Here is a 231856-nt window from a genome sequence, read left to right on the forward strand (position 1 = left end):
GTCACATTCATGCCTTTCAATCATTTACAAAAACGAGGAAGTAAAAACCGTTTCAACGGACAACGTTACGAAAGCACGATTGCTTGCCATCATGCAAATCCGAATTCAATTTAGTACTTTACTTATTTCAATTTGTAATTTGGGGGGGGGGGGTAAAAGGATGCACCTAAATAACGAACCATCATATTGTGTACATTTTGAAAACACAATGGCATTTATTCGTCGATGTACTCGCTATATTTCATTCGTAATAGAATTTATAAAACTTGCCCGTTAAAATTGGCGATCATGCTTTGATCATGCTGGCAGCCCCCACCAATATTTTGCAGTCTATTTTCGTTCATTCAAATCACGTGCCTGAAGATGGAGTTTGGCGTTCCCGCCTTGCAACGTGGCCTTTCTTGGCGGCTACGGACGGACGTTCGTCGGTGGCGTTTCCGGGAGGCGACGTCACACCGAGAAAGCGAGCAGCAGAAATGGAGAAATCGGGAAGACGCGCGCACGTCAGAAGTGATTGTCGCCGTCTTTGGCCGTCACGTCGTCGGCCTTGGAGCTCTGGCGAAAGAAAGAAAATTACGAGAACCAGATTTAATGGCCGAGGAATTTGTCTCCGCCCCGGTACGACAAATTACTCAAACTATGTACAAATACATTGTTGCAGACGTAACTAATATTCAGTGTTTAAGTCAGCATTTTCAAAATCATCATCATCGTCATAATACGTGCAAGAGTTTTGTTTTTATACAGGTGGAGGGCGAGCGGCTTATTATGATCAAATTTGGTGGTGGTGGTGGTGGGGGGGGAGACACACATTTTCAGGAGCGTGATATGAGATTCCAAATGATCGGCGTACGTTGCAGTCACCCTTTGAAGCGTTTAAACTTGGACTTTGCCCGACGATTTTCTGGGTGAAGTTGCAAAGTTCTCCCGCTTCGCGGCAAACGTTAACAGTGATGTCAAAATGTTTTTAAGCCGCTTTTATTCATTCAAATGACGACAGTTGATATCGGTGACGTAAACGTACCGGAGCCGGGGAAACTGGCTTTATTATTTCCAAAAAAAAAAAAAAAAAAAAAAAAAAGGCCAACTGAGCCAATGGGGCTCTCGACGCGGCGGGCGGACGAGGCGCACCTTGGACTTGAAGAAGAGGCCCATGACGCCTTTGGAGCGTCGGTCCGCCGTCCGGTCGGAGGCGATGCAGACGGACAAGGACTTGCCGTCCCTCCTGGCTCGGGCGCACTCGGCCTCGTCCGCCACCGCCACCGACAAACCTGCGAATGGGAACCGAGCGAGTCGCAGTGACGTCCCTTCCCCGGGAAAGAGGCCGCGGTCGTGCGGCTCACCTGTAATGGCGGGCAGAGACCTGGAGTTGGCGCCGCTCAGCTGCTCCTTTCCACTATTGGGATCGGACAAGTTGGTGTCGCTGCGGAACTCCTGCTTCTTGGACAACTTTGGGACAAAGACGGCCGTGAAAGGTCGCCGCAGCGCTCGCTCGGGAGCGCCCAGGGCGACCCGCGACGCTCACCCGTTTGCCGTCCACCAGCGTGTCGCTCTGCTCTCGCTCCTCCGTGATGAAGATCATGCTGCTCCTCTTCCTCTTCTTCTTGCTCTTCCTCAGTTTGACCTCGGAGTCGCCCACGGTCACGACGTCGTCGTCGTCCTGCGCGCCGGCGGCGGCGCCCAGGCTGCCGCTGGAGCGCGGCAGCGTGCTGCCGACGCTCCACTCGGAGGGGAAGTCCCTGGAAAGCGCAAAAGGAAGGAGATGCAAATGTTTTCGATTTGTCCCGAGCGATCTTGCGCGCTTCCGTCGTTGACGTGTCTGAACAATTTGTCTTTCTGCCGTCGGCACACGTGGCATCTTTGCGTCCGCCTCGGCCACAAAAACGCAGCCGCACAATTTCAAGACACGCGTTTGTTCAGCTAGAAAAAAGGGATCACGCGGATATTTTGTGCACGAAATAAAGTTGTTGTTTTTTGTTTTTTGTTTTTTTTTTTCTAAACACAGACTTTGCTAAAAGCTTCCACGTTGATTTTCTCCGTCGTCAGTCTCGTCGTTTGCTTTTCCTACCTGTCAACGGCGACTTTGGTGGGCGTGGCACATTCAGATGAGCTGTGCAGCGAGGAAATGGAGATGACGGACTGACGAACGGATCTCAGCACGGAGCAAGGTCGAGTCGACTTCCTGTCGTCCAAGTCCAACTGCGTGGACGAGAACTTGAGTCGCCTTTCCGGATGGGTCGCTGGCACGGCGGGCACCGCCGAGGCCTCGGGGCACTTTCTTACCAGCTCTCTGACGCCGTACTCCTTCTCCACTTTCTTTTTCAGCTCTTTGAAACATTCCTCCATGCGCTCGTGGAAGGGACGCAGGGCGTCGGAGACTCTTTTGCCGTGGAGGGCGATGCCTGCGCCCAGCAGCGGGATCTACAAAGGCAAAGGTGAATCGGAGGCCTGCGGGTACAGCGGGCAGATCGAGCTCCAGCTCTCGCAATTTGGTCTTCGGCAAATGAGGGCAATCAAGAGACTTGACACTTGAAATGGTGTCAATTAAAAAAAAAAAAGAGACAACAACTTGCTTCGAGCTCTTGACGAACTGAAATTCTTTGTTTTTTTTTGCGCTACCTGCCACGCGATGAGGTCCTTAAGACGCAGCAGCTTCTCTTTGTCGTCGGGGTGCTGCTCAGCGTACTCTTCTGTAAAGAAAGCCTGACAGCAAGAAAAGTCAAACCAACAAGGCTTCCGTACAACTTTCCCACACACTTGGCGTTGTCACAACGATCAATGGCTGCAAAAAGTCTACACACCCCGGTTCAGATGCAAGATTTTGGGGAAATGAGAACCCCTGCGGTCATGTGACTTCCTCTCACCGTTTCATCGGGGAAAGGAAGTCCCCCCCCCCCCCCCCCCCCAAAAAAAAAATCGAGCAATATTAGATCACGAGCGGGTCTCGTAACAAATAATATTGCGCTAGTCGTGGGTGGTTCTTACGAGATGCGGTTATCAAGCGTTTCCAAATGATACACTGATGCACTTGAGAATTCCACAGACGTTTTATCCCGACGCCTGGAAAGTGTTCACCCGAACGATGCGGGAGGAGCGCACAATAGCGTGATATGATTTCTGACGCGTCTCCTTTGGGCCTGCTCGGGCTGTGCGCGGGTTCCTTTGCTCACCTTCTCGTATTTGGCAAAGCCTCCCATGACCGCCGGGTCCACGATACCGTTGAGCCGCATGGAGAGCGGGTTGATGGGAAGGCTGCAGTCGGCCTGGTACTGGTTGATCAAGGCCAGAATCTTCTCATTGGTGGACTCCATGGTTTCGATGGCGTTCTCCAACGGGGACAGCGTGGTCTGCAGACGCCGAGACGCCAAAAGACACGACGTGAGACCGGAGCCGTTTGAAAATACACACAAACGCAACAACGCGTCGAGGACAACTTACGTGTTTTACGTCGGTCGCCTCGAACCAGCGCAGGATACCCGGCAACTTGTACACGGTGGTGAAGGTCGTCCGCTCGATCCACATGGACTTCGGCAAAACAACAATTACGGTATGTGACGTTAGCGTGCGGGCTCGCTCGACACTTGGCGTTTATCGGCTGGAAGGCAAACTTCTGCCACCTCCGGAAAAAAGAAATACACTTTGCGAGAAGACGGGACTGTTGCGAGCTCACTTAAAATGGCGTACAAGTGTGCAATATTTGGCCAATACATTTTCAAAAAAACAACAACAAAAAATACAAATCACAAAGCGGAACTACCGTCTGCACAATGTCCATCATAACGGAATTATTACGTTCTCCTGAGGGAAGATTCACAATGAAGCAATTGCATCAACTAATCTTGGTTTCATACTGGACTGATTTTATTATTCCTTTTCCTGGGAGAGAAATGAGAATGACACACACCGAAAAAAAAAAAAAATCTACTCACAGCGAACTCGTTGTCGGGGTCCACCGGGCCTTTCCTCACAGGTCTGGAATAATGAAAACGCTGCACGTAGTTGGACTTGTAGAAGCTAGACGCAGTCAAACAAAGGTCAGCGCCATTGAAATTCCAAACTGGTCCGCGGCGATGCACTGACTTGATGATCTGGTCCGGGACCGGCTTATTCTTCAGGCGAGGAGGGATTTCCAGGACGGGATGGACCGTGAAACACTGAATATCTGTTGCAAATTAATAAGAACTTTCAAACCTGTCTGTTTTCATGCATTCCTAATCCATTGAAATTTGGAAATCCAGCAGGATTTAAACTCTGCGTCTCCTCCTGCTGCCTCAAGATTCCAAAAATATGGATGGGTTTTGGTTTTTTTCCCCTCTTTTTTTTTTTCGAAACAATAACAGGCAAAAATGTTTGCGTTCAATCCTCTTAAGTTAGGTTGTTTTGCTAAAAATGGATCGCCTCGTTGAGTGGTCGGCCTTGAAGACTTTGTGCAGATTCATTTTCAGCCTTGGCCTCAGCTTCATTTTTTTGCATCGCTGTAAAACTTTTGAGAAATACTAAAAGGATTTTGTTTTGGGGTTTTTTTTTTTTTTTTTTGTGGGTGTGTGAATTCAAGTTCGAAGTTTTTTTTTTTTTTGGTGTTCATTTCCTAAAAAGTGATTTTGGAGACGCAAGGATTCCGCCTGCGACAATTGCGCCGCAAGGATACACTGCAGGGGGGAGTCGCGGATGTCGTCCCCCGGCGCGGTGGTGGTGTTGAGGCGCACGGCGCTGGGGAACTGGCTCATCAGCTGGTTTTGGAAATCCTCCCTGCGCTCATATTCTTTGCCACGGTGGATGAAGACTTTGTTCTGTTGGATCACAAAGGGCTGTCAAGGTCGTGCGGACCTGCTTTTGGTCTCTATTGTTCGCATCTCGATTTGACTTTTTAACACACACCCCCCCCCCCTCACCCCACCCCAAAGCCTTTTACATTCACTCCCGCTCCCGTAAAAGTCGATATGGAATTTTTCCTCTTCCGTGTCGCAGCAGTAGAATCACCCAATCTACCCAAAATGGGAATTGTAAAGAGTTGAATGCTCTCGGGCAGTATTTTCTTCTTTGGGTGTACAAATCACGTTTTTATAGTCCAATCGGTGCAGAATATTGACCCGGCGAGGCACTTCAGTCAATAGTCGTTAGCGGTGTCGCCCGCAACGCGAAAACTCACCCTGAGGAAGGGAGGGTAGCCTTGCCCGTAGTAGCCCACTGCAAAGTAATCGGGTTTGGGCCTCAGAATCTTCATAATGTTCTCGTAGAACTTTGCTTGCTTCTCCTGCACAAAGACAAAGAGGAACGCTTCTCCGTTTGCGTCCGTGCACGGAAGCTTTCATCTGCACGCAGTGAGAAAAATGAAGCGCAAAACCGCCCGAGGTCGTCTCTACGACCAAATCGATTTCACCTTAGTCAAGAGTCGTGTGAATCGTGGAAAAGATTCACGGAGGAGCGTCGATGGGAGTTTGTGGGGTGAGGGGAAACGACCGTCAAAATCAATGAGCCACGGGTATGAAATTGATCATTAACATCGATGAGCACGTATGGCAATATTGTCACGACCGGACGTTTGAGGCGGAAAGGTTTTCATCTGGAAACACGGACGCCCGAAACCAGTCGGGACTCTTCGCGACTCCGACGTTACCAGTCTCTTGCTCAGCAGCTCGTAGTCAAAGATCTCGTTCTCGTACTGATCGGCGAGTTCCTTGCACAGAGTGATGGCCTCTTCCCACATCTGAACACACACACACACACAAAGAAAGCAGGAAAGAAAAGGAAAGAGAAAAAGATCAAGACCAAGATCAAGACAGCAGTGTCCTTTATGACAGCATCTGCTGACAAACAGCCAGCGGCAGCTCTTCAGGTCGTTCGTTTGATGGAAATCTCCGTGAGGAGTGGAGGGACTCAGTCGCCATTCCAGAGAACATAAAAGACGCAGTGGAAATTGAAAATAAAAGTGTCAGCAGCGCATGAAAAAGTGGCTATCAAAGCTCTCGTTACAATTACCACAGCTAGTGTTGTGCATGAACTTTGGAAAAATAAAAACAAGGGGGGGACCATTTTCCAAACTATTGTCCAGAAAGAAAGCAAATCTCGCAGACGTGAGCAGAGACGACGCACACCTTGCCCATGTCGAAGTAGTCGATGATGGTGTCGGAAAGTTTCTCTTTCAGCTGCCGTTGGCTTTGGGAGCCCGGGAACTCAAAGTGGCTGCACAAGTCGTCCGACCACTGGTGGGGGGCACAAAAACACACCGCGGATGAAGAAGAGGCTTGCAGACCTCACTTCTTACTTTGAAGCCTACAACATCAAAACGGTGCGTGTGCGTAGACACATGTGGGTCAAAGACCGCTGGACCTGCATTGAGAGGAAAAAAAATGGAAAACGGATGGACAATAATCGTAGCGCTCTTAAATCATTATCAATAAGGCCCGGCCTCCAATTGCCGGATGTGTGGGCGCGTCCGCTCGAGACGCGCCCACACATCCGTCAATCAAATTTGTTCAATGTCAGTCAACTACTGGCTGAAAAGGACCTGAAACGCCTCCTTGACTCGTGAACGGAAGAAGCACTTCACCTTCTCGCGAGTGTTTTTCTCGTGCGGATGTCCGCGGCCGGCCCGCGAGCCCTCTGGCTAGCGGCTAACGTGAGCTTGCGCAATTTAGTGGTTCAGAGTTTGCTTTGCTAAAGTAGCTCCATGACGTCACCACAGTCCCCGGATGCCCTTGTCCGCCATCTCGTGTGTCATTCCCGGTAATCTTATCAGTTGCCAGTCCAGCCAATAGCCACAGACGGCACTGGTTGCTTTTTTTGGGGGCACTGGGGGTGGGGGGCATACGCCCCAGGTCGCATGAGTTTTCAGCTATTTCTGAACAGAATCGCTCTCGGCCTTCTCGCGCGTTTTGAGCGCTTCCTTTCAAACGTACATATTTAGAAACACAAGAGATTGAAACGCGACGGACGCCTTTGAAGTGTTTGAGGTGCTGCGTTTGGTCGACGTAACGAGCGTCGATCTGCCCCTTGGTGACGTTCAACGCCGTCACTGGAAGACGGCAGCAGACGCCATTCGAGCGCAGGTCACGCTGGAAATGTTCCGGACTGGACGATTCCGTTTGGTGGGACTTCGCTACCTTGAGCAGGCGCGAGTGCAGCAGCAGGGTGTAGGCCGCCTCCGTGTAGTTTTCGCCCTCCAGGTGAAGGTCCCGCAGTTTGTAAAGATACCTGAGCGCACAAACAACAAGAGGTGCAGAGGCCCGGTCCCATCAAATAACATGCGAGTCACGCATCACGCCGCTAGATGCCACTGTTGGACAACCTGAGCATCTCATCTCCAACAACCATTCAACACCTCAGGACCGCGTGCCGCGTTTCAGGGCTTGTGACCGGACACGGAAAGTGTGGCTTCAAGCTGCCTTTACATCACTTTCAGTTTTGTGTACTTTTGCGCGTTCGTTTGGTGGTGTGCCGCAAGTGTTTTCAAATGTAAATGTTGTCTCAGTAAAAGTTGGGAAAGGCTGTTCTTGGAGATGGTGCGGGGGGGGGGGTACCTAATCTGGTGGCCTGAATTTAGAATTCAAATTTTTTTTATTTTATTTTTTAAAAATAAATAAATAAATAAATAAAGGCAAATAACAATCTTTCATTTACTAGAAAGCAGGCCGGGCAGATGGAAAATAACGACGCAGATGATCCGCTCGGGAGCGGCGCTCACGTCCACAAATACAAACTGATTGGATGTTCGGTATAAATAAAGGACGAGCAGAAGCGCACAAAGCGAGCGAGCAAAATGGATCATCTCCGCTTGCGCTATGATCTCGTCTTCCGCTCGCCGCCCACCGGGACTCGGGTCTCGGCCTCTCAGTCGGACCGAGTGCTGATCCGGTGGATTGTGACATGAATTCAGCGGGACGTGCGTAATCCCCACGGGAGATTATCACAACACGCACACAATATGTCAGACTGGGCGTGTGGAATACCTGATGTACATTCCTTCGCGATTGATGTCCTTGTAGAAATTCTGCAAAGGAAAAACAAGAATTGTCAGTGCTAATGCAAACATGATTGGAATCACTTCTTCGTGTCGGTCCTGCATTTTTTGTTTGAGTTCCTTGTCGTAGGTTGCGTCTCTCGGGCTACGCTCGGTCTCAACGACGTCAAGAGAAAACAAGAAAGTGCGACGCAACGTGAAAAGCGTCAAACAAACGACGACGGCCCTGGGCCCGGTCAGCAGCCGCGTGAGAGGCTGGCTGCTTGAAAACGAGATCTTGGGGTAAAAAAGTCCGGGCACCCCTGCTTTAGATTTTGCAGGTGTAGCCAACGAGTGCGCGTAAACGCAAACGCTGAGGGAAAAACGACTTTTTCCACGATTTTCTCTCCCTCGTAAAGGTCAGCCACAACGTCGCCGCAAGATGGCGTCGGCGCCCCGGAGGACGCTCATGTGTGCGTGAAGGTGGTCGAGCGGCCGCCCGCCAAGTCAGTCGACCTCTCGTGACGTGACGACGAGGCGGTCGCCGACAGGACCGAGCCGCCGCTACTGTCACGTCCGCCCGTGAGCAACCCGCAGACATAAAGGAAGAAAATAAAGCACACATTTGTTTTCAACGACATCTGCGCACAGCAGGGGAATGCGATCGTGTGTGTACTTTGGAAATGAGGTCAGCCCCAGGGTGGGCTGATAAGAATTCGAATTCGCTAAAAAAAAAAAAAACAGGAGGCGCAAATGAACAAAGGGAATCGCTAATCTTTAGGGCTAGCTTGAGAAAAGCGCATCCATGCTACTTACAAAAAAAGGTGGACAGTCAAGGAAAGAAAAATAGAAGGAAAAAAAAACATGGAAGGAATTCAATTATGTATTTCATAGGTACTGTATAAACGGGAGTTCCCAACTTTTTCCAGCCAGCCCCAAAACAAAAAGAAAGATGGAATGTCGACACTCACTTTGTCTCTTTCGTTTATGACGCACACTAAAACCAATTTCAAAAATCTGTTTGTCACTACTTTCCGGAGTTAAACATATTTGGAGGGGTCGGGGGGGGGGGTTGCCTTTATCTGTATTTAGTGTATCAGGTGAATCAAACTTTTTTTTTTTTTTAATTATAAAAAGAAAACTGAATGCACAAAGTGATAACTGTTCAATTTCAATGTGTACAAAAAGCGTGGCATCTTTCCAGATTTTCACGAGCACGGAAGCTGAAGACGACGACGACGACGACCCCGCTTACAGAATTGCGATGAAGGAGACTTACGAGGAGGTTGACGGTGCAGCTCATGCGGTTGTTGCGGCTCTCGTCCCTCATGACGGTGCGATAATCCAGGAGACGCACGAGGAGCCCCTTGACCAAGGCCACAAAGTGCTGAACTTGAGGTCGCAACACGGCCTTCTCTGCAGCGCACTCCAGCAGGCTGACACAAAGAAGTTCCCAAATCAACCAAAAGCTGCTGCAGCGTCGACCCGACGGCAGAATCTTGAGAATTCCTTCACGAGCCGGTGGCGGCTCCAATTCGAAACACGCAAACCAAAGAACGAGATAGATTACCGGCAAGAGCTGCCGCGCCGCATTCACTCCTAACGTGAAAGCGGGGCCGACCCCGTCTTGACATTTTCAAGGTGCGGATTTTGTCTCGGCGGCCGCAATTGAGAGCGCGATGAAGTCTACGGGCCTCCGCTGAGAACATTCGTGGCGGTGCCGAGCACAACCAGAAAGGAGCCCCACGCGGCAAAAAGTTGAGCCAGCCAGACGGCTTGCTAGAAAAGGCCCAGCTGTTTCCAACCAGCGAGGAGACCGGGCGCAAAACCCACCCGGCTTCTATCTTGGGCCAGAGTACGGAAAGGGATCCTGGTTAACGTAAGCCATGAAAAAAAAAAAAAACAAAAAAAAAAAAACTGTCCTTCTCGCCAGTTTCCACATCATCAATTTGGATGTTTTTACATCTCTGTTTCTGAATGGCACAAAAAATAAGGATTTGATTCTGATGGTGGAGTCAGACCTACATGGATTCCAGCAGTTGCATGTATCGCTCGTCTCCGCCTCCGCCCTCCACCTCGTGGTCCAACTTCAGAATGATCTCGTTCTCGAACTGCAGAAGACGAGTTGAGCGAGTGACGCAAAGGGCGGGACAAAAGCGCACAGGAGGGCGGCAAAGCAAATCGACGGGACGCTGGCGTTCACCGTCAACCCCGAAAAGCTCATTTTCGATGTGCCCTTGATGAAAAGACACGCACGCACCTTGTTGAAATTGCCAAAGTGGGCGTGTTCACAGGCGATCATGTCGAAGAAAATGGGAATGGTGGCCCGCCTCAGCTCCTCCTCCGGGATCAAAGTCATCTCCAGGATGGGACCCACCATGCCGGGGATGAAACAGATCCTGTGGCCGCCTGGAGGAGGCGAAAAGGAGGCCGAGTCGAGTCGGGTCGGGTTTCGGCCCGGTCGGACAAAGCGCGCCTGCGGCCCGACTTAAGAGCCGCTAAATGCCCGTTACGATTGAAAAACAAGTCGGGAAGCAAAAAAAAAAAAAACCAAAACGAAAAAAAAAAAAAACTCTCTGCTGGTGTGCAAAGTCAGCTCCAGGACGACGCAAATATTCTTCCCGCTGACATTCACCATGAAACAAAAACCATCAACTGCGATGCCGATGTGACAGGACGTGCTACTCTCCTGCATTATGATTGCAAAATATCTCAACTGCGTGATATGGTTTTTGATCAGATACTATTGTACTCGATGACGCTGTTGTATTTGATTGCGGGATATGACATCAGGTTACCACACGGACGTCGCCCGCAAAAAGCGTCGGATGCGCAGGACTCGCTCACCCACCCAGTTTGAACCAAATGTCGCGAATGGCAAAGCCGATGAGCCGTCGCATATCTCCGTATCTGAAAGAAAAGATGAAGATCGTTTGCACCAGAAAAGAGGGAAGATCTCGCCGCAGCTCGAGCGTCGTGGAATTTTCCATGACAAGCGGGCGCGGGGACTAGAACGAATGATGCAAATGCGGGAAGAAAAGGTGCGACGCGGCTTTGCTCTCACTTGGCGAGGATCTTGTTTCTCTTTGCGGGCGAGAAATGTTGCAGCTGCAGAGACTCCTGAGTGATGAACGCGACGGCCAGGTGGAAGTAGTTATTCCACAACTAGACGGGAAGGAAGAGGACATGCCGTTCGCAGCACGCAGCGGAAGACTTGCGCGGCGCCACTCACCTGCACTTCAAAGTCATCGTTGCTGAGGAACTTTTGATTCATTGTGTCGGCGTAAGTGTTGATGGCTCTCAGGAAAACCCTACATCACAGGAAATATGGGCAAATACGCAGCGTCAGGAGAAAGGAAGCAGCGAGAGATTACGCACGCTTACTTCGAGGAATCCAAGCAAAAGAAAGATTCGGTTTCGACGGTGACGGTGGGACGAGACCGGCGCCGCCAGTTTTGCTTTTGGAAGTGGGGAAATCTTGTCAATGCTCCAAATTTAATGCCAGCGAGCCAGACTTCAAGAGAACTCACCCACTCCCGCGATATATGAGTAACAATAATCCGATACCGTACGTGAGCTGAGTGACGGACCTGGATGGACGCCTTCTTTTTTGGATGATTGGAATTCTTCAATACCGCGAGCTCATATTTTCTGAGCAAACCCCGCACAAGCTACGAATCTTTCTTCCCGCCAACAAGCTGCAGGGGGGCGATTTTTACGCTTCAAAGGCCCTCCGTGCGGCGTCATCTTCGCTTTCGGCCGATGGAAGGAAAGACACGAATCGAGGAATAGTGCGGCCGCGTCGGTGGGGGCAAGAAATCATAACCCGCTCATCGCCATTTCCTGACATTGCCGTTTGTCCCCATCATCTTCTAACTTCTGTCTTCTTCCCCCCCGCCCCCGGAGAAATGTTTTACGCTCGCAGAGGCGTACGGTACCTGTTCTGCACCATGATCATGGCCATCCAGTCGGAGGGGTACACGTGCTTCCCGATCAGGTCTTTAAAAAGCAGGAAGGACTCCATGAGAAAGTCCTGAAAGCAAGTCATGAAGATGTACAGGACTGGACTCCGTTGTGGTACGCACCCGCGGGGAGACTCACCACAAGATCCGAGGTCTTGGCGAAGGTTTCGATGTACGCCGAGTAGTGGCGGTCCTCCATTTGACCGAGGATGGCCGTCATGCAGGCCACCACGCGGGACTGCGCGCGTCGTTTCATTTTGCCGGGACAAATTGAGAGAGTTGCGGTTAGCGCTCGGTCGGGTGGAGCCGCTCGCGCATCAAATTAAAAAGAAGACAAAAATGGCACTTTGCTCTTCATTTTTCATTTGTATCCACAACCAGGTTTTCAAGACATGACTTTGGTAGATGAAAATGTGGATTGCGCTAAATGGCGGGAGTCGAACTGCACAACGCGGGAAAAGTGCGTCCTTGCTTGCTTCTCCCTCTTTTTTTTTTTTTTTTTTTTACCACTTCCAGGGGAAGTTTACTGGAAAACAGAGCAAAGACCATCACAATTTAAGGAGCCCGTGTTTCAATTTGCCATATTCAAGAAAACAAAATGGGGGGAAAAGGCCGCAGCCGCAGACGGCCCAACGAAACCAGCAGGATGAAGACAACTGAAGGGGAAAATGTAGACACTGAGGATCAAATACGGTGTCGGAGAAAAATACATTTGAAAAGTCACTTTCCAGTTGAAGAAACTTCAGTTTCCATCTAATGGATCCTATTTCAAATGATACAAGTTTTTTTTTTTCATGCACTTATTGAAGTTTAGCAATGGAAACATAACTCAAATGCACTTTCTGGGGCACCCAAATATGAACTTACAAAGTGCAAATAGGGGCGCCATCACCGAATACCTCCCGAAACCGGGATCGTTGGAACAAGCGTACAAGTCCGTGCTGCGTACTGAGGTCCGAGCGCCTCCAACAAAGGGCTTCCAGCCCAAACCCGCTGACTGAAAAACTTTTTCACGGGCTCGGCCGTCGCCGGCGAGGACGACCTTCAACGGGCGAAAAAGGGACGCGATACGAAAAGCAGGCAAAAAAAGAAGAAAAGGAAGCCACGGGCAACTGCCAGGACGCAAAGAAAGGAGGAGATGAACGGCAGAAGGGATTCGTACCGAGACGTCTCTTTTCCGAGAGGATTTCGATCGCAGTTCGGCGCACCGGGCAGCAAATCTCGGACAAAGTTACTCGCGACTGCGCTAATTGCCTGATCCGAAACCACCGCTTGATGTTCAGAAAACCTGCCACCGGAAGAACCAACATTGATGGGTCGGAAAGTCCTCGGCGGAGCGGACAGAACCCGAGGACGACTTGGAGCACTTATTGACATAAAGCGCTTCTGTCCAATTTTAGCGGCCGAGTGTGGGCGCCGCATCAAGCGAGAAGCACGACTCGGTCTCGTCGCGTCTCAATTCAAGCGAGATCCGAAGAGGAGAAAAGGATCGGCAGCGACAACTGAAAAACCCGTTTGTGTATTCCGTCACTTTGCGCTCACAAAAACAGGATTATGTACGCGGGGATTAGAGCGGAGAGCAACTGTACCGTCTCGTCGGGGAAGGTATTTACGATTTTCCGATCCTCCCCCGTACCGCTAAGAAAAAGATTTCCACAAATCAATCGTATTAGACCGAGTGGTGTCAGTAGTTTTAGAAGGGAAGCCCCGACTTCCCTCCCTGCATGGTGGGGGGGGGGGGGTGGGGGGTCCTACGTCTTTCGCGGAGCTTTTCCCCATTTGCTGGTTTTGCACGAAAGCAAAGGGGAAAGACATTATATGGAGTACGCCACGATTGTGGTGGTCCGGTTCCTTTTGGCATCAAATTCGGCCTCATGCGGCCCCTGAACTGGAAAGTCTTTGACACGCCTGGATTAGATTCGTGTTTAATAATCTTCTTCTTTTCCTTTCGGCTTGTCCCGTTAGGGGTCGCCACAGCGCGTCATCTTTTGCCATCTTGGTCTTATCTCCTGCATCTTCCTCTCTTAACTCCCCAACTGCCCTCATGTCTTCCCTCACCACATCCATAAACCTTCTCTTTGGTCTTCCTCTCGCTCTTTTGCCTGGGAGCGCCATCCTCAGCATCCTTCCACCATGATACTCCCTCTCTCGCCTCTGAACATGTCCAAACCATGGAAGTCTGCTCTCTCGAATCTTGTCTCCAAAACATCCAGCTTTGGCCGTCCCTCGAATGAGCTCATTTCTAATCCTATCCAACCTGGTCACTCCGAGCGAGAACCTCAACATCTTCATTTCTGCTTCCTGTTGTTTCTTCAGTGCCACCGTCTCTAATCCGTCCATCATGGCCGGCCTCACCACTGTTTTGTAAACTTTGCCCTTCGTCCTAGCGGAGACTCTTCTGTCACATAACACACCAGACACCTTTCGCCAGCTGTTCCAACCTGCTTGGACCCGTTTCGTCACTTCCTGACCACACTCTCCATTGCTCTGTATTGTTGACCCCAAGTATTTGAAGTCGTCCACCCTCGCTATCTCTTCTCCCCGTAGCCTCACTCTTCCCCCTCCACTTTTCTCATTCACGCACAGATATTCTGTTTGACATCGGCTAATCTTCATTCCTCTCCTTTCCAGTGCATGTCTCCATCTTTCCAATTGTTCCTCTGCATGCTCCCTGCTTTCACTGCATATGACAATATCATCTGCGAACATCATGGTCCAAGGGGATTCCAGTCTAACCTCATCTGTCAGCCTATCCATTACCACTGCAAACAGGAAGGGGCTCAGAGCTGATCCCTGATGCAGTCCCACCTCCACCTTAAATTCCTCTGTCACACCTAAGGCACACCTCACCATTGTTCTGCTGCCATCATACGTGTCCTGTACTATTTTAACATACTTCTCTGCCACACCAGACTTACGCATGCAGTACCACAGTTCCTCTCTTGGTACTCTGTCATAGGCTTTCTCTAGGTCCACAAAGACGCAATGTAGCTCCTTCTGACCTTCTCTGTACTTTTCCACGAGCATCCTCAAGGCAAATAATGCATCTGTGGTACTCTTTCTAGGCATGAAACCATCGTGTTGCTCGCAGATACTTACTTCTGTCCTGAGTCTAGCCTCCACTACTCTTTCCCATAACTTCATTGTTCAAGTTCATCAACTTTATTCCTCTATAGTTCCCACAGCTCTGAACATCCCCTTTGTTCTTAAAAATGGGAACTAGAACACTTTTCCTCCATTCTTCAGGCATCTTTTCGCCCGCTAGTATTCTGTTGAATAAGTTGGTCAAAAACTCCACAGCCATCTCTCCAAATTGCTTCCATACCTCTACCGGTATGTCATCAGGACCAACTGCCTTTCCAGTTTTCATCCTTTGTAGTGCCTTTCTGACTTCCCCCTGAGTAATCATTTCCACTTCCTGGTCCTTCACTCTTGCCTCTTCAACTCTTCCTTCTCTCTCATTTTCTTCATTCATCAACTTCTCAAAGTATTCTTTCCATCTATTTAGTACACTACCGGCACCAGTCAACACATTTCCATCTCTAAAATTTATTCGTGTTTAATAATGACGCCAAGATAATGGTTGGACTTCAAAGTCAAAGTGAAAGGGTTGAAACGCACGCAAACTGCCAAGCTTTTGCCCCACTTTGCAGTACACGAAGGACTTTTGTACATTAGAAGGAGCCAGGCGACGTCAAGTTTGGCCTCCGTTTTCCTGAAGATTGAACGCGGCATTGGGTGGAGAATATTTCCGTGGCCGCGTTGCATCTATTTTGCGGCTTTGGTACGTGTGTGCGCGCACTTTTCTCTTACGCAACAGTGAGGAGATTAGTGTCAAAACAGGACACAGATGCTGGGGAGCTGGCGAGTCCTGGGATTTGCCCCCTCTTCCTCTCGCCCACTTTCCACTCCAGTCCGCCCATCATCGCCCACCTGGATCCGAACGGCAACACAGAATTAACCTGACAAATGTTTGGGAAATCAGACGCGGATTTAACGAGCCGTCGTCTTGGACCTTTGGAAGAGTGTCAAATGCGTTTTCTCGGACAAACGGGCGGACTCAATTTATGTCAACGGCTCCGAACCCTCTCAGTACAGATTAGCGCCACCCACGAGATGCCCGGTGGGGGGGGGGGGTCATTATATAAGACTGATGCAATTAAATGTGATTAATTAGGATCATTATGTTTTAATTGAGAAAGAGCAGCAACAATTTATATGTATCTGCTCATATTGAAGGATTAAGAGATGGAAAGCAAGTATTGGCTTGAGTCAAAAGAAACGTTTTTTTGAAAAAATATGCTTTCAAAGTAAAAAAAAAAAAAAAATTACTGTTATAATACAGGGACAGAAACAAGCAATGCGAAATCTACACGTACTGTAAGAAGGAAAAAGATCTAGTAGTAAGTAATTAGCTACATATTTTAAGTGACAACAATACTGTTATCCTATTTTTCATGAAAAAGAATTTCGACAAAACCTTTCCCTTAAAAAACTTCACGTTTCTTTGTGCCCGTAGAACTGCACCCATTAAAATAACTTACATGAATGGAATAAAAAGTAAGAATTCCCCCCCCAAAAAAAACCAAATAGAAGTGAAAATTGTTTTGTTTTGGGGTTTTTATGGAGGGGCAGAAGACGAGACGCTCAAGACTGCAAAAAAAAAAAAGCAGACGGGCACGTTTGCGCGGTTGCCGTCCAGAGACAACGTCGCAAAAGTGAAATAAATGAGGCGCAGAACAACAACGAGCGACATTCCCGGAATTTACACGGGGAAGAAAAAAAATCTGTACATTTTGTCCAGTCGGGCCCGCCTGCCTTTTAATCTGCACTATCATGGATGATCCGCCACCAGCTTTATTGTGTATAATCTGACGTGCGGGATTTTTCCATGTGCTGAAAACGTTGGTCCAGATGGCGTCCCAGTCCGGCTCCAAACCAAAGGCTCGGATGTTGGGATTCCAGGATGTATTTGCCGTTTTTTTTTTTAAAAAAGGTGCAGCTCTTTTACAAGTCCTCATTAGTACCCAGTCCTGTCCGAGACCAGTAAAAAAGAACAATCCCTGGTGGGCGGCCAATTGGGCCAATCAAGTCCAAAAGGCCCGAAAGGCCTTCAGAATTAAGTTGAATGTTGTCACGTTCTTTGCAATTGAACGCGTCATCGCCGAGGCTACGGAAAAATATCGTTCGAGAAAGATGTCAAGAGCCTCAAGTGGGTTAAGTGGGGCAGAGGGAAAAAGCAGGACAGCGGCTTAAAAGGGTCGGGGGGTGCGGTGGGGGGGGGGGGGGGCACCACGGACGGAGAAGAGACCGAGATAAAAATAAAGTGACTGAAGCCACAGTGTGCGTTATTCACACGTGCACACGCCCGTTTGTGTTTGTTGCAAGCGCTGGCGTCGGTCCCGGACGCAGGAACGTCTGTGCTGCCAAAGTTTGCCGAGGTCCTCCGTCGTGCCGGGGTCACGTCGCAAACGGCGGTGGGGGTGGGGTGTGGTGGTGGGGGGGGGGTGTCGCGTGCCGTGGCATCACAAAGGGCAAGAAAGGAAAAGAAAGAAACCGGAGAAGGAGGAGGAAGAGTAAGAAGGGAAACGGTCCAATCGAACATAAGGTGAGAAACACGCAGAGAGATGGCGACGATGCATTTGGAGGAGGTAGAGAGAGAGAGAGAACGAGAGAGAGCAAGCAGGGAGGGAGGGAGGGAGGATCGTTGCAAGCGTGTGAGGATCAAGAGCAGCAACACGAAGGGGAGAGCAAAAGAGACGCGTCGACCACCGCAGGATTATTCCAGATGGGAGCAAAAAGATCAGGACACAATCAGAACCGTCAGACCAGAACAGGAAAACATCAAGTAAGTCCGTGAGCCTTTCCTTTTTTTGGGGGGGGGGGGGGGGGTTGGGTACGATCCGCGGAGCCCCTCGCAGTCCACGCCGGGCACTTTGCGTTGGGATGATCGCGGGCGAATGGAAACGATGGCGACTGTGCGGAAACGGGCGGCGAGGGGGGGCCCCGGATTTCTTGCGCCACCGATACAAACAACACAACAGCAAACTCCCGTGAGAGCGCGTTTTGCTGCGCGATGCCTCCAAGCGCTCCGTACGTGACAAGTGTACCTGATTTTCTTCCAGAAACGTCAACAGTGACCCGTCCATTAGTGAATTCATAAATATCGAGACTTTTACAGCCTCGAAAAGTTCCAGATGTTTCCGATGACGTGTGTGTGTGTGTGTGTGTGTGTGAGTGAGCGAAAGAGCCAAAGCGCTTCAGCTGATTGCTATTAATGCGCCAATGGCTCTAAGATGGGATTACATCGCGCGCTGCAGTCCCAAAGTCAGAACGCGCGCATTTGCGGGAGTTCAGGAGTTCGTTTCTGTCCCTCGAGTCAAACTCTGCGCCGATCTCGTCTAATTATCGGAAGCCGTGCGGAGCTGCAGCTCCCCAAAGGTGGCCCGGGTGCAGAAGCGTCGCGGTGGGGACCGACCCATCCTGTGTATCCCTCAAGGCGCCGTTCCGTGCAGCGCAAGCTCCCAAGTCGAGCGGGATCTGCCGGATGTCCCTTTAGTTACGGAAATATCGAAAATGGAATGAGTGTCGGGATTGAACTGCTGCCGTGATGACACAATGCCCAACGGCACCTGTACTTCAGAATCCGAAAAGTAAGTAAGTTTCTTTCGGCTTGTCCCTTTCGGGGTCGCCACAGCGTGTCATCTCAGATGAACGCACATATGTTTGGCACAATTTTTACGCCGGATGCCCTTCCTGACTCGAGCCTTCTCAGAGAGTGGAGGCCCCAGTGGGATACGAACCCACAACCCCTGGTTTATCAAACCAGTGCTCTAACCACTGAGCTACAGGGCCTCTACTTCAGAATCCGAAAAGTCACAAGTGCAAAATGGAGTTCACCGAGTACAAAGTATGACACACCCCCTCCGACATTTGCTGTGATCGGGATCGCCAAAACGACACAGCGCGCGCACACTTGACGCCATCGCCTCGACAAAATCGCATTCCGGATGCGTGTCGTCATGCCGGGACTGACCCGAGAGAGGCAGCGCGGCGGGAAATACGAAGAAGGAGAAGAAAGTCAACTGTTTTCTGACCGCGGAATCGATTGTGGTAAACAACTTGTTCCGCAAAATCAATCAACACAAACGTGTTGCTTCTCTCGCTCTTCTTCCGTTCCACGGCGCAATTGCAGAGATTGCGGCCGGGCCGGGCCAAACGCGGTGTTGACCGACGACCGCCCGTCGGGATCTGCAATCGTGAATATTCAATCATTTGAACATTTACGATTATCGCCCCTGACACTTTTCTGACATCATAAATTCACAAGTTCACACAACGCAGCCTGCACCGCAGCTTAAAGAGTCGGGACGACCTTTCGCGGACTTTGGCCGCGAGAAAAGGAAAACTGGAACATTCGGCTCGACCGTCGGCGTGGGCGCGCTCGGCTTTGAGGTCCGCTAACCCTAAAACTCCCTCCGGCCTTTCAATCTTTTGCTTTATCTCGTCATTTCCAGCAGGAAGCTTGCCCAGTGACCACCTTCCGTTCAATATTATCATTTTCGGGTTTGTATTTCAATTTGAAAATAAATAAATCCTGCTCAGCACACCAGTGCACGATAACTCAAGATAATCGAGAGCCATCCGACAATCACTTTGATCCGAGGCGAGGACAGACGCTCCGAGTGGGACAAAATGTCGCCGTCTTAACTCATCCGAGAGGAGGACGTCAAACGTGTCGTCCTCTTGGAATCTATCTGGCAAAAAAGCCAAAGAAAAGCCAACGCGTGTTGGGCGACCTAAAGGAGAACGGAACTTGTGACTTGGCGGGTCCGCTGTACTCCCCCCCCCCCCCCGGCCAAAAAGCGTGGAAGGAGATTGAAGGAGACGAAGAGATATGAGGAAGACGCTTTGCGTCACGACGGTGGAGGGCTCGGAGGCGACATGCAGACGGGATGAGTGACAAGTCAGAGACGATAAGATGGGGGAAAAAAAGCCGCACCGTGGAAGCGTGCATGCAGACGGCTGGGAGGAAAAAAAAAAAAAAAGATCTGTTGAGAGCATTTGGTCAAGTCACAGCACTCAACCAGCAACCGCAAAAGGGACTTGTCAATAACTCGCACCCCTGAAATATTCCCCCCCCCCCATCTCTGCTTGCGTAGCTACGGTGGCTCATGACTCTCCTGAATCACAAGAAGGTCGATTTCTTCTTCTTCTTCTTCTTCTTCTTCTTCTTCTTCCTGTGTGGACCTGGACTGGAAGGCCGCGTCACCATCGATTGCATCCTCTTCAGCAGAAGCAAAAGAGCTGCAAAAATCCGCAATGAGACAGAATGAAAATTGAATTATGAGGAATGTTCATCCCCGATCCAAGACTCTTGGTCTCCATCAGGGTCCCGGGTGAGCTGGAGCCCAGACTGGACTCCTCGCCGCTCAACCGGAGGCCACGTATTGACGGACGTGCACTCCCAATGACGTCAACGACGCAGGATGCCACTCGCGGTGAACTTGGTCCAGCCCCAATCAAGATGCAAAACGGGCTTCCACTTGCGGGTCTTTTTCTGCCTCCGGTGACGGAGCTTGAGGAGCAACTCGGGGTTCTTCGATTTCTTGCTCAGGGACCCTTTGGCGCTACGCAAGGTGTGCTTCCCTTATATTGTGCCTTCTCACGATCAAAGTCCGGGCTTGTAACAGTAAAATTCACGTCCAAGCCGGCAAAAAAAAAAAAAAAAAAAAAAAAAAAAAAAGGCACAGGGCTACTTCTGGTTCGGTCGCTTAGCAACCAGTGCCAGATGCGGCCGCGCGCTTGCGTTGTCGTCCCCGCGTCGTCCTCTGCCCGTTCCAGCGTGGCTTTTCTCCATTCTTAAGCAAGAAAGAGAAGTTCAGCCGCACGCCTGGAGGTGGCACTAATGTGTACCACGCGCACTTAAATCAAAATAATGCGCTCACAAGGAGACAAAAATGTGGTTGGTCGGGCCACAGGCCACCACGAATGTTCTTGAAAAGCCGTCAGAGTTCTTTAGTACAGTCATTTTTACACGCGTAAAAATAACCTTTTTAAAAATGTAAAAACGACGTCACGAACAATGAGGAGCTACCTGTGAAAAGATGTCATTTCCACAAGTAAAACAAGGCCAGTGAGCTCAAGTGGATTCTGAAGCCTCCAATTACATTTTCCACGATTGCGATGAAATTTGATGGCGCGCGCCAGCAGACTTGAGAACGCCGACTACGGAGGAAGGAGTTGAGCGTGGCACGGGCCACTTCGCCGGGAACTTTTGCTTATTGGCCCGTTGGGACATGAGCTTTTCGGACATCTGGCAGCTGATTAAAAGACGTTGGGCCCTCGCTCGCATCCGATTCAAGTGAACAGCGAAAGAGGAGGGATGCAAAAAGAGCAGCCGGGGGGGGGGGGGGGGGTCAGTTTTCGGCTTTTTTGGGGGCGCTGCCGGCTTTCTGAGGTGCAGGCGTAAATGTGGCGTCGCGACACTTTTGATGACGGGTTGAAAAGGATAAAAGGTAGGATGATGCACGGAGGACCTGCGTACATCTGCAGAATCGCAATATTCCATTCTCAGCACCGGCAAAAAGGAATTTATGGAAGGCGTCAACAAAAACAGCAGACGCCAAAGACAAAACGTCGTCTGAGTGCTTCTCCAAACATCCAGTCATCAGATTTAGTTGTGCAGGTCTCGGCTGCGATCGGCTGACACAACGCAGTCGACTCGACGACAACTCAACAAGAATTGCAGCCAGACGAGAAATCTTTTTGCCGCCATATTGGGAATCATTTGAGGAGGACCCTCAAGGTTACTGCCAATGGGGGTCTACAGTCCTTGGCCTTATTTTGGGGTTTTTTTTTCCAATTAATTTGCCAGTTTCAACAATTGTGTTGCTATTTAAGACCCAAATATGAATGCAGTACAGGTATTTTTTCCACTTTCATTTTATTCTTAGGGTTGTGACCGAAACCCAATAACTTATATCAATTAGGGCCCGTCAAATTCTTGGGGTGCGGTACCCAGAATGCAATGCGCCTGACTGGACCCATGAAGGACTTAGCGCCTTTGGGAAGTGAGGCTTCCAGGACCGAAGACCGAATTCCAGGCCAAACACGTCGAGCACACGCACGTGCGCACCTCACTCGGCCGGAGAATGACGGGCCTCCCCTCGAAATCACATCGGAGACCGTCCGTCGCCACGCTTTGCGCTTCCTTGCCAGCGCAGGCCAGTCTGTGGACGTTCCCGAGCAAAAAGTCCAACAAGACAGCCACGCGCCGGGCGACCGACAACTGATACAGGAGCATCTCTCAAACTGATTTTCTTAGCGCTTTCATAAATCCATTTTTCGAGCCGCTTATCCTCACAGGGGTCACGGGAGAGCCGGAGCCTATCCCAGCTGTCAGCGGGCAGGATGCTGGGTACGCCCTGAACTGGTCGCCGGCCAATCGCAGGGCACAGGGAGACAGACAACAGTCAATTTAGTCTCTCCGATGTTTTGGGGATGTGGGAGGAAACCGGAGTGCCCGGAGAAAAGCCACGCAAGGCACGGGGTGAACATGGGAGGGCCGGGATTGGAGCCGAGTCCTCAGAACTGTGAGGCCGGCCGACGCTTTACAGCTAACCCCAAAGCGGCCCCTGACAGAAACATAATCAAAGAAATTGTATTGAATATCGTCTTATCGACTGTGGTGTGCTCTGTTAACCTCAAAAGGGAACTCGCGTAAAGTTTCTGTTCCGCCGCCGTCTCGAAATCTGCCGAGAGGGAGCGAACAGCTTCCGAGATGAGAAAGGTCCCGTTTTCAATCTGGTCACCGGCTTTCCGTGTGGATACAGAAAGTCGGCACAAACCTTTGAAAATGATGATAGTGGAAGAGTTCATCCATGCGAGCAGCGCGGGTTTAATTCCCACTCCGCGGTGGTGTCAATTTGAGTGCCAATGCTCGTCAGTCGGAGGCCACTACATGTGTCAGGGAAGACTTCCGTCCAACTGGATTTGGCTTTCATTTTGTAAAGTATTTTTTATATAAAAAAAAAAAAAAAAATCAAGTAATGTCATTAATGTTTTTTGGGGGGTTTTCTGATTGCCAATTAAAAAAAAAAAAAAAAAATCAAAAGAATAAATGATACACAGATTCATAACCGCGCACACCGCCAAAATGTTCGGGAGGTCGGTAGCTAGAAGCTAGCCTAGCGTGCTTCTTGTCTGCCAAAAGCCAAAATGTCAACTTGACAAAAGTGCCACACGAGGCCAGAAAAAGCAGAAAAGCAAAATCGAGACGGGCTTGGCCTCACTGTGGACAATTGGGGAGAAGCGCAAACGTGTCGACCGGCAAATTAAACTCACAGCAAGTAAAACACCTTTGAGTTGTGTCGAAAGGTTCCGTATGTGTCTGTGTGTGTGTGAATAGGATTGCGCATTGTGGATTGATTATGCGCGAGCAGCTTACACGGCTTTAAACATCTGACTTATTTGCACATCTCTTCCACGCTTCTGTCTTTTGGTCTCCTGCCACGTTTGGAGACTTGAACCTGGGGGGGGGGGGGGATTCGCCATTTCCAGATCCAGTTCCAGCTTTTGCCTTGATGCGCTCACATCATGCCCCTCTCTAACTTGCTGCGTTCCCTCGCCTCTTACGCCGCTCGGCGCTTGTTTGCCTCGCGTCGCTCATTTGTCGCGCCCTCGTGGTCGCCCCCGGCCAAGAGCGTTACCTCCCCTTTCCCTCCCCGCTGCTTTTTCACTGTCAGGGTTGCGATGTGTGCAAAATACAAAAAGAGCGGCGACATTGGGAAAAGGGAGCATCGGTGCATTTGAACTGCAACTGAAACAGAACAGCACGACAAAGATGTGGAAAATTTGACGGTGAGCGGTGAGCTGGAAAAAACACAAACAGTAGATGAAGACAACAAGCCAGTTGTCAAACGGTGCACTTAAACCAAAGCAGAAAGGCGACGTACGTGTCTTGCTCTCGCAAATGACTTGCGGGTCAATACTGTAATGCCCGAAGCTTTTGACCAGCGCCAATCCGGCGCCAGGCTCGGCATAACAGGTTAGGTACAGGTAGTCGTTAAAGACGTAAACGAGCGCACGCATCCGTCACGTTGACCGCAAGCGCGGTCGTCTGCGACGCGATCGCAAGAGCGATCCCCGCACGTCAAACGACGGACGTCGACCGTGGAATTTCCGCACTCGAGGTAGAATGAGGTCGCTGCTGTCTGTCGGCTCGTTTGTTTGTTTGACTAACTAAAGGTTGCTGCTGGGAAACTGCAAAGACGCTGACGTCCGCCTACACCGTTGGGTGGACTCAAACAGCTGGCGATGTTGTTTCTGGTGCGGCCGCCGTTTAGAGAAACCGAGTGTTAAAAATAAGATGACGGGAAATTGCCTTCAATTGACAGCATACACATCTGCCGTCGCAAACATTGTCTGGCTCTTGCAGGAAGAGTAGCACCTGCGACTGTTGATTTTCCATTTGGCGTTCCCCTCGTTCTGTGTGGGTGGCCTGGATCGGACTCGGATCAGGAAAAAATAACACGTCCGGACTACTGGTACATTCCGGGACGGGACGTTACTACGATGACGCTTCGTTAATTAGCATTTTTTTTAACAGGCACTGGAGAAGTCCCGCAGCCAAACTCACTTGTGTCAAGATATTTAGAGAATTAGCTGCGCTGTCCGTAAAGTGAAGGGCGTTAACGTGACGTTGCTGCTAAGAGCCAAAGAAGCGCCTGTCAGCCAAAACTTCAGTTTCAGATTTGACTTCAGCAACAAAAGACTCGCTCGCTGCTGCCAGAGCTGATTCAGAAAGTCTACGTGAGCTAAATAAGATCACTTTTGCCATTGAACAAATAAAAAGGCCAACAAATCTATAAATGTAAAGAAATCTGTTATGTTTTCATAGGCCCCGAAATGACTATTTTGTTACGTTGTGTATCGGCTATTTTCGTCTTTGATAGGACAGCTTAAACTTAACTTAAACACACAAACGATAGGTTGAGTACAACTCCGTATCAAAAGCATCACTAATGAACTGAACAATTTCAAGCTACTCCGTATAGTTCAGGCAGCATGTGACTGTCTCGTCCAAATTAGCGGGACACTTTCGAATTAGAGACCCGTTGAACATTTGAAATGTGCCATCACCTCGATCGATACACCCGAGTGTGTCTTCAACGTGGTTTACTCTCTTAAAATACCGCAATCGAACGTCTTTCTCAATTGCTGCAAGGGAAAAGGACCTGTCCTAACCACACGCCCGCTGATCTAATAAGAGCTTGATAGAGTTGTATTGATCCGGCAGCGACGCGGCACTTGAGGCTTACAGATGGCGCTAATGTCTTCATTTCCGTGCCAGTCTGGACATTTATTCTCTCTCTCTCTCTCTCTCTCTCTCTTTCCCCAGATGCAAAGACTCGTTGCCAAGTCATCATCTGCAAGTCATTGGTCAGAAACTGGGACAAGCCTCCGTGATGGCAAGATGCTAAACCGTCCATAACGTCGTCATTACCCAAAAGGACACTGAAGCGTTTGGGTTCAGAGCGGCCGTCACTTCCCCGACTCGCCGTCCATTGGACGTAATCCGCCCGATTTCGACCCATGCCCCCGCTCGCCCCGTCTCCATCCAGCTCCTCGGGGGGCTGAGGCGACCCGGCGAAGAGCATGGGCAGGAGGGTGGCCGACCCCACCAATCCGGTGCCCGCGCTCGGGGTCCCTCTGACGGTGGGACGATGGGGCCCGCCGTGCAGCGTCGCCGTGCAGACGTCTCCCGGACTGCGGACTCTCCCTCCCATCGAACGACACTTCTGCCGAGCGGCCGACCCGAGACGAGCCCTCGCAAAGGAGACGGCGGACGTCATCGGGAGTGACGGCGACGGTCCGCCGCCGTCCAAGGAGACGTCGCGGAACGAAATCAACAACCTGACGCAGGACGACGTCGGCTCACAAGGGTCGGACGGCAGCGTTTACTGCCAGATAAAAATGATGCGGACGAACCCCACGGAGTCAAAAGGGAAAAGGACATCCAAGTACGCCAATGGGAGCGTGGTGGGGTCCGACATGTTGGGAGGGGTCTGCGCTGAGGCCCCAGAAGTCGAGGAAGACAGCCAAGAGAAGAGAAGGGTCAAATCTCTTCGCGGGGAGCGACAACGTTCTCTGTTCAAGACGGGGGGCGTTCGCACAGCCGTTTACGCCGCCTCGCCTCGGCCCGGTCAGACGCCGACCGCCGCCTCGCCTCAGCTTTGCGGAACCTGCGGGAGGAGGCGGTCGCAGCTCACCCAGTGCGCGGGCGCCTGTCGGCGTAGGGCCGGGCCTCATATATCGTCCAACGCTTCGCGGAAGCCGGGGACTCTCCAGAACCACACGAGAAACGAGTCGCTGGTGGACGCGAAGAACCGAGAGGCGGCGGTGAAAAGCGGTAAAGCCCTACAGTTGTCACACACGATACCAAAAAGTCACAGTTCACACTCCGGCGGTGGAGCGGCCACTCCCAATCGGCAGGCAAGGCCGCATTCCGCAGAGTTCACACGCTGCAAGGACACGGCCACGCAGACACCCGACGCAAACGCTCGCAGGACGGCAGCGAGAACCAACTCACCGACGACGGAACCATCGTTACCGGACAAACACGGGCAGTGCAAAAGCCGCCATCCGAGTTCAAACGCTTCTGCTCGCACAGATATCGAATGCAGCGGCCCTCCGGCTCTCCCGGCAAAAAAATCCCCCAAATGTGCCGTCCCGGAGCCGCCCGGTCTCACAAACCCCGACAAAAACGCACAGCGGACGGAAAACAGTCCCGCGCCAAACTCCTCCGAAGAGAGAAAAGCGAAAAGCGACGGCAGCCAAAAGTGCAGATCTCTGGATGACCGCACCGCATCTTGTAAGACTCATCAAGCAGCGCAATGTAACGGCGCTCCGGGGGGACTCCCGGCCGGGACGGCCCCCCGCGGCCTGGAAAGCAAACTGCAGTGCGTGGGGGACAGCCTTGTGTCCAACCAGGAGAAGATCAAGGTTCTCCTCAACGTCATCCTGGACCTGGAGAAGAGCAAAGCCCTCAGCGAAGGGTGAGCCAATGCCGCGCTCGGTACTTTGCCGTTTTGGGGGAGTCGAAAATCAAGTTCAAGGGAACAGTTTGAGTGGGGATGGCGTCAATAAAAGGACACATGAGTAAATTCATATTGGCTGAGGAAAATATGCTCCGCTTACGGCCAGCGGACACACTGGGGTGAATTTTAGTCCGGTGGCCTGCGCAGATTCGGTGTCAAGTGTGCAAATTTGTGTGCTATCTGAGCTCCTGGGGGCATTGATTCAACGCAATTGCGACACGAACGCTCTTACATCTCATCGACGTGAGAAGGTGAGCGGTCACCATGGCAACACCGTTCCTGCCAAACCAGAAAGTCCTGACCCGAAGCCGCGTCCCTCTCGAGTTGATTATTTCATTGGCGGATCTCCCGTCCGCCCTCACCTAACTGAGCAAACGCTGTCGTCTTTGAAGCTGCTGGTGCGGTTCCCCACTTGTGGGCTCCCTTCGGATGAAGTCCGGCACCAAACAACGGCGCACTTTTTTCCCCCTCCTCCTTTCTTCCCGCAAACATCAGCCAGCCAGCTTCCTCGGGGCCTCTCCTCGCTCGCCGTCTTCCGTCTGCTTCCGCCCCTCCGCGACGTGGTCACGTGCCGCCATTCATCTCCGGCACCCTTTCACCGTCGCCACCCGAAGCCCGCACGTTTTCCCCTCAAGCTGACTTGCTTTCACTGCTGATCTCGCGTATTCTTGCCATGACTTTCCCCGCGGTGAAATCACTCCAATATATCGATGGCGTGGAAGGAAGCGATTGTCCAGTAATCTGGTCTTGGAGACGATTCCTTACATGTTGAATTGCAAGCGAGTGAAACTGCCCGGAAGGGGCGGCGGCTGCAGCCAGCTGAGTTTAACCCGTGACTGTGACAAGTAGCAAGCTGGCATTCCATTTTCGGAACGTTTGGCTACTTCCTACAGCGACCGGTATTGCATCATAGCACAGGGGAGTTTCGAAAACTCTGTATTGCCTTTCTCGCAACCGAGATAAGCGACATATTGCTGACTGAGGTACTCGTACACCGCTATCAACGGGAAGAATGAGCATTTTGAGAAATGTTGTCCTCTCTGACCTTGTCAATGACAAATTGCATTTTTCCCAATACTTTTTTGTCTTGGATTTCATTTGAGGACAGTGGCTGCAAGTCTGTTTTCCCAACAGCTTCAACCCCCCTAAAAATAAGGACGTGAAGATTTCATTGGCGCCTTTGCCCGTGCAGCGCTTCCACCTAAATTCTTGTCCAACCCGGGAGCGCCCTCGTCCCCTCGTCCCCTCTCAGGGACGACAGATGTCCCGCGCAGGCGGGCTAATCCCTATCAGATTACATTTGCGAAATGCAATTAAATGTTTACGGCTCCGACATGGAGTGCACGTGTGTGTGATGGGCATTTCCTCATCTTTTTAGCGGTTGGCAAATGAAGGCTGGCAGAAAAGAAATGCAAGTCAGGGCAAAAATGATTTTAGACCACAGAAGGAAGCTGCCGTCAAATAAAGCTCAACTAAAATAAAACCTTCAACTTTCCCAATTTGAAATGGTAGATACAACGAGTCACGCTTTCATGAAATGATCATTATTATTGATGTATTATTAGGTTTCGGTGTTTGTTCATTGTGGGCCATCTGCAGAATTTGCATCCTCACAATAATCCCGCAAAGACGCCATTATTTGTCCAGAAAGATTTGCATTCACAAAGGTCAACAGAAATGGAGACAAAGTGCCAAAGTTGGACGGCTCACGCGAGGGAAATTACAAATGTGTTAGCGTCGTTTGCTGTTGTGTACATTTCTTCTCCCAGAAGTCGGAAAAAAACAAAAAAACATATTTGTGGTTGCTCGCTAGCGGGCTACTCATGGAACATGTCGGAAAGAACAAATTGAAAGTTTGGCAAATACAGAAAACGCCAAGATGACGGCATTGTACCTTTTTTTTGTGTTTTGTTTTGGTTTGTATTCTGGTGCGGGAGCAAGACTTCCATTTCCAAGTTAGCCCAGAGCAACATTGGGGATTTCTTTATATTCATTGGATTTATGATAGTTACGCAGTGGGTGTGTAAACAAGATGATTTCAGGATTCCTTTGTCGTATTTTTACATTCCATATGTCTCTTCTTCTCTTTGAGGTTCTGCCCGATTTCTTACGACGTTACAGTATTTACAAGTCGCAAACGTTACTTCGTTGTGCTGCGGCGGCGGCGGCGGCAGCAGCACGAGAGGTCGTGTGCCGTGTTAAGCGCATGTTTGTCGTTTGTGCAGCCGCAGCTCCTACAGAACCGGTCAGGACATCAACAACTGCCCCACCTGCCAGAAGACGGCTTGCATCATCTACAGGTTGGCATTCCTCTCATCTCATCTCATCTCATCTCATCTCATCTCGAGGGAGGACAGGAAGCACCTGGACAACATTAGTTTGGATGTTTGTCTTTTTCTTCTTGGCTTTCCCGCCTTCTTCCAAAGATTTGATCATACAATTCTCTTTGCTCGGCCTCCCGCTGAGTTTGCCCCCGTACATTTATCATTTACATCGTGTACATTTTACAAATTCATATTTGCGAGAAGTGACGCGCAGCCTCGTAAAGTTCTTCACACGAAGGACCGTCGGGGGGGGGGGGGGCGAGCAGTTTCCGACATCATCTCGGTCACGGTCATCTCCGTAGACGAGTCAAAGCGTGTGGCGCCACGGCCTGAAACCACGCCCACCTCTTTAATCCTCCCATCATGATGCAAACCAAGCCGTGAACGCAAGCGAATCATTTATCATTTATTCGGCGTGACGTGCTGTAGCGGCGCGCATCCGGATCCACGCGCCCATCGGCCAAAACCTCCATTGTTTCTTCCACATAATCGTGCAAGTGCGGCAGGCGCATTTCGACGGGTGCTAATTAAGCAAACAAAACAGAAGGCGCTCACTTTGTTTGTTGCCGACGTCCCGATTACGCATTCCATTTGTGCGAGCGGTCCAAGGGAGGCGGAACCCGTGAACTCCTCAAAATGCCGTTTTGCAGACTGCGTGACAAACACACGCAGAAAGAGCTTGTGTTTTTCCCTAATCGTACACTAATTCGTTTAGCGCTCCCTTGAAGGAAATTTCTGCCAGCAGAGACCGGGGAGGAGGGGGGAGGGGCGGGGGCGGGGGCGGGGGGGGGGGGGATCTGCCAGGATTGAAACATCAACTCTGATCATTTGTAATGAAAAAGAAAAAAATGGGTTTTGATGTGGGCTGGCTGCCTGAAGATATTTTGCTTTTGCTGTTCTTCAATTAAAGTCGGCGATTGGAGACAAAAGAGTGAACTTTGGACAGCCCCCCAGTTTTGCTCAGTCAGCTTAAAGAGGAAGACTAATTCCCCAAAACGCTCGACGACTGTACAAGGGAGCCGATCAGAAGGCAAAAATTCTAAATCCCATGGAAGAAATGGTGGATCTTGAAGCAAAATCACACGCGTGTGATCCTGAAACTCCCAATAGAAAATCCTTCGGAAAGATGGGAACAGTTTGACCTTTGACTCCTGCACGGAAGATTTGTTTTTTTCCATCCACGCACCTACAACGAGTCAATCTTTTCAATTTCGACAATCCAGTTTTGTTCTACTTTCGGCGAACAAGCCGAGTATGCTGAAAAAGTATGGAAGTCGAGTCCGGTGGGTCCCGGTCCCATGAAACTCCCAATAGAAAATCCTTCGGAAAGATGGGAACAGTTTGACCTTTGACTCCTGCACGGAAGATTTGTTTTTTTCCATCCACGCACCTACAACGGGTCAATCTTTTCAATTTCGACAATCCAGTTTTGTTCTACTTTCGGCGAACAAGCCGAGTATGTTGAAAAAGTCTGGAAGTCGAGTCCGGTGGGTCCCGGTCCCATGAAACTCCCAATAGAAAATCCTTCGGAAAGATGGGAACAGTTTGACCTTTGACTCCTGCACGGAAGATTTGTTTTTTTCCATCCACGCACCTACAACGAGTCAATCTTTTCAATTTCGACAATCCAGTTTTGTTCTACTTTCGGCGAACAAGCCGAGTATGCTGAAAAAGTCTGGAAGTCGAGCCCGGTGGGTCCCGGTCCCATCATTTATTCAAGGGAGGCTTCCTGACCCATTTGTGTTGTCGAGCTCCTTCTTATTCAGGCCTCAGAACTCTCCAATGTCTTCGCTTTCCCAGCGTCTGTGGCCCTCGCTCAAGCTCTTAGCCGACTCCAGGAACTTTTGAGGACCTTCCCTCGCTTTCCCTTCCTCATTTACTTTGCGCTGACCTCGGACTCTTGAAAACTTTCAAAATTGCATCTCTCGGAAAGCGTTCTCGCCTCCCTGCTCGCATCTTGCGACCGCTCTCTTTCTGGAAGACAATCAGGTTGGGAGTCAGGGCAGCGAGACGGTCCAATTCGTCTATTCCAACAAGGAAAGGTCTGGAACAGGTCGGGTCTGACGATCGTATACGTCATATCCTACGCGACAAATCCATCAACCAAAACAGCGTTGGGGAAGCCCAGTCCCCGTCTGCCCGTTTTTCTCTGTTTGCGGGAGCTCACGTGTGATCAGGCGCAATTTCCAGATGGGTGTTCTGTGTTGAGATTCATCAAAGCGCACCACACAAAATACGACCAAAATAGCGCTTAACTCGGACTACAGATTTGACCCGTCGTAAGAAAATAATAGAAAGAGATCAGCATATGCGGCAGACTCTAAATATCCCAAGATAGGGTCAAGTAGGGAGAAGGAAAAGAAAGCCGCAAGGATTTTGCTTTGCACGCATCACGTGGAGTGTCCCGCCGTTCCTCATCTTTCTGCTCGTATGCGTCTCACTTTACTTCCAGTGTGCCGATTTTCAACAGCATACGATCGGTCGCGGTCAGAAAGAACAAAGTCAACATTTGGATTTTGAGGCTTTTGCATCACTATTCTTTCAAGGTGTCCATTTTGAACTTGGTTTTCTCTCCAAATTGATATTTCCTCCATGCGTCTCCTGTCTGCATTTAAGTTGTTTAACGGTCCTCGTGGTGAAATAAAAACTCGGCCCTGTGTCACAATGGCTGGCGTTATTACATATCCATTTGGTCCATATGCACCCAAACCCCAACCCTACCCTTCCCGTCTCCATCTGCAGCGTGGAGCATGACTTCCGGCAGCAGGAGGGCCGCTTGCGGCTGGTGATGGAGGCCCTGGAGGATGAGTACGACGTGCCCGCGCCGCCTCTCGCCAAGAGCGCGCCAGCCGCCTCCCAGTCCGGCCGGCCCGGCGCCAAGGCCCGCGTCAAGAAGCTCCGCAAAAAGTGTTTCTGGTGGCTCTGATATTGCAGCGGCCCCCGAGGGACGCAGAGGACTTTTGTGGTTGCATTTTGGCTTTGGAAAATAAGTCCAAATGAGGAAATCCAGAGCAGCCGCTGAACATCGAGACAAATGTAAGATATAGCAGAGCAGAGCAGATCTATGAAAATTCATTTTGTGCTTGGGGTGCCTGCGTTCCCCACTTTGTAGCAAACAGATGGAGGAGCACGAACACTTGTGACTGTCGTCCTGGGAGGTACATAAAAAGGATTAATGGCTGAACGGATTCCGGCATCTGGATGGGAATGAAGCACAACGTGACGCTTTTGGCTAAATTACGCAGCGACATAATGTGGAAAATTGCGGGAGTTGAACAGCCGACTGTGGGTACGAGTTTCTGAAGTTGAATATAGGAATAAGTGCAGCATCAGCGAGGACGTGCAGAGTTTCGAGTTTCGGGACGACGGGCCGTCGTTTGCGTCACCGCTGACCGGTTGAGTCGCGGGGGGAGCCTCAGGCTCAGACTTTCCACAGTCCATTCATTCGGGACTCGTACACGGTCACACAGTCCAAGTCACTCCGCTGCTAGATATGAGCAGCGCTGCTGTGTGTCCATTGCTGGTTGGCTGAGAGCCAACGTAGCGAAATCCAAAATCCACATCAAAAACCTACCCGACATTGTCAGGCCACAACAATAACGACGGCCACATCCGACATCCAAAGTGACATTTGTTTCTCCGTACGTTCCAAACGCTTGGAGAGATTTGATGAAAAACATGCAGAAAGTTCTGAGCGGACGACCAGTCTCTTCTCATTTGAGTTGATGTCGTTTTGGATGGGGGCGTGGCTAAAGCTCAGCACCGGCAGGAGTCGGCCGCCGTGACGGCCGGCACAAAGTAGCCTCCACCTTCCCGCCACTTGATCGACGCTTGCCAGCTGAGCCACGACACGCAAAGAGCGTTTCAGAGCGGAGAGAAGCCTTTAACCGACTTCATTTGATATCTTCCAATCATAAAAATAACACTCAAATATCAACGGCACTTCTACCCATTGCATTTTGTTTCTTTTCAACTGTTCATGGAGCTAAACAACATCAGCAAAGCAGTTCTGTACCTCTGCAAAGAACAACAACAGCCCGCGGAGCCCGCGGAGCCCGCGGAGCCCGCGAGCCCGCGGAGCCAGCGGAGCCAGCGGAGCCCGCGGAGCCCGCGGAGCCAGCGGAGCCAGCGGAGCCAGCGGAGCCAGCGGAGCCCGCGGAGCCAGAGGAGCCCGCGGAGCCAGAGGAGCCCGCGGAGCCAGCGCAGCCCGCGGAGCCAGCGCAGCCCGCGGAGCCCGCGGAGCCCGCGGAGCCAGCGGAGCCAGCGGAGCCAGCGGAGCCCGCGGAGCCCGCGGAGCCCGCGGAGCCAGCGGAGCCCGCGGAGCCAGCGGAGCCCGCGGAGCCCGCGGAGCCAGCGGAGCCCGCGGAGCCCGCGGAGCCAGCGGAGCCCGCGGAGCCCGCGGAGCCAGCGGAGCCCGCGGAGCCAGAGGAGCCCGCGGAGCCCGAGGAGCCCGCGGAGCCAGCGGAGCCAGAGGAGCCCGCGGAGCCAGCGGAGCCCGCGGAGCCAGCGGAGCCCGCGGAGCCAGAGGAGCCCGCGGAGCCCGAGGAGCCCGCGGAGCCCGAGGAGCCAGCGGAGCCCGCGGAGCCCGCGGAGCCAGCGGAGCCAGCGGAGCCCGCGGAGCCAGCGGAGCCAGCGGAGCCCGCGGAGCCCGCGGAGCCAGCGGAGCCAGCGGAGCCCGCGGAGCCCGCGGAGCCCGCGGAGCCCGCGGAGCCCGCGGAGCCAGCGGAGCCAGCGGAGCCGCGGAGCCCGCGGAGCCAGCGGAGCCAGCGGAGCCCGCGGAGCCAGCGGAGCCCGCGGAGCCCGCGGAGCCGCGGAGCCAGCGGAGTCCGCGGAGCCCGCGGAGCCAGAGGAGCCCGCGGAGCAGCGGAGCCCGCGGAGCCAGCGGAGCCCGCGGAGCCCGCGGAGCCAGCGGAGCCCGCGGAGCCAGCGGAGCCCGCGGAGCCAGCGGACCCCGCGGAGCCAGCGGAGCCCGCGGAGCCCGCGGACTCACACATTTGCAGATTTTTCCATTTTATTGTTTTCCTTTTTTTCTTCTTCTTCTTTTGGGCGGGGAGGGGGAGATCCGACCGGGCCGCGATTAGCCACTCTATTGCGAAATTAATCACAACAAAACATTTTCCTGATGATTTTTTTTTTTGGATGCCATCTTATTGTTAAATCCATGGTGATCAAGTTGTTGCCCGTCCGTGTGTACTACCTCATCAAGACAAACACATATTTCGATGTATAAATCTGACGTATAGCCTCAAAGCTGCTGCTCCTCGCACAAATTCGACTCAAAATGTCAGTCTGGAGTCTGTCAGGCTTGCGTCGTGGATTCCGTTCGGGCCGGTGGACAGTTCCACAATTTAGACAGATGCTGATGTTTTATTTATGAGAAGTCGACCAATCCCAAGTCGCCGGCCGTCTTTGCGACACCCTGGTAAAAACCAAGATTGGTCCCAGTTTGGTCCCAAGCAATTCAAACCTCTCATGTGGTGAGCACCTCCTTCAACTAGCAGCAATTACAAACTTGGAGGAAGCGCCACATACGGTCCTCGTTTCTTTCCTTTCATTTTTTTAAAGCTTTCCCGGAGTGGTGTCCACACTTCACCTGATAATTCCGCCCAAGTGTGTCATAAAAATGTGTATTTTCCACAAGGCGCGCTACTGCTGACTCAACTTCAAGTCGACTGTATAAATTGCAAGTGTGTCGTCGTTTCCAAACAGCACACGTGATGTGATGTGAGATATGGTATGGGAAAATAAAACATTTAGCAACAGTGACAACAGCTAATCGATTATTGGCCAGCCACTGAATTAGGTTAGGGTTGGTTATTAGCCTAAACCCTAACCTAACCTAAAAAAAAAAGAAAAGAAAAAACCTTGGTTTTGCTATCTAAAGCGTCAAACTTTGTGTATCATACTGCCAAGTCGCACAAACCCGAATGAGCTGCAAATGAATTCATTATGACGCAGAAAAATGTTCACCGCTTACGTTTAATTATATTATTCATTATTAAGTACAGAATCAGGAAGACACACTTTTGTTGTTTGTTTTTTTGTTTTGTTTTTTTTTGGGGGGGGGGGTTGGAATAAATCACCGGTGTTCGCATTCATTTCCATGGGGAAAGACGATTTGAGATCCACGTTTTGAATTGCAGGCGCGCTCACTTGGACCGTTCACGAATGGGTGCCGACGCCATTCGGATTTCCAGCCATCGTTATTTGCGGACTCATATCATTAGGAATCTGACAATAACCAACGACTTGCCTTATTCTGAGGGTTAACCCATTTGAGACGAAAGAAAAACCTTCTCAGATGCAGAAGCTGCAGCCAAAATGCGGCAGCATGATTTCTTAAATTGTTTTCAAATGATCAAATGAGACGTTTCATTCGCTTGGACTATGTAGGACGAGAAGTACCGATTCGATACCGATTACGGTAGTCGTTTGTTTTTGTCGACACGAATAACAGATTGAGATTTCCAGGGAGATTGTGACTCCTTGCAGCCGGTGAACAAATTCAACTTGTAATTCAAGGCACCTCTGCGTTGCTAAATGTGCACAATTATATATGGCTCCTGTATTCTTTCAAACCTTTTATTTATGACCTCACAAAAAAAAAAAAACAAAAACGTTATAGTCATTGGTCAAATGTTCAAGCTAATGCTGTACTTTAATGTCCGGAGTAACGCATCTTGTCAAATTTCGGGAGGCGGGACCACCGAGCTTCTACCACTAGTAAGTGCCAAACCTCGTAGTATGAAATAAATTACAAAAAAAGAAAGTCCAAAAATAAACAGTTGAATGTATGTGGTCCCTTATGATGGTGTCCAACAAAAGTCAGCACTATTATCTCTGTAAAATGTATTTTAACATTGACGCGGGATCTCATGTGAGATGTCATTGACGCACACTGCAGCGCTTGCAAAAAAAAAAACAAGACTTACAATGAGAGGATGCTCTCGGCCCATTGTGATGACCGTCTGGTTGATGATCCTCAGCAAGGACGCCGCAATCTCTTGGATGTGCTGAAATGTTTTCCCCTAGGAACGTAGACGAGAACAGATAAGGATGAAGAAGAAAAAGGAAAAGGGGCATCTGCAAACATGCGCAATGGTGAAAGGGTGGCTGCAAAAAGGAAAAAAGAAAAGGAAAGGAAAGGAAAGTCTTTACTGTGCAGGAAACGAGTCTTGGATTCCGACATGCAGATGAGGATGTCTCGCACATTTCTGCGTGTGGGGGGGAATTCCAAGACGACGGGGACTATTCGAGTCACTTGCAGACGTCAACATTTTTTCAATGATTTTTTTGGAAGGAATGGAAAGGCGTTCTTCTGGCATTGCTAACTACGGAGTTTGACGTTTGCAGGAATTAGGTCAAGGGTTGATTACAAAAAGTTCAAAAATGTGATTTCAATCATTTTTTTATCAGTTCCACACGTGGGGAATTTTTTTCAAGCACGTGTGTTTCTATAAAAAAAAAAAAAAACTCGTTATCACAATCTGTGCCTTTGCTAATTAGCCACGCAGAAAACCACCCGGGATGCCCAAAAATAGCCGAGTGGCAAAACCAATGTTGTGCTGCAACGTTGAAAAGAAACATTACAAGAGAATCGTGGAAATCTCTTTGAGTCCTGCTGTTATCTTCAAAAGGTTGCTCAATAATTCAAGCGCAAATTTCACTTCTGTCCGTGCATCTTTCTCTCTCTGGTGCAACCTCGGAGCATCTTAATCACACGGCACCCAGAAAGGTGAAGAGCAGCGCGGCCAAAACAAGAGACAAGAGTGCAAAAGACCAGGGCGGCGGCGACATCATTCCAGTCGCCTCTCTGCCGTTTCCTGCTGGTTGCCATGGTTATTATGCTCATAAAGCGAAACTGAGGATAAGCCCCAAAGAAAATGGCTGGATGGAAACAAACAGCCATTGTGTTGGCATTTTAAAAGCAACCTTGCATGATAATCAGCAATCAATCCCAAGGAAGACGTCTTGTTAGACGTGTTCCCGCAGAAGTTGCTCGAAACGATCAATTGTCTCGGTTCAAACGAGACGGAATGATTGCCCATTAAGTCACGCGGTCCTCGTCTCACAGCCCGCAACAACAAATGTCGAATTGATTCCAACAAGGCCCACCAAAGTAAACATTCATGAACGACAAACAACTGATCCAAAGTATTCGAGGATCTGCGTCGACCCTTTTGGCTGCAACGAAGAGTTTGCGAGCTGCGACGTGCAACTGAGCCAACGAAAGCGTCGACCAACTCGGGCCGCGTCGTGGCGTCGGCGGGCTCGTGTTCGACAAAACGCTTTGCTTTGGCTTCTTGGGGGCTTTGAGGGTGGAAATCGACGCAACCTTGTTGAGTTGCACCTGTTGTACCGTCCACCGACGTTAGATTGCAAATATTTGTGCAATACTGCCGCTAACGACGTCGGTCACAAAAAAAGAGCAACTCGAAAGATGAACGGGGCCAACGTACGGTCAGATCAGAGACACTGCTGCACGACGTCCCTCTAGGTGGCAGTGTTGTGCGTTACAAACGCAGCAATCTTTGTTGGCACAGCGCCACCCAGAGGGATGTCGTGCAGCAGTGTCCCTGATTTGACCGTACGTTCCCCCCAAGTCATCGTTCGAGTTGTTCTTTTTGTGACCGATGTTGTTAGCGCCAGTATTGCGCAAACATTTGCAACATAAGGTCCACCGGCCAACGCTGATGAAGTCGACGATTGATCAAATGAAAGATTTGCAGTTCGTATGAGCACTTCACTCAGAAGCAGAATATCGCCAGCCAACTTTTTGTGAACAGTCCACACAGTCGCAATCCCGTGTCAGTAGTCAACACCGAGTCACCGATTCCGGTTCCGGTCCGGTGGGATCGTGACGCGCGTCACGTGCCGTGTCGGTCATCGAGTAATCGGACTTTGAAATTGGGAGGATGTTGAAAATTGCGACGTGCGTTGGCCAGTCTTTATATATTGTTTCCAAGATAGAAATAATAATAATAATAATAATGGTCATCGTCGGAGACGAGCAAGAGAAGAGCGGCACCCTCTTTGGAAAACGTTGACGCCACTGCGCGGACGGCGTCTGACGTCTCACCACGTTGTCTTTGCTGAGGACCTCCAGGATGTTGTTGAGTAACTCCAAACTTTTCCTCCTGTCGTCGTGAGGTCCGTCGGCCATGGTGGCCAAAGCCCCGCGCAGTTCTCGCAGCATCATCGGCAGCAACACGTCTCGACACTCTGGGAGACAACGCGCCACCATTACTGACATTGTTAAAAGTCGTTCTCCGCCTTTGTTTTTGCACGCGTGGCGGTTCCGACGCTGTGGACGTCGGCACTTGATCCGGAGTTCCACGTGAGATGGCACAACGCCTGCCATATTCGACCATTTCAATCAGTGACAGTGGACTAAATTTGCAGTTCTGTCGCGTATTAAGTCAGCAGCTGAACATTTGAGCTGGCTGTTGTCGTGATGCGAGCGTGCATGAGAGCAATATAAGATAATACACCAACTTGAACAAAAAAGTCTTTGGAAACTCAAAGAAGGTGATGTTTGTTTTATTCCTGAAAAAAAAAAAAAAAAAAAAAACCATCTTATTCTGGAATCGAGAGGATTACGCCCGACAGCGAAAATATGAGTTATGTCCACAGCGGTTCTGCATCGACGTTGGTCTTGACTTGTGTTGCTGACGTCACATTGAGACATTTGTGACGGCGTATCGCAGTGATTCAATATTTTTTTTTTTTTTTTTTTTTTTTGGGGGGTACGATCACGCTTCGAAATGCCACCCGAAGACACACGGGAAATGACGCCATCGCCTCAAGAAGGAATTGAACCCTCGCCCGCGCATCGATCAAAAGTCTGCCGCGTGCACGTCTGCAGCTGCGGGAGCCGCAACGCCGACGATGTTGCCGCCTTCACCGTCGTTCGGACGATTATAAATCTTACATTTGTCCTCCGTCCTCATCACAATCAAGCCCGATAAAAAGTGAGGAAGGCTCTCATGAAAGAGCTCGTTGCCATCATCCATTTGCTGCGTCACAGGATCGTTGACAAAATGGGAGCCGCCATACATTTCCCATGAAGGAACCTTTCACACAATTCACGTTTCACATGCGCTCGCTGGCCAGCATTTGACACGGAAAATCATCGTTTTGGGTGTTTATGAGAGGAATTGCATTGACGGGAGGATTTAGTGCACTCACTTGAGCTGACTTTCCTCGTGCCCATTCGCAGCAGCCGCTGAGCCGCGTCGCTCGAAACGAAAACGTCGTCAGCTTTGGGCAGCGGCCAAATCGCTCACAAACAACATCGGAAGCTTAATGGCCGTTCAGTTACCAATGGAGGCGAGATGCGGGCAAATCGGGCCAAGGAAGGGATTAACTTGAACGGTGACCGCTAATCCATTCTGGAAGGTCACTTGGATGGAAAACATCTCCTCATGCTGCTTTGAACCTGAGGGAGTTCCCACCGGACGAAGCAAAGCAATCTCGTCTCGCCTTTGGATTTACCAAAACCATTGACGTAAAAAAAAAAAAAAAAAAAGGCCACAACGTTTGGCAATCGGGCCAAGGAAAGCCCGACTTCTCCACTAAATTCTCCGTCATTTCCCTTTTGTAGGCTGCAGGTTTCATCACACCACGGAGAGAGAAATCATTGATCATTTACGAGGGAGCAACGTCCGTCGGAAAGACCCAACGACCCCCCGCGAACAACATGTCACAGAAAAGTTTGGGATTTCAATTGCAGCCGATACACCTTCGGCATCATCGGTAACCGTATTCGCGTGGCCTCGGCACTTCAGTCTGCAAGGACTTGCGCTTCGGACCACGACTTCAAACTGCTGGCTTGTGTGCAGCCGCCCTTGAGCAAGGCATCGCTCCTTGCGAGTGAGTGTGTGCGGAACACAAACGACCGACCCTGGAGTTGAATTTACCCTCCAGGACAGGACAGGAATAATGCCCAAAACAAAATAATTACCTTACAAAAAAAACAACCAAAAAAAGCCTCGATGGCCTTTGTATTATCAACACCCAAAGTTCATTCACGACGTGCACAAAATGTAACACTTTCCAACTGAAAATGCAATTTCTGTTTTCATTTGTGAGTTTTGAAAAAAAAAACCATCTTCTGTAATGTCCCAAAAACATCAATATGCCAATTCACACGAGACCGGAACAAAAAGAAGAATCCTGCGGCCCATTTGTGGAATCAGAGGAAAGTTGGTACGCGCATTGAAAGCTGGCGAGGTCCACGGTTGACCTTGGCCAGCTGCTCCGGGAGCGGCCGTCGCAACATTTCCTCCGTGCCTTCGAGCAAGAATCCAATATGAAGCACAAGAAGAAGAAACAAAGAAAATCCTTCTCGAAAGCATTTTTCATTTTACTCGTCTGGTGGCGGAACAGAGACGTAACCGGTTGGAGCATCTGCCTCACAGTTCTGAGGACCGGGATTTGAATCCCGGCCCTGCCTGCGTGGACAATTGCGCGCGCGTAGGTGTGGTTGCGAGTGCAAATCCTCGTTTGTGTCTACATGGCCTGCGATTGGCTGGCGACAAGTTGAGGGTGTACCCCGCCTCCTGCCCGAAGATCGCCGGGGTGGGCTCCGGCACTCCCTCGACCCTTGTGAGGATAAGCGGCTTGAAAAATGCCATCCAGGGGGCAATGATTTTCTTTGAAGTCTCAAATTGTACTTTGACAGGATAAAAAAAAAAAAAAATTAACATCGTGACGCCGAAAAGAGGTTGACTTGCACAGCATGTCGGCTCCATTCTTTCCAATCAATCAACTGAAAGGCCAAAGGTTTTTTTTTTTGGGGGATTATTATTAAAGGAAGAGACTCCACTCCACTTGATTCATCCATGAAAAGAGAAATGAATCCCGTTTTTCCACTTCTGGTGAGATAACAACGGCTCTCGTGCGGCCCGTCTGCCTCGCGTTGCACCGGACGGCGACGCGCTTCACCAATCAAGTCAAAGCAGAATTCCCCCGCTCACGTTCAGTCCGAGTCCTTCAACAAAATCAACGCGGGCGACACTTCCTGAACGGACCGGACAGCGATGTGACGATTTTATTGGGCCGGGAGCTCCACACAATCAAGGGGAAAAAAAAAGCAGAAATAAAATCGACGCCCAGGCGTTAAAAGTGCCGCAGGATGGAAAAAGTACATTTGAAGAAGCGCCACGCACTCCAATCAGAGAGATTGAAGGAAAAATGGTTTTTCTGAGAGGCTTTGACAGTTTTGCAGTACGGCACGCGCGATTCTTTTTCGGCGACGTGACTCAAACGATCGACTCAGTCAGTCAGCGGACGAAAAGCCAACGCGCAGGAGCGGAGCGATTCATCCAACCCTCGCCAATTGTTCTTCCCATTTCGTCGCGGACGAGGACGTTTGCCAATTTAATGCCATCGTGTCGTTCTCCACATAGCTGGCGGGGGATCGATTCCTGTTCGATCTGCTCCATGCAATCAAATGAAAGGGTCAACATTGAAAATACGGAAAGATGATGAGATTTTCGAAGCTTCTGTTCACAATGTGACGTGAGCAGCCTGCTACCGCTTTTGGCTACGTCTACTTTTCACGACAGGCCCGACTTCCTGATTTTGATTGGAGGCCAACAGCTTTCCTCTTGGGCTGGCGCCACGTCTACATTAAAGTGACGCGCACACCCTGCCAGCACCTGAAACAAGCCAATTCACGCGCGTTTGTTTACGTATGCCAGGCGAGCCCTTCGGGATGAAGGCCAAGTCATCGCTCAAATTCAGCTGGGAAAGGCTCAAGTCAATGACGAGATGTAGAGAAAATGGATGGATTCGTCAGATGGGCGGAGAACCTCTCGGGATGTTCCGGAATCCCGCCAGCGCGCTGCTGTCACACTGAGCAAAACGTTGCCGAGTGGCCAGGAAATGAATTTACAGCAAACAAGTGGCAGGTTGAGACCAGTCGTACCGTCAGCTTCCCTCGGAACGCCCGGACCTCGTCGAGGCGAGCCAGCGCGCTGCTAAAGCGCCGGACCCGAGTGGGCGAAGTCGAAGTGACGACGCTACGTGCTAACCCTAAACTAAAGCTACACACAGCGCTACCTAGCTTGTTACTAGCCAACACCAGCTGAGAAAATTTGTTAAAAAAAAAAAAAAAAATTAAGAATAATAATAAAAACACGCTCAGCAATTGTTCCAGATGCACGGCAGCGAGCATCTTCATCGCCGTTTGCCGCAGCGACGGGAGTCATTCAAACCCCGCAGCGCATCTGCGGAGTCGCTCCATCGTCGGCGACGTTTATGAAGGCCGGGCCACAAAGAGGCCGCAGATCGTCGCCTCACAGACGTCCTTCCAGCACTTTCCGCGGCGCTTCCATCTGGCAGATGCCAAACAACCAGACTCAAAAACAGCTTCCAGCCACGGACTACCACAACAAAAGACTTGGAGCCGTCTCGAGCCGAGAGGACCCCATTGCGCGATGCCTTTCCCGATCCTTTTGGAGATTACATTCTGGCTTCCGCATCCTCCATTCAGGCGAGTCTGCCTGCCGTTATTCTCTGTCGTCGTCACGTAAACTTTGACTCCTTTGTTGCTTTATCGGTGTGGTGTGCTGCGATCGCCAAGGACAAGCACAAAAGCGCTTTGCAATGCGTGAATATAGACATCCGGACATTTGCGGCTCGGGGACTTGTCGGAACTTGAATTCCGACACCGGCATCTTACAGACGGCAAATGATTGGAAACCTTTCGGGAAGACGAAATGTCGACACCTGTCAGGCTGATGTGATTTATGGTGGTCACGGAGAGGTGCTTTTTGCAAGTCAAACTGTGTGGGCAGAAACTGAGGTACAAAGGGGCTCGCTCCTACTTCATCAAAGAAGTTTTCGGAGGGGAATTACATAAATTGAAGGCATCAGAGTGTGCATGAAAGTAGAAAGCGTGTAAGCAAGCGCATTAGTTTGCATTTGCCCCGAGTGGCAGATTGATGCACTTAACGGCGGCAGTGCGAGCGCAAGAAGGATTGCGTCCAGAAAGCTGGCATCAGTCTCACGTCACGCGCCAGCAGGATGAGCGGCATTTACAGACGCGTTTATTTTAGCGGGGGGGGGGGGGGGGGGGGGGGGCGCTAGAACGTGCTTCCCAACCGTGTCGGCGCCTAATCCTCTCTGCCATTAACATCCGTCGGCGTACACACCCTCGCCAGCCACATCATTGGGTGCAGGTGCACAGGCTAATAAGACAAAAAAAAAAAAAAAAAAAAAATGTAATTGTTTGAAAAATCATCAGTAAATTTTGTAAGAGGAGCCACTTTGAACAAAAAAAAAAAAAAAGGTGCACCAAACCTCTGTCATTGGCTTTGTTGGTCAGGGCTAACTACGAGCAAACAAAAGGAGGAAAGTCGTGTGATGGTTTTTTCTTTTTAATTTATTTCTTTTGTACGAATAGAAAATGGAGGCTCGTCCATCCTGCGCCATTTATGATAAAGCGCTTAGGCTGCTAGCTAACAAACTGACATTTTTACTTCTCTTGAGTACTTAAGTTTGTGTTTTCCCCTATTATGGCTGAGGTCTTGTAAAATGTCATCTCTTTTTGGGGTGGAGGGAGGGGGGGGGGTGCCCAAATATTGTTGCCAAGCGTTCTTGTATTTTGACACAATTATATGTGTACCTAATGTTGTGGCCAGTGATCGTCCTCGCAATCCTCGGTCTGATGAAACTATTAAAAATACATTTTATTGAGCATGTGTTGGAAGCATATACCAATTATAAAAAGGTGCTGCCCAGTCCCAGCTTCATAATTTAACGTTCTGTATTTGCTCGGAATCAATGACACCGCTGACAAATATGTATTCAGTTATTCATGAAAATGTCTCCGAGTTCCTCCAAAGACAAAATCTGGAGTCGTACTCAAGCATTGATGAGGCCGATTTATAAATGCCAATCAGCCTTGGACACGGTCCCACAAATGTCGATAATCGACCGGAAAATGTGTCCAGCGGAAAGCAAGGTGAGATTAATATGGCAACCAAATACAAATGAAAAAAATGTTTTAATGGTTAATCTCTCGCGCGTTTGCATTCTTACACTTTAAATTTTGTTGACCGCACAGACGCAATTGTAAAAAGGAGAGTGGAAGAGTGTTTCCATTTTGAATGGGATTTGGGAACGCCGTGAGCTTTTTCGTCAACAAGGCGTACAGTCCAGTCCAGTCCAGACGCATTTTGCCGGCTCATTCGCTTCGCCGCCCAAAGTTCTGTGACGTGGAAAAGCGGGACCTTAATGTCAATCACGCAGATTGCTGGGGGACGCGAGAAGGCTCACTCGGCGCTGATTAAATCCAGTTGCTAATGAGCTAACGGCACATCGCGCATCCATATTCATCAAGCGCTCGCAACAAGACGAGCGTGTCAACAAGTGCTGCAGCCGCTGCCAGCAATTTCCATTCTGAGCTCAAGACGGCTTTTCCTGCTTTTCCGCTTTCCCTACGTGACCGATGGCTCATTTTTCATTCTAAAACTTGCGCTGAGACCAATCGAGCCTCATTTCAACAAACTGTCGTGCGGGCTTAGATTTGCTTTTTGGATGAACAGAGGCTCAGAATTGCTACTCTGAGAACGAACCCCCCCCCCCCCCCCGTCGTCTGTTTCTCTTCCCATTTCTTAAACCACAAAATGATGCTTTGTCCAAGAAGAGCCGCAAATGTATTTTCAAACCAGAAATATTATGCGAGCATTTGTCCAAAGGTCCACGACGAGACCACCGCTGAGTCAGAGAGATGCGACTTGACAAGCCCGAAGGTGCACCTGACCCACGCAACCCGTATGGAAAACTTTTGTTGTTGTTGTTGTTGTTGTTTTGAAAAGAAAAAAAAATGCTAAGCAGACTGATGACACATTCCCATTTAGTTTTCTGCAAACCTGAGGGAACACGCCTGTTTTTTTAATGAACGGCCAAATATAACTTTTGCGCATACTCCCGAGGCGCAGATCCGTGTAAACAACATTTGCGTTTAACCCCGCTTGGGCCGCGCGTTTGCAGCAAATGCCGAGGAAAACCATCCCCGCAGAGGCAGCCGCTCGCTCTTGCTTCGATTGTGCAGCTCAACTCAAGTTGTGGTCTGCAGGGAATGAGAAGTCAAACGCCGTCGTTACGAACGCACGCGACGGCGGCGCCCGTCAGCGGTTTGGCCGCTTTTTCCCTGGCGAGGCAAAAACCCGGCGGGCAGGTGGAGCTATGAAATATGTGCCTGCAGTACACTAATAGGACACCGGGGGCCGTTAATGACTATGAATCCATAATTTAGCTGCGCTGCATATCGCGGCCTCCCTCCTGGCCGATCGCAATCCTCGCATGCAAGCCGTCCGATTAGCATCCCAATGCTTAAAATCCATCTCGATTACGCGGAGTCGGGCCTTATTTGGCGACGCTCGAACAGATTCATAAATAAATAAATGAATAGATCGGTAGCCATGGAAGCGCAAGATGGGAATAAGAAGCAGATGAGCGTCGAGACGCCGCTTGCCGAGCGCATACAAATTTGGGGAGCCGCTAAATGGTCAGTAATTCGTCGGTCAAATCTGCTCCAGCGGCAATTTGTTAGCTCATAAGCATCTTTCTGGACTCTTCTTGCTCTCTTTTACTGTTAGGTGACATCAGCAACTGAGTTGGGACAACGGCGCACGCTTCCGGCTTGGTGGAAGCGGGCCTGAATTTGTTTATTCAAAAAGGAGCCGGCAGTTAATCCTAAATTGAGAAACAGCGGCCACACGACCAAAGGCCACAAAGCCCGCCGTGGACTGACTCAAATCCAACAGTAGCGGCCAAATACAAAATACGCACATGAGGCGAAGGTCCACTCGGGGCCGCCACATTTACGTGGAAGCACCAACTTATGTCTGAGTGTCGAAGGTGTCAAAAACTACAACGCCAATGACAATCAACATTTTACACGATATTTTCTGTTGTAACGATGCACTTTTTTTTCCCAACCTTTAACATTTAAACATGAATTAGAGAACTCCGATGAAGGTACAGTATGTTGGCTCGCCTTTCTACTTGCATGTGAAAATCACAATTTTTTATGTAGAATTTCAGTCATAGTGCACTTTGTGGAGAACAAAATTCAACAAGACAATGTAAAAAAAAAAAAAAAAAAAAAATCCCCTGCCATAATCATAATAATAAGTGAACACAAGTATTATCCTCTAACATTTTTATTCTATTTGTACAGCTAACAGTCGGGCCGCCCCCGAAGAATCCTGCCTTCAAATTTATTTTGCTCTTGTCACTCGCATAACAACAACACCTCAAGAACAATAAATACTTTGTTTTCTTTCCTGCAGAAGGCATTGCTGCGTGTTAAGTGTTAACAATCGGAGGACCTTGAAGGTGCAGAATGGTTCAAAAAAAAACAAAAATAATAAAATTGCAAGCGCTGACCTTTAAGGACGAGCGCGTCTTGTCGCTTGATTGCGCCTCAACGAGTTAGCATGTGTGGCGGTGAAGTCAACGCGAGTGCACAAAGAAAATCATAATCAAGAACGCAATAAAGTGCTTGTCCTAACCTCAGCCTAAAAAAAACGAGACCAGACCATACAGCAAGGTTGTGCTGTTTTGTTTTGTTTTTTTTTAAATAAAACTCATCAACACTTGCCAAGGGACTGAAGATGGAAACGAGGCATTCCCTTCAATCTGCCATATTTACAATTCTATAATGTTTTGTCAACATAACCTGTCGCGTTAGTTCTAAACAAACCCCCCAAAAAATGGAGTTCAAATCTCAACGCGAAGGCAACTTTTATTGCCGAAGTCGAGCCCGCTGAGCTCCTCCGAGCAGCATCGTTCAACCAATCAAAGGTTGTTTGGTTTCCCAAAAATCATAAATAATCTTAAGGAATCGTGTGATTTACTCTTCATTTCAATATTGACATTTTTCTTGCTAACAGAAACAATGATTCCATTTGGGCATTAAGAATTCTATTTTGCCAAAGGAGCTTCCACACGGACGACGTTTTAACAGAATTTTGGTATTTCCCGACGCGAAGGCTTCTCCGAACGTCGGCCGACGCGCTACCAAATGCGCTTCGGCGCCGGCCGTGGTCTGTCACCTTCCGGAACGCGGCGGAAGAAACGGAACGTTGCCTCGTAATATCAACGACAAAGCACCGAGCCGCTCATAAAGTCACAAAAAGTGGACCGCCGGCTCCGGTCGCCTGTTGTGTCATCAAACACACGACCAACTCACAAACCTGTTCAATGGAACAGAAATGCTCAGCCAGAGCGCGTTGGTCCATGTTTTCTTTCTTCTTTTTTTTTTTTTTTTTTTTTTTGGATACACTCGAGCAGAGTGCCGTATTCGTACAAAAATAAATAAATAAATAAAACATACAAACCTGGCCGGCGGAAAAGTTGACTGCTGACAATTTCGGTCATGGAGGCCACTTTCTGTTTCTGGAGTTTCTCCGGTGGGATGCAGGAATAAAAGTCGTGCAGCAACTGACTGGGGGGGGCAAAGCCAGACAGAAAGAGAGAAAGTTTTTTTGTTCTGATGACGTCGGCACTGATTCCATGGGAGATAACAAATAGCTGAATCTTGTTGAAGTCTTCAATGAATTGCTGCGCTTTCAATCTAAATTGCAAATTGGCTCCAGGAGAGATTTCCTGATGTGACCTTTGACATTTTGGCCACGCCTCTTGACTTTTGGACAACAGGCGCTACGTTTGCGTGTGCTGGATTTTTTTGTGCTACTTGAATGATTTGAGCTCCGTGAGGCACTTTAGCTTCCATTCACATTGCTTTGCAAATTCAATTTCATTTGAAGATTGCTGACGGTCACAAGAGATTCGCTAATCGCGAGGCCGCAACGCTTCTCATCGTCACAGTCAAACAAAATTGATATCAGTTCTTATTTCATGTCCTCTGTGAGAGTCGGTGGAATTTGGGGTTCCTCTTTTAGTTCTCAATGGGCTGGAGGAAAATACTGAAGACATTTGACAGACAAGACATACGCCCGCGGTATTAGTGCTACTTTCATGTATTCTGTGGTGAAGGCCCGCCAAATTTGAGGTAGTTTATGTTGTATTTTGCATTTTATTCGTTGATGTTCATCAACACATTCGCCAAGAACAACGACGGCCTCGTTTGGGTAACGTCAGCATTTTGCCGATTCGGGGTCTGAAACGATCACGCCGTGTCCCGCGTGTCAAACATCAGCGTAGATTAGACAAAAGGAACAATGGAAATTCATCTTCAGTGAAGATCACGTATGAAGCCTACATTTGTTATTGTAGAAAGTATGCAGATATTAAAACACATTTGTATTCTAAAGAGGACAATGTTTTGTTTATGATGGTGAAACTGGCAACAACAAAAAAAGAGCAAAACCATACAAAAAAAAAAAATGAAATCGGAACTGCAATTGTGGACTGCATTTACATTTTTTCAGCAATTCTCTTCAAATGTAAGAAAAAAGATTCAAAGATTCCCTCGTATGTCTGCCAAGTATGCACAAATATATTGTCTTTCTTTCTGCATCATCATTTGACATAATGCTGATTTGCCACAGCAATGTTCCGCACAAAGATGATACACGCCGCGAGATTTCCGGAATTTTCGCGACGCACATCGAGGACCTTCTGAGGCTTAATTGGGCCAGCTAATCAACTGAGATGAAACGAATGAAAAGCGCAGAATGTCGCCCGGGGCGCCACCGACAAGGAAAAAGGTCACCGAGTGCACGCCGAAGGAATCACAGCGGACACGCCGGCGCCGCTGACGGCTTCACGGGGGCCTTTCTTGCCAGTTGAGCCGGCTAAGACGTGCGCACCAGTGGGCCAAACTCACTTTTTTAGGGACAAGGACGAGACGGCGAGCCTCGCAACTCGACTGGCTGTGTTTGCAGGTGGCGGGCGCGTTGACACGGAACTCGCTGCTCAAGGGCGTCGGATGTGCTCATGCGCAAAAGCTGATGAGGCGAGTCATGATTGGGGGGGGCAGGACAGGACAACAACCAGCCGCATTCACAATTACGTGAAACGGGGAAGGTCGACGCATTCATTCCCAAACTAACACTTGTTGCATTTTCTTTTGGAGCTCAACGCAGCTGACTTTGGCCGGGGGGGGGGGGGGGTGGGGTAAACCATTTTTTTAAGTCTGGAACAAACATTAGCAGTGAGAGCCGAAACACGAGCGTTTTTTGTTTTTTTTTTTCAGTTTTTAAAGCGCAGCGTCGCATTTCAGCGCTCTTGCGCATTCACAAACTCGGACACGCCGCACACGAGGCCCGGCTCGGGCTTTTTGCCTATTTCACGATATTTTAGGACGTCCTTCTGCTCAAGCCGAGAGAAATATCGAGGAAACCGCAGCTCCCCCCGGTCGAATATTGCGTCTAGTCAAGGACAGATACATGTTTAAGAAACATGAATTTAAATGAACTGTAGTGATACCAAAATCCAAAGTTGATTAATTTTTCTCATCGACGTCAACGTTGCCTCTTGCGCCCGAGACCGCGATGCGCAAAATTGCGTTCAATTCAAGTCAAAAGGAAAAAAATGCAGTCGGGTCAACAATGTGCGACTCAAAGCTTCCCATTTGCAGGCAGACTTCGCTGTCACTTTTCCTCACATTAAGACGCGCCTTCAAAGCTTTCTCGCAACGGTCCCGAAGTGGCGGCTGGCCGGAATTGGGGGCTAAAGGCCGAAGCCGTGCGAGGCTCTCGGTCTTGGGCTTTTGCTGCAATTGTCAATTTGCTGGGAAAAATGGAGGCGCTGCGGAGTGTTGAAGAGCGTGTCCTTGTGTATGTGTCATCCTAATGAGATTTTTATCCCTCGGGCGGGGTCGGTGGGGGGACGAGCCGCCTCGGACCAAAGATGAGCGTCCGTGTGGAAGTGGACACTCGCGCTCACTTCATCGGAGTCAAGGTAGGAATTGAAGCCAGCGTGTGAGCTTACCTGAGCAATTTGGGATCGAATACTTTCTCAACATCATGGAGGACTGCCGGCAGGTACTTCAGGGCTGCAACCTGAGCAAACACAAAAATCCTTCCAGCCGTCATCAGATTATCCTTTTTTTTTTTTTTAAACTCTTCTGCTTTTGCTTCTGTGCGCGACGACATCCGACTGGCGTTTAGAATCAGGGAAGAAAAATCACCAGACGAAGACGACACTCAGTAGAAGAGTCGTTCCGACTCCTGTGCCGCAGGAAATGCTCCGACGGAAACTTCAAATCGTCGTTCGGCCGTCCATGCCGGCGACGCAACGCTCGGCGTGACATCGAAATGCTTTCCCGCTCGACGCTACATTCAACCGGCGTCTCCTCTCGTTCGTTTGTAAACGTACCACAGAAGGTGCCGGAGGCTGCCACACCGGTGGGCGCCATCTTGCTCAGCGTGCTAAGAAGTGTAGCAGGCGCGCTAGCACGGAGGAGACTCGCAACATGTTGACGGCGGAGCCAAAGACAATTTTCGCCTTGGGCTCTTGGCAGCAGGGGCCGTTATCAAATAGCGCGCCCCGAGCAGCGGTTCAGTGTGGACGTACTGCTAATTATTATTATTATATATCCAAAACGATCTGTAACGCGTCAACCTTGAGCGATGTCCCGAACAAAATACGGACGCCTCGTAACGTTTGGAAACTTGTCAACACCATTGAATTGTGAGGGGGGGAAAAAAAAAAAAAAAGTGACGTTGACATTTGGATACAGGAGGGTTTTTACCCGACACTGGCGTGATTTGAAATGATGGTTTAATTTTTTGCAAAAATAGTAGAAGTTGGCGCAAAAAAAAAAAAAACCAAGACTTGCTTTTGCGGGCCGCCCAAACGGGTGCGACTGGCCGCATCCGGCCGCTGGGCCTTGAGTTTGACACCTGTGGTGTAGCGACTCAGCGGGCCGACTTTCGCGCAGGCCGTGTGGATTCCGCTTTTTCAAATTTTCATTTCAGGAATACGCGAGAGCTGTCGTCCGTCCGCTGTAGAGTGAAACTCCAAACAGGCGGAAGGCACTCAAAAGTAGCAACACACAAACAGCGCAGAAGGCAAAAGCTCTGTCGCGAAGGCGACAAGTGGAATCAAAACCATTGATGGAAAAACGACGCAGGTGTGGTGAAAAGTGCAAGCAATTACCCGCAGCAGCAAAGTGGTGGTGTAGTCCGTCCTCATCAGGTTGTTGATGGACTGGAAAAGCATCCTGAGCGACTCTTCGAACTGGGCCTGCTCGTTGCCCACGTAGAGCCTGAGGAGGCCACGAAGGCTCAGTCATCGACGCCGCGCAAAACACAAACCGTACAACACTTATGATCGACCGTCAAGGATTTTTTTTCGGTGACTTGCTCAAGGGCCTCTCGGCAGTGCTGGGGCATCTCTGCAACTCGTTGCAATTTCCAGAATTTGAGTGAAGCCCCACTTTTTGCCTAGACTCCAAATCGCAAAACCACAAAACCCACCAACTCTTTTTGTCGTTGCTTATAAAGGTCACAAGATGGCAGCCGAGCACTTTTTCTTTCAAAGAAAGAAAAACAACCAGAAGCAGCGAAATGACGACACTTGCAGGTCACGGGGGTTCAATTACAACCAAAAAAAAAAAACCGGAAAAACTGCGTCTCATCGACTTGAGGTGGTCGCTAAGCAACAGATGGCAGAGGCGGCGGGACCCGCGAGCGCGACGACGCGCCAAGATGTCCACGATTAATTGGCGCAGTGTGTTTTTCCCGCTACGTAATCCTGCTCAAGTTATTTGAATAAACCCGGATCACAACAAGCGCGGCAGCGTCTCGCTCGTCCGGGACCGGGCCGGACCCCGACGAGCAGAATTCAGCGGCTAATTGATCCTCGTTGTTGTTGTTGCTTTGAGGGGGGGGGGGGGGGGGGGGGGGGGACACCTTTGGTTTTCTTTCCCCCCAAAGAAAATAAAATCTTGAATAATCGTAGATAAACCACCACCGAAACATTTTCGGGGATGGTTCCATCCCAAAAGTAAACAAAAAAAAAAAAAAAGGATTGGATTGGAAGTCTGCACCCAGGTGAAGCCGCGGATGCTGAACTGTGATTATTTCGGGGTCCACTGGATACGGTAGCCCCTCGTTTTTCCAGAAATACATGAAAATCAGCAAAGTAGCGACTATTATTTCCATATATTTTCAAGCTTCAAACAGAACTCCAATACAAAATGGGCATGTGAGGTGCTGTTGGTATGTTTAGCCACTCGGGGGCTCGTTGGACACTTGAGGCTACGCGTCAGCCAGTTCCGCAATGCGCTCCGTCTTCTTCACCTGTACAATGATCCCAAACTTGAAACATTCTCTTCTTTCTACACCCTTTTTTCTCCCAACTCGCACTTCTCGCGTATCCGTGCGGAAATTCTTCTAGAGCAAAATAAAAAATGACTTATTTAAAATGAGATGTGTATCGTAGAAAAAGTGGACGACGCAGTGAAAAAGTCAATCGCAACGTGGCGAGGGCCGAACGGACAAAATGAGTTCTGACAAGCTCTTAAATCTTTCCTTTAACGTGTATTCACTTGTCCGTAAATACTTTGTAATAAATCCCACCGAGACCAGATTATTTTCTTAATAATTTGCCGAAAGAGTGGACACGTAGGCGGGGAGAGAAAGGAGCAAATGGCAAGGCCCTGAAGACGACGACTCCTCCATGAAATTGAGATTTGATGCTTCCTATTTTGCGGACTTGCCGATTTCATGACCCGGACCGGCTCGGTCGTCGCGACGCCCGAATTCTGAACCTTGTCATTGCCCTGGACGCGCATTAGCGCCGCTGGCACCGGGAGCGACGCCCGTGGCTAACTCGTCACCGTCGATTAGCGTGATCGACGGCGTGCGGGAGGCGCGTTCAACTTCAAACGATGCTGAACAGGGCATGAAAAAAACACTCACTGGGAGTAGAGCATGCGGGAGCGAACGATGAACTTGAAGATGTACTCCAGAGCTTTGAGAGTCCGCAGGATGGCCTCGCAGTGCTCCCCTCGACTGGAGACGTCCAGGTACTTCTTTAGCACCGACATCAGCTTCCTGGGAGAGACACGAGAGACCGAAAGGCGCAAACCTCGGCCAAGAAAACTTTTACACAGTGGAAAAGTCAAGAAGCGGAGGACAAGTCCAGGGGAAACCGCTTTTCACGCATGAGTTGACTCTCATGGTCCACAAAGTTCCCGATACAGAATGTCCACCTCATGGCGCTCACAGAACGTGGGAACAAAACAGTACTCAAGATCCTGCATCACAATCGAGCACTAATTCCTACAAACAACAATAAACGAGTTGTCGACTTCGGATCTCTGTCAAGGTCAAGCTCGCTCCAGTCTTGCGCACGGGTACCTAATCAAGTGGCCGGCATTTGCACGTGAGGCGGCAAACGTGACGACGATCGAGGGAGCCGCCGAGCGCTCGAAAACTGCAAACAAACTCCACATTCCGTCCTCTGAAATAGGAAAATGCTAAACTTGCCTCGCAGGCCTGCCTTGATATGAAATTCCGGACCCTTCTGACCTCGCTGCCGTCAAGTCTTCCAGTTTTGTCTCTGGTGCGTGGATTTAATGTGGACCCGAGATGGGGAGTTCGCAATGTAGTGTTTGGGGGGGGGGGGCAAGGTCGCAACTGGCGGGTCGTCTGGGCCCCCTCGGAGGCGTCCTCGGGTTCAATTCGGGAAATGAACAAAGCAAAGAAAAGCGTTCGCATCGCAGACTTGACCTACTTGTAGGCTAAGGTGGCGCTGAAATGCTGCTTGATGTAGGCCTCCAACACCGTGTTGAAATGCTGAAATTTCCTGTCCGCGATCAGACTTATTATATAGATCTGGTGGGGGGGCGACAACAACACAATAGCGTTAGAACCCGCGTGAAATCATGCGACGGGTTTTAGTTTGGACTCACCAAGGCATCAAACACCAGAATGTCGTAATCGTCAGTCTGAGAATGTTCCATCATGATGTTGAACAAAGCGTCCAAAGTGTCCTGCAGGAACTACAAAAAAAAAGCAGCAAAAGGTGACGTGAACCAAAAAAAAAAAGGGTGGGGTGGGGTGGGGGGTGGGGGTTAGGGTTAGGGTCGCCCGACTGACCTTGACCACCTCCTCCCCGTCGATCAGTTTCAGTTTCTCCAGGTTTTCTCGCAACAGTTCAGGGAGGCTTCGCCATTTCAGAAGCCCCAGCAGGCCCACTGCAAAGAAGTCGGCCAACCACGACATTTCAGCTCCACTTTCCGAAAGAATATCGATCACAGCGTCGGGAGAGTTCGGGACGTCCGACGCCTTCGGATTGGCAACTTTTGGAAGGCTTAGAAAAGTGCCTCGCTTGAATGGACCCGAGGGTGACTTGGCACTTTCGACTACGAACACCAAGTCCTGGTACACACACGAGGAGTTTTCAAACATTCAAATCAAAAAACCGACCCAACGCTTCAAGACTTTTTTCCTTTTTTTTTAAACGCCATTTCAATTTGGATCGCGTGCTCCAATAATCTTGTCCGCGGGACATGGGCAAGTTTCAGGTGCTCACGGGCGATCGCACCAAATTCAAGAGGACAAAAAGACTTGCCGACGTCTCCCGAATGCTCCCCGATCTGACGACGTGCTGGAATGGCATCTCTTGGAACGCAGTTTGGGCTGGTTCTTACGTATCGTTTTTGTTGTTTTTCCAAACTTTTAATTGCGTCTCGGTCTCACTGCTGATATTGTCGTCTCCACTTTCATTGTTAATGGGACAAAAAGACACTGCGATTTTGATATTATTCATACGTTTTGAAAAGTCTCTAGTTCATGATGATCAGGATCAGCTTTCATGGCCAAGTACGGAACAACGCACAAGAATTTGTCTCGTGCAGTCGGTACCGTCCTGGTACCACATTCGCGTTGAGCAGGAAAAGAAGAGAAAAAAAAAAAAAAACCAAACAAAACAAACAACGACAGACGTTCAAAAAACGTTGAAAGAAGGAAACTCCTTCTGATGAGAATATTCTTGGCCTTGGTCAAAATGGACCCAGAACATTCTGCGTAAACGTCATCTTTCCAAAGGTCTTTGCTGACATTCAGGGCCAGAACGGGCTTCCGTGCCACGGGAGGACGAGCCTGTGAAAACCGTTGCCCCGCCCCCCCCGCCACGGCGAGCCGCCTCCATCTGCCGGGCCACCCGAAACGACCCCGGCGATAAACTGGGCCAGAGTCCAGAAATCCCTCCGGTGTCAGCGACCGAGACAAAGGTGAACATTCATCACGGTGACGGACGCGTTTCCCCGGTAACAGCCGCCGCTCGGTACCGGCGCCGAATCTGCTTTGCTGCCCGCCGTGCGCGGGACTGCGTTTAACGTTCAAAGAGCCGAGCTGAACCGCACGCGCAGGGCCAAGTCGCAACAACGTCGGACCCGAACGTTGCGGTCACCTCGTTCTTCACAACTTCGCCAGGAGTCAAGTACATGCAAATCCCAAAAATGAACAACAAAAAATGGCTCGTTTGAGTCACCGTAAATGTAATAACGGGTCGACACAAATCGCCCTGACAGAACCGGACCTTCCCTCCGCTCGTATCATCACGACTTTGCAGCACAAGTACGACATGACGGAGGAAGCCGCACGTGACTTTGGAGAGTACAAGTCATGTCGTACGATTAAAATCTCGTCATGAGTTTGTCTTTTAATGACTGCAAAAATGTGTCACGCGTGTGGCATGTAAGAACTATCGACCTTCGGGGACCTTCACCTACTGCTGGTCGTTTTTTGGGACCCGACGGGGAGGAGGACGACCCCCCCCCCCCCCCCCGACCCCCACAGAGTGTGAATTTTACCATTCTGGGTGAGCTTGGTGGAGCAGACCAAGGTGGAAATGGTGAAGCCGTCTCTGGAGCTGACCGAGAGCCCCCCGCCGCCCCCGCTCACGTTGCTGGTGCTGCGGCCCAGTATCGCCCCCTTGTGGAGGTCCCCGTAGGGGCGGTGGGTGGAGGGCAAAGACAAGTAGCAGTTGACGTCCTCCATGCGCTTGCCGTCCCCCTGCCACGACAATCAGAACGAGTCCTCTTTTCATACCGGTTGCAAGTTCGCATCAGCCTGTGGCGCCGCCGTGCACTCCAGACTCCCGGCACGTCTGCCTCGCCGTTCTGAGGTTCCGCAGGGCGCGATTCCCGGCTGCGCATTTTCTGGCAAAGTTTACGATCGCAGTTGATGATTTGGACTTCTCGAGAAAAAGCCCGACGAGGATCCCCGGGCGAGAGGAGCCGTTTGGTCTCCGACTACATCAGCGCTAATTTATCTTCACTGGAGTTGACATTTAATCAGGAAGTGGATTCAGTCTCACCTGCGCTCATTAAGCAGAAAATGTATTTATCTTCGCTGCCAGCCCGCTCGGGTGAGCCAAATGTCATACGCAGATGTACAACCGCTACGTTTAAAGATGACAAGTCAGTGCAAAATGCTAACTTTTAATGCTTCTTTTCCAGGGAAAAATGGGCGGGGTGGTTAATGACCTCAAATTTTGCAGGAGAACTCAACACACTAATATTTGATGGCTTTTGGAAAAATGAAAACTAACTGAAATCCTTGTTTACAGTTGGTAAGACTTGCTACCTCCCACGTCTTACAGTATGTTTGTTGTTTTCTTTTTTTTTTTCCCCACTTTTGTAGCTTGCTTGAAAAAAAAAAAAAAAAGGACAAACCACACCCCTAAAAACAGGCCAACGTGTTTTTGGAAGGTTTCACCGAGTATCCAAAGAAAAACGAAAAATCCCAAGCGCAGAGATACGATGCAATCTTTGCACAGGATGGCCGGAAACCCGATTCGAAACCCCTGCAGCAGAACTGTGGGGCAGGTATGATAACCACTTGATCATCAGGAAAATCATATTTTAGCAGCACTGCTGAATGATGATGGCCAAGTAGAGAAAATGAGGATTCAATAACAAAATGGTTTTTTGTTTTTTGTTTTTAAATCGTTCTGCCCTTGACGAAACATGCTGAAACCACCACAAGCTCAACTTTCTACCAAAATATTTCTGCCGAAAGGCTCCAGCGGCTGGAAAATATCCCACCAGGCTTTTTCCACACCGCGACAACGAGGCACTCTAAAGCCGCCCCGCCGTTGCAGAGGCCCGGTCCACACGTTAAGACTTTTGTTTCTGCCCATCCTCACGTTTCCATCTCGCTCAGCATAAATGCGGGCGCGCTCACGGCCTTCAACGAGGCGCACCAAAAGGGCCACGGGAGCAAATTATCCCAAGGAAAGATCATTGCAGCTCACGAAGATACTTTTGGAGCGACGGTGCAAACGAAGCTGCCGCCGTTCTTGCACTGCAGGCGGAACCGAATTACGGCGGACACCCAAATGCCACATTTGGCGGCGTTTAACCCTAACCCCTAAGATGGGGAAAATAAAAAAATCAAATATATGAGAAAAGAGGAAAAGTGTGCGACGTGACATGACCGAGACTGTGCGGGGGCGACGATTGCTTTCACAGCTCCGGGCGACTTCTTCCTCAGAGGTGGGAACGAAATTCTCTCCTTGCACTGGAAACACTCACAAAACTTGCGTGGACGTGGACGTGGACGCACATGTCCGCACACCCACGCGTTGATTCCCAAACTTCCCCGAAAGTTGACTGGAACCCCCGACTTGGCAATCAAGATTCTTGTGCATCCAGACGGTCGTGGCTCTTTGCGCGTGCTAACGGTTATTTTGAAAGAAAGAAAGTTCCGAATGGACTTTTGAAGGTGGATCGCGATTGGAGCGACGACCGCGCCAACAAACAAAGGTTGACCAAAGTGCTCGGGGAGGGAAAAAGCGTGGCGGTCGGAATGCCGACCTTGAAGAGCAGCAGGTCGTGCGATCCATCCCGCAGAACGGTCCCGTCGTCCTTCATCAGACGCACAAAGGCCATGGCGAACTTTTTCTCGCTCTTGTCTTTGGCTGCGGCGGCGGGCGAGTGGCAGCATGGAAGAAAGGGAGAGACAAGCGTGAGATGGCAACTTCCCGATTGCTTTTTTTTGGTGCACTCACACTCTTGAGACGAGCGATGTCTGAACATGAAGCGAAGGTGGATTCTGTGCATTTCCTCCAGAGGGACGGCCACCTGGAGGACAAGCAAAAAGCAAAAATCGTCGCCTTTCCGCAAGTCGGAGCGCGCGTCGTCGTGCTTCGGATTTTCACAAAGACGCTTTTGGAATATTTCGGGGCGTGGATAATTGCGGAAAGGCACCTTGAGCGTCTCCATCCAGCGAGGTTGTTTGACTTGGTAGTAGATGACGGATCTGTATTCACCGGTGGCTTTATCGCCTGCTCCCAGGCAGATGGAGTTCTACACAAAAGGACACTCGGTGTCACGCTCAGACGCTCCAGACCTGAAGCGGACCCGCGGCGCCGTGACGGACTCGCCTCCGGTCGCGAGTCTGCTGCTTCTTGTAAAAATACAAATTTTCACTTGTGGGGGGAAAAAAAAAAAAAAAAAAAAAAAAAAAAAACATTTTCAATTGCGCTTCCTCCCGTGCTCCACCGGAATCAAAACTACACGCTGACATTTGAAACTTTGAATAATTCTGCCGCAATTGGAACGTTAGTCCCGGTTCCGATCCATTTTGGAGACTTGCTGCCCGACCCCGGCTTCGGCCCCCCACCGCAAAAAAAAAAAAAAAACACTTCAAAGTCACCATTTCATTCTTCAACTCGATGGACAACTTATCCACTAGGGGGCGGTATATTAACGAGATACATAATGCGCAGTTGACCGTCTCAACTCAGTCGGCAGTGGTCGTTTTTCCACTCGGTTACACTTTCTATTGTTGCTACAGACGGTCTGTCTGTGTTGCTTCACCATTGGTCTTCCACGACGCCCGTCGACGTGAGGTCCAATCGCCCGTTGGAGCAATTTCTGATCGCGTGTTAGCATGAAGCTAGTAGTTACAAAGTGCTAAATACGCAACATGAATTGATGGTTTTGCTTTGTTTGACGGAAACGTTCAACTGAAAGTGGCAATAAATAACATTTAGATGTACTTTCGTACGTTGATTTTGCAGTATGAAATATTTAGATCTGTTTATTTGATGACTGGCCTGCAAAAAAACAAAAAAACAACAAAAAAACAAAAAAAAAAAAACCCCTGGAAGTTAATGACGTCCAAAGCGTCCTGGAAAGGCTGAAAAAAACTGCGCATTATTTTTTGGCAAGGTCCTTCCCGTTGGGCGCCGTCCGACTTACCCGTCGGGACAAAGCCCCCCCCCCCCCCGCCCTCCCGCCGCTCACCTGAACGACCTTCCCCTTGTCGTCGCACACGCACATGATGACCTCCACGTTTTTCTGCGTGGTCTTGTTGTACTTGTCGAAGTCGCCGCTCTGCAGCGTGATGTAGATGTCGTTGCGCACGTCTCCCGGCATGATGATCTCGGGGAAGCCCAACTTGCGCGCCACCGCCGTGCTGCGGTCCACCAGGTGGGGGTATTCTTTGCGGATCTGGACCATGTCGCCCACCAGAGCCTTCACGGTCACCCACAGCCCTGCAAACGGCACGTTTGGCCTCGTCAGCCTTTACTACCAAATACCTCATTTGCATCCCAGAGGGGGAAAAAAATGTTACTGGACACATTTGAAGAAGTTTTTTTTTTTTTTTTTTTTTTTTCCTCATCAGCATTGACTTGCGTTGAGGTTCATCACCCACTCAAAATGTGGAATTTATCTTTGGACAGCTACTTGGCACGGCATCTTGCAGTCTTCACTTTGTAATTGCAATCTTACACTTTTTCTTTTAGTTGTTTTTTTTTGCCCACAATATGTCCGTCTTTGTTCTTGCTGACTGATTGTTACTTCAATCCTCTCCGGACCAAAAATTTGATACTTTCAAAAAAGGATCCTCTGGACTTATAATTTTCGATTATATTAAACCTGTTGCAAATTTGCAAGCTCTGCCCGGGAAGGGTTAACGGTCTTTTTTTTTTTTCCCCGTGGTAGGGTGGCACACACAAAATAAAGGAAAAGAATTGTAGAGTTTGTTCCGCTCCCACGGGATTCGTTGATGTTTGGTGATTTGGGGAAGGTTTTGATACGACATTTTTGTAGGAGGTCAACATGCAAACGTTTCGGAGGCATTTGACTTTTGGGGTTGCGCCGCACCCATTTTGACGTTGTAGTGGAAGAGGACGGGACGGGGACGGGGGGGGGGGGGACAAAAAACACACAATCCGGTGGAAACGAATGTTTGCTGATGCGTGCGGAAAGAATTGAAAAACATCAGCGGACGATTTGTGACTTGTTGCCGGGAGAACAGCTGGAAAGTGCAAAAAAAAAAAGAGAGAGAGAGAATCAAGTAGGCGCTTTTTCTTTGGATTTGGCCTGGATCGCATAAAGAGAGGAAAGGTCAGCGACGGACGGACGGACGGACGAACGAGCGTACCTTGGCCGCCGCTGTCTCCTCGGGACGTGGTGACTTTGTTGAGGAAGGTGTGGAGGAAGTCGTTCTCGGCCACAACCCTGCGCAAGCACACAGACGAAAGACGTCGGCGCTCCGGCGCCCATCTGAAGATTTGCCGGGAGAAAGAACAAAGGCCTACGGGAAGAACGGGATGAAAAACTGCTTCTCCTCATCGCACTCGACTTTCCCCTTGATGATGTCGCTGATGTCCATCACTGGGAAAGCGGAAAGACAAAAAGATATCAACAACAACAACAAAAAAAACTCAACTTCTATGATTGATTGATATGTAATAGGATCCTCGAGGCCATGACGTGTTTATAGCGCCGCCCGGAGATACAACTTTCATTTCTTCTGTGATCATCTCGAAATCATCTTTTCTCCTCGTATGAATGAAAATGTCATTCATCTTTTCCAGCCTCTCAAAAAATGGCTCTCTGTATTTTTCTTGGGAAAATCTTGACATCATAACCAAGAACACTTTTCTAGATTGTGCGGAAATGAAATGTGTACACTTTAAAAAGATCATCTTCCTCAATTATTAGGGATGCTGACTTTAAAAAAAAAAAAAAAAGAGCTAAAATCTTTTGGTACAGACAGCAGACTAAAAACGAGGCCCAAAAATTGGGATTGGCTGGTGACCAGTCCGGGGTGTACCCCACCTCCGCACCTTGATGACAGCTGGGATCGACTTCTGTGACCCTCGTGAGGATAGGAAGCTCAGAAAATTGACGGCTCGATGGAAGGCTGGCCAAAGCTCAACTCTTCCGTTTTGTTGAGGAGAAGCGAAACTTTGGTGACGTACCTGCCACTCCGAAAGGACGTCTGAGACCCTGCGTACACTTCTTGTTGCTCTCTTTCAGGTCCATCCTGCCGACTCGGACTATCTGACAGATGAGGAAAATCTTCTCCCTGCTCAGGTCCTTATTACCCAAATCCTGACATGAAAAGGGAAAAAAAAACACAAAAAAAAAAACGGGCACACTCTTGAAAAAAACCTGCAAAAATGAAGCGAGATGACAAGGCAGCGCAGCGCTGCCCTCTCGCGGAGGCTCACCGTAAAGACAACCTTCAGGTTGTTGAGCATGTCGATTTCTTTGGGGAAACCTTTGCTGCCCCAACGAATGAGATAATTCTCACTGCACAGCAGACACACAGACACGACGAGACCAAGGAACAAGCACTGTTATCGCCGACGGGGAAATTGGATCCGCCCAAAAACTATTTGCTTTTATGTTGAATGAAGTGACTTGAAAAATTCTCACATCCCGCATGTGCGTGAACGTTACTTGACTGCAACCGGCAAGCGTGCCCAGACCTGCCGGAGCTACTTTAGACACCAGAGGAAACAACCATCAATTACTTTCGACGTTTGCCACCTTCCACAAAAGCCGGACAGAAATGCAGAATTGACAATCTCATCTGTCTAAAGATTGATCGAGTCGCTGCACAATTCTGCCATCGGTTTGGCCGCTCGCGTGCCGAAATGCCGTCCAGGAGTGCTTAAGACTTTTTTTTTTTTTTGGGTTGGTTGGTTGGTTGGTCGGTTTTCGCTGCTGCGGTTGTTGCTATGGCGCCGCTCCCGAATAGCAACAGACTTCCTCACTTGCATCGACGGTGGACGCGTTGAATTCCCCCAGGTTTGCCGTTCTGTGGCCGTCGGGTCCTGCCCCTCCCTCACAGCGTGTACAAAACCCGACTCTGAGGCCACCAAGCGGATGGACGCCAACGTCACACCGGCGACAAACAATCGGCCGCGCGTCCTGTCCGCTGGCTGCCTTCTCGTTTGTCTTTTTCACTTTCAAAAGGCAAAATAGATGACGACACGGATGCAGGTAAATATGTGCCGCCAGGGTTTGAATTTGTAATGCCACCAAAAACAGGATTTGAATTGATCACAATTTCAATAGTTGTATTGCAGCGCAACTTTTCATTGTTAACAATTCAGGTGGCTACGATTCGCTGTCTGAAATTCACCGTCTGTGCCACCAGGTAGGGTTACTCCAGGTCAGAACCGAAGAGCCAGCCAATCGCAGTTGCGCTTTCTTAGTAGGTGACGTCACGTGACTAAGAAAGCACGACTGCGACGGGCTGGCTGTTCGCTTCTGACCTGAAGTGAGCCTGCCTGGTGCCACAGACGGCGAATTTCAGACAGCGAATCGTAGCAACTGTTGAAAATGTCATCAACTTTACATTTCAAATTCAAATCCTGGTGCCACTTATTTAATTCCATAGATAGGACCTTAAATAAAAATGAAATACGGCACACTTGTTCTCGGTCGTTTCATTCTCACGGCATCGAATTGCTGGCAACGGGACTCTTTTTTTTTTTTTTTTTGGGCGGGGGGGGGGGGGGGGCAATAAGAAGAAAAAGAAGATAAAAGGACCCATAATGAGTGATCAGCATGAATGATGTCGTCCCGGTGATACCTGATGATGGTTTGCTGGTTGGGGTCGTAGAGGGACATGAAGAGCTCGGAATCCTCTCCCACGCGACACACAAAGTTCCTGACAAAGACGTAGAGGCTGTGCGTGGGCGACGAGTAGATACGTGCCGAGAAGCCGCTCTTTTCCGTCTGGACGTTGGACTGCAAAAGGAAGACGTTAAACCGGAGGCCCGACAGCGGCGGCGCCGTCCCGGAGCGCCCGCCAAGTCTCGCTCACCTCCTCTTCTTTGACGCGCTCACAGATCTCGGCGGACGCGTCCTCGTGGGCGCGGAAGAGGCTGATGACGCTGGCGCGCTCCGGCTCCAAAATGTTGCCGTCGTCGTCTCGCACCACCTGATCCAGCTCCAAAATCCTGCACGGGGTCCCGAGCGGGGGGGTTAAGACGGGAGGATTCGTCGAGGTACGCTCGCAGGTTCCTTCTTCTGCCGCGCCGCATTTGAAAAGGCCTTCGTGCTGCGTACGCGTCATCTGACGTCCTCACAATCGTAAATATTCGGAGCGCTTGCAACCGGACCTTTGGGACTTTGCACGTACTTGTTTCCGTAATCGATCTTGGAGATGACCTTCTGCTTGAGTTCCTTGAATTCGTCAGTGGGCAGCGTTCCCGACAGGAGTTGGGAACGCCACTCCATCAGCTCCCACATCAGCCTCTGGACCTGCCTGACGCGCGCCTCCTTGTTGGCCTGCAGAAGTCGAGGCAACACGTCGTAGCGGCCTCGGTGCCCTCGGAGCCCGCGTGCGTCTTTGCGTTTACCACAAAGAGTTGCTTCCATATGCCGCCCCACTCCCTGAGCGTCATGGTCACCTCCCTCACCAACGGCGTCTCCGCGCAGAGCACCGCCTTCTCGTCCTCGCTGCCGGGGAAGCACATCGACAGCGTTACCACTTCCGCCGGAAACGGAGACACGCCAACCTTTTGGCGAGCAAGGAACAGACGTAATTGCGCATCCTTAGCTTTATCTGCAATGAACAGCAAAGAGCAAAAATACTCTGGAAAGGAAGCAAGACTTCATCCGTCCGTCCGTCCATTATCTGAGCCACTTATCCTCACAAGGGTGACGGGATCGCCGCAGCTTATGCCAGCCATCTTCAAGCAGGAGGCGAGAGGCGCACCCGGCACTTGCTGCCGGCCGATTGCACAATACCACTTCATAATCCCTAATATGTTTAACGTCACCTATCGAGGGAAGGAATAACGATACGTACATTGAGATCAAAGTCGCATTCAGAAAAAAACTGTAAGGCGTAGGTGGGAGGGGAAAGTGACGACATCTGGACCAAAGTTTCCATTTCATGGACAGACGAAGGCAAGTGTACATATTCCGTGCACAATGTCTGCGTGTTGGTGCGTGTACGCACGTGTACAGTCTCACCTGCACACATTTGGTCAAATCAAAGAGCGTGCAAAAGTCTTGGCCACCTTTCATTTCTACTTTGAGGTGTCCTATCGAAATATGGGATTCATGTCGCGCAAATAAGACTGCACGCTAGGTACCAAATGTAGTCGTCCAGTAATCCCTCCTTTTCACACGGGTGGGGGTTGCTGCAATAGGTGAAATCCAAATAGTAGTAACCACTGTTTGTTTCTTTGTTAATTACATACACAAATTTCAAATAAGTCCCAGACTCCTGATCAATCTCCCCCACGCTCACATTAATTCTACCATGTGCTTGAAAATACATTTTACACACACACACACACACACACATTTATTAACCACTGACCTGTTAAAATAATGCACAGTAGTGCAGTACATTTTTTTTTGGTTTTACATTTAATTCCTTTTTAACTTTGTTTCGGTGAATTTTCCACAGATTCCGTCCATAAACGGTTTGAACAGAACCGGGGGGGGATGAGTTTCCTCCGCAGGGTGTCCGGCCTCTCCCTCCTTAGACAACGGGGGAGAAGCCGGGTCATCCGGGAGGGGCTCAGAGTGGAGCCGCCGCTGCCGTCCCTGCTATTGCTACTGCCCCCGCGACCCGATCTCGGGTAAGCGGTAGAAAGGAGACGGACGGACGGACGGACGGACGGACGGAAAACGACCGAGTGCAGCTGCACATGCTGCCGCCTTCAACGCAGCTTGCGGTGTGAGACGAGGCCCCAAACGAACAGGACAACCTGCACTTACCCACGTTGCGCAACAAGAACCTCCTTCAGGTGCACAAAACTGGCCGGGAACACGCCCTGGAGTGCAAAATGAGAAGGAAGAAGCGGTTACTTTTGCAGGGTCGTCTCTCATCACAGAGCGACGACGCCGACGATAACTTCCGGTTCTCGGAATGCAAAAGTCGACGTAGCAGTTGGTACCTGATGGGCTTTGTTCCTGGCTAAGTAGCCTCTGTACCATCCTGGGGGGAGACAGGATTGATATTTGGAAGTTTAATCTGAACACGTCCTGACAAGTCGTTGACAGAATCAATCCTCCATCTCAATACCTTGATATTTGATGAAAGAATTCAAGGAAGGTAGCAAAAGAACAAGTTGAAGAGATTCGGACGCTCGTGACCCCACAAAGGTTTCGTGCTCACCTCTGCTCCGCCCACAATTTCTGCACAAACTTCCTCAAAGTTTCTGCTTTTTTTTTTTTTTTTTTCCCTATGTTCAGTCGAAATGTTTGATTTGGCTGAGCGTCAAAGTTCGTATTCATCTAAATTCATCTTACAACAAAAGAATACAGTTCTTGTTTGTATCTGGTCAATCAATTTGTCGCGCCTTCCGCTAAAAAAATGTGCGGCGGCCACGTCGGGCAACTTTGAAACCGTAAAGTAAGAAATGTAAAGGGGCCTTTGAGCCGGTGGGCATTGCCACATAGTGGTGAACTTCCAAACATTTTCTGCACAAAGAATCCCAAGGAAAAAAAAATTCAAAAGCCTGGATATTTTTCAAGGAGAAAAGTGAAAATAGTACTTAAATCTTAAACACAACGGCTCAACGGTTTTACAAAGCGACGGCACGATCCGACAGTATCGCGACATTTTGGGGGAATCTTGTGCCAGCCCCGTTTGGCATCGTCTCATCATTTAAGATTTCATTTTAAAGCGTGATCACATCAACAACGTCTGGAACGCGTTTGGACCACACGGGAAGGCGGCACTGTTCAACACGGCAGCCGGCGTCCGATACCGTCGCAGATCTCCTGGATGTAGACGGCATCTCCGACATCCAGAGAAAGTTGATTCTTGCCGCCGCCAGCAAAGTTCCACTTGGCTGGGGAGGGAAAAAAACAACAAACAAAAAAAACATTTTGTAAAACACTGACAGCAGCACGGCATCTTTCCGACACGCCGCACGGTGAACATCGAGCGCTTGCACAACCTGATCCCGGAGCTAAAAAGTCCAAACGTTGAAGCGCCACAAATGAGAAGTGGCTTCAGTTGATGACCGCAAAAGGTTTTGGCGCAAATGAGCTGCACGAGGCCCTCGGCCGGAAAGGCGGCGCTGACCTTGGCACAAGTCTGAGATTCTCATTCGGGTTCTCCCTCCAAGACGCTCGAATGGCTCCACGCGTTGACGTCTTCAGAACGCCAACGGCTACTAAAGCGACTTCCTGCCTGCAGCCGCGCGAGCGCCGCTTTGCGCGCATCATTTCAGAACGTTCAGGTTACTCCAGCAAAACCCAATCGAACGTCCGCCGCGGCACCTCAACCGCCAGCGGCAATCATTTGCTCATCTGCTCCTCTTTGCCGTCCGTCTCTTCACCTTTGTGAGTTGGCGCGAGCGGCGTTCATTTGACCTTTTGTGTGCGGCTGTGTCGCGGTGACGTTCGGCGTTTTGCCAAGCACTAACACCGTTTCTTTTTCCCCTTTTGCTCCTTGACCATCCGTCCCGCCGCCCCCCAGCAGGCAGACATTTTTGCCCATCGATCCAAAGGACTCACCCACACCATATCGCTCCGTGGTGGCGGTCCAAGGAGTCATGACTTCTCGTGTCCCGTCTCCGTTTTAAGTCGTCTCTCTCTTTTGTAGCAAAAGTGAAAGAAGCCAGCCCTCTGCTTCTTCTCTTCCTCTTTTCTCTTCTCTTCCTGCCGACGGGCCCGGCCGGAAGAGGAAGTGGGCGCAGCAAAGCCGAGTAGCGCACTTTTTTTTCTGATTTTCAACACGCTCATTTTCTTTCCCCTCAGACTAACGGGAGTAAAGTCGCATCAGCGCCGATGAATTGCGAGGGGCCCGGGCCGAACGCAATGAAAATTGGTTGGCGGCCGTTGCGCCTCGGGGCCTCGACCTCTTCCAAGACGGGAGGGCGACGCCATTTTGCACACTCCTTCATCTTACGAGCGCTGCCCATTCGTCTGTTGGCATCGTGGAATGTTCGGAAGTCACGTTTGTGTTTCTACGGCAGCTCCGGGCCACGGCCGCCGTTTGCGTGTTCTCGCCCACATTCGGGCAGCGTCTTAACATCGTTTATGTTTCGTAAAAAGAGGGCGCAGGCCTTTTTTCCTCCAGTCACGTGCTTAAAAGCTCTTCAGTCAGTAACCCTGCAGGGTCGCACATTGACGCATCGCAAGGATAATGACGCGCGTGTCCGTCTGCAGCCAATTGACGACGTGAAACGAACCAATTGCTGACCTAAATGTTCAATCGTTGCGTGACCCTGCACTGGCTTCAACTTTCTTTTCTTTAAATCCAGTCCAATGAAACATTGCTTTTAAACATCTGCCATCCATTTTCATTGAATTATTAAGTAGCGGAAGTGGTTTCGAAACCAGAACATTTTTGCAAGTATGAGCGCATTTTACATGTCATTAGCCTAATCCGTTCCGAGCCCCCACCGCCAAAAATGAGCATTCAAAGTACATCATGTAAAGAATAAAGGCAATGTTCATTGACCTTTGGCGTTGGGCGACTGCGCAAGAGAAGTTGAACGTAAGGAGCAAGAGATATCGTGGGGGGGTCGGGGGGAGAAGGCAAACATTTCATCGCCGAGAGAAAACATCCGTCCAAACGTTTGCACGCAAACACGCAAAACGTTTCTTGCGGCCCTTTGGTGAAGAAAGATGAACAAACTTGCAAAAAACAAACCAAAAAGTTGTACTTGACCCACGCGCGCTAGCTTGATTTGGTGATAGTCAAGTGTCCGAGGGAAACGCAATGCGTGATGGGTAAAGATTGACATCCCTCCAAGCCAATGGGATGGCAGGAAAATGCCCCGTGATAGCCAATGGGAGAGCAGCTCTATCGTGCCACACAAACCAAGGTACGGGATGTTTGCGTTTGGTGGAATTTGGCAGCGCCAATTTTTCCCTTTTGTATCCTGAACTTTCCTTCATAACAAGTGAGAATGTTTTTCCGAGGAGGCGTTTCGTCACCAGAAATTTTCGTTGGCGACAACGGTAGCGGCAACCGAGGTTCGGCAAATCTTACCAAATTCAGATGAGAGTGGACAAGAACCCGCAGATATTTCAATTTTGTTAGTCGCTTTATGCCCTCTCCTTTGATTTCAAGATTGTGATGGGTTAACCCTTTTTTTTTTTTTTTAAATTCAATGATTTTGTTTCTTCTGAGCGGATTTTTGTGCTCTCCTCGTCGTCGTCGTCGTCGTCTGTGCTTGGCTCGAGTGATTCCATGCAAATTCCGTCCCTCTTTTTAGGAAAACAACCTCTGCCTCATTTTACGCTGCTGTATTTTAATATTGGGGTGACGGAACCGCTGCCTGAAAAGTGCAGGGGGGCCTGTTCCCAGCCCCAATAAATTCCACCCATGTTTTTGCGATCACGCATACGACGCGGCAGCTCAATTGTGTGGAAGGCAAATTCTTCTGGCGACGACGGGGAGTGACGGGGTGGGGGTGGGGGGTGGCTCCATCCCCCTCGGCTTGCCTCCCTTGTAAAAAGATTTGATTTTTCATAGATGTTGTCCATATTTTCTGTTCATCACCTTGTTGAGTTGTGCAATTGTCATTTCCGTTTCACTAAACCGCCTCCTAACATTTCAGGGAAAATGTGTGAGAAATGTGTGAGTGTTGCAGCAGATGATGAAACAGGGAAAATACGACATCGAGTATGCAGGATAGTCATACGGGCCATAACGACACAAATCGAAAGCAGAATTCTCTGGAATATTGTTCAATGAACGTACGCGACGGCAGAGAAAGTGATGAAAGTCTTGCCGGCTTTTACGACGTGTGGCGAATGTTCTGAGAAGCGTTTCCCTTTCAGGCAAATGGGAAGTGATGACGGTCGCCGTTTAACTGCTCACAGGGGGGAACGGGAACAAACGCGTCAACTGTCAACACGCCGAGTGCGGGCGCAAACGGCGCCGCCGCGTCGGTTGGAAGGGCTTGAAGAACACAAAGAAAGAGAAACGGTCCGGAAAACGCAGCCGTCGCTGCCATAAGCAGGATTCGGTTGCGCTGTCAAACGTGGCAGATGCACCGTTGCACACTTTCGCCTCCTTTGCGGGGGAGGCGCACCCAGAAAAGCCCTTTGACAAAAGTCGCCGTTTTCAGGCGAGCTCCACACTTTTGTGAACGTCGGGATCACGTCCTGTCTCGAGCCTCTTTGCCCAGTCGTCCAGGAGAGACGTGAAGGACCCAACGATTGAATGATTTCCACATGCAGAACAGAAAATTGGGGCAACCAAGGTCGGGCAAATCTTTTTCATTTGCCTTTTCAAATTCAGATGAGTGGACGATAATCTGCAGACATTTGACTTTTGCCATCTGCTCAATCCGTTCATCTTTGATTTCAATATTCTGGGGGGAGGGGGGTGGGGGGGTTAAGTGGAGGTTTGTGCTCGGTTTGAGTGATTCCGTGCAAATGAATGTGCAGTAAAGACAACAGAACATATTGGAGGAGTTGGTGGCGATCAGGCCTTTTGCATGCTTGCGTCCACCAGATGGCAGCACAATCCCGGAAGACGCCCTTCGGTTGACGCCATTCGAAAGCCATTCTCAGGTTTGCGTGCCTGCTTGCTCCACAGCGACTCCTATCGGCGGCTGAGGCTGAGAGAGGCCCGACAACGGAAGCGGGCGTCCGCGATCTTTGCCACGAGTCCTACGGGGAGTACGGGGCTCGGGAAGTCATCGAGTCGCAACATTGGAACTGCTGGTCAACGGCAGCGGGTCGCCTCTCGCGGGCCCGGGTCGTCCTGCCCGGCGGTCTGCGCAAGCACACGTGTTGCAATGAAACAAAGAAAGAAAGAAGGACCGAAATAAACGTGCCATTTTGTATAACCTTTCCCAGGAAAGTAATCGGACGACGGTAACGTCTTGAATCCCCCTGCGCGATTGATGTCACTCGGAGCCGGGCGGTCCGAGCGTGCGGCCGCCTTCGACCGTCAGGGGTCACCACTGACTCGCCCAACGACTTCCGGTGCTGAGATGAAAAGTCCCAAATCTCAACTGGCTCTGCGACGGGCCGCGAGAAAAAAAAAAAATAAATGTTTCTCGGCGTTCTGATCAAAGTTACTGTGGTGGCGGCAAAAGTGTGTGTGTCACTTCCACACGCGCACGCAATCACAAACACTCGCAACACCTTTGCCGTCATGTGACATTTAGGAACGTACGCCGCTATGAGGCTTCAACTGCGCAAGTGGTTTCGAAACCGGGGTGCACGTGCCATTATGGAAGGGGGGGGGGGCCTACCATGAAATCTGGATTATTAAATTACACCCAGCTGTTCATTTTTTTGTTGATTCTCAAGGAAATGGTTGCAATTGCATGTTGACAACATGATTGCGTATCTTGTGCGGTGTCAGCGGAGGAGTTTTTGTACTGCGGATAAGTGAGTGAGTGATAGCAGCTGCTGAAAGTAACTAAATTACTTTTGAGCTCGAGTAATGAGTAAAATAACAGTTACCTTTTCAAAGTATCTGTGGCGACAACGCCTCCAATCGCAAGTTAACCTGTTGGGAGAGAAAGAAAAAAGAAAAAAAAATCACTGCAGTGTTGAAATCTCAGTTACTTGATGGAAATATTGATGATATTTCCAGGACTTTTCTTAATCATGAGAAAATCTACCAACGGGACTCTTGGAGGTTTCCCTTCTTCAAAAAGTGCGAACAAACTGGACTGTCGATCATCATTTTGGAAATAATGAGATGACAGTAAAAGAATGAAATGTGAAAGCATCACAAAAAGTGTTTGTTTGTTTGTTTTTTTTGACATGATAACAACTCGACTTCATGTTCAGTTTTCCAGTGGTTCCAAGTGCTAGCGGATCACGGAGAGATCCGTGCATACATTTTCATACTGAAATATGAAAATGTGAAAGTTATTCATAACATGTTGTCGCCCTTAAAAAAGCAGAAGAGGTCCTGAATGACTTGAATTCACGGCCACGATTTGGAAAAGAGGCCGCCGCCGGCGAGAAGGAAAGCCGTCGTCCAACGCGATGCTGCCTTCCAAGCAAAGGTCCCGTCCGGCCGTCTGGTGGGTCAAAGTTCCCAAAAGGAGAAGCCCGGACTGGTGGCCCGGTGAGCGAGCCTTTCTTGCACGCGTAGCGCTAACAAGCCAAGCCCGAGTGAAGACGTTTGACCCGATCCTCACAGGACGGAACCGCAGGTCCACTTCTCACTCTGAATGGTCTCCCTCGATTGCGCCCTCCGACCTTGGATTCTTCACAGAGTCCGTCGGCTCTTTGGCAACTCACAAGGTGGGAAAAGGGAAAAAAAAAAAAAAAAAAAAAAGATTACGTGCAGCCTTAGCAAATGCTCGTCTTCTTGTTGCGTTCCAAATAAACTGGGCAGTAGCCGAAGTCCGGGCAAGGTCCAAAAACAGATCGAGAACCGAAAGGACCGCACTTCGTCGTTTTAACCGCACAGGCTGGGAGGGCCCACGTGTGTCGTCACGGGGATGTTTTTCTTGTTGAAAAATAAACGTGAAACCACTTTGTGTTATTGTGATGACGGGAGTACGACTGACCACCATTGAAAAGTCCTTTGTGCTGTATTTTCTCCTGTTGGACGTTTGAAAACGTTTGCTCCAGGATGAAAAAGAAAAGAAAAGAAAAGACTCTTGTCCGCCCCTTCAAGACCAAGTTCAGTTGTCATCCGATAGAAATCAGCAGCCTGTAATTAATTTCATGGTCAAACTGCTCAAATTAGAATTTAGATTACATTAAAAACGTGTTTTACGGGAAAAAGTTTCATTTGTGGCTCCATCTGCAACTGTTTAGGTTCGTCACCATAGTTTTATTTTTAAACAATATTCACAGAAAAACACGTTTTCAACCGATGAGGCGTCCCACTCACAAACAAACGAGGGAGCGAACTGATGCTTTTGTAGAAATGTATTTTTGTGCAGTTGCATGTGATTGCAAGGGTGTACCTAATCAAGCGGCACGCAAAAAAAGTGGATCATTTACGAGCACAATCAAAAGCCAGCGGTGCAAATGGAGATCGTGAGTAGTGCCTGGAAAATGGTTGATGTGGGGGGGGGGGGGGGGCGCCTCACACCGAAATCGCTTTACGGGCGCTTTCATGCCTCCCAAAAAAAAGTGCCGACACATTTTTACAGGGGACAGCAACGATATTTCATCTTTAAGGGCGCCTCGCCGTCGTCCGTCCGCCATTTGGGACGGCGACTCTTCGCACGACGTGAGAAGCGGTCATCGTTGCTTCTGAGGCAAAAAAATAATTATAATAATAATAATAATCCTCGCAGTCACACACACACACCAACGTACACGCGTCTCCGCAGAAGCTAGCATCATAAATATTGTCATTATTCATCGACGAGCCCTCCTGCTTTTCTCTCTTTTTCTCCTTTTGCGCACACGCACGCGCACGCAGGAAGCGCACTATGAATCATAAATCTTATGAATGCCATCTAAACACTTCTCAGAGCTATGAGGAACGGAGATGATTGATCGATGCGGTCGAGGGGGGCGAAAGCGAAGACGACGGACAGAAGGTTGGAAGGAGCGACGCGGGGGTCACGAGCCGCGGTTCAGGGGTCAAACGGATTTGGCCGTCGGTGGGGGGGTGGGGGGGGGTCCTGAGGAGAGGAATAGACGGATGGACGGAGGACGAGGGGGAGGGGCAGCCTGCCCGGGTGAGGCTGAAGCCATAACTCATCTTTTATTAAAAATAATGAAAAAAACTTAATGAGTTCATATCTGGGGAAGCAGACAGTGAGGCGGCGACGGAGGAAGCCAGAAAGCGAGCAAGACGCCATCAGCCCGAAAGCCCGAAAGCCCAAAGCCGAGCGGGTCAGCGTTTGCTCCTTGGTCCTGACTTTTTGCAAAGTTCTGGCGAAAGCCATTAAGACGGCTTCAGTCCCGGCGGCTGGCGGCTTCTCCTGGTGCCGAGCTCAATCCCGATGCCTGCGCGCTAATTAAAGGCACTTAACGAGCAATTAACAGCCATGCGCTAAATTAGCAGCGTTCGCCCCCCACGCGGATTGAAACCTTCCACGCTTGGCGTTCGCGTGCGGACAAATGACAGATTCATTACTATTAAAGCATCGGCACGCTAATGAGGCCAGAAACAATTAGACGGGCCGACGGGCCAACGGGGGGCCTGAAAGCGAAGGGGAACGAAATCTTCATCGGGAAGCTTTTCTGATTAAAAGGATGGAGAGAAGTAGTCTTCAGCCAATATCCGCGGACTTATTAAAGACATGACATCACAATTTGTCTTTCGGAGCGCCCGAGTCCGCCATCATCCATTGTTTGCCGTGGAAAAGTCTTCCTTTTTTTTTTTCCTCCTCCCTCCTTCCTGCTTGGGGGACACAGCAGTCCTGTGAAGGAATTTAATATGCAACTTTGATATGAGAAACCAATCGCATACGTCCGCGTCTATCGGGCTGGCAATCTGTCGGCCCGGACGGCTAATGCAATAGAGGCGGCCGGGGCTATTTATCACACGGGGAGCCGAGCACCCCCCCCCCCCCCCCGCCCCGTCCCCTCTCTCGCTCTGTCTTTATTCAAGCCCGGATTCCTCGGCTGCCGCTAAATCAGGCCAACTATGAGCTATGGCTGCCCAGGGGGCATCTCCTCTTTTTTTACAGAAGGATTTGGATCGCGCATCTTCTGCTTCCTGGGAGCCGCTTACGGAAGCCGTAAGACGCCGGAGGGGGAAGCCGAGCGGCCCCTCGGCCCAGAGAGCTCGCGCGGACCTCAAACGTCGACACGGATCTCAAATCTGGACTAATTCACTCGACTCTATCTATGTGCAATCCTGTATTTGATCTCCGTTGCGTTACAAACGTTGACAATCAGCACAGGTGCTAAAACACAAAGCGAAAGACGCGCAAGTTTTCACTAAACGCGCATACCCCATTAGCATTAGCATCAGGGGCATTTCCTGGGCTTCACGGCGGACTTGCCCAGATGCTTTCCGATTCTGATTCTGCAAACGGGAAGGGGTTGAGGATCGTCCGGCCTTCGCAAATGCTTACAAATTTGGGAGCGGCATGATCCCGTAACGGGACAAGCCGAAAGGAAAAGAAGATGGTCGAAAGCGATCTGAATATCTTTGGTAACGTCGCTTAAAATGGACGCCGTTATACCTCTGAATGTTCCGCACTTCAAGTGGAGGAACGCTGGCCAGAGGAGATCTTTGCGGATGGAGCTCATCAACAGCAGAAAAAAACGCTCCTGGCATCCTCCCCAGGCTGGGCGCGGCCAGCCGACGAGTCGGCACGCAGCCGCACCTTGTTTCGGCTGATTACGCCCGGTACTTATAGGACCCGGGCGACGACCGGTCCTCCGCCAGATCATTGAGGGTCATGCCCCTTTCCAGCACCCCCGTATCTCTGATCGTATTCCTCCGCCTGTTCTCTGACCGACCCCGTAAGCCTGACTCCTTTGACACTTCTGCCTTCCTTAATCGATCACACGTGTACCGACTCCTGCCTGCCCGCTGCTATACCTGACCGCCTGCCCGATCCCCGACCTTGGATTAATCAATATTTTTCCCGCATTACCTTTGCATCTCCCGTGTACTCCTGCGTTTGGGTCCTACCTCCGTTCCGACGGGTCGTGACAAAGTCCACACACCTCTGCTCAAATGCCTGTTTTTGTTCATTTGAAATTGTTTTCCACCCCTAATTTGACCTCATAATCGATCCAACTCAATTGATTCGGTTTTAATCTTTTTGACATAATAAAAAACGAGCACGCACATGATCTGATCGGAACTTTTGGGGCTTTTTTTAAATGAAGCTTGGCACAACAACGGCACTCGTCGTGGCCCAAGAACAGAACCCCTACGCTCAGGCACGGCGACGGCGGTGCCACCAACATGTTTTGGGCTGTTTTTACTTCAGCTGGACCTGAGGCCTCAGATAAAGCGGAGGGAACTAGCAACAGGTCCAAGTGGGGCCCCAAAGTTAGCAGAAACGCTTCAGGCGTCTGCTCGAAAGCAACAAAAACGTCAGGCAAAGCCTACGACAGCGCGTCGACTTCATTTGGGCTCAATGTGCCGACTCCCATTCAACACCAATTTGAACGCGATTGCTCAGTTCTGAAAATGGACACAAAGACGACGTGCAGACCGTGTGTAAAATCTCAAAACGATTCAACATCAAATCAATGGACTTGAACAGGTTAGAGGTCGCACGTCAGCTTGAACTTTGGGGGATTTCCTTGGATAGCCCATCAACAGTCGTGACTAAAGACATCAGCACCCACCCGTGGGAGGCTAATGACTGAGGATAAAGGCACAAGCCCCCCCCCCACCCCCGACTGGATGAAATCAGACTCATGAGGGTCATAAGGGAAGCAATTTCGGTTTTCTAAATGCCACAATCATGACGACTCTTTAGATGAAGGTCGGATCGTCTTTTATCCACGCGGACCGTAAAATAGACAGTTGCCACTTCTGAACATGTCGGATGGGTTTTCATTTGACTTTTTTTTTTTTTTTTTGCCAAACGTGTTGCTGCAAAGTGTGCGCCGGGTATAACGCAGCCCACCTGCAGCAATTAAGAAGGCGCAGATCACCAAATTCATTGAAACAAATTAGCCACATTAGCGGCCACTGTGTACTCGCTGATGGCAATTAATAAGAAATTAGCCGCAATCAGCCCTACGTTAACATCTCACGGAGGGGCCGCGGCTGGAAATTAATAAGTGGAGATTCATCCCTCTTACTGTCTTCCTGCGGCCACGCGCACAAACACACCTACGTTGGTGATCGCACACCTCAAACCGACACTTTTTTTTCCATCCTATCAAGCATCTCATGATCTGCAATCTGCTCATGTCAGCGAGCCAGCTTCCTCTTTAGCAAGGTGTGAAATCCCCCTGATAGGCATATGCGCGCGCGGGCCTGCCGTATCAACACACACGCACCGATAGAGATATACTACAGTACCACTGTATACCGGAGCGTCGTTTGTGCGGCGTGACTACTGCGCCACACAAATGAGGAGTGGGGGGCACGGGCCAGCCTCTGGGGGTCCTCACACCAATCAGCAAAGTTCACCGAGAATCAATTAACACCAGTGGGAGGGGGCAGAGGGAAGGGCAGCGCGCACACGCACGTCGCCCACACTCATGGCACCGTCTGAGGAGATATCCGTCGGTGCCAACCGCCGCATGTGTGTGCGAGTCCATCCCGGAGCGGCCCGGACTCTTATGGTGTGAGGTTGGGGAACAGATTGAGGGTCGGCAGGGGGTCGGAGCAGGGTCACCTCACCCCCGTCTGAGTCCCGCGTGCGTGCGTGCGCGACCGCTACATCCTGACGCGCGTACACGGCGGACAATCGCGATCGAATCCATCGAGACCGAAAACATCCCAGAAATGATGAAGAAGGATCATCATTGCATCGTCGTCTCCCTCAAAAAGAAAACGAAAACGCTTGGCCCTTTTCAAGTTATTATGCGAGGATTGCATTCCACGGGGCAGACGCGCCATCCCCATCTGTCGGCCCGCCGCCATCCGTCCTCTTCTCCCTTCGCTTCCTGGGCTCCTCTCGGGCCTTCCTGCCCTCGGGGAGGTAAAGCGATCTCCCGGTGCCGCTGTAAGTGACCGGTATTAGTCTCCTCGTCTGTCTGTCCGTTTGATCCCGCCGCTAATGACTCCACGGGGAGGGAGCGCCGATAATGGGAAATCGATACGGACGCTCGCGCTCAGGAGTGGCCTCGCTTAGCTCCGGCTCTTTCACGGCTCGCGGCAAAGTGCCCTCGTGTCTGCGGCTACATTTGAAAAACGTGCACTCCCTCGTGCTTTTGCAGCGCTCCATAAACAAAAAGGGGGGGGGGGGGGAATAAAAGCTGCTTTGAATTCATCTTCTTCAGACAGTCAAATTAAAACAGAATCGACAAGTAGACCAAAGTAAAATGAGACGAAATTACAGTCCACCGTGACCGCTGGCTAGCGAGCGTCACGGCTAACGATGCGCTTTTGCCACTACGTCAAACTCATTTGAGACAGCGTTTAAAAATCGACGATATTGTCTGTACGGGTGTGTGTGTGTGTGTGTTTTCAGAGGCTATTTTCAAACAAAAAAAATCTTTATTGTTCTGAACTCGGACTGCAACAATGGGAAACGAGAGAGGAACGCTGAGAAGTGCTGCGCTCCAATCTGAAGGGATCCCGCCGAGGAAATGTTCAACTCTCTCAGTCGTGTCATTTTTGGCCTCATCGACCTTTGAGATGAGTCTTGTCAGTTGGAATTTCCTTTTAAGATATCTGGATGGCAACTGCGACTTGCGGAAATGTTCACTCAAAACTTCATGGCATAGCTGCGTCATCATTTCGCCATTTTTCGGTATAAAAAAAAAGCTCCAATTCAGTTGCGGCTGAACCGGACGCCGTACGCATGAAAGGCAAAGATGGCGTCTTTTATCGCAGGTATCCGAAATGACAACGGCGGCTGGGAAGAACGCAGTAGCGACAGATCTGAATTTTTCTTTTGGAGGCGCCAAAACGCAATCAAAAAGGTCAGCAAAGGTGTGCTGTTCAAAATTCATGGGAGGGGCTTCTGTTTGTTCTGGAGCGACTGAATGACCCGTTTTGGAAAGCAAAATCGAATTTCTGCGTGCATATTGAATATGCCACTGCACTAAGACTAAGATGCAACAAATGAAATGTGAATAATATAGGCAGAAATTTCGTCTGAACATGGGACCAGCAGCGGTGTCGGTTTGAACGGATTCTGTGCGACGGCGCCCCCACCCGGGTGCAATATTACCACCGTCCCAAGACAAATGGGCAAATTTCTCTTCCATTTGGCAACGAGCGCCGCCCTGCGCGGTCGCACATTTTGCACATGCCAAATTCCGCCACTGCTTGCAAACGTGCTGAACAGGAGTTTGGATTGAGGAAAAAAAAATATGTATATACAGTATCGCTATTATCCTTTGACAGTTTTTTTTTTTTTTTTTTTTTAATTGAGATTGAATACAACGATACGCACACATGGCCAGGATTCTCCGAATGGACATTTGAGTGGCGTGTGCGCGCGTCCTCAATCAGTCCCACGATTACGCCTGCAGCAAGACAGGTGGGGCTGGTGGCATTGGGCTGCCGCAACACCCCCCCCCCCCCCTCCCTCAAGCCTGAGGGTCCAGAAGGCCCGCCCAAGCAGGAGGCTGAAGTGCGGCCCCCACTGCCAGGCACCGGCGCACTCCGGCTCGCGGCAGCTGGTCCTCTGCCCCGCCCCCCTGCACGAGCGCCCCGTGGGCAGGCAACAGGAGGGGTGAGGAGGTCAAGAGGCGGCAGCGAATTGGTGGAACGGCGGCCTTTCATGGAGCGGAGAGAAAGAAAAGGGGAGCTCGGCCAATGAATTAGCGCATTAGCCCAGACCGGGAGGGGGCCTGGGGGGCGACTCAGCTGCTCCGAACAGCACACGTCTCCCGCCGACGTTTCCGTGCATCAGCCCCCTTTTGGGAAAGCTATCCCATATACAGTAACTGCAAATATCGCCTGCACTGACCAAAAAGATTTCAAACTCAAACGGGGGGGGGGGGGGGAGGAAACGAGAAGCTTCTTGTCCAAACGTGTGTTCAATTATCATCAGGCCTTTAATGCTTTCTCTCGTCGTCCCGGCGCATCCCTTCAATTGTGACCGTGCGGTTGCATCCTCCCCTCTCGCTGCCTTCCCCTTAACGAGCGTGAAGAGGCAGCCATGCGTTCAACCATCAGACAGGCCGAACGAGGAGTTCCTTCGCGCGACAGATCAGCGCTTCAATAAATATGCCTGCTCGTGTCCTTTATGCTGATTTGTGTGCACGGCGCGCACTCAAACTTGATCTTCTTGTTGTTGTTGTTGTTGTTTCCGCTGCGTTTTTTCCACTGTGCGAAATCCGGGATGCTTTTTACAGGCACTGAACGTTTGAAACAACGAGCCTGCTGCTTTCGGGTGAGCGCGTAATGCGAAAAGCCATGGAAGGGCAAACGAGGAAGGCCAAAAATGCTTCAAGCAATGGGCATGTGAAAACAAATGGTGCAACAGCACATGACGACAGTCGTTCTTTATGCTCCGTATTTTGGAAAAAAAACAACAACAAAAAAGTTCTGCCGTTACTGAGCCCCTCACAATATGGAAGAGAAGGCAAATGTATTCCTACTGCATTACAAAAAAAAAAAAATCTGAGGACACTGGAAAAGGTTTACATTTTATTTCATTTCAAAGGGGAGAAAGAATTTAAGATACAAGTGTTTGGTTTAATGAGCTTGCGGTCACTGAACTAATTCAACTTCTATATCTTCCCACTCTTCACGCACCAATACTAAACACTAATTGCCCTTTCTTTTTTCTTTTTTTTTTTTTTTGCACCACCCGAAAATTCGTAGAACTAAAATGGTGCAAAAAAAACAAAAAATGTTCCGAGTGAAATGTCAACACAGAACGTGACGGTTCTCAGGCTCTGCGCACGTTCTCGGCAGCGACCTTCAAACGTTTGTCGAAACAGAAGAGGACAAGGCCGTGGCGATGAGATATGGTCACATGTATATACAAGATTTATGGGATGGATGAGGTGAACGTCATGTGATCAATTTGGTGGAACATAATTCGTCCAAATTCTCCGCAAAGAAAATTGAGCGCAATTCGGCACGCTCGCGTCACCGGACAGGCGTACCTAATGAAGTGTCCTGATTTCAACGGGACGTTTGACGAGTGTCGTCAGATGTTTACAACGAGGAGGAGGAGGAGGAGGAGGATGCTGATGATGATGATGCTGATGATGATGGTGGTGGTGGTGGTGGTCCCTGACGGTGGGTGGGCTCCATATCTGTCAACTCATGCAACAATCCCAGTGAGCTTGTCGATATGAAAGACGATGCCCACCGCCGCCTCCATCTCAGCAGAACAAAAACAACAACGAGGAGGAGGAGGAGGAAAAAAAGGAAAAGGAAAAGGAAGGACCCTGTAAATTCCACTAAATCAAGTCCCTGCAGCAGTAAAACACGTTGTGGCTTTATTGCACTCAATGTGATGTGATTTATTCCAAGACTTTTTGCTCGACGCTGCTGGGACCGTAAAGCTTTGTTTACCCCATTTGGGGAAGGGAAGAAAAAAAAAAAAAAAACATTTTAAAAGGAATCATCAGCCTTGTAAATGCTGTCAGATAGGCCGATGCCGTGCGCCAAGTCTTTGGGCTTAATACTACCTATATTAAAGAGTTTAAATATTTCATAAGGGCGGTTTTAAGAGCGAGGGAGGGGAAATCGTTAGCTGCGGTAAAGTTTCATTAACTGCTCCCCCGTTTGGCTGCGAGGCAAAGTCATCTCGTCTCATTGTAATAAAACAATCTCTCGCTTTGCCATCTCGCTCGGCGCTTCTCCTTGACATCATCGTAACACACTACATCCCCTTTAAATGCACTATTACTTACCGCTGCCTTTTCATATTCCAACATCACGGGCACTTTAGCGACAATATAAAAGCGTGTCATTCATTATTCACAAGCAGCCGGCCTGCCCCCCCCCCACCCCTCTGAAAAGAATATATAAAAAAAAAAAAAAAAAAAAGTGAGGGGCGCCGGTGAAATTGATAACGCTGAGGAGACAAGCAATAAAAAGGCAGCCGCGGGTGCCGAGCTGCAGCCCCGCGCACGCCCCGATTATGCAGATCAAGCGGTCATTTCTCAAACAAATCGCATCCTTTTGTTGTCATTTCTTTTGGGGACGTTTGGCGTCATCTTTTCTAATTGCTGCGTGTCAAAAGAGCAAGCGGCCGCTGGCGGGTTATAGGCCGGCTCCCAAAACCCCGTTGCGTCCTCACGGCGCCAAAAAAAAAAAAAAAAAAAAAAAAAAAAGATTTCTTGCATTTCGGGGCCGACGACACAGTTTCCATTTCTCGCTGTCGAGGAATGTGCCTCGACATCTCCTAATCCCAGATTACAAGGGATTACACGGCGGATCAGGTCGACCTCTCATTTGTCTTTTTTTTTTTTTTTTTTTTTTTTTCGTCGCGGAGGAACACGAAAAAGCATCCGGTCAAACGCTTAGTCTGCTTCCCCCCCCCCTCCCCTATTGACGCGGCCGTGTCCCCGTTTCGAGGTGGGATTATTTCGACAAATGTCACCTCCAAACAAAGTGATGCCATCTTTGAACGGGCCAATTGTCTGGCGTGCGGCGCCGCCGGTGAGCCGGCATATGGCGGCGAGAGGCGGCCAGCGCTCACGCACTGCAACCCGTCTGCGGTCCAGATTGCCGAGCAAACACCGCGGGCCTCGGCCCAGCTCGGATCGGATCGCTTCTTGCTCGCTCTTTACACCCCCCCCCCCCCCCATACACACACACACCACTCAATGAAAGCAAAATGGAGACGCACGCACATCGTCATGCAACTACAACTAAAATCATAATTGTTGCACACCGTTGAGTGAAAACTAAGAACCCGGTTTGGATTCGTTTTGACCCAAATGATAGGGGGGGGGGGGCAAATATACATTCATTAAATAGGGGTCAATTGATAACCCAACGAACCGGGTCAAAACAGCCCAATTAATTTGACCCAAGAATTTGGGGGGAAAAAAAGATTCACACAATTTGAACGCACTCGCAAAAACAAACAAAAAAAAAACCAACTTGGTTAATGAAATAATCAAACGGTCTGATCCAAAGTGTGATGTGCATCTTTCATATCTTTGCAGGACGACGTAAGACAAGACACCAAATTGTCACCTGAACGACGCCAGCGAGTCCGTCGAATGCAAACTTCGTCCTTCGCAATATTTCAACAGACGGTACTTCGCACCCCTTCGGTGGACCAAATGGAACTCAAATGCAATGCAGTCAGACAATAAACTATAACGGCGATAAATCAAGATATCGTTGAATCAAAAGCAAAAATTGCAATGCACCCAAAAAGTTGGTTGGTCGAAGTGTGAATCGGGCGAGCTCAAAGCAAAACAATAATAATAACCATCTCTCTCTCTGATCAAGCATTGTCGTTTGTGCTCTTGACAAAATGAGATGAAAAAGAATGACAATTTTTCTTTTCTTTTCTTATTATCTCCACGTCGTGGTTTGCGAGTGAGGAATGAAAGTGCTCCAAATAAAAAGACATCAGAGGCCAAGTGCACCCAATGAAGGGGATTTGCGGAGGGGGGCGCGCTGCCTGCTGCGGTGGGGTTTGGGGCCCGATTTCGCATTGGACGTCGGGGCTCAAAGGCACTTCATCAGTGCAAAGGCGGCTACGTCTTGAAGGGCCGCAATTCGGATGTGTCAGACGAACTCCATCATCATCATCATGGCGGAAAGTCAAATAAAACGCTGCCTCCATCGCGTGAAAGCCAAAATGTCTTTTTCCACCTTTGTGCAAATCAAATGCTGCAAACGAGCGGAAAAGTCATCCTAATGCACAGTTTGGGATGCACGCTGGAACAAGTATAGATAGATATTAGATAGATAGACAGATATTCTCGCTTCCGTTGCGATGGAGGTGAAACGAGTTGAAAAAGGTGCCAAGCTAAATTCGCCACTCGGTGGTGATTTGAACGCATCCCGTGGCCCGCAAGTGACATTTTGCAACAGTTGCATGCTGCGATGTGCACGTTCCACGTCATGCACGAACTCCATCTTATTGCGACGCCGCAAACAGACTTGGACACCACTTGAGCTTATTTTTACGAGATATATTTTGCTCATCCTTCCAAGCCACATTAGCATTCAATCGGTCACGGCGCTGCCAGCCAATGAAAGGCGAGCACGAGGAGAGGAGGCCGACGGAGCCGCTGAGGAGGAGGAGGAGGAGGAGGGAGGATGGAGGATGGAGGATGATGGGGCACCATCAAAGTTGAACAAACGCCACCAGAAGAGGCTCGCTGACCGCCACCAGACGGCCATGGAGACTTCCCCCTCCTCGAGCCACTCTTGAGATCCCCACGAAACAGGAAGGAAGAACGGGGGGGAGGGGGGGGTGAGAACGAAAGAGAAGAAAAGAAAAAGAAAGATCCACTTTGAAGTGGAACCACGCCGCGATGGAGCGAGCGCCGAGTCCACCTCCGAAAGCGAGCCAGCACGAGCCCATCAGCTTCGGGATCGACCAGATCCTGGGGGCCGGCACGGAGTCCGACACCGGACCCGGGAGAAGACGCCAAGCCAGCGGCGGGGAGGCTCGCTACCGCTCGGCGAGCCCGCCCGGGAGCGGCGCGCACGCCTACGCGGCGCCGGGCCCGTACGGCGACAGAGGCGGCCCGGGGGTGATCCGAGTGCCCGCCCACAGACCGCTTCCCGCCCCGGGACCGGGACCGGGACCGCAGCACCCGCTGCAGAGCTTCGGAGGGCTCTGCTTCCCCTGGATCGGGAACCGCTTCGCCAAAGACAGGATATCCGGTAGGCCGGACGGGTTACGTACACCCAAAATAAAAATAAAATACACATATAGCTTTATATTTTAAAAAGAGAGAGCGCGAGCTAGAGAGATGCGTGTGCTGTAATTGGACATTCATAATCATAATAATAATAATAGTAAAGCACGACACACGTCTGGAGTTTGGGCCTTCCGCACTTCATTGTTTCAAATAAAAGGTTAAAATAGAACTTGACTCATCCGGGGCGAAACATTTAAAAAAAAAATGGACAAAAGGAAAATTAAAACTGAATTTTTTACAGCTTCATAAACGGATGTTTTTTTTTAACGCAACTACTAGTTTTCTGTTTTTTTTTTTTTTTAAAGGAGTGGAGTAGCAATATTTGACTTAGTCAAAGCATTTCAACTCTTCTCTCCCTCACTTTTCAAGATATTTATATTTCACGTGGAGCGTAAAAACCAAATGGTAATACTTTTCCGTCAAAGTCTTGGGCTTGATTTGAGCAAATAAAATAAATGAAAAAAAAAAAACACGTGACCTAATGAGAACAATTGAAATTTATGAGTTCTGCCGTAGTCCGCCACCCCCGCTGTCTTTTTGTGTGTGTGTGTGTGTGTGTGTGTGGTGTGTGTGTGTGTGTGTGTGTGTGTGTGTGTATTTTTTTTTTTTTCTTCTGCCTCCTGCTAATGTGCGCCACCGTTATGACGGAAATTGTTGTTGGTTTTTTTTGTTTGTTTTTGTTTGTTTTTCTTAATGCCGAACGTAGCGTAAAATGCGCTCACCACGCGTTGCCGTCTGTCGTCCTCATCCAGCGGCTCTGGTCCCGTTCTCCGTGACGCGGCGGATAGGCCACCCGTACCAGAACCGGACGCCCCCCAAAAGGAAAAAGCCCCGCACGTCCTTCTCCAGGGTGCAGATCTGCGAGCTGGAGAAGCGTTTCCACCGCCAGAAGTATTTGGCCAGCGCCGAGAGGGCCGCCCTGGCCAAGAGCCTCAAAATGACCGACGCGCAGGTCAAGACCTGGTTCCAGAACCGCAGAACCAAGTGGAGGTCAGTTTGCTTTTGCGTTTCAAGGCCGCCATTTCATTCCAAAGCAGCCGCCTTCAGCCACCTTTGACGTGGCAACAATTTCCGCTTCGTCCACCTGTTGACCCGGAACAAAAAAAAGCCTGCGGCGGGATTGCGGGATTGCGAAATTCAACGTCGAGAAACAATTTTACATTTCACATAAACTTTACATGCCCGAGCCATAGAACAAATATATATATGTATACTTTATTTAAAAAAAAAAAAAAAAATCCCACAGTGAGTACATGACCAGATATGGTCATATCGCGTCACAACTTGACCTGTTACACACACATTTTTCTGATTATATATATTTAAAAAACCCTTCAAAAATCTATCTAAAGGCATTTGCCTTGTCGAAAATAAAGACGTCAATAAAAATAATTGTCTTGACAGATTAAAAAATAATGAACTGCGAATGGGGATGACGTAAGGGCGTTAAATCCACTTCTAAAGCCGAATGTCCTTGCCAAGATAGACAAAAAAAAATAGACAGACATATAGATTGATTGTACTTAAAAATAAGTGAAGAAAAATAATTATTGACCAAACGTTAACATTATGTCCACAGACATTTTGTGCTTAAGACAAAAAGAGAGCACGAACTGCCAAAATAGTTCAAACTATTGACTCAAATACAGTAGTGCTATTTATGTATTTGTTTCGCTCATCAATACGGTCAGTAAAACAACCATTAACAAAGGAGCTAAAAAAAAAAAAAAAAAAAGGCTGCGCACCCTGTTCAAATGCCATACAAAAATAGACAATATTTGATTCCAAATCTTTTTTTCTCTTTTAGTTAATCCATAACCTGTACTAATCAAAGGGTTGAGATGGTAAGTAACAACTGAGGCAACGTGGTTACACAAGTGCACACATCCTCTTAGAAATGTGTTCAGAACGATGCAAAGACATTCAAAGTCATAAAAATGTGAGTCAAGTGCCTGTGATGATCCCCCAAACAAATTGAAGTTTTCTCACCGAATCCAAGGACTTAAATAAATGCCCACACAAGGGCACTTTTTGGGCTCCATGTGCGCTCGTGCCGGCTAAACTGTGTTGGGAAGATGACCGGAAATGGATTTGATTTGATTGTGATTACAAGATAGCCAGTTGAAAATGTAGTCACTGCTTCAATGACATTTTCAAACGTAGTAGACTTGGTGACATTTGAATGACTTTTCTTCAATTTCAATTAATGCAGCGCCGGGAACCTTGGATGTTGCCTCAAAAAAAAGAATACATACGTATTTATATAAAGTAGATTCCAACCATGCGTGACTATTTTTGGAAGTAGGACACGTTTATTTTTTTTTACACATACAATAAACTGACAGTAAAACGTGAAAAATTGTAAATACCAAAAAAAAAAAAAAAAAATGTGGTTGTTGCGTTGTCCTAATGTAAAAACTTGCACAATTTAGACAATCTCACTTGATATGCGAGAAGGAGAATTAGTCAGTGTTCAATCCGAAAAGCTGAAATTGAAATTGTTCAAGTTCTTTTGTTGGAAAAAGAGCAACTATGAGTTCAACTCTTCCAAAATCTCAAAGAGAAGAAAAGCGCCCACGTGAAGTTTCGATTTGGCAAAAATGTGTCAACGGCACGTGACCGAGGAGAACCAATGACGAGCGTTGACTTGGAAAAGGCGAGTGGAGCCTTTTCAAATGTGAACGTCACTTTGTAATTGTGCGCGCATTTTGTAACGGGTAAGAATGGGATCCATTTGGCGACAATCTAGCGGGATCGCCCTTTGTCCCCCAATCATGACCTCAATAAGAAAGGAAAGGTTTTGCCTCGGCTGTGACGTCCGGATGTGTGACGTGCTCGTTTGTTGTTGTTGTTGTTGTTGTTGGCGTGGCGCGCCGCAGGAGGCAGACCGCCGAGGAGCGCGAGGCGGAGCGCCAGCAGGCCAACCGGCTGATCCTGCAGCTGCAGCAGTCCGCCCTGCACAAGTCGCTGCAGGGCGACTCGGCCGCGTCCGACCCGCTGTGCGCGCACAACTCCTCGCTGTACGCCCTGCAGAATCTGCAGCCCTGGGCCGACGACGGCAGGGAATAGAAAGACGCCCCGGGCGCATCGAGCTCTCCTGGGCGAGGACGGGAAAAGCGCCGCTGAACTCGCGGGAAGCGCGTGGACGACTTTGGAGGGGCCAAGTGGGAGCTCGCACGGTTTGGGGGGCGATGACGTCAATCGCCGAGCAAACCTGGGACGACATTTTGCACCTCTCGGGCCTTTTCCGTCTCATCCCGTACTTTTTGGTTTTCTTCCCTCTCCTATCCATCCAATTCATTTTCTTAGCCGCATATCCTCAGAAGGGTCGCGGGAGTGCTGGAGCCCACCCCGGCTGTCAACGAGTCGGGTACACCCTCAACGGGTCAGTGGCAGCCAATCGCAGGGCACGTGGAGGCAGACAACAGCCGCACTCGCACTGACGGGACAATTTCGAGTCTCCAGTCAACGTTGCATGTTTTGGGGATGTGGGAGGGAAAACCCGAGAAAAGCCGCACACGCAAACTGGAGGCAGACAACAGCCGCACTCGCACTGACGGGACAATTTCGAGTCTCCAGTCAACGTTGCATGTTTTGGGGATGTGGGAGGGAAAACCCGAGAAAAGCCGCACACGCAAACTCCAGACAGGCACAGGCACAGGCGGGGGGCCGGGGTTGAACCCGGGACCTCAGAGCTGTTAGGCCAACGCTTTACAGCTGGGCCACGGTTCCATCCTCCTTTCCTATTACCATCTTTCTTTTAAGTGTCACCAGCAGACAGAATGTGTACAGTGAGGTATCGATCAAATACTTTGATTAAAGGTAGGTAAAGATTAAAGACTTGTTCAAAAATGGAGGGGAGCTACGCTGCTTGAGCAAATGAAACTTTCCTTTATATACAGCATATATTTTTGATTACAGGGCACTTCCAGCCGGGCTGCGGCCGAGGTTAAGTGAGGATTTGCCCCATTTCCTTACGGTCTCGTGGATTGGATGACATTTGCTGCACACAAAATCTGGCAGCAGAAATTCAGTTGAAAAAAAATGAGCATAGACGAGACTTTATGCTAATGAAGTGATGCATGGTGAATGTTTATTTGTCCTCGTAAGGACTTGAATATGTTTTTTGCGGGCCAGAAAGGGATGTACAGTGTTCTTTTTTTGTACTTTTGTGTGAATAACAATTTGAATGATACAAATGTTTTTTTTTTTTGTTTTGTTTTTTTTTACCATAGTCTACATAAAAAGGTTTTAAGACATGTCAAAATGAAGCATTAAAATCACAATTGTTCCTTAAAAGGATTACTGGTGGATATTATCATTTCCATAGAAGAATTCAATGCACACAAGTTGATTGTCGTCCCGCCCACGCGATGAGCTGCAACGTCGACACGCGGGATTCCGTTTTTCAGGAGCGGTTTGAAAAATTGCGCAGCCGAGCCGAGGAGAAGGGAAAAATGATTTGGGGGTGGCCAAAGCGCTTGCTAGCATAGGCCTGGTTCGGGTACACAGATTCAAGGTTTAGGCCCGACTCCGATGCCTCGATAGGACCGGAGGATTCAAGCCCCATTAGCGATCGCGTCCGACTTCCCGGGGAACGACAAAACGTCTCGTGGTGTGATATCATCCACCACCAAAGATGTGGCCCCCCGACGGCCAAAAGCAAAATCTGGCATGGCCATGTTTTCGCACAAACCGACGTTTAGCGACGCTTTCGAGCATGAGCTGACTGAACGCTGGCGTGTTTACGTACAACCGCTAGTGCCAGTACTAGCTTGCGAGGCTACGCGACGTTTTCGGCCTGCTTGTCCTATTAAAAGTACGTCAAGAGACCTGAAGCAATTCTTGAATGAACGTCCCCCTCGAGCCTCGGTGACGACCACCGCATGCTTTTCCTCTTTTTGCCCCCCCCCCCCCCAATAATACAGCAGGCCAGCGCGTTACTTGACGAGCAGTGACCGATGGCGTTGAAGGCCTGGCCTCTCTGCCGGTGGTTGATGTGACAGGACAAAGTCCAGCCACGGCGCCACTACGGTGTTGTGTTGCCAGCGTCTGCCCGAAATATGCAAGATGTGACGCGGCGCAAAGGAGAAGGCTCACATTTGTCTTGCAGTCTGACGCGGGCGCGATTCGCTCACTGCCGGAAGGAAGCCGTTCATTCGCCGCTGCGGCCTCGAACTCTTTTCCCCGTTGCACTTGCTCACATCAGGTCAAACCAGTCCGGACCATCGAGGCATCGTTAAACTGTTCAACTGACTCAACGGAGAAGACCCGGTCGGGGTCAAATTTGGAAATCGTCTCGGGGTCGCGACGCCTTCTCCAGCTGCCGTCCGAGCGCCGTCATTTCAGCTCTTCTGGCAGTAAACAGGCGAAACTGAAAAAAAAAATGTCAGCATAGCAGACAAAAAGAAAAACTATCCAACTGCTGTTTGGACGGAACTTCACATGGTCACTGCTGTGTTTCTAATGTTAATAAATAATAATGAGCCCTTTCCGTCTGGAGTGTCGCATTGTTGCTGGAAAATCCACGAGGAAAAGTTTTTGCTGGATCTCCGATTAAATTCCCCTGGCGGTGATTGCGCATCCAGCGGGCGGCTCATTCAAAGTTCCAACGACAGCTCTCGGACAAAATGGCTTCTGGAATGACACACCAGTGTCTTTTTTTTTTTTTCTCCGTTTTTCACTTTGTCGCGCCCGTCACAGTGAAAGTTCGGGTCAAGCACGTACGTTGGAAAGGCCAATTTGAAGGCTTCTTACTTGCTACACGACACAAACAATATGAAGATACGTCCATGCGGCAGTAAACGTGCTTTCAATATTCAGGCAAAGCAAAAGTTGACGTCGGGACACACATGCACGTTCTGGAGATCGTTAAAAGCCCCAAAATTCACGACCCGCACAAATTACAATTGCGACTGGACACAAAGCGGCAGCGGAAACACAAACAACAAACAGTACTCGGAATTCGATATTGGCACGACGTCGAGACTCGAACAGACAGCGGCCGAGCACAAACTCGCTCTCCTGAAATCGGGTGAACCTTGACCCCTCGGGCTCCTCCTCGCGTGCATTCCAATATTGCTCATTTGATTGTTTTGTTTTGCAGGAGCTTGACAAAGTCACCAATTTGGTGACGGTCCACATTTATGCGCGCCAGCAAAAATCAGAGACAGGATTATTTACACAAAACGCACGCTTGACCACAAAGAAACAGAAAGGAGCCAAGTCTGGAGAACTTTGTCCAGGTCCGGCGACGCCTCGGCCGAATACTTTTGAGACAGTCGGCGGGTCACGTGTTTGGAAAGTCTGCTTTTTCTGGTTCTTCTCCCAAATTGGCCCCCTCGAAGGCCGACGTCTAGATGACGTTTTCAAACAGTTGAAGAGACCTCATGATGTTTTCATCCTGTGTGAGGAAGAAAGAGCACACTTGACGACTCGCTTTCGGTTTAGCGGCCACGAGAGGGCAGCCGCCGGCTCACAAAGGGAAATTCGACGCAGTCACGTGAACTGGAAATGTGGCAACATGAAATGGGAAGCAACAATCATAAGAAATTGAAAGGAATGGGATGCAGCAGCAGGTACTTTCCAGGACATTCCATTAGGTACAGCCGCAGAATGAGACCCAATTCGAGAACTGTTTCCACAAACGTGACCGCGCGACGCTTAATCTCCGCTTTTGTGTTCCATTTCTCATCATAGAATTGAAACTGGGAAAATGATCTGTCCCAACTTCACGTCGTCGTCAGTAATATCAAATTCCGCCACGACCTTGCACACGGTGATGTGCGATTGTCTGCTTTTCTTTTATACAAATTCTTAATTGCTTTTTTCGTGCTGGTCAAAATGTTTTACAGTCGGGGGTGCGCATAACAATTTTGGTCTGGGTGTCAAATGAGGCCCAGAGCTTGTCGCTTGATTCAAATCCTGCCCCCGCCTGCGTGGTTTTTCTCTGGGCACTGCACCAACCCCCCCCCCCCCCCCCAAAAAAAAAAAAAAGTGCATCATCCGAGGAAAGGCCCAGGTGTTATGACGGCGTTGTAAGATGGCCGCCCGCTGACAGTGAGCGAGCGTGCATGAAAGGCACAAACAATGAAGACAAGCAGGCAGCCAAATCCAATTGTGCCAAGTGAACGTCTCGCTCACACCTGCGCAGCGACGACAACAACAGCAGCGGCGGCGGCGGCGGCGGCGGCGGCGGCGAGCGTTTTTTTTTTTTTTGTTTTTTGTTTTTTTTTAACCAAGTGAGCAAACGCTGTCAGGGAAAAGAAACGGATTGTAGAATACCTCTTGACAAGAATAGATGAATTCGTCAATGGTGACCACACCGTCTCTGTTTTTGTCCATTTTCTGTGGAGAAGAGCACAAACTTTGTTTTGGAGCATTACGAATGCGGCCACTAGGTGGCAGCGCGTGAACGGCAATGCGCGTTGCATTTGCGTCTTTCTGTGCATGAATTTCAGCGGGGAGGGTCACTCTGCAGCCGCCAAATAGTTCATGCGCATCGAGGCATTCTGCATTTGTGTTTCCATGACTACCATTTTGATAGCTTTCCAAGCGACGCAAAGCTTCTTCTTGCTCACTCGTTGTGGTTTGGAGCCTGCCACAACTTTGTGTAGCGGCGCACAATGAGTCCGAAAATGTCTCATCTCATCATCGAGAATAGTTCTTCTGCGAGCGATGTGGTTACCTGAAAGAAGGCATCCACGTGCTGCTTGTGTGCGTCGGTTTTCAAGGCGGGGGACGTGTACTTGCCCATCATGTCATAGATGGCTCTGACAATGTCCGTCATCTCCTGCTTGAAGCCACAAAAACAAAGACCGCGTCGAGTCAGTGTTGTGATTGGCCGGCAACCGGGTGAGGGTGGGAAGTTGCCCCGGAAGAAGACGGACGGACGGATCGGAGTGGGACTGTGACCGCGTCCAAAATCGGAACATTTACAACAGTCGTCCGTCGTAAGATGGACTGGCCTGACTTGTGGGCAGCGTTCCATTCCCGCTCGGCAACGGTGCAAACGCTCATCCGACGCTACACCGGGGATGTCCAAACCACGTTCCTGGGGCCGTTTGCGGCCCGCGGTCCAGTTTTGTACCCGACTACTAAAAATAACATTTCACGTGACTTGCAATGGGCACGGTGGTGCCGCTGGTCAGAGCGTCTGCTTCACAGTTCTGGAGGACCCGGGGTTCAAATCCCAACCCCGCCTGTACGATGTTTTCACGTTCTCCCTGTGCCTGCGTGGGTTTTCCCCCAAGCACTTCAGTATCCTCCCACACCTCCCCCTCCCCCCCCAAAAAAAAAAAAAATTTGGCAAAACCAACACAAATAAAAACGGGTTGGCTTGAATTTAAAGTCAAACATTTATTTTATGTGCAGCACGACAACAATCAAAATGAAAACATTTCATCGGGGGCCGACGAAAGCGAGTCAAAAGTGGGCAAATTGTGGCAATTTTCAGTCTGAGATTGTTTTGCAGCTTTGTTTTTGGTGGTGTGCACATAAATGTTGCAATTACAATGTGCTAACGCTCAAACGTGACAATTTACAGCCAGTGAGCCCGACTTCAACAAGCTACATTAAAAAATAAAAATAAAAAAAACAAGCTTAACGTGGTTTATTCACTGCAGGCAACTTTCGGGGAGAGAAAAAAAACAACCCAAAAAACATTTTCACCCTTTCAAGTTTCCTCCTGGGTTGAAGTTCCTTTTGCTTGAGTGACTGTTTGGTGCGGGTTACGTAGCACAATATGCAGGCGTTCTGTTTCTTTTTTTTTTCTTTTTTTTTTTTTTGGGTGGGGGCAGGGGGGTTCTGACTTCTGACTGTGCAGTCCACAACCATGTGATGGGCCAACACTTTGCCCCCGCTAGCTTAGCTGCATTGACACACATCCGGTTTCTGTTTTTAGGCGCTCTGTTTTTTTTTTTTTAACGCGGGCTCATCGCTAACGAGAGAGCCTTTTAAAAGCAACGAGCTCATTTTGAAAATGTAAAGAGGAGAACGTACACATATTTGTGTCGAGAAAGTAAGAAGCAAAAAGTGGCCCCCAGAAAACTCCGCAAAATAACCCAATTCCACACAGGTGAAAAAAAATCAAGTCCAAGTACTTTGGTCCTTCCCGCCTGCGGACGTTTGTGTACGTGGGCCCGACAGGAAGCCGTTTGAGAGCACGCACCTCTTTGTGGATGCATCCGTCTCGGTTGATGTCGTAAAGGTTGAAGGTCCACCGCAGCTTCTCGCTGACGGAACCCCTCAGCAGGACGGACAGCGCTGTGACGAAGTCCTGATGGAGGACACGGCAGCTTCTTCACACACGCCGAAAACCACACGGAAACCAAACGCTCGCGTTCACCTCAAACTTGATGGCGCCCGACTGGGACGTGTCGAAGGCGTTGAACAGGTGGTGCGCGTAGGCGCCGGCGTCTGCAGGGGGCGACACGACAATACGACAGCAACGCACTCGTTGTCATTGGCCCGACATACTGACTGAACCGGACGGCAAAAGCGCCCAACGTCCACCTCCGTGCGGGAAAAACTGCGAGTAAATTTGCTTGAAGGTTTCCTCATTGACGATTCCACTTGGACACTCCTGGGGGGGGGGATTAAATCAAACCGAATGAGGAAAACACGATCACGTAAAGGTCAGCAAACGATGCCAGCTTAGCGAAATGTAAAGAAACGGCAGCTGTTTGTAGTTTAGCAAAACGATAGCGTGCGCTTCATAAGCATTTTGCAAAAAGAATTTTGTTTCACGCAATGATACCGAAATGCACGCAATCAAATAATTTCCGTCTGGGCTGCAAAGATCCCAGTTTGGATTCAACTTGAATTTCTGAGAAATTCTTCATGAACGTTTGGTGGGTGTCAAATCACGTGCAAGATGTTTTTGCACGCTCACCGTTAGCAACCCGATCAGGGCAAACCGTCGGTCTTATTTGGAAACGGGTCCTAGTTTTCTGCCCCTGACCCGGTCGGACCTAACGAAGGGACCGACGTTCGGCCGTCATCGGCGGTGCGGGAAATGCGAAGCGGAGCACGTACGTTCTTGAAGCCCCGGTACAGCACTTGGAGTTCCCTTTTGGTGAACTTGGTCTGAGCCTGCAGCTGATCGAGGCCTTCGGGTCGATGGCACACCAGGCTCACCTCCGGGTCGTCGGCGGCCTTGTCTGGCGACGCACAAACAACGGGAAAGTGACGACGCCTTTTCGTTTGCAGCCGCTTCAGTGAGGTCATTACAAGATCAGATTCAGCGTTAACGGTCAAGTACGTACGAGGAAGAGACAGTCACCTTTCCTTCAAAAAGTCACAGTTGTGCAAAGATGCAGAGTCTTCCTCGTTCAATGCCCCCCACCCCCCCCCACCCCCCATTAATTTAGGCGCGTACAGAGCGCCCTTACCCGTTTGCGCTTCCCGTTCTTGACCAGTGAAATGACAATTGCGCAAAGGGAGCAGTTCAAAATGACGAGTCGTGCGGTACTCTACAGTCCGCGTCACTAAGCTCGGACCATCATGGATGCATAACGCCCAGAAAAAAGCCAGAATGGTCACTTTCTAAACAAAGACGATAACATATCTGCTTGAAAATACCTCTCCTAACCTTTTTCAACAGTGCGGTTATTTTCAGGCTTCTGTCTGCGAGGGCGGGATTCGGAATTGCCGTCCGTCACTTGAATATGACGAGGACGCGCCGGTGATTCCGCAACATTTTCGGGTTGCTTTTGAGGACTGCCAGTTTGGCCAAAACAAACGAGAAACTTTTGTTGGAAATCGACTTTGCTGCTGAGTTTTGCGCTTGGGTTACTCTGACATTGCTGAACTTTTTTCTACATCAGTTATGCAAAAATGTTTTCTTTTGTTTACGCAGTAAATATTTTCTGCTAAAGAACTACAAAAAAAACTGGAATTAGCAAGCTTTTGACAAGGGGCTGCGCTTCAGTCATTAGTCAGTTTTTTATGCTCTGTCATCGTCAGTGCACCACCTAGTGGGCCAGCGTGGGAAATTAATTGCGCACTTTTAATATATATGCAGAAATGCTTAATAACTACATCACTGAATCCTCAACAATATATCATCATGTTAGAGGAGCTGTTGGAGGCTTCATCTGCCTTTTTATTTATTTCTGAACAGCCCCCCCCCCCACACTATTAACTGCACTGTATCTTAAAAAAAATAATAATGTTTATTCCGATTTTTGGGTTAGGCCAGTTGGCAGCCAGAAGAAAAATGGGCACATGATGCACGAAGCCGACCTCGCCGTCACATTTACCGATTATTTATCTGGGTTTGGATGAAAACAAGCATGCGAGATCTGAGCAAGAACTTTGGCTTCTCTCTCGCCAGCCAGTGTGGAAAGCGCATGACGATGCAGGCGAACGCCACGACCGCCTCGCGTGTATTTCAGTCACGTCAGGGGCCGGGAACAAATACAAGGCGGGCCGCCACTGGCACCGGGTCCGTAGTTTGGACCCTCCCTTTGCATCGCGTCACATCGTTCAGAAGCAGATCAGCACCCTGAGTCGTCGAGGTCTCCCCGTCTGTCTTAACCAGGGAGAGGTCAAAGGTCATGGCGACACGCCGAATCGAGTCTTTGACGCGCGGCGCTGAAAGGCCACGGCGGACTTTGGAATCACGACGCTAAAATCGATGGCGCCGCATCATCTTGTAATAAAATACGGCAGAAATGGAAGCGATGAGCCGGGGGGAGCGTGCCGGCGCGTCATGTGACTCCAGCCGCCGTGAATCATCATTGCTCATTTTTTTTGTCTGTGATATGCATTTCAGATGAAAAAAAAGAAATGATGGTTTACGATGAAGAAACTCCAGATGTCATTGAAAGGACAGCATGATGCGTCTTCATGAATTTATGGATGTCCGCGGCAGCACAAACTTGTGTTGGCATCGTCAGAATGTTTTGGAAATATTAAGATTGGAGACAAAATGAAAGGCGCAATGAAGGTTTTCTTTTTTTTTTGTTACACTTCATTAAATACATTCACAGCAAAGTTTGCGTATTTTAGCAACATTTTTGTGATGAAAAGAGCTGTGAAATAATATTTATCGGGTCTTCTGACGTAGGCCGGTGGAGATGAAGTTACGCCACGTAAATCAAGCAAGAAAAGTGTCGACATGTCAATATTTTGCTGTATCTTCATCAGATTTTGCAAACCCGTTTTGGAGGGCGCTGTCGAAAATGGGCAGACAAGGTCGCCCCCTGCTGACTGGAAGCAGGCTCGGTCGGTTCGGGACTGGGCAACTGCACAACCTGCTGCCACCGTAACATTCCAGTAGAGGGCGGCAGCAAGCAAGACTAAAAGAGGACTGTACATTCAGCCTGAAAGTCTTTTGCAAAACAAGAAATGCGGTACAGCACTTCAATCAACTCGAATGATGTATTCCGAACTTCTTAATGACTTTTGATGGCACACTGGCAAAAAAAAAAAAAAAAAAATGCTTGATATTTGGCAGCACACGTAAAAAGATGCAGCTTTCTGCCCCTTTACTGAATCAATCAAAATGTTGTTTGAACACATTTTGTCACAACTGCATCTTCAGATTCAATCAATTCAAAGGACTTTTTGGTTTATGACGTCACAGGACAAACTCAGTCATCTTGTTGAGGTCAGCTGAGCTACTTTATTATCAATAGGGAAATCAACCCCCACCCCACCCCAAAAAAAAAAAAAAAAAAAATAGGAAAACATCAGAAGAAAAGCTGTGGAAATGCTGATGCCATCACTGTCAAAACGTCAGAGTGGCCCCCTGGGCAGCTGCCCGGCACGCCCAGATCACAAAGCGAAGCATCGCTAGTCAGGAATCGAACTGGCACCGTCTGCGTGAAAGGCAGCGACGTAGACCGCTACTGCACCGGTGCAGAAATTGTTGCACATGCCTGGGAAAGTATCCAATTTCCCTTCATTGTTCGCTGTAAATAATGCATTTGTATTATTTGATATAAGACGGGGACGTTTGGCGAAAGGCAGCGCAACTAAACCCTTTACCACTAGATGGCAGAAGATGCAAGTAAACTGACATTGGGAAAACTCATCCAGCTATTTTCAGGGGTACACCCTCAAGTGGTCGCCAGACTTTACGTCATTATTTAAGGCCAGTCCACGAGCACATCTCAAGAATTGAGCGTATATGTATTTATCCAATTAATTTTAGAATTTACAAACTGGGCCAAAAAACAGAAGCCTGCAAATGAGCGTGGATGTGATTTCTTGCTCTGAAATGCGCGAGGCTTCAGGCTATGTGCCCCGTTTGCCTTTCATATGAGGATGTACACGCATTTCGGGGGACGCACTGGACGGAAATGCCAGAGGTCGGCGACTTGGCTAGCAGAGCACCACAGGAGTCTTCTTTTTGGCGGGCTACTTTAGACAAATGGTCGAAAGGGCTGCGCATCGCTGCAAAGTACAGCAAAACTTGTGTTTTGGTTTTTTTTTTTTTTCTTTTTTGGAATATTTCGAACAGGCTCAACATGAATCATCAGCTCTGTTTTGATATCGAGCATAAAAAGCCAGAAAGGAAGGACGGTGGCACCAGGCTCACAAAAGCGTCTTACTTGTTTTGAAATTGACGCGACGTGAGCAAAGCAAGACATTTTCTGAGCGATGACTCATCCACGGCAGCGCAGCGCTCGTATCAGGAGTGCCGTCGACAACTCATTCATGAGCAAATGCTGCGAGTTCACGCCTTTGCCACAAACGTGTGCGACGCCACCATCTTGTCAGCAGGGAAAGTTGAGCAAACATTTTCCGCGGGCATCTTTCCTTGCCGTCTGGATTCCACTTCCGGGAGGGACTCGAAAACAAACTCAACCCAAAGCTTGCCGCAAAAGAAAAGGGAAACCGGGACTGAAACGCTTGGAGGCGTCTGCATTTGACTTCATTATTTACAACACAGCAAGCACTTGGGGGGCAAAATTTATTTCTACTGTGAACAATAAATATGGTTTCTACAGCATTTGGAACCAATCTTTTTTTTGTTTGTTTGTTTTTTTTGTCAATGTGGTACAAGAGTGTTGAGCGGTCAGTTTCACTTTGATTGCCTCAAAGTTCAGGGTGTGCCCACCCCGCCTCCTGCCCGTTGACAGCTAGCTAGGATGGGCTCTAGCGCTCCCACGACCCCTGTGAGGTTAAGCGGCTAAGAAAATGGATGGGTGGACGAATGTTTCATTTGAATAGGTTTACATGCCTTTTTCTCTTCTCCAGACTCAAAAATGCAGACAAATCTGACAGAAAATTGTTCAGAGTCAGCGGGTATGAAGGGAATAGCAGTGTGTGAATTATTATCATCGATACATTTTGGTCAGATTTACCTTGAATTAACCTCTGTCATCTCATTTTCCCTCTTGGCATTTCCGGCGGTGATGAAGGTGATGTCGACTCATCTGCCAGGTAACTTCTTGACGAGTGTCACGAATCAACAGTGCACGGGCGGACCCAGATGCAGGACTCCAAGACGAGGACATGGTGTTCAGTAGGTTTCATTAGAAACGGAAGTTGTGCACGACGACACAGTCCAAGAAGGCGGGATCCAAAACGCAATAAACGATGGCCCATAACTATGAGTCGACTAAAGAGCATAACCAAAAGCGTGACTGAGCTGAAATGGCGCAGTGGCGGTAAGCATACTCCACGACCTGGCAAAGACCAGTGCCGAAAAGTCCAACTTAAGTCCGTTGTCTTATCACAGCGCCTCCTCATGTGACACAGCTGTGAGGGCGCTCGGAGGGGCGGCCAGGCCACGCCCCTCTCGGCCCTGGTCCAGCCTTGCTCATGACAGGCGACATTTCACCTTTTGCTAAGTAGCAAAATAAATGTGATCAGAAAGCCGAAAGGGAGGAGCAAATCCATTTTTTTGAGCACCGTGAGTAAGGACCCAAACGATGAGTATTTCTTTCAAAGGCCGAATGCTCCTTATCGCCTTCAAAAGGAAGTCCGATGCCTCCCAAACGCAACGTTTGAGCCTCGTGATTGTCAAAAGGGACACGTCGATGCTTCCTCTTTGTTGCGCGACGCCGCCGAGGAAGAGGGAAGCAGCCGCACACGCGCGCTGTGCCGATTTGGGTGCACACGCAACCTGTTAACTGTCCACCCTAACCGTCATCCATCAAAAAATATATATACACAGTACATCCTGGGTATAGATATATGGAAATGTGCACGAGTCTGCGTGGACGCGCTTGACTGAATGTTACAAGGCCCAGCAGATTGTGCGCAAGCAACAGGTCTTCGTCTTCTTCTTCTTCCCATTTCAGGCCGACGTCATCGGCGCGGACGGGAGCGCCCCCGTCTCGTCTCGTCGGCAAAAGTGACATCTTTTGTTGCCATGGCGACGCTGCTGCCAAGGTAACCGCAAGACGGCAAAGTGCTTGCGCGTGAGCAGAGTGCCAAACACCTTCGACGTGCGCGTGCACACGCGATGAAGGCTCGCCACTTTTTCAACTTTATGGCATGATAGAAGAAAAAAAAACCTGTTGGTCTATTCCGGATTCGCACACACACACCAAGTGCAACATCCGCTGCCATTCATCCCAACAATGACACGTGAAGGCGCATTCGAGCCTGCGTTTATAAAATTTGACGATGTTTTTCCATGTGCGGGCGGGCGGGCGGGCAGGCGGCCCCTCGCCCCCCTGGACGGCCTCCTCGTCTTGGTCTGCGCGGTCAGCGTGCCCACCGCAGCCCCCGTGATTGCGACGTCGTCGTGGAAACGGTTACCGCGTCTGTGATCACGTGTCGGCTGACTAAAAGCGCGCAGGCGTCAGAAAGACTGGAGGTGGGGCCACCGCCCCCCCCCCCCCCCCCGTCCCATCTGCCGTTTTCTCCCTTCCGCCTGCTGGATGCCCCCAGCAACCAACCCTCTTGCGACCGAACCCTCCTCATCCTCGTTCTCCACCTCCTCTTCAGCATGTGTTCTCACTCCATCTGGGCGTGCACCTCCTCTTTCTGCCCCCCCCCACTTCCCCCCTTCCCTGCATCGTTTTGGGGGTCTCTCTCGTCTCCCAGCAAAACAGAGACCAACCTCCCCAATGACGAAATCATCGGGATGTAAACGTTTTTTTTTGTTGTTTTTTTTTTTTGTTTTGTTTTTTTCAAAACGAGAAGAGTCCCAAAACAATTTGGGTGGGGACACATGGTGGTCCAAGCACAGTGTTAGAGGGTCACTGTAACCCTGACCCCCCATTGCACTTTTTGCCCCCCAGAAAAATCCATCCGTCATGCAGCCACAGAGGATAAAAGAATTTGAGAGGTTAGCAGTGCTGGGAGGAAGGAAGGAAGGAAGAAGGAAGGAAGGAAGGAAGGAAGGAAGGAAGGAAGGAAGAATTGTCAGCCAGTCCGAGAGCATGAAGTGAGGAGTTTAGAGGCGAGGAAAGGGAGCGATTAAAAGAGGCAAGAGGACGAGTGTCAGCTTCAAGTGGAAAGTCTTTGGGGGGGCATGCTGCCCATTTACAAGCAAATCACCACAAACGAGGTGGTCTGACGCTGAAGATGATTTGGGTTCTGGCTGCTTCAACGATCCAGAAGCGCTCAAGCGCCGCCACGTGACTGCCAATAATTTTACACCCATCTTGGATTTGGATTTAATGTCACGTGGACATTAAAAACAAAAGGCTCACGCAAGACAACGTCTGCTCTTGAAGTATTTGAGTCCATATCACCAAGATGATTTTCCATTTCATCCAAAAAGTTAGTTGTCATTGAACTTCCAAGTGGTTAAATATTAAGTAGATGTTAAAAATGCATATTGGTCACTCTCACGCCTTTTTTTTTTTTTTTTTTTCCTTTTAACGGCTGACAACATTCACACAGGAGGCGACAGGGTGGACGGTATTTGGTCGATGTCGGCCTTTATTGGACCTTCGCTTAGCAAGCTGAGCTAACAAACATTGTGCAGTTCCGAGTTCATTTCAAACATTTCCCCAGGACAAAGTTGACTCGCTAAGCTTGACAAGTACTCCCAAAGTCAGACGAGATCGACCGAGCAGCTCCCACCTTTTGGGCTCGCTATAAAAAAAAAATGAAAAAAAAAGGCAGCCGGAGACGCTACCTCCAGGAATTTCCGACAAAGCCATTTGTAACCCGTCGTCGTAGTGGCGAGCTTCCGTCCGTCTCGGGCCTTGTCGGGGATTTCATGCATCCCGCCTCTCCTGCCAACCTGTGATTTTGGCCACGGCCGCTCCCATTCTTGCCATCCTCTGAAAACTGCCAGCCGATCAAACGTCTTAAGCCGTATGCGTCACCGTATCGGGCGGGCGTTTTGGCCTTGACGTCCACGTACCCACCCGTCGGTAGAAAGTGGAAGTGACAGATTTAAAGAAAGAGGGGCAACAAAGAGGAGAGTGGAATAGATGCAGCATGAGGAAAGTAGCGATTGTTTTATTTTGTGTGTATTTGTTTTGGCAAAAGAGCGCAAGGAGGAAGGAGTAGAAGGAGGCCGGGAAGGCTTCCAGCGGGAGATTAAAGTGGGAAAGGGGAAGGGGAAACGTGAAAAGAGCCAGAATGAAGTCGGACGCCATGGCAACGTCACATCGTGCGCTGTCTGGGATGAAAGAACGCCGAAAGCCTCTTCCCGAGCTTCACGAGCTAAAAGCTGCGAACGGCTAACGTGCGCCTACGTCGGCGACGTCGATGTCCGCTCAGCTTCCAAAAACTTCTTGCACGCGTCTCTGTTTCATTTTTGGGGCGAGCCCTTCGCACGCCAGGAAATCATCGATCCCAGCTCCGCTTTCCGAACCTCGGAAAATGTTCGGGAGAACGCCGACGAGGCAATGTGCCGTCTGATCGGCCCGGCGAGCTGGCGCTCTTTCACGCGGGGGAGAAAAAAAACTGCAATCGGTAGCAAAAATAAAGACGTCGTTACGGCTTCCATGAGGAAGCAATGCCGGCAATCAAGAGAACGCAAGTCGCAGCCGGCGTTGAGTGAGCCAAATTTCTCTTTTGGGCTCAGCAAACTGAAACATTTGCAGCAAAACGACGCCTTGAAAAAAAGAAGATTGGTGAGAGATGCAATACGGTATCATGCTTGCGAGAGATCGCAGGAAGTGAGTGTACAAAGTCTTCCTCGGCTGGATCTTTGTCGGGCTTATGAAAATATTTGGAGCGACGTCACCCGCCGCGAGGCTCGCCGGGGATAAACTCACGTCTACTTTCAATTGTCATTTTTAAAAATCCTTCTTCATGTTTTGCTGAATGAGTACAATAATCCACATACTGAAGAGGAAGAAGTGGAATTTGCCATCTTGCTTCTGACGCTTCCTCCTTCCCAACATGATTTATTTGGCAACAGTTGATGTTGGGACCTTGTGGAAAAAGAGAGTGCAATGATTTGCAAATGCTTACTACAAAGACAAGATATGTCACGTTTCAAATGTTAAACAGTTTTTTTTTTCTCTCATAAGATTCATTTTGAATTAGCCCTTCCCAAAAAGTTGAGAAATGCTCAAAAGTCGCCATTTCGGAACACTGCACAGGTCAAGCGGTCAATTGAAAACGGGCGAATGTCACGATTGGCTAGAAATGGAGCAGCCCCGAAAGGCTCACCTGCTTACGAGCAAGGTCCACATATATATGTATGTATATATATATTAGAAATGGTCAAAGATGAAAAATGGATGTTTTATCTTGAATAATTCAGTCAAAGCACACACAAATACAAAAGCTGTCACGCGTCAACGAAAACTCCTTTGCCGGCCTAATTGCTCGACTTCTTCTGATGTTCGTGGACGAAAGAGAAATGTGGGTCGTTTAAAGCTGCGTTAAGAAAGCGTCTTTTCCGCTCTCGAGCCCCGCGGCGCTCCACGCGGGCTTCCGACCGCACGAGATTACGTTCGGACTGAAGCTTCAAACGGCAAAATGTGAGATGAGATCCGCTGCACTCGAGTCAGAAGAAGAAAGACAGACGAGAGGCCACGAACGGGGAAGTCCAGGAAAACAGAGGGAGGGGTTTCAAAACAACAAAGAGGGATGGCCCGTGGCAGAAAAGTGACGTCAGCGAGCAGGCGTCAGCACCATTTCTCATCGTGCGGAGTCTGAACGACGAGAGCCGAACGGACCCGAACGCAAACTGTGGCATCGAGCGGAGCTTCAGCTGCAAACGTTCGGCTTTCCCATCATAAGCTTGGTTTCACTTCCTTTCTTGAAGCAAGTAAAGCAATTGAGAGCAGTTACGGATTACGAGTTGAGAATTTACAGTTACGCTTCTCGCTCAAAGGCACTTCGACGGCGGATAATCGGAGCCGGATCCGAAAAAACACATAAATTGCTTGCATTAGATATGAGGACCAGCGTATCAAACTTTGAAATGTTGTTTGAAATGTTCCCATGAAAGACTTTCAAACGTGTAATGTTTGAAAAGGACTCAGTGGAAATGCGCTACACGTGACGACAAAATACGTGCTAGCGCTCAACGTCACAATCGAATCGCAATTCCGTGTGCTGACGCGCTCTTCAACGCTCCAACATTGGGCCTATTGTAGACACAGCGCCACCACGTGGCCCGGAAGCGGAACAGCAGGTGGGAGGAGGAAAAGGAGGAAAAGGAGAAAGAGGAGGAAGAGGAGGGAGGCCACGACCCGGGTAAAGCGCTCTCAAGACGACCCTCCGCACGCAACTTCCAGCTCCATCTTTCGTCAAAGTTTCTAGGCCGGCGCCTCCTCTGGACTCGATTGTCCTTGAGGCCCCCTTCTCACAACCGAGTGGGTTCCGACACCCTTACGGCCCACTTTGGCATGCTTCAGTTCCCAACTATCTCACGAGTTGTGGCTGCGAATATGAAAATGTTTGCGAATTCACTTTCTGGTGCATCCCAGGTGGTCGCGCGGGGTTCAAGGTTCAAGTTCGAGTCCACACATACGAGCGTTGCCCCGCTTTCACTTGCCAGCGCAGCAGATGGTCACGCACACGCCCCCCCCCCCTTTTTTTTTTTTTTTTTAGTCTCCCTTTTTGCCTGCTTGACTCATCCACCGCCTCGCGCAGCTGTTTGGACGTGGACGACACTTGCACGCCCCGCTAACGCAAGTAAACCCCCCAAGTAGTCCAAATACGTCTTTGTTTTGCTCGCTAAGCACAACAACGTGGCCTACTTTGAGTTTCCCTTCTGCGGCGTCGCTTCGTTCATCGTCTTGCTCTGACTTTTGTTTTTTTGTTAGTTAGTTTTTGTTTTTTTTTTTTGTTTGTTTGTTTTTTCGCGTTGGCAACGAGCCTCGAGCGGCTCGTCGGCCGACCGAAGCGTCTGCTGAGAGCTGTTGCCGTGCAATGAAAGGCGGCGCAGGGCTGCAAATGAAAATAAACAACCCACGCAGGAAGCCGCATTTGCCTGGATTCCACTCAAGCGTTTAGAAGGTCTATAAAAGTGCGCCCCCTTCCCCCAACTCTGTCTCTTATTTATTTGTCAGCAAATGTCACCCACGATTTTCTTGGGGACGCGCTCGATGAAACGGCACACGTGCACGCACGAGGAGGTTCGAGGTCACATTTCGGCGGCGGTGCAAATATGTTCCGATTTCGTCGGCGCATCCTCTCTGGCCGGCCGCTTTGCTTGTCGCAGACGGAGGCAAAGGCGAGCGCCCACCTCTCGCAGACAGGCACGCACGCACACTCCCAAATCGGCAGTTCAAGCAGAGGGCAGACGTGCCCGTGGCCCCCAAAGGCAGCGTCGACGGCTACTTTCGGCCAACTTGAGACTCCCGACAATGCAGCAGCGCACGCGCAACCCGTGGGCACGCCAAAACGAGCTCTTACCTGTGTGGTAGCTGACCTGCTTGGACTGCATGGAGAAGGTCCCCATCACGAGACCCATGACGTGCGCTCAAGGTTCGGGTCTACGCCGGACGCCGAACGGGTCCGTCGGCCATCAGCACGCGCTCGCTTCTGGTGCCGCCTCTTCGCCGATCCGGGAGATCTGTGCGTGCGCGTGAGTCGAGATGCGACCGAGGCTGCCTCTTTTACAAGCCCCCCCCCCCCCCCCACACACACACACACACTCCCCTTTCCCGCTGCCGCTCTTCCGTGGCTCTCATCCTCAATTCTTCTGCCTTTTTTTTTTTTCCATCGACGTCTCTTCCTCTTCTCGTTCTCGTTTCACCCTTCAATTTCTCTCCAGCTGGATTCGGCGTGCAATGCCGTTGCACATCTGTGTGTGCGTGCGCGCGTGGGTGTGCTGGGGGGGATCCACATCCAAATGGAAACGTGAGCGACGCTTTCAACCCCAAAAAAAAACGGGAAAAACAAGGACGCTTCATCTGGCAATAAAAAGCAGAGCACGCCAAGTCCGAGTCAAAGTGAGGACACTTGTACTCTCTCACCGCCTGAATCATTTCATGGAGCTCGAAAAACAAGCCAAAAATGTTCCCCAACACCATAAATGCAGTTAAAATCTGGACGTGTCCTCTATGAAGTCGGCCTTTGAGTGGAAGAAAAGCAGAGCAAGAGCTCTCGTAGCCCAGAAGGGGAGAAGTGGGCGGGGTTAGCTGGGACGCAAGAGGGGGTCACACAACCCTCGGGGTTCAAACAACTCCGACGTCGTACGAATCGGACTGTGTGGAAAAAAAATGCCTCAGTGTGCAGCCCAACTCTTGAAGTCCGAACGGTTGTGTCGAACGCCCCAAGTCGAGCTTGACGCCTCCCTGGTGAGGAGACCCCGGGGACGACCCAGGCCCGGGACCGGCTCGGGATCACCCCCCGAAGAGCTGGTTGAAGTGGCTGGGGAAAGGGAAGTCTGGCCGTCCCTGCTGAAGTGACTGCCTTGAAAAAGCGGTAGAGATGGAAGAATGCATGAAGTCTTGCAGGGGGAATTGTTTTGGTGTTGTGTCCATACAATACATTCTTCTTCTTCTTCTTATACTGGAATAAAACTTGGATCTTGACTTTTGCTTTTGAATGAACGAACGAACGAATGCATCCATTTATTTCTCTGCCTCTCCTCTCAGTTAGCTGTATGTTCTGCAAGCGACCAGCAGAGGTCAGCATTCCTCTGAAAACGGACAAAACCTCAGGATCCCGCCGTTTGCGACAACGCTCTTAAGCTCCGCCCCCTTGGCCATGTCCCAAAAGCTTCCAAAATGGCGATTGAACAGTGGTTTGAAACTTCATCTTTTTGATCCGAGGTCACACGGGACAAAAAGGTTGTCGGGCACAGCTTTTATCTTCATTCGGCTTTGGTCCTACTTGGTCCTGCGGCCATTTAAACTTCAGGTGTTCCAGTTGTGCTCCCTCGGAGAAATCTTTGCGCCAACGCTGAACATTCTAAAGTGTTTGCATTCCCCTCCACGTTGATAAAAGTCCACTTCCAGCTGAAAAGTAGTGAAATGACTTCTCCCGGTCCCATTTTTTTCAGACCGCAAAAAAACACAACTGCCAGTGGAAAGGGGGTGTGTGGACTTTTGTGCATGCACCGTATTCAACTCGGAGGCAACTGCGCATCTGCAATGTGTGTGCGTCTTCTTTGATGCTCGAAACTGAAAATCTTTCTTGGTTTTTTTTGAGTGCCTCTGAGGCAAATTCCCTCATTGCAAGAAAGACCCCTGCTAAACTCACCTACGCGACGAGCACGTCACTTCAGATTTCTCGGAATGGAACGACGACAACGTTTCAATGCAAAGCGCTTCGCTCCATTTTATGCAGGGTATTTTTCAATTTTTTGGGAAAAACCCCACGCCGGGGACGACCCAGGTTTCACATCTCTGGGCTGGCCTCGAATTTGACTGAAAGACTTAAACCTGGTTCCTTGCGGTCACAGGCCGTATTTTTAACCGCTATGGGGGAAGGGAAGAGATCTGTTTTTTAAAAATACTTTTACATCCGAAACATGTCACCAAAACTTGGTGTTTTTTTTTTTTTTTTAAACGAGTATTTTTGGAAGGAGTTTGGTGTTCCGGCCTTCTGCGTTTCATCAGGTTCGCTCGCTTTTTTTCACTTCTCATTTGCTTCTTCTTAATTTTGTTTTGTAAATGTTTTTTATCGGTGCATTTCTTTGTACCTATTTGGTTTCTCTTTCAATGTTGTTTTCCATACAATACTTGCTCCTGCAATTGGCTGGCGAGTACTCCGCCTCCCGCCCCGATGGCGACCTTGGTGGGGAATAAGCGGCTCGGAAAATGGATGATTGGACAGTGGGGGTGTGGAGCGATAGATGTGTTTGCATTTGGTGCAAATGCGTCCTGTTGATTTTGTGCCTTTGGAGAGCGCCAACCAAGGCGCAAACAATGAAAGGGAACATCTGCTCGATTTCTTTGCCGGGTGTGTGCTGTACAAACGCATCTTTTGACATTTTTGTTTGTTTAGCTGACGTCTCTTCCGCGACACACAAGCAGCAGCTGTTTCTATGAACAGCGAGCAGTTGAGACAGGCCTCCCGACGCTGCGATGAACCACGACGCCTGAACGCAACCTTCACCCTTGTGAGTACAAGATTGATTTTTTTTTTTTTTTTTTTTTTGTCCTTCTTGGGGCACTGTGAGCGACGTCCTGTCGTACTTTTGTCGTCCAAGATTGATTTTTTTTTTTTTTTTTTGTCCTTCTTGGGGCACTGTGAGCGACGTCCTTCGTACTTTTGTCGTCCTGTCGTGTCTTGCTCCATGAATCGTTTGTCGTATTTGGTCTTTATTTTGGGGTCCCCGTTCCTGTGGGTTTTGGCGACCCACCAGGCCTGTTTTCTACTCTCGGTCTTTGTTTGCTTCGTCCCTTTCCCACTCGCTTGGTTGTATCTTTTGTTGCCCAGGTTTTTGTTTTAGTTGCAACTTTCTTCTTATTCTTCTTCTTATTATTTTTATTGTTATTTTCAAAAGGCTACGGAGTGATGTTGCTGCTTTGTGGTCCAAGCAGCCACAAAAACTTGCAAAACATGATTTTTTTTTTGTTTGTTTTTGTTTTTTTTTTTTTACTGGAAACAGTCTGACTTTTGATCGATACCCGGTCCCGTCCTATCGGTGCAGCCGATTGATTGAATTCTAAAAGAAATTCAGCACAGCGACGTCCGGTCGCTTGCACGCTGGTTTCCACGGAGTTTGAGCTTTGAGCTGTTTTGACAGCGACCTGACGCCATCCATACGCCGCTGCCGCTCAACTCCGGTGGGGGGGCGGCGCGGGAGACAAAGGGGCGTTGCTCGCTTGGCGCGTGCATGCGAGGGTCGTCGGATCGGACCGGGGCTCGGCCACACATTCGCCGGATCCTCCTTCGTCCTTCCAGGTTAGTCGACACACACACACACACAGACACACACGCGCGCGCTCTTTCCCCGGTCGCGATTCTCGATTCCCCGCCAGCGAGGTTTGGCGCACGCGCGTGCACACGGGGGCGGGGGCGGCGTTGGGGGCCCGCACGCAAAAGCAGGCAGGTTCAGCCTGCGAGGAATTTTGGGGTGGGCACGCAGGGCAAGGCGAGGCTCGCGCATCTTCCTCGTGGGGAGGATGAGGAGGGTGTGATGAAGGTGAGGGGGGGGGGGGGGCTTTGATTCAGCCTCATCGCGTGTCATTTGTTGTGCGTGCACGTGGTTGTTGTCACTTGGGCGCGAGCACGATGACGTCTTCAACGTCATGTCAGTATTTTGACTGAAGTGTGTGCCAAAAAGCATTTGGAGTCGGCGACATGAAATTTGGACCCCGCCCAAAAAAGTCTCGAGAAGTCCTGAAGCCAGGAAGACGCAGGAGGTCGGCCATATTGGCTTGTTCTGCCTCAAATTGTCTTTGAAAATCCAGACCGAGCGCGCAGATATGAATTTTTCACAAATAAAGCCACAAAAGATTGTGCCGTTTTGTTATTGCTCGTAAACGCCAAGTTTCGCCGACGGTTCTGGCCCAAATGTTGGCGGGACCTGCTCATACTTGATGTGACTGTGTACAAATGTTACACGTATTCAGTAGAGTTTGTGCGTCAGCGTTGTTGTCGTTTACGCCGATTCCTTCTCGGCCGCTCCGCAGGACCGCATGAAAAATTCACACGCTCATCTTTCATTAATGAGACCGGAGTGGCGGCAGGCGGTCCGGGCAGGTCCGATATTCTGCAAAAACAAAAACAACAGCCGATGGTCACAAGGGATTCAACGCGGGTTATTGTGCTCGCTCCACTTTCGTATCAGAAATGGAGTTTCCCAGTGGAAATGGAAGAAAAAACAACACAACGAGTTTTTTGCGTGGGGGATGTCGGCTTTCAAGGGGCGTGGCCTAGTGAGCCACAGCAGGATCTTAAGTCGGTACGTGAGCGCCCGGGTGTGAGTTGCGGTCTAAAGCAGCTCCTCGTCGGTCGGTTATATTTTTCCCCACACAATAAACGGCAGCTGCGGCATGACAGCGGCCTAAATTTTGCCTCTCAACACAAAATAACCAAATCAAATCCATCTTAAGATCATTTCCAGTTGAAAGTTTTCCTCGGAGGGAGCGCCGCACCCGTCTGTGCCCTGTTTGTACTTTTTTTGTCGTCCATTTTGCGCATGAGCCTCCCTCCATCTTCGCATCCAATCCCAATGCGGGCGCGCACGCGCACATTTGTCCCTTTTTCCCTCTCTGCCTGGAACAAATGACGAATGATCAAGTGGATGCCCGCAAGGTGGTGCGCGCGAGCGGCAGTACGCGAGCTTCAGAAAGTCAAGTATGTAACACTGGACGCATATTAAGGTGATTTTAGTCATCTTCCAAGTCCTAAATCACAGTTTTCAAAATACATTGACTCCCAAAGTGATGCGTTGGCATGGCAACCAGTCACCTTTGCAGACGTGAAAGACTTGAGGATGTTCCCGATATTAAAGAGGACACGTTTGACCGAAGCGAGTATTCGGGCTGTACTATTGTCTGGCCGAATGAATTCAATGTGTATTGAAACGGTCCAGCCACGTTTTCCTGTCGAGAGAAGTCAGCTCGTTGGAATGCCTCCAGCTTATCCACGTCACTAGCGAAGACCTCCGCCCGCCGACATAACAAACGCGTGCAGTATTTGCCACGATGGAAAATGTGGTTGATATTGAGCTACTTGAGATCATGTCATGCGTCGCCGCCGTGAGCCAATCATTCGCCAGCGGGCGCTGGCACAAATACATCATGTGCAAATAAAATATCAAATATAGTCAACAGCTCGTCCATAATTCATTTGCCGCTTATTCCTTCTGCTGTTTTTCTTTTTTTTTTAAATCACGAGTTAAATGTTGCTGCCATGTTGTTTCCATGGCAACCTGTCTTGTCATCTTGCTGACAAAAGTTGTTGTTTTTGTGTTCCAAATGAGTTTTGGACAAGGACTCGTGCGTATCACAAACGGGGCGTCGACGAAGATCGGCGGTCCGTCGTTCGGGTACCGCTAACCTGCAGCGATCCGTCTCTGTCCGCTTGATCACCGTCGCTCTATTGATTTCTCACTGGCGTCCGCCTGAGGTTGCCGGGGGGGGTTCGCTCACGAATCAAGACCCTGAAGTGCGTGTTGCTTGAATAAGTTCCTTTTTTTTTTTTTTGTCATTTCTTTTTCAAGAAAACCGGACAGATCAGAAAAGGAAAGCAAATTCATGTTGGCTCAAAAAAAAAAATCCCAGAAGGTAAAAAGCACAAAGGTGGTACGTACTGCTAAGGAAGCAAATTAAGGGAAGGAGTTAAAAAAAAAAAAAAGTGGGGGGGGGCAGCAGGGTTAGAACAGAAGAGAATGGAAAAAATGAAAAGTGGGAAGAGGAAAGAAGGAAAAACGGGGATGCAGCAGGAAATGAAGTGGACTGCTTGGGAAAAGAAAAAGGAAAACGCTGAGATCGAAAAGAGAAAAATCATCGAGAAACAAAAGACAAAGGAAGAAGGAAGAAAGGCAAGAAAAACAGACAGAGCGAGAACGTACGCACGCCTGCTGTCTTTGATAAGATTACCCGGTTAGCATTTGGGATCGTCGAATTAGAGCACGAGAAGCGCAAGGCCGCAAGGACGCAAGGACAAAAGTCGAGCAAGTGGACTCAACGAGGCAAAATTCCCAAGAGGAAATCAATAATCGATTTTTGTCAGCATGAAAATACATTTTAAACACTGTCGACCGCTACCCTCATTATTACTGAATCAGCATTCGAGCGTTTAAATCAATCTCAAACCAAACCCCAACCCAACCAGGATCAAAATCAAATCCGGAATTGAATCGCAACTTAAAGAATCGAACATTGAATCAAATTACAACCGAAGTGAAATCTCGCCTAAAAACTGGAATCAAATGGCACCAGAAAGAACTCAAATCAATTGCGATTGCAATGTCACGAATTCAAAGGAAATCGTATCGCAACCGAAGCAATCAAAATCGAATCGGATCGTGAGTCCGAACGCGGCAGCTGTCGTTTTTTTTTTTTTTTTTTTTGGTGCCGGTCAGATCCAAATTTCTTCCTTTCTTGCGGCGGCAGGCGCATCCAGAGGAAAAACAGACGTGGAGGCGGAGGCTACATGCGAGCTCCTCTTTGACACAACCGACAAGAAGAAAAAAGCCGGCCGGGATGGACTTTGTGATGAAACAAGCGCTGGGCGGTGAGTGAGTACGCAAAACATCGGCGAGACTTGTTAGCTCGCAGCTAACACGCCGATCGTCGCTCGGCGGTTGAACGGAAAAAAGCAGAGTTGGACGGCCGCCGGCGACGTCGCCTCTGCTCCGTCCGCGGCGGACAGGCTGACCTTAGCCCCGCCCCCCGCCAGCCTTCCGCGATCTGAACTCTCGTCGTCCTCTCTTCTGCGCTGGTGCGTTCAGGTGCCACCAAAGACATGGGCAAGATGCTGGGCGGCGAGGAGGAGAAGGACCCCGACGCCGCCAAGAAGGAGGAAGAGCGCCAGGAGGCTCTCAGGCAGCAGGAGGAGGAAAGGAAGGCCAAACACGCCCGCATGGAGGCCGAGAGGGAGAAGGTCCGCCAGAGCATACGGGACAAGGTTGGCGCTTGCGCGTGGGCTGATGCTAATGTCCGCAAACACTGTGTTAGCCTCGTAGACCGGCTAACTTGCTTAGCAAGTGCGACCATATTGCACATCTGAATACGAGTTCTATATGCTAAAGCTAAGAATACAGCGGTACCTCCATTTCCGAAATGAATCCCTTCCGGAATTGGTTTTTTTTGCAAGTAGAAGTGCATTTTACATGTAAATAGCGTAATCCGTTCCAAGCCCCCCGACCCTGTTGTACTGTTGTACCAATGTGCACTCGCGTGTTTTGGTGACAGTCAAACGTCCAAGGGAAACGCAAAGCATCACGGGTAAAAATTCTTCCTAGCCAATGGGATGCCGGGATGATGCTCCGGCGATAGCCAATGGGAGAGCGGCTCAAGCATGCCACTTTCAAGCCACGTTACAGGATGTTTACGTTCGGTGGACTTTGGGGTCTTTTTTTTTTTTTAGTGCCATTTCTTTCCTTTTCTATCCTGAATTAGGGTCCAGATGAGATTTTTCCGAGGAGGCTTTTGGTAACCTGAATTTTTCGTAACTAGAAACGTTTGTAAGTAGAAGTACACAAAATGACGGCACGGTGACGCAACTGTAAAGCTTCGGCCTCACAGTTCTGAGGTCCCGGTTTCAATCCCGGACCCGCCTGCGTGGGGTTTGCATGTTCTGCCCGTGCCTGCGTGGCTTTTCTCCAGGTGGGCACTCCGGTTTCCTCCGACATTCCAAAAAACATGCAACATTAATTGCACACTCGAAATTAGCCCAGGATAAGCGGCGAAGAAAATGGATGTATGGATGGATGCATATATGTGTTTATTATTGTAGCATTGTTGATCAAATGAAACAAAATGAGAGATTGATGGGTTTTGTTTTGGGTTTTTTTTTTTTTTTGGGCTAGTACGGCTTGAAGAAGAAAGAAGAGAAGGAGGCGGAGGAGAAGGCGGCCTTGGAGCAGGCGTGCGAGGGCTCCCTGACGCGCCCCAAGAAGGCCGTCCCCAGGGGCTGCGGGGGCGACGACGGCGACGACGACGGCGGCGGCGGCGGCATCCTGGGCACCATCCTCAAGTTCCTGCCCGGCCCGCTGCAGGACATGTTCAAGAAGTAGACCGACCGACCGACGGGACGGACGGCGAGCGAGCGAGCGAGCGAGGAATTGTGGGAAAGAAAGGACGGGGCAGGTTTACCAAAAAAAAAGGAAAAAAACGGGAATTGAGGATAAGCAGCTCGGAAAACGGAAGGATGGAGGCTGATTCGTATTCTTGCCAAAGTGTTGCAGGCTTGACACTGCCTCATAACTTTTTGTGTTTTATTTACTCCAATCAGGCCTTTCGATCGGTTCGGTCGTCACCTGTCGCTAGGCGGACGCCGCCAAAATCAAAGTACGTATTTGCGACACGTGCCTTCAACGCCGATGGACCCGGGAACGTTTCGGAAGGAAGTGACCCCGCCCGTCCCTTTTTGGTGGGACTCTGGAGCGGCTCCCGTGGTTTTATGGTGAACTTGAACGTCACTTGGCCAATTTGTTTAACGCAATGACAAAAAACTCCGTATCGCTGCGGAAGTCTCCGACGGGGGCGCCGTTGGATGCGAAGGCGCGTAACCATCGTGTCCGCCGTACGTAAACTTTCCGAATTCCGGAATTCTGCTTCTCTGTGTGAAAGTCTACACCTTTGCTGGATTCTCTTTTTTTTGTGTGAAAGCTTTTTCTTCAGCTCCCTTTGTTGAGACAATCAGCAAAAACATTACTGGGCGCGAGGTTGAACTTCTTCCGCTTTTTCAAATTCAAATTCATCACCATGGAGACCAAAGATTGCCATTGCTTTGTCCAACACCCCCCCAAACACACACACACACACACACAAAATTACTAATAATGATCATGATAATGAAGGTTGTCCCTCAAACACGACAGCAAGCCGTGCGCTTGTGCCGCGATGCACCGGCGACGCCCCAACGATGCATTGGCGGCGCGTGAGTGGCGTGACGGCGTCGCACCGACGGAGGTGCGGCCACGGCGTCGTCGGTGACGCTTTGCCTGTCAGCTGTGCGTGCGTTCCGGGAGTGTCAGCGGTGCATCAGCGATACATATTTGGCGCATCAGTAGCAATTTGTGAGCGGTGCATTAGCGGCACGCAATGGCGACGTGAGTGGTGCGCTGTCAACACGTCAGCGGCGCAATGGTGTTTGTTCCCTTGTGGCCGCATCAGCGGCGTCTCCGCGATGCAGCGGTGGTGCGTCAGTGGTGGGAAATCGGTGCATTTGCGGCGCCGGGAGTTGGTTCCGGACGTGAGTTGCGTTCCTGTAGCTGTGCCAAACGTACATTTGTGACGCATCCGTGTTAGCTCAGTGTCGCATCAGAGGTGTGCCATCGCCGCGTTCGGGATACATCGGCGGTGTGCCAGTATTGCGTCGCAAGTGGACGGTAAAGCTGGCAAAGCGCCACCCAATCCAAAGGAACAATAAAAATGGCCACCGGCGGTCGTTTGCTCGGGCTAACAGCATTAGCGTGTGGCTAAAGGCTACGAAGCCTTTTTCCTTGCTGACTGAACGGCAACAAAAGTAGAAGATTCCGGGCTGGACCACAAAGCAATCATTTCTTGAGTGTTTTTGTGTTGTGTTTGTGGGTGTATGGAAAGAAACTGTGTCTTGCTGTCTATGATTACGAATTCATTGCTCAACAAATTCCTCACGCGTGCCAACTGAAGAGCAAATTTAGCGTTTGTGTGATTGGTCGACATGTGCCCTGCCACTGACTGGCGACCAGTTGGCGGCGTAGTCCGCCTTTTGCCCAAAGTTAGCTGAGATTGATTGATTGATCTGACCTGACCACCAATCATGGAAAAAAAATGAATTCAATCATTTGAGAAAAAAATTTAATAGTATCAGACAATAATGTAAATGACTAACACCAAAAATGTATTTTTTATTAATAAGTATTTGATGAAAAATACCCACATATTAGAAGATATACTGATATAAATGTTAGTGCCTGAGAATGAAATGTTTTGAGTTGTTTGTGCTCAAATGTCCTTTCTGAACTCAGCTGATGAAATTCTTTTTTTTTTTTTTTTTTTTTGCATTTCTGTGTCGGATTCTGGCTGGCAAGCAGTTGCGGGTTTTCCCCCCACTGCTGCAGCACTCCCGTGACCCTCGTGAGGATAAGCAGCTGAGAAAATGGATGGACGGACGTGTCACGTTCATTGATTGGTCTGCATTTTCTCTTCCGCCGCTCACATGTTTGCTCTTCCGTCCTCCTATTGGCTGAGCCACGCGCCTTTTAAAGGGCTATTCCGTGTTTTGACGTTCTGTGGCGATGCAACGTCCTTCGAAAGACACTCTGTCATATTATACATTATAAAACATCCAATAATGACACAAATAACTATAATTAAAAAGACTCAAAGTGTTTTTGTCGCACATTGTCATTCCATTGACCTGCGGCGCGCCTGGTGCGCGTGCAGCTCACGCGCGGACACGCCGATATGGATCATTTTCATATGATTTGATTAGTGGTGATAAAGACGCAAAATGCATTTCATTTGGTTTTGTCTGGGTTCCCTAACCCTAACCCCCCCCAAAAAAGCCATCCTTAAATTGAACGATTAATAAACTAAAGTAATGTCCAAAGTGGCCAGTAGGGGGCAGCATTGCGCCACTTTTCCTGGTTTCACCAGCAACCCAAAACCGGAAGCGGACGATTTGAAGCGAACGTCGTTCGACAGTGCAGCGGGTCATGTTCTGTACAAGTTGGGGCGTCCATGTCGACAAAGCAGAAAGTTTCTGCGCATCAGAAACGAGACAAGTGAGATCTTGGACCAATACGCGGCCCGCCGGCGGCCTTTCAGGCGCCCATCGCTGACCAATTTGGGTGAGTTGCGTCACTCGAAGCGCGTGGCTTTGATTTTCCCATCGGGTGGCTTCATGCTCGTGACATAAAAACACTGCTCGGCTGTCAGGAGTGTCACCAAAGTCATTGCTGACCAAAAAAAAAATGATCCCCAAAGAACGACGTCATGAATGTTGTCTGTCTCTATGTGCTCTGCGATTGGCTGGCGACCTCCTGCCCGCGCCCCCGCGACTTTTGTGAGGATAAGCGGCTCAGGTAATGGATGGATGGCTACATGAAGGGAGCAACGCGCTTGTGTGCCTAATGAAGTGTCCAGCTGGCGCAGGCTTTTTCAATGTGGCCCCACACTCCCATCTAGCGGACATCTGCCTCTGGTGCAGATAAACCGGGACGTTCCAAGCCATCCATCTATTTTCTTAGCCGCTTATCCTCACGAGGGTCGCTGGAGCCTACGCCAGCTGTCACGGACCATGAAGCGGTTTACACCTTGGACCGGTCGCCAACCAATCGCAGGGCAGACGGAGACAACATTTGGACTTTTCCTCGTAGGCTTTTGATGCGAAGGAGACCTCCTTCCGTCTCACGGTTGGAATAGACAGCAGGCGGGCCAATAAAGACCAAGCAGCGGGCCGCCTGTGTCCCTGAAGCCGCACTTTGGATACCCCGAATCGGTCGCGTCAGCGGAGACGAAAAGCTAGCGCATTTTGATCGTTTTTTTTTTATTTCCATACAAAGACAAACCGGCCCGCACGGACATGGCAGCCGAGAGATTTTGCATACACGACAAGCGTGAGCTGAGGATTTCTTTGGAATGCGCCTTATTAATGCAACTGCTTTGATTTATGTGTCCGCTATATATGTTGCGGCTGTACAGTTGTGGTAGTAACATATCACACATGTTAATATAAGTACAGTAAGTTTTTCTTAATATAAGAAACAAACTATTTACATTAGCTTACAAAAAATTGGAAAAAAAAAAAACTTTTGTGTGTGTAACCTGACAAAAACTGACTGGCACTTATTGTTTAAAGTCATCGAATAAAATATGGATGACTTTCAAATTGTGCAACTAATTTAACAAGTAGAACAGTCAGCTATCTTAGCTTAGCCGCTTTAGCACAACGCTAAAGCCACGCGGCCGAGCGGCTGTTGACCTCTCGTCTCCGAGCCGATGGCGGGTGGGTGAAGAGTCGTCGCCACGGTAACGACTTGTCCCTAAAACTTCTGGAAGAACTGCAGCGAGAGCTCGTAGGCCAGGAACATGGTGGCGCTCATGGGGAAGCCTCGGATGGCGTTCACCGACACGCCGCGGAAGAACACCTGCGCGTGCACACGCACACAAACGGCGTTAAACGGCTGACGACGTCTGTTAAAACCCGTCGACATCCACGGAAACCCGCTCACAAGTGGATTTGTTTAGTAGCTGCTATCAAATGCTGTTTGCACTCGTTGTTTAAAACCGGCGCTCGGCTGAGGGTTGGGTCCAAAGGTCACGGAAATTCAAAGCGTCCGCAGGCCCATCGAACGTAATGCCGGCGGCGGCCGGCAGGGGGCGTCCTCACCTGCGCGCCTTCCGTCTTGTAGCTTTCCCGGATGCAGTGGAGGATGCCGTTGTACTTCCGGCGCAGGCGGGCGTCGGCCTGCAGGCGGCTCTTCACCACGTCGGCGGGCGTGGCCGTCACCCAGGAAATGGAACCTACAAAATAAAACGTGGCCGCCTTCAATCACCTGTCTCGTGCCTCTCGAACCCGCTCACCTCGCTGAGCTCACCCGACGTTTACGAGCGTGACAGATGCGGACGCTGCCGACGCAAAGTGCACGTGCAGAAAAAGTAGGTCGTGTTTTTGTCTTTCCAGTAAACAAAGCCGGTGGGCGTGCGACCCGTTTGGTAAAAATGGAGTCCAGATGGCGGGCGGTCGGCCGGCCACCCGCACGCGAGCCCGGCGATGTGCGGCACATCCAGATTCCGATGTACGGAAGAAAAACAAAAAACAAAAGTAGTGTGCTAACATCCCGTTGAGGGCAATACGTGGAGCAGATTTTAAATTAGAGGGCAGGATAATATATCATGCGAAAAAGTCTTTTGGGGCAAAAACCTGAAAGGAAACGTAAAGAAAGTGTTGGAGCTGATTGAGAAGGACAAAAAAAAAAATCAACATTTTAGGCTATTCCGCTTTCGCATCGTCAATATTCCTGCAATACCGTCGCCGGCGTTCCATCATCGCTGGCATGATCAGCGGACCGTGACGACGATAATGATACCACGATAAAACCGAACCGTGAGATATTCGTTATATCCACACTTAACGTGTGGGGAAAAAAACCCCAACAATTCGCAAAGTTTTGTGACCTGCGAGTCCGCCGGCCAGCCAAATGGAGCAAGGGTGAGGCTGCGAGGCGCCGTCGGCCTTCAGGAGGTCGCAGAAGACGGCGTAGGGCACGAAGTAGAGGGCGTAGCCGGGCACGTCCCTGAGCAGCATGGCGGCCCCCCCGCGGTACAGGCCCGGGAGGCCCTCGCGCCGCACGATGCTGCTCACGCAGTGCAGCGGACCGCGGTACAGCTCGCCGCCCCCGTTGGACACGTGCAGGGAGCGCGCGCCCGCCGGGGCCGCCGCCGCCGCCGCCATCTTGTGGGACACCAGCTGGAAACCGTCTGCCAACACGCCACAAAAACAGAATTGCTTGTTTTGCAAAGCGTTTTGGGATTTACAATCGTTCGCGATGACTTCAAATCAGTCACGATAGAATTTCGATCGGATTGCTGACGACTACTCAGAAGTCAAATCCGTTGAAAAATGTTCACGTTAAATGTTTAGCTTGCTGGCTAGTAATGTATTTTATTTACGCTACGGGAAGTGAATAAATGAATTCAAAAAAATACAGCATTTTCGCTGACCAACTTCATGTACGCTTTTCCTATAAAGGAAAGGTGAAAGGATTATTGTTTCACTCTTCATTTTATTTCAGTGGCAATCAAGAAATCAAGCAGTTATTCGGTCAAATAAATCTACTTTTAAAAAGGACAAAATCATTCACAAAAGCGGTATTCTAAGAATCCTGAAGACGTAAATGCTCGGCGGGCCGTACGTGACCCCCTGTCAGGTGTTGAACCACTTTCCGGCCATAAAGCAAAAAAAATTTAGATTGTCAATGTTGTGTAAAACGTGTTTACTAACCTTCAACGTTTCACGTGGCGCCTCTAAAAGGCCTTTGTCCGACTCCCCCCTCGCGCAATCTGAACAGATAAGCTGCAAGCGTGCGGTGCGCGACATTCACCGACGCCGGCGAGCCGAAAAATACACCCAAAGTAGGGAAACGAGTTCTTACCCGCCGGCGCGGCGCCGTGGGTCTGCATCTGCAGCCGGATCTTCACCAGGTCCACGGGGGCGCCCAGGCTCACCGACGCCGCCCCCGTCAGCACGCTGGCCGCCGCCACGTCCGCCAGGCCCGGCGGGTGGCGCTCGTCGCCGTGGCGGCGCCGGCCGATGAAGCGCTGGGCGTTGCTGAAGAAGCCGAAGACCAGCGAGTTGTACGCCGTGACGGTGGCCAGCGGGAACGACATCCCCTTGAAGAAGCCCGCCGCCTGACGGGCAAAACACAAACGGACCGCGGTCGGTCACGGGCGACACCCAAACCCGCGGCGGCGCTTCGACCGGGATTTCCACCATCGCTCCCTCGATTATTTTGGGGGGATTTCCCGAAAGTGGACATCATTCAGCGTTGCGGAAAATGCACAGACGCGTACGGATTCGGATCGGTCAGCGCTTCGGCCCCTCAGAAATGGTTTTGCAAAAATGTTTTCCAAAATGCAAGCGGATGCGTGCGAATGTCCTAAAGAAAAAAACACACAAAAATATGCCACCACTTTCACGGACGACTGTTGAGAGGCTGTGAAATCATCGATCAATTAGCAACATATTTGAATAATCTGCTCATCCAGTTACAACCTCGTCGTGTACAGTTTGGCAATCACAAATTCATGATCAATTCCTTCCCGCTTTCGTGCTTTTTGTGGTTGAATGGTGGCGCTGAAGTGAATTGAGGAGCTTCATTGTTCTTTTGTCGCCATTGTAGCCTAGTTTCGGCTTTTTTCCTCTTTGATGTCGTTCTCCTTGCACTTGTGAGGAAGCGTGGAAGCGAACGATTCCAGTCAGGCTCTGCCCCGAACCGCCACCGTTGTCGGGTTTTGGCAAACAAAGTCAGTCACAGCGGAGCGGAGAGCTGCTTTAAAGAGCCCCCCTCCAATCTTACAAAAACCAGATGTGACTTTCTTGGGGGAAAAAAAAAAAACCAACAACGACAACAAAAAAGTTAGCGTCCCAAACAAATACAACAGGCCGCCTCTTATTTGCTTGATATGTATCAAGCGCCACCTGCTGGCCATCCCCATATTTGGGAAAGCTCCATTCTGCTCACATTTGCGTTTGACGTTCATGGCGCGTCGGTCATACCGTCTCCTTCCTGTAGATGGCGACAATGCAGTCGGTCATGTTTTTGTAGCCTTGGCCCGCCTGCAGTCGCGTCTGCACCGACGGATGACAGGAATCGAACATCAGACTCGCCAGGTTGTCGTGTTTGATCTTATTTTTGACCTCACCTTGACGGTGTCCAGCGGATGTCCCACCACCACGCTGGATGCCCCTGCACGCACATGCGAGATTTCAAAAGATCAGCAACTTACGTATGCCGGGACTTTTCTTTGGCACCACAAAACAGCCTGCCAACTTTTTTCATTTTCAAATCACGAAAGCTGAAGTTACTGGGAACATTTTGTTCATTTTTGACACGATTTTACATTCATTTTGTTGCAGCAACGGCAACGGCGCCCCAAGAGGCCAAGCGTGCGCGTTGTCGGCACCACCGCTTTGGAAATCTTCCAAATGTTCTCCTATGACCAAAAGTCAAGACCAACTTTTGAGAAAGATTTACTCGTAGATTAAAAAATAAATAATCATCATCTCCACCCCAACCACACACATCGACGGTGTTCCTAATGTTTTGGCTCTCATGAGGCTCCATTTGAGTCGTGTTCAGCCGTCCCTAATATTTCGACAAATGACAATGGAACGCGCGTTCCGAGGCGGTGTTCCTAATATTTTGGCCCTCAGGTGGGGGCTAAATAAGACGTCGGGCACGCAGACGAAGGGGCGAGCACTGACCTCCGACCCATCCGGCGAGGAAGTCATCCATGCCCGATCTCTTGGAAGTCATTTTCCTTTTTCTTCTTTTCACTCTTTCCGCGCTTTTAACATCGCGCGCGCGCGCGCACACACACACACAAAAGCACTTGTCGTGGAGGCTGCAAAAGTTGTGCGCGCGTGCGTGGGTGTCGTGTCGTGTTGTGTTGTGTTGCGAGTCCGCCGACACGCGACACGAGCCTTTGATTGCGCGGCTTGCAGCCCCGCCCCCGGTCCGATCGGCAGCCAATCAGAGCGTGAGGTCGGCCAAACTGCCGGCCAATCGGTGCGCGACATGCAAACGAGCCATGAGGAGGACAAACCAGAACAAATTGGACCAAAAAAAAAGGCAACAAGAACACTTGAAGCACTTTTTTCCTGATCGTATTCCCTTTGCGTGAATACATACAGACTATAGCGCACGGACCCCACTTTGGGAGTGAAAAAGGTCTTTCCAGGGGGGTCCGCGATGTGAAGACAAAAAAAAAAAAAAAAAAAAACCCCGAAACGGTCTGGAAGCTAAGCACTCCCGGTTTCCTCCCGCATCCCAAAACAAGCATTGATCGGAGACTCGAAATTGCCCGTAAGTGCGACTGCCGTCGGCCGGCGACCAGTTGAGGAAAGGCCCCCGCCCTCCCGCGACCCTCGTGTGGATAAGCGTCTCGGAAAACGGACGGCCGTGTATTTTGTGCGCGAGCGGTTGAAAATATCCGCAGCAGTCGTCAGGCCACTTTGGGGTGGCTGAAATGTGGCGAATGCGCGTGGGTCACATTTCCCCCTCAAAAAGTTTCCCATTTCTCGTACCTACGTTGACCCCCACAAGCCACTCTGCTTATTGACATAAATCATATTCTGCCGCGCTGCGATGTGCTGTTTTTAGACAGGCGCGCATGTACCGTATTTGATACTGTAATTCAATTCCGTGATTTATTTCAAACTTGTGGTTCATTCAAAGATCACAACACGAACTGTCGTTTGGGCAAAGCAGGTTGACGTACATTACATGGAGATAGAAAATGGATAGAAAGGAATATTTTAGTTCCGAGGACCCGGGTTCAATCCCCGCCATCCCTTTGTGGAGTTTGCCTGCGTGGGTTTTTTTCCGGGCAGCCCGCTTTCCTATTGGACACCCTAAATTGGGAGTGAGAATGTTTGTCCGTCTCCTGTGCTCTGCGATTGGCTGGCGGCCAGTTCGGGGCGTACCCCCGCCTCTCGCCCGAAGATAACCGAGATGGGTATCCTCGTGAGGATAAGTGGCAAAGAAAATAGATGGATGGATATGATCATTATTGGATTCTTGTAAGCGTCCAAAAACATTTTTTGTTTGTTTTTTTTTTTTTTACTTTGGCCGCCACATCTTCCTCCCTTCCGGCAGGGGTGCCAATACTTTTGAGCAGCTGATCTTCGTGTCGCAATACTTTAGCCCAAATTTGACGTATTACGGACTTTTGCTTTCCTGTCTCGGTTCCCCAAATTATCTCACATTTGGCAAATGATTTCTTTTCAAACGTGGCCTCGAATTTTTCAACTCGCTCCGCAAATTCTGTTTGTGCAATTTGGGTTTTGTGTCGTGTGTGCGAAGATGAGAAAGCGGCTCATTCATATAAACAAACAAACAAATAATACATGGCTTGAATCAACAAATAAACAAATAAAGCCACGTGCAAATGTTGTGTTTAATTGATCAATGTTATGCATTGTTGCTCATATTACACTTATCTTTTTTAATTTGTTGTCTAGTGCTCTTCTATTTGATTTTGTTGTCGTTGATGATGCCAGACTTTTTTCGTGTCTTTGTTTTGTGGTTAGTAAAACAAAACAAAAAAAACCGCCAGACTAAAAAGAGTCAACATTTGCTGGCAAGGTAGTGTTCCATATGAAAAACAAACAATTTAAAAAACAAGGTTTATTGGCAATCTTTTAACCCTTTCCACGAAGTGTCGTCCCTCCTAATGGGTGAGTGTATTCATTCATTCATTCATTCATTCATCCATTCATTCTGGTTCCGTAGTGGGAAAATGCACCGAATCCTTTTGCCAACGCAGGAAATTTGATTTTTTTTTTTTTTTTTTGGGGGGGGGGGCGCGACGTGCACAGGTGGCCTTGACAAGCGAGTCGTGCACGTGTCGCCGTGGCAACAACAGACGCGCGTGTGTGTGTGTGTGTGTTGTGTGTGTGTGTGTTGTGTGTGTGTGTGTGTGTGTTGTGTGTGTGTGTGTGTGTGGTGTGTGTGTGTGTGTGTGTGTGTGTGTGTGTGACATCTGCACCATGTGATGAAAACGCTCGTGACCCCTGACTGATAGCGCTTATCGCAATGTAAATACATTTTTTGTCGTTGTTTTTTTTTTGTTTTCAGGCTGTTCTGCGAACTTTGTGTTTTGTGATTTGCGCTGTTTGCGCGCACGTGTTGTGTCAAGTGGAAAAACAGACGCCACGCAAACATTTGCAATCGTTTGCCGCCACCGAGACAAAGACGAACGAGCCTGTTTGGAGGCCAAATAAAAGAAGAGATCGCGAGAATCATGAAAATCCTTCGCAACGTTGGAAACGTTGAATTGAGTTCGACAGATCCAAACAAATCCAATGAATTCCCTTCGGAACAATAGCCAAACAGCGCCTTGAAATAAAAATGGAAACATGTGACCACTCTTGAATGATTTGCACGTGAGGCAACGCGCCGAAGGCCGCCTGCCATTCGGCGAGGCGTCGCTTGGATGGCAGCACGTGTTGCTCCGCAACCTCTCCGAAGCTGTCAGCATGAAGGTGTGGAAACCCTTCCCCCAATATCTGCCTATAAATTTAAAAGAAAAGAAAGGAAAAACTATATTTATCTCTACCACTGCAGGAAGCCCATTTCAGTCAGCAAAAATGAAAAAAAAAACCTTTATTTATTTCTTTCTCTATTGATGTATTTGTTTGTTTATTTATTTATGCCAGAGTAGGAAGCCCATTCCTGTGTTTTTTTTTTTTTTTGTTTGTTTGTTTTGTTTGTTTTTTAAATGGCTGAACAGTGGAGCAGCTGTAAAGTGTTCGCCTCACGGCTCCGACGACCCGGGTTCAATCCCAGTCTCCCTGTGTGGAGTTTGCATGTCCTCCCCGTGGCTGCGTGGCTTTTTTCCGGGCACTCCGGTTTCCTCACACATCCCCAAAATATGCTACATTAATTGCCAAGAGGTGTGGCTGTTGTCCGTGCCCTCCGATTGGACCCCACCCGCCTCCTGCCGTTGACAGCTGGGATAGGCTCCAGCACTCGCACGACCCTTGTGAGGATAAGCGGCTAAGAAAATGGATGGATGGATGGATGGATGTAAATATTTGGGCAGTCGGCCAGTACTACTAAGAAAAAAAAAACCTCTCGCCTGAACCCGTTTCAGCAAGACAAGAAAAAATTGAATTTCATCCGAAAAGTGCGGATCCAATTCAAGCCACCAGGGGGCAGCGTGACTTCACCTTGGATTTGATTCCTTTTCGAAAGGATTTGGGGAAACAGTTTTACTTCCTCTTTTGTCCTGACATCCATCCATCCATCCATCCATCCATCAATTTCTTAACCGCTTATCCTCACAAGGGAGCGCTGGAGCCTATCCCTTCTACCCGTCGACAGCCGGGGTACACCCTCAACTGGTTGCCAGCCAATCGCAGGGCACCGTCCTGACCTTCCAAATTCATTTTTTCCCCCCAATGCGCGTCACGCACGCTGCGAGCAACTGGTCCAGGAATTATGCCATGGAGGACGACACGCACGCGCACACACAAGGTTTGCACCGGGACGTGTTGCAACCAGGCGCGCGCGCGCGCGCGCGTGTGTGCGTGAGCGTTCAGTGTATGATTAATGTGCAGCCTACTAAGGAAGTGCTCACGTATGCGACACGCAAACGCAAACACACACACAAACAGCAAGACATCAGACAAGAACACGCCCGTCTCACACACTTCAATAACAACACACACACGCACACAAAAAAACACACGAATGACACTAAAACGCAGACGCACTCAAACATTCAATTGACACACAAATTCACACCAATAAACACAAAATGCAATTTCACTGACACACACACACATATAAATGACAAACATACACAAGTGAGACAAAACCTGGAAACACACACTTACATCAGTGGTCCCCAACCCCCGGGCCGTGGATCAATTGGTACCGGGCCGCCAAAGAAATAATCCATTAGTTTTGTTGTATTCGTTATCCAAGTCGGAACAATCTTTTATTTTGAAAAAAAAAAAAAAAAAACCCGACTGGATTCTTTTGGTTCCACCTCGGTCACTTCAGCACCGGAATTTATCCCGCAACCTAGCAAAGTGAGTACAAAACACGTCCTGGGGGGGGGGGGAATATATATATATATAATTTTTTTTTTTTTTGGTTTTTTTTTGGGGGGGGAAGGGGAAAAGGCTCAGCGAAGAGACAAAAGAAGAGCCTACAACTTCCAAAAAAGGAAAGTTATTAAAAACATCTTTTCGAGGAGCTTTTTGGTACAGCCGCAAATAAGAAAATAAGAAGTGAAGTGAGCGAATGAATGAGGAGAGCCCCCCTGCCAAGATTTCTCTCCGTTCGGCCACCTTCACCACCGGAAGCACTTTCGTTGACCCGGCTGAGTTCCCGACCAAAAAGAACCCACAAAGTGCCGTTTCCTGGCTCAACAATCCGGCAGATGGCAAACGACGGTGGCTTTCGGGGTATTCTCCACACCGTCGGTCGCGGATTCAAGTCGCGGCACAACAGCCGAAGATCGCCACCAAAGCACTCAACGTTTCCGGCATCTTATCTGCGTCAAGCCGACTTTTCTGGAGTGACGCCAACCACAACAAAACAACTCCGCAGATGGCTCGGAGCATCTCGTTGCGGACAAACAAGCTCAGGTGGCCTTGGCGTGATGGTGAGTTCAAGTTTTCATGCACTTTAAATTCATTCTCTTATTTTGAAGGCACGTTAAAAAAAAACGTTGTTCTAGCGACAGATGAGATGGTTCAAACTGAACAATTTAGTTCAGCTGTTGAACAATTGAGTGGTTAATAATAATAATTTTGAAAAACAAAATTGAACTGTTGTGTAGATATGTAGAGATAAAAGAGAGAGAAACGTGGAATTGCCGGTTCTTGTTCTTTATTTTTCCACATGTATTTTATTTATTTCATTATTACTATTATTTATCGTCTAAGATCGACTGAATACAAACACGCTAACATACCCCCCACCCTCTGCTCCCGGTCCGTGGCGATGAAAAGGTCGGGGGCCGCTGGCGTTCATGATCCATCCGCAAATGTCACAATCCGACAGATGACGCGCACGCGCACGGTTGGGTATCACGCACGCGCCTGCTGATTCAACAAATGTTCCCTTGCCGTCCTAGCTAGCTAGCTAGCGTAAGTTAGCTTAGCTCGTTGAATCCGATCAAAGGTCAGAGTCCGTCTCATAATCGACGGCGGACGTCAGGAGGTGAACGACTGAATGGCCGATCAATAAGCGCGTGTTGGTCGTGAGCAGACGTTGCTCGATCTCATGTCCGACGCCGTTCCAAGTCTTGATCCTTCACCCGCTTTATGGCCAATCGTGTTTTTTAAGGTTCGGGTGAGGCGGTGCGATGCGCTGCCACATATTGACATTGAAAAGAATCTTTGCGTGTGTTGCTGCTCCGTGCGTTTTGCGGTCGTGGCTCAACGGACGACGACGCTTGAGCGCGTTTAAGGCTGGACGTCGCGTGTGCGATATCTTTGAAAGTTTCAAATGTGTCGGGACGTATCCGTGTCTTCCATCGCCGTTCGGTCCGGACGGGTACGCCGACGAGGAACCGCGAGCGACTGTCGTTGCGGACATTTTGTGACGCCGTCCGCGCTCGCGGCTTGACGTGATGGCGCGCTCGCCGTGATTCGCGATGTCACCTGGGCGGGCCCGCAGCGCAAAGGAAGAGTTCTCGGCCACCGGAACTGCCCGCGGATCGCCCGAACGGGCCGAACCCGACTCGTGGCAGAGCGCTTCAAGTGACCACTGGCGCTTAAATTGTGCGACGGGACGTCAATTTCATTTCTTTGTTTGAAAAAAAAAAAAAAAAATGTGATCGTAGGAGCGGCGCACTCAAAAGAGCCCAATTTCAGGTTCAGATGAATGAAATTCTGATGTGGGCACGTCTCATCGAGGTTGAAGGACGCCGGTCCAGTCCCGCATCAAAATGTTGCTGCTCTGACTTTCCGTTTCTATGCAGTCATAAATGACACTTCCTGTAATTGTTTTTTTTTTTTTTGAGGGGGGTGGGGGGGAGCTCCCCAAGCTAAAATGTGGGGGTACAAGCTACGTTCTCTGTTCTAAAATTATCTCCAACAGCAACGATTGTTGGAGGGCCAAACCGGGCCAAGCTCAGACAGATATCGATTGAATTTGCAGTCTGCGGCCTGCAAAACTCGTCCAAATCGGTCTTCGGGTACACATAACAATCTACCCAAACGGACCAACGTCGGACTTGCACACTTGTGACGCCACCGTTGGCGCGATAACGCTTCAAAATATGGCAATTAAAAGTCAAATTCAGCCTGCTCACGTCATGTTGAACCGCGGTGAACCGTGGACCCCCCCCCCTCCCCCCACTCAAAAAAAACGACAATCCCAGGAAGAAGGATTCCAAGTCCCCAGTGAAAATGAAAGCTAGGTGGCGCCGCTCACGTACGTTGGTTGAAGGTGAACGTCGTCTTTGTGCTTCGGAAGTCGTCAGCGGGTTTTTGTGCTTATGTAAAACGGGCCAGCCGGGCCTCCGGCGCCGTCCAAGGCGCGCGCGCTGATGCCGAGTGACAGTCGCTAAAGCCGATAGGCCGCTAGTCCCGTGGCGCCGGCGTGCGCGTCAGCGGGGTGGTAAATATGTTGACGCCATGTCGCTCGCCGCCAGCTCGTCTCGGAAAGGAAGAGAAAACATCGCTTTTGGGTTTTTTTTTTTTTTTTTTGTCTGTACGCAGCACGACGGCGTCAGAAAGTGTCAACAAATGAATGCCAAAAAGAAAGACAAACGTCCAGCATTCGACGCCACTTTTTTTCTTTCTTCCGCCTGTAATTTTTTTTATTTTTTTTCATTTTTGAGTTGTATTTGTGTGCTTGCAAGTGCAGTCGGCGTTTTCCTCGCCTTTTCCGCTCCTGACTTTCTTCCGGCTCGTGATCGGCTGACCTGACGAGGTTTGCCGTCCGGGCCTCGGCGACGCGGCGGGTGGGGGGGGGGGCGTCTGCCGTGACCCGTGGCCACGTTTGCGCTCCCCCAAAAGTGAAGACTTCCTTTAACTTTTGGCGTTTGTTTACGCTCGAGGCGGCGTCGGCGCCACGCTTGAAAAGCGGCGACCTTCTCCGCGGCCGACGCGCGGAGTCGTCACTCGGTGAACTTTTCCGGCGGGGTCACCGGCCTCCATTTTGTTGGCGCCGTTCACATGTGCGTCCGCGACGATGACGAGGAGGACGTCACGGGACGTGCGTCTTGTTTTTTTTTTTTTTTTTAACTTGATGGGCTGCATCGTTGTGTATTTGTTGTTTTATTTTGTGGCATTCAGTGCCGCTTTTTTATTTTTATTTTGACTTTTGTGTATTCTTGTGTAAACGTTTTTGGTGTTGCGGTTGGTTTTGTTTCCACGTAGGTGGCGTGTAGTGTTTGCTTTTGATTTTCTGGCTTGTATGTTGTTGTTGTTATCTGTGATGTTTTTGTTATTCTTGTTCATGTGTTGTACTTGTGTATTTGTGGTTTCAGTATTGTTTGTGTTTTTGAATGTTTTGTTATATTTTCTGGGCTTTTATGTGGTACGGAAAATGATCGGCTGGATGTTTTTTTGTTTTAGGGAAGGAGGGGTGAATTTATTTTAGATTCCCGTATGATGTTTTTGTGTCGTTTTACTCTTCTCTAGTCAGATGAAGTATTCTAAGCGGTCAAGTCAAAGCAACTTTACTGTAATAGATGACTTGAATGTCATGAAATGAGTTCCTTTCGACAAACTGGACAAATATGGGAACGGAAAACTTGTTTTTATGTGTGTGTGTGTGTGTGTGTGCGTGCGCGCGCATTTGGGTCGCTTCTGGCGAATGACGCGAGTGACCGAGTGGACCGGACTGGACGTCACGCTGGAAGTGAGCTCACTTCTCTTCACGGGGGAAAACCTCAAAGGTCAAAGACTTCACTGACGACATCAACTTGACACATGCGGTGGGGGGGGGGGCGTTCTGGTCGCCTCGTCTTCCTCGGGCCTTGAGTGGGTCGGCGAGGAAGACCGAGTCGGGTAAGAATGAAGAAGAGGTGAGGAGCAAGAAAAGAAGGGAAGCCGGCAAAGGGAGGAAAAGGAAGAAGCCGGCAAGTCCGCCACCGTCGAAGCCTCCCAAGTTCTTTTCCCGGATGCCGAACTTAAGCCATCCGACGTTTCCGTCACAATCGGCGCCAATGGCGACTCTCTCTCCCCGTCTGTCTGCGATGCTCAGAACTTCTTGGTCCGGATCCTTCCAGAATTGACCTTTCACCTGTGGGTCTCCACCGCTGATGAAATTGTCCCGAACGGCCTCAACTTGAAGCTTCAGCCTCATCACCGGATCTGATGGCGCTTCGCTCGTCGTCCCCGCACTGTCGCAATGCGTCGTTGGCCGCGTCGCCCGTCGGCACGCGTGTCCCGTCTACCTGTTCGTATTTTTCGTTTGTTCCCCCCCCCCCCCCCGGGCCGTGACCCACGTTGTTTTGCGCTGCGGTTCTCGTAAATCGTTTGGAGCTGCAGCAGTGCATCTTGGGAGAATCCCCATTTAACTTTGCAAACAATTATCTTTCACGTGCGAGCAAATTGAGCCTCGCGAGCCCAAAAACACGAGAGGATTATTATTCAAGTTTTAGCTTCGTCGTGATGCCCGTCTTTCGATCGTCGTGTGCTCCGGCAGGCTGCGTTTGCCGCCTGATAAAATCCAAACGTCATGAAAGCGACCCTTGAAATATTTGCGGCATTTTAACGCTGAAGCCTGCGCGCAGACATTAACGCAACACACATACAACCAATAATGTAATATGCATAGAAATGTGCGTATGGGGACCTGTGGGCACGCGGGCATGAATTCATGTTGGTTAGTCACATGACTGTGTCTTGGCACCTTATGAGTCCTCCACACCAACAGGGGGCAGCATCACAAAGTGTTTTTTTTTTCCCCCATGGAATTTAGTTGGTTTGATTAAATGCCTGATTTAGAGGGACCCCCCCCCCCCAATCCCCAAATAAAAACAAAATAAGGTTTGAAAAAGCAGTGGAGTAAGGGAAGGACGCCTTTGTGGCTCCTCCCACGTTTTGCCTTGGACGGATTTGGTGCTGAACGACCTCGGATGGGGGCCGTCCTCCCTCTTCGGTCTTCGTGTTCCCTTCTCACATTTTTCTCCTGTCTGTCTCACCTTTGAACATTTTTTTGTTGTTGTTGTTTTTACACTTTGGACGTGCCAGTTTGTAAACATCCATCATCTTCTTCTTCTTCTTCGTTTCTTTTCGCTTGTCCCGTTAGGTGTCGCCACAGTGTGTCATCATAGTGAGGATAAATATAAAACGAAAAGCACAGTTCAAGTTCTCTCTCTCTCTCGACCTTCTTCCCCTCTTTCTCAATCTGTCCGTCTCCCTCCCTCTTTTTGTACCTCTCTGTCACCCCCCCCCCACTGTTTTTGACTCTCCCCCTTCTTCCATTTCCCTTTTCTCTCTCACTTTCTTTCTCCTCGCCGTTTGCGTATCTCACTTTTTTCCCCATTCCTCTTCCTCGCGTTCCTCTCTCTCTCTCTCTCTCCCCCCGTCTTCCCTCCAACCCCCCCCCACCTCCATCACGCACCCCTCTCAGCGAGACGGCTGCTGAAGATGCTGATGGATGTTGAAGATTTGCGGCGTATGATTGATGGAGTGTCGGCGCGTCCCTCAGAGATGTTCATCTGCTCGTCGGCTCGGTCATCACTCAGCTTGACTGCGTTTCCTCCTCCTCTTCTTTTTCCTCTTCACTCCCCCCCCCCCCATTCCCCCCCAACCCCCAACCTCCTGATCTTTGCGGATAGGAAGTACCTTGGCCGCAAAAGCAGAAACCTGCGCAACGTCCCCAGTCGCCGCGGTAACCCTCATTACTCCCCCGGCCTCTTTTAAGTCCCAGTCACTTCCTCTGTCTTTGAGTGACAGCGCCGACGTACCCGACCGGACGGGCCGACGGACGGACGGAAGGGGAGACGGTTGCTGTGGCGACCGCCGGCTGTAAGGAAGCCTGCCAATCAAAAAGCGCGCCGGCTCGACAATCTGCCGTGTGTCACTTTGATTGACGGCGTGAAAAGGTCAACGCCCGGGAGCGCGTCGGCGCCCCTGCGCTGATGAGTGCGTGACAACATGGCCGACACGTGTAGCGTGTTTGTCGGGGTGATGGGAAAAACCGGGATGAGTGCCGGCGGCGTCCCCCCCAAAAAATGTCAACACAGTGTGGATGTTTCTCCATATGCAATTGTATATAGCGTGGATACATACCGTATATATGTATTGTATATTGGTAGAAAGATGATGAGGATGGAGCCGCCAGGCGAGAGGAAGACCAAAGACAAGGTCGACGGATGACGCGAGCTGTGAGGCGGGAAAAAGGAGGAGATGTGCGCAGGTCGGAGAGAGAGAAAAAAAGGTGGATGGCAAAGAGAAATGAAGGAAATCCCAGAAGAGCCCAAACAGCAAAACTTTTGGGGGGTTTGCATCGTTATTTGCTTTTCCTACAAGCGATGAAGGGAGGGAAGGAGACTGCTGGGAATACCCGAAAATACATCAATAGCGAATCATTGCTGATTTCTTTTCAGGAAGGCAGCGAGCTCGGGGTGGGTGGGGCGTTAATCGGGGGGCACGCGTCGAGGGCCCGAAATCGATGTGACGCCAAAGCCGGGGGGGGGGGGGGGGGGGTGGTCACCAGCGTCACTCCGTCACTCCGCTATTAGTTTCCTGCTTCTTCGTGTCCGCTTGGAACGTTCAAGCCTCCAGAAACGGCAAATGGGGGGCAGGGTGGGGGGGTCACCGGCTGAAGTTCACATTCCACTAATTCAAACCGGGACACCTGGTAACTCGTCTCTAGTTCAAAAGTTTCTTCAATATTCCAAAAGCCACAAATTGTTGGCAATCGATCTGTAATTTCCAAATTCTTGAGCCATTCAAAGCGTGATCATTTGAAACTTAATCTGACACCCGCTTTTGTTTTCATATTTTGAAATAAAAGGACAAAATGAACATTTTGGTGGGGTCTGCGTCGAGTTTGTAACTTTTGGACCTATTTAAACCTCTGGCAAATATTTTTTTTTCCAAATAATCATGGAAATGAACATTTTCCCCTTTTCGGTCGGTCGTTCTTTTTTCCAATCCAAATTTGTTTTAAAATCGTCAAGGTCAAGCTGATGAATTGTGTTTGTTCAGCTCCTCCTCCCTCCGCGCCAACCAATGTTAACCCCCCCCCCAACTAATTCAATGTTTACTTTTCCCCGGACGAATGCGAGGTCCCGTTCCCGTTCCCTAACCCGGCGAAATGTCGCCATGAAGCGTCTCCCATTCAAAATTTGCGGTCAAAAAAACCAAAAACAAATGTGACATCTTTTTTGCCGATTTGCAAACATTTGCTTTTACTTTGAAAAAGAAGGTTTTAGCTACATGGACTGGACTCCTCGTACAAATCTGACATTTTACACGCGGTCATCTTTTTTTTTTTTTTTTTTTGCTAACGTGGGACCGATTCGGGCCGTCAAATCTCGCGGGCGCTCTCTTTCTACAAATGTGGTTTGTGTGGACCGCCCGGCGCGTAAAGCTTTGAAACTTCCGACGTGGTGGGCTTTCTCTCCCTCGTAATCTTTCACCTTCATCCATCCGTCAATTTTCCAAACCGCTCATCCTCACAAGGGTCCTCGAAAGCTGTGCTGATTGATCTCAAACCCAGTGACCCGCTCGTTGAAAAACGTGAGCGGCAGCCAAGGTTTGGATTCCACTCGACAAACGGACGTAACGTCCACGGCCGTCACTGGGCTCGGACGCTTCGCTGTGGTCGACGCGGTGGCGGCGCAGCGCTCAGCGCCCTAACGTTGCCAAACCGTCACACCCCACCCACCGCGGTCACCATCCAACAAGAGGTGGGGAACAGAGTAAGGAAGCGATGCTCGCTGACGGGAAAACGACGAACCGATCGATTTGCATTCTTCTGCGCGTGGGCGCCTCGGACACAGCGCCTACGATCGATGGACGTGCGCACGTTTGGAAGCGGCGCAGACGGGCAATAATTTGCCGCTCGGCAGAGGCCTTAAGCCGGCGTCGGCCGCGAGCAACCGAGGAGGCCGAGCGCCGCCGGGGTGACGAGCAAAACGTTATTGATCGCAAAAGGAGGCTCGCGCAAGCGTGACTACTTTTCAATCTCATCTCCAAATGGATGTGACGCGCCGGCGGCATGGCGCCGCCATTCCCTCTTTTCTTAGCACACGCTTGACTGAGCGACCGAACGGATGAAGGCTCATTCAGAGGCTCGGGTGGGACGTGTCCCGCTAACCCTAACCAGCACGTGCCAATCAGCTGCGTCGTTACGCGACGTTGCTGAAACGTGGTCATGCTATGACGTCGTCACGCTACGCTGTCATGCCCGGTCCGTACGCTCCTTTGTCACAGCGTTTTTGGTACCTCGTTCCAGTTTGATACCGTGATCAAATGACATCATGCTTTGATTTTTTTTTTTTTTTTTTTGCACCAATGTAACTTTACAATTTCCCACGTGATACAATATTCCAACGTGTCTGGAATATAACACAATCCATTTCCTGTGCAATCCGAGTAGTCAGACTGTACACAACTGTATTATTTATGTTTTGCATGACTATTTATCGCGTTTTAAATATTTGATTCTTTATTGTTCCTATTCAGCATCCCTGTGCGCAGCGGAGAGGGAGCTACCTTCCTGATTTCCGTGCAATGTTGCCGTATGAGGTGTCGTGACATAAATTTATACTTCATTTCTTGACAAAAAGGAAGGAAAAGAATCATTTGTTGCAGGCGGAAACCGCAATGCGCGGCGCGAGGGGACGGACGGACGGCCGGGCGAGCTGCCGGCGTCACGCCGCAGTGGCACCCGCCGCCGCCGCCGCCGCCGCCGCCGCTTTGTTTGGATTTGGCTGAAGCATTTGTGACAGGTTAAATGGCGAGAGGCTCCGTATGCGCCGCTCGACGCCCTTCGCTCGCCGGCCGCACGGGCGCTCCCGAGCGCGTGCGCGTGCGGGACCTCTGCTGGCAGATTCAGGTCAGCGCCTGCACGTGACAAATGTTGCCGTGTAAACTTAAGAGGCGCTCGCGGACGGGCGGCGGGAGCTCGTTTTTCAACGGCGCCGACTGGAGCCCCGACGCCAACCGGACCCTTGACCTCTTAAAAACGCACCAACGGGCCTCAACTCAAGCAGCCCGGTTAGCCACAGGAGCGCAATTGCCATCCCCTCCTCCCCTTTTTTTTTTTTTCAAATATTTTTATTTTCTCTCGTTTGATATTTTCTGCTCGTTTAATTGTGTGGACTAAACGGTCAGTTTTCTTTTTTTTTTCTGGGGTGCTTATCCTCACGAGGGTCGCGGAGCGCACACCCTGAACTGCTCGCCGGCCAATCGCAGGGCGCGTGGAGACAGACGAGAGTCGCGCTGTCCAACGAATGCGAGACGCGGGAGCAAAGCGAAGTGCCCACCCGGAGAAAAGAAGACGCGAGAACTCCGCACGGGGATTCCGACCCCGGCGTGTGGCCAGCGCTTTACACCTGCACCAGCGTTCCACCTTTGGCATTTCTTTTCTCCCACAAAGATTTTCTTGCTTACTTACCAACATGACAATCTGGCTGCTTAGAACGCACAGCAAGAATTTTGGAAAATGATTTTTGCCTTGCCCCAAAAACTCAACAAGTGCAACATATACGAGAATAGCGGATCTTCTTCAGCAATTAATATTGTTGGGGTTTTTTTTAATTTTTTTTGTTTTTGTTTTTGTGAAGGTGTGCGTATGGCTCGAATAGCTCAGAAAAATGGCGTCCACTTCTCACTTTGTTCAAATGAAGGAATTATTTTTGGTATGGATTTAGTCTTTTTGCTTTTGTTGACTTCCAAAGGCATGAAAAACATCTGGACGGATGCTTTCAAGGCAAAAGCAATGGAAAGAGCTGCACGTGCCACGTTTTGAACCCCGCGACGGGGGAAAATGAGCCAATCGGCGACGTCGCATCCCAGATCGGCTCAAAATGGCCGCCAGCAGGAAGGGTTCAAGTTGAAATAGACGAAGACGAAGGCGCTGCTGCGTCGCATTGCGGAGACTCTCACATTGATTTGTGGACGCGTCCGCCCGCCGCTGCCACCTCGGCGGAGTGGTGGGGGGGGGGGGGGGCAAACGAGGAGGTTCACCTTGACGACGTCCCGCCGCCGCCGTTTGAGAAAAAGGTGACGGACGGCGGTCACGTGCTCGTCGTCAAACCGACAAGCAAAGTGGGCTCGTGCGGGGGTTGCAATCAGCAGTAAAAAAAAAAAAAAAAAAAAAAAGAGGGGGGGGGACTTGGAGGGCGGCGCCGTATGCCATTCCATATTCCAAATGCATCCCGCTCGCAAGTCCTCCTCCCCAACATCTGCAACGCCGGGACGGGAAACGTGACAGCTTCATACTGTTATGGCCGATGTTGAGAAATCTTGGATATTATTTAGAATATATTCATTGATGTTTTTTTTTTTTTTGTTCGCTTTTATCTATTGTTGTTTTTCTATGCAACTCAATTTCATTATTGTTTTATTATTTTTAATGATTTTAGATAATATATGTGTGTATTTTTATATTTTTCATTTATTCACATTTAAATTTTGTTATTTAGATTTATTTTTAATACAGGTTTTATTTCATCTCTGTTAGTTTTGTTGATTTGTTTTGCCTCATCTTTTCGATATTTGTAGTTACCGTTTCTTTTTTTTAACTACTGTTGGCTATTATTACTATAGTTATTTTTGTAAGTTATTGTTTACTTTACTGACTTTGATTTTAGTTTTCTGTACATTATACCGTATTTTATTTGTAATTTTTTTTTCATTTTATGACAGCCGTCAGGTAATATCCGTGTGACGAATTTTTGTCGGCAGGTGCGACGTCGCGCCATAGCGTGCCGACACGCGCCATTATTGCGTCAGGTGACGTCACGCTCGTATTCGCCGTCAGCATCCAATCGAAATGGCGTCTACAGATCGACGAGTGATTGAAGTCACACGGTGTACATCAGGGCTGCGTTCCCTTCCCACTTTGTGCTCCCACACGCTCGCTTTGCTAGCAACCGTGCTAACTGCTGTTGTTGGGACGTCTCATTTGCATTGGGCCTCACCGGCCAATAAAATTGCAGTCCATAAACTATTTCACCATCAATCATTGGATGTGTGGTTGAAGTGGCATTGTATTCCACAGGGATGCGTTCCCTGCTCACTTGAGTTTTCTCCCGCTTGCTCACTTTACTTGAATTGCCTTTAAGTTCTTTTTGTCATCGGCTACCCTGTCCTTGATCCGAACGTGTAGCCACCTAGCGTGGTGACGCAGGCAGGAAATCTCCCAAAGTACCTTGTCGACAGACGGGAACGAGAGTCGCCGCGCTTGCCCGAAAGACCGGTGAAAGTCTGGCCTCCTAGCCTCAGCGGTGCGACGTGGGTTGTCCTCAGCAGCATTGATCCGATCTGTGTCGGCGCTAAGGGCAAAGGAACATTTGAGAGTGTGTTCATATTACGGAGTCGGGCACATAAACATGTTTGTCCTTGACGCTCATGAATAAACAAACAAATATTTTGGTCTTCCGGCGGACACGCGCACTCGGGCTACGAGCGGCTAGCTCCGCGGGGCTAAGCTGTCAAAGGCGATTGGATACCGTCTCGCGCGTGCGCGCAAAACGTGCACACGGACAAACAAACACACACACACAAAGGCACAGAAAAGACACACTGGCGGTTCTGGACTTGGTTTTGACAGTTTTTGGGCGGGATGCTTTCTGACCGTTCTAAACTTGATTTGAATGCGTTTGGGCTGTTTTCTTTGGGCGAGACTGTTGGACTTGGCTCTTTTCTGGCATTTGTGGACTCTTTTTTTGATGTTTTCTGGCAGTTTGCTATTAATTTGGGCGGTTTTATGGGAGTTCTGGACTTGGTTTTGTGGGGGGGGTGTCGTTGGTTTCTGACTGTTATAAATCTAGTTATAACGTTTTTTGGGGGGGGCTGTTTTTCGGCAGCTCTGGGCTTTTTTTTTTTGCAGGTTTAGATTTTTTTTCCATGTTTTTGGGTTGTTTTCTTTTTTGACTGTGTTCGGACCTCATCACATGCTATCGTGAGGATTGCCGTGATGCGTGAAAGCGTCAATTGTAAGAAGAAAAATTAGCGCCATTTTGCATGTTCAGGCAGGTCTGAGCATGTGTGCGTGTGGGGTTGTGATGAAACCCCCCCCCCCCCCACTCACACATGTAGACGGACGCGGTCGGGGGCCGCAGGGTCAGCACGGTGAGCCGGGTGCGGACGTGATGGATGGATGGATGGATCCGGGTCCTGACAGGAAATTGAAAAAAGATCAAGTTCAGCACCCAGCTCAGCTTTACTCACGTCGCACTTTGTCACCCAAGTGTGTGTGTGTGTGTGTGTGTGTGTGTGTGTGTGTGTGTGCGCGTGCGCACGCGCGACCTTGTTTGTGCCGTTAGATTATGTCTGCGCTAGACTGTGATGGAATTCGATACGATTAAGTGAGCACGTGTGATAGGAAGTGCAAAAAGTACAGCGAATAACGGTGAAAAAGTGAAGGGCAAAAAATCCAGTGACGACTTCCCAGATGCACGAGTTAGCTCAGTGGCTCCCAAACTTTTTTTTTTTTTTTTTTTTTTTTGCATCTTGAAAGTTTGGGTCTGTGTCAAAGTTGAAAGTAGCTCCCGGCTAACGCCCGCACGCAGGTGTGCGCACAGCCAGGCACACAAAGAGGCCCTGAAACGCTGCTGATGTGTTTCCTTGTGTCACTCCCGTTTTATCGAGGTGATAAGTACTTAGTGTGCGCGTGTGCGTGTACCTGTAATGCGCAGTGACAGCGCGGCCCGGCAGCACGTTGGGTGTCACGGACGCGAGGCCCGAGGCGCCAACGTGACGACAACGTGCACGCCCCTCGCCGCCTCCGTTGTCACTTCACTTTTGGCGAAGATCGCGTCGGCCCTGAGGAAGTACCGCACACGGCCAAACCGCGCGGAAGGTCACAAAAGTTAAGAGTCTCGGAGGGTCGCGGCGCTCACGTGACCCCGGGCAAATTTCGCAGCTCGCCGAGGCGTGTGAGGCCGTCCGCTTCTCTTTCGGTCGGTTATTGCTTGATTGTATCATATTTCTTTTGTCTTTGATTGTCTCGTCCCGTGAGGACCGGCCACGTCATTTTGGGAACAAACACTCAACGGTGACAAATATTTTGGAAATAAGTGGACGTAATTCACGCGTTGAAGTCCCAACCCCGATACGTGACGCTAGTAGTGGTAAAACATTTATTTATTATTTTGAAAGGACAGTTATCACGATTCCTGCTCGATGGCTGATTTCTTTCGGTAAGCGTTCTGATAGGTCTTAGTCAAGTTTCGATTTGGTTTAAATCAGGGGGCGTTAAATGCGGCATGACTGCGTGCCTCCCCCACCCCACCCCAAAAAATGACATCCACCTCATCATTTGATTCAGGTCTGGCCAATTCGGTAGATCGCGACAATCTGGCTGCTTGAAAAGAAGATCTTGGGGCAAAAAAAGTGTGGGCACCCCTGCTTGAAACGACTTTCTCGTCTTTCAAAAGAGCATCAAAAATGGACTGGTACACAAATGGATGCTTGCTACGAAACACGCGGCTATTTCGATCTTGTTGAGGGTGGTTGAAGAGAGACCCCCCCCCCCCCCCCCCGCACCATATCAATTTCAAGTCTCGCCAGTTCGAAGCCTCGTTGGCACGCCCTGATCCCTCACTGGCTATTCAAGATAAAGAGCACATCATCTATTCTAGTGGCGAGCGTAAACCTTTCCAGGGGTGCCTTCATCAAACACAGCCACGCAAACGGAGAAAATCTTTCCGGAAATGATGTCAAAGTGTGGCACACATTTCAAATGTGGTCTTTGTCCGGGGGCCGCGTTTGCGAATCCCAAATGTGTCATCTTGTCCATTTGACTCATCGTCGCCTCCTCGTCACGCTCGTCTGTTTACTGGAGAAAGTTCCTTCCCTGCAAAGCCTTCCGGCCTCACATTCGGGAAGCGAGCAAAAATCAAAACAAAAAGGCGTCTTTGATGCGCGTGTGGTCAGATTTAGCTTCATGTTGGGCGAAGCAAAGAAAGAAAGAAAGAAAGAAAGAAAGAAAGAAGGAAGGAAGGAAGGAAGACGGCGCTCACAAAGCAAAGCCATTTCCCGCCACGGAGGTTGCGGAAGCAGCATCCATCGCGACCTCTCGCCCCCGCGCGCCCTCCCGGAGGTCCGGAATGAGCGGCGGGAAGCCTCTGCGGCGGAAATTTTATTTCACGAGTCCACTTCAGTACGTAGGCGGTACGTTCTGAGGACCGGGGTTCAAATCCCGGCCCCGCTCGTGTAGACTTTGCATCTTGTCCGCGTTCTCTTTTTTCCGTCTTCCTTCCACATCCCAAAAACAATAATCGGACGCTCTGAATTGGCCCTCGGTGTGATTGATTGTTTGTTTCCGCGATTGGCTGGCAAGCGGTTCAGAGTGTGCCCCGCCTCCTGCCCGCTCCGGCGCTCCCGCAACCCTTGTGAGGATAAGAGGCTAAGAAAATAGGTGGATGGATGAATTAAGGACAGTGTTTGTGGGAGTATAGCCAAAATTCTTCATGATTAATGCACCAACATGGGTTTTAACGAGTACATGTGTGTCCAAGAAAAATATTTGAATGAGACAAACAAAGAGGCTGCTGCCGCGTGTAGCTTAGCGGTCATTAGCGCGCAAGTGACAAGTACTGTACGTTAGCATGTACGCACATTGCTGTTGTCATTAGCGACTAGCAGGTGTGCGCGGGCAGATGGAGGCTCGCTTGTGTGTGTGTGTGTGTGTGTGTGTGTGTGTGTGTGTTTACTGCATGTGATTATGTATGTCAACATTTTTTCCCGCATCCAATTTTTTTGTCCGACTCGTAGTCACTACCAATCCCAACGCTATTGACAACTTCAACAGAACACGATCAAGCCGTGTCAACGCAGTGTCGACTAACAGGACCGGACGTCAACATTGCAGCCGTACTCCAGTCTTCAACACAGCCACCGCTAACCCGGTCAACCGCAGTCCACCTTCCACAGAGTCACGACACCAAATACCGGACGACATTTGAGCCACCGCAAGCAGCTAGTGGACAAAAGTATTACGACGCAGCAAAATTGCAGTCGGCCCAAATATTGCATTTTGGCGTTCGGACATAATTTGACGGACATTTTCGCCACGGTCACTTCTCGGGTTCCTCGTTTTCCGTTTCGGCCGAGGATTCTCATTTTGCCGCACGGAGCTATCCCGCAGTCCTCTTTTCACCTTCCAAAACCACATGACAGAATGTCGGATTGTTGTTTTTGGGAGGCTGGAACGGATTCAGACGTTTCGGACGCCGAGGCACCTCTGCGATATCCTGTACGTGGTGCAGTTTTTCACTCGCCGACTGTAAATTGTCCCGTCGGGTCACGGTCGGTCGCGAAGCCGACGCGTCCGTCCGGTCGTTGCCGCAGTGTAACGGCGTCGAGATTTAAAAGCGGCCGCTGCCTGCGCAGGATTTTCTAATTAGAGCCGGGCGACTCGGCTCCGGCTTCGCCTGGCAATAAATCATTGAGCCTCTCGGGTGCATTGCCCCCCCCCCCCCCCCCCACTTTCCCCTTTCCGCTATCAGCACGCCGCTGGTGTTTCATTCCGGCAGGAAGCTACCGAGCACGGCGCGACTTCACCGTCGTTAGTGTCAAAACATTGATTTTTGCAAGCGTTTCCATTTGTATTGCGTACGGCTCGGGTTGGGATCGTCGCGAGCGGGCTGATTCCAGAGTGCGGATCGTGCCATCGATCCGCTCGGTGGATTACGGTGCATTGTTTCAGATCAATCAAAAAGTGGATTACTTTGGATGGTTTTTGATCAGCGCCCAGCCTGCTGTGCGGTCTGCGCGCGTGCTGGCTTCTCAAACTTTTGCCGGCACCGTCGCGACCCACGTTCGAACGCAGAACCCGACGAGGCCTTGTTGTTCGTCAAAGGACATTTAATATGAATATTGAAAGGCACATTTTGACAACCAACACTGTGCTCTCATTTAGGAAAATATAACAAATGGCAACATTTACTTTCATACTCATACATAAAATAGATTCATCAGACATTTGGGAAATATGTTTCAGAGGGCACATTCCTGCCTAATCTCTGAAATGATTTCCGGAGTTTCTTGATTCTTTGATAAGTGATATTCTCATTTTTAGAGATGATGAATTGGTTTAATCCCAGCCGTCATCGGGCAGGAGGCGGCCCGCACCCCGAACTGGTCGCCAGCCAATCGCAGGGCACACGAAGACAGACAACAGTCGCACTGCCAATCGCAATCACACCGACGGGGCAATTTCGAGTGTCCAACTAATGTTGCATGTTTTTGGGATGTGGGAGGAAACTGGAGTGGCCACCCGGGGAAAAGCCACACAGGCACGGGCAGAAAACGCAAACTCCACACAGTCGGAGGACCCGGGATTGAACCCGGGTCCTCCGACTGTGAGCCCAAGGCTTTCCAGTCACGCCACTGTGCATGTATATACGATATATATATATCTATATATATATATCAATCCTGAGCGTTTGGATACGCAAACCTTCACCTGATCCAAATCTGACACATCCAAGATGGCGGACGCACTGACGTACCAGTTGGATCTTCTCAAGGGAGAGTCTGCTTACGGTCAAGGTCTACGGTTCGGAATCCCCCGGAAGCAGACGGTGCTTCCCCCTCGCCGAGATGCTCCCGACCGACCCTTTGCCCGTTCGCCATCTGGTCCCTGCGCACTCAAACGCCTCGCCATCGAACGGCATGTTGGCCCCGCCCGTCGGCCAGCCGCGTGTTTTACATGCGGCCGTCTCATTTGCATTTTGGAGAGGTTAGAGGGGGGGGGGGCGCTCCTCCAGGCGCCCGCCACCAAAATGAAACCAACGAGCACGCAGTCAAGCTATTTGGCAGCGTCTCTTTTTTTTTTTTCTGCTCGCTTGCTCCATCTTTGATTGACACCTGGCAAATTTTCAAAGTTCCCCATTCGTTGAACGTTGCGTCAAAGCTTTCATAACCATCGGTGGGAAGTGAACCGACCACCCTGAGGTCACGGGCCGTGCTGTCAAGATCTGAGGCATAAAATTGGTTGCATCACGGCAAAGTCAGAACCTGTGAGAAAACAGGGACTAAGACTAGGATGAAAACCTGGATCCAAACTAACACCACGACTAGTCATAAGACAAGGACCAAAAGGTTAAGATTAATATCAGAAACAGAGTCGTGCCAACAAAAGGACGACAGTATTGTTATCAAAAGATGGACTAACATTAGTACCGAGACCATAACCAAGACTATGACTCAAAGACCTAAAAGTAGGGTAAGGACTAACAGCACAACCACGAGCAGTATCTAAAACTAGGACTACGACGAGCGTTGAGATCGGTACTCGCTGTAAAACCTTAACCATGACTAAGACGAAAAGCAGGATCAGAACTATAAGCGGGTCAAAGGACGAGAGAAAGTCTACCAGCCAACATCAAAGTCACAAATCAACAACTTTTTCTGTGTCATCCTTAAACTGAAGACACCGTGATTGTTATTTAACATCTGATGGGCCTGGAAGGAAGTGGCGCTCACAAGAAGCAGGAAGTGGTTGGAACAGGATGCAGGAAGTCAACTCGGTCAACGGGGGGGGTTAACAGGAAGCTGCGGATGATCACAACAGGAAGCAGGAAGCGGAGGGACCGGGAAGCCGGAAGTCAAAGTCACGGGCGGGCTGCACAAACAGGAAGCTGGAGAAGAGGATTTCTTGGACTTCCTGTTCGGGACACACACATTCTGATTATTTGTTGCATTTTCTGCCAACGGGACGGGACAGGAAGTGCGCATTCCCCAGCAAGTCCTTCGCTGCAGAAACGTGCGTACCTTTGTCGGCTATTTCCAAGCCCAATATGTATTTTCCGTTGGGCTCGGTCGGCGTGGACGCCGCTCCCTCCTTCGCACACGCTTGGGTTGAATAAACTACTTCGAGGAAGATTCAAGTGGACAAAATGTCCACTGACTTTTATCAAAGGCTGACGAGAGTTTGAGCCGTTTGACTTAATATCACGTAGCGCGCGCACACGCATCATGTCCACGCAAGCGTGTTAGATATTGTGCCAAAAGGCCTCCCGACGTGTATTTCAAGTCGGTTTTTAACTGCGCATGTTCTTCGTTTTCATCGGCAAACATATTTTGGCTGATGAATGAACTGCTACGGTACCCTCGTGTAAACGTTTTGTGTAGCAATTGTGTGTAGTTGTTGCATGTGTGTGACGGTTGCATGTGGTAGTCCCGTGTGAAGAGGGTGTGCATACTTACGTGGAGTTGCTGTGATCAAAAGGAAAAAGGGGGACAGGAAGCCAATGAATTGGAGTGAGCGCTCTTCGGTGAAATCGCCATCATCGCGAGCACCGGCGTTGTAGTGCTGAGATTTTGAGGAATTTTGCGACCGTAATGAGTGCGGGATTAACGAATACCGTAATATTGAAATCGTTCCCGATAATGACGGGGCTCGATCAGAAGGGTCGGGTTGTCTCGTGTGCCGCAGCCTTTTTCGGACCGCGTCGCGCGTGGCTGATCCTCCGGCCCGTCTTTGGGTTTTTGCTCTGCCCTCCACCGACGCCGTCCAATCAGGAGAGAGACCGACGTGGACGCAAAACCGTTGGCTCTTTGTCGGGTGTCGTGGATGCGCTGAGCGTGCGGGTCTCCGAACCGGACCGATGTACTGATCCTGTGTTTAGTGCTTGTGCGAATGCTGTGTCGTGGTGGCGCATTTAGGCTTACAAAGGAGATGCCCCCCCCCCCCCCCCCCGGACCCCCAGGAGCAGTTTTGCTCATCTGGGAAGCAGTTTTTTTTTTTTTTTTGGGGGGGGGGGGGGGGGCGGCAATTATTTCTTGCACAGAGATCAAGCAACTGTACGAGCACTTTGTAGCCGAGTGTGACTGGATTGGGATTAGAATCAGCCAGTGGGAAAAGGGTTCGGAATGAGCACCGCCCCCACCCCAGGTGGAGGAGTCCAAGCAACAAAATGGTTACTGTTTGCAGGGTGTCGGCTTTTTCTCTTGGAGTTGTGCTGGGAGTCCAAGAAAGGTTCCTCCAAGAAAGGTTCCGAATGGAGGTCTCGGATGAGGTGGCTCAGGCATCGCTGCGCTTCCCGTCTCTGCATTCTCTCTCTCGCTCTCGCTCTCTCGCACTCTTTTTTTTGCTCGTTATCAAGTTCCTTCATTAGTCGTTCCAGCGCCAGTCAATTGTGTCGCGGCTTTGGGAAGCTCACTTCGTTGTATGTTTGTGTCGTTGTTATGTCTGCCGGTTGGGTTTATATACAGAATGTCAATGTTGTGATTGCGTGAAGAAGGTTCTGTGGAGCGCGTTTGCCACAGCACGTTGCAGTGTTTTTGTTTCCTTCTCCTGTGGAGTAGACGGCGACTGTAGATCTGTTGTGTTTTTTTTTAGAAGTGGGCCCGTGTAGCACTGCAGGCTTAATTTATCACTGTAGCGCCGCCCAAATTGGCGGTCGGGGGGGGGGGGGGGGGGTTATGGACGCGCCGGTCCGTTGAGCCAATCAGTGCTCTCGGTTCAGCAGCTTCCCGCGGCCCGTGATGAATCTATTAAAGATGGCTGACTGAGGCCAGATGGTCGTCAGCGAAGTGGGGAAGATGGACGGCGCGGAGACGAGGTCAACGCGCGGGATTGGAAACGGGCACGCTCCACGTACTTTACTCTACATTGACACGAGCTAGTACGCGAGCTTCTTTCTTTTTTTTTTTCCTGACACAGTTCAACAATGCTGGAGTTTCCAGATGGGATTGGTAATCGTCGCCAAAGGGGTTTTGCGGCAGAACGTCCCGATCGGTTAGCGACAGGGTGGGGCGGGATGGCATTGGGTCAGGGTCGGGGGCTGCCCGATCTTCTGCGCCACAAAAGAAATGGAGGACCGCTGGCTGCACACAAGTACGAAGTCCTCCTTTGAGTTAGATTCCGCCACCCTACTCATAAGTCTTGAACACTTTTTCATACTTTGAAACACAATACTAACGAGATATCTGGTACATGTGCTCGCTATTGAACTTGATTCTGATTTGGAAAGTAGCGCACAGTCACCCTGATCCTGTTTTCTGCCATCCGGCCATCGTTGCATCATTTCAACTACACACCAGCGTGCGGAACCTTCCGAGGCACAAACGTTTTGGGCCGCGGGTGGCGTACAGCTCAAGTATTGCAACCGAACACGTTTACTGGCAGACACGGACAACTTGGGAGATGCGAGGACTTCAAAGATTCCGGCGCAACGGCGCTGTTGTACTCTCCGGGTATTTGAGTCGCTGTCATATGTGCTCCGTCTAGAAAAGGCATATTTGACTCCATCTGTCCGGGCTCCGACGACAGGGACAACACGTTAAGCAGGGAAGCCCAGGGCGGACTTTTGAGCAGACGGGACTCGTAGTCCCCCGCGGCGCGCGCCGGGCCGGGCCGACCCGGGGAAGTCCTTCGGCTGCAGACGCCGGGCCGGTCCGCCCGTCGTCCTTGCCTCACTTTTCAAGACCTCGCGGCAAACAATGGAGCAGTTGCGTGTCCTAAATGGAAGAGAAATATTGTCTGCGTGGAGGCAAGCAAGCACTTTATTCGCTCGCTCGCTCGCTCGCTCGCTCGTTGTCGTGTGCACGCGCTTTATTTACAGTCTTGGTGCATCCATGTAGAAACCGGTGCGTGTGTGGGAAATGTGTTTCATTCATTGTGTGCGCCACTTAAGGTCTTGTGGGCGCGGTGGGGGTGGGGTTGGGGGGGGTCTTACTATGACTGGAACAAACCACCACATCAAGCTTAATGTGTGCACACCGGAAAAAAAAAAAAGTCACTGCACGACACTGGGACTGTGTCAATGGGCTGCGAGTGCGCGTGCGCGTCCATCCGTGCTGCGTGCATCGTCGCACGTCTCTCACTTCAACGTTTGCTGCCCATTTGTTGTAATGTGACGATGACGTGCCACCTATGGGGCAGTATGTGTGCGTGTCGGTCCGTCGCCAAAAGCACCATTTTCATATTCGCATCGTTCATGTCCTCACCACGGGTGCTTGGACGTTGCACACCTTGTACAAGGTTACATCGTCAGTCTTGGACAACCAATCACATGACGATAGGCGTGGCCTGGAAGTGTGTGTGCGCCTCTTATTTTATCAGTGAAAAAAAGCGCAATTTGAAATGACGGGGAGCGACCCATCAGAATTCTAATGGGCACTTTGTGCATTTGTGGCTTATTAGCTTCCCTTATGAATGTGACCGCTGTCAAAAAAAAAAAAAAAAAAAAAAAAGAGGTGACTCAGCTCTTTTTCAAACATCATCTTCATTGGCAAGCATGAGGATGAGGAACAAAAACATCTTTTTTTTTTTTTTTTTTTTAAGGACGAGGCATGTACAACCAATGACCTCCTCGCTCGCATTCCACATTTTGTCCGTCACTCCGACACGGATGCGAGCAGATGGACGTTAAACGAGCTTGTGACGTCGTATAGAGTCAAATGATGCCGTTGCCAAAGCAACAAAAGCGCTTCGTTAATTGGCGGGCCTCACTCAAGCGCCAAACGAGGAGTTGGCGACCGGGCTGGAACGTCCGCCGGCGCCGGCCTTAATGTGCCACCCTTAAATTGCTGCAAAACTGCAGAACGGCAACATTTGTTTGCGCTTTCTTTGTCATTGTCATTCTTGGGCCAAATCAGTCACAATTTGGAGGGCTTCCCTGTACTCAAAAATTCACCAAAGAGGTCGTCTTACCGCCAGTGGTAACACTGAAAGCGGAAGCGTAGAAGTCACACAAAGTAATACCAAGACGTAGGAACAGGAGGGGGCCTTAAGATAGAGTCTTGGGGCACACCAGAAGAAACGAGGGATGGCTGCGGTTTGAATCATTTCATTTCAACAAACTGGTGTGGCTGAAAAAAAAGATGCGAGGGGACAAGCGGAGGGCTGCGTGTCCCGTCGAAATATTGAGGAGGATTTTGTGAGAGCGTTGTGAAAAGCCACGTTGACCATTTCCGGGTGTCCCTGCTGGAGATTTTGTCTGATTGCTACCAAACTGGGCCTACATATACTATATGTTGAATGATGCTAAATGGTGAAGAATTTGAGTCTGGTGGCAAAGTTTGATGAGGCCAGGTTAATTAATGGCGTGAAAATGTTGGTTTCGGTTGTGCAGTCATTGGACTGTTTTGACAATTCAGCCAATCCGTTCCACTTTCCAGTGTCACTTTGCTACCGTGAGCAGAACCGCACTCAAGGAGCCGTGCCCACATGGTCTTCCGGGAAGCGGCCATCTTTTTAGCCCAGCGCTGCCGCTCCGCGTCCTGCCGTCAGGTCGTCCGCCTTTGCTAAGCGCGTCCTTCAGTTTGCGTTTGCATCTGGCGAGCAGAGGACTGGACGCGCCGGCCCAGCTGCGCCGGTTCCGGTCTCGCCGCCCAACGTTTCGGCGTGGTCGCGCCGCGCGCGCACACCTGAGCTGCCGCTTTGGCCACAAGCGCCCCAGATGCGTTGTTCCGTCCGCTCGCTGCTATTTGGAGCGTGCATGCGGGTCAAAGCGCCCCCCCCCCCCAACCGATGCCATATTTTCCGCCTCCCCTGCAGGGTTCATGAGTCAGAAAGATTCAATCTCGACGTCTCTCTCGAGGTTGGAGGAGGCGTCGACGTGCCTTATGGACGCGGAGGTTCCGCTTGGACAACGTTCCACTCGGGCGGGCTAACCGGGCTCAGCGCCAGAAGAAGCGGTCCGGTCTCGATAGCGCACGTACATCTAGGACACGCGTTTGCACCGTTTTTCAAATGCAGCGCGGACCTCTGCCTGAACGTGACGATGAATCTGCTGACAAATGTACTCATTGACCTTTCATAATTCTCCAAGTGTGTGTGTGTGTGTGGGGGGGAGGGGGGGGGCGTGGCGTGGCGTTGACTAACTGAATGCTTCTTGTTGTTTGTTGTGAATGCGGTACCGGGGCGGCACCGACTGCCGGAGACAAATTCCTGGTGTCTTAATGCATATTTGGCCAAGCAGATTCGGACTCTGATGACGTATAGAGAGTCAAATATGATGATTTTCTTGAAATGGAGCCATTCACTTATGATTATTGAATGACTACAACACATCTCAGTACATTTATCTATTGACTCATTTAAACAAAGTTCAATTCACGCTAGCATTAGCATTGAAATCCAGTGTGGTGTTACAGCTCAGCACTTATTTGAAATTGAGTTTTGACCGTCAATGAATAAATGAAAGAAAGGATTGTGAAAATAGTGCCAGGGGAGTGTACAGGCATTTTGGGTTGCAGGTGCTCGAGCCCCACAAAAAGGTTCACACTGGGAAAAGTTATTCATACAATTTGAGGTAAAGTCTTTGTTTCTTTAATCAACACAGTCATTTAAAAACTATTTTTAAAAAAAGCAAGTGACTATTGTCAAATGTCAGATTTTTGTGCTCCACAAAATAAATAAATAAATAAATAAATTAAAAATGCTATTTTTAGAATATTTTGCCCCAACCGCCTGTCAGCCGGGACCCAAGAACCGCATGAATAAACCTTTGCCAAACTTGCGCTCTTTTGTCTGTGAAATTCACGCAAGATTTTATCTGCGGAGTTATGAAAACGGAATCACAGAATTTTGGGCTGTTTCCCTCCCCCCGGAAACTGACCTGCAGGTGGCGAGAGAAAAGCGCCTTTCCCCTCGCAGCCCAACTGCAAAAAGTGCAGAAGTCCGGCATCGTCCGCCACCTGTGTCATTCTTGCTCTGCCCATCAACACTTCTCTGATAAATTCCCCTCAAATATCAAAACACTGGCTGGAATGGAAGACAGAGAGAATATCTTTTATTTTATTTTATTTTGTTAGATAAATGAATGACAAAAAAAAAAAAAAAAACGGTCTTTTTTTTTTTTCGTCCAGAGCAAAAGGGTAGTGCTTGTGTACCACTCGGGTTGTAATTGACCCCTCCGTGGATATTGCGCAATCCGCGTCACTGACCAATCAGAGGCCAGAGATCCGCATAGACCAAAGCCCGTTTTTGCTCCCGCCATTTTCTCAGACAACACTGCGTGGTCCAGTATAAATTTTGTTAGCGTTTTATCGCGTATTTGGGTTCTTTAACAAATAGATATGGTTAAGAGGCGTAGTCACGGACTTTGGAATAGTGACGACGGGTATCCCGAAAGGCGAGTCGGTGGGACTTCGATTCGTACCCTTTCCAAAACCGAAGACCCGGTCCGAAAAATGCCTTCGATAGATCAAACTTTGCGGAAGACCGCATCATCAACTCAATCCATCTAATATCAACCGGAACACACATGTTTGCACAAAGGTATGCCCTATATTTGATTTTCAATCCACGTCTCGTATCAATGAATTTGAAGTTCTTCGCTAGCGTAACACTGCTGCGTGTGAACGATTGACACACTTATTCTTTGTTGAGCGATATTTAGCGACGATCGGACTGCACAAACGTATCGATTTCTTGCTGGCTCGCGGCCGAAGCTTAACCAGACTGTGTTTGCACGAAGATATGCCCTCAATTTGATTTTTAATACACGTCTCGTATAAATGAATGAGACGTTCTTCGCTAGCAGAACACCGCTACGTGTGATCGATTGAATGAAATCAGAAGCATGGCGTCTCTCTCAGTTCAGAATGTATTTATTGTATTGTATTTGCCATTTGTACTGTTTGTCTTACGTCAGCGCACGTGGCGTGGCGTCACTTCAGGGGGCGTGGTTAAGTGCCCTGTACGGAGGGGTCAATTGTGCACGTGCCCTGTTAATAAATAGATTTTTATTTATTTATTTATTTTTACCCGAGAGCACAAACAAAATAAAAACGAACAAAAATGATCTCCGTTATATAAAAAGTAATATTGCTTTGTGTATGTGGACTGTATTTAAAAAAAAAAAAAAAGGTTTATATTGGCGGGGTAAAAAAAAAAAAAAAGGAGTCAGATGTGTCACAATCTTTTTTTTTTTTTTTTTGCAAGCTTGGTGTTGATTGGTTGCGCACCTCTGGTGAGTCAACAATGCATCTTGTGATTGGCCCAAAACGAGTTGCCCTGAACGTGATGCAAATTGGCCAACGTTCACGTGTCCAGAAATGAATTCCTGAAATCTGTTAACGACTCCAAAGGAAAATGACGACACTTTGGAAAGTAAGTCAGACTCTCATCACTTTCAAGGGTTTGGACAACTTTTCGCTCTTTTTCAAGGGGCTCTGGGCTCAAAATGGCTGTCACCAATTCCCACGAAATGTGCGTCGTTACCGTGTTTGTGGGCGACATCGTCGGAAAGTGCCGCGTTGAAGATGAAAATAACAAAAGTGCAAAAGAGCGCAGAGCCAAACGAGGCCACCAAACAGGTGCTTTGAAACAATTTCATGAAAATGAAAATCAAATACACGCACCAAACGGCCTGTATCAATGCGCCATGTAGACGCTCTATATTTGTATTATTACTTTTAATATGACTTTGGCGGCCGGTTAGCACGTCTTCCTAACTGTTCTGAGGTTGCCAGTTCAAATCCTGCTTCCACATATGTGGAGCTTCATGTTTTTCCCCGTGCCTGGGTGGCTTTTCTCAGGTTTCCTCCTATATTACAAATAATAATAATATGCGCTGTAGGTTCACTGAAGACTCAAAATTGCGAGTGCAAATGGATGTTTATATGTGGCCTGCGATTGGCTGGTGACCTGTTCAGGGTGTACACGCCTCTCGCCCGAAGGTAGCTGGGATGGGTGACCAAATTTTTTTTTTAATATATATGATATATTTTAAAATATTTATTTGCAGGTTTAGTTCTGTTAAAGAGCGGTTCAATTGTATTTTTTACAAGGTCCTGATTTTTGACTTTACAACGATGTCGCCCGGAGAAGAGCACGTCAGCCGTCTTCGTCGACCTTCGGCCCGCGCGACGAGCGGCGGCGCGTCGCCCCGTTCGGCTCTCGTCCGACGTGACTCGTGAGAGGATGAAGCGCGACAGCGTTTAGAGCCTCGTCCTCGCCGTCGTCCTCGTCCCTGACGTGACGGCAAGACGGGAGCGCTTTTGCCGTGATCGGCGAGCGCCGGGCCCCCGGGGGCCGCGTCGACGTCTAATGAGTCCACCTCGTCCGGCTCGTCCGTCATCCGCCATCAGCGTCAGGGCGGGCCGGCGCACGCAGCTTTCCCTACCTTCAGCGCACACGAGCCAAAGCGACGCTCCTCCTCCTCGCGGCAACATATGGCCGCCGGTGCCGGGGCCGGCTCGGCTTTAGTCGAGTTGACAGGCGCAATTACGTAACGCCTCTCCTCCGTTACCCCCGCCGCTATCCTCCGTCCTCGCTCGATGGCCGACGTGCGCCCTCTTCGTTTCGGCCGCGACGGTGAGAAGCCGTCTCGAAACGGAAAGCGGAGTTCGCCGGCGACGTCAACAACCTGAGTCAGTCTTCTTGCAGAGTTTTCACGTGGTGTGATGACAAAAAACCTACGACATGTTCTTGGCCGTATTAGGCAACATTCTTGGGAGACTGCGGGCAAAATTGACATGGTGGAAAACAATTTCGTGTTTCCCACAGGAGCGGAATTTATTTGAGGTGGTTGGTGGCTATGCGTCCGGCGGCGGCCCAAGGGCTCGGGGCGGCTGGGTTGGAAATAATCACAATATAACCAGCTTCCTTCAGTAAACACAAAGAAATGAATATTCCATGTAAAATCTTTTCCAATGGTGGCACTGGACCAAGCGTCCGTAATTGGCAGCGTCGCAGCGCTTCGGATGAAGTCAAAGGTGACAATGACTCGAGTCGTAGGTGCAAATTATTTTATTGGGAATCGGAAGTTTGTCTGCTACAAGCCGCGGAGGCCGTCATCAATTTTTTTCAAGGCATAAGTGAAAGATTAAAGCCGTGCACAAGATTTTGTATTTGCTTGTGGGTTGTGGGACTCTTCGCGAAGGTGACCACAACGTAAAGCGCTCGGCGTGATCGGCGCCACGACTGTTGTCCGTCTCCGGCGGCCACTCGAGGGGGGTGCCCCGCCTCCAGCTCGATGGCTGCTGGGATTGGCTCCAGCGCTCTCGTGACTATTGTGAGGATAAGCGGCTCAGAAAATGGATGGACGGGTGGATACGTGCGAGCGTGTATCTACGTACACGCACCGTTACAGATGTAGTGCTTGTGAACGCTCCGAGCAGATGTCCAAGTGAAGAAAAAAAACAAGAAAAGTGTAAATCAAGCGTGATTTTGCTCGTCTTTATTAGCACGCGCGACGACGCAGAAGGGAGCTAGCCCCAGCACGATGACTAATAACGACATGAATATGGATGCCAACAAGTAAATATTTGCAGCCACATGCGTGGCACTGTCTTATGCGGACGAGGCCAAAGCGTCGCTAAAAGTTGGGCGTGGGGCCGCGGGTCACGGTTGACTAAATATTAACGTGCCGATGATTCATCCAAAAAAACCGCGTCTCCTGTCGAGCGTGAAGTCAAACGTGTGCTCTTGATGACTGCTGCTGCGGTTGTTGTCTTTCCTTTGGTGGGAGGAGGATGTGTCGAAAACCCCCCAAAAAAGAACAAGCGCGGCGGCTCCGGTCGGGGCCGCCCGCGGGAGCACAGCTGGGCTTCGGGTCGTCCGCCTCGGCCCCGGCGGGACGAGCGCGGGAACGACCGCAATGGCCGACGCTGGGCTCTTTTCAAAGGAGGCGAGCAATTGTTTGGGGCACTGCGACGCACATTTCCGCTTCATACGCCACCGAATGCGTGATCCCGGCTTTAGCCAAATCATGAAATATGAATACAATCCGGAATCCGATGAACTCATACCGGTTTGCTGTTCTTATTTGTTGTCATCGTTGTCCCGACGTGCTGCTGAACTGTCGAGCGTTTTTTTTTTTTTTTTTTTTTACCTTGTGAAAAAGATGGCGATCTCCGTGGCTTTCATCTAGTTAGGTGAAGGTTTCAAAATTAAAAAAAAAATGAAAAAAAGAAAAGAAAAAAAAAAGATTTGCAACAGTGCTCAAAGCAGCAAAGCTTCGGTCAGGAGACAAATTCCAGAGGCTTGACTTGCACAAAATCTTTTGTACTTGAAGTGAGTTTTCTTTTAGATTTTAGATTTAGTGGGAAGATTCGAGTTTGTGACGACTGGCGGTATGTGTGCTGCCCGCCCGCCTGTCCAGCGACGCCGGTCGCCGGTTGACGTGTCCCTCGGCATGGATGTGAAAAAGTTCCGAATTTGTGTCCATTTTTATGGGTCCTTCCCTCCAGCTTGTCATTTGTTTTTTTTTGCTGTGTGCTGTGTTTTTCGCTTGCTAGCAGGTTAGCGTGCGAGCCCCGAGGTGCTCTGGCAAGGTCAAAGTTCCTCTCGCGTTCTTCTGTCGTTTGGGCTTATTTTACTTTATTTAGTTTCCCTTTTAGCTGGTTTGAAAACAACAACGAGATCAATTCTTGGCTTCCCTTCTCGTCTACCGAATGGCTTCCACGTCTCCGGAAAGGGCCCGGTGAAGTTGCCGCAGTGCACCAGAGGGCTCTGTGAGCTGAAGTGCCCGCACGAAGCAGCCGTTTTTGCGTCCGCACAATAGCAAACACTCAACTAACTGCTATTATTTCTCCGGCGTGATGATTCTCTATGAATATTGGTCAACGTGTCACAGCTGTTCATTCCAATTGGACTATTTGGGATCGTCCGCAGAGTTTGAAGGGCGACGCGTGCAAATTGCAAACCCGCGTCTTGAGCGTCATGCAAGACGCTTGTCGGTTTGGCGCAGTCAAGAAGGAGTGCCGTAAATTTGAAATCAGGAACTTTTTAGAAATAGAGCTTTTAAGAGTGACTGAAGACTTTGACGCAAAGAACGGCGTTAACGTCAAATTGGTTCAATTCCAATTGATCGGTTCACGTGAAGATGAACTTGTTGAATCGCGACGGGTTGCGCTCTCATAAATGTGAAATATTGCCACTCTGCGCATCTTGCATATCGCGTGCAAATTAATAACACATCACTGGGTTTTGTATCCAAGCTATTGCAAGAAATGTATTTTGCCCATCGCGGGGTCCGTTTTGTGAACAGACAATCACTGAACCGCGACGTTTTTTTTTTTTTTTTTTTTTCTTTTTAAAGCCGCATGTTCTCCAAATCAATGAATTTCTCCAAGTATTCCTTTTTTTTTTTTTTCGGACAGAGGAGGCCTCGTTTTATTCATGAGCGCCATCTCTGTCCGGCTCGAGGTGGTCGGCGTCCAAGCAATTACTTGCACCCGCCGGCCGCTAATAGTTTTCCTTGCGCTCCATTCGGGCGACCCGTTATCAGGGATTAAAAGCTCTCTCCCCGGAATACAACTGACAACCTCGGCGCCTGCCAGCGTTTGACCTCGAGACCTCGCCCGTGTCGGCGTGATGAGCCCGCCCGGCAGGCTCACGTTTGATTTCCTTTCTTATCGGCCGGCCGGAAAGATTTCACGTACTTTGCAAGTCAAATGTTGGACACGGATGACGACGTCCGGACATTTTTGGGAATCCGTCGTCGTTCCGTTCGCTCAAGTGGTCCACGTGTTGCGTGCGCGGGAAACAAACTCATCCGAGTTGGATCCGGAGATTTTTCACAGTATTACGTATCTTAATGAGGACCTGCATATATTTATATTTATACGCAGAGGCGCCACATATATGCACTCCAAATGTGGCGCGTTTCAGTCCGTCGGCCAATTACGGGAGGCGCCATCGGCCCCCAAGAATCCGGACGGATGTCCAGCGTGAAGTCTTGGCCAAAGATTGTCACACGGTAGACATTTTTGCAACATATTTCCTGTCATTTTTCTTAAGGGGCATGTCTGGGTGGCACGAAAGGTAAAGAGGTTATGATGCCAGTAATTTCACAAAATGATCGCCAAAAACGTGAAGTGCTGTTTGCAAACGGGGGGGACGTTTGATAGACGATTGGGACAATTTGACGGATTTTGATCACGGCAGCGGTGGTCCGAACGTTCCAATGAGTGGCGCGTTGTCTGCTTTCTCGTTGTCGTGGCATTTAATTCGGTTGCGTGCGCTGAGTTCTGACGTCAAAATGGAAATGTGTTGCGGTTGAGGCGTGTCTGCGCGATCGCTGCAGTAAAGGTCACGTTTTATTTTTACGGCTTGAAGAAAATGAAAAGTGACAAAATTGACCGCAGACCTTTTTTTTTTCTTTGCGCGCCGGGCGCAGGTGAGCCGAGCCGAGGCGAGCCGTCCGCCGTGGCTCCTTTTGGACAAAATGGCGTCCGGCGTCCGTGCCGCAAAACGACTCCTCGTGAAAGGAAGCGCGTCCTCGTGCCGCCACGTCGGCGACGGAGGTTAGCCGGGCTGACGCCGCGGCTCCTTTTGTCCGCTTAGTCGAGTTCGATTGTCCAAATCTTCCGAATTTCACTCCAATCCAACTGTGAATATTCATCTGCAACTCCCGATGGCTGCGCAAATTCATAATTATTTGAATCATGGTTCGCTGTGGTTGTGATTTGCAATTTGCAGCCCTTGACTCGGCGCCTTCCATGGCAAACAGGATCCCACTTCAAATTGTTGATTCGGTTACGCGACGTCTGTCAGAAAATGTCTGTCCTGACGTGAAAGCCGATTTTTTTTTTTTTTCTTTTGCAAACGGAATCGTTCTGGCATAAAATGGGAGCGCGTTTGCCGTTGAGAGGCAGGCTGAAGTTCCAAATGATCTCAAAGCCGTGAATGGATGATCAAAGCAGCAAAACGCTAATCGCGGCACCTCGTCGGAACGGAACCTCTGCCGCCCGGTCGGCGTCCGACGCCCGGCCCGCCGCCGCTTCCTTCCGGCTGCTCTCTTGCGGCTAAAATTAGCCGCGCGGCACATTAGTGCGCATTTACATAAAACGCTTTAATGGCACTTGAAATATTCAACGCTTCCATTTTCACCTCGCGGCTTCGTGCCGAGATGCGGTGGAGGCGATTACTTTTGAATGAGGCGAAATGTGGGACAAATATGCTTTTTGGCCAATTGTAACACACAGTTAAGAAAAAGGCGTCAAAAACGACGGAGACCACATTGCGACGTTGGGAAACAGTCAAAGCAAATTTTGTGACGGGCGTCAACTCGTCACCACTTGAACTTGAGCAAGACTCCTGGAATATTTCTTGTATTCATTGCGCACTTTTAATTTTCAGTTCAAATCGTGTTTAGCTTTTAGCAAGCAAGCAAATTGATTGATATTGTACATTTCACACACTTTTCAGTGTTTAAAAATATGGGTGTTAAGTTCATCTTTTTTTTTTTTCAAAAATTACAATCTAATTAATTGCTAGAATCACAATTTCCCCCCCTCCCCCCCTCCCCCCATTTTTCAATTGACGGTGGCTCAGCTGGTAAAGCGTTGGCCTCGCAAATTCTGAGGTCCCGTGTTCAATCCCGGCCCCGCCCGTGTGGAGTTTGCGCCTTCTCCCCGTGCCTGCGTGGCTTTTCTCCGGGCTCCGTCTCGACGTGCCCTGCGACCGGCTGGGGTTGCGCCCCGCCTCCTGCCCGTTGACGGCCGGGATGGGCTCCGGCACTCCCGCGACCCTCGTGAGGATAAGCGGCTAAGAAAATGGATTTTTTTTTTTCCAATTGCTTTTTAGTATTTAAATCTTAAAGGGTTGATTTAGAATTACTTTTTTTCCTCAGATGTTGCAACACAATGTTCATAACACCAAATAAATCCCTTTTTTTTTTTTTGTCAACGAAAACTTTCACCCCCCCTCCCCCAGTGGGCTAATTTAAATGAACTGGCGAGCAATACGCCGACGTGCATGTCGGTGACGTTCACAACGGGACTGTCAGGCCGCCTCCCAAATTGTCAAATCTGCCGAGTGACTTGCGCGTCGGCCAATCGGCGGCGGCGCGGGCGTGTCGTCGGTGGGCTTAGTTTGCTAAATGACTGCAGCACGCGCGTCACGCGCGGCCCTCCCGACGTGACGTGTGACGGGCACGCCGGCGCGCCGCCGTTTCTTCCTGTTTCCTCCCGCGACGCGACTTCTTCTCTTTTTCTCCCGCACCGGCGGCGGCGGCGGCGGCAGACGCGGCGCGCATGGGAGGAGCGTCCGCCGGCGATGGCTGAGGAGCGCGTCCACCTCTGAGGAGGAGGAGGAGCGGCACCGTCCTCATCCTCGTCGCGGGGGTCCACGAGGCTCCCGCTTGGATTAAAGGACTTGGCGAGAGCCCCTGCCCGAGTCCCGTGCCACCGCCCCCCCCCCCCACCTCTCAAGGATTATGCCCCCCTTTTACCGCCAGCTGTGAGGATCTGTAAGCGGCTGGAGACCCCTCATCTTCCTCCTCCTCCTCCTCCCTTCCCACTCTGGAGCCCCAACCCGGACACCCCCCTCGATTCCGCCCCCCCTCCCCCCCCTCTCCCCAACCCAGACCTGTTTTTTTCCCCGAGAGGACACAGGTGTGATCGCATGGAGGTCTGACGCCCCCAAACTCACCTTGGAGGTCCTCCATCCCACACCTGCGCCCCCCCCCGTTCCTCTGAAGGGCAAAGGGGCGTGTGACCCACGCGCCCCCCCCCTCTCCCTTTGACCCCCGCCCCCCGCCCTCTTAGAAAATGAGACTCTCCAAAATGTGCCGCCTGAACGCATTGAGCATCTACTTGTGGGAGACGCTCGTCTTCTTCAGGTAAGGATAAGCACAAACTGAATGAAAACGGGAATGTTTTTCACTTTGGTGGGGGGGGGGGGGGGCAACGATCGGTCGCAGGAGTGCGGCCGAGTGCCCGCTCGAGGGAGCGATTGAACGCGGACGCACACGGTCCGTTCGACCGATCTGATGCCTCGTTCGCCCGTGACAACATGCGCAGGGTGGAAAATTTTACGCAGGGAGGAATTCTGCCTCGCAGTGTCGAGGTTTTGGGTTTGAATCTGGCAAGCGGATTTCCAAAACCAAACGGAGAAGACTCCGAATGGTCGTCGACGTGTGGCCTCTGCTCGGCAGCGCTGGATGGAAAAAGAAACTCCAATTCTCTGCCCAATCTTAGTCCTGGTCCAAATTCTAACCCTTTTTTGAGGTTCGGTTTGTAGTCCAGGTTTCCGTTGTTAGATCTTTGTCCTGGTCTGGGTTTTTGTTTCTGAGGTCACGTGCGGTGACGTCAGGTCTTGTCCCGGCCGGAGATGACTTCCCTCGTCGCGCCGCGCCATTGGCCGCTTCGTCGTCGTCGTCGTCGCCGTCCGGCCGATCGCGTTCTGTTCGGCGTTTGAGAAAACTGATAACGGCCCCAAAATTGGACATTTTAGCAATTCAGACAACTACCAAAAAGAATGCAAAACGAACCCACCACAAATATTGTAAAAATTCTATTCCAATTTTCTGGGTTCAAAAAAAATTACCCCCGCATGACCATTTAGTCCAGGCTCCTTTTATGGTGATGGTTTCACTTTTAAGTCAAGAATTGAATTATTAATATTTGTTTCCGTTGGAGCTAACTGATTATCTGATCTGCCAGCCCCAAACGAACACAATTTTTGCCATTTCAATTGTTACACATTGTCTCACACGTTACAACAGAAGACAGAAGTCATGATTTTCTTTTTTTTTTTTTTTTTTTTTTACATCAGCAAAAAAAAAAACAAAGAAATGTGATGTCATGCTAAAGAAATACGAAAGGACAAAATTTTGTAGAATGTTCTGCCAACAATTCCGATCTTTTACTCTTTTAGGGACAAGTTTTATTCAGAATATATTTTAGAAATGAATCTGCAGAGTAAAAGATGATTGGCATTTCCTTCCGTCAGTCCAGGTGGGTTGGGCCTTGGTTTCTTTTGTGCGGCGCTGGTCCCGGCTGACTTTGGGCAAGAATGTTCTGATAGAAGGGAATTTGCTTTGGGTTTTTTTTTTTTTTTTTTTTTTTTGTATTCCTTTGGCGTGTACTTTTGATTCTTTCTGCGGAGGTTGAAGCAAGTTCATGGTGAATGTTGGGGGGTGCCAAACCACCCTAAAATTTGAGGGGTCTCGTCCGCGGTTGTACGTTGGAGAAGTGTAAAAGCATCCAGTACTTGAGCCAGCAGGAAAGTTTCTACATCCATCCAGCACATCGGCAGTACGACAATGCGGCTCGCGTCTTTACTCCGACCGCTCGACGCCTGCCTTGCTTCCTTTCCCATCTTGAAACAGTCGCGGTTCCAGAGCCATTTTCCAAAAGTTGTCGAGGAGTTCAAATTCAAGCCTTTGACAGTAACTACAGTATGAATTTGGACAAACGTCCACAAAGGGAAATCATGCAAGGTTGCGTTTGATGATTTTGCAAGTGGTGGTAGTGACGGTGGTCAAAGAGTGGAACCCTTTCACAAATGCGGTCCATTCATCCGAAGAAAGAGCCAGAAGTTTGCCTACGTTTTGGCATTTTTCAAGGCTCTCCTGTTTCACGGCGGTCAGGAGCGCCAAAATGATGCGAGAATTTGATCTCGTTCTCTTGACAACCGTTTCAAGTTTTGGGTCACCTTCTGCGAGCTTCTGACCGTACTGGCCCAGAACCGCTGAAACCGGGTCCGGTTTGTCGCGTGAATGCTCGTTTGCTTCCATGTGGCCCGCGACTGGTCGTCGGCCAGCCCAGGGTGTACCGTGCTTCTCGCCGTCGGCAGGGAGAGGCTTCAGCACGAGCGTGACCCGCGTGTGGTACGGAAAATAAGATTGTATTTGTCTCACGTTGTAATGTGTCAAAACTAAATCTGAATATTATTGCTGTTTTTCTGTCGTGAAGAGGTTCTTATGAGCCGACGAAGGCAGGTGGCCCCCACTTTTCCACATCTCTTGAGTGATTCAAACGACTTCAAGTGTGAAATTGTCAACAATTCATCGCAGCATATCCATTCGGCGGCGTCTCGTCACAATTGGCTCACAATTTTGACAGAAATTGCATTCTCTCTCTCTCTCTCTCTTTCTCTGTTGTTGTTGTTGTTCCCCACGCAGCCTGTGAACAATTCCATTAGCCGGAGTGTTGGCGCACTGGCGCTACCTGACGTCGCCCCCGCCCCGGCGCCTCCGTGCCGCAGAGGACGTTGGCATTCCGAGCGCAGCGTTTAGTTAATGAAGCGCCGTCGGGATATCGCCACCTCAGCTCCTCGGGCTCTGATGCCGTTTAATTGATACCGTCGGCCCCCGCCCGCCCGCCCGCTATCGCAGAACATCGATTGTAGCCTCGATGGCGGACCTGATGAACGCTCCCGCAACCCTCCCTCCTTCCCGCCGTACGTGTCGAGCTCACAGGAACACTGGCGAGATTCTCCGAAGCTTTTCGGACGGGAAGTCGCACCCGCGCAAAAGAACGCCAGCGCAGATGCCGTCTACGTTAGCGTTAGCTCCCAGGGCCATAAGGCCCGTTTTTAAGGAAGTAGCAATTGCTTTTTTTCCCCAGACACTTTCACAGTGCGAGCATCTGTAGCGGACCTTCGGCTTTGGTTGGACCGCAGAGGTTTAGCCGCTCGCGGAGACGCGAGCGCGCGGATCGGTCGCCGATCGACGGATGCCTCGGCGGCGGGTCGTCGCGGCCTTCATTAGTGCGCTCGCCGGCTTGATGGGGAATTTGACCGCGGGTCTGCGACGCAACGGGAACGTGTCTCCAGACGCTATTGATTGATCAACAGTATGCTGAGGGGCCTCCTTGAAATCAGTCAATGAATTCATCCTTTTATGACCAAACATTGAATGAAAAAATGCTGAAGCGTTGTCCGGTCCACCCATACTGATGAGCACGATTCCCCCACTTCCATCAACATCGGCAAATGGGACGATTCCGAGCAATGTTGGGTGTCTTCCCACTGATTAGCCAGTAGTCTGGGGGCGGTTTAGAGCAGGGGTGCCCAGACTTTTTACCCCAAGATCTACTTTTCAAGCAGCTAGCTTGTGTTTGCGTTGTGTGTGTTTCGAGCGATTATGTGAAGGTGTGGTGCGCATCAAGAGTTGTTATTCCGTGGTAATTGTGGTTGGAGTTGTCCTGCGGTGTAGGATGTTGGGCGTGATTATTGAGGCGTGCGTTCAGTGATTATCCTGCGACGTGGAGTGCAAAGAAGGCTTATGCAATGGTGTGGTGTGTTTTAAGAGCGATTATCTGGTGATGTGTGTCCACTTTCTGCCGGCTGTGTACAAAGGTGCCACTTTCCTCATCTTTGTCTTATGTCAGAACGCGGCCCATTGGAAACGGGCTAATATCCTGCCGTTATCCGGTCGGGGTGCTGGGGGAGGTCACGGGGGTGTCGTTTGTCGAGATGAGACCAATTAGGAGTTGAGGTCTTCAGAGGAACATAATGAGGAGCGCTCAGCGCTAATGATCGCAGTCCGGCTTTAGCGCGGGCCGCCCTCTCGCCACCCCACCGCCTGCGCTCGCTGAAGAGTTGCATGTCGGCGCCATTGATCCGGAATAATCAGAGCAAGCGGAACTTTGATCACGACAGCGAGAGAACAGGAAGCGACGGCGGCGAGGGCTCCGCTACTCCCAAGTGTCTGAGGTTCGCTTCCATTCTAGCAGTGTGTTTGGCGTCCATTATGATGTCCCTTTGACACACACACAAAAAAAAAACAAAGGAAAAATGGAAAAACGTTGCTCTCCTAAGCCCTTGCAGGTTTGGTAGTTTTCCAACTTGATCTTTGAACAATTTTTCTGTCACGGTTCAGATGGCTGCAGATTCTCGTCCACGTCGCTTGAAGTGCATTTTAGGTCAGGAATGTCTTTTCACAGGCCGTCCCACGAGTTACTTGCTTTCAACGAAATCAGTTGGGGTTTTTTTTTTTTAAATAAAACAACTGGTTATAAATAACAACTATTGGTTAGAATAATAAATATGATGAAATCAACACATTCTTGCCTTTGACAGGACATATTTGGAGTTGAAACCACTTAAGTTGTTCAAGCCATTTTACCGCTAAATATGAAATAATCATTGAAAGTTGTGGTACTATAGCACAAAGACTTTCCCCGATACATTTTTGTTGTTTGCGCCGGTCCGCCCAAGCTAAAAGTGCTCGCCGGCCGCGGCCGTCTATTTCCAGCCAGCGCTGATGTAATTGCCATTGCCGCCCATTTAGGCCTCCTTCACGCACAAGGTCAAGGGTCAGTCCAGTACTCGCCGGTCGCTTCGCGCCGCCTTCCACGTCATCCGCGTTGCGGCCACGCTTCGCTTCATCTCGGGAACCAAGCAAAAGTGACACCCAGGAAGAGGGCAAAACTTATACGAGCGTTTGGGATCCGGTCATCTGCGTTCTCGTCGCGAGCGGGAGGGGGGACACCCTGGCCTGGACTTTTTGAGGGGTTGGGTTCCTGACCGCCCCCTGCAATGGTGGAGTGGAGAAAAAAAAAAAAAAAGACTACAATGATTTGCACTACAAAGACATTGATTGTTCAAAGTGAAGAATGTTGTTGGGTTTTTTTTTTTTTTTTCCTCCAAACATTCTCAGATTTTGAATGCGATGCCTCGAACACTTTTCCCACAAAAGCTGGGACAGCGGCAACAAAAGACTGCGAAGCTTGAGGAGTGTTGAAGAAACAACAATTAGCTGAACAGGTTAACTGGAAACAGGTCAAGTTAAGGGATGTTGGGGGGAAAAAACTGTTTGGAAGAGGCAAACGGGTGAGTTTGACGAATGACTCCGAGTGGAGCGCCACAAAAAGGGCTGAGCATAATTGTTCAAGGTTTAACGCGTGACGTTTTTGTGTCTGGCAGCCTGGCGGCGTCCAAGGAAGTGGCGGCTCGAAAAGCCGCCTCCCCCATGCCGCCCTCCGAGTTCCTGGACAAGCTGATGGGCAAAGTGTCGGGCTACGATGCCAGGATCAGACCCAACTTTAAAGGTAGACGCTCGCTGCGTTTCGGGTGGCGTCGCGCTAGCTCCCGCGATCTCCGTGCTTGACTTTGGAAACTTTTGCAAACTGCTCACCCGGAAAGGTTTGTATTTGGGTTCAAACACTCCCTCATCACTAGCTGTGCGTTTTGTGGACATTTTGAGGAGTTGCAGAATTCCCGATTTAAAAAAAAAAAAAGAAAAAATGGGCAAAGAGTTAAATGCTGAACTGAACTCGGCTCCAAAAGTCCCTTAAAAGCATCATTCACAACAACGGGATGTTGTCCGGCATCTCCATTTATTAAAAAAACAAACCAAAAAAAAAACCCCATGTAGTGAGTCGTGAACAAGTGAACTTTCAGGTGGGACTAAACCATGTGACTCTGGCAGGGGTGTGGTCACTATTTGAACTGTTACGGGAGGCTGTGGGGGGCGGAACTTGAAAGAAGAGCCTCTCGATGGCACATACTGTAGAACTCGAGGCTGGACTCACGCTAGCTCCTCCTGTTGTTCCCCCTCAAATCAAGTCCTCATATGCGCTTCTTCCACCAGACTACAGAATTTTAGCCCCGACATTGGCCTTGTTAGCTCGCACAGCCGGGTTGCTAGATCACGCACGACCTATTTTTTTTTTTTTTGGATCAAAATTTCTCTTTGTGTGACATAATCCACAAGCAACGATTTCACCTACGACTCCAAAATGAAAAGTCTAGCCTGTTTGATCTTAATCTTTTGCGTAGTCCGACATATCGACGACGACTCTCCGAGATCACGCACCTTGGGATTGCGCGTCACCTCCCGTACTCGGCGTTGTCAATGAACCCGCGTGTTGTGATCGACGTTTATTCGCACAAGCCAATGTTCACCAAATCTTTACAGCACAATTCAACGGCATGTTTACGTACCACCGTTGGTGCTAGCGCTAGCCAGCAAGACTCCGTAACGCTTTGTTGCCTGCTTGCAAACGGTATCGTCTGAAAAGTACATGAACGTACCGCAAGCAATCCTTGAACGAATGTCTTCTCCCGAGCACGGTTGGCGGCCGACAAAAGTGGGTCTTAACTGAGTTCAAATAAGGATTAGCGGTCCCCGGGTGCAGCACTTGAAATCAGATAACGTATTGCGCAAAGGAAGCGTTCACCGCGTGTAGCATCTGACGCGCTCTGAGCCTCGGCCTCCATCGCTCAGCGAGTCGATTGGGTGAGGCAACCGATAAAATGGGTTCCACGCCAACGTTGAGACAGCTCGCCGCCGAGGTCAATGGTCGCTCGGACTTTTGCACTGATGCTCTTCAGCGTTTGTTTTAGTCCTCAAAGCAACATGAGAGCTGACGACAGGAAATGCAAGCGCAACAACGAGCCCTCGCGTCACCGGAGCAAAACGAGTTCACAGGAACGTCTCGCACCATCGCAAACGCTAACGTTGTGCTCCGTCATTGCGTAAGGAAAGGAATCTTTCCTTTTATCATTTGATTTCATGTATTTAAAAGAAAAAATGGGTGATCTTTACCCCTGCCGTGTGAAGCGACGTTTGAACCAAGGTCTGGTGTGTACCCTTCAAAATAAAAGGCTCGAAGCTGAAAATAGAAAGTCAAGTTCAAACTTGTGCATATGAACCAGTTGACGTGATAAAACGGTCCCAAATAATGATTTCAACATCACGGTACATTTCATTTTTAGCTGAACGATTACTTCATGAATATGAATGTGAAGTCGGTCACACGTTAGCTTTTGGTTGATAGCTTTCATTGTGATGTCAACGACGTTCATTTCAGTCTATGCTGCGGGCTGCTAGGAAAATGGATGTGCATCGTTTGGACACGCTTTATTGAAAGTACGCGTGCCTTTTTTCGACCCAGCCCTCTGAGAGAAAATCGTTTGGAACCGGAGTCGAAAGAAGGTCAAACGATCCCCGAGCCGAGGTGGCGCCGTCTTGGGGAGATGGGGCAAGATTTTGTGGCAGTGGCGTGACATCGCGCAATCGTGAAAGGCCAAATTGGTCTCGCGGTCTGATCCGAGCGTGAAATCGAGTCCCGGGTCGAGCGCGCTTCCGTTCCCGGATAACGTTGCCCCACCTCGGTTCATCGCCCGCAGATGAGGTCGCTTCAAGTGCCGGCGAGAGCCGAGCCAACGGGCGCCGGCGGGACTGCGCCACGCCTCGCTCTGGACTCTCCAGTCTGTCGGGAAATCCCAAACGCAATTGTTGAATTAATCATCTCGTGTGCTTGTTTTCAACTTTCAGTGTGGAACAAAGGTAACCGAACGCCCCGTCCCGTCCAACCCCAACCACCCGCCCAACTTTCTCCTGCCGCCCCCCCCCCCCCCCCCTTTTTGCACCCGGCTCGCAGGATGTTTTTTCCCGCCTTTGATGCTAGCTGGCTACATTGCTTGTAGCCACTTGCTGTCCTGACTGCTTCTAGATTCTTTTGTTCTGTTTTTCTTTGTTGTTCTTACTCTGATGATGATGATGATGACAAACGAAGCGACCCCCGCACCCCCTCCCTGAATGGACGCCTCCCTTTTAAGACACATGTCACAGGTTTCTCACTTCAGCAACACAAGTACGAAGCGTGAGGGGGAATCAATTGAACCAGCTCAGCTTTTGATTGGCTGTTGCCATCAAATTCATCTTCAGCTCTTTTCAAACAGTGAACATTGAATTCCGTCGAGGTTTTGAGCCGCTCCCGCCTGAAGTTTATTGTCAAACTAAACAGAAATGACAACATTGCAATTTGTGTGCTTCCAGTCACCTGCGAAGTGAATAGAACAGAACGGCTTGGTCGATTCCTTTGTTTTTGGCGTGTTCTGAAGACAGATCAAAAGATGAATGTGAGAGAAAAGTTCAGAAGGAAGGCTTTTATTGCACAGTATTTCCATCTCAAATTGAAATGATTTTTGTCAAAATTTGCCCTCTCCCCTTTGTCCTTAATCCATGAGCTGGTTTTGCTAAAACACGCTAACCCCAGAGCTCATTTGTGTTGTGCTGCATTTTCTAGTTGAACTAGTGCTTCAATGCTAACACTCACTTGACCGTGTCGGGCGGCAGAAAGTCGTTTTTCAGCGCAGATTGTCCTCGTGTCGTGAGCGGCGCTGTTACGGGAGCGCCCCTCGTGTCCCCGTGCCACCTATCGTATCGTCGCGTACTTTGAGCCGCTTCTTTCCCGTGCTAACTTCATCCGCGTTAGCTAGCTAGCGTCCCCGCACGTGCTCGTTTGCCAATGGCGAGTGAGCGGGTCTTGCCGCCAGAGTGACGAGCGACATCTTATCAATGACCGGAACGAGCCACGGCGTCCTGGGCCTTTGACGTTTGCGACGCTTCCGAGACGGACCACGAGGAGGAAAGCGTCTTTGTCTGTGCCGTCGTTGGAGATAATTGCAAAGAGGTGACCCAATTGTCCGCGCTCTGTCATGTCGGCAGCGCAGCGTGACAGCGCACGCTCGCTCCTTCGTAGTGCAGCGCGGCTCACTCGTGTCTGACACGCCATCCGCAGCTGACGACGACAACAACCAGTACGCACGCGCAAAGTGACGTACGACAAACAAAACACAATCGCAACAATGCTGGACGAATGGTTAGAGTGTGTGCCTCGCACTTCTGAGGACCGGGGATCAAATTCCGGCGCCGCCTGAGTGGAGTTTGTGGAGCTTAAAAAAAAAAAAAAAAAAAAGACACTCGCAACACACACATCCAAACAAGCAGCGCAAAAATGCACCCACATCTCAAACACACGACACGTCTCACGCGCACACGTGTGCATGAGATATACGACACACGCGCAAATATGCTCACACAGCACATCGCGCAAAAAAAGTCCACATAAAGTCCCACACTGACAGAAAAACATCACACACATGCAATGCAAACACAAAATTGTACACGCAAGCATGCGCACACACACACAATACACAAACAGTTGTGACAATTCTTCAGATAATAATAATCATGCTGAATTTTGTTTATAAACGCACTTTTAAGCTGAATAAACAGTCGCAAAGTAGAAACGGGTACAATGTTAAAAGTAGGCCTAAAACCAGAGAAAGTCTGAAAAGAAATGAAGGACAAAGATCCAAATTTCAAAAGAAGCCACTTTTTTTTTGTCGTAATAACACGCACAACTTCTAAAAATAATGAATGAAGTCTCGATGCAAATAACAGTAAGTGGGGGGAAAAAAAGCTGATCGATCATACTGTTGAAATTGTTTTTGTTCAAAGATTCATATTGCTCGTTATTTGCCACAAACCAAAGTTTGGCACTCCTGCTATCCAACAGATGGATGAGCTGCTTCTGTGAGATGCGCTACATATTTGCTGCTTCTGTTAGCTACGCTGAATATGAGCAAAGAGATGCGACATGGGAGCTAGTTTTTGCTAAATCATGCGATTATTGACATGAATAAGCTACACTTGAGCGATTATTCGTTGTTTTTCTGTTGTGCAAAACGACATCAGCTACTTGAGCTAAATACGTTCGATATGCAGAACCGAAGAGGCTACGTGGGTTCGTCCGCAGCAGATGCAAAACGAGTTGCAGCAGCAGCAGCGGCGGCGGCGAGAAGCCATCAAATTAAAGAGTCAGCTAACACGTCAAGCAAAAAGGTCTTGCGTCTGAATGCGCCCAGGTGGACTTCCACTTTACCAACTGTCAGCACGCGCGCGCGCGCGCCCGATTGCTGCGCTCAGCGCTTCTTTAATGGACGCTTAACGCCACGGCCGGACTTGACGGCTGCGTGCCGACCGCCTGCTGACCGACGACGACTTCGCTCGCTTTGAGCTTAGCGCGCACTTTGGGCGGCACGCGGGAACTCCCCAATGTCACGTTAGGACGTGGCGGCGAAGGGCGAGACCGGGAGGACCGAAAGAATAGGGAACGTCATGAAGACGGGAAGAAAAACGAAAAGAAAGAAGGGATGGAAGAACCAGAAAAAAAAAAAAAAAAACGAGAAGAAGTTGGCGACACATGGCAACAACTCACGAAGGGAAGACGGAAGGATGCTAAAAAGAGGACGAAACAAAAAGTGGAAGGAACGGAAAAGATGGGAAGAGAACAGACACCAAGGAAAGGGAGGATGGGGGGGGTGGTAGAGGAACAGGAAAAAATAGGAGACATTTGTTTTCGTTCAAAAATTGAAATGAACAAACAAAAATCTGATTTTTTTTTTTTTTTTTTTGCCAATTTGTTTGGATTGGAAGGAGAAAAGGAAAAAGTTTGCGTGCGTTCTTCTTGTCGTCTTTGTGGAAATGACCATAAATGGAAATTCCCGGGTCTGGAAACGGAATCAACCAAAAAGGAAGGAAGAAAATCATTTCTTTAGCCATAATTGTTCCAAAATGTACTCCCACTGTTGGAACATTTTGCAAAAACCTTTAAAAATGGGGGGGAGCAATTTTTTTTTTTTTTTTTTTTCCAAAACAGACCTATTTGTTTTAATTGCATCCCCCCCTCCCCCATAATACAAATCTTATTTTTTGAAATTAAAGACAATGAAAGGGAAGCCCAATTTATCCTCTTAATGTATAGATGCTGTATTTATTGAAACATTGAAATATGTCAATCAGATCCAATTTATAGTTAATCATCAGGAATCTAAAAATTCTACTTAGGAAATGAAAGAAAAAGGGGAAATTTTGGCCCCCTTTTCAAACCCTTTCCTGCCATGTTTTGTGGTGAACGCGCGTGGCTGCTAATATTCCCGTCAAAGCTTTAGCGAGCAAGCGAGCCAAGCGTGGCCTTTTCGGCGTCTTCCCAGACGGCGCCGGCCCGAGGCGAAGATCTGCCTCCGGCTCAGATGTAATCCCGCTTTGAAGGCCGGCCTTAAGACCTTAAGACGGGGTTAGCGTGGCACGAGCGCGAGGCCGCCGCGTTACGGAGAACCACTCGCGCCAAGTCCGTCCGTCTTTTGTCCCGCTCGACGATGACGACGACGGCCCTCATTTGATTTCATTCAATTTGCAAAGTTTGAAAACGTTCAGGTTCGTCTTCACGCTTCCAGAGCAGATCAGTTCACGATTGACGAGTGACATCCCGCACGGGCAGGATTGATTTTAGCGGCCGCACTGAAAAATGAATTTCGTTCTGCAAATGATTGAAATGTCAACTGACATCTCTTCTTCTTCTTCTGGCACATTTGAATTGTGTGCAAGCCGTCCGGATGATTCCTCACCCCCCCCCCCCCCCTTTGTACTTTTTAAGCAAAAAGTGCTCCGAATTGGGGGCCATTCGAGCCGATCGGAGGAGGACGGATGACTCCAAAGGACAAATAATCCGTCTGGTCACTGACTTTCACTTCAACTTTTTCTTGTCACCTTTGTTGCAGTCAGGGGGGGGGGGGGGGGGGGCTGCAAAGTTTGTTTTGTCTCATTTTCCACTCCCGAATCAACCCAAATGCGTTTTGAGCGGACATTTTCGGAACTGTGATCGGCGACTCGGCAGGAAATGACCACCGGTCGTTCGCTCGTGACTAGATTCGCACGTCTATCGAAATCGCTTTGCAGCGATCGGGGAATGACGCCAACGCCAACGAACATTCTAACGAGGTCCACAAGTTGAAGCCAATCGGGCGACCTTGCCAAGAAGTTATTTCAGCACATTTGGAGAGTAAAAATTCTTCGTAAGTCTCAAAAGATGGAGCGAGTGTGTTGATGGTTGTCACGGCGACGTCCTGTCCGCAATGAAATGGAAGCCATTTTGACATGTAGTCTTGATGCATTGTGAGCCCCCCTCCCCCCCCCAACCCCCAACCCCAACTCCCTCCCGCTGCCCCCCCACCCCCACTTGTCCTTGCATCATCACTGGATCTGAAGTCTGATAGTCGTGCATTGTGCTTGTTTGACCAGCTCTTCCTCATCTCCGGCAGTCGCTTTTGTTCTTTTAGACTCGTGCATCAACCGTATCGCCTCCTCCCCCCGCCCCCTTTGCCCTGCTGCTGCTGCCGCCGCCTTCACAGTATGATGCCCCCTCCCCCACCCTTGCTGCCAACGTGCCCCCCGCCCCCCAACCCTCCTTCCGCCCCCTCCCTTGTTGGCAGCGTGCGACGGCGTCCTCCCTCGCTCTCTTTTGCCCGCCCGCCGATAGTCGCGTTGTTTTCCTCAACCGGGACAAACAACGAAGGAGTTGCTCAGCTGTTGTTCGTCTTGAGTAGGGAAAAAAAAAAAAAAAAATCAACAGACAATTTGTGTTGAATTTAATTGTCATCTTTTTTTTTTTTTTTTTTTATTAGACCCCAAAGGCTCCAAAAATGAAGCTACTCACAAGAAAGGTACTTTGCTCTTTCTTTCCTCCCCACAAAGCTTTTTTTTTTTTTTTCTTCCCCTCCTTCTTCCTGTTCGATCGGGAAATTCAAATTTCCCAGACACATCCGAGATTCGCAGTGTCGGGAAGACGACCTGCGTGCAATTAAAAGTTGTGTGCGGAACGACTTCCGGGACAGTCATAACGTTCGATGGCATTTTTATGATGGAGAAAAAAAACATGGATTACAACCATACATCGCTACTTTACAATTGACCACGTATTTGTATTGAATAAAAATCATCAAGTAATGACCTAATGTAAATACGACATAAAAATATGCTTCTTGCATTAGAGATGTACAGCATGTGGAAAACATAACACCGTGTTGAGCTAATGACCCATTTTCACAATTTCAACTATCATCGAAAAAGATGAAACTGTTCAAAAGTCAATGAATGTTGTTGTGTGTTCAAGAACTCAAGTTGAAGCTCTCCGGATTAAAAAAAAAAAAGAAAGAAAAAGAAAAGAAAACAAATAGACTTGACCACAAGGTGGCGCCTTGAGGTCATTTCTGGAAAAATGCCTCAAGTTTGAGAAGAAGTACAAACGGCACATGACCAGAAAGAGCCAATCACGTCGACTCTAGAAGGAGGCTGTGACATTCAAAATGGAACTAAAATTGCAATCGTGGAAGTTCCCAAAAGTAAGTCAACTCTCCCAGCAATGCCTTAGATTACAAACACACAGTTTTGGAATGAAATCATGTCAACTTGTCAACAGTGATAAAAATGGATTCTCCTTCCTGTCTTTTTTTTTTTCTCCACATTTCCTTCCGTCATTCCAAAATGGATTCACTCGATGAACTGACAACATTCTCCAAAAGCGCACATTTGCGAATACCTCGTGCGTCGGCAAAGTAGCCACAAAACACGTTTGGTGTTTCAAAATGGAGTCGATCGCAAAGGACGTCTGCGTGGAAGTCTTGCGAAAGAAACAAAACTCACAAGTTGTATCATTTTTATCCTCTGCAAAGAACAACTAATATTTTTCTCAAGTGTATAAACTATATTTATACTGCCCCGGGGGTCCATTGAGTTGAAGTGAAAAATGTGATCCAAATTGTTGAATTCTTTCTCCATTTGATTTGAAAGATACTTTACCGATGTTCGTCGTCGTCGTCTCTCCTTTCTGCAATCTTTTTATGATCCTGAGCTTCATTTCCATGGTGATGGATTTTCTTTTGGCCGGCGAAGCACAGCTTTCTTATTTTATTATTCTTATTATTATGACTATGTCGAAAAAATACTCCCGGCGTACAAACGCGGACGAGCGCCACGCACGTTAGCCAGACAAAATGGCGGACGTAAAGTCGAAAGGTCTCCCCCGGATGTATTACACAGTGCGTGCCGTACGCGATGTGCTCTACCTGATTAAAAGCATTTAAAACCAAAGAAATAGACATTAAAATTGAAAATAAAAATCCTGTGCGAGCATGGAGGAGCAGACGCTTTATTGCACACACCACGTGGCGTTGGCGAGCGTCGTCGTCCTCGTGTCGTCTCGTTCCCCGTCCGGGCCCCAAACGCGATGACGGCGTGTCTACGACGGCCCCCGGCGAACAAATGCCGCGACGCGGCCTTACCTCGGTGTGACATTTAAATGCAGCCCGTGACAGTGACTCAACCTGGCTGGATGTGTGCGTCGTTGTGGGTGTGCGCGCTCAGCCGCCATCATAGATGGGCCTTCCTGTCAAGATGATTCAAAGCATCAAGCTAACGGCGCACTTCATTAAAAAGGGCGCACGCTCGCGAGATCAAATGTCCGCCTGCGCAAAAGTCAGCCAACTGCACGCCGTCGGCGCACTTCATTCGATTACGCAAAGCGTCTTTTACATCCAGGGATGGCCACGCGACGGGCGTCCCTCTGCCGACCCGTCATCTTTGTCAAATGTTACCGCTTAAGTCCCGCAGGTGTTACTAAAAAACGCTTGCACAGTCAGAACCAATCAAGAAGATGAAAATAACGCAGCTTTCAACATCCCATCGCGAGATGGTCGGCGTGGAATGCTTCCCGTATTGTGGCCCCCCGAGAAACTCGAAATCGGCACCGCCGGCCATCACGTGTTTCCGACTGAGCGCGCGCAAAGAAACATGAACTTTGTAGCAGGTCCGCTGGTCTTTGTTTTGTTTGTACTCGTCACTGCAAACGCAGCAAAGCCGGCGAGGTGTCCCAATCAAACATTGCGTCGTGACGATTGGTTGTTTATAGGGCGTCGCCCGCCGCCGCGCCACTGGAGCCGGCCCCCTTTCTACCAAACACGCGGTAGCGGGATTTGCCCGTGGACCGGGGCCCGTGCGCTTTGCATTTCCACCCCACTGCGGTCACACCCGAACTCAAAGTAGCGGAGTCCGCTCCCAGACGTCCCCGACGCGACGTACGCGATGCAGTGCGGTACGATGGCTTCTAGAAAACATGACCGTGTTGCGCCCCCCCCCCCCCCTTTTTTTCTTTTTTTTTTTAGTCGTCTTCCGTGTGTATTTGTGTCACTTGAAAGTGTGTCGAGAAAACCTCACGTTGCGGTGCAGCGCTTGGGGGAATGAAGCGGCTCGAAGTGTTTCGCGGTCGCCGGCACCGCAACAAAAGTTGCATTTGCAGACTTCCGACGTCACAAACGCGACTCTCGACAAGTAACTTTTTACCGATGAGCCGCCGCAAAGAGCGCCTCCGGCGGCTCGATGAAGACGCCGGTGGGAGAAGCGGCAAGTTTGGAAGAGGAGGCCTGACGGGTTTGGTCTCGCCTCCGTCTGAGCGCTCTTCGCGTGTGCAGTCAACGCGGGAATTAGCTCAATGTTGGTCGAGTCCCCCGCTCGCCAGTAGCATGAATATTTCCTGAAGGAGCACAATCCTCAAATTCATTTTTTTCCCCCTGCTTTCACGAGCTCTTTTTGTTTGCAACGTCTTCGAACGAAGATGATTGCGTCGCTGACTCTGTTGTAGTTTTGTGGCTCAATTTGAATTTGAATTCATGAGCAGCTCCTCGCGGGAGTTAAAAAAACAATGACAACTATTTTGATGATCGTTTGTCTTCTGGCTTCCATACGGTATTGCGGTTTCTGTGATTCGAGCCGGGTTCTGGATTCTGTCGGGCCTGAGGTTGGGAAGCCTCGTTGGTTCTTCCTGGGTTCTGTAGGAGCCATCTTGCGTTTCCAGCTGAAGAGGTTCCGTAGGTCCACATCGGTACGTGGCGGTCACCTTGCCGTGGTGATTGGTTTTGGACTTTGGGTCCGGCGGCAGCTCTGCGTACCCCGACCGATCGCCGTACACGTGCGCTCAGAGTTCTGTTGGGCCAAGGGAGCGCCGTTACGCCGCGCCCGAAGGGATGCGCTCACGCCGACGGGGAGAGTAATCGCCGATCCAAACAATCCCGGCTCCTTCTTTGGGCCCGCCCGTGGAATTAGACGACGTCTTGCAGCAGAACGTTGAAGCGCCTGACCCAGTGTGTGTGTGTGTGGTGTGTGTGTGTGTGTGTGTGTGTGTGTGTGCGCGCTGGCCCGTGTGTTTGCCCAAAACCTCATCTGACCCGAAGGCAAATAAATCCCATCAATAGAGAAAAGTCCAGCAAACAAGCGCTGTCGGAGTCAACGTGGCCGCTTGTTTGCCGCCGTGTTTGGACAGGCTCGTCTGTCAAATCATCTCGCCCGGATTTACCGCCGTCGACGCAGACGCGCGCGTGTGCGCTCATCACGTTGTAATGGACTCGCGTTCTCGCTCGATGTTTCTCTTTGGGATGGAACCAGTTAAAAATCTTCACTGGTTTTGGATCTCCAGCTGCGGTCCAACGTTAGCCGAACGGGAAGCGTGCGAGCGAGATGAAGTCCAACGTACTTTTCCGCAGCAGAACCTTTTGTGCGATACGTCAAGGGATGGCCGACTCGATATCTTTGCGCCGATAACGAACTACGACACCAAATTGCAATTCGGTTCAAGTGTGAAAGAAATTAGAACTGAATACAATCACTTAGAAATGCTTTCCGACCTGCCTGAGGAATACACGACAAAGACTTTATTTTCAAATATTGTCCGATTTTGAATTTGGTGCCTCCCGCACAAAGCGGCTCAGGACCAACAAAAGACTTGAGGAATGTCGGAAAGAAAAAAAAAAACAGAAAAAAAGACCGATTTGGGGAACAGGTCGTCGCAGCGTCCCCGAAAGGCTCAGCCGTTCCGGCCCGGCTTGGCGGGGCGACGTCGCTCTCTCGACGTCCGATTGCAAGTAGTTCAGGGCTTTCGTCATCTACGCTCCATAATATCATCAAAAGATTCGGAGAATCTGGAGAAATCTCTGTGGAAAGGACGTTGCCTCGACGTGGACTTGGGAAAACTGAAAACTGCGTCTGGAAACTGGTTTTATGCGGACTGGAGGCACCAAGCTGACGTTTATTTGGAAGCAAGTGTGACTTTGAAACAAGTTGTGGGCGCTGCTGTCCTCCCGGGACGTCCGACGTGGATTTCTTTGAATCTCTTAATATTTCATCAAGACGGCGGCGCCACCTGAAGGATGATAAAACACTTTGCCTGACCTCCGTGGGTGTGTGCGGACTCATCGACGCTGCTTTTTCCAACTGAGATAAACCTTACAACAGTTTTTGTGTGAACGTGTAAGCCGATTTTTTTTTTTTTTTTGCTCGTTTGAAAAGGACTGATGAACAATTTTCAGCTCTCCAACATCCACCCGTCTCCGGCTTATCCGAGGTCGGGTCGTAGCTTTCAGAGGGACGCCCGGACGGCCTCGGTGAGTCACACAGCGGCAGGTCGGCCGCTTGTAAAAAAAAAAAGTAGCCAAAGAATAGCAAGAAAGTCTCGGAACCCCTCGGCGTACAGATTACAACGGGTGACAAAGGGCGGTCTCGACGGGGTCCAACTCTCGCCGGAAACGAGTCCCACTTAGTGCCGGTAATGCGGACCGCATTCGAACACGGGGCCGTACTCCTGAAGGACCCCCACGCCGACGGGACTCCCTCTCCAAGTCCACAAAACGCATGGGTCCCACGCACCTCCCGGGGTGTAGAGGCCGAAGACCACGTCACTCCTCCCGAATCTGAGATTGGACTCTGAATGTAGACGGAACCAGGGAGGCTGCGGTCACCCTTCTTTAAAAGAGGTCTTCATCCACCCCAGTCCACAGAGGAAGCCAGCTTTGGAAGCCGCAGTTTGACCCATCGATATGAAATTGTGGATTGTAAAAGGCCGCACAAAAACATGTCAAGGACCCGTTCGGGAAATTGTCGGTTATTCATACGATGATTATTATGGGTGGACCCAGACCCACCCGGTTTTTCCTCTCCAACTTCAACTGGGCGTTTTGAATGTTTTGATCAAATTGGACCGTGCGTGTTGTTTTTGATTGCCGAGACGTGGAACTGTGTCGTGTTGGCGCGCGTTGATGTGCGGCGTCCTCTCCTGCTCCTCAGGTCCTCCCGTCAACGTGACCTGCAACATCTTCATCAACAGTTTTGGCTCCATCGCTGAGACCACCATGGTAAGTCAGTCGCTTTTTTTGGACGGATTTTGGGGGGGGGACGATGACCGCATCGCAACTGAGGCCTCTCGATACCCCCGCGGCGCTCCTCTCTCGCGATTGGTCCCTTTTGGCGTGTCGACGTACTCACCGTTCCTCCCGGTTCCCCGCCCCATCTACGCCGATTCCGCGACAAAATTCAAGGGATCATCTGGCCCACGAGGTCCTCGTGTTCGGGCAGAAGTTCCTTCCACGTTTTGTGGTTCTCGTGGGTTCGTTGACCCTGCGCGGTCCGCAGTACGTTTTCAAAACTTGAAAAGAAAGAGCCCTAACCCCCCCTTCGGGCAATTTCCAAGCGTTCCTGCACATATTTCTCATTCGGGTTACAGTTCAAGTTCGCGACCCCTTTTCCTGCATCCTTCTCGTCTTGTCCTGTCCTTCCCTGACAGGGCGCAGGGCGCGTGCACACCCGCACACAATCCCCTTTATCCACGTTTTTGGAGGAAAGCGGAGCACCTTGAGAAAAGCCACGTCGGCGGGCATGGGGAGAACACGCGGTCGGGGCCGGGATTCGAACCCCGGTCCTCAGGACTGTGAGGCAGACGCGCGCGTACCGTACAAGACGCTCGTCCCGTTTATTTGGAACGCGACTCACCTGGTGAGCAAATTCCCGCTCCGATTTGGCACAGTGAGCTCCGACGCGTCTGCCGATTCTGTATTGTTTGTGCGTTTGTTAAAGCTTCGAAATTTGCTCGCGTCCCCATCAATTATGAATGAAAACACGTGTGAACATATTGATCGTTCTGCGGTTTGCGTGCGCACCTTTTGAGTAGGAATGTGCGCCCTCAGCCGACGTCCGCGGCGCTCGGCGTCCTCCTCTTCCGTCCCGCATTTCCAGGGAACGAGATGAGCTGACGCCCTCAAAAGCGTTTGACCGTCAATAATCTTTCATACGCCTCTCCCGCGCGTGTGCGTGTTTTTCAGAGAGACAAGTGAACAGCGGCGTGCGTGTAATGCGCACCAGCAGATTAGAAAGAAAATGAACAGAGTATGAAAATAATCGGATTTATCAGATTTTCTCCAAACGTTAAATCCATTCAGACGGCGTGTGTTTGAATATAGGCCAACTTGGACGTTGAAGTTTTTCGTTGCACATTGAAGGAGGCCGGGCGCACCCGAAACCGGTCGCCCGCCGCTCGCAGGGCACGCACAGTACAAGCAAATTTAGAGTCTTTCGTGTTGGAGGAGCCGCAGAAAACCCAGCCAAATTCGTTCATAGCGAAGAAGCGCAAATTTTAGCGTCGCGGGAGCGACACAAAGTTGCGCCTGACATTTTTCGTGGCGCCGAAGCCAATTGGACGCAAAGCTGGATGTGTGCCTTTAAGGGGCGTGGCCTAGTCAGCCGGGGAGTCTTCCCGTGAGCGTACGGCGACTGTGGCTGGCTCCCCGTTTGTTTTTCTTCCGATTCTGCCTGCGTATTAGTCAATTTGTGAAATTGTGTGTGTTGTGTTTCGGACAGGACTACAGAGTCAACATCTTCCTGAGGCAGCAGTGGAACGACCCGCGTTTGGCCTACAGCGAGTACCCGGACAACTCCCTGGACCTGGACCCGTCCATGTTGGACTCCATCTGGAAGCCCGACTTGTTCTTCGCTAACGAGAAGGGGGCCAACTTCCACGAGGTCACCACCGACAACAAACTTCTGCGCATCTCCAAGAACGGAAACGTGCTCTACAGCATACGGTGACTTCCACGCTACACTTGCGGAGGCATATTCCCATAGTGGCGGGCGGAAAAGAAAACCCCTTACCCAAGGTCCCACATTAGCCTCAGAAGCTTTGAAATGGGATATGTAATGTATTAAAAACGTGAGAAGAATAATGATAATCTCTTGAACTTGAATTTGGGAGCCCATCAAAATGAAGACGTCTGCCGTTTTGGAGACGTGAGGACGTGGACCTTTGAGCCATTTCCAGGATGTCCTCAGAGGTTTTGTCCCGTATGGTTCCCATTCAGCCCCAGATGGCAATTTTTCATTTTGCAGTATGAAATCAATCGGGTAGGCATGTTGTCGCTCAGAAGGGGGGGGGGTGGGGGGGATTGAGGGGTCCGTTCCAAACATCTTTGCCTGTTGAATTTCTTCTGAAAATTCTGCCAGTTTGACACGGAAACTTTCCATGGCGAGTAGACCCGCAAAAAAAGTCTCTTTTTTTTTTTGTCTTTGTCTTTGTCTTTGTCTTTTTTTTTATTCCTTGTGGCATGATGAAAAAGGTGAGCTACGTGGCGCTTTTCACATCGCCAAGCGAGGCGGCGCTTTTAAGGTTTTTATGACTTTGCTCGCAAATGTTCCGATCTTTGACGGGAGACTTTTTGAGGCGCATTTTGGCTTCCCGGAGACGCGTCAGAGCGGGACCGTGAGCTGTGAGCGCTTTTCTTTTCGTGACGTCCAATTGGAGGCTGCGGGAGTCGTGAGCCGCCTCGCGTTCTCGTTCATGGGCCGGTCTCGCCTGGCTGATCATCTGCGGAGCTTCTTTAGTATTCTGCCGGCATGCGGCGTCCGTCCTCGTGTCCGCCGGCGGGAGGAGGAGGAGGGCGACGAACGGAGGGAGCGACCTCCACGCCGCTTCCCGACAGGAACCGGTCCTCGAGCTCGGGGCGGAGGGCCTCGGCGGGGTTCCGAGAGCTGCCGTTTGTCGTGGTATTATCGACTATGAGGACTGGCGGCCCAATAAATAACTAAAAACCAAAATGGGGCCCGACCCGTGTGCAATTTTGGAGGTTAAAGTCAACTTTTCAAGAATAAATGCTGTACATGTAGTTGAGATTTCATTTGTTCAAATATTGTTCTTGCTTTGACTTGAATCTAATACAATGTCATATTGCAACTAAAATCTGACTTTTTCATAACATTACGCCATTTGTTATTTCTTCTCCTTTTGTTCCCCTCAAAAAAGCAACTTTAGTCTCACACCAGGAAAAAAGAAGTAAACACGACTTTGTCAAGGTAGTAGGACGACATCCTTGCGACTTTATTTACTCGTGAAACTGTGACAAAAGAAGCATTTACTCTCGCAAAGATAACAACAACCTTTTTTCTCCTGCTTTCATTGAGCTCGGAGCGGCGGCACGTTTTTATGACTCTTATTTTACGATCCCCGTTTTATTGCGTCCGCCGGGGAAAAGAACTGACGCATTCTGGCTGCGGGGGGGGGGTCAGACGCGCAGGCCGCACTGCACCGCTCGCTGTCCGTACGCGCCGCGTGATGTTGAGCGGCCATTGTTTGCGGCAAGCCTTACGATGGCCTGCTTGGAGGTTGTTTTGCACGAAGCTCGAGCTCCGTTTCCTTTTAAGGCCTTGACGATAATTGTGCAAAAATCTCGTTTTTCCAGAACGATACGCGACGTGGACAAAACCGGAGCGCGATGAGCGCCACGGCCATAGATGCCCACAGTGAAATCCGGGAGACGCGTACTTATTACGATTTGCTTTTGTTGCCCTTGATGCAAGGTCCCAACGTGGCCGCCACACAGGCGAGATCTCCCCTCCCCGGTGTTTATCTTTGACAAGGACGGCAACATTCTGGTCACCGATTGTGGCTCACCTTCTTGAATTCTGGCCGTTTGAGTGAAATTGACCCTTTTTAAAAAGACTTGTTGTCTCTCCATTCCGTGAGATGTGTGTGAACGGACGCTCCCCATTAAATCAAGAGTTCACTGTTGGGCCAAACGAGCCTACGTGCAATTTGCCGGTATTGATTGGAGCTAACGCGCTCACCCCGAAGGCTTGGCACAACACGGTTGGCTCCGCTAAGGAAGGCCCAAACCCACGTTGGAACCTGGAACCCACGAAGCGCACGCAGTGCTGCCCGTTCTTGTGTTTTTGGAGCATTTGGATTCCGCTCACTTGTAATTAGCCAGTTCTCAACGCGAGTGCAATTCTCTAGTATGATTTTAACAATAACGCGCCTGTGATGTTTGCTCATTTGCTCAAGATCAACACATAATCCTCTTAGCGGGAAGCTGATATCTGTGTGTGTGTGTGTTTTCAGAATAACGCTGATTCTGGCCTGTCCCATGGACCTGAAGAACTTCCCGATGGATGTGCAGACGTGCATCATGCAGCTGGAGAGCTGTGAGTACACATGCAGACATTGAAAGCAGAGCCACGGAGTACACGACCGCGCACGAACGGCAAACGCACTTAAAGTACGCTATACACACACACACACACGCGTATTACACACTCACCTATAGTACACACACGCAGATAGGAGACGCTCACACGTTGACGGTGACGCACAAACACACGCGCGGACGTGAGGCGACTGGGAAGCGGCCGCGGCGCAGCGCCGACGTCGCAAAGACGTGATGTCGGACAGTAACCATAGCGACCGCAGCCTTTGCCTGCTTCTTCCGACCTTTCTTTGTCTTCACATTTTGATCACAAGAAGAAGAAAAGTTCATGACTGGCAACGTGTCCACGTCGTCGGCAGGGCGACGCCACGCCAAGCATCCGCACGTCGCCAAACGCGTGCGTGTGTGTGTTTCCAGTTGGCTACACGATGAACGACCTGATCTTCGAGTGGGACGAGAAAGGCGCCGTGCAGGTGGCGGACGGCCTGACGCTGCCTCAGTTCATCCTGAAGGAGGAGAAAGACCTCAGAGACTGCACCAAACATTACAACACCGGTGAGGCAGCAAAACGCCGCCGCCGCCGCCGCCGCGATCGGAGGACACTCTGCATGCATTCAACACGCTCACCGCTGCCACGACAAGATCGTGCGGCGTATCGTCACAGCGCCCACTGCTGGACTTTCACCGCCACTCGGAAAGCAAATTTCCCTCGAGGGCAATTTGTTTTTCTGGCACGTGCCCACCGAGCACGTGCACCAGGCTGCAATCCCGATTCCTCCACTTTGGTCCCTTCTCACGCAGGATCTCTACTTCGCCCCCCCCCCCGCCCCCGCCCCGTTGTTGACGTGTCCTCCTCCTCCTCCTCCGTTTCCTTTACTCCTTATCTTCCCGTGTGCTGGCTGGCTTCCAATGAGAGAGCGCAGTCGTGAAGGTGCGTCATTTGTGGGGGGGGGGGGGGGGGGTTCTCGGATTCATTCGCCGCAGCGTGACTGCGAGAGGATCGACAATCCCGGCCGGCAACACAAACAAAGAGCGGGCCGCGTGAAGCTTCTTGAAATCCAGATGAACTCGCTGCATCGCACGAGTCGTCGTCGCCGTCGTTCCGGGACGAGGAGAACTCCCTCCCCCGCGAGCGCTCGCCGGACCCGGCGAGGCTTTGTCGGCACCTTCAACTACGAAGTCCTGGCTGCAGCTTAGCGAAGTTGTTCAAACTCCCTTCCGGCATTCATACAATCCTCCTTTCGGCTTGGATATACCACAAAATATTGTCAGTCCATCACCGTTTTTTTGCGTGTTCTCCCCGTGGCCTCTCACACACGGAAGTGCGCTACAGAAAAATGACGGCTGGCTGGATGTTTTCAAGCGGGAGGGGCTTAGAAAGGTGCCAGTGAAAGTCGCGTCAGTCACGGCTGTCGCGTTTCAATCAGCCGACCAGTTGCTCGAAAACAATCTGCCGTGGGGGGACGCGGTGAGGAGCCGTTGGCGTATTGTCGCGTCGCTTGAATGTTTTCCGATGTGGCGTCGGCCGTGTTTTTTCCTCGGGTGGCCGTTTGACTTCCTGTCGCTCGGCTTTCCTTCCTGCACTTTGATGTTCCCCAAGTTGACAATGTGCGCTCTGCGCCGCCAACTTCCTGTTCCTCACGCTTGGGCTGCCACACATGCCTCCGCACTCCTCCACCTCCTCATCATCCCTCGTTCCTCTCCTCGGTGACTCCTCCGAGCTCCTCGCTCGTCCTCGGCCGTCGCTCCTCATCCGCGTCTCCTCGCTGCCGCCGTTTACTCGACGTTCTGGCACGCGGCGCGGATTTGTCACGATCCGATTCATTGTAAGTTTCTTCTGATTGGTGATTGGGTGAAAACAAAAAACCCCAAATTCCACGTCAAAGGTTTTTGCAGGAGGTAAAGCGACAGTAAACCCTGAGAAACAAATGAATAGCACTCGTACATTCAGACGTGCGGTCCGTCGCTATCGGCCGAAACTCAAGCGTGTGAAGCGCAAAATAAATGCGGCGGGGGCTTCTTTCCACCGGCGACGTCGCGCGGATTTGCTTTTATCCTCCACCGCAAACCCACTTGCGTCGTTTTAAAAAAAAAAAAAAAAAAATGTAACGCTGCAGTTCTCCTCCAAGCCAGCGGGGTCGCCGCAGCTGCTGTCGGCACGGACCCCGCAGGGTGGGGTTTCTCCAGCACGTTTTGCTCCTTTCCGGCAGCCGTTTTCACTCTTGTTTCCGTAACAAGGAAAACAGCAACGGCAACGGTGACCGTTTTCCGCGGTTCGGCGTCCCAGAGACGCTCTTGAATGGGCCGCTGTTAAGCTAGCGATGTTTTTGCTTTGTGTCAATCAAGCTTCCAACTTCGTAAGAGCTCGTCCGGCGTCGTCCCTGAGGTCGCGCGGGAAGATGCGCCGATGTTGAATCCAAAGCACTTTTGGGATCCGTTAGAGCCGTCGATGGCGGTAAAGTCCGGGGTGGCGGTTGGAAGCGCCGGAAAGGTCCAAATTGGATCATTTGGTTTCCTCGGAGGCGCAATCCCCGCTTTCCGTGTCGTTTATTCCCGACGTTCCTCCCCGTTGTGTCCGTCCAGGCAAGTTCACGTGCATCGAGGCCCGCTTCCACCTGGAGCGGCAGATGGGCTACTACCTGATCCAGATGTACATCCCGTCCCTGCTCATCGTCATCCTGTCCTGGGTGTCCTTCTGGATCAACATGGACGCCGCCCCCGCCCGGGTGGGCCTGGGCATCACCACCGTGCTCACCATGACGACGCAGAGCTCGGGATCCCGAGCCTCCCTGCCCAAGGTCGGCCGCTTTTTTTTTCTTCTCTTGTCGGGGGAATTGCCGCTTATTCAGCAATTTTTGTGGTTGACAAAAAAAAAAAAAAAAAATCGTTTTTTATTCAATGCAACTGTAATGGCTGTCAATCATTTTCACCATTCTCATTTTCTCGGCCTGCCGTTTGACGACGGCTTCGCCGTGATCGGAAAGTCGGGCAGGAGTGGGCGATTCTGCGTCGGGTCCGTTCTCCGGAATCACCGGAAACCGATTGCGTGAAAACATTTGGGTCGACTGCGGTCTGTTAAAAAAGATCCAAATACGGTCCCTGTTCACTTGCGGCACGAAACTTAAGAACAGAAAAGAGAAGATTAAAAAAGGGCCCCAAAAATATATGTCTGTATGTTTTGCTACGCGGCTTTTCAGATTAAAGAAAGCAACCGCAGCGGTAGCTTGCGTGACCCACTGTAGTTGTTGTATAATTATGGCCAGGGAAGCTGTAATCCCCCACACACACACACACACACGCCCGCCCGCCCGCTTTGTGGACATGAGGTGCTTCATGCGCTCTAAAAATTGAACAAGTGAACCGTGATTCCGCTGCAGTTCAGCTGTCACAAGAATGATCGCGCAGCGCAGCTGAGCTAGCCAGCGCACGCGCGCGTTAGCCGCACGTCAGGCGGAAGGTGAGATGAGTCGGGGGGCGGGGGGGGGGGGAGTGCACGGGAAACCAAGGCAACGCAATGAGCCCAGTGAACGTTCACCATGACAGCACCACTCTGGACTGGACTGGCCACAGAACCCAAACGTGTTGTTGTTCTCGATGTTCTGTTTCCAGTCCATCGAGATTTTGTCCAGACTTACTTCCTCCTCAAGTAGCGGTTAATTGTCAGGATGTTTTGACGGCTCAGCACCCGAAGTGGGTTTGACTTTCTGTCCTTTTTGGAGGCAGCTTGGTCACTATGAGACCCGAAAAAGTCTCAAGCGATCATTTTGGGCTCATTTCCAAGCAAGAGAGAAATTCACATCCCGCGTCTATTGTGAGTTCAGAATCAGAATCCGCTCTAATGGCCAAGTAGGGACGAAAACTTGAACAGATGAAAAGTCTTCTTCATTTAGAGCAGCGAAGAGTGCCCCCCCCCCCCCAAAAAAAAAGACACTGCGAGAATGACAACTGGATTGAAATCACTTCCTGGTGCCCAGACGGCTGATTTGCCTCGCAGTCCTGAGACCCCGAGTTCAAATCCGGCCTCGCCTGTGTGGAGTTTGTGCCCCCCCCCCCCGTTCCTCTGCTGCTTTTCTCCGGATACGCTTGTGTCCACCCACAGAAATACTCTTGAGCGTGGGCCCGCGAGCCCACCGAGGATCCGGAGCCGTTTTAAGATCATCGGGGGCCGATTTGATTTTTGCAGCGTGAAATTCGGACTCACGAGAATGCGCTCGGCTTGGAATTGGGGCCAATTTAGTGTCGCGAAAGGACGGGCACTTCGTCAGCGGCGCCGCTAACGCTTTTGCTTGGCCGTCGCCGGCAGGTGTCGTACGTGAAGGCCATCGACATCTGGATGGCCGTCTGCCTGCTGTTCGTCTTCTCGGCGCTGTTGGAGTACGCCGCCGTCAACTTCATCGCTCGCCAGCACAAAGAACTTCTTCGCTTCCGTCGCCGCCGGCGACACATGAAGGTAGGTCATTTGCTCATTTCGCTAACTCACCTGAAAGTTGCCGAGTTGCTTTTCTTGGTCAGGAAGCGTAAAAAATTGTGTTGGAACAAACCAAAAATGAATTTCACGAGACGAGCATTGACAATTTTTTTTTTTTTTTTGTCCTCTAAAAAATCCATTCACAAAGTCTCAAGTCGTCCACTTTGAGTTTCGGCTTGTTTTGGGTCATTTTACCAGCAAAACTAAAAAAAAAAAAGCGTATACATTATCATGTTTTTTTTATATATATATATATATATATATATATATATATAATTTTGTAATTAGCATTGATGACATGAGCGCGTGATGCCAAGACGATCAGTCGCCGATGAACTTCGATTATGGGGCGGAGCCGTCAGCGTTAGCCGGCGTCGCCGTCGGCCCGAAGCGAAGCCCTGAGGGACGCCGCTGGGCAACGTTGATTGGGTGGAGAGAAAAATGAAGCCATCTTTCTTTTACGATGTCGCCCCACTTCCTGTTGCTCTTGCTCTCTTTTGAATTGATTTCCGCATTCCTGGACGTTGGCTAAGATGCCTTCGTGGCCCCCTCCCTCCTTCTCGGTCTTTCTCCTCCCTCCATTCTCATCTCCTTCGATCTCGGCGACATCTGTCATAGTTTAGCTCGAGGGCGGGGGGGGGGGGTCGTCACGTGTGTGCGTGTGTGAGATCCTTTCAAAAAAACAAAACAAAGCAAAAAAAAAAAAAAAACAAACGGTGTTGCCTGAAGTCCAGGACAGAATTGGGGCACAGAGGCTAAAAATGGAGCTTGTTTGTTACCTGCGGGTGAGCTTGCGGAGGCGTTTGTTGACGGTGAACTAATTCGGGACACGTCCCCCGATTGGGCCGCCGACGCTGCAACTGGCGCCTCAGCCAAGGTGAGGTCAATTCCCAGTCGCAGTCGGCGTTTGCGCTTCTGCGAGAAGGGAGAAAAGTCCCACAATTCCCGACTGGAACGTCGAGTCGCAGCACGCTGTGGCCATTTCCACCCCCGCCAATGAGACAAAGACTTGCCTCGGTCCCCTCCAAGTTCCGGAAAAAGTTTCAAATGATGATTTCGTCCCCCGAAGTTCCTTCCGCACGGCCAAGTCGGGGAGAATCGCCGCCGCAGCATCGGGACGCCGAACCCCTCCCGGATGAGCGAGCTTCCCGCCCGTTTTCCGAGCGAGAGCTCTGACCCCGTTTGGGCCGCTCGCCATCCGGGTTCTTGTTCTTTCGGACACGACCCGCCCACGTCTCGTGAGCGTCGCTGAGGGTTGGGCCCGTAGACCGACTGGCACCGCTGCCCGTGGATGGGTTTTTTTTTTTTTTTACCCCCCTCACTCGTGAACAAGACCCCCAAGATACTTACATTTCCCCCGCTTGGGTCAGGATCTCATCCCGGACCCGGAGCGGGCGTTTTCTTTTCTTTTTTTTTTCCCCCATGTATTCTTTTCATTGTTGATGACAAAACAGCTCGTTCCTTTGGGACTTTGCCAGTTGTCGGTATTAGCGGCCGCGGCGTGAGGACGACGCCTTTGCGCGGATGTTTTTTTTTTTTTTTTCTTTTTGCTTCTCGCGGCTTTGCGACGGCTCATCTCCGGAAACGTCAGCCGATGCGCGTGCGGTGTGTCGGCAGGAGGACGACGGCGGCGACGGCCGTTTCGGCTTCCCGGGTTCGGGCTACGGCGTGGGCCCGACGTGCCTGCAGAAGGACGGCGTGGCGGCCATCAAGGGCAACAACAACAACAACGCGGGGGCGGGGGCGGCGGGGGGCCCGCCCGAGAAGAGCATCGAGGAAATGAAGAAACTCTTCATCAGCCGCGCCAAACGCATCGACACGGTGTCGCGCGTGGCCTTCCCGCTGGTCTTCCTCATCTTCAACATCTTCTACTGGATCATCTACAAAATCATTCGCAGCGAAGACATACACAAACAATGAGAGGCAAGTATCGCTGGTGCCTTCCTCCCGTCTTCCTTCTCCTCCATTTGAGCATCACCGTATCTTTCCTCCTCATGTTCTACTCCTGCTCCTCTTTTTGCAGGAGGGCCAAACCCATTCCACTCTTCCTCTTCCTCTTCCTCCTCCTTTTTTTGCCCCCCGGCAACATGACAAACTTCATATCTACTGAGCCCACCCGCCCACGAGGGAGGAATCACTGGTGTGCGGGGCGAACTCGAGCTCCGCCCCCCGCGGGGACGCTAACGGAATATTTGCAAACATTTTGCATTCGACATTAATGCTAGCGCGCTAAACTCATCGAGTGACACCCCCCCCCCCCCCCCCGCGGCGGCAACGGCTTTTAACTCATTAACTAATAATTGTTCAAGGTGTGTCGCAGTAATTGTATTTTCTCAGATTGATATATCTATTTTTTGTAATTTTCATTTTGTTGATTCATTATGACGTAACGTGAAGGATATTTCTCTTTTGTATTATTTTTGTACACAATAATTTTGTATTTTTTTTTTCCATTGTTTTTTATGATTTCTTTCTTTTTTTATTTGGAAGGTAAAGTCATAAATACGGATATGTCTTTTGTTTGTTCTAATCATTTGTCCTGAATGATTCTTTTCCATTCCATCTTTTTTCCTCTTCGCACGTCCGTGCCAAACCAGCGAGCGTTTGACGCCGGCGTGATTTCGTGCTTCCCGCGCTCGGCCGCTCTATGCAAAGCGCTCCCCGATCCGGATGCAAATGATGTCGCCGTCGCCCGGCGGTCGCGTCGATCGCGTGAGGCCGAGGCGCAAATCAAATCGTCGTCGTCGTCGTCGCCGAATGACACAAACGGCGAAGCTGTCGCGTGTTGTTGAGCTTTTCGTGACGTTTTTCCTTTTCTGCCAGATGTTGTCACAATCACACTCCAAACCAGCAGGGGGCAGCAGCGACGTGCAAAAATAGTCTCTTTCAACATTTAGTGTATTTGTTTGATTTTACGAGGTTAAACAGCGAGCTAAAATGCAAATCAGAGACGAATCGGTTAGTTTGTGTGCCGGCCTCATCGGCGGCTGCTTCTCTCAACCGCAAATCATTGTCTGTAGTCTTGTTTTTGTGTGTGTGTGTGTGAAAAGAATTCACTTCATTGATTGAATGCGACTGCACAAGTTTTTCGGGTGTCGCTTTATTAACGTCCGGTAAAACATTTCACCGTTGAGACGTCACGTCAAACACACAATAGCTGAATACTGTTCAAAAGACTTGACGCGCCTTCGTCGCTTCTCTGGACGTTTGCCACTTTTAGGTTGTCAAAACATACTTTTCCGATTGTTTTTGTTTTGGAACTTTCCAGTGACAGCACATCAGTCGCCGTTTTGTTTGGAACGCCGTCAGGTTTTTAGTCCGGTTTGTGCTAACTAGCTAGCCGGCTAGCGCTTTGAAGGCTCGCACACGTGAAGGAAAATGAAATACAAAACCGGGACCGACGTGGAAACGGGGGTGGGCAAATCTTTGATTTTGAGCCCCTTAAAAATGGAACGATTGGATAAGCCGTCTTCATTTCTATGGATATTTATAATTATTTACATTTAAATGCTTTTCCTCTTATCTTATGTTACAATTGGTGTGTGTGTGTGTGTGTGTGTAGACATATATATGTGTACACCGTACACGTTTTATTAGAATCAGTAAAGTGAGATTCAGCAATAAAGCCAAAAGTTCAAAAATGTGGATGTTTTTTTTTTTCTCTTTTCAATTTGATCAATGTATTAGAAGAATTCCTCTATTTATTTTCACGTTTTGTATTTCCTTCTTTAGGATCACTGACTTACTCAGATGAGATGGTAAAAATTTGCCCACGCCCCGACCTTTGACCCGTAACCATTTTTGTGCTTCCAATGACGTGAGGTCATGTGACTTTCTCACGTCTCAGTTATTAAATATCACTTGGAGGGGGGGGGGGGGGGGGGGCTTGTATATTTCGGGGCTTCGAGTAGCATGTTTGATTTGTTGGCGTTTGACGGACGTCCGAGACGTCGGACCGTCGGACTTCTCGCTGATTCTTTTTGCACACGTCGGAATGGCCTTACTGGACTTTTTCTTCCCTTCCTCGCTTTTGCTTTACGAGCTTCCGCGTCGGGCGGGGGCCGCCGCGGCCCGTCTGTGGGGGAGGGGGCGGGACAAAAAAAAAAAAAAAAACATGTGCAATGTCCAGTAATAAAAGTGGCTCAAATCACTTTTATTTTCTGGAATCGGAATATTTTGCATGAGTATGAAGACGGAAGATGTTTTGCTTGCACACAACAATTAAAAAAAACTGTGAAACAATTTGAAGAAAAAAAAAAAAAAGAATGTAGCATTCCTGCTATGTTTTATATATATATATACATATATATATATACATACATATATTCTATTTATTGAAATATCTACTAATTATTCTGTTAATGACCTTTTAGCAACATAATTTTGAACAATGTCGGCGAACGCTCCCTCGAAGATCTGTCATGTTCAAAAATAAAATAAAAACCTGAAAATAAATGTTGACTGCTGACTTGATTTGTTGATCGGCGTGCGGCAAACGTCCCCATCGTGACTTTTGATGTTGAATGAAACTCGATAACAGAATCGATACGTGGCGTGTTCAGATATGGAACGGTGAGATGTTACAAAATAATATTTGACGGCACGCTGAGGTGTGGCGTTGCAGGATTTGAACCCTCGTCTTGCTGACGGCAACGGGCTGCTCAGCCGTCCTCGTGACCATTTTGACTCCGCCGGGCGGGTCGTCGGATGGCGGGAGATGTGGTTCCGCTCCCACACTTCGATTTCTTCCGAGCCAATTTTGTCTCCGCTGTCCTTTGCCGGCCGGAGCCGAGTTTGGGGCTTGCGCACAGATGTCTTTTGATCCTTTCTTTGTTTGAAAATCAAACGGCCACTTTCTGCATTTCTTTCAACTTGCACAAGCGGTGACTGACTGTAAAAGTCGGTTTGTCTTTCGCGTCGTCGTTTAGGTGAAGGTCCCGTTCGGGTCGTCACGCGACATCGCGGGGACGCCGGAAATTGAGGCGATGCGGTGCGGTGCGTTGCTCCCCTCTGCTGGCGGCTTCCAGTACTGCTTCCTCGGTTTTCACGGATGGAGCAAAACTTTTGGGTGGGCCTGTGCTGGGATTCGCTCCTGACCCACTGGACAGCAGAACTAGGCAAACTATACAAGTTCATTTCCCCACAATTTGTCTCGATTGCGACATGCTTGTCCACGACGTTGTCTTGTGCAATTGGACCCAAAAATGACTTGGATGTTTTCCTCTGGACATTATCATCTTTCATCATCCTGCCATTCAGGGCGTACCCTGATGAGGACAAGCGACTCGGGTAACGGACGGGTGAATTTTCTTGCATTCCACATTTGGCCCTTTGCCTGACGGCGGCGGCTCCGCCGGATCCAGTTCGCCGTCCCTCGTGGAAGACGGCCAGCGACGCAGAGCGAATAATTGAAGGGTCCCAAACGACACCACAGGTGGACTTTTAGGGACCGCTCGTTGTTGAGTGCGTTCGGAACCGTGGCCTCATCCCTCCGCTTCCTGGGTCGCTTTTGTCGTCAGGGGGCCAAATTGTTTGTTGTTGTTTCCCTCGGACGGCCATGACGACCTCAGATTATTTTACACATACACGAGGAATTGATGGGAAACGTGCTTTGAAATCAGAAGCCAGCTATTTTTTTTCAACAAAAAAAAAAAAAAGGGGGGGGGGGCAGTTGGGGTTTCCAAAAGTGCTCGCAATTTGGTAACGCTAGCAAAAGATCATTTATAAGTTTGGGAGTGCTGGCAAGAAGCCAAGTTGACGGGCCAGATGCGAGCCCCGGACCGCCCGGAAGGACATTTTCGGTTCGATCGCAGGCCACAAAAACGCCAGCGAGCGCTTCAACAGAACCTCCTGACTGATGTGTGACGCTGACATCATGAAGAAGACGTGCAGGGGTTTTTTTTTTTTTTTTTTTTTTTTTTTAAAAGAGCAAATGACTTTAATTTAGTTGCGCGCCGGGCGGGCCCAGCGGGAAGCGCCGCCGAGCTCGCTAAAAAGACGCAGGGTGCCTCCAGCACCGGCGCGGCGTTCCTTTAAGGAACAGAACAGGCGGGAGATTCAAGTACACCAGTCCACTTCCCACTTCCAGTCCGCTTGGGGGAAGAAAGGAGAGAGAAAAAAAACCAAAAACCAAACCAAAACAAAACAAGACTAAGACGAGACACGTCCGGGACCGAAGATGGCGGCGGGGGCGCCACAGTGACGTGACCAAAAGCTGCAAACTAAAACTAAATCCAAAGACACGAAGGACGCTCGGAGGTCAATTTGGTCAAGTCCAATTGTCAGAACGCGGCGGGCTCCGCCTCACGGGCGCTGCGCCGAGTAGCGGCCCTCGCCGGGTGCGGCGCCGCGCCCGGAACCGAAGCTGGGCTTCTGGGCGGCTCCCCCGCGGGACACGCCGGGGGGGCCCCTGGGACCGCCGACGCGCTCCCGAGGACCTCCGGGTCCTCCGGGCCCACGGGGCCGCACGTCCCGCCGCTCGCCTTCCCGGGCCAGGCGCGTCTTCTTCTCCTCCACGTTGAGACGCACTTCGCCGCGCAGCTTGATGGGCTGAAGGCGACGCCCACAAGATGGAATTAGCCGAGCCCGAAACTTCTTACCGGGCCACGGGGAGGCCAGACTCACCCGGCTCCCGAGGATCTTCTGGACCGGATCGGAGTTGTCGAACACCACGAAGCCAAAGTTGGGAAGTTTTCCTCCGCTGTTGATCCGCAGCTCCAGAACCGTCCCGTACTCTGCGGACGTTAACGATCCACAGCAAAATTCGAGACGTTCAATCCTCACATTTACATAAACTCTATGATCAAAATAAAAGTCATTGTTTGCATTTCATCAGTATTTGACATTTTGGCAAACATCTTCTTTTGAGAACAATTCTGAACTTTTTTTTTCCTGACGTCATGGACCAAACCAGTCCACAAAATCCTAATCAATTTGGACAGCGTGGTGCCTCATAGTTCTGTGGACCGGGTTCAAATCCCGGCCCTACTTGAGTGGAGGTTGCGTGTCCTCCCTGTGGCTACGTGGCTTTTCCCCCGCAAAAAAACAGGCAGGTAGGTTCACTGAAGTTGCTGGCTGGATAATCACTTGATGTTTGTGCTTTTTGTAAAATAATGTCGAGTTTTTGACTAAAGGAATGAAAACGTTTTTTTTTTTTTGGGGGGGGTGATGAATCTATAGCTAATTGCAGCATTGTTGTCATTGACACCACAGCATTCAGGTTATTCTGTAGCCCCCCACCCAATTTTTTGGGTACATTAATGTTGTCGTCCCCCCAAATTCCAGATTTATAAGTGATTTGTTTTGTTTTTTTTACAGGGTTTCTAAAGAGTCCTAATTTCGAGTTGAGAGGATTGGATGTAGTACCAGGTTTAGCCACTACACGCCAGGCAGCACCGAGCTACACTGGAAGACATGCAACGGAAGAAGAAGGAGGGGGGGGGAGGTCCCCACCCCCCACCCCTTGACTATGGCGCTATAATCTCTTTGTACGTGTTGCTGTGAAGGTTTAGAATTACCGTATATGATAATTCTGCTCATTTTTGTTAGCCCGTCTATGAAGCAAACCCGATTTGCCGCTAATTTGAGCAACGGCGTCTTGTTCCGGTCTCTTGAGAAAATTTGCGGCACGGACGTTTGTGTGGACGTCTGCTGCAAACGTTGCTCAAAATGTGAGCAGCACCGCGAAGACGACCGTTCAGAAACCGACGCGCTCGTGTTCTGAACGGTTGTGTTGGCAACTGCAAGTTGCGCAAAAAAAGGAGCGGAACACGCGAGTCCAATGAAGTCGACCCGCGAAGCCGGAAAGTAAATTTGAGGTCCGTGGCGGAATGTAGGCGGCGGTCGCATGACTCACGCTCAAAGAACTCCTTGAGCTCGCTTTTGTCCACGTCGTGCGGTACGTTGCCGACAAACAGCTGATGGGCGTCGGGGTAACGCACCGTCCGCCGGACTTCCACCTCGCCCTGCTCGCCCTCGTGAACTGCAAAAAAAGAGAACAAGGAGACCCCGATTGGCACGCGGCCGCGCGCTCGACACGACGCCCGTTTGCGTTTCGAGCGTACCGGGGCGTCCTCGGTACACGGCGGGAGGGGCGCCCGGTCGCTGCTCTCGGGGTCGGGGGTCCCGCTGCGGAGGTCTCTGCGATGCCGACTGAGACTCGGACTTCGCGTCCACGCGCGCCTGCTGACGACGACGACAACAACAAAACTTGAATGTGATGATTTCAAATCATCTCATCGATTCCTGACACGTTCGGGATGTCGAGTCCAACGAGAAATTCTAGTCCCCAAGTTGTCGTTCAAAGGTCTCGACATTTTGTCTTGTTGAACCTTCTCCTCTTTTTACGCTTGCGCTTCATGTGCAAAAATCAGCACCACAAAATCCGGTTGCATATTTTTTTTCCCACCAATCAATGCACTCGATGACATATTTTGGCTGAAATTCTGAGGATTTCGGACAATTTGAAGTTCTCTAAACCGTCAACTGAGAGACAATACTTACACCTCGAAGCATTTTTCTGATCACGCACCTTGAAATATTAACTATGAAATAATGAATCCGACTATTGTAACCAGATCCCGAAGTGTAGAAGTGACGAGAGCTCCAGCTAACTATTTTCCGTACAAAGAAGAGGAGGAAGGTCCAGAGAAGGTTCTCGAGTCCCCTCAGGAAAACCCGACGTGGCCTCCGTTTGTTACGCGAGCGGCACCGAGGCGGACTGAGCGAGGCTTCGGGGGACAATCGAAGCAGCGCGGAAGACGACTGGCTGGCCTCTCAGTGCCTCAGCACAACTCCAAACGTGATTATTTGGAGGACTACACAATTCTGGTTGTCAACGGTTTGAGCTTCCTGCCATCTGGAAGGCGATTCGATAGACGGAGGAAAAAGGGTTTTTTTTGGAGGACCATCTGTACCCTGAAGTGTCCTTTTTCCTCTCGCTGCAGTAGAACGTGAAGACGCGCCCATTTCCACATCTATTTTCATTTCTGTTTACGTTTGCACTGAGACTGTCGGACAGCGTCACGATAAATAAACGGCCTTCATTCAGATGGCCGGCAAAAGAATCACATCCCCACATTGTCTTGATGACATTCAATTAAAAGCTAAAAGTGATTCTTCATCTTCATCAGTCATATTTATCCCCTGATTTTTTTTTTTTTTTTTTTTTTGGGGGGGGTCATATTTTCTTTCAAAAGTTATTTTTTCCCCGAGTATTTCTAGGTGTGATGAACCACATCAAGGGCGGAGCGCCCCCTATCTGGGATCCTGGCGCCAAGAGTGAAACTCCGCAGCGACTGGATTGGCGTCATTTTCTACGAGTGCTTTTGTTTCACGCAAGCCTCGTCAATCGTGAAGGTGAGAAGACGCGGCTTAGCGATTTGGGGCGTGACCTACCGGTGGCCCGGGGGGGACTTTGATGACGTGCGGCGAGATTCCTGACACGGGGATGGCCCCGCTGGGCGGGAGGTTCTTACTGGTCACAGACGCCCACGAGAACGCCTGCGAACGAGACGGCGTCACGTTAGCGTCGCCTTGGCGCGGCGTCGGCACCCAGGAGGCCTTATCCTCTGACCCGGTTCTCCTCCGGTGCGGCGGTCGCCATTTCAGCAGCTTCTGCGGCAGCATTCTTATCCGACTGCTCGTTGGCCGAGCGCGCGTCACTTTGCGTCTCCGGAGCGGCGGCGGGTTTGGCCTCCGCCGCGGCGACGACGACCTCCGCTTCCTTCTCCGCTTCGGGTTCCGGCTCCGGACCGGCGGCGGCTGCCGCTTCGTCCTCGTCGGCGGGGTGAGATGATTCGGGACTGAAGGGAAAACCGAGTGTGACGGTTGTGACGGTGTCACGCACGTGTCGCGCGGTGCAGGCCGCTGCCGGCGGGGAGCTACAATTTGACTTGAGCGTTTTGCTGCGCTGACCGACCATTTCAAATGCACTCCCGAATGGCAACCAAGGGATTTCTCGTTTCGGGATTATTTAAATAAACAAAAGCGCGTCACGGTGAGAGGACGACTGATTGATATCCAACAGGCAGCTGGAATGTTGCCAAAGGCATTTCGCGTGTGCGCTTACATGGATGCAGGTTGGTAAAAAGCAGGTACCGACTCGTCGGCGATGGCGTCCGGAGAGGCCACTCGCTCCTCCAGCTCTTCCGCCTCCTCATCGGACTCTGAAAACACACACACACACACGCACGTCTCACACACGTTGCCCCCCTTAATTTTTAATGTTACGATGAGTTAAAAAAAAAAAAAAAAAAAAAAAGCTGTAACCTTCAGGTGGCTCAGAGTCCGAATCGGCAAAGACTTCATCCTGGTAGCGAAAGACGTCGTTGTGGACGTAGAACTTGTTGGGCACCGTTCCCTAGAGGACGAGCAGCTCAAGGTGAGAATCTTTTTACAAAGCGCGCACACACGATGAAGCGCTGTCGTCGTCCAGTAGTGAAAGGGTGAAATGATTGGAACAAGTTGTGACACGGCGAGGAGCTGAAACTTTCCAATTGTCACCACGGGACTCCGAGCAGATCCAAATACACAAAATATGCGTGATGGCTTGAAATCGGACAATTATGACGTGCTTACGTGTCACATTTGGAAAAGGTTTCAACGGCGACGTGGTGACACCCAACAGATTAAGCGCCGGCACAGTAAAACAAAAGTTTGGAAATGTCAAATGGGGAAGTCCGTCTACCTCCGGGGCGAGGACGAAGGTCTGCATGAACTTCCTCATGGGCTGCATGTTGTTGGAGAGCTCGCCCATGACCTGGACCACCACGCCCTCGTTCAGGGTGGCGTGCGCGTCCACGTGGCGGATCTTGGTGTGGCAGTCGCGGAAGCTCAGCGCCATCACGCGCTTGTGAATGTCCTACAACGCGCACACAGCACAGGCGCAGCGGGTGCGCGGCCCCTCCCGGGCCAAACGCCAACGTCAGACGGCTCGCGTCCATTGGATCCATCGTACATTTTATTTGGCACATTGCACATTATTAGGACCAAAAATTCAGACAAAATGGAAGGCAACAAGCAGAGTGAAACAAAAAATGAGATGCGGTTTTGCACATTGTGCATAATTTTCAGCTTTAACGGGGGGGGGGGGGGGGGGGTGTCTGTATTAGACGTGTTGTCTGTCCCACACTGCAAACTTATTTTTTTCCCCGTCAGATATTTACAGGTCTACGTCAAAAGGCGCGACAAGATTAAAAATAAATGAGCTTTTGTATCCAAACATACTTTCGACACGGAAATGACTTTTGTGGAGCCAATCAATGACATCATTGATCAGATCGGAGAATTGTGACATTAAAGTCTATCAGGATAAAATGAGAATTATCAGCCAATACCGGTCAGACCAATAAAATCAGTGTAAGGCCCGCACACAAATATATATAAATATGTAAAGGGTTTTTTTTCTCGGCCACTTATCCTCACGGGGGTGCTGGAGCCTATCCCAGCTGACAACGGGCAGGAAGCGGGCTCCGCCCTCAACTGGTTTCCAGCCAATCGGACGGGCAACAGTCACGCTCACAATCACACCGTTGGGGCAAATTGGCCACCGACATGAATTTAGATCAAACAATGGCTGCTAATGTACTGTAATCAAATTACTTTGTGGCAATTACGTGGACTTCAAGAAATACCGTTAACGTGACATGCTTAATCTAACTTCTCCAGCGCCCCGGCTATTTGGACAGGTGTCGTCTGGAGTTTGTGTAATTGTCGTGTAATGAGCATTGCGTGCAAAGTGTGACGTAGCAATTGTTGCGTAAGGAGCTCTTGTGCGTCCGTGTCCAGTGATTGTTGTAGAGCAACTGTTACGCACGGTTGTGCTCAAAGTAACAATTGTGTAGTGATAGTTGGGTCGCAAATGTTGCATACCAGGGATTTAGCACAGTGTCAGACGGCAATTGTAGTGTAAAATATTATTGAGTAGTAGCGTTCTATCTGCTGTAACAACTGCGGCGTAACATTGTTGCGGAGCGGTCGCGTGACCCACCGACTGTCCGTAGACGGCCTCCAGGGGCTTGCCGCTCGTGTCCAGCCCCCCGTGGACGTACGACGAGTTCTTCCCGTAGAACCTAAACACGAAAGCCCAAAGAGGTAAGAACGCAGGCGGGGGAGGCGAGCGTGCCTGAGGCGGGCGGGCGTACCTGTGCAGGTAGTCGGGCGCCTGGTTGAGCAGCGTGTAGTACTGTCGGACAAACTCTCGCCCGACCAGCTGGGCACTTGGCTTCTCCATCACCATTTCTTCTTCTTCTGTACTCGCTGGGTGACACAACACAATTGGATGGAAAATCCCTTGATTGACTTTGGAATCATTCACACGTTGGCGACTCCCTCAACACTTTTTTTGTTTCACTACTGGAGCCATTGTGGGATACATCCAGAGGTTTGAATAAGAGATAACCTCTACGCCCTACCCATGGGGCAGTGGTTCGGGAGTGATATTCCCACCATCCAACGTTATGTTTAGCATGTAGAACTTTTTGGTGGGGCCTGGAAGCTCCTCGACGACCGGTTAGCACGTGCCCGGTTCACTTCCCAGTCACATTTTACGACGTTAGCCTGTTAGCTTCAGGAGCTAGTTAACGAAAGGAGCTTCGGATGGCGTTCGCTGAAGCCACGGTCGGTCGTCACATTTGATTGAGGGGAAGAAAGAAAGAAAGATCACAATATAATGAAAGTGGGGGGAGGGGACAGGAAAGGGACGTGAAATGCACGTAGCGACCTGGGCCGAAAATGAAAGCGCGCAGCATTTCGAAGCGTCAGGGGGATGCTGTCTAATTCCCGGCATATTTTAACCACCAGAAGCTCCAGCATCCATCATAAAGGCGTTCATCACAGGAAAAGTTTCACCGCTGCACACAATGCCGCCATTTACTGAAAACGTGAAAGCTTTTTTGGAGCCAAGTGCCGCTACCGAAGCCTTTTCTTTCCAGGACATAGACGGCGCCCCGCAAATCGACCCATTTAGCAAAACCGAGGCGCCGGAAGTAGCAAAATGGAAACTTGGAGGAGTAACGCGCGACACAATCCAGGATGTTCCTCACCTGGGGTCGAATGTCTCAGATTGTGTTGCTTTAGTACTAGAAATGTTCTTGGGGCGAGCGAAAGGGTGCAACACAAGCACTTTGACAACGTGCTCGCTTGCCGGTTCAGCTGCGCAGCGACGAAGGCAGCCCGAAGAGGCCGCCCCCTTCCACGCACTTTCAACCAATCGCATCCGTGTTTGGCTGCCCTCCGCCAATCACGCACAGGTCTCGCCCCGACTATCACTATCAACCAATCGCGATTAGCTGTGCCTCCGCGGAGGCTGAGAGCACAGCCAATCGTAAAATGTTTCGTGAGAGCTGCCGCAGACGTGATCGCCCTCAGGCTGCGCTGCTGCCGCTTGGCCGCTTGGAGGCCAACTCAAAGTACGTCCGAGTTTGAACCCTGTGCGCAACTGTACCTACGCGACCGAACTCGGGAAGAACGTTCGACCGTCAAACGGGTGTTTTTATTTACAATATTCTTTTTTTTTTTTTTTTCCCCCACCACTTCACAGAACTAGTGCATCTTTTGTGCTTTCCAGCTTCCGTCCAAAGTCATCGAACCCAATCTGTGGAGGTCAATTTGCTGCAAGGTCACGTGTAGGATAGGAGAAAAAAATAAAGGTTGCAGTTGGCATCGCAAAATAACTATTTCTGAGCATGGCTAGACGTATGTTTGATTGACAGGACGCAAGCGTTTACATAGTATGCAGCGCAGTGTTGCCCGAATTTTGGAGTTGCCTGATAACACGCAGCACGCAAAGTCTTTCCGTTTTCACGTCTTGCAGGCAAAAACAGACGTCAGCACCGAAAAGTACAGAGAGGATCCCTAAAGAATGGAGGGAAAATACGCTCGTGCCCATTCTTAAGAGCAAGGCTGACGTGCAGAGATGCGGGAACTAAACGGGAGTCGAGTGGATGAGCCACAAAATGAAGACAAGAAAGACGAGCGGAGGCCACACTTGGGATGCAAGCAGCAGTTTGGTTCCATACGTTGTGTCTTCGTGGATCGAGAGAAAGCCTCATGGCAGACTCGCCAGACGGGTATCGTCCTACTGCATACGGATGCCTGGAGCGGGCGGGAGCTCCTGTGTCAAAACAATACAGGCCACGCACGAGGAGGTGGGATCGAGGATCGGCGCTGAGGCCCTTCCCGTTGCCATCGCTGATGGTGCGGATGGGACCAAAGGCGACCTTGATGGATGCTTGAGGGAAGACATGAAGGCAGATGGAGGCACCAGAGAGGAGGATGATGCGCTTTGTTTCCACAATGACTCCAGTTGTCATTTAATGTCCTTGCGCTCCAAATGGATGCTTTCTTTCGGCTTGTCCCTTTCGGGGTCGCCACAGCGTGTCGTCTCAGGACATGATGAAGCCATTCGTTTTTTTGTGATGCGTAAGGCTTTCGTTTTGTCAGCCCTGATATGTGAAGAAAAGCAATACTGTGTGAAAGACTCCATCCGCTTCAGTTGACTTTCTCCGACTTTTTCTTCCTCCCACCGAGTGAGAGGGAGGCAGAACTGAATTCCACGTGACGGCGTCCTCAATTCGTGCCCCCCTCCCTGCGCTGCCGCTTCACCACTTGACCTTCATCGTGCAAGCGCTCAACGGAAGTCGCGCAGCTTTCGTCAGCGTGGCCCTCGTGTATCGGGTACTTCCTCGCGGTCGAACGGTCGTACTCCGAAGGTTGAAGATACATCCTAGAAGGACGTCTCGGCAGCTGTACTCACAACCCTGTCGTGTATTTTCTCCATGTGTTTTAATATGCAGTAAGTAGTATTATATTTCGACACCCTTGTGAAAATGCTGATGGGGTGATCCTTGGAACCAGGTTGTCCCATCTTAGTTAGATTCTTCGTGTGTGGAATAAAATGGAGATCAGAGTCAAAGTGATGGCCGGGTTCTTTACACACTGTGATGGTTAAACATCTTTCTGGTTTGGACAACAGTTTTCCTCTCTTGCCCGCAAGACCAAGAGCAAAAAAAAAAACAAAAACGTTTTTTGTCCCAGTTGCGGTGTGGAAAATTCCCAGTCATTAATATGTAAAATACGTTTAAAAAAGGCCATCAATTGTCCCTGTGCCATCAGGAGGGACGGTACTGTACAGCTGCGTGTCGTATCTGCAAATGTGGCAGCTGAGGCCGCGTCTCCTGTTGTCGTCTCCGACTCATTGTGTCCTGCAGAGGGCAGTGTTACCCTTGACCACTAATGTCATCCGTTCGGTTTCGGGGTTTCATTCATCAAAAGTGTGACGCAAAACAGAGCGCGAGAAAATCAACATGGCTGGATAAAACCAAATATAAATATGTCTGCTTCATTTGCTCGATTGTCATTGCATCAACGTCGACAGATTTGACCGTGGACAAATTGTGTGTTGTGCGTGTTTCACTTGGCTAATTCCGATGAATCTGATCCTGATTCTGGAAGTGATTCGACTCTTTCCTGCATTTAAAGTATCTAAATTGGTTGGTTGGTTGATTGGTCAAGGGGTGGAACAGAGAGTGAGGATGTTGGTTGGGGGGGCTGAGGACGGACCTGCCAGGAAAAAACAGCACCATAGCAAAAGAGAGAGAGAGGAAGACCAAAGAAAAGGTTGATGGGAGGATGTTAGAGAGCAACATGCACGAGATGAGATGGGGAAAAAGATGACACGCTGTGGTGACCCCGACCGGGATAAGCCGCCGAAAGAAAAAGAAGAAGAGGAAGAAGTTGGTCAGGCTAAGTAGTGTCGGAAGGAGGTCCTTTTCGGGTCCTTCCGCGTGTTCGTCCAATTCCAGGTTCGGTCAAAAACTGGACTCCAGAGGCGTGAAATGTGACAAACGCTTCGAAGTTTAATGAATAAAGCGTTCTGTGACACAGGCAAAGGCTGTGGTCCCGACACCGAGTGTGTGTGAAAGCACAACAAAGATGATATAGGCCATGTTGCAAAGCTACCATTGGTGGACAAGTCTCAAAACAGGATCTAACTGATGCGACTAGACACCCAAGGCCGTTGAGTCCGCTGACAACCACCGCTGTTGTGACTGGACACTCAGGGCAGGTGCCTGCGAACGAAACAACTCGGTTTTGGCGAGTCACACAAGGCTGAAGCCTGCTGGAAAAACAACCCCATTTAAGGCACTTCCTGGAACCGGGTCCGAGGTTCCAGGAAGTTGCAGTCGCTAGCCGTTGAGATCGTGATTTTGGATCGAAGGAGACCGAAGCATTTTCTTCCATACAAAGTCGTCAAAGAGGAGACGGAATTCATTCAAGTACCTGCCTGAAGTAGCGAACTGCGTAACAAAAGTGTTGACACCTTTGCATTGCTCATCGAACCAATCCCATGGCCGAAAATGAAAGATGGAGAGCAGCGTGAGCGTCCACTCCAAGATCATTTGTCAACAAAGGATTGGCGGGACACTTTGCTGAGATTTGGGGGTGATTTGTTTTCCTTGAAAGGAGCTGGAGCACGTCCGTGGCGTTTTGGGCCTTCAGCCTCCCAAGTCGGGTCGAGTCGGGTTAGGACGGGATGAGCTGGCGCGGACGGCGCCTGACTCGGCGCGTCTCCTCTCGCGCTAACGTTAGCGTTCCGACGCGCCAGGTGACCGGTTCTTCAGCCTCCCAAGTCGGGTCGAGTCGGGTTAGGACGGGATGAGCTGGCGCGGACGGCGCCTGACTCGGCGCGTCTCCTCTCGCGCTAACGTTAGCGTTCCGACGCGCCAGGTGACCGGTTGAGACACGCGCACGGCTAAGAGGCATCCGCTTCAACTCACATTAGCGTGACTGACTCTTTCATTTCATGCTATTCTGCATAGTTGACTGCGTTATTCACTTAATAAGTCGTTGTTGTTCAAATGAAGACTCGTGCCCAAATTAATGAGCACGCGAATACTAAGAAGTTCTGGTAAATGTGGGACGTGTCTAATACGTGGAGCCAAGCGGAGCTACAGTTTTGGCTTAAATGAAGACTAGCGAACGGCAGCGTGGGATGCGCGTACTATCTGCACACAGGATTTGTGTTTTCTTCGACATGTTGAAGAAGAGTCGGCTGATGACGACGCGAAAGCCATGGAAGCAACGCGACATTGGCTTGTCGGCATTTGGTTAAACGTCCACGACGATTTGTGTAAAATGCGAACAGCAGCATAAATGGGGGCTCATGTCAGTGAGGGACACGGCTAATGTCTGCAACAAGGTGGACAAATACATACTTGCGGCTCTCGGATGTGTGCAATATCCGGAGGAAAACGCGACGATTCGGACAGGGAGGGCCAACGATGAAAACGTGAAAAGCTTAAACGTGAAATTGATTCTTATGTAGAGCCAATTTATTTGTTCTTTTTATATTCGGATGAGGCCAGATGAATTAACACAACGCTAACGTCAACGGCAAAACGTTTCCTACGGAAGCTGACGCCAGTCTGGGATGCGTCTAACATTTGCAGATGATCAAGTCCAAAGTGTGCGCTGAAGATTCAAAAAGGCCTTCAGACGTTTGATTGATTAGATTTTATTTGTTGAAAGAAGCTTTGCTGCTGTTGTCATTCGACCCCCCCCCCCCACGTTAGATCGAGCGTCGCCATGGAAACCAGGTGAGCGCAAGCGAGCAACTAAACAAAGTAGGCCGTAGCGAAGCAAGCGTGGGTTTAAGATTTGCGACGTTTATGCTTTTCATCTGTCCAATGGAAGCCTTTAAACGGAAATTTAAATATCATTTCAGAGAAGAAAAAAAAAACGTTTACATCTGAAATCTTGACTTTGATGTTACTTGGAATCTTAAGACTTTAATTGGTGGTACAGGCAACAAAGTTTGTTACTTAAAAAACAAAATAAAAAAGCTCTTAGCACCAAAACGGATTTTTTTTTTTTTTTTTTATATTAATTTTTTTTTCTTAAAATTAGCGATTAGCACCTCGTCGGCAAAGAAGCGACCAATTGGATGGCGCCTCAGCTGGTGGGCGGAGCTTAGATCAGGAGCTCGTTGTCCACGTCCTCTGCAAAGACACAGAAACACCGGCGCGTCAATCTCGCTTTGCCACAAACTGGTCTCGCTTTGGAGCAGTTTTCCGTAGAGCAGTTGCTTCCGTCCTGTTGCCAGCAAGTCCCAACAAAATCAACGGCGAAGTAGTCCCTGCTTGGCATTAACCACAAGCGTTGTTTCGAAACAACCATTTCAAAATTGTTGGACTTTAGCGTGCACTTCGAACATCCAGGGAGCCGTTTTTGAGCCGCTTATCCTCACAAGGGCCGCGAGAGTGTCACCGAGCAGGAGGCGGGGTGCGCCCCGAACCGGTCGCAGGCCACGCCAAGACGGACAACAGTCGCACTCGCAATCACACCTACGGGCAATTCAGACTGGGAGTCGCGGAGTCAGGAAGTCGTCGGGCCCGTCGGCTACTCACCCTCTTTGATGCCGAAGCAGGCGGCCCACTCCTCCAGGGCGATGTACTTGTCGCCGTCGCCGTCACATTCCTGGAAGAAGCGCGTGGTGCAGTGCTCCATGGGGATGAGGGGGGCGCGCAGGGGGGCCAGCTCGCTGTGCGTCAGGTAGCTGTCAATCACATGAGCGCGACAGGGTCAACGTCCGCGCCGGCGCCGTTCATCGGTCGCGCGTGCCAAAACGCCCATCTCCAGGGTTTGATTTGGAGTTGCGCGCTCCCTACAGGAGAAGGTCCCCAACTAAGTTTCAGTGATATTCGTTGTTCCCACAGCTTTTCACAGAAAATTCCCGAGTGCGGTTTGTATGCGTTCAAAGTAGCGATTCTTTGAAGGTTAAGAATAACTGTCAAATGGACGCTCGTGCATGTCGGAGTTTTCCGGCCTCGGGGCTCCGTTGTATCATTTCAAATCTGTCGGGGTGTCCGCGTACCCGTCGGCCGGGTGCTGGTCCAGCTGTCCGAACTGCCAGTGCACGGGGAAGATGTACATGTTGTAGTTCTTGACAAAGTCATGAGCCAGCAGGTCCAGGGTGTGCTCGCCCGCCTTCAGCCGCTTCTCGTTCTCGTAGATCTTCTTCACCTGCCGCCGCAATAGAACAAACAAACAAACAAACGTCGACTTACCCCGGCGGATAAGTCGGACTCGTTCAAAAAAATGAGGATGAGGAGCGTGAACAAAGTGGCCATTTTTGATCTTATGGAATTTGGATTCCCCGGACGACGCCAGCGACGCTTAGGAAGCGCAGCTGTTCCCGCAGAGAAAATGACGGCTGTTGCCCGGCCGGCCTTGTCGCCATTTTGCTGGCGCAAAGTCGACTCTCAGAGGGATTGTTTGGGCAGATTTTGTGGCACGTTAGCCGCGTTCGGCAAAAGCCCTACTTTTCCCCATGGTGCGGGTGTCAAAGGTCACGAAATGAGTATTCCCGAGACCTGCCGGAGCCCGGCAAGCGAGGCCGCTTGGGGGGCGTACGGCGAAGACTCACCCTCAGCTTTTGCTTCTCGGTCAGCAGGTCGTTGTCCTGGTCCCGCTCGTACAGGGTCACCAGGACGTTTTTCAGCCAGTCCCTCATCCGCAGAGGAAACTGCTTCAGCTCGTTGTCCAGGCAGGGCTCGATGTCTGCCGGATCACAAACGCAAATCAGGCTTGTTCATGGTCACTTCTCAACGGCAAATCTTTGGAATTGAGCGTCACCCATCCGGCGAGAAGATTTGCTTCCGATCGACACTCGCTTCCGTTCCATTTGGATTCAATCCGATTTCCATTCAGTGAGAAGTAGAAATACGCAAAGCTCTCTTCCAGTCGGGCAAAAACGTCGTCTCAGCCCTAATTGTGGCCTCTCTGAGACGTTTTTTGGGGCTTCCGATCATTACGAAGACGTCCGCCCAATATCGGGGGATTGGCAGGGCCGCAGGCAGGATGACGATGGAGGTTTGACGCCTTATTGGCAATTCATCCCGAGGGTCCACGCGCAAGTACGAGCCCTGGGATTGGCCCATCAAAGTGTGCACGGACTTCCCACGGGTCGGATTCCGCCAGACGTCGGGCCATTTTCAGGTGAATCGGCGGAAGTGGTGTCGGGGCCGGTTTTGTGAGCCAACGAGCACCGGGCGGGATCCGCTGGGCCGATGGGCCAGCCGTCAAATAGAACAAGAACGTGACACACTGGCCGCCCTCGGACGGCTTCTCCGCTGGAGCCCTGCACTCCCACCTCCAGAAGACTTTCAGCGTCTACACAAAGGCCGACGCCAACTTGTCGGGACTCGTTCGCCTTCAATTTGCGTCTTCGGAAAAGTGAAGCCGATTCAGATTTCGAGGGTACGAAAGCAAAGAGGACGTGCTTCTATCACCCCCCTTAAATGTTTGGGTTTAGCTTTTCCGACAACGGCCCGACGGGGCAAAATCACACCTGCAGATGGAGGCCTTGGAAGGCTTTCATGCGCAAGTGGTTGTGCCACCGAATAATCGCCGTACGATTGGATTACCGGCAACATGAACGCAACCGCATCCTCAAAATGTGTTCAATCCATAGTTTGACACACAGTTACAGTGTCACGTTCATAAGAACATGTTACAAAAAGTTTTAAAATCTTCAACAAAAATACACAAACATTAGAAAAAATTATTAGGACCAAGAATTTTGAAAAAAAAATCCAACTGAACTATTGTATTGCATAAATGGGAAAATAATTGGGGAGAAAATGTTCAAAATATTCAACCAAAAGTTACAATTATTGGGGAAAAGCTCGAAACGTCAGAAGAAAGAGTTTAAGGAAGCGATGCTTTTTATGTTTAAAAAAAAAAAAAAAAAAAAGGTTGTACTATAGAAAAAGGTAAAATGACCAGGCACTCTTTTCTTTTTTTTTTTTTTAATGAGAAGACTACTGAGAGGAATACGAAGAAGAATGTTCGAGAAAGGTCCGACGTGAGCTGGAAAGTAAATCCAGTTTAAGGCCGCCATCGGACCCGTCTTAATTCGGGACGGCGACAAGATCAAGATCGGGCGGCTCCACCTTTGCAGGCTCCGATGTAGTCCAGGTGCAGCTTGTGGCCCTTCTTGGTCCCCTCCAAAGCGCACTTGGTGGCGAAGAAGTTGCAGGAGGTGTCGTAGGTCTTGTTGTCGGTGCCGCAAACCTGCAGGGAGGACGCGCCGTTATTTGCCCGCTTCGGAAATTGCCTGTTCGTGCGGGTGCTTTTGTTTGCTTTCTTCTCAAGCGGAGCGCTGGAATTTGACCTCCAGGCCTAAGAAAATAAAAATCGAATGAAAAAAAAAAAATACAACGCAGCCCTCGAGCGCAACTCCTGCATTTGAGACGTGCACGGTCGCCTCCGAATTTCTTCTTCATGAGCTTACATTTCTTTCTTTTTCCGAGGGGAACGAACGACGTGGCGAAACGGTGGCGCGCATGTGCGAGTCGCCACCCGGGCGACGGAACGCGCCGGAGACGCCCCTGGAAAAAGCCACCGCGGCGGCAACCTGTGCATGTTCGCGAGGCGGAGGGAAAAACAAAGAAAAAGAAAAGGAAAAGGAAAAGGCGCCACTGACGTGCTCAAAAGGTCCCTCGGCGGGGGCGCAAGTCGAGGGGTCCTGGCACACGCACAAGGGGGTGTTGCCCTCGTCCACCTCGCACACTTTGCCCTTCTTGCACTGGTGCTGCAGGCACGGGTCTAAAGTCGCAAAAAAAGAACAACAAAAATGGTTACACCGCAGACCTCCGAAATGCGAAACAAAATCAATAATAATGACGCAAAGTGCGCATATGCTGGGCTAAAAGTATTCAGAGAAATACACAAATCTTCTAAACTACGCAAACGTTGGAAAGAATCTCACCCAAAAGAAATATTTTCCCAAAGAAATGTACAAACATGAGTAAACGGAATTATCAGAATGAAAAAAAAAAAAGGCACATACAAATATCGGAAATACAGGAGAGGATTGAAGAAATGTTGAAAAATGAAAAATATCAGGACCGGAATATACAAAAGTTGGAAAGCTCTTGATGAGAAATAACTCGCGGAAAAAAATAAACACAAACAAAACAAAATTGGACTTGAGGATGCACTAAAATGTAAGGTAAAGCCGGGACTGCTTGTGTGTTTCTTTGGATTTCTTTTTGGAAATGTTTCCATTTCCAATTTTTCCTTTTGGTGTGTGCGCCGACTATATGATTATACACCATTACAGCAGTGAACGTGTCATTTTCCTTTGGGGTTTTCCACTCCGACGCTCAAGTCCAGACGAGCGCGCAACCGGCGACAAGTTTTGCGGCGTCATAGACGGCAAAAGTGCCAAACTGCGTGCGTGCGCACTTTCGGCAACGTCGTCGTCGTCGTCGTCCGGCTCGATGGCCTCGTCGAACTCGCCGACCTCCACCTGCACCGGGTTGGCTCCCACCTCCGCCTCCGCCTCCTGGAAAGCAGGCAAAAGGTCAGAGTTCAGACGTGAGCTGGGGGAGGAATGCGGAATCGCGCTCAGCTTGGGGAGACTTGTGCACAATTTGTGTGGGGTTTTTTTTTTGTGTGTGTGTGTGTGTGTGTGTGTGTGTGTGTGTGGAGGGAGGGGGGGGGGGCGAGTCAGCTCCGACAATGCATCCCTCCATGTTTAACCCGAGCTAACCGCGGGCAGAGGCGGGCCTAACCCAAACCCCACCCACAAGTGTTGCCAGCCAATGGCGGGCCACTCACACACCAGCCAGCGACCGCAATTTAGGCAAAAATCAACATTTTCAGTTATGGCGGGATGAGTGAAAGATTCCCGAAGGTCCAGCTGAGATGGCCCAAAATGGCTGACGCCAACGGGCAGCTGCGTCCGCCTGCGGTGAAAACCGAAGACGTCATCGCTTCCATCAGCCAACTTCTCCCCCCAGCTGCGGTCATTGCGGGCCTTCAACGTTCACACACTGAAGTTCCCTTGATGGGTGTTTTGTTTCCCTTCGACAACAAAAACGCTTCCAGAACATTTTGTCTCGGTTTAAGGCCCGGAGGATGTGGTCAGAATCCCGCCGTTTGTTTCCATAAAGCATCCGATAATGACAACTGTGCACTGAGAGAAAACATGACGACATGTCGGGGACCGGCCGGAGAAGGAAAGCTTCCGTTCGTCTTCCCACGTCAACATCTGGGACGTTCCGTGAAAGTTTTACGAGGGCGGCCCGACTCTCGTGGGTGTCTGGAGACATTTCTCATTCTCCCTCACGATTGCGGATTCCGCTGTCGCCGGTTGCCGCGACGTCTTTATCGGTCCACAATCGCGGGAGATTGTAGATGCTGTGTCCTGGTTGGCTTCTTCTGTTGTTTGCATCCCCCCCCCCCCCCAACTCTTTCCGACTGCTCGAGGTTGCGGCAGGATCAAAACCGCACGTGGTCTCTTCGCCGCCGAGAACATTTTTGAGAAGACCGGGTGATCTTTGGATCTTTGACTTTCTTGCTTCTCGTCATCAAAGACCCCCAAAAGGTCGCCGAGACCAACTGGCCACGGGACATGCCGCTTTCTTCTTCTTCCGCTAAATGTCGGTTCGCTTCCCACGGGACAAAAACAGGCAACAACATCTGGATTTGGTTTTCTTCTCATCTCTAGCTGTTAGGTGAGCAACCGCAAAAACCTTTCTGGCTCGCGACTCACCTCAACGAGCGAATCCTCCGCCACGGGCTCGTCCGCCGTCGGCAGCTCCTCGGCCTGACGAACATGCGGAAAAACTCTCAATGCGACAGGAAGTGAATGCGGAAGAAACGCGACCGGAAAGAACTCGTCCCCAACTTCGAACTAGCGGCCGACTGATGGCGTTCAAGTGAAATCCCCTCAAAGACGGCGCTTGAAAATATTTCAAACCAAAAAGGTATCATGACGAGTTTTTTTTTTGTGGAAGTTGAGGACGGTCAGCGAGAGAACTTACCGGAGCGGCGGCGGCGCGTCCGGCCAGGCAAACCAGCAAGAAGAACCACATCCTCATCTTCGGCGTCTGTGGACACAAAAAGGAAAAACAACTTTCATTTGCATCTTGTCAGAAAGTCGTCTGGTGGATTCGTCGGGATAGCAAGCGAAGGCCCGAATGAGGGGAAACCACATCGGCGCCACAAAGACGTTTTGACGATCTTTTCTCCAGCTCACAGAGTTGAGGAGCGGTTCTGCCCTCGGAGGGGTTTCCCGTGCACGGGCCCCTGACGAATGGGGTCAAGTTTCCCCAAAACCTTTTCAGCTCTTTGCGCTGAAGAGGGACAAAAATGCTTCAGACGTCGGCGTCTCGCTCCTTTTGCGGCTGTCGCGTGAACTTGCGTTGATGCGGAATTCCGTCTGCCAGGGAAAATTCCAGAAAAGCTCTTTTGATTAGGTCGACTCACTCCCGCTTGGCATTTCTATCGTGCAGACATCAGGAACGGAGACGCCTTCTGGCCCCCTTTCAAGGTCAACATCCGGAACGTTTCCGCTCTTTCGCTGACTTCCGGCCTCAGCGGCCCGACGGCGTCTCGCGACCTTTTTTCATCTTCCTTTGCGCTTTGCGACATGAAAAGTTTGAAAGTCGAGGCAGAAGCTACTCGAGTACAGAACACCCCCGAAAAAAATGTAGCCTTCTTCACCGGGAACGAGACTTCCCGTCCAGACGGACAACAGGTCCGTTGGGATCCCGAGGGGACGGCCGCCATTCTTGTTGCGGCCGGGCGGATTGGCGCGTAGTGGACCACGGCGGGACCTACTTTTGCGCAGAGAAAACTAAAGTGCCGTCGGAACTTTGCTCAGCGGGGAAATGATTCGAAACCGCGGGAATCTTAAAAGAGACAAATACTTTTATGAGTGGCTCAGCTGACGCCGCATCGGTCATCGCTTGAACGCATCATTTTTCCTTCCCGCTAATCGTCTGAATTCGGCAACTTTCCGGTTGGAACCCTAACACAACAAAAAAGTTGAAGGCCGTCGAGTCTCCCAAACGCTTCGACTCGATGATGACGACGACGACGACGGCCGGCGTGTTTGTTTGTTTGCTCGCCGGTGGAAAGTTCCAGAGCGGGAAGAGTCCGTCCGCACAAGGCGGCATCTCTTCTAAAAATAGCCAGAAGGTACGATTGAGGATTGGGGGGGAGGGGGGGGGGGTCCCAAATCTCATGAGACTCTTTGACTTGGAGGAAGAGGAGGAGGTGACGCAGGAGCCAAACAAAGTGTTTGATTTGGAAAAGTTCCAGTCACCCTCATAAAGTTGCTCATTGCCTCCCGCCGGACTGGAAAAGCCCAGAAAAAAAAAACAACAACAACAACAACAACTGTGCAACTTTCAAGGCGAGACTGGCTCGACTACGCCAGGAAACATCAAGTCAGCTGGTCTCTGATGCAAAGCAAACGCAAGAAGTTGCCGCCACAAAGTCACGTCAGGCCCTTTTAGTCTTCGGGCCGATTTAATTTTCCCCCTTTGTTCTAAATGTATCAAAGCTGCCTGGACTTTATTCAGACGCCATTTCTTTTTATGGCTTTCTTGCAGCCACTCTTTCCCCAAAAACGGCGTCGTCGTCCTCCCGGCGTGACCCTGATGACGTCACACTCCAACTCGGGAGGCCCCGCCCACCCGGCCGCAGGCACACCTGCCACCTCCGCAGCAATCCCCCCCCCACCAAAAAAAAAAAAAAAAAAAAAAAAAAAGAAGAAGAAATCGGGGCAAAGAGAAGAGAAAAACGACAAATATGGAGAACATTTATGAAAACTTCAACGACAAAAAAATTCCGCCTTGGAGTTTGGAGGGAATGTCAGACACTTTGAGGCTTTACAGCAAGTTGACGCAAAAGTGCAAACCACAACGGGAGGGGAGCCGGGGGTGGGGGTGGGGGTCGCCATGACGACCGCCATTCCTGCGCATAGGCGCGATCTCGTCGCCTTTTCTTCACGTTCCAAGTCGGACGGCGCCCCCACCCCGCCGCCAATGTGGCAAACAAGCTTCATCCTGGGGAATCTCAGCTGCCTTTTGCTGCAAACGCCCAAAGTGTGCAACTTTTTTTTTCCCAAACAAACATCGCGACGACTTCCCCGACGTTACGTTGAAGGTTTGCGCGCGTTGGCTGACGTCGGCCGTCAAGCGACCAAACAACGGAACACACGCAAAGAAAAACAAAACACAACAAAAAAAAAAGTTTTTTTTCTTACCGATGCAGCACAGAAGCAACAACAGCAAAGTCAGAGCGGAGAAGATCTTTGAGGACTCGGGAAACGCTTCCCACTCTTGACTTGGTTTGGACTGTGGTGGGACTCCTCCCCCCGCCCACTTTCTGGCCCGCCGCCCCCGCAAATTGAGCTGCACTCAAAGGTCAAAACCGGCCCGAAAGAACGTCAAAATAACGCTCGGGCATCCCCCCACGTCCGCGATCCGCACATCGCTCATGTTCATCACAATTGCATTGCAAAAGTCCAAGCCGTTTATCCTCACAAGGGTCGCGGGGGTGCCGGAGCCAGTCCCGGCCAAGGCCAACTTCCGGCAAAAGGCGGACTACCCCCCCCCGAACTGGTCGCCAGTCAGTCGCGGGAAGGGAATCGGAGCTCGCGCCCCCCCCCCCCCCCAAATGATCACAGCGGTTGATTTATTTCATGGATTTCCTTTTTCGGGCGCTAACAGCGTGTTGCTCGTCTCCTCCACTAACACTTCCGATTCCATCATCTTTTGGGAGTTCCGTTTTGTGTTTGCAACGAGCTCCCAAATGTTCTCCAGGAACGACGCTCCTCACCATAATTCATTGACTCATTCAATAATTTGTTAATTGTCAACTGCGCGTGCACAGGTGTTAAACCCGCAGCCCGGGGGCCACGCTCGGCCCGCCGCATCGTTTTACGCGAACCACGAAAGCAAATCACGTCGTCTTTGATTCTTGCAAAATTTGTAATTTTCAAAAGACATAAATAATAACATTGAGTTCATGCAAACATTTTGGGACATTTTTACTCGGACAATAGTCCAACAAACTCTTATCTTGAGGTCTGACGTCCATCAATTTGTATTTCTAAAATCGGGATGAGGAGAATAAAGTAAAGGCGTGACAATAAATTGACGAATGCTCAACTATTTTCATATTTGATTGCTTAGAGATCTCGTCCAACTTGATATCGACCAAATCCTCGGAATTTCACATCTTGAGAATGATATTTTTCTTAATATTGAAGCAGACGGATGATGTTGGCAAACATCTGCTTTGACTGTGGAAAAGAAATCATCGACATTTTTGCTGGACGAAAAGACAAAATGTCACATGATCAACTCGAAATCTGCAAATGCTTTCATTGAGGAAATAATGGGCAGATTTATCAAAATCATCTTTTGTTGCAGGCCTCGTTGCGATCTTATTCAAAGAGGTGAAAAGGGATGGGTTGCGGCGGCTACCCGACAGGATGGAATCGACCGACCCGGACGTCATCAGACAGGGTCGTCCGGGGACAGGAACAGCTGGATGGGAGGGCGGGGCTTTGGCCAACGTGGCATTTTCCGTCCTGCCTGGAAGCTTCCAGAAAGGCTGAGAAGGCAGGAAGGGAGGTGAGCTCGCTCTGCTCTTCTTTTCTGGCAGTCTGCTGCCTTTTTTGTCTGTGTGTGTGTGTGTGTGTGTGGCTCTGTCAGCACTGACCCCCCCCACCCCACCCCACCCCACCTGGCAGGCATGCGGACGTGGCACCCAAGCGCAAGCCAGCCGGAAGTCACGTGTGACCGCAAAGCACAAAGGTGGCCTGCAGGTGAACAAAATACTTTGACGCTTCCTTCGCTCGCAAGACGTTTCAACGTATCAAAAGTAATTGTCAACAAATCTGATATTTTTGTGAACGAAATTGATACGCCCAAAGTTGAACATTTGTGCATATTTGCACACCAGAGCCATACACAGGAAGCAATTGTGAAAGTCTGCTCACCGAATCTATCCCATCATTTCATTCTTGAAACTTGTACCGGGTTAAAAAAAAAAAAAAAAAAAAAGAATCAACAAAAATGTCGCAATCGCCGCAACTTCTCATTGAGCAGCACGACTACAGCAATCCTCCGCTTTGTGGTCCTTTTTTAATTTGCCATTTCTCTCTCTCTGGTTTTTGAATTGGATTTTTTTGGGGGATGATAACTTCGTTAATGCTTTTTTTTTTTTTTCCATGCCTGCCACCGATACAGAGCAGGGCGAATAAATAAGGCAAGGATGTCATTTTATCAACATTGACATAATAATGTAGAACATCCAAGGACGTCGAGACTCCTCTCTCCTCGGACACTTTCAGCTTCGTAAAACGCAGATCGAGGTCCCCGCTTCCGTTTGTGGGCCGCAGATGGTCGCCCCCGTGACCCCGCCGGGCGACGTTTGCCGCTCGTCGGCTCAAATTGAGCAGTCGAACCGGCACACAACAGTGCTTGCAGGTACCATTTGGGATTTTTGTTTGTTTGTTTTGTTTTCAAGAGGAGAACAAATACATTTCTGAAATTGAAGTTGTAGTTTTACAAGTAAAACATAACTTGGGCACTTTTTTTTCTTTTTTTACAAGGGGAAGTAAAGGAATGATATCAACGGAGAACTTGATTGGTCACTTTGTTGTCTTTTTCCTCATTTTCTGCAGTCTTCCACTTCATTTTCAACCGTCAGGTAGTTTGTCACCCACTTCCTTAGTTTGTTCGTATCCAGATCAACGAGATGACTTAAACCAGCAGTCGGCAACCCGCGGCTCCGGAGCCTCGTGCGGCTCTTTCATCCTTATAATGCGGCTCTGATTGGCTTGGGAAAATAAATTACTAAAAAAATTTTTTTGTATTTAATTGAAGTGTGTTTTATTTGTGTTAGTTTTTATATTATTTTAGTTGTAAATTTGAAGATTATTGTGATCTTGAAATGTTAAAATATTAATGAAGTTATTTGATATTATTTTTTCGTCGCTCAAAATAGACGTCACACTGCGGAAGCGGGTAAACCCGCTGAAACGCCGTCGATTTGGAGCGACTTTCAAGCCCGGCAAAGCCAACGGAGAAACATGCTGCGGTAAAGTAGTAGAAGTTTTTTTTTTTCTTCTTCATTTTAGATGTGCGGCTCCCAGTGTTTTCTTTTCCGTGGAAACCGGGTTCAAATGGCTCTTTCGGTGTCAAAGGTTGCCGACCGCTGACTTAAACCAAAGATTTATTCCATCGGTTGCTACAGTCCGCTTGCATTGGGGCCAAGTGGGGCAGTGAACCGCCACATCCACTAGGCGGAGCTGTAGTGGTGGAGGAAAAAAAAAGAAAACATTGTGCGAGCATGTAAAGCGTTGCAGGACTTTCTTCAGGTTGAGCTTGCCGCAAAAGATCGCAGGACAACAACAACGTGAATTTTGTGTTGGGGCGTCTCGGCTTGCAAATATTTTGAGTGAACATGTTGCGACCTGCATCATGTAAGCACACACGCCGACAAGATCAGGAAAAAAAGTGAACCGCAGATGAGATCGTCCCGACGTGTCGAGATCCGATTAGCGGAGTTTGCAGACGAAACAACGTCGGCGGGTCTCGACCTGATGAGCGTTACCGTGACGACGGCCTCCTCCAATGGAAAGACACCCTCACATTCAGTACATCTTCATCGAGTAGAAGAAAAGAAAAAAGGTCATCACTCTGAAATTCCAAATTTCTTGTGAAGACAAGCAGCTCAGACGACGCTCATGCAGACTCTGGAGTGACCTCTGACCTTCCTTCTAAAATCCCAGCGAAGCGCTCTGCCGCCCCCTGCTGTCTGTTCTCGTCACGCTCAGGTAGGAGGCGCACGATCTTCTCACGATGATTTTTCCGCGTCATTTGGCGTCGATGTCCTATGAAAGCTCAGAGGTGACCTCGTCACGTTTGCTTTGTAGTATTAACAAATATCAGCACCGAGACGAAAGCTTCTCGCCATCTTGTCAACAGTCAACTTCTTGCGCTTCACCAGAAACCGGCAAAATTCTCGCGGCTCTTCGGATGAGATTCCGCCGTTCTTGTCGGGAGGATCGGCTGTCACGCCAGCTGCTGAGACCGTTCTACACGGGGACTGTGTACCTCCATCCCAGTCTGCTTTGGGGCAAAATCAGACGGCGAGGGGCGATCGAAACCGCCGGACCACCCTTGAAAACAGACGCGCCGCTCGAACTGGGTCCAGAGCGGGCAGGATCCCTTCGGACCCTCCACATGCCGGCCAACTGCTCTTCCGGCCCCTTCCGTCGGATGCGAGTCCAAACGAGCGGGCATTTCCAACAGTTTTTTTTCCCCCCTCTGGGAATGAAGTCGGGAAATTCTCAATCAGCGAATGTACAATTTTGCGCCTCGTGCCGTTGTTGAGACGCTCACTCGCATCCTGCCGGGCCAATCAGTATCGGTATTAGTGATAGATTTTGGAGATTAGCGCACGATTGGTCACTTGCAACTGCTCCCTTTTTGCACAATTGTCATTGGACTGGCCTGGAACGGGAACGGGTAAAGGGACAATGGGGGGGGGGACGCACTCTCATCTCTGACCTCTTCTAAACGAAGAAGATTTTCCATCGTGCACGACTCTTCTTATAAGGAATAGTTCCCGTCCCTGGTTTTTTTCATGCGAATGTCATAAAATTCCTTGTGCGTCTTTGCACACTTGGGCAATAAAGCTGATTCTGAGGATACTCATTGACTAATCATTCAGATGCAGACAAATCAATATGCCGACCATCAAGGGTGGGAAAAAAGCGGAGCGAGGCAGTTGAATTAGATGGCGCTGTTGACCCGTTTGTCAACTTTAGTTTTACAAATGCGTACACGTACAAATAAAGTTTGCATTGCACGTGAAGTCTTTGACGTAACGTTCGGCGCCGGTCAGTACGCTTTGGACCTGTAGGAAGGAAACGTGACGGAAAACATTAGCACGGGGTGGGGGGGGGGCGGCGGATAAAGGGGCGCGTTGGGCTCACCTGGCGAAGGCCGACAGCGCCAGCACGCTGAGCAGGAACTGGAGCCCGTAGAAGCAGAGCAGCACCGAGCCCAGCAGGAACTCCAAATGCAGCACGAAAGTCTGCAGCAGCAGGAAGTAGACGCACAGCGCGACGCACGGCAGGAGCAGGAACAGCGACACCGCCGTGGTCGCCGTGTGCTCGCACAAGTTGCCCTTCCAACCTGAAGCGCAGGCACAGGCGCACGTCACCGACCGGCGCCAGACAGAGCGCTGCATTTTCCACACGTGCGTCTGCTCATGACAGACGGGTCCAACAAATTTCATGTTGCGAAGTCAAACTGGCTCCAAGGATGGGGGGGGGGGCTAAAAGGTCCGCCTCATCTGGACGACCCGAATCTCATATGCGGCGTCGGCACCCACCGTAGAAGATCCGGAGAATCTCCAGACCGAGGAAGAGGACCAGCAGCGCCGCGTCCAGAATCAGATTACTCGACGGGTAAGGCAGCAAAAGGCCTGCGGAGAAGAAGACAACGGAGAGCACAAACTTGGTGACGTTGACGCTAGTTGAAATCAACGTTGAGCGGACGGACGAACGACCTTTATAGACGAACGTGAGGACGCTTGCCAGGAAGAAGGCGGCAAAGTACCAGCAGTTGAGGTACAGCAGGACCTGCAGGGGAGTCGACGACAGCTGGGAGGGGGAAAAGGGTTGCGGGTCAAGGTGGCAAAAGGTCACATGTGCGAAGTCCGGGGGACACACACACACACACACAAGCGAAATGGCATCATGCGGAGGATACGATTGGCTGGCTCCCTGCAGAGAGACGATGACATCACAATCAAAAAGTGCAACATGACGAGCAGCTAAACGCAATACGCCTCATTCTATTTCGCCTTTCGTTAGTTTTAAAGACAACAACGTAACCTCACGTCTGACTTCATACTTTGCTACTCGGTATCATTTTCATTTTACAGACATTTGTACTTTGTCACAATAGCTTTGTTACGTTTTCATCCTCTGCGGATTACAAATAGAAACAGAGAGAGGGAAAGCATTTTGGATTCGTCTAACGTGTGAACAACATGAGCATGAATTATTTGGAAAATGAGCAACATTGATGGCCTCATTTGAGACGTGTGTTTTTATCTCCGAGATGATTCACTGATGGCAAATAAATGTGTCGTGTCCTCCACCGGTCTAAAAAGATCCGTCATGAATTCAGCTTCCAATTCTCACAATCATAGTGAATACTTTCGATTGTTTTGAGCTCGCTTCTTTACTTGAGAACATTTTAGTCTGTACTTTCCCCCCATGATATCAAAACTTCTACTCGTACGGGTCTTCGTACACATCTACCTAGCCTGCAGTACTTGCACTTCTTAAGTGGCGAACGTGAAGACTTTTGCCACCTTTGTTTACGTAACACGTTCATCGATTACCCGCACAAAAACCGACGTCCACGATTGCTACTAAGTGGCCTTTTGTCAAGTTTACGATCGTGTGACGACAAAGATCTGCACTTCACGTTCAAAAAATACGTTGACGTCACGAAATCCTACAGAAAATGTCATTGCTGACTTTCTTGATGATATCTGGAGGCGGCATGTTAACGCGACCGCTTCAGAAAACGAAATGCTTACCGGGCGCCATTTTAGTTACCGTGGAAACGGCGTGGCGGAAGAGACACTTCTTCGCTCATCGACTAAACCGCCCGCATGTTGTTCTGCTGCCCTCTGCTGCGTGAAAGGCGAAGGCCTGTTCGCTTTTAAATGACAAACATTTGACCGTAATTATTTTCTTTTTTTTTTTTTTTCTACTTGAGATCTTCTCTCATTTGTCGGGTTTCAACTAAAAATGCAAACACACACAGAAAAAAAAAAAAGATAATAATAATTATCTACGACGCTGATTGGCCGGGTGATGGCTTTGTTTGACGTGGCATTGGCGCTCGCGCGCGTGCGCGGTAGCGCTCTCCCCGTCAGGAAGATGGCGGCCCTCGGGATTTGTTCGGTTCTGTTGAGGTTTTGGCTTCTGAGCGTTTTTTACGGGGTCGTCTCCGCCTTGTACTTCCACATCGGAGAGACGGAGAAGAAGTGCTTTATAGAAGAAATCCCGGACGAGACGATGATCATCGGTGAGCGCCTCGGAGGCAGGCCTTGCTAATGCTAAGTGCTAGCTCCCCGACTTCATCTTTGAGACGAACAAGCCTGCGCTGCGTTTTCACCAAAGTTGCGAAAAAGCGCAAATTGACGTCCAATTTCTCTAGTTTTGTACAGCACGTACGGCTCTGGGATGAAGTTAATATCCAAACGATCTGGTTCGTGTTTACTTTTCCAAAGACTTGCTGTCGACGAAATTGAGTGAAGCCATTTGAATTCCGCTTTGAATGCGGAAGTCGCCTTAGTAGGGGTTGAACATTGATCAACCAACACAAAAATCTCGCTTCTTGTCTCCTATTTTCATCATTTAATTGGTTAGTGACCTCGTTTGGGCTAAAGTTGTTCAAATGCTGCGAATTTCATCGTCGATTGCTGTCATTGTATATGAAATCAGAGGGATCTTGATGCGTTTTGTCCTCCCCCAAGAAGATATTAGCAAACATCAGCTATTTCTTTTGGGAAAACGACGATCATCGTAATTCATTTGTTTCTTCCTTTTCTGCACTTTGTTTTTGATGCAATGTCCTGCTTTCCAATCGAGCCGTGCAAACGTTGCTCCCAAAAATGAATTGCCCGAGGAATGGATTTTTATTCGCAATCAGTTCTCCTGGTGCGTTTGCAGGCAACTATCGGACTCAGCTGTACGACAAACACAAAGAGGAATATTTGCCGGCCACTCAGGGTCTGGGGATGTTTGTGGAGGTCAAAGACCCAGATGAGAAGGTTGCACATTCTGCTGCAAATAAGCATGAGAATCTTTTATCTGCCGCGGCCCAACTTCTCACATCCCTTGGCTTGTTGTCGTCGTCGTCTTTCGGTCCCTTCCCTCTTTTGCAGGTGATCCTGTCTCGACAGTACGGCTCGGAGGGGAGGTTCACGTTCACGTCTCACACGCCCGGAGAACATCAGATCTGCCTGCACTCCAACTCGTCCAAGTTCTCGCTGTTTGCCGGAGGCATGCTGGTGAGGACGCGCCGGCGGACGTCTGCCGCCGTTTGCTTTGACCGTTGTTTGTCGCTCGCTCGCAGAGGGTCCACTTGGACATCCAGGTCGGCGAGCACGCCAACAACTACGCCGAGATCGCCGCCAAAGACAAACTGTCGGAGCTGCAGCTGCGAGTCAGGCAGCTGGTGGAGCAGGTGGACCAGATCCAGAAGGAGCAGAACTACCAGAGGGTGAGCGGACAAACCGGGTTAAGTCATCGCACGGCGGCCGATCCAAATTCATATCATCAAGCTGTTCCGTGCGACTCCAACCTCACGGTTTGCTCTAAATTGCTGCCCAAATGAAAAAGGACCCGAAAATAATCACGTCAATATTGTGCAATTCACACCTCTGGCATTTCTTTTGTTTTGGTCGTCTTCACGGGACGTTTTGCGGTCAGAATTGGAGCTTTTATTTCACAGTATTTACTGCACGTGACAAATTGTTCAACAACTCGGGACAGAGCGACTTTTGTGCAAATCCACTTTTCCGTTGAGCGTAAGTATTGGAACTGATATGATTTCCTTTCATGAAGTTGTAGTGCATACCGGTGAGTATTTGGTAACGTCATCGTTGCTCGCAATAACCGCCGTCGCCTTCCTCATTTTGAAATGCTTTTCCTGCCCGTGAATTTGTTTGTCATGTCTCGGTCCAGTACCGTGAGGAACGCTTCCGCCAGACCAGCGAGAGCACCAACCAACGCGTGCTGTGGTGGTCCATCGTGCAGACGCTGATCCTGGTGGCCATCGGCATCTGGCAGATGCGACATCTCAAGAGCTTCTTCGAGGCCAAGAAGCTCGTGTAAAGCCGTCGCCGGATGCCGAACGGAACCGAGAAGCGCCGCACGCAAGTTACTCGAGACGACGACGACCGACGGAGCCGATATTGGGAATTCTATTTGGACTGAAAGCTTTGGCCCGACCCGATGATGTGCCGAGCGGGCCGGCTGGATTTTTGTATTTCGGAGCCGGCGGCCGCTCGCCGGCTTTCGTTGCGCACGCGTGTGAACTCCTGTCAAGCGATTTCATTTTATCCTCCCCAAAATATGAAAGGTTTGGAAAGTTTTAGCAGGTGAAGGGCGAAAGGAATGAGTTACTGCAAACCGTGTGAATGGTGACTTTTTTTTTTGGGGGGGGGTTTTTTTTTTTTTTTTGCCTGATCTCGACACGTTTTGACGTCGATGGCGGAAGGAGGAGCTCGAAGTTGAATTCATCAGTCGTGCGACACTGGCATTTCTCTTTGTGGATGTTTGTGTCTATTTGATTTTAGAAAATACTGAAAAGGTTTTGTTTTTGTTTGCAGATATTTTTTTCAGTGGAACACATTTCAGGCTTCACCAAGTTTGCCCACTTTGAGCGTTTTCTTTTTCTTCCACCTAAGGGAAAACATGTTCACACTTTTGGTATCACTGAAATAGTAAATGTCATAATTTAAATGATGTTGAAATAAAAATGAACTTTCACCTGACTGTTTTTAAGGGCTTAATGCTACAAAAACACAGCTTTATCTTATCTCGTGAAAAGTTCTTAGGGTACTTACTTTAATTTGAAAAGTTTGACTTTTCTGAATTGTCAACTCGTGCTAGTTCCATTGGGACATTTTGCCTTGAATAAAGGATACAAACATTCCAATGGAACTGTTATGAACCTTATATTTGCAAAGATTCTTAAAATGAGATCTTGGAAAATTTTGTGCAGCCAACAGGACCAAAAGTAGCCCTCCACAAATAGCTCAACTGTGGTTGCACATTGTGATTTCCTAGGAGCATTTAAAAATGTATCGAGGCATTTTGCATCGATTAAGATTATTAAGAAAATGTTGATAATTGATGATCAATTGTGAGGCTAAGCGGCTGAGAAAATGGATGGCTGGATAACTTTGGCTGGTCAGAAAGCCATCAAATGTTCGGGAACCACTGACATTTTCATGCTATTAAATACAATCATGTGGTTGTGTTTGTGCTTTGTTTCCCCTCAAGCGTCAAGTCAATGCATCCATCGCTCCTTCCCTCCCTCCATCCATCCATCCATCCCTCCCTTTTCTACCGCTTACCCGGGGCAGGGGCGCCCAGACTTCCCTTCTCCCCGTCGACTTCATTCGGTTCTTCCAGGGGGATTCCAAGTCGTTCCCTGGCCAGCTGAGAGACGCAGCCCCTCCGGTGGGACGTGCCCGGAAAACCTCAGCTCGGGAGGCGTCGGAACCAGACCCGCAGCCACCTCATCTGGCTGCGCTAGTGGAACTTTTTCCACTTTCTGTGTTTCCGCTCGAGTGTCCGGCCGAGTTGAACACAACCGTGGCTCAGTTGTTGTTGTTGTTGTTTTTTTCCTCCCCCCCTCCTCGTGTGGAAATTAAATGAAGAAAATCTAACTTCTGTTTATTTATGATGGCGTTTGTTGAGTTTTAACAGGCGCTCGTCGCACGGAGGCTAACGTTAGCATGTTAGCTTAGCACGGCGCAGGTACGCTAGTGCTAATGCTAATAGTACGTGTCCAGCCGCCGAGGAGGAAAAGGACGCCGCGGCCGACGTGAACGAGGCTTCCCCGGGAAGGAAGACAAGTTGGAATCAAGTCCGGTTAAATGGGAAACGTCGTCGGCATGGTGGACATTTCGGGCTTTGGCGTTGTTCTTTCGAAAAACGTGGCAACTTTTTAGGAAGCATGACGATGTTTTCATCGAGGAGGAAACCGGTGCTCTATTTTAAGGAGGAGAGAAGGTAATTTCACTCTGTCATTCATTTTAAACTTTATTATTCTCGAATCATACGATGAGTCTTTTTGAATTTGAAGAAAATAAGTTGTCAACTAGGAAGACGACGAGGAGGAGTAAGTCAACGTCTGCGTGTGATTCGACACACTCACTGCCACCTCTCAAGTCATCATTTAAACATCATACTGATTGCTAGCTAACACGATTACACTTGCGTTTTCCTTTATTTCAAAAGTGTTCACCAGGGTTTGCATTTCGAGGCAACAGAAGAAGCTTTCTTTTCAAATGAGGTAGAAATGGGCGGTGATGAAGGAGGTGCTTCTTCCTTGGACTTGCGGGAATGTTGAAGTCGAGGCTGTTTGGACACTGGACGAGTTCCACCTTGTCGTGCCGAACTGGTGTTGACATGGACGGACTCACCGACTGCATCTTTGCAACTTTGCATTGTTTTGTTGGCAGTCATCTCTCATTTTTGTTTGGAGTGACCTTCCAATCATTTGGGCTTCATGCTGGGCAATGTCAGCAATGTTGCGGTCCAAACACATCGGAATTTCCCACAGGTGGGGATTTTGGGCCAATTTTCTCATTTCTCACTTCAGCTCTTGAAATGTGTCAGTTGTCTTCTATCCTTGACAACAAATGTTACTTTTTACCAGCACGCTGGCCACTTTGGGCCAAATGACAAAACGTGCAACGTCGTTTTTCCCTCATTGCTTATTGATTTACTGGATCGTATCGCAGAGCCAAAACAATGCAGCCCTATGGGGGCACAAACCAGTGCGATCTGTAGGCCGGTCCCAAGCCCGGATCAATGCAGAGGGTTGCGTCAGGAAGGGCATCCGGCGTAAAAACTGTGCCAAACAAATATGAGCGTTCATCTAAAGAATCCCATACCGGATCGGTCGTGGCCCGGGTTAACAACGCCCGCCCCCCCCGGCACTGCTAACCCGCAGGGCGTCGGTGGAAATTCAGCTACTGTGGGTCGAAGACAAAGAAGAGGAGGAAACCGGACCCGGCGTCAGAAGAAAAAGAGGAATGCACAGAGCCTACAACTGAGTGTAGGGACTTTGAATGTTGGGACTATGACAGGAAAAGCTCAGGAGTTGGTTGACATGATGATTAGGAGAAAGGTTGATATTCTGTGCATCCAAGAGAGCAGGTGGAAAGGTAGTAAGGCGAGAAGTTTGGGAGCAGGGTTTAAATTATTCTACCACGGAGTAGATGGGAAGAGAAATGGAGTAGGGGTTATTTTAAAGGAAGAGCTGGCTAAGAACGTCTTGGAGGTAGGATGTGGCCTCGAGTTGAAAGCGAAATTCTGCAAGGAACGAGATGAAGTAGTTCTGAGCATCCCAGACAGCGAGAGAGTTGTGATTGGTGCAGATTGTAATGGACATATTGGTAAAGGAAACAGGGGCGATGAAGACGTGATGGGTAAGTACGGCATCCAGGAAAGGAACTTTGAGGGACAGATGGTGGTGGACTTTGCAAAAAGGATGGAGGTGGCTGTAGTGAACACTTATTTCCAGAAGAGGGAGGAACACATAGTGACCTACAAGAGCGGAGGTAGAAGCACGCAGGTGGATTATATTTTGTGCAGACGATGTAATCTGAAGGAGGTTACTGACTGTAAAGTAGTGGTAGGGGGGGAGAGTGCAGCTCGACAGCCTAGGCTAGTGGTGTGTAGGATGAGTCTGGCGGTGGGTAGGAAGATTAAGAAGACGGAGGTAGAGCAGAGAACCATGCGGCGGAGGCTGAGAAAGGAAGAAGGTTGTGCGGCCTGGCCTTTCGGAAACAGGTGAGACAGGCTCTCGATGGACAGCAGAAGCTCCCGGAAGACTGGACGACGACAGCCAAGGTGATCAGAGAGACGGGCAGGAGACTACTTGCTGTGTCTTTTGGTAAGGGGAAGGAAAGGGGAGAAGGAGACTTGGTGGTGGAACCCCAAAATACAAGGCAAGAGATTAGCGAAGAAGAAGTGGCATACTGAAGGTTTATGGATGTGGTGAGGGAAGACATGAGGGCGGTTGGGGTGTTGAGAGAGGAAGACGCAGGAGAAGGTTCGGCTTAGATGGAAAAAGATGACGCGCTGTGGCGACCCCTAACGGGACAAGCCGAAAGGAAAAGAAGAAGAAGATCGCAGAGGCAAAACAGAACAGTCCAATGTGACGCATCACTTATGACGTGCTGCGATCGGTCACGTTGCCGGCAGGTGGTCCGGTGGTCAGAAGCGTCGGCGTGCGCGATGGCGCTCGGTCTCGCCCTCGGCGGGGACCCACCACGGGCAGAGCCGTGATAACAAAGTTCGGACACGGCTCCTTTCGTGGGCATCAATTTTTTTTTTTGTCACCCTCAAAAAATGGATCGCGCATTGTAATGACGTGACGATATCTCCTTTTCAAAGCTCAGTTCATACGAACGCCGACCATAATCTTAGTCTGGCGTTTTGCGCGTTCAGGTCGGTGTGGGGCCGCTGTTCCGTCTACAAGCTGTTCGGGCTCTGCGTGCTGCTGCTGCTGGCGTCGCTGCTGTGGCTGCAGCTCGGCTGCTCGTCCGACGCGGCCGCCGCCGCCGCCCGGCGGAGCGGCGCGGGGCTCCCCCGCAGCCGGACCCCCCGCCCCCGCCCCCGCCCTGCCGCTCCGAGGGCCGCTCGCCGGACGAGGCGTCGTGGGGTCCTCACAAGCTGGCGCTGTTGGTGCCCTTCCGGGAGCGCTTCGACGAGCTGTTGGTCTTCGTGCCCTTCATGCACGACTTCCTGAACAAGAAGAAGATCAAGCACCAGATCCTCGTCATCAACCAGGTGGACCACTTCAGGTGAGACGCGGCCGCTCGGCCTGACCGTTCAACCGTCGGGCCCTTCAACAAATCGTCGACTTTGTTAGCTTAGGGCTAACATAAGGTGGAAAGCCATAGATGGGCTAACGGAAGTTAGCAATTCGGACAGCTGCGGGGAGCAGCGGCGCGGCCAAGCAGAGGTTAGAAAAGGGCTCGGAGGCGGGTGGGCGGGCGGGCGTAGATTTTTGTGACGCTCTCCGTAACTTCGTCGAGGACCTTCTCGGCCTCTTTTTCTTGCTTTTAAGAGGAAGCAGAACTCAGTGACCCCCGGCGTCCAAATCAGGTCTTCCCTGTTATTCTGTTTTAAAGGCAACCCCCCCAAAAAATAGGTTGTTTGAAAACGGCCGCAATTGCGGCGGCGCTGACCGTCGCCTTTGCGTGGCCCGCGGCAGGTTCAACCGAGCGTCCCTGATCAACGTGGGCTACCTGGAGAGCGCCAACGACACGGACTACGTGGCCATGCACGACGTGGACCTGCTGCCCCTCAACGAGGCGCTGGACTACGGCTTCCCCGCCGACGGGCCCTTCCACGTGGCCTCGCCGGATCTGCACCCCCTCTACCACTACAAGACCTACGTGGGCGGAATCCTGCTGCTTACCAAGAAACACTACCACATGGTATCGGCAACATCCAGCGCGCGTGAATTGGTCCGCGACACTCGTGTGCGTGTGTGCGTAAGCGGTACAGAAAATGGATGGATGGATGGATGGATGAATGGATGGCTGGCGGAATCGTGCCTTATTGGAACTGTTTTTGTGCCGAATCTGGGCATGTGCTCGCGCACGTTTGAGGCCCGAGTGCACCTTTTTGAACTTGTCCAGTGCTTGTGGCGTTTTTTTTTCATCATTTTTGAAATATTTTTGTGTGTGCGTATTTGGGGCCAGTGTAACGGGATGTCCAATCGGTTCTGGGGCTGGGGCCGCGAGGACGACGAGTTCTACCGGCGTCTGAGGAAAGCCGACCTACAGGTGAGCGTCTCTTCAAAGTCGCGGCGGTCTCCGCTTTTGAAAGCTAAAAGCGGCGCCGCCCGTCGGCAGCTGTTTCGGCCCAGCGGGATCGCCACGGGATACGAGACGTTCCGGCACGTGCACGACCCCGCCTGGCGCAAGCGGGACCAGAAGCGTGTGGCGGCCCAGAAGCAGGTTGGCCTCTCAACTTTCACTTTGGACAGGGTCAGAAGGTCATAGGTAGGACTTTGGATGGATTTTTGTTTTTCGTTTTTTGAATTTTGAATTTTGGTTGTTTATTTCTAAATTTCGTACATTGAAAGTCTTGACTGGGTTTGAATGTTTGGTCGATTCATACGGTATGTCGTCAATAATATCGTACAACAACTCTAAAATAATTGGATTGTTGCATTTATTCGATTGAAATCTGTTCCAGATTCTTTGAAAAATTAGCATGTTTTAGTTCTTGTCTTTCATAATTAACTTTGGGGGGGTTCTCGCTCGATATTTGAATAAATTGATTGTAAATAAAATGCTAAAAAAATTCACAAATTTGAGTCACTATTGATACATTTATTGTAGTTCAATGAAATATAAACAAATTATCGTTGAGTCGTAATGTGTAAAAAAAAAAAAAAAAAAGAGCTTTAATCACGTAGATGAAATGAATAGTTGTCAATGTTCATTGTCACTTTTTCTTTGCTGTTTAATTTTCCATTTTTATTTTTGTATTCATTTACCTGAATATTTCAGATTTTTTTTTTTTCTAACTAATGAAGTCTGAAATGATTTTTAACAAATTTGATGAAGTGGTAAAATCATTATTTAATGAAATAAAATGGAGTGTTTTATTATTAAATTGGTACGATTCGGTTTGCTGCATTTGTGAATTTAGTTTCTTTAATACTGCTTAATTGAAATATATTTTGTCAATGAATTTTTTATTCATTAATGCATTGTAATAGCGGAAAATCGTTTGAGATTTGTTAAGTAATGCCCCAGTTGATTGTAATTAGTTTGTTTTCCTTTTTTTTTTTTTTTTGCGTGTGTGTGTGTGTGTGGGGGGTGGGAGAGAGAGACACGATGATAAAAGCAACTGTATTTTTCTTTTTCCAATCCATGTGAAATGAATGAAAGGCCTTCTTCGGACGTGTACTCGACTTCATTTGGGTTTTGTCTGCGTTGTGGTCCTGCAGGAGCAGTTCAAAGTGGATCCTGAAGGGGGCCTCAGCAACCTGCGCTACCGCGTGGAGTCCCGCCAGGAGCTGACTGTAGGGGGCGCTCCGTGCACCGTCATCAACGCCAGGCTGGAGTGCGACCTGGACAAGACGCCCTGGTGCCTCCTGGCGTAGGACGCCGACTCGCCCTGAGGTGGGCGCACTTTGGCTGACTCCGTGGCCGCTTTTTTGGCGGGCAGCGAGGCTATTTTTTTGTGTTTTGTTTTTTTCCCCTCTTTCCTTTTCCTTTCTTTTTTCCGTCTTCTCTCGTTTCAGCTCCGATAGGTGAAAAAGAAAGATCGGATTTGTTTTTAAGTAGCCTCGTCGTCGTATGCAAGTCGCGCTCATAACCATCGCCCTGGGAGATGTTTTTTTTAAAATGACTGAACAAAGATATTGTCGTGGTCCCGCTCAGGCATTCAAACCAGCGAGCACAACGTCTAAAATCCAAGTCGGGCTGCTTTTCAAAATAAGAGCAGCTCAATAAAAAGCCAGAAGAAGCAAACATTCCTGCGTGATGACGAAAAGGAGGATTGGATTCGTTCGCGGCGCCGACTCGTGATTCAGGAGTGGGGACCGGGGGACGGATCCAAATTCCTCCGGGGTGGGGGTGGGAGATCACTTGGGCCGCCGCCAACGGTGCGCCCGCTCAAATCGAGTGCGTCGGGATGAACGTCGCTCATTTGTCCTATGACGTTACTTTCAAAATTGCGACCCTAGTGAGGATAAGCAGCACACAGAATGAAAGGATTCCATGTACATACAATAAAAGTCACTCAGTCAAATGACGACAAATCTGATAAAAATGTAGTTTTTGCATGAATGTATTTTTTTTCCCTCCTGCGAAATTCAAAATATGTTCGTTTTGTAGTCCTTCATCTCGTTACATAATCGCATCGCTCATTTACTGTAAATAATGAAATTGTAACATAAACACATTTGAAATTCATTTTTAAAAAGCAAGAATTTATTTATTGCATTCATTTAGTCACTTTTTGTTTTCCCGAAATTGGTCATTTGTCCAAATAGGTTTATTGATTTTTGCATTCCTTTTATCTCGCAAACTATTAATTTGTTGTCAATGATTAAATTTACAAAAAAAAGAGAGGCACTTTTCAAAAGATATGAAGTGGTCAATGAAATACATTTAAAAGTACAAAATGAGCGTGAATTTTGTTTTGTTTTGTTTTTTGCATTTTGTTTATTTTCCTTTTGATTGAAAACTTTAGACACGGTGGTGGCGCTGGAACGGTTTGCGCTGCAGGTGGTTGACATCCGGCTTATCCCTACGTGGCTTTTCTCTGGTTTCCCATCGCGTGGCAAAAACATGCATGGTCGGTTAACTGAGGAGCCGCAAATTGCCTGTAGGCGCCGCCAGACGCTTGCGACTGCCAAGATAGCCGACCCAGCCCCACCCAACCGCGACGCAAATTTTATTCGTGTCTAAACCAAGACATAAAAATAACATTTTTCATTTCTAGAAAATAATGCAATGTGTTTATATATTAAACAATTGCTCAATTACAATTTACGTTACATGCTAATTCATTTGTATGTTTTTATTAAACTGGACTATTTGAACGAAGTTGATGTCCCAAATAAAAAGTCAAAGGTGGCTCCTCAGCACAAAAGTCTGCACACCCCTCAGCTATGCTAACGCTACTCTGCTACTAAATCTTTTATTTTTTCAAACTCACAATTGTTGAAATGTTTTTTGTTTTATTTAAGAGCTTTTTTTTTTTTTTTTACTGTAGTTTTAATTGAGAAACGCCAAAGATGGGCATCGCGTTACATGTAAGACGATGACGTCCCGCAATAATAAGTGCAATGATCTGGCCATTTTGTCGGTCATAAAAAGCAGACCAATATGTTACTTCTATGATTCTTTATTGCTTCTACATAAAGGTTATTCTGCTTCAAAATTCTTTGCTGATATGATTCCGTCCCATCGTTGACCTCTGCCCCTTCCGTATTCCTCAACCGGTTCACAAATATTTACCAAATCTGGGAAACCTGACAAAAAAAAAAAAAAAAATCCCCCAACTCTGACATTTTTTATGTCATTCATCCTTCCATACTTCACCAAATTTGAAAATAGACAAAGCCTCCTGCTTGAAGATAGGCCCCGGCACGCCTGCGACCTTCGTGAGGATAAGCACTTCAGGTCATAAGTGGATGAGCGGATCGTGATTGACGTCCACGAACGTCACCCGCTTACTCTTGAATGGATTTCAGCGTCGCACTTTGAGCGCCCCCTCTGGCGAAAGACACGCACACTTAATGTTGAACCCCCGCGCGGGGGCGGGGTCATGTTCATGTAACAATGCTATTGATGATGATGATGATGATGATGATGATGATTTTTTTTTTGTCAACCAAGCAGATTTTCAAGTGGACGTGCTCCGATTTTCTGTCACGTGTTATGTTGCCGGTACTATGCGCCATTGAGGTTTTGGACGCCGGGGGGCAGCACGAGCTGGATTTTCGAGCATCTTATTTCATTTTCGTGTATTTGTTATGACAAAGTCAGATGTATCAAAGTTATTAAGGCATTTACGTACGGTATATTTCATTTTCAAGACACAAAAGCATTTACAGGAATTGCATCGTCGCGCGATGGAAGGTGTAAAATAGAACAAATGTAAGCTATCTGTCGATCCGTTGTTCTAGGGTTAGGGTCAGTCGTCCCCCCCCTCCCCCCCCCGTCCCTCCCGTCTCCCCCCTTTGGTCGTTCACCTCAACTCGTCCCGTCCGACTGAAAACGAATAAGTCGACTCGTCATGTCTGGTGTGAGTTTTCAGCTAGCGACATTCTTGTCATAGCTGTAGCGCAGGTGCTAACTTGTGCGTGCGTGCGTGCGTGCGTCAGTTTAGTTCATAGCTAGCAATTTGTGTGTGTTCCCCCCCCCCCCCCTCTCGTTTTCCCCCCTTCGCTCGCCGTTTGGTCATTTGGGGTTGCGCATCAATTGACACTTCAGGCCTCGGGGCTGAAATATTTTTTTGTTTTTTCCGAGCACCCCCCCCCCGCGCGACCACCTTCTTCACAGGGCGGGCGGGCGGGGGGTGGGGGTCGCCAGTGTAGGCCTGTCAACTTTGCGTGGACGCTTAGGATGGAGCTCGACAGTATTTGTAAATATTGGTCGACAGATACGAGTAAGCCATCGTCGGGAGACGGCGCCGAATAATCTTGCAAATTTTCCTCGGTCCTTCATGCAAATGACGCCATTTTTGGGTCCTTCAGAGTCGCGTTACGTTTGTGTGTTTCCCAACAAACTTCCCGACCGTCAAAAGTCATTTTAGGGGTTCGGAGATAATCGTGACGTTGGAACTGGAGCTGCGCTACTTTTGTTTGGCCCGTCAATTGTTTTATCATTCTTATTTTTTTGCCTTTAATTTGTAGTGTTGTTGACTTGACGGGATTACGCCAACTTTGACGGCCAAGCGTGGCAACACATATTTAGTTCAATTATTATTATTTTTTTAACCCTCGGCCGCCACGTGGCCCCCGAGCTGCTCCCTGACCTCAACCCTGTTGAGAATGAGTTCCTGCATGATTTTTTTTTTTTTTTTTAATCGGCCAACTAATTTGAAAATGATGTCATGGATGCAACCTTTTTTTTTTTTTTTTTTTTTTTCAATTCTTATGTCTGTCTTTTGCTCTTATGCTGATTTGGAGTGAAACGGCTTGCGATGGAACTAAATGCAAGCTCCTCATGCTGCAAATGTTTTGAAACTCCAAAGGTAGTCAGTTAGGAAAAAAAAAAATGTCTTGAAAAGCATTTGAATAACTTGAAAATGGTGTCATACGAATCGACTCGTCAGAAAAATCTTTTGCTAATCATTGGGAGCGCAATGGAGACGATTTCAGGAGCTTTGCGATTGGCGCGCTGGAGTTTCCGGAACACGTCCGAGCGGGTCCTTCAGGCACCTTCCGCGGACCCCCCCCCCCCCCCCCCCCCCAAGCAAGTTTCCGGCGAGTTTGTTCTCAAAGGTAACACGAGAACAAAAATAAACCGACAGACAGATGACTGTCGATGTCCACTGGCTTAAAAAGCCCTCACCATGTGCAATTTCTGTATGATATTTGGATTCTATAGCAGCAGCAGCGGCGTCGTCTGGTGTCTCCCAGATTTGGCCTCCATCTGCTCCATACATTTCGTTTCATTTCTTTTTCCCTTTTCCAAATGGACGTTTACGTAACTTAACGACGTTGCCGCTCACTTGCCAACGAGTCGACGGACGCGCTCGGAAATGGAAGGTTGCCGGTTGAAATCTTGCCCCGGCCTTTTTCTGTCTTTGCGCTTCGTTGGATTCAAGTGAGCGAGACCGCCAAAAAGAAAAGACGGCCAAAGTTCCGTCCTCCGTGGAGGCAGTAGAAGGACGTGGCAACCCAACAGAGACTGAAAGTTCAAGCTAGCATGAATACAACGAATAGTTGATCGATATGGAAGACGTAAATCCCCACCCTACTCGCCCCTCCCGTTTCCTCCCACATCCCCAAAACGTGCAATGATTGGCCTTTGACGTGATTGCGAGTGCGACTGGTCGCTTGTCCGTTGTGACCTGCGATTGGCTGGCCGGCGACCAGTTGAGGGCGTGCTGGAGGGCTGGATGTCCTTTAGATGTTAAAGAGTCAAAAGTTGTGCGATTCAAGAGGCTTACGTTGGCCAATTCATTCACTTGTTTTCTCTGCTGGCCATGCTCGTAACAATATTCCGTGACGAAATCTGCTAACCAAGAGCCGAGTCAACAAAACGTTTTTGTCATGCCCATAAACATCACTCGCGTTAGGGTCAATGATAAACGCGCGGCAAAACATTCAACGGCACATCGTTAGCCACAAATGATCCGAGGAAGATGGACGCACAGCCACCGGCAAGTTTGCTCATTTGGTCAAACCTCAACGCCGGCACCAATCTGCGCCCGACAAAATGATAGGCAACAAAAACGAGCGAAAACTTGTGACCTGAAGGCCCCGCAAGCAACGCTGCGAAAACGTCACCCAAAGCAACGCCACCGAGGCTTGCACCTGAAGGCAACACGAATGTAGCACAATACGCACGGATCCGGATTTCGACCGTAACTCTCAACTTGAAGCCAACGCCACACGGCTGAAACTTTGCACCTGAAGGCAACGCGGCGTGTTTAGGCTCTCCACGGGCCTCCCGGGGGCCCCGAACAGGGAGGGGGGGGAGGGGGCTACAGGAAGGGCCCGGGGGACACACACAAACAGGGTGGGAGACTCACGCACACACCTCTCCATCTGTCAGTCGGATGGGAACATCAAAGTCTTTTGATTGGCGGGTGTGATGAGTGACGGGCCGCGCCTACAACCCCCCCCCCCGCCCCCACCCCGGCGGTGACGTCATCGCGCACACCTGCTCGGGTCCCAGCCCGACATTTTGGCGGTGGGAGGCGACTTCCTGTTGCTGCTTCTTGGTTGCCGTGGGCAACACGGGTCTAGCGACACATCAGAACACACACGCCGTGACAACAACTTGCGTGCGCGTGTCGCTGAAGGTTTTGAACCGCGGCAGATTTCTCTCGGACATCAACTGAAATCTCGTCTCGCGAGCTCATTCTTGTGTAGGAGCGAGAGCCGCGTGTTGTGCAGCTCCGCTTTAGATGCACGGAACGTTGAGAGATCCAGACGGACAGACAATACGACGCGACTCAGCGCCATGCGGTATATTCTCTATCCTCTGCGAGGAGCGGCGATGAGCTGCGAGTTCCCTAATAATCTGGAATTCAAAAAAAATGTTCCGAAATGCAAATGTATCGTACAAATAAGTACGTCATCTACTTGATGGATCCGCGTAGTACGGACGGACGCGGGATCGAAATGGCCGCACTTCGGACGGACAGCAGCAGCGGGAGACGCGCCCTATAGCGATGCTAATAGCATAGCTGGAATAGCGCCACGTAGTGGTCCCGTGATGGCCGGCATGCCAAAGTCTAATTGCTCTTCCTTTCATCTGCGCGTCGCTCGCCACGCAAACTTCGCCGCCTTCCAAGCTGTTTCTTTGCTCACATACGCAAAATCCAATCGTCACTTCTCCTTTTCTGCCTTCTGTTCTCCTCCC

The 231856-nt window shown here is 49.8% G+C and overlaps 12 protein-coding genes and 2 long non-coding RNA genes across 28 annotated transcripts; 7 read left to right on the plus strand and 7 right to left on the minus strand.

Annotated features, from left to right (window-relative positions):
- Positions 1-415: 415 nt before the first annotated feature.
- LOC133508833 (dedicator of cytokinesis protein 2-like) lies at positions 416-67138 on the minus strand. The gene is made up of 51 exons (XM_061835292.1): positions 67005-67138; positions 66251-66334; positions 65435-65475; positions 65256-65311; positions 63881-63980; positions 63661-63809; positions 63343-63478; positions 63109-63266; positions 61736-61817; positions 61484-61616; positions 60818-60893; positions 60661-60737; positions 59517-59767; positions 58476-58574; positions 58277-58349; positions 58083-58186; positions 56076-56277; positions 54358-54455; positions 54171-54260; positions 53993-54093; positions 53176-53310; positions 51410-51518; positions 50240-50310; positions 47683-47789; positions 38406-38548; positions 36259-36354; positions 12041-12139; positions 11878-11972; positions 11172-11250; positions 11004-11104; positions 10791-10849; positions 10200-10348; positions 9965-10050; positions 9219-9375; positions 7950-7990; positions 7104-7194; positions 6096-6203; positions 5618-5707; positions 5150-5254; positions 4649-4790; positions 4081-4162; positions 3930-4014; positions 3439-3525; positions 3171-3347; positions 2620-2703; positions 2284-2421; positions 2069-2199; positions 1526-1739; positions 1344-1449; positions 1132-1271; positions 416-555 (listed from the first exon to the last, which is right to left on the minus strand). The coding sequence occupies exons 1-51, from the start codon at positions 67042-67044 to the stop codon at positions 505-507; spliced, it is 5508 nt and encodes a 1835-aa protein (XP_061691276.1). The 5' UTR covers positions 67045-67138; the 3' UTR covers positions 416-504.
- LOC133508834 (uncharacterized) lies at positions 497-2464 on the plus strand. 2 transcript variants are annotated; one of them, XR_009797166.1, is made up of 3 exons: positions 497-618; positions 2047-2168; positions 2326-2464. It is a non-coding gene; the product is annotated as an uncharacterized LOC133508834 (long non-coding RNA). The 2 variants fall into 2 exon arrangements; XR_009797165.1 differs by having other exon boundaries at positions 513-618; positions 2006-2168.
- A 15710-nt stretch (positions 67139-82848) lies between the features above and the next one.
- LOC133508831 (T-cell leukemia homeobox protein 3-like) lies at positions 82849-86909 on the plus strand. Its single transcript, XM_061835288.1, has 3 exons — positions 82849-83799; positions 84590-84827; positions 86717-86909. The coding sequence occupies exons 1-3, from the start codon at positions 83445-83447 to the stop codon at positions 86904-86906; spliced, it is 783 nt and encodes a 260-aa protein (XP_061691272.1). The 5' UTR covers positions 82849-83444; the 3' UTR covers positions 86907-86909.
- Positions 86910-90101: 3192 nt separating this feature from the next.
- LOC133508832 (Kv channel-interacting protein 1-like) lies at positions 90102-104767 on the minus strand. Of its 2 annotated transcripts, none has more exons than XM_061835290.1 (8): positions 104580-104767; positions 93873-93997; positions 93351-93420; positions 93184-93254; positions 93007-93114; positions 91525-91629; positions 91122-91184; positions 90102-90240 (listed from the first exon to the last, which is right to left on the minus strand). In XM_061835290.1, the coding sequence occupies exons 1-8, from the start codon at positions 104635-104637 to the stop codon at positions 90193-90195; spliced, it is 648 nt and encodes a 215-aa protein (XP_061691274.1). In that variant the 5' UTR covers positions 104638-104767; the 3' UTR covers positions 90102-90192. The 2 variants fall into 2 exon arrangements, with proteins under 2 accessions (XP_061691274.1, XP_061691273.1); XM_061835289.1 differs by having other exon boundaries at positions 91525-91632.
- Positions 104768-105859: 1092 nt separating this feature from the next.
- Positions 105860-114131, plus strand: LOC133509076 (complexin-2). Of its 6 annotated transcripts, XM_061835753.1 has the most exons (6): positions 106718-106732; positions 107121-107235; positions 107866-108023; positions 111185-111305; positions 111523-111698; positions 112603-114131. In XM_061835753.1, the coding sequence occupies exons 4-6, from the start codon at positions 111275-111277 to the stop codon at positions 112807-112809; spliced, it is 414 nt and encodes a 137-aa protein (XP_061691737.1). In that variant the 5' UTR covers positions 106718-106732; positions 107121-107235; positions 107866-108023; positions 111185-111274; the 3' UTR covers positions 112810-114131. The 6 variants fall into 6 exon arrangements, with proteins under 6 accessions (XP_061691733.1, XP_061691735.1, XP_061691737.1 ...); XM_061835749.1 differs by lacking the exon at positions 107866-108023 and having other exon boundaries at positions 105860-106732; positions 111182-111305; XM_061835751.1 differs by lacking the exon at positions 107866-108023 and having other exon boundaries at positions 105860-106732.
- Positions 114132-116731: 2600 nt separating this feature from the next.
- On the minus strand, positions 116732-120878 carry slc25a48 (solute carrier family 25 member 48). Of its 2 annotated transcripts, none has more exons than XR_009797118.1 (7): positions 120711-120878; positions 120149-120192; positions 120003-120074; positions 118879-119134; positions 117902-118204; positions 116956-117247; positions 116732-116871 (listed from the first exon to the last, which is right to left on the minus strand). XR_009797118.1 is itself a non-coding variant. In XM_061834992.1 (7 exons), exons 1-7 carry the CDS (start codon positions 120760-120762, stop codon positions 116767-116769), a joined length of 966 nt encoding a protein of 321 aa, XP_061690976.1. In that variant the 5' UTR covers positions 120763-120878. The 2 variants fall into 2 exon arrangements, 1 of the variants encoding a protein (XP_061690976.1); XM_061834992.1 differs by having other exon boundaries at positions 116767-116871; positions 117114-117247.
- A 4425-nt stretch (positions 120879-125303) lies between these two features.
- Positions 125304-187383, plus strand: glra1 (glycine receptor, alpha 1). Of its 4 annotated transcripts, XM_061834078.1 has the most exons (11): positions 157563-157633; positions 162667-162791; positions 169999-170037; positions 175484-175551; positions 177050-177273; positions 179580-179662; positions 180082-180219; positions 182248-182462; positions 183968-184114; positions 185750-186055; positions 186156-187383. In XM_061834078.1, the coding sequence occupies exons 1-10, from the start codon at positions 157563-157565 to the stop codon at positions 186050-186052; spliced, it is 1413 nt and encodes a 470-aa protein (XP_061690062.1). In that variant the 3' UTR covers positions 186053-186055; positions 186156-187383. The 4 variants fall into 4 exon arrangements, with proteins under 4 accessions (XP_061690059.1, XP_061690058.1, XP_061690060.1 ...); XM_061834075.1 differs by lacking the exons at positions 157563-157633; positions 169999-170037 and adding an exon at positions 125304-125623; XM_061834074.1 differs by lacking the exons at positions 157563-157633; positions 169999-170037 and adding an exon at positions 133678-133682.
- Positions 178450-180544, minus strand: LOC133508289 (uncharacterized). The gene is made up of 3 exons (XR_009797018.1): positions 180292-180544; positions 179779-180170; positions 178450-179660 (listed from the first exon to the last, which is right to left on the minus strand). It is a non-coding gene; the product is annotated as an uncharacterized LOC133508289 (long non-coding RNA).
- Positions 187384-188433: 1050 nt separating the features above from the next.
- Positions 188434-197335, minus strand: g3bp1 (GTPase activating protein (SH3 domain) binding protein 1). Of its 2 annotated transcripts, none has more exons than XM_061834073.1 (12): positions 197176-197335; positions 196276-196390; positions 196122-196203; positions 194820-194993; positions 194402-194492; positions 194202-194298; positions 193707-193935; positions 193529-193633; positions 192196-192313; positions 191988-192113; positions 190757-190866; positions 188434-190681 (listed from the first exon to the last, which is right to left on the minus strand). In XM_061834073.1, the coding sequence occupies exons 2-12, from the start codon at positions 196368-196370 to the stop codon at positions 190436-190438; spliced, it is 1473 nt and encodes a 490-aa protein (XP_061690057.1). In that variant the 5' UTR covers positions 196371-196390; positions 197176-197335; the 3' UTR covers positions 188434-190435. The 2 variants fall into 2 exon arrangements, with proteins under 2 accessions (XP_061690057.1, XP_061690056.1); XM_061834072.1 differs by having other exon boundaries at positions 188440-190681; positions 192196-192316.
- A 4296-nt stretch (positions 197336-201631) lies between these two features.
- Positions 201632-210343, minus strand: sparc (secreted protein, acidic, cysteine-rich (osteonectin)). 3 transcript variants are annotated; one of them, XM_061836049.1, is made up of 10 exons: positions 210198-210343; positions 207967-208032; positions 207696-207749; positions 206384-206483; positions 205620-205741; positions 205087-205207; positions 203559-203692; positions 203007-203155; positions 202540-202688; positions 201632-202131 (listed from the first exon to the last, which is right to left on the minus strand). In XM_061836049.1, exons 2-10 carry the CDS (start codon positions 208021-208023, stop codon positions 202103-202105), a joined length of 915 nt encoding a protein of 304 aa, XP_061692033.1. In that variant the 5' UTR covers positions 208024-208032; positions 210198-210343; the 3' UTR covers positions 201632-202102. The 3 variants fall into 3 exon arrangements, with proteins under 3 accessions (XP_061692033.1, XP_061692034.1, XP_061692035.1); XM_061836050.1 differs by lacking the exon at positions 210198-210343 and adding an exon at positions 208182-208401; XM_061836051.1 differs by lacking the exon at positions 207696-207749.
- A 1061-nt stretch (positions 210344-211404) lies between these two features.
- On the plus strand, positions 211405-214591 carry LOC133509221 (uncharacterized). The gene is made up of 4 exons (XM_061836055.1): positions 211405-211572; positions 211692-211766; positions 213671-213782; positions 213956-214591. Exons 1-4 carry the CDS (start codon positions 211405-211407, stop codon positions 214339-214341), a joined length of 741 nt encoding a protein of 246 aa, XP_061692039.1. The 3' UTR covers positions 214342-214591.
- A 147-nt stretch (positions 214592-214738) lies between these two features.
- Positions 214739-216623, minus strand: tmem216 (transmembrane protein 216; the record flags this gene model as incomplete). Its single annotated transcript, XM_061836056.1, has 5 exons — positions 214739-214867; positions 214947-215148; positions 215348-215440; positions 215525-215618; positions 216588-216623. Coding segments are annotated over 5 exons (441 nt in total), but the record flags the coding sequence as incomplete, so codon positions are not given.
- A 210-nt stretch (positions 216624-216833) lies between these two features.
- On the plus strand, positions 216834-219538 carry tmed9 (transmembrane p24 trafficking protein 9). The gene is made up of 5 exons (XM_061836052.1): positions 216834-217062; positions 217710-217810; positions 217925-218050; positions 218116-218262; positions 218727-219538. Exons 1-5 carry the CDS (start codon positions 216849-216851, stop codon positions 218874-218876), a joined length of 738 nt encoding a protein of 245 aa, XP_061692036.1. The 5' UTR covers positions 216834-216848; the 3' UTR covers positions 218877-219538.
- Positions 219539-220105: 567 nt separating this feature from the next.
- b4galt7 (xylosylprotein beta 1,4-galactosyltransferase, polypeptide 7 (galactosyltransferase I)) lies at positions 220106-228463 on the plus strand. Its single transcript, XM_061836047.1, is given in 7 exon segments — positions 220106-220784; positions 223233-223345; positions 223348-223588; positions 224002-224227; positions 224495-224578; positions 224648-224752; positions 225754-228463. Coding segments are annotated over 7 exon segments (981 nt in total). The 5' UTR covers positions 220106-220728; the 3' UTR covers positions 225910-228463.
- The last annotated feature ends 3393 nt before the right edge of the window (positions 228464-231856 follow it).

Source organism: Syngnathoides biaculeatus, chromosome 11, assembly GCF_019802595.1.
Source record: "Syngnathoides biaculeatus isolate LvHL_M chromosome 11, ASM1980259v1, whole genome shotgun sequence".
NCBI lineage: Eukaryota > Metazoa > Chordata > Actinopteri > Syngnathiformes > Syngnathidae > Syngnathoides > Syngnathoides biaculeatus.

Coding starts and splice junctions, on each gene's coding strand:
- LOC133508833 (XM_061835292.1), bottom strand. CDS start 67,044: ATGACTCCTTGGACCGCCACCACGGAGCGATATGGTGTGG. Junction 63,479..63,660: donor AAGATCGATTACGGAAACAA/GTACGTGCAAAG, acceptor GACCCCGTGCAG/GATTTTGGAGCTGGATCAGG. Junction 60,894..61,483: donor ACGTCCTTTCGGAGTGGCAG/GTACGTCACCAA, acceptor CCGCTTTCCCAG/TGATGGACATCAGCGACATC.
- LOC133508831 (XM_061835288.1), top strand. CDS start 83,445: ATGGAGCGAGCGCCGAGTCCACCTCCGAAAGCGAGCCAGCACGAGCCC. Junction 83,800..84,589: donor CGCCAAAGACAGGATATCCG/GTAGGCCGGACG, acceptor GTCCTCATCCAG/CGGCTCTGGTCCCGTTCTCC. Junction 84,828..86,716: donor AACCGCAGAACCAAGTGGAG/GTCAGTTTGCTT, acceptor GGCGCGCCGCAG/GAGGCAGACCGCCGAGGAGC.
- LOC133508832 (XM_061835289.1), bottom strand. CDS start 104,637: ATGGGTCTCGTGATGGGGACCTTCTCCATGCAGTCCAAGCAGGTCAGC. Junction 91,185..91,524: donor ACGTGGATGCCTTCTTTCAG/GTAACCACATCG, acceptor TCTTCTCCACAG/AAAATGGACAAAAACAGAGA. Junction 90,241..91,121: donor TCATCTATTCTTGTCAAGAG/GTATTCTACAAT, acceptor TTCCTCACACAG/GATGAAAACATCATGAGGTC.
- LOC133509076 (XM_061835749.1), top strand. CDS start 107,161: ATGAACAGCGAGCAGTTGAGACAGGCCTCCCGACGCTGCGATGAACCA. Junction 111,306..111,522: donor GATGAAACAAGCGCTGGGCG/GTGAGTGAGTAC, acceptor TGGTGCGTTCAG/GTGCCACCAAAGACATGGGC. Junction 111,699..112,602: donor GCCAGAGCATACGGGACAAG/GTTGGCGCTTGC, acceptor TTTTTGGGCTAG/TACGGCTTGAAGAAGAAAGA.
- slc25a48 (XM_061834992.1), bottom strand. CDS start 120,762: ATGACTTCCAAGAGATCGGGCATGGATGACTTCCTCGCCGGATGGGTC. Junction 117,248..117,901: donor GCTGGCCGGCGGACTCGCAG/GTCACAAAACTT, acceptor TTTATTTTGTAG/GTTCCATTTCCTGGGTGACG. Junction 116,872..117,113: donor ACAAGACGGAAGGCGCGCAG/GTGAGGACGCCC, acceptor GTGCACGCGCAG/GTGTTCTTCCGCGGCGTGTC.
- glra1 (XM_061834078.1), top strand. CDS start 157,563: ATGAGACTCTCCAAAATGTGCCGCCTGAACGCATTGAGCATCTACTTG. Junction 175,552..177,049: donor CCATCGCTGAGACCACCATG/GTAAGTCAGTCG, acceptor TGTTTCGGACAG/GACTACAGAGTCAACATCTT. Junction 182,463..183,967: donor CCCGAGCCTCCCTGCCCAAG/GTCGGCCGCTTT, acceptor CGTCGCCGGCAG/GTGTCGTACGTGAAGGCCAT.
- g3bp1 (XM_061834072.1), bottom strand. CDS start 196,370: ATGGTGATGGAGAAGCCAAGTGCCCAGCTGGTCGGGCGAGAGTTTGTC. Junction 196,204..196,275: donor GCGCCCGACTACCTGCACAG/GTACGCCCGCCC, acceptor TTTCGTGTTTAG/GTTCTACGGGAAGAACTCGT. Junction 192,114..192,195: donor CGTGTACCGAGGACGCCCCG/GTACGCTCGAAA, acceptor CTTTTTTTGCAG/TTCACGAGGGCGAGCAGGGC.
- sparc (XM_061836049.1), bottom strand. CDS start 208,023: ATGAGGATGTGGTTCTTCTTGCTGGTTTGCCTGGCCGGACGCGCCGCC. Junction 207,750..207,966: donor GACGCGCCGCCGCCGCTCCG/GTAAGTTCTCTC, acceptor CATGTTCGTCAG/GCCGAGGAGCTGCCGACGGC. Junction 202,132..202,539: donor CTGCTTCGGCATCAAAGAGG/GTGAGTAGCCGA, acceptor GTGTCTTTGCAG/AGGACGTGGACAACGAGCTC.
- LOC133509221 (XM_061836055.1), top strand. CDS start 211,405: ATGGGTTGCGGCGGCTACCCGACAGGATGGAATCGACCGACCCGGACG. Junction 211,767..213,670: donor AGCACAAAGGTGGCCTGCAG/GTGAACAAAATA, acceptor TTTCTTGTGAAG/ACAAGCAGCTCAGACGACGC. Junction 213,783..213,955: donor TCTGTTCTCGTCACGCTCAG/GTAGGAGGCGCA, acceptor GCGCTTCACCAG/AAACCGGCAAAATTCTCGCG.
- tmed9 (XM_061836052.1), top strand. CDS start 216,849: ATGGCTTTGTTTGACGTGGCATTGGCGCTCGCGCGCGTGCGCGGTAGC. Junction 217,063..217,709: donor GGACGAGACGATGATCATCG/GTGAGCGCCTCG, acceptor GTGCGTTTGCAG/GCAACTATCGGACTCAGCTG. Junction 218,263..218,726: donor AGGAGCAGAACTACCAGAGG/GTGAGCGGACAA, acceptor GTCTCGGTCCAG/TACCGTGAGGAACGCTTCCG.